At 33.9% G+C, this 233978-nt stretch overlaps 19 protein-coding genes, 2 non-coding genes and 2 pseudogenes across 27 annotated transcripts; 13 read left to right on the top strand and 10 right to left on the bottom strand.

Annotated features, from left to right (window-relative positions):
• Positions 1–17114: 17114 nt before the first annotated feature.
• On the bottom strand, positions 17115–18945 carry LOC145581581 (xyloglucan endotransglucosylase protein 7-like; annotated as a pseudogene).
• An 8569-nt stretch (positions 18946–27514) lies between these two features.
• On the top strand, positions 27515–29402 carry LOC145581580 (protein CURLY FLAG LEAF 1-like). The gene is made up of 2 exons (XM_081638597.1): positions 27515–28069; positions 28667–29402. Exons 1-2 carry the CDS (start codon positions 27731–27733, stop codon positions 29060–29062), a joined length of 735 nt encoding a protein of 244 aa, XP_081494723.1. The 5' UTR covers positions 27515–27730; the 3' UTR covers positions 29063–29402.
• Positions 29403–34904: 5502 nt separating this feature from the next.
• On the bottom strand, positions 34905–36453 carry LOC145581579 (GEM-like protein 5). The gene is made up of 3 exons (XM_081638595.1): positions 35983–36453; positions 35522–35796; positions 34905–35391 (listed from the first exon to the last, which is right to left on the bottom strand). The coding sequence occupies exons 1-3, from the start codon at positions 36299–36301 to the stop codon at positions 35179–35181; spliced, it is 807 nt and encodes a 268-aa protein (XP_081494721.1). The 5' UTR covers positions 36302–36453; the 3' UTR covers positions 34905–35178.
• Positions 36454–37545: 1092 nt separating this feature from the next.
• Positions 37546–40910, top strand: LOC145581578 (uncharacterized). Its single transcript, XM_081638594.1, has 3 exons — positions 37546–37706; positions 37824–38076; positions 40696–40910. The coding sequence occupies exons 1-3, from the start codon at positions 37652–37654 to the stop codon at positions 40748–40750; spliced, it is 363 nt and encodes a 120-aa protein (XP_081494720.1). The 5' UTR covers positions 37546–37651; the 3' UTR covers positions 40751–40910.
• A 3746-nt stretch (positions 40911–44656) lies between these two features.
• Positions 44657–48572, top strand: LOC145581577 (protein TIFY 9-like). Its single transcript, XM_081638593.1, has 6 exons — positions 44657–44974; positions 45059–45212; positions 45412–45502; positions 45640–45763; positions 45908–45974; positions 48316–48572. The coding sequence occupies exons 1-6, from the start codon at positions 44839–44841 to the stop codon at positions 48377–48379; spliced, it is 636 nt and encodes a 211-aa protein (XP_081494719.1). The 5' UTR covers positions 44657–44838; the 3' UTR covers positions 48380–48572.
• A 1866-nt stretch (positions 48573–50438) lies between these two features.
• On the bottom strand, positions 50439–50542 carry LOC145583664 (small nucleolar RNA snoR100). Its single transcript, XR_014100269.1, has one exon. It is a non-coding gene; the product is annotated as a small nucleolar RNA snoR100 (small nucleolar RNA).
• A 127-nt stretch (positions 50543–50669) lies between these two features.
• LOC145583687 (small nucleolar RNA SNORD36) lies at positions 50670–50753 on the bottom strand. The gene has a single exon (XR_014100286.1). It is a non-coding gene; the product is annotated as a small nucleolar RNA SNORD36 (small nucleolar RNA).
• A 2167-nt stretch (positions 50754–52920) lies between these two features.
• LOC145581575 (putative pentatricopeptide repeat-containing protein At5g13230, mitochondrial) lies at positions 52921–65296 on the top strand. 2 transcript variants are annotated; one of them, XM_081638592.1, is made up of 4 exons: positions 52921–55754; positions 57585–57831; positions 61324–61368; positions 64771–65296. In XM_081638592.1, the coding sequence occupies exon 1, from the start codon at positions 53054–53056 to the stop codon at positions 55562–55564; it is 2511 nt and encodes an 836-aa protein (XP_081494718.1). In that variant the 5' UTR covers positions 52921–53053; the 3' UTR covers positions 55565–55754; positions 57585–57831; positions 61324–61368; positions 64771–65296. The 2 variants fall into 2 exon arrangements, with proteins under 2 accessions (XP_081494718.1, XP_081494717.1); XM_081638591.1 differs by having other exon boundaries at positions 57609–57831; positions 64771–65293.
• Positions 65297–91561: 26265 nt separating this feature from the next.
• Positions 91562–103950, top strand: LOC145581574 (uncharacterized). 2 transcript variants are annotated; one of them, XM_081638589.1, is made up of 5 exons: positions 91562–91886; positions 91982–93182; positions 93324–93374; positions 93475–93547; positions 103486–103950. In XM_081638589.1, the coding sequence occupies exons 2-5, from the start codon at positions 91984–91986 to the stop codon at positions 103666–103668; spliced, it is 1506 nt and encodes a 501-aa protein (XP_081494715.1). In that variant the 5' UTR covers positions 91562–91886; positions 91982–91983; the 3' UTR covers positions 103669–103950. The 2 variants fall into 2 exon arrangements, with proteins under 2 accessions (XP_081494715.1, XP_081494716.1); XM_081638590.1 differs by lacking the exon at positions 91562–91886 and having other exon boundaries at positions 91945–93182.
• Positions 103951–108744: 4794 nt separating this feature from the next.
• Positions 108745–109701, bottom strand: LOC145583471 (uncharacterized). Its single transcript, XM_081640703.1, has one exon. The coding sequence runs from the start codon at positions 109699–109701 to the stop codon at positions 108745–108747; it is 957 nt and encodes a 318-aa protein (XP_081496829.1).
• An 8552-nt stretch (positions 109702–118253) lies between these two features.
• On the bottom strand, positions 118254–119854 carry LOC145583470 (uncharacterized). Its single transcript, XM_081640702.1, has 6 exons — positions 119537–119854; positions 119121–119345; positions 118941–119006; positions 118794–118862; positions 118537–118620; positions 118254–118404 (listed from the first exon to the last, which is right to left on the bottom strand). The coding sequence occupies exons 1-6, from the start codon at positions 119852–119854 to the stop codon at positions 118255–118257; spliced, it is 912 nt and encodes a 303-aa protein (XP_081496828.1). The 3' UTR covers position 118254.
• A 2205-nt stretch (positions 119855–122059) lies between these two features.
• Positions 122060–128305, top strand: LOC145581573 (uncharacterized). Of its 2 annotated transcripts, none has more exons than XM_081638588.1 (14): positions 122060–122341; positions 122451–122541; positions 122632–122760; positions 122909–123006; positions 123487–123570; positions 123737–123870; positions 124055–124127; positions 124197–124242; positions 124416–124525; positions 124601–124708; positions 124810–124869; positions 126077–126138; positions 127533–127848; positions 127948–128305. In XM_081638588.1, exons 1-14 carry the CDS (start codon positions 122252–122254, stop codon positions 128170–128172), a joined length of 1626 nt encoding a protein of 541 aa, XP_081494714.1. In that variant the 5' UTR covers positions 122060–122251; the 3' UTR covers positions 128173–128305. The 2 variants fall into 2 exon arrangements, with proteins under 2 accessions (XP_081494714.1, XP_081494713.1); XM_081638587.1 differs by having other exon boundaries at positions 122061–122341; positions 122626–122760.
• Positions 128306–136053: 7748 nt separating this feature from the next.
• LOC145582688 (RNA polymerase II C-terminal domain phosphatase-like 3) lies at positions 136054–143127 on the top strand. The gene is made up of 12 exons (XM_081639681.1): positions 136054–137077; positions 137176–137308; positions 137474–137529; positions 137669–137729; positions 137827–139224; positions 139614–140252; positions 140357–140503; positions 140606–140874; positions 140985–141096; positions 141420–141677; positions 141859–141905; positions 142042–143127. Exons 1-12 carry the CDS (start codon positions 136410–136412, stop codon positions 142103–142105), a joined length of 3852 nt encoding a protein of 1283 aa, XP_081495807.1. The 5' UTR covers positions 136054–136409; the 3' UTR covers positions 142106–143127.
• Positions 143128–146776: 3649 nt separating this feature from the next.
• On the top strand, positions 146777–157753 carry LOC145581572 (coiled-coil domain-containing protein SCD2-like). Its single transcript, XM_081638586.1, has 17 exons — positions 146777–147394; positions 147527–147768; positions 149193–149268; positions 149385–149426; positions 149515–149577; positions 151575–151624; positions 151715–151742; positions 151997–152071; positions 152175–152285; positions 152363–152423; positions 153639–153755; positions 153879–154000; positions 154147–154216; positions 154401–154442; positions 155313–155353; positions 157017–157143; positions 157482–157753. Exons 1-17 carry the CDS (start codon positions 146993–146995, stop codon positions 157562–157564), a joined length of 1752 nt encoding a protein of 583 aa, XP_081494712.1. The 5' UTR covers positions 146777–146992; the 3' UTR covers positions 157565–157753.
• A 1062-nt stretch (positions 157754–158815) lies between these two features.
• LOC145582685 (serine carboxypeptidase-like 45) lies at positions 158816–165278 on the top strand. Its single transcript, XM_081639678.1, has 9 exons — positions 158816–159373; positions 163046–163141; positions 163528–163620; positions 163763–163842; positions 163965–164246; positions 164329–164453; positions 164660–164752; positions 164850–164967; positions 165073–165278. Exons 1-9 carry the CDS (start codon positions 158998–159000, stop codon positions 165220–165222), a joined length of 1413 nt encoding a protein of 470 aa, XP_081495804.1. The 5' UTR covers positions 158816–158997; the 3' UTR covers positions 165223–165278.
• Positions 165279–165345: 67 nt separating this feature from the next.
• Positions 165346–168936, bottom strand: LOC145582687 (protein NEOXANTHIN-DEFICIENT 1-like). Of its 2 annotated transcripts, none has more exons than XM_081639679.1 (11): positions 168784–168936; positions 168300–168437; positions 168004–168087; positions 167833–167896; positions 167592–167638; positions 167201–167255; positions 167030–167068; positions 166596–166767; positions 166004–166067; positions 165869–165925; positions 165346–165672 (listed from the first exon to the last, which is right to left on the bottom strand). In XM_081639679.1, the coding sequence occupies exons 2-11, from the start codon at positions 168365–168367 to the stop codon at positions 165438–165440; spliced, it is 885 nt and encodes a 294-aa protein (XP_081495805.1). In that variant the 5' UTR covers positions 168368–168437; positions 168784–168936; the 3' UTR covers positions 165346–165437. The 2 variants fall into 2 exon arrangements, with proteins under 2 accessions (XP_081495805.1, XP_081495806.1); XM_081639680.1 differs by having other exon boundaries at positions 168300–168413; positions 168784–168932.
• A 2545-nt stretch (positions 168937–171481) lies between these two features.
• Positions 171482–176678, top strand: LOC145581571 (snRNA-activating protein complex subunit-like). Its single transcript, XM_081638585.1, has 11 exons — positions 171482–171663; positions 172236–172519; positions 172738–172804; positions 172944–172999; positions 173358–173559; positions 174344–174432; positions 174540–174624; positions 175034–175129; positions 175372–175497; positions 175578–175835; positions 176294–176678. The coding sequence occupies exons 2-11, from the start codon at positions 172317–172319 to the stop codon at positions 176582–176584; spliced, it is 1473 nt and encodes a 490-aa protein (XP_081494711.1). The 5' UTR covers positions 171482–171663; positions 172236–172316; the 3' UTR covers positions 176585–176678.
• Positions 176679–177749: 1071 nt separating this feature from the next.
• Positions 177750–183476, top strand: LOC145581570 (aspartokinase 1, chloroplastic-like). 2 transcript variants are annotated; one of them, XM_081638583.1, is made up of 13 exons: positions 177750–178277; positions 178396–178478; positions 178576–178616; positions 178721–178875; positions 179539–179688; positions 179781–179876; positions 180001–180117; positions 182027–182146; positions 182228–182320; positions 182426–182542; positions 182696–182812; positions 182891–182953; positions 183032–183476. In XM_081638583.1, exons 1-13 carry the CDS (start codon positions 177900–177902, stop codon positions 183179–183181), a joined length of 1680 nt encoding a protein of 559 aa, XP_081494709.1. In that variant the 5' UTR covers positions 177750–177899; the 3' UTR covers positions 183182–183476. The 2 variants fall into 2 exon arrangements, with proteins under 2 accessions (XP_081494709.1, XP_081494708.1); XM_081638582.1 differs by having other exon boundaries at positions 177751–178277; positions 182426–182548.
• A 399-nt stretch (positions 183477–183875) lies between these two features.
• On the bottom strand, positions 183876–186285 carry LOC145583469 (uncharacterized; annotated as a pseudogene).
• A 1784-nt stretch (positions 186286–188069) lies between these two features.
• LOC145581569 (inactive leucine-rich repeat receptor-like protein kinase CORYNE) lies at positions 188070–190789 on the top strand. Its single transcript, XM_081638581.1, has 2 exons — positions 188070–189201; positions 190003–190789. The coding sequence occupies exons 1-2, from the start codon at positions 188342–188344 to the stop codon at positions 190310–190312; spliced, it is 1170 nt and encodes a 389-aa protein (XP_081494707.1). The 5' UTR covers positions 188070–188341; the 3' UTR covers positions 190313–190789.
• Positions 190790–192858: 2069 nt separating this feature from the next.
• Positions 192859–194371, top strand: LOC145581567 (glutamate receptor 2.9-like). The gene is made up of 3 exons (XM_081638580.1): positions 192859–193144; positions 193341–193744; positions 193870–194371. The coding sequence occupies exons 1-3, from the start codon at positions 192928–192930 to the stop codon at positions 194188–194190; spliced, it is 942 nt and encodes a 313-aa protein (XP_081494706.1). The 5' UTR covers positions 192859–192927; the 3' UTR covers positions 194191–194371.
• Positions 194372–201615: 7244 nt separating this feature from the next.
• LOC145582684 (ADP-ribosylation factor GTPase-activating protein AGD3-like) lies at positions 201616–223354 on the bottom strand. Of its 2 annotated transcripts, none has more exons than XM_081639676.1 (19): positions 222790–223354; positions 219259–219335; positions 217602–217702; positions 217235–217305; positions 216274–216336; positions 208941–208985; positions 207785–207850; positions 207632–207679; positions 207412–207507; positions 206884–206925; positions 206206–206421; positions 205978–206109; positions 205661–205885; positions 205462–205548; positions 205042–205377; positions 203820–203965; positions 203645–203738; positions 202997–203487; positions 201616–201775 (listed from the first exon to the last, which is right to left on the bottom strand). In XM_081639676.1, exons 1-19 carry the CDS (start codon positions 222832–222834, stop codon positions 201661–201663), a joined length of 2496 nt encoding a protein of 831 aa, XP_081495802.1. In that variant the 5' UTR covers positions 222835–223354; the 3' UTR covers positions 201616–201660. The 2 variants fall into 2 exon arrangements, with proteins under 2 accessions (XP_081495802.1, XP_081495803.1); XM_081639677.1 differs by having other exon boundaries at positions 201616–201767.
• A 5974-nt stretch (positions 223355–229328) lies between these two features.
• LOC145581566 (trihelix transcription factor ASR3-like) lies at positions 229329–232626 on the bottom strand. The gene is made up of 3 exons (XM_081638579.1): positions 231528–232626; positions 230881–230926; positions 229329–229927 (listed from the first exon to the last, which is right to left on the bottom strand). Exons 1-3 carry the CDS (start codon positions 232366–232368, stop codon positions 229639–229641), a joined length of 1176 nt encoding a protein of 391 aa, XP_081494705.1. The 5' UTR covers positions 232369–232626; the 3' UTR covers positions 229329–229638.
• Between the last annotated feature and the right edge of the window lie 1352 nt (positions 232627–233978).

Here is a 233978-nt window from a genome sequence, read left to right as displayed (position 1 = left end):
CTTTTCAGAAGTTAATTGGGGCTATTTAGTGTTTTGTGGGTGTAGTTCTGCTGTTTGTGGGGGTTGATCAGTGTTTTGTTGGGGGTAATTCAGCTGTCTGTGGGGGTTGTTCAATGTTTTGTGGGGGCTGATTAGTGTTTTTTGGGGATTGATCAGTGGTTTGTGGTGGCAATTCAGTGGTTTGTGGAGGTTGTTTAGTGGTTATTGTGTGTTGTGCATAAGTTTCTGGTGGGTGTTTAATACTTGTTTGATCTGATAATTAAAAATCAAACAATAAAGTGAGAAAATAAACAATATCTAAACAAATATTACATCATGCGAACGTACTTAATTGAATATCTAAACAAATTATTACTTCATAAATCCCATAATATATGGACATAAAGCACAGCGTATATGAACATCAAATAGAAAATATATGAACATAAATATACCTGTTAATTGGACTTTCTGACATTTGTTTGTCTTATTCTTCCAATATTTTTTGATGAACAATTGGACTTCCTTTCCGTATATCATCTAACTTCTTCTTTTTGGTAATCTGATGTTGAACATTTGACTTATTGGACTATTAAAAAAATTTTAGGGTTTAATTTAGTATTCAATTCCAAAAATCAACAATTTAAGATAAAATTGGGATTTTGAAAAATAAATTACTTACACTTCTCCATCTTCATTAGCAGGAGAAGATAGTTTCGATTCTCTACAAAAATTAAATTGAAAGAAAAAAATTCAAAGGACAATTATGTTCATGAATCTTGAAATTTGTTGAATTATATTAGCAAATTCAAAAGAAATTTAAGTAATGTTCACCTTTTTGAAGGAGTATTCTTCTTTTTTTTTGTTTTTATCCATGGTGGTAAAGTTGTTTTTTAGAAAGAGAAAAATAGAGAGAGGAGAGAGAAAATTAAATGAGTAAATGAGGAAAGATTTTGAATTTATAAGATGAAACAGAATTTTTTAAACAAATTAAAAAAATTGATTTGGCGGTTGAGAGAGGAGGAAACATTTCTTTTTTTTTTTTCTAAAAAAAAATTCTGAATAGGTATTGGGCTCATATGTGTTGGGCATGTTTTTTGGGTGGATATAGCTACTGGGCTGTTATTTGGGCCTGGTGCACCTATTTTTAGGTGCACCATGGTGTATGTAATCACAATTGTTGAATTGAAAATATTTTTGTTGAACTGAATTATTTTTACTGAATTGAAATTAATGTTACTAAACTGAAATTATTTTTGCTAAATTTTTATTATATATCTTCTTAAAAATTATTGATTTTTACTGAACTGAAATTAATTTTATTGAACTGAAATTAATTTTACTGAACTGAACTTATTTTTACTGAACTGAAATTATTTTTAATGAATATTATTTTTTTAAGGTGAACAGGGCCTAACATGTAACGATTTTAGATTAAAGGATAGTAGGAGTACTTTTCATTGGGGAAGGAAGGAATGACCGAATGATATCATTCACAAAAATTTCATGGTTAGTATAGTTCATTAAATCATTGTTAATCGGATTAAATTGCAAATATTAGTCCATTATATGAGTAATAAGATTTAGCAGGGTTAAAATAAAGTAATCATTTCGAAAGCATGTTTAACTAGTAAAAGTATTCATATCATTACATGCATGCCTTGCACTTATAACTAGTAAAAGCATGTACATAGCATTTTTGTTTACACATATAACGTATTCCTTACTAGTAAGCAATCTTGATTTTAAGTGTGGAGTCGACATGCGCATTAGGAAGCCGGGATTTGGACCGCCTAGTTTGGGAGTTAAATATTCATAAGTTAGACACAATTTTGATTTAGAGTGTTCTTAAATATATTATGTTTCTTTTATTAATAATACAATTTAGCTAAATCCGCTATTATTTTGAGTAATTTACTAAGCTTTATGTTTTCACGTGGCTAAAAAACGTCCAAGTATATCTCCACAATATTTGTATATGTATTATTATAGTATTTACGTAGATGAAGATTTGGAGTATTACCAATTCACTTTTTGGAGAGGTTATTGCCTTTGCCTTTTTATCTTCCTTGCAATAGCACATATATTGCTTGGAACTTTTTCATAAATAGATAGATAATATACACGAAATATCAAGAGCTAAAACACATTTTTTTTTTCTTTTGGGCATAAGTTAATAAGTTTATATGGTCTCATCTCTCATACAAAAGTGTTTGAATGAGAGTGGTGTATTGGTGTGTAACCTTAGGGAACGTATCGATTATATATACAAAAATCAATTTCATAGGTAGTGGAGAAATGTCATGCCACACCATACCACACATCTTCCCTTTGATCAAGTAAATACATTATTCAATCTACGGAGTATTATTTGTAACAGGGTCGTCTCCGGGAATTTAGAGGCCCTGTGAGGGCCCTGTGACAATTACTATAATGAGGCCCCTAATGCAAAAACTAAAAATCACCTCATAAGACAAGAATAAACAGCTTTCATTTTTATTCCATTTTTATTTCACAACCAAAATCTTACGAATTGAATCATTTCTAGATTTTAAGAGGCATAATTGATAAACTCACTCAGATAATTGAAAAAACACTGCAACAATTATAATTAAAACATCTTAAAATTAACAGATAAAAACATGAAAATTAAGGAGAATGATAATTGTGAGCGTATTAACTACTCGTGTGATGTACTCCCTCAGTCCCTTATTATTAGTCTCTTATGGGCAATTTTCACGGAAATTAATAAACATAAATAAGAAGTAGTAAAATACATTGAAAAAATAAATTTACATTGGGTATGTAGAAAAGTAGAGAGATAAACTAATAAAAGTATATGGAAAAACAAAATTTACATGGAAAGTTAAATTTGTACAAATATTGTTGCAAATTGGAGGAAACTTTGGTAAAAAATTACTAATAATATTAATGATTGTTGGAAAAAACAAATGGAGTGAACATTTTGGGACTTAAATTTAGGCAAAGGGACTTTCAATAAGGGACAGAAGGAGTATTTAGTTTAATTGGAAACCAAAACATGGAAATTAAAGTAATCGGTCAAAGAGTATTAATGAGGCTAATAAATGTTAACTTGCTCACGGAATGGGTAGGGATTAGGGAATGTGAGGAAGAAGACTTTTTACTTGTATTTGGGTTTTAACATAATAAGTTAAAAAAAATAAAAAAAAAATTGAGCCCTATAATTTTGTGGCCTTGTTTTGTGGATCAGAATGGACCGCCTTAGAGTCGAGCCTAATTTGTAACCTTTGAAACACTTATTTTTTCAACATGTCATACTAAAATAAGGTACATTACGTATTTACATTAAGAAAGTTAAAAAAAAATTGTCCCTGTCAATAAACATAACTAAAAATATTTAATATTGTGAGGAAACCGAACTAATAGCATAAATCAACAAAATTAAAATTTTACTAGGAAAAGTATCAAACTTAAGGCCTGTTCTCTTCAGCTTACTTTCAATTCGGTTCAACTCCAATAAGTTCAGTTCCATTCTTATATTAATTTCCTTCTTTCAGTTCAATTCAGTTTAGTTTAGCTCAGTTCAGTCAATCAGAACAGACCCTTACCTATTATAGGATTTTAAATAAGGAGGTTAACAAATTAAATCAAAACCCTAACCTTTTTTATCTAATGAACTATGAATGATGATAAATATTGATTATATTGTCGCCGTTGGTTAAGCAACAATCAATGTAACAAGGATGCATGAAACCATTAGATTTAAGAAGCAAGGATCCAATAAACGAGTTGAAGAGTGAGGACTGAGGAGGTTAATTGTTACTTGCTTCTCCATCTTTGCAACGAGGAGAGAGAGATTGAATGCAAGAGGATTCGAAGTTAAGAATGTGCCTTTGAAAAATTAAAAAAAAAATACAAATACGTCATTTTAAGAAAAACTGCTACGCACAATTTAAACTCAATCAAATGCATCATATTAAAACTTTAAACAATGCTTCTAAGTTTTTAACTACAACGATGCCTTTTTGGTGTGCAATATTAAATCTTTTTAGACACCGTTTTCTACATGTCAACGAACTTTTAATGTATTCCTAATCTACATCGATCCATTTATCTTGCTTCTTAGAAAGAAAAAAAAAAGAAAAAAAAACTCAATCGCATTCCTACTAGTGACTTGTGCTAAAGCCAAATGAGATTCTTAGAACATCAAATGCTTTAGAATAATCACTTGTTGAAAATTAATGATGTTTTATAATTATATCATACATCGGCCTGCAATTATGATAAAAGCAGTACTAATAGCTTTTTTTTTTATTAATTCCTCAACATGCATGGATTTACTAACGAAAACATAGTTGCAACAAACTAAACACACATAGTTGCAACAAACTAAACGCATGGAGAAATGGAAATACTCAAACAACATACATAGTACGATACTTAGAAGTACATAAACGTAAACTAACTTAGGTAACGTAAGCCTCCCTACGAATCGTCGTACACCGATGGAGGAATAAGTAGTTGATGGATGATATCGTCGGAGGCAAATGAAGTTCATATAGTAACGAACGGCCTCGGTCCACAAATGAAATTGAATGAAGGCATCGGAAGACAGTGATATGGATCGCAACACCCATCGATGTATGGTATGCAAGCTGTCCACACATCATGGCAAGTAAGAGCATTTTCATTATTATTATTGTTATTATCAATAATATTTTGGAGTAGGATGGTTGAGACCGGGTTAGGGATTTGGCGGACACCCAAAATAGGCTGAGGTTTTGTGGCAACCAACAAAATGGTTACTAGCACTACCAAACTAATTATGTTAATCTTCATCTTCTTTATTTTTTTTATTTGTTTTTGTTTGATGATATAATTAATAAGAAGAGGATCTATCGGATACTTTTATAGATGGTTTTAAGTGTGAACATTTTCTCACCCTCTACTTTCCGTAGAGTACTAGAGTGTGTGACGGTGCGTGCTAGCGTGGCAGCTCCTCGTAGTTTTGTTTTTTTTTTTTTTTTTATACTGCCTCCGTTCCTATAAGAATGATATTTTTAGCCAAATTTTAGTCCTAAAATGTCCATCCTATTTGCATTTAAATGCCCTCCAATTAACAATAATATTTGTGCAAAATTAGCTTTTTCATGTAAATTTTGCTTTTTCTATGTAGTTTTATTATTTTCTCTCTTTATTTTTTTGCAAATCCCGTGTAAATTTTGCTTTTTCTATGTACTTTTATTAATTTCTCTCTCTACCTTTTGCAAATCTCACATAAATTCTCCTTTTCAATGTACTTTTATTAGGTTTTCCATACACTTTTGTACTTCCAACTTAAGTTTCTTAATATCCGTGAAAACTTCTCAAAAGGGTCGTTCTCTTAGGAACAGAGGGTGTATATATTATTACCCGTACTATCTCTCCTTCTTATTATTTGCCACACTAGCACAAACCCTTAATTGCATCCAAATATCTGATCATTATAGTTAAGGCACTGCATATTTCCTCTTAAATGCTCTTATGAGTCTTATCTTGTCGTTCCCTCAAATTAATTACATAATATTTTTAATTTGCTTTCATTATCGTAAACATGCACATTTTATCAGATCATAATCCGTGCCACAGCCCACAAGAAATGCATTAATTAATGTTCAATTTTGCTACTTCATGTTTGTTTATTACATGTTGTAATCTCCCATGATTCCTATATTACTATTACTCCCTCCATCCCCAAAACTTCGACTCTTTTGGGTTGATTTCGCGGTTATTAAGAAGCTTAAATAAAAAGAAATAAAAACATATTGGAAAGATAAATTTACATGGGGTTTGTAAAAAAGTAGAGAGATAAAGTATTAAAAATACATGAAAAAACAAAATTTTATATGGAAAGCTAATTTTGCACAAATATTGTTGTAAATTGGTGGGTATTTTAATGCAAATGGGTCAATTATTTTGGAACTAAAATTAGGCCAAAAGGGTCGAAGTTTTGGGGACGGAGAGAGTAACTTATTAAGGAAAATGTTATATATAACTCTTAGGGCTACATATAAGTATTAAATATACACTAAAAAATCGTATAAAGTTAGAAAATCATAAAATATAAACACTAATTGCACTGATTTGCACGTGTTTTTGTCATGAATTCCTAATTTTATACAATTTTCAAAAGTGTATTTAATGCTTATATTTAGTACTTAGGGCTACATAATGTTTGATCATTTCAACTACAAAAGTTGTTCCTAAATAAATTTAAAAAAAAAACAAAACAAAACAACTCTTTGTTTTTTAATTAACTACACTATATGTCATTCCCTAAAAAATAAAAAATTATATAAAAAAAAAAAAAAAAGACACTACGAACATGTCAACACTAGCTTAGATTCCATGCAACGCATAATTTTTTTTAAAAAAAATAAAACTTGAATTTAATACCTATACTTAACAAGAACACCAAGGTTGTTACCCATTCAATACTCTCTTAATTAATTACAATTAGTTACAAACTTACAACCCGTACAATATTTTTCTAAAAAATAACAACTAGATATAGAATTATAATTTTTATAATATACATAAAACTACTTAGGTTTTAATACCTAAAATATACTACAACATAGACATTCGGGTTGAAAAATACAAATTACAAAATATATAAGGAATAGAAGATATGAAATAATAAATATCGAAGATTTACGTTTACTAAACATAGAAAAAATATCTTAGGTGATAAAATTCTGCTTAAGAATATTTGAAAAAAAAAAATTAATAAACAATTTAAAGGGAAAACTTTTAACAGGAATGGAGATGACATGTGTCAATTCTAGTGTCTTTTTAATATTTTATATATATATATATATATATATATATATATATATATATATATATATATATATATATATATATATATATATATATATATATATATATATATATTATATTTTATAAATTTATCTCATTCATTATTAATTGACATGCTTCTTCAACCATGTTTGACAACACACAAATTAAACTATAAATTTATATAATTACCAAAAAGTAAAATTTATAAAAAGCTAATATTATAAAAGTATACTTTGAAACAATTCTTATAAGATCCACCATGACTAAATTTTATTTTAATTATAAATAAAAAAAGATAGTAAGCGTAGATTTTGTGAATAGTATCATAAGTCAAAACGTGTCAATTAAAAAAAATATATATACTCTCTCCATATATAATTAATATATATTCGCCACGTTTATTGATTTTTGACAATATTCTCAAACTCTTCTTTAATTAACTTTTATAATCTAGTAGGGCAGCAAACGCGCGCGATGCGCGCGCAGTAGCTAGTCATATCCGAAACTCTTTCGATTTAACATTACATCACAAATTAAGTTATTAGCCGTATTATTGAGAGAAAATATGTAAGCAAATATGTTTAGGGGTATAAATATCCAGTTATCCACACATTATTTAAAAAAACGTTTTAGAGAGTATAATTAATGAGGGTATAATTATCATTAATGAGGTCAAATAAGTAAATAAACATTTAGATGTTATAATTGTCCAAATACTATTGATTAAAACAAACTTATACATATCAATGAGCTAGTAGAAAAATACAATTGGGAAGCGATTATTGAGTTCCGCTTCCAAAAACCCACTTATTAAATAAAAAAAAAATAAAAAAAATAAAAAAAAAAAAAAAAAAAACTGAAACATACAAATGGGAAGCGGTTTTAGGTGAACCGCTTCCAATTATTGTAATTGGAAGCGGTTTGAACATCAAACCGCTTCCCATTTGCTAAAAAACCCAAAAAATTAAAACCCCATTTCATTTCTCACGCTCTCTCTCCTCTCTTCCCTCTTTCTCACGCCGCTATCTCTCCTCTCATTTCTCAGTTTTCCCCCTCCATTATTCTCACGCCTCACTTCTCTCTCCTCTCTCCCCTCTCCCCTCACGTCCTCTTTCCTTTCTGATCTCCTTTCCTCTCTCCTCTTATCACCGACAACATCCCCGACGCTGAGCACCATCGAGTAGCCCACACCCACACCGACCACAACAACCACTGACGCCGAGCACCACCGAGCAGCACACACCTAGCATCTCGAGCAGTCCACACCGAGTACCGCCGAGTAGCCCACACCGATCAACCAATATTCAGATCTAAGTTTATGGTAAGAATTTCGATCTAGTTTTTTTTTTCCCTTCAAATTTCATCTTCTATATGAATTCTGGGTTGTTAGATTATGTTTTGCTTTGAATCAGTTAGATTTATGGTTTATTTTGAAGGTTTTGAGTTCTAAATTGGTTAGGGTTCGTTTATAGTATAGTATGGTTTATTTGAATTTTTTTTTTTAATCTAAATTAGATCTTTCCTTATTAGATAATTCGTGTTTTTATTTAAGTTTTTAGATCTTTCGTTTTTTGATTGTTTTTTTTTTTGTTTGTCCATATTTGCTTCAAATTGCGGTGGTGATAGCAGGGTGGTGGTGGCAGAATAGCACGGCGATGGTAGGCTGGTGACTTTAGTAGAATTTTTTTTTTTAAATTAAAATGTAATTTTTTTTTGGAAACAATATTAAAATGTAATATTACATCAAATTATCAATGGAAATATATATTTTTATACATATGTTTAGTTGTTGTGTATTAATTTCTGAGAAAAAAGGAAAAAAAAATTACTTATTTTTTATTTTTTAAAGGCATAATGGGAAGCGGTTTGGCGCCAAAACCGCTTCCCTTTCACTACAAATGGGAAGCGGTTTGAACCGCTTCCCATTTAAAAGGCTAATGGGAAGCCCCCCAAGCGCATGCGGTTCAAAATCGCTTCCCTTAAGGGGGTTTGAACCGCTTTCCATTTGCCTTATTCTACTAGTATGAAAATACACATTTTAAAGGGTATGATTAGGGGTGTCATGTAGAAATTGACCCGACTCGAACTGACCCGACCCAAACGACCTGTTTTCCAGGTCTAAGCTTATTGTTGTTGTTTCCATACCTCTTATTATTAGCTTAAAGTGTTGTTGTTGTTTACAAGACTTCTAATTATTTAATCAAGGAAATGATAAACATAGCCCTTTTAGGACTATGTATAAGAAAATAAATAAGGAAATATTGAGGATAAATTAATATTAATTACACCGATTTGCGCATAATTTTATCATAAATTTCCAATTTAATTCCATTTTAGAAAGTATATTTAATACTTATATATAACCCTTATATCATTACCCTTTAATAAATGGATGAAGGAAATATTACGGAGCATTCAACAAAGACGAGGAGTTCTAGATAATGGGAGTATTAACTTAGGTCCAAAAATTTAGGAAGATTCCTTGGGTCCATGACCATGCATGGCCGATCCAACCATGTTACCTCTTAAATGCTCTAAATGCATGACTAAATTAGCTTATGGTTTCCTAGTGTAACTTCAATGATAAACTAATTATCAAAGTACCAGATTAGCTTGTTATGTCATATAAATTTTTAACCTAATTGTCATATTAGCTACCTTAACCTCCAGTGGCTTGATATTAGCTTATTATTAATCTCTCCATTTTATTTTTAAGGATAATGCTATATGCAGCTATCTTTTTTTCATTTTTTAAAAGTTACACTTGCTATTTTCGTTTGTTTGTTTAAAAGCTAAGCTTTCTCTTTTGGAAAACCTTTATAATTTAACTAGTTTTGTGCTCCGTGTGATGTCCGGGTTTATTGAATTTTAAGATAATTTTTTAATCTATATGTCAAATTTTAAAATATTTCATTGATATAAAATTAGTTAGGAATTGATGTGTTTTTGTGACGATTTGCAATCAAGTAGGCATGTAATGACTAATAATAATGTTGGTGGAAATGTTTGATTTAATACATTAAAAAAAATAAAAAAAATTAGCAAAAAATAAATTAAATAAAATAAATGTTCAAAGTTCGTTGGGTTGACCCGAACCCAAAACTTTGGGTAAGTGTTGAACATTTCTTGACTCGTAACCTAAAGTGACCCAATTCAAGATGACTCGTGACCCGACCCTAATTGACAAGTCTACATAATAATAAAATTCTATTAGATTGTGAAGTATATTATTTTAACCGATTAGTATATATTATAAATGGATAGTTTACGCTTTGAACCAATTCCTTCACTCCAAAAATATTATGATACTCCCTCCGTTCCCAAAAGTTTGACCCTTTTGGCCTAATTTTAGTCCTAAAATGATTGACCCATTTGCATTAAAATACCCATCAATTTACAATAATATTTGTGCAAAATTAGCTTCCCCATATAAAATTTTGTTTTTTCATGTACTTTTAATACTTTCTCTCTCTACTTTTATACAAACCCCGTGTAAATTTATCTTTCCAATATATTTTTACTTCTTTTTATTTAACTTTCTTAATACCCGCGAAATCAACCCAAAAGGGTCGTTCTTTCGGGGACAGAAGGAGTATAAAAAATAAATTTATATGATAATTTTTGAGAATTATAATCTAATAATTTTTTTGAATAAAAATTACAATCCAATTTGTACTTGGTATTTTATCGAAAATAAAACTCTAAACTAATAATTTTATCCTAAAATTCTATCCAAATAGAATTCTAAACTAACTTTTTTATCTTATGAACTCTATTTAAATCTATCCAACGTGGCGTGGCACTTGGGGAAAAGTTGAAACGCCAAGTGTCGATGCCTCGTAATCTGGCTAAAAGTTTAGGTTTATATATTAGTTATATGATAATAATATATTTTTACCCACTAATTAATGATCCTCACTCTCTCTTACTTATTTCTCACCCCTCTAATAAGCCCCACTCTCTCTCACCACTTTACTTTTCAATAAAATAATAACACTACTATCTTTTCTTACAATTTTTTATTACCTTATCTACCCACTAACATCTTATTTTTAAACTATCTAAAACTCCGCGACATCCTAATTGTAACTTAAAAAAATGGAGGGAGTAAAATTAACTTCACTTTCTAAATTAACTTTTTTATACATTTTTTTTTGGTAACTTTTTATCCAAGCTAATTGCATTTTTTTTTTTAGCTCCAATGATCAAGCAAGTAGATAAAGATTATTTAAAATTACAAGCATGTCTCGAGCTACAGCCATATTAAAATTGTTCTTAATTGGTTGTTTTTGCTTTCATTAGTTGTTGGACTACGCAAGACATTGTAATTCAAATTAATTTTAATACTAATCCCTTCTTTTCTAAAAGATTGTTACATGCGATTATTTTAAGCAGTTATTAAAAAAAAATAGATGATAGAAATAAATTACCAGATATCACACATATATAGTCACATATTAAGTATTAAAGCAATATTTTTCTAAAAAAAAGGCATTAAAACATTAATAAATCAACATTGGAAACAGAAATGTTTAAATTGCGTTGAGAGTAATTAAATATTTTTGTCAAAAGGAACAATTGTTGTAAGAAGATAAATATTTTGGTAAAAAGGGAATAGTTGAATTGGAAGTATTCATATATTAGTCAAAATATATTAAAATAATTAATCTAATATAGGATATAATTGAACGTAACCAACAAAGAGGAAGGTCCAAAATAGCAAACGTGACCATGGTAACAAGAATTCTAGATTGTTGGAAATTTGGGCAAAAATCATGGTAACAACACTTCTAGATTGTTGGAAATTTAATGTTGTAACGATGAAAATAATAAAGAAATTTGGTGAGAAATACAATATTTAATTGTAGATCTCATATAAGTTGTGATACGTTATACTATACGACTTGCTTTAGAAGCGTATTTCACCACCACCGGTACGAGGCTCTCATTACGATTGCTCTCCAAGAATAACACAGTTACCTTCCAACTTTGTACTTCAATTGAAAGGTTGAAATTACTTCAAGAACTCCTCATATCTATCTCTATGGAAAAGGCTTTGTGTTTATTGTGTTTTGGGTTTTAAAATACTCTCTGTTTTTTCATCTATCCAAAAAAATTATATACTCAAAGGTATTTATAGTTACGAGGGAAAAAGGAAACAAGTCATATAAACCGACTCACATCCCTCGCCAAAACCCGCACCCGCAGCCCAAACCTGCGGGTCTGACCTACGCTCGGCCACCAAGGGTCAACGCTACTGCCTACCCGCAGGGCACTTGAATCCTGCGCCCGCAGGAAACTTCGATCTCAGGCTTAGATGCGGTGATAAGGGCTTGCTCCGTCTTTTGCTCAAACTTAAGCAATTGAGCACCGTTTGCATTACACAATTCCAACACTTCATATGTTTTTTGATCATTTAATTTCAATTATTTGAAAACATAGATTACAATGCAAATTCATATTAGTGAAAGCATCTCCAATAATCAAATCATTAAACAATGCCACCTAACAAGATTATGTTAAGCTCGTATATAATTTATTGTATTTAGTTTAACGGGCTAAGTTTAGGCCCTTGGCTTAGGTTGTATATATATACCGAATTAACAATCAATACAAACTAAGAATACACATTCTTGACATGGTATCAGGCCTAACTAAATACAAACCCTAAAACACCGAATTTTGCTTTCCTCTCCACGATCGTTCACAGAACAAAGCATCCATGGAAGAAGGGAAACTCGATCCTTCATCTCCTTTCTATCTTGGTGCTGGAGATCAACCAGGAAATTTGATCACTCACGTGGTCTTGAAAGGCGACAATTACCTGGCTTGGTCGAGGGCAATTACATTGTCTCTTCGATATCGTCGAAAATTTGGATTCGTCGATGGAACAATCACGACGCCAACTGAAAAGAAGAAATTATTGGATTGGGAAACAGTCAATTCAATGCTCGTTTCATGGATATTACGCTCTATGGAACCTAAACTAGCAGCATCTCTGCCCTTCTTTGATGAGGCTCAACGTCTTTGGCCTTATTTAGAACAGAGGTATTGTGTCTCCAATGGACCGAGGTTGCAGCAACTTAGGTCGAAGATTACCGATTGTCGGCAAACTGAAAATATGTCGATTGAAGATTATTATACAACGCTCATGTGCTTGTTTGATGATTTGACCCGAATCAAACCTCTCTGAGGCTGCAAATGTGGGAAGTGCTCGTGTGATGTTGCGGGTAAACTTGCGGCTGACAGAGAGGAGGAGATACTCCATCAATTTTTGTGTGGAATTGATGATTCGAAATATGCTGTGGTGCGTACGAATTTGTTATGACAACAGCCTATGGTTGATCTAAACCGTGCATATCAAGCACTCCTTCAGGAGGAGGAATCGCGCGGCTTTGTTAAGGGGAGGGCTGACAGAGAACAGGTGAAAGATGCTCACGTGTTTGCCGTTTCTGCAGCTCGCTCGAAGGGCGGGATAAATCGAAACTATTTTGCTCACATTGCAAGAAAACAAGACATGACAACGAGGGGTGTTTTGTTCTTCATGGTTATCCTGAGTGGTGGTGTGAGTTGAAGCACAAGAAGGAGGGAACTACCGGGGGTAATTCTGCTCGTGCCAAGGCTGCTGCCTCTGATGGTGGTTCGGGGAGGCCTGCTGCTGTTCGCGGCAATGTAGTGACAGGGGCAGCTTCCGCAGGTGGGGACAATGTGTCCCCGAGTGACCTCAAACCCGAAGATATTCGGGTTTTGCTGAATATGGCTACTCTTCAACAGGAGCGAATGCAAGGTGAGCTTGTGACTAATTGGATAATTGATACGGGGGCATCTCATCATGTCACCGGGAATGATTCTTGCTTGGTAGATGCTCGTTTGATATCACCGTGCCCCGTGGGTCTACCAAATGGAGAACAAGCTGTTGCTTTGAAAGAGGGTCGAGTCATTTTGACCGACAACATAATTTTGGAACATGTTCTTTTTGTTCCTAATTTATAATGCAATTTAATATTGGTGTCAAAAATGATTGATTCCTCTAAATGTTTTGTACGATTCACTGACTCTTTATGTGCTATACAGGACCAACGTTCGGGGAGCCTGATTGGAGCCGGTGAACGAAAGGAGGGACTCTATTATTTTCGGCGAATTCCTACAGTATGTGCGGTTCAAGCTACTTCGGTGTCAGATTTTGAGCTGTGGCATAGAAGACTCGGGCATCCGTCGGAAAGAGTGGTTAAGTTGATTCCTCCTCTTCGTAGTAGTTCTACTAAGAAAAGTTTGAATAAAGCTTGTACTGTGTGTCCGCAAGATAAACAACATAGGGATAGTTTTCCTACTAGTGATAGTAAAGCAACTCGCATTTTTGAATTGATTCATTGTGATTTATGGGGGTTGTATAAAACTCCTTCCACTTGTGGTGCACATTATTTTTTGACTCTAGTTGATGATTATTCAAGAGGTGTTTGGGTTTATTTATTAAATTCAAAAATAGAAGTTTATTCCGCATTTTGTTCTTTTTTTGCTATGGTTGAACGTCAATTTGGTGTGTCGTTCAAATTGGTGAGAAGTGATAATGGTACTGAATTCAATTGCATGCTTCCATACTTTAAAGAACAGGGAATTATTTTTCAGAATTCGTGTGTTGGGACTCCCCAACAAAATGGTCGTGTTGAGCGTAAGCATCAACACATTTTGAATGTGGGGCGAGCTTTAATGTTTCAAGGGAATTTGCCTATTGGTTTTTGGGGAGAGTGTGTTCTTGGGGCGGTTTATTTGATTAATCAAACTCCTTCTCGTTTGCTACAAAACAAAACACCATATGAGATTTTATTTGGTAAAGAACCTATATTTGATGAGTTACGTGTTTTTGGCTCTCTTTGCTTTGCCCATAATCAAAAATCCAAGGGGGATAAATTTGCACCTAGAAGTCGAAAGTGTGTGTTTTTAGGCTACCCTCACGGAAAAAGGGGTTGGAAATTATATGATCTTGAGACGGGTGAGATTTTTGTGTCTCGTGATGTGAAGTTTTTTTAGAACGAATTCCCATTTGCTTGTGATAAGGAGTTGAATGTTGGCTCCGAAAAGAATGTTGTGATGGATAATACGAATGTTGGTAATGAGGGTGTCGACTTTGATTTTTTGGAGGCGGTTTTAGAGGTAAGTGAAGCTAGCCGAGACTCACAAAAGGGCACCACAGACCCTGCTGCTGCTGGCAGTACGGACCACGGCCCTCCTGCGGCAGGCGCCAGTGGCCGCAGCCAGCCTGCGGAGGGCTTTGCCTTACACAGCCACGATGTGGCAGGCAGCAGCTCTGGGCAGCAGAGTAAAGCTGCAGCAGGCAGCAGCTTCAGGCAGGGGACAGACCCTGCTGCTGGCAGCGAGGGCAGTGGCGAGGGTGGCTCTTCCCTCTCTCTTGACATTGATCGTGGGGGTCGTGTGCGACGTCCACCGGGTTGGCATAAAGATTATGTGGCACATACTGTACAAGTGACGAGTCCTCCTAGTTCACCTACTCCATGCTCCTCAGGTACTCCTTATCCTATAACACATTATGTGAATTGTGACAATTTTTCCCTACGACACCGTATATTTCTTGCAGCTGTAATTGCAGGCACTAAGCCCCGTAATTTCAAAGAGGATATGACAGATGCAGGGTGGCGAGATGCAATGCAAAAAGAGATTACAGCATTGGAATATAATCAGACTTGGGTAATGGAACTGTTATCACCAGGGAAGAAGGCTCTTGGTTGCAGATGGGTTTATAAAATCAAGTATAATTCTGATGGCACTATTGAACGATTGAAGGCTCGTCTTGTCATATTTGGTAACCATCAGATTAAAGGCATTGACTATAATGAGACGTTCGCTCTCGTGGCTAAAATGGTCACAATTCGGTCTTTCTTAGCTGTAGCTGCTGTAAAGAATTGGGAATTGCATCAAATAGATGTTCATAATGTTTTTCTCCATGGTGACCTTGATGAGGAGGTATACATGAAGCCACCTCCCGGGTTTCATTGTAGCAAACCAAGAATGGTATTTTGTCTTCAAAATTCACTCTATGGTCTACGTCAGGCACCTCGTTGTTGGTTTGCCAAATTAGCCGGCTCACTCAAAAGGTATGGCTTTACACAGTCGTACTCTGATTATTCTCTATTTACTCTGAATCAAGGGAATGTCCATCTTAGTGTTCTGGTGTATGTTGATGATTTATTGATTTCTGGCAATTCTACTTCTGCGATTTCTGCTTTTAAGGCGTATTTGAGTGATTGCTTTCATATGAAAGATTTGGGTGTGTTGAAATATTTTCTGGGTATTGAGGTTGCTCGTAGTCCGGAAGGCATATTCTTGTGCCAACGGAAATACACTCTTGATATTATTGCAGAGTCCGGATTATTAGGGGCACGCCCGGCAGGTACTCCTATTGAGCAAAACCATACTCTGGCAAAATCAGAGGCCCCTTTTATTGATGACCCCGAGATGTATCGGCGTCTTGTTGGTCGTTTGATCTATTTGTCTTTCACTAGACCTGATTTGGCATACACAGTCCATATTCTGTCCCAATTTATGCATCAACCCCGTCATGATCATTGGGAGGCCGCTCTACGAACGGTGCGCTACTTGAAGGGTTGTCCAGGTCAGGGAATTCTATTGCGCTCAGATTGTGACTTACAATTGACAGGTTGGTGTGACGCGGATTGGGCTAGTTGCCCTCTTACGAGACGATCGATTACAGGTTATTTGGTGTTTCTTGGCAATTCTCCTATTTCTTGGAAGACTAAGAAGCTAGATACCGTTGCTAAATCTTCTGCAGAATCTGAGTACCGTACAATGTCTAAGGCCACTGACGAGTTGAAATGGTTGAAGGCTCTTCTTGACAGTTTAGGATTCTCGCATCCGCAAGCGATGAGTTTATTTTGTGATAGTCAGTTTGCGTTGTATATTGCGCAGAATCCGGTCTTTCATGAGCGTACTAAGCATATAGAGGTTGATTGTCATTATGTTCGGGATGCAATTCAAGACGGTATTATTAGACCATCGTATGTGAAGACCACGGATCAATTAGCGGACATTTTCACTAAGGCATTGAGCAAGCAACAATTTTTGTATTTACTTGGCAAGTTGGGCATTTGTGATTTGCATGCTCCAACTTGAGGGGGGGTGTTAAGCCCGTATATAATTTATTGTATTTAGTTTAACGGGATAAGTTTAGGCCCTTGGCTTAGGTTGTATATATATACCGAATTAACAATCAATACAAACTAAGAATACACATTCTTGACAGATTATCATAATCAATGTTACATACTTGGTATTAATTACTGGCTAGTGATCGTGCATTCGAGATGAATACCTTGAGGGAAGCGATTGGTGTCCATACAATAATCGTAAACAATGTATTGTTGTCGAATAGATTTCATAGTCTCTTGAGTCGAAGAATCAAGCTCTTGAGAAAGCCAATGAAACTTAGGAGTAGAGGCCGATTCAGGCTTGCAAGAAGATTTACCCTTTGTAGAAGACCATACACAAGCATTAGCTTTGTAATTTTTAAAGGAAGAAGTAAATGGCGCGGCTGTCCAATTTGTCTTAACACGTCCACCTTGTGTTGCCCACTCCTCTGCATCCCAAATGCTTCCGTAAAGCCTCATTGTTTGGTTGTTCGCGTATGGTATTCCTTTCGATTCCAAGTTTCGAAAAACTCGTAGTGGAGTTTCATCTACATAGAATCTGAAACATATAATAACAGCTAGTATAAGCACTGTGTATAAAGATAAAAAAACAGTGTTGCAGTAACATTTACTTAATTAAGCTCTCCAATACTGTTATTACTCCATCCGTCCCTAAATTACATTCTTACTTCTCTCTATTATGTGAGGAATAAATACTAAAAGTAGGAATGTAATATAATTTACCGAGGGAGTAGTATGTTAAACATTTTTCCCTGTCTAAGCATTTTGTCAATTTCATTTGGGTATGATAACTCTGGGCCATGTATTGTACGACTTGGCCCAATTAGAAGCGTGCCTACCATTAGTCCATTACGACTGAAGAGAGATCAAATAAACCATCTTGGCGTCAAATTAGTACATTTTTGTAATGTGATAATTAATTTCGGACAAATGAAATACTAGTACTTTCTCCGTTCTTTTTTACTTGACCCTTTTTTTACTTCTACACTATTTACTACTCTTTTTTTGACCGTCTTTTATGAATAATATGTAACCAAAAATATATTCATGTAGGATCTTTTTGAAAATTCGTCTCAATAAGTACTATTATAATATATAACTTTTACAATTTTTATTTATAGAGAATTAAAGTTATTAATCGTGAAAGTTTTGTATTGACAAGTGTGATAAAAGAAACAGATCAAGTAAAAAAGAACAGAGGGAAGTATATAAATTGTTACTCTGTATGAGGTAGATAAGTATATAGGTACTAACGCAATGAGTTGGGGATTCCAAAGGATGGAGTAAGTGTGGAAATTAGCAGTGGGATCAAACCAAAGGTAAAACTGCTGCTCCCGGTTGCCTTGGCCTTGGGTGAAGATGTTTGTGTGTAATATATAAGGTTGGCCAGACATGTTGCCTAAGAACTCCAAGTCAATTTCATCGTGTGTCGCTCCTAGTGAAGATAGCTGCACAAATCAAGATCGATAATAAGTTTGTACACTATGTCATCCGTGCATAAAATCAATCTCTATGTATAATAACATTGCGTGCTCGTTCAAGATTCAATAATGAACAAACAATACGAAAAAAAAATACTACCTCCGATTTTTTTTAGTTGCAACTTTGGAATATTTTATATCTCTTAAATAATACCTCAAAGTTGCAACTAAAAAAAAAATCGGAGGTTGTAATAAAAATCACGGCGTACATAGTATGCAGTGACAACGCCAGCTGAGTTGCCAGGGACGAGTTTGACTTGCATATCGATCTTCCCAAACAAATACTCGTTCTTGGACTTGAATCCCGAGCCAGATGACTGATCCAACGAAAGAGTGAGAAGCTTCCCGTTGTTTAGCATCGTAACATGTTGATCACCCCATGTTATATCAAAATCCTTGATGAAATTTCCACTCAATGCTCCTCAGATTAAGTTGCTAAATAGGAGTATTATTGCTAATGGCACAAATACTCTAGACATACTTGTAGTGTATATATCTATAGTGATCGATCGTGAGAGCGAATGTTGCAAGGTGATGATGAAGATAGACGTATTTATTCTAGAAAAATTGATGGATAAAGCTAGAGTGAGGTTGGTGATGGTGGAATTTTCAAGTGAAAAACCAGGCTGGATTAATTAAGGAGTTGAGAACATTTTAATTTTTTAATACAGTTGAAATTTTAACATTGTAAGGAGTACAAAGTACAATGCTTAGTTCAGTAATGTTGGGGTGAAATGGCGGTGCGGCTGCAATATTCAAATGATCAAAGTGCGATACATGCTCAGCATTCCATTGCATTGATACCTTAATTAGTATAAATAATTTATGATCAAAGTGGTAATCAGGTTTTGTTAAGTTGTGCTAATATACTTTTGAATAAATTAGAGAAACATCTGCCACTGCTTTAATGCTTCTTAGCAACAAGGTATCAGTATTCAGTAGGAGTAATTATATGTAAGTAATCATCATACAACTGATTATTGGAGGAGCTCAAATTTTTAAGTATTGACATTAGAGCTGGCAAAAATTGACACGAACCGAACACGAAAAAAACGGGTTAGTGTCAAGGGTTTTCAACACGTTTAATTAAACGGGTCAACACGACACGACACGTTTAATTAAACAGGTTGGGTTAGTGTTGAGATTCTCAACACAAAATCAACACAACTCAACCCGCCCAATATAAAAACCCAGTAATTTATGGAACTATTGATAAATTTATTGAACGAGACCAATAATTTTCAATTCAACACGACAACACGACACGAACCAAACACGAAATAAGCGGGTTAGTGTTGAGGATTTTCGACACGATTAATTAATTGGGTCAACACGACACGTTTATTAAATGGGTCGGGTTAGTGTTGACCTTCCCCAACCCGTTTAATTTCCGACACGAACACGAACACGACACGACACGATTATCAGGTCTAATTGAAATCACCATCCCTTTTGCTAGTTGTTTGAGTGCCCAAATTAAAATGTCCACCAACTTTAGGTTATTGTTTGGGAGCCTATTAAGGGATTGAGGTCCCGCAATAGGAACTTGGCCCGGCCCAACAAAAAGGTTTTAAAGCCTATGTACAGTCCAAGCCCAACCGCCAAAAGTAATAAATGTCACTATTAATAAATAACAAAGGGGTGATCTAGTGATCACAAGGTACTTGTATATGTTCTTTTCAATTGTACACATTGATACTAAGGATCTGTTCTAATTCACTGAACTGAGCTGAAATGAATTAAACTAAACTGAATTGAACTGAACTGTTTATGAGATAAGAAAATTAGGAACTAAATTGAACTGAAATTAAGTTAAAGAGAACAGGTTCCTAGTAGGATAAACCTTAGTTGTTACTTATATAACTTAGGTACCAAATAAAGAGGGTTCCGGCAAATACCCCAAGATTAGCTTACATGTATTTGTGTGTAGACAATTGAACCAAGCAAGATAATACAATATTGAAACTTTTCTTGATTGCAACACACAAAACTCAACCTAAGGAGGCGATTGAGGTATGACTAAAAACACTTCACAAGACCATTCCTTTTTATCATGAATTCATGTAATCATGTTCATATACTTCGTATATTGAGCTTTGTGATTGCGTACTTGTGATGTTGTGTGAGCGAGGTTACATAGATGAATGACTTGTAAAGGCTAACCCTTTCGTCCACTCATTCAGTCTCATGCTCGAGGTTCCTCAACACCTCATTCTCATGAGCCATGGTCATAGGTATCCCACCTTATAGTCCCTAATTTACAAGAGACCCATGGTGCAGTGTAGTGTTTACCATATTTTGAAAATAATGGCCAATAAATATAATTAAGCTAGTATCGGTTTTTTAACGAAAAAAAAAAATATTACTTATTAGTAGACAAAGAAAAATTAGATCATTCTAAACTAGACTAGAATATATAGTTCAACCAGAGCTAAAAAAAATACTTCATAGTGTAAAACATTTTAAATAAGGGCTTGTTCTCTTCAGTTTAAGTTCAGTTTCTAATTTTCTTCTCTCATAAACTATTCAATTCAGCTCAGTTCAGTTCAGCTCTAATTAGTTCAGTTCAATCTAGCTTAGTTCAGTTCAACTCTAATCAGTTCAGCTCAACTCATTTCATTAAATCAAAACAGGCCCTAAGGAGAAAATAACAAAGCTTGATAATCATATACCAAAGTACTCTGTATAACAGTATACGGAGTAACATGGTTGAAGTACTAGAGAAGAGTGAAGCAGTAACAAAAGAAAATCTGTAAAAATATAGATACGCGCGCGGTTGTCGGAGGATTTCCTTGGGTGTTGGGGTTCACAAAAAAAAAAAAAAAAAAAAAAAAAAAAAAAAAAAAAAAGCACGCACAAGAGTATATGGAAAGAATGATTGTTTTAATTACCTCTAATTTATAAAAAAAAGCAAACTGTAAAAAACTTAATTAATCAATAAGCAAACTATATTAGGATCTGATTGAGTAAAAAACTAAACATACTAGTATAATACGGAGTATATCATCTGTATGTGTGTATGTGTGGATAAATATGGGGTAGCACGCCATGTTCTCCACCCACTCGGATTTGTTCCCTAATGTTGCTATTTTTCTTGTGCTTGTAAAATATCACATAATTATCCCTCGTTGACTGTGCTTAAGCTTTAAGGGAATGGAATTTTTACAATTATACTACCTAGTTATACTTCCAATACAATGCGTTTCAACCTAACTTCATACCTTGTCTTTAATTGAATAAACTTTCATGATTCAATTTAATTAATATTTTATTCACTTACATTTAAAACTATTACTCCCTTTGTCAATTATTCATGTTGACTTCTAACTTATAAAAAACTAATGCACTAAGGTTCAGCTCTTTTGAACTACTTTACACTGTTGAAATCTGCTCCACAATGTGTTATAAGTTCTGCTCTACAAAAGTCTGTTATGCTCTGTCCAGAAGCTTAAAAGAACATGGCCTTAAACCTTTTATCAAGCAGAAATCTAAAGATTTGAAGTTCAACTCTTGCTAAAGTATAGTAGCTAGTGTATAGTCTCGACCTGATCGAATATCTCTTAACTGTATAGACTTTATTGGTCCTATTGGAACCTATGAGTCGTCATAATATCTTACTATCTTATCTTAACTTATTACAACAACTCTTATGTAATCTTATCTAAGCTTATTATTAACTCTTATGCTATCTTATCTAAGGTTATTATGTCTAAAATACAAAGGAAATGAAAATAAGATGAGGAGGACAAATTATGCGGAAACAAAGAAAATGAAAAAGAGAAATGAATGAGGAGGGCCAAAGGGAATATTTGGTAGAGTTGGAATGAGGGGTAAAGAGGAGTGTATCTCAGCACATAACTCCTATGCATTTACAAAACATATAGGAGGACAAAAATGTAAATTTGGCATACTTCTGGAAAAAGCTGACTCTATCGTAGTACATCATTATGTACCATTATGCATGTATGACGTATCACTAAAGAATAAGTTGTCTGAATAGTACTTTTTGTGTACTATTATGCGTGTAGTGGTACTTTTTACTATCCTATAGGTTGCATATTTGCCCCCATAATACTTACCACCTGTCACCTATTACGCATGTAGTGGTACATTTTTCATCTTATATGTTTACTAAACTAATAGGAGCTATGCGCTACAGGTTAACCGGGTAAAGAATAGAAAGTGTCAGAAATAAAATGGCAGCAGAGATTCCTACAACAGGCAAAATAACAAGGACAACAATACCATTAGCATATATGGCCATGTCTTAGCTGAGCTTGGACCTTCTTCCTAATTAATTTAGTCCTTCCTTCAATTCCATCTATCAGTCTGTCTCTCTCATTATCATTTTATTAATAATACTGATCAATTGTATTATGTATTCCACTTTGCAACCATATATTATAGCTCCTGTTCGTACGTACTGTATCATGTGTCACCCTTCCTAGCTAGAAGTTGTTTTTATTTTGTTTGCAAATGTTCTTTTCATTCACTTATTTTTATTCTTTTCTTGACCCTGTCCCTTCTCTTACTATGTACACAATGACTTCTTTTTCTTGACTTATACTCGAAGGTAATTTTTTTAAATAAGCCGTCTTATCATCATAAAACTACCAAACATGAAAGGAAAAAAGAAATTAGGATAGAATTACATACTTACACAAAACAACAAATGTAGTCTAATTATATTATGGTAGTCTTAGTCTTTGTTTATTTCACCTTATTTTTACTTATTTCAGAAAAAATAAGTTCAGATCAGAAAAAATAAGTTCAGATTAGATCATCATTTTATGTGCAGTTTTTTATCGCTAATTATCTTTAATTCAGTAATAAAAAAAATTATGAAAATTACATATTAATAAAATACATATATTAATAAAAATTACATATTAATAAAGTACACATTATTACACATATTAACAAGACTCCACTTGATATATTTTTTCCTTATAGATTATCATACACTTAAGGTCAAAGTTTGGTCAAATAAAACAATCAAATCAGACCAGACTAGATCAGATCAGATTAGATAAGTTCATATAAGCAAAAATAAGGTGAACCAAACAAGCCCTTAGACAAATAGTCTCCATTTGGTTTCATCTATTTCCTTTCCTCCCTTAGCCGAAATAGTTAAATATTGCTACGAGTATATTAGTTCTTAATATAGTTGAATTGTACACTAATTAACTATATTTTCTAAATATATAAATGCTATGCTATGCCATAGTGCCATTTCATTAGTTATATATTACGAAGTACCAAGTAATTAACAAGCAGATAGACTAAACTTTGACTTTGTTTGTATTAATCATCGTCTTCATTTTAGCGAACATCTATTAACCTTTCGTCTTTTTTTACCCAACCAAAATATATGTTTAATACACGTGTAATATTTTGAAACCTACCTAAGGTTAAACTTCTCAATCAATTTTACAATTTATATTTAATATGAGTTACGTACTTACGTATAATCAACTAAGCTATAGTAGATGGAAATTGGTTGACTTGCTTGATAAATTGACAAAATTGTTAATGAAAAAGGGTAGTGGACGAAATGTAGATGAGCCAACTGGTTTAATTGTAACAAAAACTACGTAAATAAATAAGATGTCATATATTGTCATATACTACGTACTTATATTTGGTATCAAAAAAATAATAAAAAAATACTTACATAGGAGGCGGCAAAAGGAGCTTTCCACGAATGTTTTCTTAAGAAACTCTAACTTTGTTGAAATTTAGGTTGCAAATTAAATGTTACATCTCATATTAATTATGAAAGCTACTGCCGGCTAAAACAAAACACTCTTAGATTGAATTGTATTTTTCACAAACTATTTGACCAATCTTTCATCTCTCTTTCACGATATAATTGTAATATTGTCGATGTTTATCTTAATAAAGTTAATTACTCCGTATTATTTTGAAAGACTTAGTATATTTATCATGAAAACAACAAGGTGTAATACTGTCCTCTTTCCATCATAAAAAGAAGTTTGGTTTTTTCTTTACCTACTATATATTACCATATTCCCTATCATATAGCTTCAAAATGTATTTATTTTGATTGCGATTTAATTGAGTTAACTCTCTATTACATTTCGTAAGTTTGACATTTGACTAATTAAACTTATACTTGTATGAAGGTTTTAGAAAAAGAAGGGAAAAAAAAAAAAAAAAACCGTGTGTAAGTAGAATTAATAAAATTCTCTTTACAAATTGAAAGAAGAAATAATTCAAATGTGTTGGAAACTTAAAAAGGTTATACTTTCAATTGAAAAATTGGATTGATGTGATCAAATTATACACAGCACAGATTATTGTAATACTCTTTTACTCCTTCCTGTTTAAATAAGAGTTGTACCCGGTTAATTCCCCAGATTAACAAAATTTGTTTATCTGGGGTATAATCGTCTTTTTATCTGGGGGTATAATCGTCTTTTTAAGTACTAGTTGAGGGGTACATGCGTCTTTTCATGTACTACTTAATGGGTACATGTGTAATTTCCTCACCAAACAGTAAATGCAAGTTGCAAACAGTAATTGGACAGCTCACCAAAAGTACTAAATAAATGACCACGCTTTTTCAATATATTTACAGAAATGCCACTAGATTAACAAAAATTCGTTTATCTAGCAAATAAACTTGTATTTGCCCTTTAAATAAGCAATATGTTTTCATTGTGCACGTATGCCGCCAATGCAAAAATCTAACTAATGATATCTTTAATTGTCAATAAATAAAAAATTATACAATTGAATATTAATAACTATTAATTGAGATGATTTTAACAACTACTTACAAAACTATATTTATTCTAATATTCTTATGTATGAATCACACACACACTAGTCAAAGTCAATTAGATAAATAGTGCAAAGTCAAAATGTTTATATATATACCCTATAAAGGATTGTTTAATGTTTATTTGAACGTCTAATATAATATATCTTATAATATAAAAAAATAAATAAAAATGTACTAGCATATTGAAGGTTAGAATCAAACACTATAGAGGTTCGATTCACAATTTTAAATACAAATATGGGTAAGATCCTTTTAAGAGATTTTAAATCGAACTGGATCGAAGATCAGGATTTTTTAATTTTTTTGTCCCGTATGTTTGATCCGGGGTTAATTTAGTCCATTTTATTTCCTGTTTGAACTTATTTTTGACCACCCCTACTGAAAATAGCATGATGAGGGGTGTCATGTGGTAAGTAAACTTGTTACATTGCATGGTTAATTAACAAATTATTTTCTTTTCTTTTGGCTATTTATTTGTGCATATTTTATAAAATAAGACATACGATGATACGAGTAATTCTTAGTTTGTTATACAATAACTTATAATCATATCATTGAGCGTGTCCTATTGAACATATTTTACCCCGAAATTAACCTATCATAATTTATAAGACCTAAAATAAGTGAAAATAAATTAAATAAAATGGGACAAAATTTAATAATGATATGGACAAAATCCTAAGATTATAGATATTGATCTATAAAGAAATATTATTGATTTATAAAGAAATTCAAAACCAATAATCATGATAGTAAAGTTTTTGTTTTATGCATTTTTCTTTAACATATATTATTTTGATCAGAAGATGAGCTAAACTTACAATGTGTTTGGATAAAGAAAGGGGAAGGAAAAGAAGGGGAGGGAGGAGAAGAGGAGCCGAGGAGGGGAGGGAAAGGGAGATAAAGGAGGAAGGGTGAGTTTTCCTTCCAAATCTCTCCACTGATTGAGGGATTAATTTCCTACGACAATCTAATCAATTTCTCTCCCCACAAATTCTCTCTCTTCCTCATTTTTCATCCAAATGAAAGATACCCCATATCTCCATTTATCTTCTCTTCTATTCTCTCCATTTCCTTCAATCCAAACACATCGTTAGGAAACTTTAGATCATGTGTCATTTTGCTAGATTCGTGTCAATCAATATTTATAACATTTTACAACCCTTATTCATTGATGATTTAAATTATACTCCGTGCAATGCACGAATTTTACTTATTTTATAGTGCAGTACACTGTTAATTTAACAATTGTCTACTAAAACAAATTATAGTATCCTAATATACAATTTATTTATGCTCATTTTTATAACAAAATTACTTAATGTATAATACATAACTTTTTGCGAAGGATAGACAACAAAAGAAAAAAAAAAAAAAAAAAGAGGGGGGGGGGGGGGAGGTAAATCGGAGAGAAAATCTTCAATCAGTGGATAACATGTGTCTTCACTGGTTTCACTTTTGAAACTAAGTTATTGATTATGAATAATTTTATACACAAACAAGTGCGAAAGCTTAAAAGGTCATAATTAAAAAAGAAACAAATAAACGAATTATTTAGTGATTTTTGAAATCTATCATTTAATTATGAGGTCATGCATTTTAAACTATACAAGTTGATATATAATTCCTTTCACGTAAAGCTAGGAGGATAGTCTATTAGAAAGATAGATATAAGTATAACGTAATTGAGGATGTCACATGACAAGTGAATGTACGCAACGACTTAACAATCAAATCTTTTTCTTTGATGTAGCTTATTGTATTCAATTTTTTATTTTTTTTAAAAGGATAAGGCAGAGTAAAATTCAACAGTTTAATAATGGACAAATTCTTTTTTTTTTTTTTTTTTAAAGAATAATGGACGAATTCTAAGATTATTGAATTTGATTTCGATTATTAAGAAAAATGTTAAACATTTTTCCTAATTTACAAATGTTAATAATGTAAAAGAAACAAATTGCATTAAAAAAAATTAAATTTAAAAAATAGGCATGTAGTTAACCATAAAAATCAGGAAAATTAGTTAAGTCAATAATGAGATTCCACGACTTCCATAAATGAAATCAATCAATTTTAATGATGATTGACAGTAAAATAAAAATGAAATAATAGGCTGGCGCGTGTATACTTGTTGTTACTTGTTAGTTGTAATTTTTACAATTTGACCAAAATACCCTCATGGAAAGTCTTCCCCCACCACCACCATTGTGTATTTTGTGTTTGCTTCTTTCAACACCTTCTTTTACAATTGCACGCTCTTTCCTCTTTCATCTCTCTCTTAACAAACCCCATCTTTCTCTCTCCTCCCCTTTTTCTCTATTCTTTCTCTCATTTTTGGAATTTTTTTTTTAATTTTAATTTTTTTTTATATTTTGAAAGAAAACATTGGTTTCATATTTGGAGAAGAAAGATTTTGCTAAGCAAAGTTATTGTTTGCTTAAAAATCAAACAATCAAATGGCAACAATAACCGCATCATTAGAGCGATCACTTCAAAACTGCTCTTTAAACCAAACCACCAGAACCCGCCGAGGTGGCGGCGGAGGTGGCGGTGGTTTAGGGCGGTCATCGCCGTCTGATTCGCCGGAAATTATTCACAATCATAAAAATGACAACCGTGTTAGACGGCGTGGTAACGATCAATCTTTGGTAGGCGCGACGACGACAACCACGAGAACAACACAACAACAACACTGCTCAAACGCCGCTTCTTCTTCAGATGAAAATTCAACATTCGTTGAACTTAACTCCCATGTTTCTCTCCCTTACCATTGGGAACAATGCCTTGATTTGAAGGTTCGTTTTTTTTTTTTTTTTGTTTTTTGGGTTCATCTCTTTTTTTGTGGGGTTGATAGGGATACTTTTGTTTAGTTAATTTTTGTATGATTCTTCTATTTATGAATGTTTTCTTGTCAATAAATACCCTTTTATTAATTACTTCTATTGATTGATTTTACTACTTGCATTCAATGTTCATTCATTAGTAATTTTTCATTTTAGATTTTTTTGTTACGAAACCCTAATTCAATATTAAAATTGAAATTACAATAGATTTTTAGATAGGTTGCAGTTGTTATTATAATTTTGTTCTTTTTTTTTTTTAATTTGCATGCATTGCTCCAAAAAAAAAAAAAAAAAAAAAAGGCTTATGAATTTTTATCTTGAAATGGCGCAAGAAACAATTGCAAATTTGTATGGCTTTTCATTTAGCTTTCTTCTATTTGGAGATAAAGTTTTAATCTTTATAAGTTTATTCACCAAATTTTGAAAAAAGTTAAAAAAAATGGGTTTGTTGGGGTTGGTGGATAGAAGTCATATGTTTGTTATTTAATTTTCAGCAATGTCATACATAAATAAGCCTAATAGTATGAAAATTGTTATGTATAATGACAGACAGGGGAGTTATATTACATAAATTGGAGTAATGGAATGAAAGCAAAGGAAGATCCAAGAACAACAGCAACAGGTTACAATGGTGATTACTACTCGGAAGGCGAGGAGGAGGATGATGATGAAGATGAGGACGAGGATGAAGAAGAGGAGAGCAACTGCTACGATAGTGAGAGTTCATCAACTGAATCATCTCCGTGTTCGAGTAATCGAAAAGGGAGTTTTCGATCACTCGAGAAACAACAACAACAAGAGCCAGAATTGAACCAAGAATCAGTATTAGTAGTGGCAGGTTGCAAGAGTTGCTTAATGTACTACATGGTGCCTAAACATGAGGAAGACTGCCCCAAATGTTCTGGTCAGCTTCTTCACTTTGCTGCCAATAATTCTTCCCCTTAGAATTTTAATATCAAATTAAAACCGACATTATTATTATCATCATCATCATTGTTATTATTATTATTATAAACCAACTCCCTTTTTCTAAAGTCTATATAATCTTTTTTTTTTTTTTGTAGTTTATAATCCTAGAAATGGAGGAGGAAAGTGTATTTTATTTTTTAATTTTTAGTTTGTTAATTAAGGTGAATTGATGGTAGATAGAAGAAAGAGAAGAAAGAGTTGAGAGGGGTGGATGAATGGTTGATTCTTGATTGTGACATTCTGTAGCTTTGTTCTCTTTGTTCTTTCTCTTATCTCCCATGCTCACATAAATATTATATTTTCGGTTTTCTTTTAATTTGTCTACTACTCCCTCTTTTTCTTTAATTTGTCTCTTTTTATATATTTTTGCCTCCATAAATTATGCAAGATTATCTGATTAAGGAAATTATATCCATGATTTATGAGTTAGCTAGTCATTGACTATGGTGTAGTTATTTAATATGTTTATGCCTTTGACATTTAATATATTGAGTGATTGAATGTCAAAAAACTACAAAGTGTTAAAACAAATGATTGATTGTGTTCTGGTACATGCATATTGGCATATTGCATATGTATACAAACATGCTTCTTGATGACTGCAATTTTTTAAATTTTATGTCATTTATTGGTCTTTCATGTTATAGTGTTCTCAATGAGCTGTACTACTTAACAAAGATGCTTAATTCTTACTCCTTTGATTATTACTTAAATACTTCAATATAATACTCGTAGAATGTGTTGTCTATGAACCATATTGATCATAGTACATACGGAGTACTTATGTAGTGGTCGTTTAATTGTACATTAAAACTTGTTAATACATGGATGTCAATTTTTCAATGTCGTTGATTTTGTGCCTCTCAAACATTCACAATTCTCCACATAGTTTTGTAATGGTATGATAAAACCCTTCAAATGAAAATCACACAATTCTTCCCACATTCACAATCATGCCATTACAAGATACGAAGTATGATATTGACTCTACCATCCTGTCTTTTACTTATAGAAGTAACTCAAGTAAGTCATAAGCATTCATAAGACCATGATCAAAGCTTAATTAGTCATATAAGAGGCCATTTTAACCAGTATTGATCTTGTTTGTTGAACTGCAAGCAAATCAGCTGTCGCCACGTAGGTATAAGCAGTCCTAACCTTTACGTTTATCATGGTTGACTAGGAAAGTTTTATTTTTTTGCCCATCTTTTTCTTCCCCCTTTTTAAAAGAATAAAAGCTAAGTTGTAACCGAAAGTATGATCATGTAGTTTGACCCTTATTCTACGGGAGGTGATATCCATGCTCATCAATGTCACAACTTGAAGTTATATACGAAGAAGCATATATAATGGGGTTAGCACAATCATTTACCACCTGCTCCTAGTCAGTCCACCTTGACCAACAATTGTATATTAATTTTAAATCAATTAGATTGTTATCCTTTAGCAACTCTATTTTTTAATTAACCCACATTATTATTATTATTATTATTATTATTATTATTATTATTATTATTATTATTATCTTTTCCTACTATTATTAGTTGCCTATCTTGCCTTAATTATACTCAAGACTAATTTATTCTTAATTACTTTATAATCTACTTCATATTTTCAAACTTTGTTTTGTTGTATTTATTAATCATTCAAAAAAAATGCAAGCCGATTCCATTCTAAAACATATTGACATTGTATTATAAACCACTCGATATGTTATTACTCCTTCAGTTCCCTTAATTTTTTTTCCCTTTTACTTCGTACACCCAAATAGAAAGAACAAAAAAGAACGAACATAAAGAGCATTTGAATATTCCCTCCGTTTTTTTTTAAACGCATCACTTTGACTTTTTCACTATTTACATATTATGGTTGACTAAATTTTTTCACCATAATTAAATAAATAAATATTATCATATAATATATTATTAGATTAGTCATGATGCCTAGTTTTATACTCCGTAATATAATAGTGTTACAAATTTTATTAAGAAGCAATTAAATATATTAATGGTTAAAGTTACATCTCGGCAAATATATCAATTAAACTGATGCATTTTTTTAAAAAAAATGGTCCTTTAAATACTACTCATAGAATGGGAGCAGATGAGCTGTAAACAATGGTATTTGTCTGGTGGTAGAATGGATTGGTATAGAGGCAAAACACCTCTAAATTTAAGCTATAATGTTACAGTAATACAGTACTCGTATATAGGAAACACCAGCAAACAAAAAAACCGAAGGGACCTTTGTTCGTTTGGTTTCTCATTGTCATTCGTCAGGGGAATCTAAGCAGGTTTTTGCTGTTAAAATTGCCACCACCAACAGCAGCAGCAGGATGAAAGAGAACCTATACTGTGTTCATTTTCTCTCTTGCTTGATAGTAACATGACTTGTACTACTACTATCCATTTCGTTATGGTCCATGTTACAGTCTTTCAAATATTCCCTCTCTTATTGTTCTTTTAGCTTAGATCACGGGTATCCTGTGTGACTGTGTCTACTTATCTACTAGACTCTAACTAATATGGATTTGAAATAGGTCGATTTTTATAAAATGAAACGGCTCCCTTTCGATATTATTATACTCCACTTCCTAAGAGCAACTTCAATGATAAATTAATTGTTAAATTAGCTTGTCATGCCACATATGATTTCAAGCTAACTTTCTTTGTATTGCCTCCGTTGCATATTATTTGCAACGATTTGACATAAAGTAATGTCTAATCGTTGTAAATAATATGTAACGGAGGTAGTAGCTATTTTGTGCCACAATGGTTAGCACTAACTTGCTAATTAAATAAGCTTGACTTTCTCAATTAGCCCTAGAAATTTAATTATTTTAATATATTAATCTCCAATAATTTTGAAAACTTTTTTATCAAGCAAATTAGCTTAGACAAGTTAATTTGCTAGGTCAAACTAATTGTATTTTTTAGCTCCAATGGTCAAGCTAGTAGCTAGAGATTTTTGAAAATTACAAGCAAGTCCCTAGCTACAACCATTGGAGTTACTCTAACACTTCTATTTTCATATTTGCTGATTCATCATTTTAATAGCTAATCTCTTTAATTATCAATATGTAAAAGTTATAAACATTTTATATTAAAATAGTATAATTTGAGATGAAAATTACAAGATTCTACATGACAATATTTTTCGTAGCTACAATAGACCAATGTTAGTCAAAGGAAAGCAAAAGTGTAAAAGTCAAAATGTTGCAGGTGTAAAAAAAACGGAGGAAGTATTTTCAAGACTTAGGCTTGTTCCGATTTACTGAAAACAACTGAACTGAACTGAATAGAGTTGAAATGAATTGTTTATGAGAGAAGGAAATTAGGAACTAAAGTGAACTGAAATTAAGCTAAACAGAAGAGGCCCTTAAACCCGAAAGATGTGATGCGAATATTAAAACATAATACTGTAGTACAATTAAGAGATAAGTTTAGATCAAGAACAATTAGTACTGATTAGATTTGCCAAATTAAATTAAGATTAAGAAAGAATATTAAGCTAGATTTGAAGATTATAATGGATGTGAAGGTTAAAAAAAGCTAAGAAAGAGGTCCAGGTAACAGAAAATAGATGAAGGAGAGAAAGAGCAGGCTAAAAAGAGTATCTATATCAGTGGGTTTCTGATAGTCTGGAAACCCCAGAAAAGAGAATCTGCTTTTTGTGGGGGCTTTTTTGTCCTCCTTTCTGACTTCTTTTCTTTCTTCTTCTTGTTGTTGTTATACTCTTTTATCCACCCATTTTTTTTTATTTTTTATTTTTTTTTTAAATTTTGCCACATTCCTGTTTTATTTTTATTTTTTAACTTAGCCACATTCCTGTCTTCATATTTCTCTCAAAACTCTCCCCTTCTCGGTAAGTTAAAACTCGTTACCCACTTTGTTACAATCAAAAGACGAGTTCTTGTTCTGTTCTGTAAAGATTCTTTTCTTCATACTCTTGCTCCTTTTCACTCCCTTGGTTAAAAAATGCTTACTTACTACGGAGTTCTCTGTTCACGTAGACATTTTTATTTTATATATACCGGGATACATAATATCATATACAAGTCTTATTTATATACGCCTGAATGTAAGGTATACCTAAAGAAAAGTGCACTTGAGGATATATACTATAAGAATTTTCAAAAGAAAATCCCCAACCTTAAACACTTATAAACAATATTTGCCTCTTTCATGATGTACGTTTGTAAAACCATGTAAATTTGTCTCTTTCATGATGTATTCAATTCGTATTTAGCAAGGGCTTCTTTAGTTCACCTTATTTTTGCTTATTTGATCTGATATGAACTTATTTTTTTGAAATAAGTAAAAATAAATTGAATTAAACAAGACCTAAATTTAAGGCTTAACTATCAAAATATGTAAAAAACAAAATACTAATATTTGATTAATAATGACATTGTATTTCTCATTTGAATTTGCTTAACTTAGCTAAACTAGCTTATTAGATTGTTTATTGATCACTGATTTAAACTAAAAGTCTATTAGAACAATTTTTTATTGTTAAGGTGTAAATTGATTCCTTACTTATTTCGCTATAAAATCAATTTCAAACAGTAGTTCAAATACTAATTGGGTTTGGAATTTGTTATATACACCCGGGTATACTGTACACTCATGAGTATTTTGTTCTCATTTTGATTATTGTTTTTCATTTAATCGTTAAATGAAGAGCAAAAACCAACATTGGCTTAGTGAGTGTATGTACGGTACACCCGGGTGTACATAACGGTCTAAGATGTGTTATTGCGTAATCAAATCTAAAACGGAGTACTTCCTTTCTTTTTTTTTAATTGCAACACTTCCCTTTTTACGCTTGCATATACATTATTTCAATCGCTAATATCTTTAATTACAAATATGTAAAACTTATAAACATTTGATATTTCAATAGTATAAATCGTGACGAATTTAACAAGATCCCATATGACAATATATGCTATTAGTTATAAATCATCAATGCTAGTCAAACTCACTTTTCTGACCAAAAAAAGTTATCGTTAGGGACATTAAATTAATATGAAGGATCTTGCTAACGAACGCCCCCGAGGTGTTGGAAAAAATATTTAAAATATTACCTAAAGTGGTATTAATTTGGGAAAGTATGACAAAATCACGCGTCGATTGGTGTAATTAATGTTAATTTTTAATTTAATTTTTCTATTTTCAGCTAGCTTATTCAACGCTCTCGAGACATTCGTTAACTTTTGCCTAATTTGAATGATCATGTTGGTAAATCTTATTACATTTATATCATTTGTAATTCTTTAAAAGGTTTTTTCAATTATTTAAATCTTAAAATCAATTAAAATGCCAATATGCTATGTTGTGCCATCTAGAAATGATGGTAGTACTTGGATCCGAGTATGTTGTTGAAGATGTAATATGGATCAGCCACTTGTTTTTTCAAATGGGCCAGTCTTCGTAGTTCAGTTACTCGTCAGGAAAGAGTAACAGGCTTAATGGGTTTATACTTTCATCCGCAAGTTCCTACCACAAAAATCCCACTTTACTATGGTCCAAAGCTCCCTCTAACCACTAGATTATTTGCAGATCGCATACTCTTTGGGTTGAGTTGAAAGCTGAAACCATCTTTTTCCAACTATTCTTAGGACATTTGGTCCATTTGGAACCATAACATTCGATGGACTGATGTAAGTTTTGCGCATTCTATCATGCACTCGGATGTACTTAAAGGAAGATATACCCGAAGGCATGTAGGATGGAGGATGACACAAGTGTAAAGATTGAATCATCGAATACCATGTATTGATTATCTTGTAGATAGAATTTAAGGTAAAATGACATTGATAAAACTCATTCTTATATTACATACTTAATATACATTAATAAGCCAATAATAATCATACGAGTACTTAAAAACATAAACAATAATGTACATGACATCAATACAATAAAAACAAGAAACATACAATTACAAACTACAAAGTCTACACAAAACATGAGGCAGAAATTAGAATCCTAAATATGCTAAAATCATATCGAGTGAGCCCAAAATACCTGTACCATAAAGCACAACAGCATTTCACTATCAAGATGATGATATAGATCAGTGTCTTGCTAGTGCGATGCAGCGGCGTGGGGACCATAATCAGAGGCCCTAAACTGAGTAAGAGTCTCCAAGAGATGATGGGTTGCCTTGTCAAAATTGACAAATCCCATGAACCAGAACTCATGGTTGTCTATTGTTGTCATCTGAATGTATCTTTCGTTAGAATTTGCTCCAATAGTCGTCGGGTTAATCGTGCTTATTTGTGCCAGTGGTATCATAACCTGTCACATGAAGTTGCACACTTTAGTACTTATTAACCAATAAATAACAGTAACAGATACCAAATTTGATCCCATGTCTTTGGTATCACCTTATTAAAACTTAACCATTTATTCTATGTATTCATAGTACCTTGTAGTAGCTCCAAGCCTCTTGGCCGGAAGGAGCAATGAAAGAAAGCGGACGATCACTGCAGAAGCCAACCCTGACATTAGACAGGTACAGGGTTCCTGCAACAGGTCCTTTGGTGGTGGAGAGGTAACAAGCAAAGGTCTTTTTGAGCTTCTCGTCGGATTGTGTTTCAAAAATCTGCTTGAACATCGGCTCAAATCCACCCTCTGTGAGTGCCTTTGCCGTCAGATTGATCTTTCCCCAGGCTGCTTCTGATACTGATGGTCCTGTTTTCACTGCATCCATTTTTTTTTCTTACAACTATCAGTCAAAATTTCTCTATACAAATTGACCTTAACAACCACAAAAATCATGATCTTCTGAAATAAATAGTTTTGGAAGGGTTCGGACGCTTTGGAGTTAGCTATATATAATTATATACAACGGTTGCATTGGATATTTACGGGTTAAAGGAGACTTACAGTTAGACCAGATGTTACGAGCAATAGTCTCGGCCTTGTGACTCCAAGTGTTGAAGGCATGAATAACAGGCTCAAGAGGATTATTAGTAGGGGCTTTATCTAAAGGAGAGTACACCAAGTAAGGTTGATCATGAAAATATTGTTTTTGGTGCTCATTTGCCCTCCACAAGGCCGCTTGCTGGTTGTCTGGGTGGGCTGTCGGATTAGCCGGTGGCCCCATCATGTGAGTCCCCCACTTCTTGGTGTCTTCATGATCCGTGACCGCTTCCTGTGGTTGTGGTTGCGGTTGTGGCTGTTCTTCTTGGTGTGTTCCCGCCATTGGTGGTTTGTTTGATCAGTTGAACACAATGCAAACCAATTAGACAAGTAGATTAATGAGGTGATATGCTTTGTTAGGTACAAATAAAATTGGTCTAAGATGATTTATTTATATACTAATTAGATATTCTAAGCAAGCAAATACAAGTTGAGTTGTTCCAAATTCCAAAATGAAGATGTCACTTCCACGCGGTGTTGTAATTCCTTTCTTGCTAAGCAAAATCACAATTTTTGCTGACAATTAACCAATTAACAATTAACAAACATCAAACATAGCAAGTACTCTATCTATTTTGTAAAAAATGCATCGATTATTTACGAATTATGATCGAATTTATTCTATTAAATGTCATCGTCACACCTGGCACGTACGTTAATGTTACTTTTGACACCTAGATTCAAGAAGAATTTTCTCATGTATTTATACGTAGTATAATAAGTTTTTTTAAAAAAATGCTAAAGTTGTGTGAATTAGACAGGTAGATATATGAATTTAATGTAGAATGTGGTGGAAATATATGGGACTCTGCGGCTGGGTAGTTTGGATTAGTTTAGAAGATGACTGATGTCGACATATGTTGATGACTAGCAATATTGCTGATTGAAACACCAAACTTTAATTTCAAATTAAAAAAATAAAATGGCAGAGATGTTTCTGGAGTAGATGTCCAATTTTCATTAGCGTGGACCGTATTCATAAGCCCATAAATATGTGAGCATGTGGAGTTGTGGACCAGCCCCATCACTTAAAATCTTAAATATAGTTTTCCACGAGGCCCAAAAAGACTACCGTTTAAGTTTTTTTTTTTTTTTTTTTTTTTTTTTTTTGTTGTTGTCAATTTGGTACGAGTATTCAAGAATATAGTATTAAGTTTTTAACCCTTGTACTTTTATATTAAACCAACAAGGATGGCTATTTAGCTCAAATGATAAACAATTTGATGGTGCTTAAGGAGGGTCTGAGTTAGAACCTCATCGTGATAGGAGACTCACCTATTATAAGATAAGTGTGAGACACGAATATAGACCGATTAATGGATGTACATGTGTAATAAATGGTGTATATGTGACATGATGTGTTTGGCAAAGGGTTCATCATCGTGCATGCATTTGTTGTTAGCTAGCTAGCTGTTAGTTTGGCAATAAGGATAAGGACGAAATATAGAAATTTCGCCAATACTTACTTCTAAAAGTTAACGTAAGAAGGAAAGGTATGTAGTGTTAATCCTTAAAAGCAAAACTAGGATTTTACAAACTTTGCCTTCATTAATATTCTACCAACAAATCTATTGTTTTAAATACTACCCATATAATACAATATAATTATAACCTAAAGTGGAACATAAAAATTATGAGCTACTCTAATGTTACCCATGTTGGTCATGAATCATACCCTCCATCTCAAGGCAAATACCTTCTTTTTTTTTTTTTTTTTTTCTTCTGAAATTCATAATTTTATACTTGTAATTTTACTTGTATAGTATGGTGCAATACTTTAATTTTGGTGCTAATGAATTGAGCAGGTTGGTATCCTGGACCTGGACCTGGACCTGGACCGGAAACTGCACCGCCTCCACCGCCTCGGCCGGGTTTTGAGCAGGGGTATGGATCAAGGCCTCCTCCAGGGCCTGGGTATCAAGGTTACTTCAGTGACAATTACACACCACCAGTAGCCCACGTCCACCACAGCGGCCCAACTCATTATCCATATCAGCAGCCCTATGAAGGCTATGATTATTCCTATGATTCTGGCTGTCCACCCTTCCTTAGGGCTTGGTATTATTAACATCTCTCTTTTTTTATTCTTGTTTTATGTTCTTTGCCCTCCTATCTAGATTATACGAAGTTAAAATTTTACAACACTGTTTTTCATTTTTTCTAATTGCACCATTTGATATAAATATACTCTGTAATATTTAGGGTCTGTTCGAATTTACTGAATTGAACTAATTGGAGTTGAACTGAACTGAAATGAATTGTTTATGAGAGAAGGAAATTAAGAGCTAAATTAAACTGAAATTAAGCTGAATAGAACAGACCCTTAATCATTTAGAGCTTTAATGGTGTAAAAAGATAAGGGATATTGAATTGGTGTGTAAATACATGCACAAAAGTAATAATAAGTATATAAGAAACTGTGAAAGCATATCAAAAATTGAAATAATACAATTAATATGAAATTGAATATGACCTTCGCGAGCTCGTGTTATGCACACATTCAATCATCTACAAGAAGCATTACATAATTATTTGGATAGGTTAAATAAACCATACCACTAGAACAAGTGAGAAAAATAGAAATTTGTGCTTGATAAAAGTTCTTCACAAACTATTGGGTGCGGACGTCCGCAGCCAATACTTCGTGTGGCAGCCCAATGTCTTCACTTATCACAAACTCCTGCTTCCATGGCTGCAACTCCCACCGAAGCTCCACACCCCCCCCCCCCCCCCCAAACGAAATATCCACCTCCACGAAACCTAGGCAACCACCCCTATGAATTTCCCGGATCCGACCACCCTCACGAGAAACCCACATATTCAACCACGAAAACCCACCCTTATATATGTTGGCTGATATGATTTGGTGGCGATTTTTTGGCGATTGGTGGATGAATTGCGGGCTGAAGGTGGAACTGTGGTGGCTATTTGTTTCAGTGGTGGCAATTTGGTGCGATTTAGTTTGTGTGGGTTAACATGGGCTGTTTTGAAGGAGTTCACTAGGTGGTGGTAGCAAGTGCGGAGGAAGATGAGACTTTGTTGTGATGGTTGTAAGGGGCAGCGACGGGGTTGTGATGGTGGTGATAATCAAAATGGTCATTTACGAATGTATTAGCTCTAAATTTCAGAGAGTATGGTTGTATTGGTGATGGTGGGGGCTGCATAGGATTAGATGAGAGAGAAGAATGCATGGGGAAGTGATAAATTGACATTTTGTGAAGGAGACAACATTACATCAATCAACAATACTTGTTATATAAGATAATAATTATCAGCCAATGGAAATAATATATAAGCCAATAAAAATAACATAGAATCCAACTGATGTCTTATATCAGTCAACATTAGAGACGTATCAAACATTAATAAAACATCTCAGTCAACAGAAGAAACTTATGAGCCAACAATAGGAATATATCAGTCAACAAAATGTACAAATAAGCCAACAGACGAGTTATATCAGCTAGCAAATGAAGCATATCAGCCAACAAAAGGATGAAATCAGCAAACAAAAGTAACAGGTAAACCAACAAAATAAACATATCAGCCAATAAAATGAAACATATAAGCTAACAATTAAAATATACATATCAACTAACAAATTAAATATATCAGCCAACTAAATAAATATATAAGTCAAAAGATGTCTAATATCCGCCAAAAAGAAAATAAATATATATATATATAAGCCAACAAAAAGAAAGAATATATTAGCCAACATAAAAAACATATCAGCCAACATGTAAAACATATCAACCAACACAATATCAGTTAACAAGTAAAACATATCAGCTAAGCCAGTCACACGCAATAGCTTCTCAAAGTTCTTTAGTGAAAAATTATAGTGTTGTTTGCTCGAAAAAAACATAGTAACTTTTTCTACTTCCGGTAAAATGAAGAAAGTTTTTTTTTACTTAGTCCAGTAGATATTAACCAATCTTCACTCTAAACAAAAGGGCATGGAAAATCAATTTACTAAGGGCTTGTTTGGCATCGTTTTTGGTTTTCAGTTTTTTTGAAAATAAAAAACCAAAAACAGGAAACAAGAAAAAGGTGTTTCCACTTTTTTGTTGTTAGGTTTCAAAAATATCATTATCTTAATAAGTTTGGCTAATTTTTTATTCATTATAGGATATATATCATATAATTTTGAAAAACAAAAAATAGAAAACAACAATGATGCCAAACGAACCCTAATAATATAATGTACTTCTTCAAACGTTTAGTTAACCAAACTACCATTTAATATAGTTGGCTTTAAGAAAACTTGTAACATTTAATCTAATTGGCCCTTTTAGCAAGGAAGTATATTGAATAGAGAATTCTTTTATGTTGGAGATTCCAATCAACTAATCAAGTGTTAGACCATATTGTAAACCGAAATCATAAATAAATCAGCTTTGCATTGAATTATTTAATCGGCATTTTGATGATATAAAATGTGTTGGAACCCAATGTATTTCACTTGTGAGTGTCCTATATTGGAGAAAGAGGAGAGGTGGTTCCACTTTATAAGGTAGAGAGTAACTCTTACTATTACCAATTGATTTTAATATGGAACTCCTAAGCCTACTCTTTGTTTGGGTTGATCAGACCCATTTTATATTGTTTCGAAATTTAACAAAATGCATGTATATATAATGTTATAACTAGTTGTTGACCTTGTTGTGGATGCAGCTTCACTGCTCTTTGTTGCTGCTGCGTCCTAGAGCAGTGCTGCAGTTTCTGGTGATTTTGTGTAGTGATAATCATGCAATTTAAGTCATGTATTTTATTCATAAACTTTGTTTATTAATTACTTGACAACGATGTAATAATCTAAGATGTTAAATTGTTAATCACTTTATTTATTTTATTTTGAGGCACTAGCTAGCCAAGTAGCTACAGTGGCAGCAGGTTGTCGAGGCCGGTATAGTTGCTAGTAGTATTTGTTGGAAGTTGTCCAACAGCCTTCAACTTTGTTACAAGGAGATACCCCTATAAACTAGGTCATGAGGACCACTACAGAAATTGACATGAAGCCATTCTTAAAATCAGTCTAATTTGACAAATGGTTATCTGCCTATCTTAAATGGCCGCAGAGAATTACTTCGTACGTTGTATGTGTCAATGTTAAACTAACTAATCGCTTAAAAGTATTCATTTCATCCATGTGAAAGGAATTCAATTCTAGAAATAAGTCCGTTGTATGAATGCGTCTACCAAATATACAATTGTTCTGTTATTTTTTGTTTTGTTCAAAATAAAGTTAAATTAAAAATATATAGAGAGTAAAAGAATATTCTTTCAAAAGATTTTTTTTGAAAAAAAAAAAAAAAAAAGGTAATAATTAAAAGAAATACAAATGTAAAAGCATGTTAGAAAAATCTTGTTTTTGAATCTTAATATTTTGCATGGCTTACAATTGACGGAAATATAAACTAACGTCATTTTATTTTTTTGAATTTACATTTTCTGTTGTTTTATTTATATAGGGTAGTTGTAGTTCCTAATTTAATACTCCGTATAAACATAGAGTAAAAATGGTTGCTTGATTCATGGACATAGATGTCGGCAATAGAACCCTCCATAGTTCATATAGTAGACTTGTAAAATTAAGTGTAACTAATTCAAGCAGAACAGTAAGCAATGAATGAGAAAATGTATTAAAAACATGTTAATAAGCCGAACAATATAATCAATAATTCATATAGTACAAGAATTGCTTGGAGCTAAAGATAATTAAGTGGATAATCAAAAAGCACGTGGTTAGGCCAAAAACCTAGAAAAGTGTAAGTTTGGTGTAAGGGGGACATCCTTTTTTTGTGTTGAATTTAATTGTCTTTGTTTCTAATTAAATGTTATGTTCGGCTGATTCAAATTCAACCGTAGAATTCCCTATTTTCAAGGCCACGTTTTTTATATTGCTACAATTTAATTTGATTTAATGTGCCGCTCTCTTAACCCTTTTTTCAAGGGTAAAGGTAAATACAAGGTACAGCTTGCGTGAACTAAGGAATTGTTGAAATTCAAACTAATTCGCTTTCTAAAGTTGCGTGAGGCGTGATCCACCTCTTTCTATGATTCCATCCTAAATTCAAAAGATTGGATTGTGCAAGATACTAAAAGCACGCTCTACAAATATAGGGAGTGATATGGTGTATTGTAAGAGACTTATAAAGAAAATCTATTACTTCTTCCGTAAAAGTAAGATGGTGACCATGAAAGAGAAGGTATGTGAGATAATATAAATATTTTTATTATTTAAGTGAGGATCATGAAAGAAAGAGAAATGATAAAATAATTTAAGTGGAGTTTAAAGTAAGAGAGAAAAATGATAAAATATAGTATAAAGTTACCAAATATAGAAGTGATGCAATTATAAAAAAAAAACACCCATAAAAGGAAAGTGATGCAAATAAAAAAAAACGGAGGGAGTAATATATATATATATATATATAAAGTTATATAAGTAATTTAAAACTTTTTTCTCAAAAACGTGTTGCAATTTAAAAAAATAGAGGAAGTATTTAGAATTATGGTACTCGTACGCAATATGCATATTACTTCCTCCGTTTTTAAATACTTGCTCCATTTCTCTATGCGTGGAGTTTTAGGAGAAATTGGAGAAAGTAATAAAATATGAAAGTAGTGGGGTTGGTAGAAGAATTAAAAATTGTTAAAAACCAAAAGTAGTGGAGAGCATTAAAGGGGAGAGAATATGGAATTAATATTGTTGAATCCATTTGGTGAGAGAAATTAATTATTGTAAAAGCTTTTCAAATAAGAAAATGGAGCAAGTATTTAAAAACAGTCGGAAAAGAAAACTGTAGCAAGTATTTAATAACGGAGGGAGTATATATCAAGCAACTCTTGAATTTGATAGGAAAGTCACCTAGTAACTTTTAAATCATGATTTCGAGCCCCACCAACTACATTTGCTCGTGAGTATAAAAATTCCCTTACATTCTATCTCAAGTATCAATTTCTCAAACATTGACCTACGAAGCTAGGTTGGCTTAGTCTGTGAGAGGTGCTTGTTTAGTTTGGTCAATCATCTTACCTTAAAAAAAAGTGTTGGTAAGATTCTTACTCATATTTTAGAGGTATGGGTTTCAAAACCTACCAACTGAGGATAATTGGGAGTAAGGATTTCCTTACCCTTCCCTCTAATTCCAACTTTTCAAATGATTGATCCACAAATACTGGACCAAAAAAAAAAAACGTAAGGGTTTAGATCTATTTAGAGTCTTCCCCACCATTTAAAAAAAATGCATATTATATGCGACTTTAAGGTTATAGGGTTTGTTTAGTTCACATTATTTTTATTGATTTGATCTGGTCTTATTTGATTTGTTTGTCTTATTTGACCTTATGTGTACAATTTATAAAGAAAAAAAAGTATCGAGTGAGGTTTTGTTAGATTCTTAATAGTGTAACTAGTATATCTTATTAATATGTAGTTTTTCGCAATTTTTTTCATTACAAAATTAAAAATATTTAGCTCTAAAAAGCCGCACATAAAATGTTGATCAGAGCAAAAATTATTATTTTTTATCTTATCATAACTTTTTTTTTTCATAATATGATCTGATTTGTATTTTTTTTCTTCTAAAATAAGTATATTTAAGGTGAACCAAAAAAAAAAAAAAACTACATTTGCCTTGGTGAAAAGAGATTCCTTACCTCTCCTTTCTACTCTCAAATGTTAATCTGCAAATACTGGCTTAATCGGTAAGAGATGCTAGTTTAGTATGATTATTCGTCTTACCTTAAAAATATACTCCGTAACTAATACCAATTACCCAAAATTAAACCCCAAAACTTGATAAAAAAAATATAGAGACCAGTTGAGACCAAATCATACACCAATTAAAGACCAAGGGCCTATTTACATTTACTTAATTTCAGTTCAGTTCAGTTCAGCTCCAATCAGTTCAGTTCAGTTCGGCTCCTAATTTCCCTCTCTCATAAAATATTCAATTTAGCTCAGTTTAGTTCAGCTCCAATCAATTCAATTCAGTTCAATTCAGCTCCAATCAGTTCAGTTCAGTAAATGTGAACAGGCCCCAAGTTGAAAGACATAAAAATTTTTTTTTAAAAAAAAACGTTAAAAAAAAAAATATTTGTTTAAAAGTTGCGACTATATGACAACTGACAAGGTAATCGGATTTCATCCTCCATTTTAAGGAACCGCTGTAACAAATTTCGGGTTCAAGTTCAAGTTAGAGAATTTTGATATGACACGTATTATGCTCACCCCTAAAAATATGTGCCAATCAAATCGATACATTAAAAATAAAAATAAGAAGGGAGGAGTAGTGACTAAGGGCTTATTCTGATTTATTGAACAGAAATAAGTTGAAATGAATTGAACTAAATTGTTTATGAGAGAAGAAAATTAGAAATTAAATTGAATTGAAGTGAAACTAAGCCGAAGAAAACATGCCCTACACAGAGGCAATAGAGAGAATAAAAGGTGAATCACGGCCTTTGACACTTGTACCCCCACCTCTGCAGTCAATCAGTCATGCCCCATTCATCTCGTGAACGTCGTGACTCAATAAATTAAAGCCCCACTTCTCATCCGTTTCTCCCTCCTCCTTTTCCCATTCAAAACAAACAAAGTACAATTCCAACTACTGCTATTTCTTTTTAGCTTGTTTAAAATATGTGCGAGTGAAGTCAAGTTAGAATTCCATCCCCTCTCACATAAATGATAAATTAAAATCCATTTTAATTTCTTGCAATTACAAACATTCCACAAATTAAAAACACACTACACTTTAGTATTCTTGAATCAACAATTACATACCTGACAATATCTCACTAGACCAAGTCATGGCTAAGTCTCACGTTGAACTCGACTTCTTTGGTTTGCAATCCTTGCCCCATCCTCCTCAGCCTCAGTCTCAGTCTCAGCCTCAGCCTCAGCCTCAGCCTCGGCATCGCCTTGATCGCCGTGAAAGTTTCCGTGGTACGTAACAAACACCAATAGATATGATATGATATGAAATTATTCTTATTTGGCGAAAAATGTTAATTGTGATTTGTGAAACAGGAATAGCAAAGATAAATCCGGAAATAGTGAAGAATGTGATAGCAAGCAAGTATGGTGCACCTGCCGCTGCTGATTATAATCCTAAGCCCGTGTCTCTTCCTGGGACTCCTCGTCTTGGATTTTCTCAACTCCCCGTCTTTCAACCTCAACCTGGGTTTGTTTTCAATTTTTTTTTTTAATATTATTTATTTTTATAAAACGTGTTTTTAATATTGGTCAACTTAAATATCTAATTTTAATTATTATTCTTTAATCATTCAAATTTAATGAATAATAGAATACTAGTTAAAGTTGTTTAAAAGAAATTAAATATGAAGGGATTTATTAATTTAATAATTGAGAAAAGAAAACAGGGCAGGTAGCATGGAGAAGGCTGGAGAAACTGCCCCAATGACCATATTCTATAATGGGACCGTTTCTGTTTTTGATCTGCCCCACGACAAGGTTTCTACTTGTTTACCTTTTCTTCTATTTAACGAATATTGATCGTCTTTTGTGAATTATATACGAGAAAAACATATCACCATATGTAATTAGGCCGTGGTAGTAGTATGATAAACAATTGTGATTATGATTGACAGGCCGAGCACGTAATGAAGCTAGCAATGGAAAAGTATGGAAAAGTGTTGGATGATTCAAGTTTAAAGTCACCCAAAATAAGTACTACTACTGAGAATATACAAGGATCACTAAGTGAGGATGGAGGTTAGTGGAGTCTTAATCTACTTTTAATTATGATTTGGAGGTAATTAATTATTAATTTAATTAAACATGCGTGCGTTCGTGTGTTAGTGTTTAAATTAAGATTCCTTAAAATGTTTGCATTAAATTGGGAATATGTTTGTTTAGATGATGCTGATATGCCTATCAAACGTAAGAAATCACTTCAGAGGTTCTTTGAGAAGCGCAAAGAGAGGTATTTTCATTCTTCTATTATTTGTTTTTATTATTCTTTAGGTTATGCACCTTTGAGATGTTTAGTAGCTTCATAATAATAGTTTGTGATTAAATTTAAGAAAAAAGTACATTTAAATCATATGAGTAGTTTTATAGTTGGTGTTATTTTTTATGGGAATGGTTTTTTTAAAGGTTGGTTAAGTGGAGTTGATGAAAAGGTAAATTAGTGAAATTGTATTTTGTTGGTTGATGAGAGAATAATTAATGGGATCGCCTCCATATGCCCATTATTGAGGTTGGAAGGAATACTTTTTTCTGATTTTCATAAAAGAAGTAATGTGATTCACGTGAATATAAGATTATAATCAAATATTTGCTTATTTTATAATAAACAAATTATAAGGGTGAGGAATAACTCAAGTAATCAAAGCTTCTCTCCCAATTTCAAGAGATTATGGTTATGGAATCGATTTTCACCCTCGTTTTTTGTGGCTCTCTAAACACCAAAAAAGTAAAAAAAATCATATCATTTTATTTGTACTTGCTTATTGTGAAATATCTTTAAGATCATAATTATAAGGTTAAAAACAATATCCATATTTGAAAAAATACTTTAATAATAATAAGAATCTAAATCCATCTCATTTAATACAAATTAATTTTATTTACTTACAAATTATACCGTAGTGCAATTAAGGTTAAATTATAATCATGAAATCAGATTATAAATTTATAATTGACTAGATCGAGTGAATTGAACATAATTTTAACTATCTTCATTTCATTTTAGTTAGATTACCTTCAATTTTCAATGTTCTCACTGTGTATTAAAATACCCTTTATCAATTGGTAAATTATGCACTATCATAAGGTGTTGATATACTTAGCCAATTAGAGTGCCCTCCTTCATTAATATTAATCGGTCAAACTTCAAAGTTCAATTCAACATACACACTAGTTTTCTTTCCTTGTCGTCAACTAACCTAGCCTATACTCCATTGACTAGAATCCGCTAAGATTGTTGTCTTGGAACAATTGGTGATGACAAGCTAATCACAAAAGGTTAAAGTGCAAATTATTGAAATGAAGGATGGCAGATTTTTTTTTTGATTTTTTTTTTTAAAAAAAAAAGTAAGATACAAGAAAATTAGAAACATTTTCTCGCAAGACTGTAACCTAATTTATCGAAGAGTGAAAAATAAGAAAATTTGCTATTCATAAAGGGGTCGATATTTAAATGTGTCAGGGTATAATAGTCTAGAGAGACAACATAATATGCTACTCGATTTTCTTCACGATAGATATGACGAAGGATGGTAGATGGTTAGTTGCTTATGCATACTTTTAACTTTAGCATGGTGGTTCACTGGTTCAAGTTTTATGAAGAAGGTGGGAGGGACCCTTCAAGGCTACAAGTATTACTTTATTAGGAATTAGTCTATGATGGTACCTTGTTAGTGGTAAATATCCATACCTTATTTGTTATAATTTTTTTCGCAAAATATAGCTCATAGCCTCATACAAATAATTGATAAGATACATATAACTCGAGTCTATTTTAAAAAACAGTGATGTACATTTTGGACTTTTACATGATATATAAAGATATCATGTAGACAAATAGATTAATTTAATACTCTAAAAATCGAAAGTATCCACGTTTTAAATTATTTTTTGGTTTGGGAAACTACTTCATTCTTTCCTGGAAAGCTTTTGGAAATACGTCAAATAATGTGATTTGTCCACTATCTTTAAAGTATGAGTTGGTTGAGGTTGAGTGGGTCTTTGAGTCTTTCCCTTTGCTTACAAATTACAATCATAAAAAAGATTCAAAACTCTTCCTCACATCTTCCTTTTATAGGAAGCCCTTGTTTAGATTACCCGCAAAAGTAGCATTTCCCGTACGATATTCTTTGCTTCCTGGCTCCTTTAAATTATGCTCGTACAAATTCTTGCCTGATTTTCAACATACGGAGTATTACCCGTTTCATTCATACATTATGATGGTGGAGAATTTTTATTAATGTTAGACAATTTTCTTCATTAATCAATGGTGGGTAGGTAACACGTGTTGGGTTGTGGCTCAATGTTATAGACGTATTTATCAAAATAACAACATAACTAGATATTAACAAAACCAACTGACTTTTAATACTTAAAAAGTCAATAATGCAAGTTTCAAATTTTTTTTCTATAATAATTTTTTAGAGTAAGTTGAATTTTTATAAGCAGTTCTCAAGGATCAACAGTAATATGATATGCTCCCATAAGTTGTTAAAAGTCTTAGTCCGTGACATAATGTTTGAAACTAGTTCGTAAAAGGCCGGAACTAAGGAAGCAGTATTGGTTAATTGATGCAGGTTGGTGTCACCATATGCAAACATGGAACACATGGTTACCGGAGTCTACCAGCAAAAGACCTAAATTATTATGTAATTGTCACAGTTGAAGACAACAGCGTTGATTACCCACGTCAATTATTTTGCCGTATTGTTTTTGTTATCTTATTTTCTAGAATTAACCAAACACTATTTTTCAATTCCCTGTATAAAAGTCTTCTTGCAACTTCCACCCTCTTTCCTTTTCTTATGGGAATTCTGCACGTGTTTATTTTATTCGTCGTATATTTAGCATTATTACGCATTTCGTATAAAGTTTTATTTGTATGAAAAAAAAATCTAGGTTCTATTCTAGACCAACCATCTAGTATAGAATGACTATACAATTTGTACTGTATTTTAATTCGTTTAGCTTTAATTAGTCAAACAATGGAGTGGGTGCTTCCTTATTAGCAATAATGATGTCTTTATTTATTTGATTGTTCGGTTATACTCCGTATTAATGCTTAATGTTTTAGTCACGTTTCTCATTGACTTGGCCAACTAACTTTATGTTATAGACTTTGTTGAATAATTGATTTTTTATACTATTATTCCATTGTAATTTGTGGTCCTTTCAATTGTTTGATTGATGTATGTATGATGTATCTGTTTTTATGTGAAAAGACTGAAAACTTCAAATTACTCCTTCCGTTCCCAAATAATAGTCCCTTATGGCTAAATCTTAATCCCAAAATGTTCATCCCATTTGCTTTTTTCAACAACTATTAATATTGATTTTTTACCAAAATCTCCTCCAATTTGCAACAATATTTGTGCAAATTTAAATTTTCGATATAAATTTTGTTTTTCAGTTTATTACTTTCTCTCTTTACTTTTTTACATATCCTATTTCAATTTACTTTTTCAAAATACTTTTACTATTCTTATTTGTGTTTATTAATTCCCGTGAAAAATACTCATAAGGGACTAACAATAGGGGACGGATAGTGTAATACTTTGCATAATATTCACACTTAATAATTGGAGTAATATCTTAATTTTATTTGCATGGCATATGTAAATATTTGATTAGAGAATATGACTTTAATTCATTAAATATATACTCACGATGTGAGCAGATGGCTAACCATTTAAGGAGAATTATTATTGGTGGTCTTTATGCCTTATGCATATTTGCATGGTATTTTATTATATCATGATAATTTTTAAGTGCTCATTGATGAGATGATTTACATAAATTAAACAAGTCATCATATAATTATATACTTTGTAAAAAATGGAGAGTCTAAAAAATGCTTTAAATATTGAAATAAACACAAATATTTAATCAATTTTGGTGATTTAAGAGACAACTAGTTTGTAACCCGGGTGATGCCCCGAATTATGTTTAAATACAAAATAAAAAAAAAATTCTTGAGTTTGAATAATATTTTTGAACCAATACCTTAAGTTAAACAATAAAATTGAAAAGGTAAAATTAGTTGGGGATAAAAAGAGAGATGTAGAAGTATTTGTTTTACAATTAAATAGGGAATTGCATATTTGCATATAATGCTTAAAAACTTTTAGAATATTTAATGAAAAGTTACAATTCATATATGAATGTTAATTAAGTAATAAAGTGACATTGATCGTGGAATAGTGGCAATAAAAAGTTGGGAATTCCAAGGAATGTAATGGTTCAAATCAAATCCAAAATATTAGTGGATAGTCATGTCATCATTTATATGGCATTATGTCTAATATTGGTTGTGGTTATGTTTATTAATTCCTTTTCCAAAATGCAAAACAAATTGTAGAACGAAGAGTTTAAAACTCTAGATCCATTTGGACATAGCGAATCCGATCGACTAACTATAAGGTCTTAAAACTACAAATCTATAACCGATTAAATCCAACCCTGGGCCATATCCGCCAAAACCTCTCACAAGTCCTCTATTTCCGAATTAGCGGGTTGTGGGATGTTAACCTTGCCCCTCTATTAACCCTGTTATAATTCACTCTTATGGTTTAATACATTTGCTACCAACCATTTAACTCCTCAAAGCAGAATCCAAACTTAATGTTATTTTTGAAATTTGTACCAAAATATAATCAAATCAATTAAACTTATAATTTAATATTAGATTAAATAGAAAAAAAAATATAGGTCTTGACCAGGCCCCCAAATCAGAGAAATTCAGAGGGGGCAGACATGTCGACCTAAGCTTCACTCTCTGTGCACACTACCATGCTTCCTTCATCATTTTTTTTATCCAGAGCATCGGCTTATTGTGCACAGTATTTTGTTTTATTTAAATTATAAACTAAACAACTAATTAATTGCTTAACTTGCTAATTATCTGTGATAAGAACAGATGAGGTTGATCATAGGAGCATCAGTTTTAAAAAGCTCGATTTTTGTAACATCATGCATTACAACTCAGTTGTTATATCATGTGTATCATCATCTGCTCACCAATTCATCACCCCCAGATCATAAATTTTGATTATTTAAATTCAATACTATTATCAGGAAACATGAATTTAAACAATAAGAGTAAAGAAAGATGAGAAATTAAAAACCAGCCGAAAAAAATTATAAAAATAAACAGAAAAACATAGAGAAAATGAAGATCAAGATGGAGAAATAGAAGAACTAAAGATGAAAGATTGAAACTTTACAGATGAGCGATGAGGAAGTGAAGAAGAAGATGTTCCCCATTTAAAGGCGGCCAAGTGAAACCCTAGATGGGGTGGTGTATGCAATGGGCCGCGACACCAAGTTTTTGGGATGTGTTATCATTTTTGTACTTTTGGGTTGCTTGCTGGCACAGTGGGCCTGGCTTAATTTCAGCCTAAACTCAAAACCTTTTTATTTAGCATTTTAGTCTAAATAGTAAATATGTCCATTGGGGTGTGGACATGAACAAAATTGATCACCTTTCACCAGCAAGTTTTATGATCCTAAAGACACCTCGCACATTCATTTTATTTTAGGAATAATTTTTAAAAATTAATCCAAAAGTGTGGAATATAGCCTTTGGTTTGGACATATTTTGAATTTTTCTGTGTTCATAAAAGGTTAGAAGTCAGAGTTCTTCCACGAACCTCACAAAGACCATAGGAGGCCATATGCATGGAGAGCTAGAAATGCTTATTTTGTCTTTGAAATGACAAGTTAGTCGGTTATGCATACACCTTCTTTCGTTAGCTCAAAGACATCATCCACATGCCTTTATGTTATGGGTGAGCATGGGATGGGTACTCGTATCGTTAGTATTAACAGTTCGGGTACCCGATAACCAAAATCCCTAAAAGTGATATCCATAACCCGAACCGATAAGTTCGGATACCCGGATTTTCGGATCGGTTATCGGATACCCAATAAGATATCCAATAATGATAATTAAACTTAATTATGCAGTTATTATGATATAATTTACCACTAATTAACTACAATATCATATGATTTTGACCAAATTATTAATAATTTTACTAATCATTGATATTATAAAGTAATTATGAAGTAAAGTAAGAGTTTAGATTTTAAAATAATAGATTTGAGTAGGAAAAAAAACAAAATAATGCTTATCGGATCGGATCGGGTAACCGTTAGTTTTAAAATGATACCCAATAACCATGCCCGATAACAAATTATCGGGATGGGTATCCGAACCGTTATGGTTATCGGATCGCGTACCCTAATTTTCGGAATAGTTACGGATCGATTTTTCGGGTATTTTTGCTCAATCCTACTTTATGTGACCAAGTGGCCAGAGGGAGATCGTCCACATGCCTTTCGTTAATTTATATATTCGGCCCTCTCCAAAAGTACAATTTTTTTTTTATGGCACCTTTCAATATATATTTTTTGGTTCAGCGCCCTACAAATGATGGTCATATATGGTTCTAAATAACATCATATGGTATGACCCTAAGGGTGCCTCCCTTGTAATTACTTGAGTTTTTGACATAAGGTCCTAGCGTTGAATATTTGAGATTGATCAGATTTCATTTATGAATTATATTATTCACTTCAAAAATAACCTTGGGAGAATCATTTCGTGACACATTATAATAGAAGCGCCGTCCCTGAGATGACAAGTTGATCTATGATTTGACAATTTAAAGAAAGAAATAGCTTGTCTAATGTTTTTTGTCATGTAAAATTTTTATTAAAACCCTTTAAAAAAAGAAATTAAATTTATGAATGATGAAAATTGATACTCCCTCTGTTTTTTATTGTAAGGTAGAGTCAAATTTGCACATTTATTGAGACACAAAAAAATTAATTTATAAAAGTAGACATTATGACAAATCCAACAACATATTATATGATCATATATATATATACTATAATAGTATATTAGTTTAATTTGTCTACTTTGGGAAGAAAAAAAATATCATGATTTCGAACTAAAAAATAAAGTGTTCAAGTATCACTTCGTCAAAGGTCCAATTTGAAGTGTTTGAGTATCGATAGTCCAATATACTACCTTCGATTTTTTTAAGTTACAACTTTGAAATATTTTATATCTCACAAATAATACCTAAAGTTACAGCTAATAAAAATTGAATGTAATACTACTTTGAGGACCAGGTGAAATGAAATGAATAGTACTCCGTAGATCATAATTTTGTTACTCCGTAATACGGAGTAGCAATCTCTCCCTCTAGTTTTTTGAGACAATTATGCTAATTCCTTCTGTCCCAGTCTCACTCTCCAAAAATCCAAATCAAAAAAGTTTTCTTTAGTCGTTGAATTGCAAGGCGTATGATTAAATTGTTGCGCCAAACTGCTGTGCGACTGCCATGGATGAACAAGAACAACCCATCTTTATTCATTTCAAAAGGGCAAGGGTTTTCAGCCCAAGCTGCTCTACAAAATGGAGATTACTGCTTCATAGATTATGCAAACCCAACAACTTCTTCCCCATCTGAGGAGCTCAATTCCCATTTTTATGGAAGATCGATTCAGGAATGTTTATTAAATCACGACATTATCAAAGGTCAAGCTTTACACTGTCAAATTCTCAAGAAAGGTAATTGTCTTGACCTTTTTGCCCGCAATGTTTTGCTTAATTTTTATGTCAAATCTGACCTTCTTCCTGATGCATGTAAACTGTTTGATGAAATGCCTGAGAGAGATACCATTTCATTGGTTACTTTAATTCAAGGGCTAGGTAAAGCTGGTCGCTTTACCGACGCTCTGGGGTTTTTCTCTGTGCTTCACAGGGATGGCCATGAGATGAATCCCTTTGTATTTACTACAGTCTTGAAATTGTTTGTTAGTATGGAACGGCCGGAATTGGGTTGGAATATTCATGCTTGTATTTATAAGCTTGGACAGGATTGTAATGCGTTTGTGGGTACTGCTCTTATTGATTCCTATTCCATGTGTGGGTTTGTGGATATCGCGAAGGATGTCTTTGATGGGATTTTATGCAAAGACATGATTTCTTGGAGTGGAATGGTGGCTGGCTATGTTGAGAATGCTTGCTTTGAGGAGGCTTTGCGACTTTATTTGGAGATGCGGATGGTGGGATTCATGCCCAACAATTTTACTTTAGCTAGTGGGTTGAAGGCTTGCATTGGTTTGGGGGCAGTGTGTTCTGCTAAGAGTATTCATGGGTGTGCTTTAAAGACTGGTTTTGAGAAGGACAACTATGTTGGCGTTGCTTTACTTGGCTTGTACACTAAATTTAGCGACTTTAGTGAAGCTGAGTTAGTATTTAAAGATATGCCAAAAAAGGATGTGATCCCATGGAGCTTCATGATTACGCACTGTGCACAGACTGACCAGAGTGATTTGGCTGTTGATATATTTCATCAGATGAGGAAAGCTTTTGTCATGCCTAATGAGTTTACTCTTGCCAGTTTATTGCAAGCTTGTGCAAGCATGGCCTGTTTGAATATGGGGAAGCAAATGCATTGCGTTGTCATGAAGGTTGGCCTTGATTCTAATGTATTTGTCTCTAATGCCCTTATGGACGTTTATGCAAAGTGTGAAAGGATTGAGGACTCTTTGGTATTGTTTGAGGCCTTGGCAAACAAAAATGATGTCACTTGGAACACTATGATTGTCGGCTATGGCCAATTAGGGGATGGAGAGAGAGCATTGATAATGTTTAAGGGTATGCTTGAGCACAATGTGCTGCCAACTGAGGTTACATATTCTAGTACACTTCGTGCTTGTGCCAGCTTAGCGACAGTTGATCCTGGAATGCAGATACATGCTTTTACCATTAAAACAAAATTTGACAAAGATAGTGTAGTCGGTAATTCATTAATAGATATGTATGCCAAGTGTGGAAACATTAAGCCTGCTCGTTTAATATTTGATACAATGGGAAAGTGGGATGAAGTTTCATGGAATACTATTATTTCAGCATATGCAATGCATGGCCTTGGAAAGGAGGCACTAATAATGTTTGAGAGGATGCAGGGAACAGACTGTAAGCCAAACAAGTTAACTTTTGTTGGTGTTCTGTCAGCTTGCAGCAACATGGGACTATTAGATGAGGGGCAAACTTATTTCACCTCAATGATCAGTGATTATGGAATAGAGCCATGCATAGAGCATTACACATGTATGGTTTGGCTTTTGGGTAGATCAGGGAATCTTGATAAGGCTATGGAACTGATTAGGGAAATGCCATTTGAGCCTAGTATCATGATATGGCGTGCTGTTCTTGGAGCATGTGTCATACACAAGAATGTTGAGCTTGGAAAAGTTGCTGCTGAACATGTGCTTGAAATGGATCCACAAGACCAGACAGCTTATGTATTACTATCAAACATTTATGCCTCGCTAAAGAGATGGGGGCATGTAGCTCATGTCAGGAAAAGCATGAAAAATAAAGGAGTCAAGAAAGAACCAGGATTGAGCTGGGTCGAGATACAAGGTGAGACACATTACTTCACTGTAGGTGATACATCACATCCTGATATCCGGTTAATAAAGGGGATGCTTGAATGGTTGAAGATGAAAGTCAATAGAGAAGGATATATTGCTAATTGCAATGTGATTCTGCTCGATGTAGAAGATGAAGAAAAAGAGCGCCTCGTGTGGTCGCACAGTGAAAGACTAGCTTTGGCCTTCGCTTTAGTTCGGACACCATTGGGTAGTCCTGTGCGTATACTTAAAAATCTTCGAATATGTGCAGATTGCCATGCGGCAGTTAAGCTTATATCAAAGGTCGTTCAGCGAGAAATTGTCGTCCGAGATATAAATCGGTTCCACCACTTTGAGGATGGCATCTGCTCCTGTGGTGATTATTGGTGAACCCTTGTAGAGCTATGATTTTTAAACACTACATGTTTCATCTTTTACACCGGTCACACAATTGAAAAGAATATGTAGCCTGAAATTTTCTTTCATTGATGGAACATCATCTGGCCATGTACATAAGTTGATATGGAGTTAGATCAAGCTGATTTTAGATGCTCGTCAAAATTTTCAAGTCACCAGTATGGTAAGTTCCTGCTAGTGCTTCTTAGAGTATTAGCTGTTGCTGGTGCAAAATATGTCTGCAGGATATGATATTGTATTTCTTTGAGGTTTTTTGTTTTCCAGCCTTCCATCTAGTTTAATCTATAACTCCATATAGTTGTAAGGTTGCATACATTTTTGTTTTGGCAGTTGGTCGACATTGTTATTATTGTTGTTGATTGAGATTTGTCTTGGTTCAAGTACACATGGTCGATACTCTAACATGTCTTGGTTGCTCTCAATGAAACAATCTTGGCTTGCTTTGGTTGCACTTGAATTTGCTTGTACCATGAGTTGCACTTTTTCAGAAATAGATTTCTCATTAGTGCTTGCAAGTAAATGCTGCTCTTCGTAGATGAGAAAATTGTAACTTATTGACGGGATTCTAGATAGTTGATTACAATCCTTTTGAAGCAAGCTTTATATTTTGGATCTAAGAGGTACTTAAAATCTTGGATTAGTATATGGAAATCTCTATATAGTTTCTTGTCAACTTAAGAGAGACCATAATATATTAGAGGTTTCCATTTTGTAATTGCAAATGGTAAATATAATATTCTAGATTTTGACCAATTAGTTCTCCATCATTTGAACAAAACTCATTCTCAGGAATTTAGAGACCAACTAGTAGGTCGTATGTGGCTCTAACCCAACTTTTATGATGCTAAACCAACCAACACTACCAATTTTAATAAATCGGTCAAATTGGTTCGTGTAGCTGACCTCACTTATGGGATTAAGGCTTTGATTGATTGATAGATTTTGTGAGCATGAAATAAACATGAGACCAAATACGAACACGACACAATACGACTTTTTGCCAGCTCTATTTGCGACCCACTAGTGTCTGTTTTTTGCTCAAAACAACCATTTATGACCTCCGGAGGGCTCCATCACATCATATTTTGACCTAGAGTCCTGAAAATCTCCAAAAAGAATAATTCATGTGCTGAACCTTCAAAATTGCAACTAAATAACTTTTTTGGACATTGAGGTGATTCTCGTGGTTCCCATGGGACCTCGAGTGGCCTATTCGGTGGTGGTTTCCCAATTGGAACCACTAATTCATGCCTTGGCCCATGACTGTGCTTTATGCCCCTGCCTTGTCTTGACCGTACCAATTTATATATTTCATTGTTTATAGACTATTTCTTGAGCAACCTTAGACCTCCAAAGTTTAGACTTTGACATCTTCTAGTTATTTGGTAGAACTATATGGATCGTAGATTCTTTGTGCTGCCCCATCTTAATTTTATAGTCCACTTTGAACATGTGACTACAGATTTCCAAGTGGAGTAATTTTTAAGGCAATTGCTTATGTACTTATAAGCTCATATTCTGGCCTTTATATTGAGGGTCAGGCACCTCTAATATCCAGATTAAGTATGTCTGTATATACTCCTAGCATTATGAATGATATTCTCCATGAATGTAAAGCAAAAGTTATGGTTTGATCTGTGATGCAGAATATAGTATGACGGACAAAATAAGGAATAAGATGACTTGAATTAAAAGATGCAGAAAAAAGAAGAAAAAAAATTGAATTAAGCTACAAAGAAAGCTATAATCTTGTAGTACTCTCATTTGCTCATTATACAAATTCCTCATATATTTTATTTCTTTTCCCATTTTTCCTATTTATTTATCGAACTGCTCCTGTTCTTGGTATGCAGGCCATTGGAGACCTATGTCTTTTATTTAGGGGCAACTCTATGCACTTATCATTGTCCCCATTCTTTCCTTGACAGTTTAGTAATGACTGACTCTGTGCATAGTTGTTTTCCATTTTCATTCCAATGTTTGATATTGACAGTGGATGATTAAAATGCAAATTCAGATGATGCAGCAGTGCCATCTTTTTGAAGACGAGTCCATCTTTCATCCCATGGGACTAAAGATACGCTCTGAAGCTATTTAAAATGGGCATTAATATGTGAAGGCGATCAGTTCCTCTTTAGAAAACTTAAAGTTTCATGAATCCCGCAGTGTTTTATAGCTCCTTAGCAGAATGTCTCTTGATTTAGGTGTTACTTGAAGTTCCCATTATCAAGAGACTACAGGTACTACTCTTATCTCAGCTAATTTGAACTTTTTATGCCCAAGATATAGTTCATTGAGTCATCTAATGGATACTCTTTGTGTGCTGTCTAAAACTAAACATCCTATGCGCCTTCTTTTAAGTTTTAATTTTTGCATTCTATGGTTTCTGGTAAGTGGTATTTAATATCTATCAACTGATTTTTTGTAGATGCTTTCTCCTCTGTGTGAGTTTTAAAGTAATTATTTCCAGAATAAATATCTATCTTGATTATAAATTTATAATGCAGTAGGTAGTATACTGTGAAACTTTTAGCAAACTGGCATAAGAGTATGTGTGTAGCCTTGTCCTGCCTAGAGTTTCCTAGTATCTGATATTGTTCTTATTATCTTAGTTGGCAGGGCCGCAGGGTTAAAAGGTTAAATGCTACTTTTTGCCTTGATAATGACAAAGCTATAAGGAGTAGACCGATGACTTTAGTCTTAATTGTCAATGAAGGGTGCTGGTTGTATCTATATTATCTAGGTTTTAACTATATATATATATATATATATATATTGAAAGACTAAGAGAGAAATACTACGTGAGGACAAGATGTCCTCAAGGAGAAATACCAAAAATATATATAAGCTAGCATACATCTTTTCGATCTCTGATATTGTCTTAAGCCCCCAACTGCCTAAGCTCTTAGACACTAAGTGACTTTATGCCATAACCTATCAATATATTATAATAGTGGGTACTGGTCCAAAAAAAAAAATCATGGCATTTTACTAAATGCAACAAATTTCTTTCCCTTTGCCCTTCCAAAATGCTTGAAACGAATTTGCAATCCATTCGTGATATTCCAAGGGCAAACCCATTCCTCTCTATGTAACAACAAGATCAAAGCCTTATTCCCAAAAGTATGGAATCGGCTGTATGAACCTAGACTCCATCTCATGTTGTTCTTCCATTCACTTCTATTAGTGCTTCATGATCTTACAAACCCACTTTCTTTATATCATTTTAAATCCTTCTGTCCCAGTCATCTTTGGTCTTCCTTGCCTTTGATTGTCGTTACTCTCTATTTTAGCCACCCAAACATAATTCTATGAGTTATATCCTGGTTAATATCTTCATTTCTTTGGGAAATAAAACATGGAGGCACTAAAACCATTCACTAGAGGTTAGTTCATTATGATTTAATGGCACAATATTCTCACTCTGCCACTTCCAACACTAAACTGTCATTTCTTGTATCCCCCTAGGTTTTAACTTTTGTCTCCATCGCTTTAATATACTCCCTCCGTATTTCATTACTTGCTCCATTTTTCCATGCACAGAGTTTTAGGAGAAATAGTAAAAAGTAATAAAATATGAAGGAAGTGGGGTTGGTGGAAGAATAAAGTATGATAGTTGGGAGGAGAGAGAATCTGGAAATATTAAAATATGATAGTTGGGGGGTCCACTAGAAGAGAAGAAATTGGTGAAATATTGTGAAAGGTTTCCAAAAAAGGAAATGGAGCAAGTAATAAAATATAGAGGGAGTAGCAACTTTTATAGTTCTGTTCTCATCTACTAATACAATATCATCTTCTAACAACAAACACCGGACAGGCCTAGTTATTTTGCCCAAAACTACTGCAAAGTGAAACGGACTTAGGCCGGATACCAGGTGAAATCTAATGGTAATAAAAAAAAATCCTCCGTCACTCATCCACATTTGTTTTCACATGTCAATACATATCCTTAAATAGGTTGCATACTTACATGGTATTCCCTTTGTTGTCATTGCCACCAAAGCACCTCTCACAGGACCTTGTCATACACCCTCTTCAGATCAATAAAGACTTTAAATCCTTCTTACTTTACATATGTTATTTGTCTCATAAGATTAGAAGCTTCTCTAGTGGATTGTCGTGGCTTAAACTGGAAGTGATTGTCCAATACATCAGCAAATTTCCTCACTTTGTTTACCACTCTCTCCTGAAATTTCATATTATGACTTAGTGAAATTTAACGATGACAAAAAATTGAAGGGGTGGGCATGGTCCGGGTGGTCTCTCAATGGTTTTGCCCCCACTTCTATATTTCTGGTACTACTGGGTACACCAGTCCTTGCATCATCATTTCTGTGGGAAGGTAGTAAGCATTCTTTTCAATGACATCCAATGACCTTATTGCTATCCTTTGATCCAAAGAAAATTGATTTATAATCTTAATTCTTTTCAATGACATCCAATGACCTTATCGTTATCCTTTGATCCAAAGAAATTGATTTATAACCTTAATTCTATATATCTTCTTTTTTCTCTTGATTTGGTATTCCATGCTCTAAATATATCGTGTTAACTACAATACAGAATGTAAGACATTCTTCTTCCCTCAATTCTTACTTCTGTATTATACAATCCATCCAGGTCTTCCTTGGGTCTACCTTGACTTCTTTTCATGTATACATCATCAAATCATCTCCTAATGTTGGCACTGGATATGTCTATTTGACCTTGTAGTCTTTGCTAACTGTAATTGCAGCATACTTTATGTAATTTGTATTGATTAATTAGGATGCATACAACTTTCCATCATATCAGCAAGTGTGGCGACTTACAAGTATGGAGTACTGCTGATGTGTTTTTATGAAATATTGTTATTAACTTAATCCAATGTTAATCACTGCCCCTATAAAAACATTTATTGCATCATGGCTTTGTCAAAATTTCAACTCATTTGATTTTCATGATCTCATCATATCCCGCCAGTGTTGGAATACTGGAATGTGTATTGATAGTGTCAATGTAATTAACGGTGCAGAGTAAATGCTTAATGCAGGTTCAAATTAGCACTCTAATATTGAAGGGGCATTTTTAAGTATTAGCATAGAAATGGGTGGTGGTTCTATTGGCTAATACATATGATGATGTTAGCTTATTTCTTGCCTTAATTAAACATTTATTGTTGGGATGTAATGAGCAATAATAATGCAAGAAATGAACTATACCAATTTTACATGGCTGGGGCCACATGGAGAGTTTTTGAGGAATTATAGTCATGTACAACTCAAGAGTCAAACCATGATTCATTTACTGTTGTGGGATGCCAAAAAATTGCTTGTTATTCTGGGTTTTGTTGTTTCGGGTTTTAGTTCAGAGACTGTTGTTCAAAATTTTATTTTTCTTTCATTACTAGTCTAACTTTGATATGCCTGGTTTTCAATAGCTGCTTTTGGTTTCTATAAATGAATTTAATACCTTTGCAAACCTTATCCTTTATCAGAGCTAAGGAGCTCAATTCTGGTGGGCTTGTTGGTAATAAAAATGGGTTATCCTAATTCCTATCTAAAGAATGTTTAAACCAGAGTTAAGTTGCTGGTGAATTAGTTGATTTTTGGATTTAAATTTCCTTCGCTGAGTTGATGTTGCTGAGTGGTGGCAGAATTAAAAATGTATATGTTTATTTTTTGACCTGAAATGTGAGTTACTGAAATGACGGTGATAGCTAAGCTGCTTTACTTTAATTCTATTAACTGCAGGTGATTATGAATGGATTCTGGAAGACGGGAAACGTTCCTTACCAGGTAACATTTCAGGAATTCCCCCTTTGATTCCTCATCTGTTTCTGTGTTATAGATATCAGAAAAAGGGTGTCTTTTCACTTTCTTTCCTTCCTGTCTAATCCCTTAGACCTGTAGAGGCTTTAAGTCTTGTGGTATTGTGAACTTGAGAGCTTAAATTACCCGGATGCTCATTTGAAGTACATGTTGCATAACCAAATATCTAACTTTTCATAGATGGAGATAATGCATGCTGTAGAAATTAAAAGATGCTTTATCTTATTAGCTTTTTAGTATTTCAGTTAGGATGCCTGAGTTACTTTCCATACCATGTATCTGTTCTTTCGTGTAATTTTCTCTCTTAATATCACAACTTTCATGTTTCTTGTTGTCTTTTCTTGCTTAAAAACCCCGAGGCTAATGTAGATTGTGTTACTGGTGCTCTGAATCTGTTGAGTGCTACCTTGATTCTGCAATCAACATAAATTTTCACACTGAAGAATTCAATAGGGAGCCAAGTAACTATTCTTCTCTTTTTCTCTTCCTGTTATCTTGAAAATGGAGGTAGGAGCCTTTTTCAGAGTATTATGGTGCTGTATTGAACTGAATAGAAAAGCATAATCAGGAGTTTATTTGAGCCATGGAGGTAGGTTAAACCTTTTGTCTATGATAATCTGAAGCATGACGTAGATCCATGTCCCATTTGATTAAAGACGTATATATTAGTTGTGGTGCTGGAGGGTGAACAGACTTGGCTTTTTTGAGATACTTTCTAGTTTATATGTTTCGTTCAAAAGTGTCCCAAGTGTCATGCACCTCTGGTCATCTGGGTGTATTTACTGGGGGTCTAGTGGAAGATCTCCAAATATTATAGTCACTCAAACAATCAATCAATCAAAACCTTAATCCCATAAGTGAGGCCGGCTACATGAACCAAAAGTGATTATTCCGTATAGTCATCCATTTTCAATTATTATAGTCATCTCATATATTCTCAAGGGGTTAGATTCGCTTGCTATAACATCACAGATTTTGCAATTATATGCAAACTTAAAGCAGTGGAAATTTATTTGTCGGATTTAGCACTCAGTTACGTATTGTAGTAGACGCAGCCCAAGTTTGACAATGATACTCTAAGGAGAGTTAGGTGACCCATCACTTGAAGTGCTACATGATGTGATATTTGTGGTGTTATTTAGTGCATCTACGTTCATTGAACTTTTGACTTTAACTATTTTTATCTTGTTGATTACATTGTCCGCACTAACTGACTAACGGAGTTTAACATGTCTTACGACAATTTAATGCAGTATTCCATTGCTTAAATCATTCTCTGTGGGACTAAAAAGTTGGAGTCTAGTCTCTGTCTTTTTTGTTCTCTTGCTTGGATAAGTTGGATTTGGAAATTGAGTTTGGTGGTCATGCCCCTTTAGGTGAAAGAGTATAGGAAATTAGTAATATGCAAAGGCACGGATGTGACATGCAGTTTCCTTGATATATATAGTGGATCAGCAGTGGAAATTAAGGAGTACTAAACATCATTTTCACTGACAATGAATCAATTTTCAAAAGACTACTCTCAGTTTTTTCTCTCATTATACTATGAAGTGCACACAGCAATCATGGTTGGCCAAAATGATCCTGCCACTGGCGAGGTTGTGGGTTTTCCTGTTATGTAGATGACATTGCATTGGTAACGACCCGTTTGGTGGGTGGTAATAAATTGATGTATTGTTAAGGAAAGTCCCGTGTCAATGTCCATGGCAATGCTTGTCTTCCCCAAATGTCACTTCTTCTTCATAAATTATATTACCATCCATTATCATTTTGGTGGGAGGTAATGAAAATTTAGGAAGAAAACCATATGTTTGGGGATGGAGTTCCATTATTAAAGGCAGCATGAGGCTTTTCTTACAAAATTACATACAAAATCATGACCATTACCATTGCTGTCTACTTAACAGGCTTTAAGAGTATTGCAAATGATTAGAGTAGTTGAGTTTTGATATGATCTGCTAGATTGCAGTAAGTTTTGTTGGAGCTTATTAGTTACAAGTCAAAGAAGTGATTTTTAGAGGCTTTATAATAAGATTATCTGGCCGCAAAACATGTGTCTTAACTAGTTCATATTTTAGGAGGTTGTATGACATGCACAACATGCTCACTCCACATCTTTAAGCCTTTTAGGCTGTGTTAGAGTATTTTCTTATTGAACTTAAAGAATGAATAATCAGATTTGGACTGTTTGACGTAAACTTGTTCTTATGTCTAATCCCATCTACTTTCTAAGTGAAATATCTCTCAGAAAGCAACATTTCATCTTCTTCAAACATTGAATAGATTTGCTGCTAAAGTCATGCCCTAAAATGACAAAGCAACCACAATGTTCCTTATTTATGCATTTAGTTATGGTAATTTTATCTCTTTTTGTATATCTTAGTATTATGGTGTAACATACAGACCTTTTTTTTTTTTTTTTTTTTTTTTTTTGGAGTTATTTATTCCCTTCTCAACTCTAGATCTACTCTCCCTTGTCTATTAGATTTTTTTGCTGTATCATTCATTAGCAAACCAGAGTAGTGATGCAATTTCATTCAGTCAGTTGAAATATGAGATAATTGGTTCTGGTGCTAAAAAGAGTAATGGTATTTTCACATGCATTCAACTAAAGAATGCTTGATAACCTCGTTTTAAAATGGGTAACCACTGTCTAGTCCTAGCATGGTATATAACTCTACTTTTTGCATATGTACTCGCATTTTCTGCTGCCTTAGCCACAAGCTGCATATTTATGGTGCTGTGAGTGGACCTATGTTAACTTTGAATCATTTTTCTCGAGCGGTACGAATGGAGTTATATATCTTAACTCGCCATTCTGCATAATATGTACTTTGGGCTCTGGACAGTGTTGAAATGCAAGTACCTTTGGAGTGTACGGGAGGCCTGGAGCTATTGTTTTTCTTTCTTTGTTGCTTACTAAAAGGTTGTTACTTTTTAATATAAGACATTTCACTTGGAGTAAACATGGGAAACCTTGCTCTAAGATCCTAACCAGATTCTACTCGCCCCTGACTTTGTCACATTATTTGCTGATTAAAGTGTCTTCATTACATATTTTATATGCCTGCTCTGTGTATCACTATATCCTGTTTACTGGGGGCTTAATATCTACTTCTAATATTCTCATGTTTAGTAGCGTATTCATGTGGCGCAGCTCATATACAATTGATTGTAGTGAAATCTCTCAATGAGCTATAAAAGTTATAATTCCAGTTTTCTGATTATTTGTAGTCAAGCCGAAACTGTATGCAGACCTGCTCAATGTCATTTGATTATTCTCCATTTATGAACAATTTTCTGACATAAATATCTTTGAATAATTTGATAGTATACGGTTGATTTTTCCCTATGGTTTTTATGATGCAGGCAGAATATATGGAACAAAATTTCAACTCTTTGGGGAAGAAATTCCACATCAGAATTGGACTACCTTTTGTATGCAGCTTGTCCGTAAACAAGTTGCTGAAGCACTTGCATCAGCTGCAGCTCTAGCACGTAGCCGAGTTTTGGCACCTTGCTTCACAGAATAGGATATGCTGATTTGTGCTTGTGAATTATAATCCAATTATTTTGGGATTGTATACTTCCACATACAAGTAGTAGGTGTTAGAGGGGGACATCAACCTTCCATATCTTGGTAGTAAAGTAATAAGGTGGTGGCGGTAGGCAAGTAGGCAACTTTCCTAAGTTTTGCGTTGCCTGTAAATAAGATTGCATTCATTTTTGCATTGTCCACTGCGTAATGTTTGATCATTTGAGCTTTATTCATATTCAACTTGTTTGTGGAATGACACTTTATAGTTGAAAAGCTGAGATTGTCGAACGAAATCAATTGAGATTACAATGCAACTTGTTTGATGCGGCATTATATTATTGTTAAACTCGGTTCTATATAATATTTTTATTACCTTCATTTCATATTATTTGCAATGATGTGAGATAAGTTACTCGTAACAATCGAGAAATATACTGTTTTAAGATTATATACTTTGATTGTGCTTTTATAGGAAATTGATTTTGGCACACCCTTAATTGATTTTGGCATACTTTATATGAGAAGAGCATAAACATTGTGCTCTCACATAAAGGTGTGCTAAAATCAATTTTGGTATGCCAAAATCATTTCCCGCTTTTATAGTGTGGAAAATTATACAGTACTATTTATGTTGCTGATGCTTTTTTAAATGTATGTAAAGGGTTGATCCCTTGACCCACACGATATTGGGCCAAGATTAAGGGGTAATTTAAGTTAGGAGACAAATCAAAGCCCTAACAAGTAACAAAGTACTCCTTCCTAAGGCAAGAATCATGAACTCATTTCGTACATTATTACTAAAAAGGGTTGATACTATTGCACTTTTCCATCCTTGTATATTTATTACTCCGTATAAATTTCTACTAAAAAAAGGTTGATGCTATTGCCCTTTTCCATCCTTGTAAATTTGATTTTCTATTTAAATTTTAACCTTACAATCTAGAACAACTCTAAGTGCGTGGAGAACTTTCTCCCATTTTTGTAGTCAAATGTATGATTACAATAACCCCTCTGGTTAATTATATTTTATTCTACTCCATTCGTTTATTTTTGAATAATTGGCCTCAATTACACTGACTATGCCTATAAATGCGTAGATTCGCACGATTTTAAACAGGTGCATTTTAAACTGCTAACTATTATTATTGATACAACTGTCCAAGGTATAGCATTAGTGGTTAGAATTTTGACATTATATGTCAGTCTCGCATCTAATGTTGTAGTTTTTTTTTTTTTTTTTTTTTTTTTTTTTTTTTTTTTTTTTGCAAAATATGTTTATTTATGTGAAATGTATAAAAGTGAATATTTTTTAAACAATAGATGTATTATGAGGAGTATTTCGTTTGAAAATTATCTGCAAAACAGTTGCAATTACACTTCATATTGATAAGGGGTAAAGTTAATAATAGTAATCATTGAGTAACCACAACCTTTATTCTATTGATTATTGTTGTATATAATGTGGTTAATCGTAGTGAGAATAGATGACAAGCTACTGTCATTTAGAAACAACGTAACGTGAATAGCTGTTAGTATCACATTGTTTCAATCTCAAATGATAATATATTAATATATGATTTTACAAAAAAGAATACAAAATAACAAAATAATACTTTAATTTGTGGTAATTTTTCTTTTTGCAATCAATTTAGGTTCAAATAATAATATTAAAAATCTAATCAGATATCAACATTGTTTTAAAAAATATGAGAAATGTTTTGGGACATCTATATATCATACTATAAATAACCAATAATGTGATGATCAACTTCATACAAAGGGAGTAAATATATTGTCATCAAATAGGGTATCTATTATCTAGGGCTAGCTATACCAATATACTATGTCATATGAAAGTAGATAAATGATTTCATGCCATGTAATCATGCACACAAAGAATATAAGATAATATAAATATAAACTTGTAAAAGCTTAAAAATACTTTAATATACGTTATTTTAAAGGCTCGGTATATAATTACATGGAAATATGGAATAGAAGTGTGGTTGTTAGTTGAGAAAGAATAATATTGAGAGAATGTCGAGAATGAACTTATCTAATAGCAATGGAAAAGTATAATAATGTAGTATTATACCAAAATCATGCATTGATACATGGATCATCTAATTATGGTCCAATCAACCACTTTTGTGTCCCTTTTGTATGTATCTTTTGTGTGTATAATTATAGTATGTAGTAATTTATATTATTAGATACCTTTGTAAGCTGTGATGATTAAACAAACGATTAAACTTCATTATATACAAATAAGAGGGGAGTATATATTCTAAAAAGAATAGATTATAACGCATAAGAATCAAATTACATAATCGAGAACTTAATTTTATAATTTATATACACAAAGTATATAACGAACCATAATATCAAACATTCTTGCCTAATAACAGTTTAAGATTAATCGAGAACAATGAACAATACTTTGATTAATTAATAAGTTAATTATTGTTAATCAGAATGAACACTAATAGAGTACATATATTTTAGTACATTAGTAAGTTAAGTGTCGGAGATTAATAAAAACTAAAAGTGAAGGAACAATAAGAAGACAAAACAACGTGAAAATGCCATGCGCTTTTTTTTTTTTTTTTTTTGACGGGAAATGCCATGCGCTTTTGATAGAGAGAGAGTTTAGTACTCGTAAAACGCTCCTCAACAGAATTTGGAAAAGCCCAAAAAAAATATAAATTAAAAAAAAAAGGCCATAAAATTCCACGCTTAGCTTTTTGCATGGACGTGCATAAAATTCCTGACTGCGCGTGCATTCGCATTTGCTAGGTTTTTCATCTTGTGGGGGCCACTTTACCTCTAATATTAGTCCCTTAACTCTCTTAAAATTATACTTTTAACTATTTACTAATGAGACAATCAACATTATTATCATCATGGATTCGAAAAGTATCCCTAATTATGTTATCATTGTTACTAGAATTATTGTTAATGGCATTAGTAGCCCACTTCTAATTGTTGGAATTGAAGCTAGGGTTGTGCACCGGTTCTAAATTGGATGGGTGGATCATAATACTGATATCGTCCACTTTAATAGATTGATTAACAAATTAATTTTGAACCAATTTCATAGTTATAAACTTCTAAAAACATAAAAACCGATCACTAAATTTATATGTGTGAAAATTGTAAATATTTGATTTTCATTAATTAGATTGAAATGAATCTAACAACATACTATATTAGGGGTGTTCATAAAATGGTCCAGACTGGACCGGACCGAATTAATCGATCAGGTTTTCGGGTCTTAAAATTCATTATTCAGGTCTTCGGCCCGGTCCAAAATCCTATAAAAACCAATCTAGAATCGGACTGATTTTTTTATTAAAACTATGCGTGAAACCTTAAATAATGATTAAAACTATCCTTAATAAGCTTAGAAAACTTTCACTTTATAAATTTTTTTGTACTAAACATACAAAAAAAGACGTAAAAATGACGCTAAAATATAGTTTTTCCTTTACTTTTTTCGTGTTTTCCATAACTTTATTAAAAATTTAGTATTTTTTTAAAAAAATTCTTAAATCGGTCTAAAGTTATCCGGTCTGGGTTTTGGACCGATTCTTTCGGTCCGATCCAGGTTTGGTCCTAGCTTAATCGGTCCGATTTTCGGTTTTTAAAATTCTAATTTTCAGTCTTCGGTCCAATTCGGGTCGATCCGGTTCGGTCCGATCTTGGACCGATAAACAGTCCTAACTATACATTACATTCCAAAACCTGAGAATCGTCAATAAGGCTGTAATACTATATATAAATATTAACATTGATTGAATTGCGATTTATCATCATTCATATAGTTAATTTCATTATTAAAAAACTTATATGTGCTCTATCCTAATTAATGCAAGTGAACTTTCAAAGCTGAATATTAGGGTTAAGGGAAAAGCACCATTAAACAAAAATAAAAGGGGATTAATTAGAATTTTTATAAATATCTCCACTTTTGATTAAATCCCCTAGGTAGTCAAATCCATGATTTTTTTCAATTCCTTATATATATATATATATATATATATATATATATATATATATATATATATATATATATATATATATATATATATATACACACACACCATCTTTGTAAAAATATAGGATGAAAATATAAACAAAATTTGCCTTCAAAGTATGAATATTGAGTGGGACCGATTATATATGGTGTTAGAAAAAGGAAAAGAAAAAAAGATGGGGATGACCTTTTCTTTAGAATTATTGACGTTTAAAATAGTCATAAGTAGAAATAGATCGATCTGCGAGACTACAATTTAATCATAACACTCAAGAAAGTTACACTCACTGGCCCGCTCTTGCGTTGCGCACTGGCCGGCTTTCCGTGATCAAACCAAACTAAATGTCCCGGAGATTTCAGACTTTTCAATAGCCTTAGGCCTACTAAAGAAAGTGTTGTAAGTATTTAGAAACGATTGAGGAGAGTATGTATATTGTTAAATTGTTTGTTTAAGACAGTAGTCAAACCAAATCTAGCCAATTCAACTTTTTTATTTTTTATTTTAATTTTTATCTTGCCAATTCAACAATAAATAAATAAAAATTATAGGCTAATTTTTTGTTACAAATCAATTGTAATAGGAACCCGGATATCCCTCTACTCTTGCGCGTAATGCCCTAATGCTAGTGATACGGAGTACAAAATTAGAAGTGTACTTTCATTGTACAATATCACTATTTGCTATTTGAGAAATATTTATGTAAGATCGTCTTGTATATTATTAAATTATTATAAGCCTACTTTGTTTTTTTTTTTTTTGGTCTTTTGAGAGTCACAAGGACGAGCGTGAGAATTGATTTCAGGATCGGGAGGAAAGCTCTAACCACTTGAGTTATCCTTCACTCTCGGCCTACTTTGTAAGTCATTGTAAGTATGTGACCCTTGTCTTAGTTTCCCTATTTTCTTGGCTAATTTATCTATATATAAGTTGGTCTTATTTAAAATTTTATTTTACTCTTAGCGTTTTACTTCACATTTTTTATCTCTTAAAAAATCAGAAATTTTATTCAATACTTCTTCCGTCCCATAATACAATATCTTTTCTTCTTTTTGGGTAAACTATATACAATGTCTCTTTCTATTTAAAGGTTAAACTTTTTGATATTATTACCCTCTTTTTGATGAATTGTTATGTTTTTTCATTTTCTATTTCTTTTTTGTATTTTTAACATTAATTTTTAACACCTTTTCTCTCTATCTTTTCAATTACTTCCAACTACTTTTTTCTTTCTCTCTATCTTTCTCTAACCCTACAAACTACATGCATAAATGTACTTCTAATAATTAATTTTAAAGAATTATAACCTTTTTAATTCTTGCGTAAAAACTCAAAGAGACATTGTATTATGAGATAGGGGGAGTATGGTAAAATATTTCATTAGAATAATTATTTAGAGTAAAAGACTATGGTAAAAAGAGATAGGGGTTAAAAATGATGATGAGGCGGTGGTGATGATGTTGAGTGGGGAAACGTTAACGTTGAGGTATAAAAAGAAAGAGCTAAAAAGGGTTTGTATTAGTCGTACTACAGATAGATCAGAAATAAGCAAGAATGGAATATTTGGGGTTTTGTGACCATGCAAACTACGCAGTGCGTTTGTCCCTCATTTTCTGTCCCCCATTCATCCTTCTTTATTTGCCCCACACTTTAATTATTAACCCTTCTTTCAAATATCTTACCACGTTATAGTAGCTCATCAATGGTAAATATGGAGTCAATTTTTATATTACCCAGTTTACATTTGTGTTTGATAAGATTAGTCTTGCTTTCTTGAGCTTTTAAGCACAGCAGAGTAAAGTAGAATACATAGGGCTCAGTCGATAGAGTAAGACAGATTACAATAAGCAGAGCAAAACAATTACTCGTATTATTATTATAATTGTCATTATATTATCTTTAGTACTATAATTAATAATGACACTTGTAATAATAATAATAATAATAATAATAATAATAATAATAATAATAATAATAATCATCGGCATAATGTTGTGCCGAGATGGTGAGTATTAAATATCGGCATAATGTTGTTCGTGATATCCTTTTTGATATTTGTTTTCGGTCTGAAATTTCTGCAAGAAAGAGGTTAACGTTAGGATGACTGGAGAGAACAATGAGACTCTTCAACCTGCAGATATGTTACTTTATTCTTTGGACAAAGGCCTTGATGTGTGTGTTGACTTGACGGGGTCTTCTTTTTTAATACAATATGAGTTGTCTGACTTCGTTCTTAGTCTTGTTGTGTCAGTTGCAACTCAATGAAAGCGAGACATGTATGCGTTGCAGAGCTATTGGCTATGGTTTGCTTCCTTTCCCCTTTTCTTTATTGGGAGAAAATAAAGGATGTTGTTGCGTTGTTAAAGCGGGTTCAGACGTTCACTAAGACTCATGATATTGGTGCTCATGCAACTGCTCACATGTTTAGGGTTCGCTATAGCTAGAGGGTGGGGCCCAGATTGTATATCGGCTTTCCCCTAATTTCTTGTAATTCGGTTGACGTTGTAGGTTTTTGTTATTTTTATTAATAATAATAATAATAATAATAATTAGAGAAGATCGGAGTAGATTTCAATAGAGTAGAGCCGAAAGATATAACTAAAAAATGAAAAAGGGCTTTAGTTGTTAGTAGATACTAGATAGAGTTGTATTCTGTGTCATTTTTTATTAAAATTAATTTTACTAGCTAGGATAACTTTCTCTCATTTATCCGAGGTGCATCCGAAACTCCTGAAATGGCCTAAGAAGTGTAGCTATGTGGTGTTTGAAACCATCTAATTCATGCCTTCTCTTGCATTGACTTTCATAATCATGTCTTAAAAATTAAGATCTTTTGTCTTGTATGTCTTGCCTTGACAAATTAATTGATGTAATGTGTGTTTTCATCATAATTGTGATATAAGATTATAGAAAATTAGAAAGGAAATGACAGATACAGTCCTAATGGTTATTACAAATGGAAATATTAAGCGTAATGAACCATTGGAAATATCAACTGTTGTAACATGTGATTTTATCATGTGCGTACATAATTATTATACTCCATAATAATTAAATTTGATTAAGCAATACAAATCGAGTTGTAAATAATAGTACGTATGTATGTACGAGTTTCTATCTATCTATTAGCTGAAATAAGTGTATGTTTTCTCCCATGCATAAATATACCTCTAATTGGCTCTATATAATCGAGTATGCAATTTGAGAAAAAAAACAAAACAACAACAACAAAATATAGGAAGACGTGAGAAAGCATGCAAATGCTTAAAAACGTAAAAAGAGAGGAAAAAAAAAAAATAATAATAGAATGAAGTTAGAATGGTGGGAAGCATGCAGAAAGTAAGTGGCCTTTTGCACTTTGGAAAGAAAACTCTTCCCCACAATCCACTAACGAAATAAAAGAAGAGGTTAACAAATAATGAGTTACACGAAGTATATATCATCGCATTATTTTTTTTATCTATCTTTTAATTTATTAAATTATATTCTTTCTTTCATCCACCATCTATCTATCGATCTACCGTTAGTTATTTTAATTCATTTGAGGACCCTCTAAATTATAATTTTTCTTAATGTTATTATGATATTTGTCGATTTATTCAAAAAGATGAAACACCTGAATCAGGGTTTGAATGGACCTCCTTTTAATTATATGGAAAATTTTGACATTTTACTACATACTGGATCGTATAAAATAACTACGATAGATGAGCGTGAAATCTTCATGCAATATTCATTTATACTTATGGAGCTCATTTAGATCATTTTGTAAGGTATGATTTGATTAAATCTAATTTCGCTTAAAGAATTAATTGAGTCTAATTTTGTTGTACTAGTCCGAATAAACTTTAATTGTATTCTTACACTAATTTATACAAAAAATATACTTCGTAACTTTTTTTAAATGTGTTAAATTTGTCTCAATTTGTATGTTTCACATTTTTATTTCTTTATTTAATATGCTAGTAAACATTTAAACTCTTAGCTTCAAAGTGTTTTGAAGTTTGAACTACTGCCTAAAAAAATGTTTTGATCTAAATATTTGTAGTTAAGGGCTAGTTTGACATCATTTTTGGTTTTCAATTTCCTGTTTTTTTGAAAACCAAAAACTAAAAATAGGAAACAAGAAAAAGGTGTTTCCACTTTTCAGCTGTCAGTTTTCAAAATTATCATGATTTTAATAAGTTTAAATAATTTTTGATTCATTATTGGGACATATATCATATACTTTTAAAAACAAAAAACAGAAAAATACAACAATGCCAAACTAATCGGGTCTGATTTTAACAAGAAAAAGTAACAGCTTTCCGAAAATAAGTTGAATAAAACAAGTTCTATATATTTCTTCAAAAAAAAAAGAACAAGTTCTATATGTAGGTTTTTTTTTTAAAAAAAAAATTATTTTGGATTCTCACAAATTAAACACGATTATTTTGAGGAAATTTTGTGAAAACTACCTATTATAGTCCAGAATTTGCGAGAAACTACCTAATGTTGTAATTTACTACCTTACGCCGGATTATGAAGTTTGACCAAATTTTTACGGCGTTGACTTGGTCACGTGACACTTAGTGACAATCACGTGGGAAAATTGTTAGAAAATTTGGGAAAGAAAAGGGTCATTAAGTGTCACGTGACCAAGTCAACGCCGGAGAATTTTGTTTAAATTCCTTCATAATCCGGCATAAGGTAGTAAATTACAACATTTTTCATTAGGTAGTCAATTACAACATTTTTTTAATAGGTAGTTTCTCGCAAATTCTGGACTATAATAGGTAGTTTTTCACAAAATTTCCTTATTTTGATGACAAGTTTTTTTACCATTTGAACATTGATAAATTAAATTGACTCTTAGATAGAGATTCATTATTCTAGTGAACAATTTGTTAAGGCTAATTAGGTCTTACTTTCTTAATCTAAATGAAGAACAAAAAATTTGTTAAACCTACCAAAACTTTCCTAACATTACTTCGTAGTAACCCATTGGATAGTTTCAACATCTATAATAGAATCAAAACTAGCAAATATAAAATCAATTGGGTAAAATAAGATTCTAATTGGGAAAAATTATGATCAATGTGTGTGAGATCTGTAATTGATTAATATCTGTTTCATACCGCTGTTTGATACTCCGTACAACCTTTCACAAGGGGATATTTCAATCCATTCTAATTGTGATATTAAACTAAATTTGAATCAATTGTTGTAGAAGTGGAGTTGATCTAACCTTTGTCCCGACATTGTACAAATGCTAGTAAAAAAAATCAATTTTTTTCTATAGAATTAAAAAAAAATCGCCCTCTATATCAAAATGATGAAATGACCAGATATGTGTTTTAAGTTTGAATGTGACAATTATTCTAAAACAAAGGTATTATTAATTGATATTTAAAAATGTATGTCAACATTTAAAGTTGTGCATTGACAAGTATGTCAGTTAAAATGTTGTACTCCCTCTGTATTTTTTAAAGGCATCGCTTTGATTTTGCACTATTCACATACCATGATTGACTTGATTTTTTCAAGTTTATAAAATAAATAAATGTTATTATATAATATATCATTAGATACGTCATAATGTCTATTTCATAATATAATTTTGTTATAATTTTTACTAATTAACAATTAAATATATTAATGGTCAAAGTTGCGTCTCGGCAAATATGCCGGTCAAACTGATACAAATAAAAGAAAACAGAGAGAGTATTTAGCTCACAGATAAATTATGAAGATACTAAAATAAAGCTGAAGGATAAAATGCGCAGTAATTTAGTGTCATATGATGGATTACTACTTATTTATGGGGTTATTGGGGTAACAAGCTAAGAATTAATGTCATATGGTGGAATTATTTATAGGGTAACAAGTTTCCCAAACAATGTAAATTGATGTTAAAAGTATGATATTCTTGTGGATGACAAGTGGAATTAGGAACCTCGTTCGGTCTTTACTAAAAACAGTTGATTTTCTAGTTCAAACTTCTCTGACATCCAATTTGTTTGCCTAGTTTGGAAGCAAAGGTCGATTGAAATATTCAAAAAGAAGAACAAAATCCACCCCTCACTTTCTGCTCCCATGCATATGTCATACTCAATCACTGCCTTTCGCGTTGACAACATTACTTTGATGGAAAATTTTACTTGTGAAAGTGAAAATAAATGATTGTTTGTCTTTGCCTCTTTGGTTGTATGTACTACGTATACACTTCCATCATTATATTATTGTATTACTATGGTGACACCACCTAGACTGGCCTCATCGGCACAAGCCCTAACATAGATGGTGCGACTTATTCAATCAAACCTAACTCAGATATGTACCATATGTAGAGGCTAGGAGAGACGACAAGGAAATGAGAGTTTCATCCTAAAACCAATTGTGAATATAATGAGTAGCTCGTCCATTTAGGGTTTGTTCTGTTCAGCTTATTTTCAGTTCACTTAAGTTTTTAATTTCCTTCTCTCATAAAATATTTAGTTCAGTTCAGTCAATCAGAATAGGCCCTTAGATTATAAATAGAAAATTCATTACTTTACCTTTCAGTAATGAATATTTATGGGCATCAACCATCACCTTCAACTTTTTGTTAAGTTGGTCTACTAATATGATATCAGAGTTAGCGAAAATTCATTACTTTATCTCTCAGTGAAAAAAACACATAATTAAAGATGGGCACGGGTCGTGTCGGCACGTGGGCGGCACGGGCCCAGCACGAATCCGGCACGGCGGCCCACCTGTGGGCCGTGCCGTGAATACGAATTTGGGAATCGGCACCGGCACGGTGGCCAGCCCGTGGGTCGGCACGCGGCACGGCCCGGCACAGCACGTGTTTTATTCAACTTTTTTTGTGTTTTCGACTTATCGCACTCGTAATTTTTTTTTATTATATGCATTATTGTTTTTTTGCTAAATTAATAAAATTATTTACATAAACTTAAACATAATTAGATAAATAATTTATATAACCTTAATTAAAATAAAGTTGTTCAAAACAAAATATATTAACATTAACATAAACATAAATTAATAACATTATTTATATAAAATTTAGTTGTACTAAAATATATATATATATATATATATATATATATATATATATATATATATATATATATATATATATATATATATATATATATATAAATTAATAAAAAAAACGATATATATATATATATATATCGTTTTTTTTATTTACATTTATTAAAAAAAAAGGCACGGGTTGGCCCGCGGCCCGGCCCGCCAGACAAGTGGGTCGTGTTGTGCCATGGGCTGGGGTGTGCCAAATTTTTGTACGGCACGGCCCGTTGCCCATCTTTACACATAATACTCACGCACTTGCTTTTAACATATTCTCGGATTTGTTTACTAAATTTGACCAGCCTAAAACTTATGAAAAACTTTAGTAAAACTTTTAGATGAATCGAGCAATGCAAAAAAGAAAGTAGCTAAGTAGTATTGGAACACAAACCAAGCTGACAATTGCCGGCACACGCCCTGCATGCTAAGCTGACTATGCTCTCGTATATTGCGTTGAAATTCTCTCTCAGTTTATCTCCACTAACTCGCTCTCGTCCCAACACGTAAGTGACTTTATGTTAATTAATCATCATTAATTTTAAACTAAACCCGATTACTTCGTATATTTAATTTTAATAATATTACTAACTTTCATTAATCTCCCACACTCACATGCATACTCTGCCCATTTCCACTCATTATAATCACATGCATATGCTCATCTATTATTCTTTCTCCCAACCTCTTGCATTGCTTACGTACACTTCTTCAAATTTATTAATTCTCTTGCTCCATTTAAAACAAATTTCACCCTTAAATGTAACACGTACAACCTTTATCATAAAAATGATGATATAAAAATAATAATGATATAAAAATAATTGAATATAATTTGTTAAATTAAAAACTTATTTTTGAAAAATTACTTTTAAAAATTGAAATTATTTTAAAAAATATAATAAATAATGTTAGATATATATTATAAATAGAATTTCAAAAATAAGAAAACTAATTTATTTAGTTTGTTGGACAAAAAAAAAAAAAAAAAAAAAGGCAATCATAACACGCGTCATGTATCTAACCTGTTGTTAGTCATTTTTCAAAAACTACTGTACAATTTTTACCATTTTGCATTATTGGTGATAGCTTAACTAGGGAGTAGGGACCTATTCTATTCGGCTTAATTTCAGTTCAGTTTAGTTTAGCTCCAATCAGTTCAGTTTAGTTCAGTTCAATACTTTTCTTTTGCTATTTTTTTTTTATTTTTTTTTATGACTTAGCTAATGATATTGTTAATGACAAATAGTTTGGGTGGGGTGATCTATTTAAGTTCATTTTCATGTCTAATGATATTGCTAATGATAATTAAAGCCAAATTTCATACTTTTTAGTATAGAGCACAGGGATGTTAGAAATCAGGAAGAGGATTTCATAATTTGGGGTGGGGGGGGGGGGGGGGGGGGGGAGCGTTGAAGCACATTCAATGCAGCATTATTTTTCTAGCCTTATTTTTTTTATTGTATTCTAGGCTTACTTATTATTATTGTTATTATTATTATTATTTTTATAATTTATAGTTAATAATATATATATATATATATATATGTATGTATGTATATTCAAATACAATATTATTTTTTTTTAACACTAATATATATTTCAATCCACTTAATATATTATTATTATTATTATTTTTATTTTTCATAAATATTACATATACTAATATTTATATATAATTATATATATATATATAGAGGGATATTACACTTATATATAATAATAATAATAATAATAATAAATAAACAAAATATCATTAATCCATAGTCAAATATTTCAGTTTAGTTCAGTTCAGTTCCAGTCAGTTTAGTTCAGCCCTAATTAGTTGTGTTCAATTCAATTCAGTTCAATTCAGTAAATCAAAACATGCCCTAGGTATGTAGTACGCCAATGCCACTCTATTCCTATTCCTATATATATATATATATATATATATATATATATATATATATATATATATATATATATATATATATATATATATATATATATATATATATATATATATATATATAATAAACAAAATATCATTAATCCATAGTCAAATATTTCAGTTTAGTTCAGTTCAGCTCCAGTCAGTTTAGTTCAGTCCTAATTAGTTGTGTTCAATTCAGTAAATCAAAACATGCCTTAGGTATGTAGTACTCTATTCCAATCAATATATATATATATATATATATATATATATATATATATATATATATATATATATATATATATATATATATATATATATATATATATATATATATATATATATATATATATATATATATATATATATATATATATATAGTATGTCAATACCTAAATTTGACCATTAGCCTAGCTACGTGATTATACAAATTGTAGTCAAGGACTTAAGGTTAGTATTTTATTTTCAATTAAAGCATGTTAATACAATCGTAATATATACTATTATACTCCGTACCTCAGTTCCATAATCATTAATATAGCAAACTTAACACATTGGTTAGTGTACAAATTTGACCCAAGTGTCAATAATTAAACGTTAATAAAACTTATTAAAAAATTTAATACACTGTATTATGAAAACTATCCTACTTCTTAACAATAATTAATATGATAAAAAATTTCAAATAATACATTAGTAAAAAAAAAAACTTTAATCAAAGTTCATACAAATATCTAAATAGTGAAAAAAAAATCTAAATTTGTCACTTATTATGAAATAGAGGAAGCGTAATTATATACTCCATACTTTATACCTGTGCACCGCATAATATTAGTATTTTACTGCTTAAAAGTGATCGAAGAGATGATTTTTAACTATTCGTTTGGCCTAAAAAACTATTGTTCAATCCGAAACAAAATATTGAAGACATACGTAGAGACTAGCACTAGAGGGTATATAGACATATATTGTAGTCTGTTATTGGAAGGAGTGGAAAAGATGATGATTGATGAGAACACGATGACGCATGCATGGAGGGAAAAGCACGCATATATAGCATCTGAAATCGAAGTAACGTTAGTGGAGAGAAAATATAAAAGCAAATTATTTAAACCCCACTTAATTCTCTTCCTCCAAGAAACTATAACATGCAATGCAACGACGTTCTATTACCCTTTTGTTTTCACACATGCAACCACTTACTTACTACGGAGTAATTTTGGATTTTTTTTTTTTTTAAACACCCTAAACAACTTTTCCCACCTTCTCGATCTTTTTAGGGGGTTGTTTATCACAAATGACCAACTTCTTTTCCATAATCGTAATAAGCTAAGGGTCTATTCTCTTCAGTTTATTTTTAGTTGAGTTCAGTTCAGTTCAGTTCAGTTTAGCTTTAATAAATTCAGTTCAATTCTTAATTTCCTTGTCTCATAAAATATTCAGTTCAGTTTACTTCACCTCTAATAAGTTCAGTTTAGTTCAGCTCAGCTCAATTCAGTCAATCAAAACAGGTTCTAAGTATCTTTAATAATTACTTAACTAGTCTATAAATCAACTTGAACAAAGAAAAATTTAAGTAGTCTATAAATTAAGTCAAATACATGTTAAAACGAGATTTAAAAGAGTATAAAGGTACACATAGATCTTTAGGCCATATAAATCTTTAGGCGTAAGTTTTACTAGTTGTTTGTAAGGAGCCCAACCCCAAAAATGAGTAGTACACATTGCATCATATATAATTCCAAATGTTTGTGGTGTTTTGGGGTTAGTGGAGGTTTTCTATATTCAAAAATCTTTGCTTTGATAGTAATGTATGTAATGTCTTTGGTGGGAGGAATATTCAAGTACCATTATCATTCAACGATCATTGAGGGGCCGCCACTAGACATTACTCCCGGAATAGCCGATGTTTTTGGCTAATTTTCTTCTCTGCCCTATAATATGTCTCTTGCAATAATTATCCTTTCTCAATGGAGTTGCAAAATTCTACGACTATATATGCTTTACAAAAGCAAAGTTGATCACTAATCACATTATTTTCTCTCCTCACAAACACATTAATTAAGCTTGACTAAATAAATAAATGCCTTGTCTAGATAATTACTCTCTCCGTCCCTTTATTAGAAGTCTATTTCTAATATTTATTACTTACATAATAAAGAAAAATTAAATAGACTACTAATTTAGAGACGGAGAGAATATTTTAATATGAAAAGAACAATACTCATAGTAATTACTACGTAGTACCCCATACCTTTTTTATTTATAAAATTATATTACTAGTATTTTGTTACAAAAAGCTTAATTAGTTTGGTTATTGCCTACTATTCAACCTATGTAACCCAATCCAATTAATTGGGTTTTCTAACCAAATTAGCCGCAGCTTAGGTACCAAATCATGTCAAAATGCTACCTATGCAAGCCAAGCTAATTTGGTTAGTTCAACCATCAATGAATCCTAGTATTCCTAGCTTATTTTGTCTAAAAAATGTACTCCATGTCATAATGCATATTTCTAATATTCGATTGTTGTCTATCCTTAGCTTTAATCTAATTGGTAATCTGAGTCTATAAATATATGTATGCAATATGATAAACTGATACGAGATACGTTGTAATATTTTAAAAAAGGACTTGAAATATTTTTTACCCGTGTTTGGTAGAAATGATGAGTAATTCTTTTAAGTCAGTGGAAGATAAAATGAATTGTAGTTGAAATGGTGGTAATAAACTAATAACTTTGATGAGTATATATATATTTCGTCCGAACAGTATTTTAATTCTTTGACTTGTCTCAAATCTAAAAATAACCCTAAACAAATTGTACATGTCAACAACACAATTATCTGGGCAAATTAACTTAAACTACATGCTTGTCATCCATAATATAGTTTCTTTTAATTTTCTCCATAAATTTCTCCAATTTCGGATTGAATTTGAATTGACAAGCTTGGCAATTTTATATACTTGTGTGCTTCCATGCAGCCTGCTATGTAATCAACGTATCTAATACAAGATTTTTTTACATCATTATATGAGATTTGACATTATATAAGCCGGCCTTTAAAACAAAATTGGTTGACTTCAATTTTTTCTTCTTTTATTATGCATTTGGCAATAATCTAATTTATAAATTTATTAGTCTGCTTACTGCTTTCATCGGATTGGAAGAATATTTGCACGGAATCTTCTCAAGAATTACTCGTTGGAATCTTTTGATGACTTGGTATTTTTTCTTCTTTGGAAATTTTAATTATTTTTTGGGCTAATCTATTTCATTAACGTGTTGAAAAAATATAACTACTAAAAAGTACAAAGAGCAAATCAGATCACATATGTTTAGCAAATAAGTCAATTACCAAATTTATGAATCAGTTATGTGGGTCTTAATTTTGAGCAGATTGATGGCCAAAATAACTTATTTTCAAGGTACCAAACTGTCTAAGACGTACTTCTAATACGCTTATGATGTAGTGGGAAAGACTAAAAACGAGGCTTGTAATTTATAATGTCCTAATCGTGGCCCATTTTTACACATAGTAAATAAATTTTCAAGTAAAACATTTAATGATGAACCACTCTTTGTTAAATTATACTACCTTTTTTTTTTTTTTTTTTTTTTTGGTTAAAAAATTATACTACCTTAGCTAGCCTATTCTTGCACAAATTTCACGTTTACAACTCCATCCCACTTTCCTACCTATCTTTTCTCATACAATACCCAACATATGCAATACCCTTTTCTCCTTCTCTTACTTTTATTTTTACCTATAAAACTTATTCCCAGCTAGATAGTATATATTGAACCGATCTCGGTCTAGGGATAAAGAATTATACATATTAATTATAAAAACTATTATTATTATGAATAATATAGCTTATTTCATAGTACAGTACTTTGATCCGTATCTTATTTTAAATTAAATAATTATATTGTATTGTACGAGAGATTTGACATTAAGCATGCATTATATATATCCTTGAACTTTTCTTTGTTTGTCATAGTTTAGAAGCATTTCAACCCCTACATCAACATGTATGAAAATAATTTGGTTCAACCTAGGTCTTTTACTATTAGGAAAGATAATATTGTGAATATTGTGAAAAGATATCTTAGAGTATTTTGTGATTATCTTAGGAATATTTGGTTTTGCCTTTCAAGTATCCTAGTCTATATATTTGTATATGGCCGTATTTGTTGAATGAGAATTACATAACATATTATTCAGTATATTTTAACATGGTATCAAGAGCTTAAGTTTGATCCAAAATTTTTCCGACGAATCGATCACACGTAATTTATATAATTTCATGCGTGCAATCGTGAGGAGTGTGAAGGTTCACATAATTTTTTTTTAATCGACATAGTGTTTCGAATCAATTGTGAGGAGTATTTGTGTGGTCCTTCTGTTTGTAGGATCATCAATTTGAGAAACAATTTATAATTGTGAGAGTTCACATTTATAAAAGTTGGGAGTTGTGATTGAGATAGTGTGCACTGCGCATTTGTGAGTTTTTGAGGGCTCACAAAATTAATTCATTTTTATTCCTTTGTTTGTGAGGAATTGTGAGGAACTTTTCTTGACAGTGAGGTTCTTTAATTTGTGAGACAAATTGTGAGATTTTATCAATTAAATCTATTGAGAATTCCATTGCTACGTGATGGTCGGTGATAAGTATTTGGCTCAGACCACTCATGCTGATATGGGTGGACTTGCGGGGGTGACGTCAGTCCAAGTTCAGCAATTGTTGGACTATTTGAATTCCATTAAATCCAAGCTTCATGATAAGCACGATTTGGGTTGGATAATAGATACGGGAGCTTCAAATCATGTAACATGTGATATGTCACTTTTGACTAATGTGAGCCATTGTTCGGTGGGATTGCCGGATAGTAATAATGCTAATGCATCAAAAATTAGATCGGTGATATTGCAAGGGGGTTTAAAAATTGACAATGTTCTTTATGTACCACAATTAAATTGCAATTTAATTTCGGTAACTCAATTGAGTGATGAATCAAATTGTGTAATGCAATTTACTGATAAAATTTGTGTTATACAGGACCTAACAACGAGGAAGGTGATCGGAGCGGGTGAACGAGTGGAGGGACTATATTATTTTCGAGGTGTTCCGAGAGTGAAGGCTTTGAAGATAGATAGTGATCGTTCGACAGAGTTGTGGCATCAACGATTGGGGCACCCTTGGAGAAAAGTTCTGCAATTTCTTGCTCATGTGAGTACTTCTAGTAGGAGTCTTAAACATAAATCATGTGATATATGCCCTCGGAAAAAACAACATAGAAGTAGTTTTCCCAATAGCAAGAATAGAGCTGGTCGTATTTTTGAAGTTATTCATGTTGATTTGTGGGGGCCTTACAAGACTGCATCGACTTGTGGTTCTCATTATTTCTTAACTATAGTAGATGATTTTTCACGAGGAGTGTGAACGTATTTATTGCGTAATAAAACTGAGGTTGAATTGATGTTCCTTAACTTTGTTGATTTGGTGAAACGACAAATTGAGCACGAGATTAAAATTGTCCGTAGTAATAATGGCACGGAATTTAATTCCTTGCGTGACTATTTCTTTGCTAATGAGATTATATTTGAGACTTCTTGTGTGAGGACGCCTCAACAAAAATGGGCGTGTTGAGCGTAAACATCAACATATACTTAATGTGGCACGTGCTTTGAGATTTCAAGCAAATTTACCTCTTTGATTTTGGGGGGGGGGGGGAATGTGTGCAAGCGGCTTGTTATTTGATAAACCGTACTCCATCCAGATTACTTGAGTTTAAGACCCCATATGAGATTTTGTTTGGTAAACAACCTTCGTATGATTATATTAAGGTGTTTAGGTGCTTGTGTTATGCTTATAACCAACGAAGTAAGGGTGACAAGTTTGCTAGTAGGAGCCGGAAGTTCTTTTTTTGGGGTATCCTTTTGGGAAGAAAGGATGGAGAGTGTTTGACACAGAGACTAAGGAGCATTTTGTGTCATGTGATGTGCAATTTTGTTGAGAATGAATTTACTTCTTATACTCTAGATGTTGACAATCTACGGAGTACCACACATGTGCAAACTTCGGATGTTGTGGAGAGTGATGATGAATGGGGCTGTGAATTGGTGAATGTGAGTTAAGGAGAGCCCCAGGCAATTGAGACCGCAGGCAGCCCGCGGTGTGAAGAGCAGAACCTCAACCACCCTGCGGATGGGTCTGCCAACGACCATCCAGCGGGCGATGGTGTTGCTACTTGTGATACAGCCAACCCTTCTGGTCGGGGAGCTGGAAATCCAGCGACCGATGGGTCCCCACTCAACAGCGACGAGCAGGCAGCAGCATAGGGGGCTGTTCAGGCCACCTCAAATGAGGTTGAGGTGTTCGAAAAGGCAGAAAATAGCGAAGCTATGGGTAAAGGCAAGCGTAAAAAATTTCCTTCCGTCAAATTTCGTGATTATGTGACTCATATTATCCGAAATAATAGTCCATCTACATCGACTCAGGTGAAACACCTGTGACATCACATCCCTCAGGTACTATTTACCATAGCATATTTTATTGATTCTCACCGATTTTCTGTGAAACATAAGAAATATATTGCAACTATTACAGGAGGAAATGAACCCAAAAGTTTCAAAAAAGCCATGAAACATGAGGGTTGGAGAAAGGCTATGGCAGATGAGATATAGGCACTTGGAGAACAGGTTACTTGGGTACTAGAAAAATTACCACCCGGTAAAAGGGCACTTGGAAATAAGTGGGTGTACAAAGAAAAATATGATGAGCATGGAAACTTGCAGAGATTGAAGGCGAGATTAGTCATCTTTGGCAATTATCAGGTTGAAGGATTAGACTACAACGAGACATTTTCTCCGGTAGCAAAAATGGTGACGGTTCGAACTTTTCTTGAAGTTGCGGCAGTTAAAAACTAGAATGTTCATCAAATGGATGTTCATAATGCATTTCTCCATGGAGATTTGGAAGAAGAAGTATATATGAAAATTCCCCCTGGTTTTGAGAAAAATAATTCTGACAAAGTTTGCAGGATGAAAAAATCATTGTATGGTCTCAAATAAGCTCCTTGGTGTTGGTTTGCAAAGTTGGCAACAACTTTGAAATCTTATGGCTTTAAACAATCATACTATGATTATTCTCTATTTACTCTAACAAAGGGAAAGATGCAGCTCAATGTGTTAGTATATGTCGATGATTTAATTATTGCAGGGAATGATAAATCTGCTATGATTAATTTTAAATCATATATGGGAAATTGCTTTAAGATGAAAGATCTTGGAGTGTTGAAATATTTTTTGGGGCTAGAGATAGCCTGTAATGCAGAAGGGATTTTTATTTATCAGAGGAAATATGCGACAGACATTATTACTGAGGCTGGTTTATCAGATGCCAAACCTGCAGAGTTTCCTATGGAACAAAATCACAGGTTGGCTTTGGCGCAGGGAGAGTATTTTCATGATGTAGAGAAATATCGTCGCCTGATTTATTTGTCTGTTACGAGACCAGATTTAGCATATTCTGTGCACATTCTATCACAGTTTATACAAAATCATTGGGAAGCAGCTCTACGAGTTGTTAGATATTTGAAGAAGAGCCCGGGACAGGGGATTTTATTGAGATCCGACAGTGCTTTACAGTTGGAAGGCTGGTGTGATTCAGATTGGGCAGGTTGTCCTCTTTCTAGGAGATTTTTGAGTGGTTGGTTTGTGCTTCTTGGTTTGTCCCCAGTGTCATGAAAGACTAAAAAGCAACCTACTGTTTCTCTTTCCTCAGCAGAAGTAGAATATCGTTTGATGACTACAGTGACTTGTGAATTAAAGTGGTTGAAACGAATTCATGGTGGCTTAGGTGTTAAACATGAGAATGGGATGCACCTCTATTGTGATAGTCAGTCAGCGTTATATATTGCGCAAAATCCAGTGTTTCATGGACGAATAAAACATATTGAATCAGATTGTCATTTTGTTCGGGATGCTATTACAGATGGGACGATTATACCTTCGTATGTTCCTACGACGGTTCAATTGGCTGATATTTTTACAAAGGGTTTGGGAAAAGCCAAGTTCGAGTTTCTTCTTCGCAAGTTGGGTGTCCGAGATCCGTACTCTCCAACTTGAGGAGGGTATTAGGAAAGATAATATTGTGAATATTGTGAAAAGATATTTTAGAATATTTTGTGATTATCTTAGGAATATTTGGTCTTGCCCTCCAAGTATCCTAGTCTATACATTTGTATATGACCGTATTTGTTGAATGAGAATTACATAACATATTATTCAGTAGATTTTAACATTTACACCAGTTCATACATGCTACTTGCACATAAATTTTGAATTTATAAATAAATTTATAAACTGCTGGCTAACTTGAAATTAGTCGTATTCAATGAGACTAGGTCTATATATCTATCACATATATACAATAATATGTGCATACTCGTAGTATATATCAGGCTTAATTATTTTATTATATTGAAAAGAATAAAGTCAGAAATTAATGTTAGACCACTCTCATTCATGGACAAATAAAAAAAATGCCATTATCTTTCTACCCACTTTCTCACTCCTCTTTTCCACTTTTTCTTATGGGCATTTTTTTTCTACAACTTCTCACACATTCATGGGCTAAGAAAAAACCCACACCACTCTCTCTCCTATTTTTTTTCTCTCTCCTAAAGTATTACTATCATTTCATTATTTATTTTTTTTCTTTTATTTTTTTGCCGATTTGGTACCATGGCCCACACTACTGTAGCAATTAATTTTTGCCATTGCTATGGGCATTGGAGGATTTCCCCATGGGCATTTTTTCTAATGCTCATGGGTGGGAAGCCAAAATTTCATTGTTTTCATTAAAATCTCCTCATGGGCAAAAAAAATGCCCATGAGTGAGAGTGCTCTTAGTGGAGAGACAAGAATAAGAAGGACGTTATTGAATTCATTTGAAGTACATTATACGAAGTATTATAAATAATTAAGATTATAACGATAGTACAGAAACATTCGATCGATCTATCGGACTAGTAAACTGGTACTCGTACATGGGCATGCGTTGGACACATAAAAAATAAAAACAGTATATATTCATGTTGTCTGTTTATATTTAACATAATACGGAGTATAAGATAAGATATAAAGTACATTTTTTTCCTGACAACTGCTCTTCAAAGGCGAATAATTGTCCCTAATGATTTTGATAATAGTACATTTTTAACTTTCTTAATTATAAATACTCAACATTCACCATGTCCTGTTTATTTAGGTTTCAATTATTTTCATCTGCTCATTAGCTCATACTCCGTAGAATTTTCACAATTAAAGTGCATTACAGTGTGTTACAGTAGTTTTAACTTTTAAGCTTAACGAGTTACTCTCATAACCAATTTGTGTTCTAATCGTCAACTCTTTTTTGCTAGCCTAGAAGGATGTACCCATATTTATCTACTAATTAAGTCAATATTTTGTTTACATCAGGTGAAATATAACAGTGTTTCACTTCATAATATTTTTCTTATATATCTTCGTAATATTTACTTCGTATATAGATATGATCAAAATTCTATATCAATCGAAAAAGCATTATGGACCAAGCAAAAATAGATTAGAACACTTTATTTATTGTAAATTAAAGTTTGTTATAATATATCTTAAGTCGGTTAGCCCCTTTCAAACAAATATTACCGAGATCTCAATGCTATTGAGTTAGGGTCCAGGAGCTCGCACCCAAGTTTTGGAGACTTGAGGGCGCAATATGACTAGTTATGTTTTCACTCATAGTGGTGCTATACTGCTATTGGCCTATTGTTACCAAGATCATCTCAATGCACAGTCATTAAGGTTTTTTTTCCTTACACCAAATAGAAATACGACACTTGTAATTAAAAAAAGTAACCTGCTAATCAGGATACCGATCATCCGGGAGATCGGGACCACTGGAAGCAAACATATGGCAAAGTTAAAACTATTAGATTATAATCCAAATTAAAGTTAGGATTATTAAAGTGAATTTTTCCTTAAATTTATTGATTTATTTTTTTATTTTTTTATAGCATAGCATTGTTCAACATCCAGGCCACTAAGGACCTAATCTCTTCAGATTATTTTCAATTCAGTTCAGTTCAGTTCTTAATTTCCTTCTCTCATAAAATATTCAGTTCAGTTCAGTTCAGTCAATCAGAACAAATCCTAAAAAAACATTGATAAAATTGGTCTAGATGGATTAAATAAATATGAATATAGAGAAGAAGAAAAAAAAAAGCGTAAGTCTAAGAATATAGCTAAAATACTTGAAATGTTGAATATTATGCGGGGTTACAAAATCAGAGTGAGAAGATTGGTTGATTGACATCTCCACAAAAGCAATAAAAATCAGCCCTGCAACAATTGCAATAAGATGGTGTGTGTGTGTTTGTGTGTGTCTGATGAATGAAATATACTCATTTTATTCAAACAAAAAGAGAGAGAATGAAAGATAGATAGAGATGATGGGCTGGAAAGGATGTCATCAGCTTTTCCAGATAATTAATTAATTTCATTAAATTAAAATAAAGTAAAATAAAATAGTGGAACCAACCAAACCAATTGAACAGCAATGTTTTGGTCATCCTATCTTTAGATCAGTATTTTTATGTTTAGAAAATTATCACGTCTCTGCCATCCTAATTATTTAATTATTAACTCTTAATTATAATTATAACTATTTATTAGAGTTGGACAACATATATTGCATGGAGGGTGGGAAGCACATGATCTTTTCTTAAATACCAACAACAATGCAAGGATCAATTAACAGGAAACCACGTTTATTTATGGTTAATTGGTTCATTTCTTTCATTTATGTTTCTTCATTTCAGCATTATATTGGCTCAGTGTGAATCAAAGTATTATCATGGCAAACACCATCATGCCTATACCAACCTCTTCTCTCTCTTTTTTTTTTTTTTTTAATATATATATATATATATATATATATATATATATATATATATATATATATATATATATATATATATATATATATATATATATATATATATATATATATATATATATATATATATATATATATATATATATATATATATATATATATAAATATCTCACTACTTGTTCCTATTTTCTTTATCTGATCTTTCGCGTCTTTCTTACATGTGTGTTATCTTATCCACATGAAGTTATTACAGCTTATATATTAGAACTTATTGTAACTATAAATTAAACATAGATAATTAACCCATATCAAAACTTACTCGAGTTTAATAATTCTTATTTAAACTTATTTTGTTGTAACAAGTGATAATAATAAGGTGAGTAAAACAAAGCCATTAGAAAACATTATACAACTCTTTTGGGTTGGTAAAAAATCAAAAAATAAAATTTGCCGTTCAATAATTTATAATGTTTGAAGTTGTACAAAAATAGAAATCTCCATACTTAGAATTTTATCCATAGATAGTATCATAGTATTAAAACAAATTTTGTTTGAAAGGGTATATATTAAAACAAAATTGATTCAGCTTAATTAGTAATTTATGTGTATCATCATGCTAGCTTTATCACCAGTTTACTACTAGTACTGCTGTACTATCTAGTAGTCTAGTACTACAAGACATGCACAGCTAGCACCATCATTTCTTCATTGCATTGCTAATTTGCTAGGTCCACTACCTTATACTCCATCGACCATTGTATGAGTTTAGAGTATGGCCTAGCCAGGCACTCCTTTTCATTTCTATATACTTTGCATGTTTGGACGACACATATAATTATTTGTCACTTCCATTATGTTTTACAATGATTTTTCTAAGGCAATATTCAATCCGTAAGACCCTGTTCTTTTGGGCTAAAGTGGTCTGCTTTGCCGCTGACACATGCTCTGTACTACTCTATTATAAAGTTTAAAAGAACAGGATTCACTTACGTACATATGATGTAGTGAAGTAAATACAACATGTGTTAGTTGATTGAAAAAAATCTAGGGAGTAAAATCTAAGCTTTATAGTGTATGTAGTAGCTAGGAATAATAAGTATGATGAATGCATTATTCTCTCTAATCAAATTGGATATGAAAAGTCCATGCAGTAAAACAATCAAGACATTATTGTGATGATTTGAATTTGATTGGCCCAGATTACTCGCTAAGTCCACATCTTACTGGTTGCCGCGCGTCTAAGTTACGTGATCAACCTTCCTTTTTTCTCTTTTCTTTTCGGCTATCGCTTCCTTAGCCTTATGATTATAGCAGTTTCTTCCATAATGGAACTCTTCAGATTTCACTTGTTTTAGTTTGATAGGACTAATTAATGGCTTCCGTCTCTACATGAGATACGTATTGGCTTGCTAATGATGGATTATGTCGATACATTTTGTCTTTTATACTATTTATATTATTTGTTTTTTGATGGAGTGATTAGTTCATGCATTTTGTGTGGTGAAATATCCATGCAAATTTAATCCTACACAAACAAGAAAAATACAACCATTCACATAAATTTTCTGTTTTTTTATATATAATTTTATTATTTTATTTATTTATTATTTTATTTTTTTATGCACATAATAAATCTAACATGAAGTACATAATAACATTGATTTGAAAGTGATATAATACTTGAATTGCTTGATGAGATTCTATCATACAAGTATATACTCATCACAATATATACACTTGAAGTTTGCCAAATGTTTTAGGAAAGTGTTTTGGTGGGCCTTTATATAGAGTATGGTTGAAAATGAGATGTGATTGGAGGTAATGAGTGATTTTCTACTAATGAAAATGTAATATATGGGATTGGAAATAATGAATTCTAAATTACTACGTATAAATTTTAAAATAGAGAAGAATACAGGTGAGTATTGTGAGAATTTAAAAAAAATAAAAATTTAGATGTGATCAAAGACAATAATGGTCCTATACCTAACATAAAAAAGGATAATGTTAATAGGAAAATCAAAACGAAAGGAATGTATTATGAAATAAGTGGGGAGAGAAAACCTTTCTCCATATTATTTCTCAAAAATTTAAACAAAATTTATTCTGATTCTAATTATGTATTACAGTTATAATGCTTTGATTTTACACTCTTTGTAATATATTAAACAATAATTATTTGTTCATCTTGTATATTTTTTTTATATGTATTTTTAATGATTTTTAATAAAAATATGATAATAAAAATATGAATGAAAAGAAGAAAAGGGACTTTTAAGAGATATCCTAAAAAGAAATGAACTTTAGAGTATATATATTGACCTCTTGAACGACATCCCTAATAAAAATCCATCCTCTTTTCGAATAAATACTTGGTCTTTATAAAGTCAAATAATGAAATCAAAGTACTCCATACTATTCTTTTCCCCTACACTGATTACTATTCTTACCCCAAATATTCTTTAATTTATTTATAAATAATCCTTAACCCTCCAAAAAAAGAAAAAAAGGAAAAAGAAAAAAGTGACAATTATATTTATTCTAATATATTAAAAAATAAAAAAATAGAAGTGGTCGCCAATATGGATCTATCTCACGTCCTGATAAAAACCTCCAAATCACAACTCACAAACTTCCAAAGTAAGAGAATTAACCAGATTTTTCAGCACCTAGCTTGTTTTCCCTCTTTGCACTCTTCTCTCTCTTCAAATTAAAATTAGATATTCTCTCTCTAAAATTGAAAGAGAAGCAATCTAAAGAAAGCCTTTTTATTAATTACGACTCCAGAATATTAGAAATAAATGGGTACAAGTACATCGTGTACAATCTGTACATGTACATCTACTAATTCGATATTAGTTTCTTGTGTTGTATAATTCGAATTAGTCGGCGTGCTGATGGAAAAACAACAAGCTACCAACAAAACTTGCAGAATATCATCAACTAGTGATTTTTCAAGAAATTTAAACAGCTTTTGGTACTGTGGTTGGATTATTATTATTATTATTAATATTATTATTATTATTATTATTGCTATTAATATTAATATTCATATTATTTTCTTGTTATAAGATATGACTATGGTTCCTGCTCCTAAACTATCCAAACCACATCTTGTTTTTTATGGTGGCTGTGGTGCTGGTGCTGGTGCTGGTGCTGCCTCCGATGTCATGACTCGATTCGCCGATGGCTGCAGTACTCCTGCTGGCTATGTTGGTTATGATAGCGTCATCAACGGCAACACTTGTACTAATACTGTTACTAGTAATACCGACATTATTGCTAATAGCAAGCTAGATATTGATAACGATAACCATAACAATAACAATAACTATAACTGTGTTCTAGGATCTGGTTTAGGGATTGGTTATCCTAATAATAATTACGACTCCTACCATAATATTTTTCGTATGGCTGAGGAAGACCAGTCTAGAACTTCTAACAGTACTAGTGTTAACGATGATGGTGATCATCAGCAGGCAGCTGCTGCTGCTGCTGCCGCCGCCGCCGCCGCTTCTTCTACCTCCATGAAGGGGCGGGACGATACCCCCACCCCTCCCCCACCTCCACATCATCATCACCATCATCAAAGGGGTATCGTCGACAGCAGCAGCAGCTGGCTGCAGTTAGGTCTAGGTAGGACCCACGTGGATACTCCTCCGCTTCCACAACAACATCCAGCTCAAGCTCAGATGTCATCGTCGTTACAGATGGGAGGAAGCGCGAGTGGGTTGATGCTGGAGCTCAACCTAGGAGGTGGAGGTGGAGGTGGAATACCATTAATGATGCCGGGGTTAGAGCCAAGAATAAACCCTCAAAGATCATCTGATCATCATTTTATTACAACTAGTAATAATTTGTTTACTAGTGGAGGTGTTATTGGATCACCAACTACTTACATTTCTCATCAACAACAACAACAACAGCAGCAACAACATCATCCCATGATTCCTCTAATAGCCTCTATTCCACAACCTCAACAACTACTCCAATCTCATCAACAACAACATCAGATAGGTTGGGGTTTTGCTAATCAGAGAGCGGCTTTGTCAGCAGCCGCGGGGTGTTCATCATCTCTATCTCCATCTTCATCTTCCTCCATGCCACCAGCACAACTTGGTGCGGGTTCCGGTTCAGGTTCCTTTTTAACCCGCCCGTTTACACCTTCCGGGTCATCCGTAGATGCCGTAGATTCCGAATTCAGAGTTATACATCCTCCTCCTAGGAGACCTCATACTGGCATTTGGTTTGCTCTTCAAGCTTCTCTCCATCAGTAAGCTTTGTTACCTACCTCTATTTTTTTTTTTTTTTTTTTTTTTTTTTTTTTTTTTTTTTTTTTTTTTTTTTTGTAATAATACGCTTCTATGTAAACTAATGGTCATATTTGTTTTTTTCTAATTTGGTTCCAACCCAGATCAAAAGAACCGTTTTTACCTCAAGTATCCAAGAGTTTTCTCCGAATCAAGTAATTTTATTTTTTCTTTTTAACTTTTTCTCTTGGTTGTAAAAACAAATAATGATTAATTAAGGTTCGATTGAAGTTAATTAATTGTCTGTTTGATTAGGGATGAGAGGATGACTGTTCGATTAGTGATGAAGTATGTGGCTAACAAGCTTGGATTGGATAGCGAATCAGAGGTATTTCAATTCAATCATCTATGTTTAATTTCTTCTACGTACTATTACAATGATAATGATTTAATTAAACCTAGTTCACATACTTTCATTACTTAGTTCATCATTAGTCAATTAGTACTAAATCATCTTTGGGGCTTTTTGGGTGTTGTCTATGCAAATGGTGTTAAAAACATCAATCAAACACTACTACATAAGGAATGATAAGTGATATAGGGAAAATCAAGAACTAATTAATTAGTTCCACCGGATATATAAATCTTTGGAACTGATTACATATGAAGTGCATGTGTGTTGTTTTTATTTGGTGTAGAGAAAACCACAAAGAATAAAAACGTAGATAGAGAATTTGATCTTAAATGTTGGTTATTATTAGCTCCTCATACTTTAATCGATTAAGATAGTTGACATTGTTTGAGTTATGATACAGGATAGAGAATTAAGGAGTCCGATAGTGCCACAACTTTAGTTTAGGTGGTGAGTAGATTTCTAGGTTGCGATCTCCTTTTTGTTTTTATATGGGGGGGCTAAGTTAAGCTACGTATCTATTACTGTTTATCTAATCTAGGAAATGCGCTCCTCGAGTTCGTATTGCTTCTAAGCTTTCATGCATGCTTTGGGCAGTAATTAATTATTTAATTTGTTAGTGTGTTTAGTCATTTATGTTGATTAATTAAGCACTCATTGTAGTTAAGAGTAGAAAATGGAGAGATATAAGTTAGAGAACTACCTACCACCATCTTAATTTGCTTCCTACCTCAAAACAAATAAAATTATTACTTGATTCATATATATGTTTAAAGTAATTTTCTCATATATCTTCTTCAAGGGGATATTACAATATATATATTTATGTCTATGTCCTTCACCTTACACTCATTTATTCCACTAGAAAGCAACATCTCGATTAAGTGCTTATCAATTTATTTTACAAAATTTTCCAAAATAACAATTCACCAAAATTAAATTAAGAGGAGTTGGTGAGGATTTTTATTGTTTTCAATGCACATAATAAAGTGAAGAAGCTAAAAAATTGGAAAGTGGAAACACATAGTGAGAAGAAATTCAGTCATTATTGACAAGCTTAGGCAAAAGAACTGAAAATAAAAAATTGCAAACATAAATAGTGAAAGTGAGTAAATCCTAATTAAAAAAATAAACTCCATCAATGTGTGTTCATATGCCATGATTTTAGGAAATTAATTAAAAGACATTGCTAATTGAGCTATTTATTTCAAATATAATTGTACAATCTTATACTATATCACAAGTATTATACAAAGTATAAAAAAGACAATAACATAATCTATATTTTGATGCATTAAAATTCTAGCTCAAGTTAGTCTACTCACCACACGTCTCTCTCTTTTATACAACGAATCTCATCACATAACCTAAGATTTGAAAGCTATAGCTTAACAATTGAGATATGTGATATATAATTCTACATGTTTTCCTACCCCAATATTTGTATTTCCTACTTACTTAATAAAGCCTTGAAATCAACCTACATACGAAGTATCTATAAAAACCCATACTAATGATAAAACCATTAAAACACAAGAACAAAAACAAGGCTCATTCCCAAAAGTCAAACGTAAAAATAATCACTGCTTTCAGGAGACATAACACAAACTTTCTTTTCAAATTAACTTATGTATGGAAATACTAATTAAACTCATATTCCTAACCATTCTTCTTTGCTCATATCTTCTAGCTAGGAGAATTCATGCTATTTTTTTGTTTGGAATAAAACATACATTATTATGTATCAAATTTAAGATACAATAATAGTAATAAGCAATTATCATGCGAGACTTATAATAAGGTGCATCACATAATACATTGTCCAGGGAACATTATCTAATTCTACTACTACGTATGTTCATATTTATGCAATATTCTTAAAATTTCCTACCATCGTAGTAATGATTAATAGAGAATACTACCAAACTTTTAATTTTAATTAGCAATTAATTATTAGTAAGTGCTATACCTACTACTTTAATCATAATGAGATGATTAGAGATCATATCCTCGCACACCATATATTCGGCTATACCTTCCATGTCTGAAACTATATTTGCTGTGTTAATTAATTTACATGTAACTAACATAGGATTGACTTGTTCAAGCTAGCCGGCAAGTATTATTCATATATGTGCATGTAGTAACGAACTCTAGTAAGCTTGCTAGATTAGAATTATTTCTTTAATTCTCCAAAAAATAAACATTATATTTACATACCAAAGATATTACACAATGGTGCAAGTATCTATAGTAGGAAATACTTCATCTTAAAAAAAAGTACTACGTAATATATACTTATAGAATTTCATCTGAAAAAAATATATATATTCTTCGTATAAAGAAAGTATTATAATAAATATATATACTCTGTAGTAAATTGCTTTATCAATATACTATGTCAATTTAGCACGTCAAAAAAACAAAAAGATAGATTATCAAGCAATCAATTGATCAAATAGAGAAACAACTACAAACCCGTGTAAAAGTCAGAGAATTAAAATAACACAATTGGTTTTTATGTACTCATTTTTCCCTTGCAGATCAAACCTATTTCTAGGATTAAAAGAAGATTAGTGGTGAAACAATTACATTATAATTTATACAACAATTAAAATAAACAAGGCAACAAACTACTACAACGACAGCAGAAGTTCTCCAACATTTAATATATGAATAGATGCATAATCTTATAGATTCCTGCGTTTGATTATGTCATGTTTGATACTTTCATACAAACAAGATTATTATGAAAACCTTCGTTATAATTAAAATTATGCTTTATATATATAATACTCCGTATAATATTTATTCCTTACCAAACAATTATAATTATATATAAATAAATAAATAAAGAGTTTTGTTGTCTTGACTTAGCTTAAGAAGAGGAATGCATGAAAATACTCCAAACATTCCTTTTTGTTCTTCTCCCCTTGCTAGCAATCTAATATTTTTATAATCATCAAGTCAACCCTTAATTATATACGTCGTCTTAAGTGAGATTATAATGCAAAGGAAATATTGTAGCAATCATTCATTTAAATTTATGATCAGAAAAATATTCTTACGTACCAATCAAGAATCTGAAATCTATCTTGTTTAAGCTCACTTAATTATATTTAATTTGTGATCGTTTGTTTGTCTTGTTGTCTTCATCAAGGATGTGATCAACTCATCCCACGTAAAATTAATCATGTAACTTTAAATTTTCTAATAGAATGTGTGACAATATCAATATTCTTTCTTCTAATCATAATATCACCAAATTATAATATAGGTATTCCTATTGTATTGAACTAGCATAATTGCCAATATTATTTTTCTTATGTCAACCTTAGCATTGTAGTCTACCAAATTATAGTATAGGTTTTTACTTTTTATATAGAAAATCATTTATTAATCCTTAAGCTAGTATACCAACTGGACATGCAAGCCAATTAGCCAAACATTACTTGTCTCTTGTCATACTCTTGTACATACATACCCTTCATATAGCGATATGTTGGGACGTTGGGTGTCCTTGCCCTAACTATACAACTATATGATGTACCGTTGACAAGGCAAAAGCGGACCTTGATAGTTGAGACTCTTAGCCAATGAATAATATATAGTAAGTAGAACTATCTCTTTTATTCTTAGGTTTTGGAGATACGGAGTAGTAGTCAAAGAGTGTTGTATTGTAAATAAGGTGTAATACTAGTCGTCATTATATCACTTAAGGTCGAATTTCAAAATTTCAATCAAAATCCCAGAGTCTGCTTATAGTAATTTCACAATGAGTTCTTGCAACTCAAGTAAGAATTCAGTTTTTGCGTAAAAGAAAATATAAAGATTGTGTATCAACACAAGATATAATTTCACGTCCAAAGCTCTCTAGTCACCCAATTTCCAAAATCTGATATGGCATGCAACTTATAGTACCAATCATTATATTTTCTTTTATTTATTTATTTATTTTTTTTTTACAAATTGAAAAATACTCTTACGTGATTTTACCGCAATTCACGGTCTCTAATCATATACCCACTCATCCCAACCTAATTCATGCATATTGATACCTAGAAATTTATCTTTGAAATAAGTACCTTGCTTTTTTTCTTTTTCCAAAAGTAAAAAAAATAAAAATAAAATTGTAGCTCATTATATATCAAGTAATAAAGAAAAATGAAATTATGGTGCATAATTTCTAGAATGGAATGATGATTTTTGTTCATATTCCGCACGCAAACGTGTTGTACTTATATGCATATATCATATCAATCATCATGATGATTACCCCCTTATAAATTAATAAATGAATAAAAAAAAAAAAAAATTGATCGAGAAGCACTGAGATATATCATCATCAAAACATGAAAAAGAGTCTTATAAACAATAATGGTAGGATGCCACGGGAAAGCAAAAAAATATAAGGATAGTATTATAATTATAAGAAAAGTGAGCATGTTTGATATATCTAGCCTTAACCCTAATTATATCACTTTTCCTACTTAATTACATAGTAGTAGCTTACTATATAATATATTTCTTTTTATGGGTGCATTGACTTTTTTTTTATGAGATGCATTTATAGAAGAATCAATCATATATTTATGGCATTATCTAATGTTTTGGGATTAGTTCGTTGACACTCAAAATTAAACAAGAAATGAAGACATTAGAGCAACTTCAATGACAAGCTAATTGTTAAATTAACTTGTCAGGCCACATGTGATTTTAGGCTAACTTTCTTTATAGTTATACTGTGTCCCAATGGTTAGCTACTAGCTTGCTAAGTAAATAAGCTTGACTTTCTCAATTACCCCTACAATTTTAATTATTTAATATATTAATCTCCAATAATTTTGAAAACTTTTTTGTTAAGCAAATTAGCTTGTAGCTAGAGATTTTTGAAAATTACAAGCAAGTCCCTAGTTACAACAATTGGAGTTGTTTAGGAGGAAAAAAAAAAGAAAAAAGGGATTTAGTTGATGATATTTATAATATCTAGCAATAGTTGTGGAACTATTACATCCATCATAAAATAAATCATCATCATCATTAATATTATTTAATTATTTACGAGTAGTATAGGAAAAAAAAAAAAGGTACACGTGGAGGCTTTTACGTGAAGCAGCCCATTTGCATGCCTTTCTATTGTAAAGTTTATGTATGTAGCAACAAGATCTTCTTCGTCATGCTTTCGATTGTTTACCCTCATCAATCATAATTCATTCATCCAATAATCTCTTTAATTTCTCTGTAGCATACGCACTTAGTCCGTACGTTACTAGATGCCTTAGATTGTTTTATCTATGGTTGGCCCCTCCATAAATCATCTTTAGGATCTCTTAAAACCTGTTCTCTTTTAATTTATTTTCAGTCAGTTTAGTTTAACTCCAATAAATTCTGTTCAGTTTAATTTTTAATTTTCTTTTCTCAATAAATATTCAGTTCAGTGCAACTCCAATAAATTCAATTCAATTCAGTTCAGTCAATCAGAACAGGCCCTTATTCTGGCTCTTTCGTCCCACAAATCTTGCCTTAGATGGTTAGATAATGAGGAGTTATAAGGTTTCACTAAATAAATTTTGATTACGGGGTATTTGATCTTGTGGTTTACTTGATTTGTTCTCGTTTAATAATAATAATAATAATAAAAATAAAAAATAAAAAATAAAAAAACGTACTATAAATAATAGGGTGAAGCTAATTTTCAAATAATGTCAAAATATTTGTTTTTTTTTCTTTTTTCTTTTTTCTTTTTATAGAGTTCGATTGTTAGTGGAATTCTAAATGAGTTGTTTCTATCAATGTAACCAACACACAACCTTCTTGAACCAAAAGGAAGGAAAAAGAAAAAAAAAGAAAAAGAAAGAAAGAAAGAATGCATAATGCTAATGCTCTTTGATGTTTTATCTTTGAACTAGAGTTATCAAATTATTTTAGACTCGGCTCTCTATTAACCAATTGATGAGTGTATTAAAATATCTCATTTAATTTAGGTTGACAAGTTTATTAGCCGTTGAATATTCAATCTAAATAATATATAAAGTATTAGGGCTTCATTAGTTTAATTTGTTGGAAAGATGGATCGATACGTAGTACAAAGTATTTTCTTTGTTACTTTATTATAGTAGTTTTTTATTTTTACGCTCTTATTAATAACATCTAATTACTTTGACAATTAATATTTTTAATACTCTAATATCTAAATTTTGGAAATCTATAATGACATTAATTGATATATACAAGTATATATATTTATATTAATAAAATTATTTGTAGTTACATACATTGGTATATAAATAGTACGGAATACAAGCGTAAAAGCCAATACTAAACAATAATAAAAGAAATAGAGGAAGTACAATAAAAATGCAAGAGCTTCGTCCCTTATTATCTACTTAAGTAAGCATTACATAAAAATTAACAATCTTATTTATGGGGTAGTTAGTACTACGAAGTAGTACATTGTTAAGTTGTTGACGAGCATGGAAATAAGTTGGTTTGCGTAAGATGACCTATTAAATGTACATTGATGACGTTGCTTAATTGTATACAAAAGATAAAAATGTAAGGTAGATGGGAGAAATTAAGTGAGATAAAGGATGAAAAGACAAGTTGGTATAATATGTGGAATTAGATTGACCCTTGGCAAAGTTCTAGGGTTTCTCATGAATGATAACTACAACGTGAATACGACGTGCATGGAATTTTTGAATTAAAAAAATTGAATGACAATGAAAGATGTATAGTGTATACCATGAAAGCTAGGTTTTATGTATATATTTTTAGATGTTAAAAAAGGTTGAAGAAATTTACAAGAAAAAGGGTTACAAAATCTTTTGCCGATTCCTCGCCGTGCTTTGTGGATCCTATTATCTACTTTTATACATAGTATCCTATAGTATTTGGATAATTTTTAAGATTAGACTTTTTTTGGGAGAAAACTTCAATAATATAAGTATCCTATAGTATTTGGATAATTTTTTCTTTGTCTATTATTGTTAATTCATCATTTTAGTGTATATATAAGTGGAAAAAACTAGGAAATAATACAAAGTCCTCCGTATTTGATAAAAAAAATCTCATTGAGACCGTGAAAAAAAAAGCCCAATTAAATTGTTAGTATGATGTTTTAGATTAGGAAATTAATTTTAAATTAGTTTTGAGTGAACTTTAACCTATTTTTTATTATCTTTGTGTCAAGAAGTGATTTTTTAAGGAACAAAAAATAGAAAGAAAAAAAAAATTATCTTTAAAATGATACACTGAAAGAGTGAAAGAGGATAACTTTATCAGTAAAATAATTCGATACATAGTATCACTAAATTATTATAGAATAACTTCATATCCGCCTTACTACATACATTGTACGCCAGTCTTTTTTACGAGTTTGTGTAAAGGGATAGAGAAAGCAATAGTGTATATATGCAGATAATGTATGTGTGAGTTATAAAAATGAAAAATCATAAGAGATGATGATTTTGGCTTACGAGCAAAGTGTGGGTGGGACATGTAATGATTTAAACTCGGGCAAACTTTTGATCGTGGGATGGCGGGCAGATTAATACTCCACTAATTTTAGTCTATAGTTTTGTGATAATATTATTAGTGATTACCCTAATTATTCAATCGTATCTTTTAATTAAGCGGCTGACCGCTGACCGTAGTGCTTTGCCTCGTCTTGTCGGGAGAAAATTAGACTTTTTTTTTTTTTGAGGATCATCAACTATTATAACTTTAGGAGATCACTTCTTTTTTTTATGATGATTTTGACGTCGACAAAAAAAGTATTATTAGCTAAAATAATTTTAGCTTGAATGACGTAAGCTTGTCACAATGGTGACCTCATTACTATGCAGTAATTATGTGTATTTTTTTATATATAAAAAATTTGATCATGTTTATAGTATTGTTAACGTCAAATAAAGAGCACAAGTAGTGTGTTTGGCTTTATTTGTAGAAATGGTGGTGTTCACTATCAGTTGTAGTTGAGGTAGTACTTGCCTCCTAATTTTGGGTTTTTCTTGTTTCAGAGTAATTGTTCTCATTATAGGACAATACGGAGTATAGATATATATTGACATGGAACTTGCAACGAACTATAGGAATTAAACAACTTAATTACTATTTCGTGTCTGATAATTAAGGTTGTGGAGAATTGTTTGATCTAATTTTTGTTACTTTTACCATTAGACAGTAGATAACATGTCTAATTAGACACTTTTAACGTGAAGACGGTGTTATATGATCCACAAACTTGTGAAATATATGACCATGTTTGGTGAAAAGCTGAAATTGATTGTATTAGTTGATTTTAAATGGTCGATTTCTTACATTTATTTGAGACATTGACATATTTATTGTGGTAGGGTTTTGTGTTAAATTAATTAAGGTATAACTACTATTGCACCTTAAAATACTTGAATAAGCTAATGAAAAGCTCCTTCAAGCTTATTGAAAATGAGTTTGTTTGGTGGAATAAACTCTTTGTATCACCTCGCCACCAAGTGCTCCAATTATTTAGCTTTTTGTAGTAGTCAATCAGCTAATATATTGGTCAAATAAACTAATTCTGTAATTTTGTCCCAATAAACTTTTTACCACACACCAACCTCTCTATATATGCTCAATAAGACTCTTTCAATATGTAAAATAGAAACTTGAACTACTATGGCCCGTACAAATTAAGCTACTCCCTTTTTCTTAAATTAATTAGCAAAGTAATTCTAATAATGTTGGCTCATAAGGGGAAACTACTCCATAGTCAATCTTGAATATTAGCTCCTTCCAGAATTGTAGGCCAACACACTCAAAGTTGTAGTGTGTGAATATATGACTTTTGAATTCGTTGTGAGAGCTGAGAAATACTTTGGGTTGATTATTATTTTATAATAGTATCGAGGTAATAGAGCTTAATGGTCAAAGTCATAAGTTTATGACCATGATTAATAATAATAATCCATCATTAAGGACTTGTGTCCTTAGACTGATTATCAAAAAGGGTAATCAACTATAGTTTTACCCTATGTGACCAACTGCTAGAGGCGTCGAAGTGGCAACCATTTTATTTTTTGGTGTCTAGGGAGCAATAAGGACAAAATATAGTATCGATTTTAGAATCCCCTGAAACCGGAAAGGAAGTCTTAACCACTTAAACCATCTCTCACTCGATCTAGACAACGAATCTTACATGGTCATCACCTCGCGTTAGGATTTTCTCTAGTTCTATCTTTTCTTTCCTTTATCCAATAATCCCAAATTTTCTTATTTTTTCCGGCATACATAATTGTCAATCGACGGGAGAAATAGACTCTTCATTCTTATTCCTTAAATCTAGAAGAATAATGCAAGTATATTTTGATTGATATTTGTTTTGGTCCAAAGAATAATCCTCTTATTGAATAATGGACATTTGATTTAGTAAAAGATGCTCATATTCTCTATAAAATTGACATTTAATAAGGCAATAAATTATATACACACCATATAGATATAATAGTATGACTTTCCCTGAACTTGTTAATTAATTCAATCCATAGGCTCTTAAGAGTATGACTTAATTTGTTTAAAGTTGACAAATTAGTGCTAATTCACAACTAACACTACTACTCATCTTAATTCATAAAACTGTCACTTTAAAGCGGATTTCATGGAGATTATGAAATTGATAATGTGTAAACTATTATTCAATATTTTTAATAACCTCTTTTCTTAATCTTAAAACTTTCAATATCTATCATTCTATCTGTCATAAGCAAGGAATATGAATGAAAAGCACGTACCATCTGTTACATATATCTATATTAATTAATTTTAGGACAAAAGGAATAATAATAATTATTATTATTATTGTTAAGATTATTATAATATATGATATTTTATTAAATAATAAATAATAAATTATGCATGGGAATGTTTATATGCAGGTAGAGATAAGGTGTAGAGGGCAACAACTAGTACCATACTTGACGTTGCAGCATGTACGAGACAATATTTGGAGTTCAAGAGACGCGGCTGTGACGACTGTGACATTACTTCCTGACTCCTCAACAACTGATCATCTCATGGTTTTGAATTATGGTAGAAGCACTTCTCTTCAACGTACCTAGCTACCTCTACCTAATTAATTAATTATTAATTATGCTTAATTATAATGCTAGGTTACTAAATTACTACTACGAGATCGATCGATTAATACATAAATTATGGAGATTCTTATTTTTTTTAATCTCTCCTTATTCATTAACCAACCCCACAACATCATCTTGTATCAATATTGTTGTTGATCAATTAAATTAATACCTTTTAATTAGAAGGAAAAGAAAAAGAAAAAATTAAAAAAAAAAAAAAAAAAAAAGAAAAAAGAAGAAGAAAAAAAAAAAAAAAAAAAAGGGAAGTTTTCTCTAACAGTTCCAATTGTAATTTTCCTTCTTTGCTTAGGTTGTAGGATGAATTAATTAGCTACCAAATTAAATACCCCATTATGTATGGTATGTGTTTTTGGCATTTGGGGTCCCTTGTAATTGTATAAAACAAATTTTATTGTCCGATAATAGGACATTTTATTTATTCTCTTCTTATAGTAGCTACTTTCCCTTTTTCATAAGATTATCTTGTATGTACGTGCTTATCTATATGATTGTTTATGTAATTAGTGCTTGATTTGTGTAAAGATAGATGTATGGGATGCATACATTCTTGCAAAAATAGGGTTGGTAAACGAACCAAGTGGAGTTTGGTTTTAAGTTGAAATAATTTGTTTAAGCATGGCTAGCTTGAGCCACTCAAACTAACAATTAAAGCTAATTAAGCTTGGCTCATCAAACATTTAAACTCTCAATGTTAGGTTAAGGCTTAGCATGTTGGCTTGTTTGCAATAAACTCATATTTTTAAGGGTAAGGGCTACTCGTTTGATTGCCACATAATTTTGAGATGGAAACTTTTTGGACATGTAAAAAGAACTCTCTCTCTCTTGATAAATGTAAACCCGAATAAAATCCAAATATATATATATATATTTAAAAAAAACGATGTATATATGTAGTGGTTAACATGCATTGAAGCCATGCAAGAGAAAGGCCGGAGCACCGAGTTATACAAGCATTATTTAGCTTAAACTTTCAGCATCATTAAAGATACGAATTCTCTATATAATCAAATGCGTAGTATCATATTAATTGACTAAATAAGCAATTAAGGGGAGGTTTAGAAGTTAAGTGCATGAACTTGGCTTCATTCTCATAAAAATATTACTAATCTTCAACGCTGTGCTATGTCACTTTCCAGATAGATTTCATCGTATCTCCAATTACTGCATCAAACTAAAATTTAGTACATTCCATGGCATTTGACTTATCCTCTTTGTTTATTATATTTATCAAAAGTTAATAAATGGAGTATATAATTTGATGAGTCAATACCTCAAAACCAACTCAAGACGACTATCATAATTATGCTCTTTTAATACGTATATTTGTAAATTTTGCAGTTGTCAAAAATGACCTTTTACGTCACAAAACAAGTCAACTGATTTTACCAGAAACAAAAGTCAATTTCCAGGAGGGAGATCAAATTAATATTCATTTGAACTTATTTAGGAAGAATAATGATAATTAGATACAAAGCATATATCTCATCTTTCCCCTTCATGACTTCATTTGAAATGTTCTTTCATGGTAGTCAAGGCTGCGAACTCCAAAAGCTTGGGTCTGCTACCATCTTTGATTCTTTTCCCTTGCTTGATGATAATATTAGGTTGCAGACTTGTTGCTGGGGAAACATTGTCGCTCACTCGCTCATTTGGTAGCTAAATGGGATTGGACAACAAACACCGGGCTTGTAGTATAGCTGTATGGTTTGATACATTCCCCAAAGTCTGCCGAAGGAGTACTTATTACTTTGGCGAAGCTTGATTTAAATAAATAATAATCTACTGACCTTTTAAAAAAATAAAAAAAATAAAAAAAAAAACAAGTACGAGTATGCCTTTTCCCTCTCCTGAGCCATGGAATAAGACCCAATAATCAGATGTTAGGACTGTTGTTTATGTTCTACAAAGTATTTGCATTTTGAAGACCATGTTCATCATCTGAAACTGATCCATTGGTAAGCTATAATTGCTGGGCTTATAGATTTCTTGGCTAAGCCAGATAGACAAAAGTTTTATAGCACTTGGGCCTTGTCTTTCAAAAGGGCTTAATAATCAGAAGGGCCCATTACACTGCCAGTTCTTCCAAAAACTTGGAATGCATTAAATCATCAATAACAATGAGTTTTCAAGCTTCCAGGTATCTCCATCTACCTACTCAAAAGAACCTCTTAATTTTTACTGACACCTTAGGATTCAATAATTCGAAAATTGTCAGAACAGTTGCAGCAAATTGATCCAGAAAAGCTAGTCTAAAACTATATAGTACTCGTAAATACAATAAGTGAACTACCTGAAGCTATCTATAGACTAAATAAACAATTAGCACATTCCATTCCTTAAATCAACAAGGCTGCCATGACTAGAGTGAGGTAATGGGTTCAAATGACAGAACCTTACCCCAGATTAGTAAGACTGTTTGCCTATTTCCATGAGACCATCATCCTAAAGCCAACTGATTGTCCAACTGCTTAACATCACACCACAGGTAGACTTGCTTCAGCATGTGTAGTTAGTTAATGGCTAAAGAGTTGCACAATTCTGAAGTGCATGATGAAAGAGATGAGAAAAACATACGTGAAAACCATTCAGCAGGGATAAATTTTGTATTACTGATTCTAAGATAAGCTTAGTTTTAAAAGGCGCAAGGCGCACCAAGGCGCAAATGGTCCTTGCAGCCTAGGCGCGAGGCGCAAGGCGAAGGCGCGTGCCTTTTGTATGCAAGGCGCATGTATTTATATATTTATTTCAAATTAGATTTTACTTTGATTGTACTTGATACCAATTAAAAAGATTCATTATAAATTAAATAATGATACATGCAAACCTAAGGCAGTCTGAATTTGAAAAAAATGTCCACCATTCTTCAAATTATAACTTAAACCTTAGTTATTTTCCTTGAGGCGCAAAGGCGCACCTTACCCAAGGCGCATTGAGGCGCACGAGGCGCGCGCCTTCCGTAGGTGTCTGAGCCTCGACTAGCTAAAGCCCATTTCCCAGATCCTGGGCCTGAGGCGCGCCCGAGGCGCACTTTTTAAAACCAAGAAGATAAGGCAGAACATAATTGTGAATCGTACAAACTAGATACTATTCTATTTTACACAACTATACAGCCATAAGCCCATAATTAGGCATCAGTAGAATAAACTGTAAACTGATCAGAAGTATTGGCACAAGTTCATTATGAAGTGAATTGCCTGCACAAATGATTTACACAAAGGAATGCACCAATACTAACAAACATAGAACATTGCATGCACCTCCCATTATTGGCAGCTGAAAGAACCATGTGCCAAGATTTCAATACAATTATGGGACTAATTACCTGCAATGACAAGTATATTGGATAACTGATGTAAATGGTTCCCATAGAATTAGCTTGTGCTCAATTTTGAAACAATAACCTTTTAGAAGGATCACATCAGGCATTGATGCATTGATTCATCTTGGGCAACATGCAAAACAATATGAACAGAATAGACAGCGTTTAACTTTCAGGATGCTGTTATCTTTTATCATTTAAGCTAAGAAGACAATGAGCAACAATTATCAGGATTAATAACTATACTAGGTCTACCAAACGTAAGAGGTAGCCTCATTCTCGTAAATTAAGGCATCACAGAGAAGTTTGAAGATGATCTTCAGCATATATCTTTTATCAATTAGGGTAATAAGACAATGAGCAACAATTTTCAGGATTGATAACTATACTAGGTCAGTAGGTCTATCAGAGGGGTAATTGTCCACTAGCAGCCTCATTGTCCTAAATTAAGGCATCACAGAGAAGTTTGAAGATCTTCGACATATATATATTATCAATTACGCTAATAAGACAATGAGCAACAATTTTCAAGATTTATAACTATACTAGGTCTATCAGAGGTAAGAAGTAATTGTACACTAGCAGCTACATTATCCTAAATTAAGGCATCACATAGAAGTTTGAAGAAGATCTTCAGTATAAATCATTACAGATAGGAGAGAAGTTTTCTCCTTTCCTACTTAAAAATAAAATAAAATAAAATAAAGTAAACCTACTTTCCCGTTGCATCTTGAATGACCATACAACTTAGAAACGATTAGATAGCATAACATCAAATTGGAAGCCTTAGTTAACTGAATTCTTCTCTTTCCACATGTTATAGCCGAGAGAAAACAAAAGAAACCACAATTTAAAATAAAAATTAACTTGATCATACAAATTACATATGCATATGACACATTTGACAGTATATCATGTTTCAAATAACTATAGACAGTTTTTCAAAGTATACAGGCATTGCCCAAAGAACTGAAACTCAAATATCGTGTTTCAAAGACAGTTTTGTTGATGATAGGCAGTCTTGCACTAACTTATCATATAAGGCACAGCACCAAGCAGCAGCATTTGATCTTCTAGGAAGACAGGGTATAAGAGTTATACATATACCAAATCGGCACTTCATAACCTACTTCTGTGCTCAACTCAAAGGCAATATAAACAGGTAAAATCATTCATCACAATCATTCAGAATTTGACTGAAGTCACTAAACTGTACAGAAAACATAAGATTTTACAGTATATTAAGTACCAAATATCTCATTGCACCAAAAAAAAAAAATGCAGCATATAACATTGTCATGAGCTCACTAATCACAACTCACAAACATCAAGTGGGCATTACATAACCCGATTCAACAAAAGCGCATAATTCGTGAATAATGATGCTTAAACAAAAAGGTGAATCCCCAAAAGAGAGCAAAAAAGACAAGTCAAAAACTGGTAAGCGAATTTCCACAATAAGAATGAACTTCATTCCATCTCAACTTCTACCAATCAATCAATGCAAGACAAATACTAAAACAATGTGACATAACAACCACCCTGCAAACATCAATTGCACCAAAAAAGAGATTCTTGCATTGAAATCATTATTACTATCATCATTATTATTTATCAACGGATTACTATAAAGAAAAAAGAAGAAAAACTTGAAAATATTACAACAGCGAAAGTGAGCAACAACAAAGTTGATATAATTGAGTAAAATTGAAGAGTCAAGATAAACCTTTCCTGAGATTTTGAATGGCAGAATACAATTTCCTTCTAGAACCAACTGCATTTATCCCCATATCTTTAAGATCATCAAGGGTCAAGTATGGCAACACCTCCTCATCAACCTCATGAATTTCGAAAACCGGGGCGTATCGTCCCAACCCCAATTCCACCAGCCATTTCCTTACCCCTTCTTCCAATCCACTTCCTCTGTTTCTGGAATTGGATTCCATCCCCATTTCTTGCTGTGAATTTGAAACCCTAGTTGCTCTAATTGACCTTCGATTATGAGCATGCCAAATATCTAGATTAACCCCAACATCATCCCCTGAGTTAATTGGGCTTTCAGGCCCATCAATTTCTGGGTCGAAATCTCTAAACCCTTCTTCCCCATTGTTATTATTTTTGTTAATATCTTCATCAATATCCTCATCAAATTCATTAAAATCATGATTATTACCTCCTCCATTTTCTCTCTCCTCCTCATCATCATCATCTTCTTCAACCCTCAAATTGGTTCGAACCCTCTTCGAACTGTTAGTACTAGTAGCCCTCTTAGATTTGAACTCTTTCGGAAACTTCCGGTGAGAAACTACCCCGTTATTGTTGGTTGTTGCGGTGGTTTCCGCGGAGGAGTAATCGAAATTGCCATTAATGGGGGCAACAAGATTAGTTAACGGGCGAATCTTGGAGGATTTATTAGGGTTATGATGTTCTCGATGTGGGTGCGAGTTGGGGTTGAGCCGCCATGGTCTGGAGGTCCGAAGAGTGGCGGGTTGGTCTCCGATGTCGCCTAATCGAACACTGGGTCGCCGGTGCCGTTTAGGGGCTAGAGTTGAGCCGGGGTTGGGTTCGGTGGTCGATGAAGGTGGGACATTCTGAGGTGCTGCTGCTGATGCTCCGGGAAGAAGGGTTGTGAGTTGGGTTCCTAATCCAGGAGGCTGTAGTTCGGCCGCCATTAATGAAAGCTTGATTCGAAGGAGAGGAGAGAGAAAGAGAGAGAAAGAAGGAAGATGAAGAGGAGAGAGAAAGTGTGTGAGTGAAGTGTTGGGATGAGAAGGACTTGGATTGCGTTATTTTGACCCGAACCCGGTGGTTTTTATTATCTAGGCCCACTTTTATTCTTTTAACTATACCCAAATTATTTTTAGGATTCATAGAAAAACTTTCACTTAAGCCCCTTATTAAGAGCTGCTCTGTTCTGTTAACATTTGCTCTACTAGTCTGCTCTATCTAAAAGCTCAAAAAAAATAAGGTTTAATTCTGGTATTTGTGCTAGTAATATCAAATTATCCATTCTTATTATGGATTTGAATTAGGTTGGTAAATTGATGTAGAAATTATTACAATAAGAAGTTGATTCAAAGACGACAATAAATTATATGACATAATTCAACTTATTTTTATAATATTGAAACTATATAAATGAATATAACTTGCTTGTGTGATTTATGAATTGTGAATCCTCCTTTGCAGATACTAATGATATATGTACGTTTTTTTTTTTTCCTTTTATAGGTGCATTAGATGTTAGGTCACTCAATTGTAACTAAACTTGATTATGTTTGTTAAAACTCTTTATTTCTTTTAATAACAATGCATAAAATTGACTAGTAACTGGTTTATTTTATTCATGTTTTTATTTGTGGAATCAAAATGATTTTTAAATTTAAAAATATATGTTATTTGCTATTTATTTATGTCGGCTTGTAATGTGGCTTCCCTCCAACTATCAATGACTCGCATTCCACGTGCATACAACGTCATGTGAAATGCACACGTGTTCGTGTAAAGATAAATTACATGAGCGCCTACTAACACTCAAATCCTGCCAAACAACCTGGAATCTCCTCAAACTTTTAGGATTTACATTCCCATTGGAAGCACACGATAACAAATAAGTAAGAAGCAAGTTCGTTACCATAGGTGGTTGAAGATTCGTTACAGATTCAACCAAAATCCAGAAATTCAAGTCATACAAAAAGGTTGGTTAAGGCTTTTATCGGAATTGCTTATTCAAAGAAAAAAAATATTGCGCAATAAATGTTTTTTTTTTATTTACTGAGCCTTCCTTCTACAATAAGAGACCAAATGATTGAATCCCAACTCATTTTTGGCAAGACCTTTTGACCAAAACCTTGATTCACATTATTTGATCCTTCTCCAACCTTCAAATTTAGTCGAACCGACATAAATGAATTTGTATTAGTCGATCTAAAATTCTCTAACCTTAGAATTAATTTAATAAGTAAGAAAGCTTCGACATAGGAGAGATTAAGGTATAAAGTGATATAGATCTTCACTTTGTTTTTTAAATCTTTATCTATGCCTAGCCTAGGGGTGATAATGAGACTGAGCTATTCATGAACTATTCGAGCTCGGTTCGGTCAAAGCTCGGTTCGACGAGGCTCGACTCGAGTTCGAGCTCGGCTTGAAACCTTTACGAGCCAAGCCGAGCAAGTCAAAGTTCGTCTCGAAAAGCTCGTGAACAGGCTCGACTAAAATATATATACTAAAAAAAAATACAATTTTAAAAACATAAACTTTTTTTTAATATATATTTTTAATATGAAATTATGAATTAATTGCCACATTCATTCATTAAAGGTTTAATATTCATTTTAGTTTATATATTAAGGGTTTTGCTATACATAGCCCTAAGGGCTATGCATAAGAATCAACAATTTCATATCATTAATTGTATTTTTCTTTTTTCAATGGAATCTTATACGGAGTAGTATTATTAATCTAGAACTAATCCATCCAAAAATTTAATTAATACTTTTCTAGTTTTCTTACCTACACAATTAATTACCATGAAAATGCTTTTTTCCAAAATATTAAAATAAAAAATCAATATCATCATCTTCTAATAAGATACCTTTATTTGATCTATATGAATGAAATATTTTGAACCAATGAAGATTGGCTAGGCATGGAAATAGTACTCCATAGTTTTGTTTGGATGGGAGTACGTAGAAACAAATTAAAAGTTTGAAAAGGAAAAGTAACTAAGTTTAACTTCTAATAAACCAAATCAGGCGACAACAATGTATTAACAATTTTTTTGTATTTTTTTGTATTTTTTTTTTTTTTAAAAAAAAAAAAAAAAAAAAAAAAAAAAAAAAAAAAAAAAAAAAAAACTTAGCTGAACAATATTAAATTGCAGTATTGTCCACTTAATAAACCAAAAAAAATTTTTAAAAAAATTGTTAATACATTGTTGTCGCCTGATTTGGTTTATTAGAAGTTAAACTTAGTTACTTTTCCTTTTCAAACTTTTAATTTGTTTCTACGTACTCCCATCCAAACAAAACTATGGAGTACTATTTCCATGCCTAGCCAATCTTCATTGGTTCAAAATATTTCATTCATATAGATCAAATAAAGGTATCTTATTAGAAGATGATGATATTGATTTTTTATTTTAATATTTTGGAAAAAAGCATTTTCATGGTAATTAATTGTGTAGGTAAGAAAACTAGAAAAGTATTAATTAAATTTTTGGATGGATTAGTTCTAGATTAATAATACTACTCCGTATAAGATTCCATTGAAAAAAGAAAAATACAATTAATGATATGAAATTGTTGATTCTTATGCATAGCCCTTAGGGCTATGTATAGCAAAACCCTTAATATATTAGTATAAGTTCATATAAGTCTTTTTTAATTTGTGCTCGCAAATTTGCTAAAAACTAAGCAATAACCAAATTTTCAGTTAGCCAAATATCACTGATATTTACAAAAACTTGAAGATGGTGTTATATGAAAATTTGTAATAAAATTATCTTATATATCCTTTAATTTTAAAATATTTATTACTATTATATTGTCCTTTAAGAAAACTCTAATTAACAATACTTTTAGTTATTCTTTTTTTTAACAGTACTTTAATTACTTCCTCGTATTTTTACCATCTGACCTTTTTCACTATTCACACATTTTTCATTGACTTGCTTTATACTCGCTTCGTTTTTTATTCTATTCACTTGTATTTTGTGCGGTCTCCAATGCATATGTTTGACCAACTATATCATTAATCAATAAACCTATACTAAAGGCAAAACCAGGAATGACACTTGTCATTTCCTGGTTAAAAATTTTCCCGCCTTTTTTTTCCTTTCCTTTTTAGTTTTTTGACAACATATTTAATTTAATTCAATTATATTCAATTAAATTTTTAACATATATTCTATATACTAGAAAACTTTTAGTTACAAAAATACTAACATTGATTAAAAATAATGTATTGGAATATATTCTTTTCCAAATTGTTATAATATTATCAATATCAATTTTTTTTCTCCAACTTTTATCATTTGATAATAAAATTTATTTTAATTAAAAAAAGAAAAATCATTTTGGTAGCATACTTTGTATTAATCTTAAAATTATATGTAACATTTATAAGAACAAAATAACTTTGTACACAACATATATTGGAAAATTATTTAATTATTCTAAACATTTTTATGTGATTATTTAAAAAATAAAAACCCCTACTACTCACTAAAGATATATTTAAAAAGTTGATTATTGAATACTAATTACCTAAAGTAAAATGAACTCAACTAAATTTTCATATTATGTCGATCAAAGTGTGTCAACAATTTAAGGACAAATGTATATGAGTTCGTATATGGGTACTAACCTAAGCTAATATTTTAATTTTCTTATATAAAACCTTATAGCTTCTAAGTTTCTATTACTATATTTATTTATTTATACAATCCAATTCAATAACCTTTCGTATTTAGTATTGGTATAAACTAATTAAAATTCAAGTTATTTTGTTACAAATAATTTTTTTGGATAAATTATCGTTGAATCAACACCATTATTTATTGTTTATTTGTTGTAAAATTTAATTATGACCGTGCATGGCACGGGACTTAACCTAGTTGTGTACTAAAGTTAATTATGAAAATTTGATATTTGAAAATTAGACAGTGAAACAAGATCATAGATGATAATTTTAAATTTGTAATTAGTTGTAATGGATGGAAAAAGTTATCTTAGTTTAATCTAATGAGTAATGAATGACTATAAAACAAAAATAGAACGGAGGTATTGTAGTACATAAAAAAAAAAATATAATTGTGTGGGATGTTTTATTTATTTATTTATTTATTTATTTATTTATTTTTTGAAAGAATTGTGTGGGATGTTTTAGATTTGTCTTGATTATATTTATGGAATGCTTTTCAAATATCAATAATTTATTAAAGCAAGTCAAAGATAATAATAGTCAAAGTTTTGTATTGGCAAGCGTAAAAATTCTAAAGGGTGCAATTAATAAAAAGTGTAGAAAGTATTTTTTAATACTTTGTACTTTCTCTATTTTTTTTAGTTGACACACTTTGATCTTCACTATTCACAAATTATTAAACTACATTTTGACTAACTTTTGTAATTTGTAGTTACTTAAAACAAAGTCATGTAAGATCTTGTTTGAATTGTCTAAAAGTAAATTTTATTAATATCCACTTTTTAATTATTTTTTTTACAATAATGTTAACAATTAAAGATATTAATCGTTAAAATTGTGCGTTGACAAGCTTGATAAAAGAATCGTGTCAACTATTATAAATGAGCTTGTAGTACTGTAGTAGAAAGGTACACATAACATAACTGTCTCCATATCTTAATTAGAGGAAATTAAAATGTCCATCAAGTTAAGAAAAAAATAAATAGAGAGTGACGGATAGCTTAATTGGTTGTTAGAATTTATCTCCTGAGTCTAGAACATTTAGTGATTGATTTACATCACTCGCCGTTGTGACTCTCTAAAAACCAAAAAATATATAAAAAGAAAATAAATTTTACATCAAACTAAAAAGTGACTAAAGTAAGAAAATACGGTCCGAAGGCCATGAACCTCTGAAGAAGTTGAAAAATTGTACGGTACACCCGGGTGTATATAACAAATTGTAAGAAAGTTAGCCATGCAATACTTGGATGCTTAGCTGTCTACATTAAAGTTCTGAGAAATCTTTGTTGATTCTACTCAGCATCCTAGATACTATTAAGGTTGACCATTGTGTATCATATTGGATATCAAGCAATTTCAGGATTAAAGTTTTTTTTTTTTTTTTTTTTTTTTTTTTTTTTTTTTTTTTTAAGTAAAAAAATTATCATTTGCTTTGTCTTCACGAGAACTTGCATATATACCCTTAACTTAGTGATTGAGCTGGCAATTGTTGTTTAGTGTACATTAAGATATATTATGGTTGAGAAAATGTAACATTTTATGCAAGTAACTTGTGCTTATGTGCTCACGCAAGGTACAACAGGTTGCATGATGAAACACGAGTAGAGGTAAATCCAAAATATACGAACATCACACACAACTTACTAATTAATGTAATCAAATCCACCCTGATACAAGTAGAAAAAGGGATGTAATAATCAACAAAAAGACAAATATAAAACTGAAAATTGTAACCTTCAACCCAAAAATAATGTGTCTATAACTCCTGAATTTGTTACACTTGAATGATACTGTGTTTTTCTTTTTCTATTTCTTCCTTGTTAAATTTGTTAACAAGAGTTAATGATCCTGATTGACAAGCGTTCATCTGATAGGGGTGTATGTACATGCAGTAACACTGATACATATACTCTTTAACTTGCCCAAATAAATTTGTACACCTATATATATGCTTCCTTTTTCCTTTATTTTAAAAATTTTTAACTCGAGTTTGGAAAATCAGTTATAATTTTATATACGAGTATATATATAGTTGTTAGTATTATTTTGCAACTATTGTACTTCGTATTTTTAAGTTGTTGTAAAAGGCAGTTTTTGCCGGCTAAACTTTTTTTTTTTTTTTTTCCTCATCATGGTGTCTGGTTGCTCTAGAGGTAACACCGTGAATTTTAGGCCATATTTATCAGGCCAGGGTCACGGTGGTGCATTAGGTGGAACGCGCATGTCATGTAGCAAGGACTGGGTGTGGCCTCCGCTTCAAAGAATCAATAATAATAATTCAGAAAATGTTATCAGTAGTGAGGGAACGTGCTCTTGTGCATCACAGATTTCGCGCCAGCAGCAGCAGCAGCAGATTCTCAACATCAATTCTTTGATGATGCCTGTTGGTCAATCCGAATGGCATGCATCCTTACCTATTCCCTCTACCGTATACTATCATACTGTTGCTCCCCTGATTGTAAGCACCTTAACTCTTTGTTTACTGTCTCCTTTTATTCCTCCCTGCATGCACTACTTCTAACTGTATACGGCCTTAATTTAATAATTACTATCTCCATTAAATATTAGTTGCAACTTTGGGGTAATATCTGTGAGATATAAAATATTTGGTAATATTTGTGAGATATAAAATATTTCAAAGTTGTAACTAATATTTAACGGAGGTAGTAGTACACTTTCTTGATCACATAAAAATTTATCAGTAGTCTTTCCTAGATTGATTATTGATTACGGAGTACATTTGTGTTTAGCACAAAAATTTCGATGATCTCCTATATTTATCAATCTCGTGCTTGCACATGTTTACCATGCCTAAATAAAAACTTCTAGCCGGATTGAACAAGGTTATGCACCAATGATCCATGCAACTAATTTTTATCACTTGGATTGAACCAACTTATGTTATGTTGGATTATCTCTCATTTTTCGTGGCGAAGGCATTATGCTCCCTAGGCCATGCGTGCAAGCCATCATGTTACAAATTAGTACTAGTGCAGAATGTTTGTTACCTTGAATTATTGTAGTTAATCCTAACATCAAAAACTATTTACAAGTATAATTTTTGTAATCATTGAATATAGTATGTCCCAAATTTGTTAAATAAATCAAAAAGGCCGGGCATTTTTGTTGCTTAAGGCCGTTTCATTCAGTTTATTATTGTCAATGCTATGAACTTCAGGCCCTTTTTCGAACCTTACACTCATAACAAACTTGATGAATACACGTAAATACAGGTAAACAATACAAGGCCCTTGAGGTTCCTCTTTGGCAAGGAGCTTACACACAGTGACGCCTTGAAGAAAAACAAAATTATCATTCCTAGGGTCAGCTAAACCTTCTAAATATAACTATTGTTGGTCCAGAAATATGATTTATACCCTTAAAATCGATATCTTTTCCCTAATATAGTCTTATATGATTCCAAAACAGAGGGATGCTGAAACTCATTTGCCTTATTTAAGCTCAAGACATGGTATGCGACTATATATGGAAGATACAGAAACTAAAGGAATTTGGTGCTTCAGATTTAAGTATGCTTTATTTCCCTTTCACAGTATATAAAGATATGTTCATGTATGTAGGATTGTTTCTTCAAAAAAAAAAAATGTAGGATTGTACATGTACTATGATATAATGAATAATGAGTAATATGATTCACTTTGTTTCATCCCCTTTTATGGAGCAGATACCGTGTTACAAACAAGTCCAAAGTCCATTCCCTAGAAGGAACTCGTAAGGGCCTTCTTCAACATTTCGAAATTGAAGTATTCTGATCTTACTTAATTGTGACACTTTAATGCACAATTAAATTAAATTCGATTATTATTGTTTAAGTGTATGCATTGAGAAGATTTTGCATCTTGTAGGACATTTTGTTCAAGTCCATGATTTGAAAGCAGGGGACTATATTGGCATTTACATAGATGAAGAAAGAAGAAGATATGTATGTTCGTTGGTCTAGATTACTTATTGAACAAAATATATCATACTTCGTAATACATAGTATGAATGATTGATTGCAATTATATATATGTAACATTCCTTATGAGCAGGTGATCGGAGCATCAAAGGAAGCCGAACAACATAATATTGGAGAGTCATTGGTTAACACTAATACTAATGAAAATAATAATGGTTGCTTGGTTTCCAACTTGGGTGTCACAAACAGTTCCAACAGCTACATGTACATGGATAATCTTTCAGACTTTTCTGTAGTAGATGATATGGAAGTGGAAGCGAGACCAAGCACGCCGTATCCCTATGGCAATGCTACATTGACTGATGGCCAAGATTCATGTGAACTTGAAAGGCTTACCCCATTGCAGACTTTCGAGTTCTCTGATTTGCCAATGGATCAGGTTTCATGGACATGATACCGTCTAAAAACTAATTGTTCTATAAGCGTTATTGTAATAAAATCGTGGTAGACTATCAATCTAAACTCTATAGCATCAATGGTCATAGAGATCAAAACTTAAACATCCTCCTTACATACATGGAGATGTTAAATCCAAATACAGTTTGTTGGTGCAACTATTAGAAGTTTAAACCTTTTTTAAATTAATTATACTGTTCTATAATATGTAACACATAAGAGGTTGAATAATTAAGTCCATAATATACATGATCTAGTATAAAAGACATTAGGGGACTGGTTTAATTAAGCATTCCATTTATTTATATCCACAATCCGACGACATATATAACATACATGCACCACCTCTTCCCCCATTCCATAGAAAATAAGTGAATGAGGGGGGTTGATTACTCTTAAAATAAATTAGAAATAATACATAAAATTAAATTGTATATTCCCGGTCTTGTAGAAGAGCAAGCCAAGATGAGGGAAGTGCAGATACCGCCTGAGCACTGCTTCCATACAAAGGGATGGACTGATATTGAGTTGCTAACCTTGTGCATTCTGAACCATCAGTCGTAGCATACGAATTCTGTCACACATTCACACACACAAACACAGAGAAAAATATTAAGTCGAAAGCTTTACCTTTAGTAATCAACTAGTCAGTAAACTAGGATAAAAAACTGAGGTAATCTCACATAGTAATAAGAGTAGTACATACCTCTAGATGTGTCACAATCGATTCCAAGGCAAGATAATTGACATCAAATGTGGGATCAACCAAAGCAATCTCTGTCATTAGGGACTACATGGAAACACATACATGTGAGAATTAGAGTGAATAATTAATGACAATTTATCAGGTCAAATTCTGTTAATTCAACGAAAAAGGAAGAAAAGAATAAAACCAAAGGAGTACTAAAAGACATCAATGAATAATATGTTTTCCTCGTTTTGCATGACTTTGTCAGTATTTACCTTGACTTGATCCTGTAATGTGTGAATATACTCTATTATGTTGTCTAGTGTTGGGATTTTTCCTGCTATCTGTAAAAATGCTTAATGTTAAGTTTTGAAACAACGAAACGAACAAATAAAACATTAATCAGATCAATTTCGACGCACCTTGTCACAACCAGGAACAATAGATTGCAAGAGCTTCATCTTTTCACTAATTTTTTGTCTTCTTACCTGAAAGAAAGGAAGTGTATTTCATAAGAAATGTTTAATTATTTGTTCAAAGTAATGTTAATGTTGACTATAATAATATAGTTATAATAATAAAAACATAATCCGAAGACATACCCTTTCAGCAAGACTATGACTGTCTATGGCTTGACCCCTCTTGGCCCTCACATACACACAACCATCTTTACAACCTGATGCATCCTCCTTATTATCACAAATTGTTTTTTCCTCATCTTTCTTGCTAATGTTTTGTGTTGTATTCTTCTTCTTCTCTAAGACATTGTCTTTCTTTTTGTCAGTCCTTCGACTTCTCTGTCTCCCTTTCGTATTCTGTCTTGTTCCCTATATTATATACAAGCAATGACCATTCAGTACATATATATAGTAGGCTGCTACATTTATAAGATAATATCAAATACGAGTATTCAGTACGTATATAGTAGTCACATATGTATATTATTGCAATATTGCATTGAGAAAAGGTTTTCCTAGGTTATGTTACAACAAAAGTTTTAACAATGTTTTTGTGTTACCTCAGGATGGATAGTACTACACTTGGTATTTTCGGGTACAGCTGTTAGCTCATCAACATCAGTGCCCTGATAATATTGCTGATGATGACTATCATAGTACTGAGAAAAATCCTCAAAAGTACTGAAGTTATCACAAATCCATGAATAATTATGATTCATGTTATGTGGCATGGCAGTCAAGTTACTAGTACACGACGAGCCTCCATTATCGTAGTTGCTAGCAGGATGATGAGTAGACTGGATATGATGAGGATGTTGTTGTCCATCATCCACCACACATAAAAATGAAGAGGGTTGCTGGTACCATGTAGCTGACATTTTGAGTTTATATTAAACTTCAATATTATTTGAGTAGCTTGTTTGGTGCTACATGAACAAGGCACGTATATATATAGTACTTCATATAACAGCAGAAATGTAACAGAGCTGTAAAAATATAGTATAGTGTAACACAACAAATACTGAAATTAAAGCAAAGGGAATTTAGAAAACTACCAATAATGAATAATCCTAGTGGTACATTTAAGGCTGTCATTGTCAAAAAATATATTGCATCTTGAGTGGTCGCTTTTTTTGAGCAGAACTGTAACTGCATATGCCCAGGAGAATGAACACAATTAACCTCCATTCCCTGTATGATATTTCATGTGCGGCTGATTTTCCTATGCAACACTAGCTAGTAGTGTAGTCACCGTTTAAGTGGTGCATTCTTCTCATAACTTCTTACCATTTAGGGTTTTGGAAACTGATTTTGAAGATTATATATAGTAAAATAAATAGGATTGGATTAATTGAAATTTAATTCAATTGGCTATGTACGCTATGTATGTTATACATACAATGTGGTACATTATATATTAGAAGCGAAGCCAGACTTGATTGTTGAGGGGGCAGACTAATAAAAAAAATCAACTAGTTTTAACATATTATCCTTTTATTAATGGACAATTAGGCCTTTGGGAGGCTATGGCTTATAGAGCTCCTTTAAAGCCTTGCCTTGTATAGTCCGGTTTTAAAATATAACTCACATATAAATTGCAAGTCCAATGGACTGTCTATCTATCTGTTGTCAATTGATTTTATAAAGAAACTTTTCACCGTGTTAGACTTAATTATATGTGGTCACACTCTCTCCTTTAATGTGGCGTGATTACCTAGTGAAGATATAATGATATACATATATGTCGCATACATTCCATGGAGAGGAGAAAAAGGAAGAGGATAAAGTAGGAGGATGGGGGACACTTGAATGCTAGTTGCATCCTCTAGAACAAAGGAGGAGTTCAAAGATGAGTTAGATAGTTAGGGACCAGCTAGCATATATAACAGAACATGAAAACGATACACTAGTACTACTAAAGCCAGAAAACCATAGTCAAAAGAGCATCTACATTAACATATATCGGTTGTTTAAGTAGTCGGCGCCCATGTTTGTACCACGTGGTTTTGCTATCAAATGGCCTGCAACTTTGCATGTAACTCTCATTTTAAGTTTTGTTCTTTCTGAGTTCGATTACTACTGAAGCCGACATCAAACGGTTATTATTACTCCATATCATTTATCAATATCTATATCTATATGGACTATGTATGTAGTAAAATTATTTATATATATGCTAATACTTTGTATTGTATGTATGTATCATTTGAGTCAATATGGATTATATGGTTTTCAAGGACTTAATGTTGACCATTGTTTTGCATGCTTCTTAGGAATGGAGAGAAGATATGTGAAGGGGGTGAAAACTGAAAACTGGCCTTGGAATACTTCACTAAAGTCCGGCTCCATAGTAGTGGTCCTAACTTTATCATGGATGCATTTGCTTCTGATTTTGTTATGCCATGTTAATAAAACTTTACCTTCATATCTATATGTAGTAATAACGCAGAGTATATATTAAGGAAAAATTACTAATTACTAATTACTAATAATAAATTAATGATCCAAAACGAAATTCTATAAGTACTAATTGACTTTGTTATAGGGGGTTTTGCTCCTCTTTACACTAAGTGATATTGTGATATTAGAGTTGGTTGTCAGTTTGTCACATTCACTCAAGATCAATGAAGCTCGTAGATTCAAACTTTTTTTTTTAAGCTTGGTAAACACCAAATAACAAGAACAAGACATTATATACCGATTATATAACTTTTTTACTTTATTATGATTTACTAGTGTTAGTTGTTATAAGAAATCATTATTTTTTACCAAATACTTTGTAGAAGAAGGATTACGTGCAAGAATTTTTCTATCCCATATACTGATAGTCCTTTGCAAACAACTTTAAGCTAAGCCAATATAGTTGGTGATCTCTCTCTTCTTCCCACTCCAAGGGAGCTAGCCCGTTCACTTTAATTGAACTCATTCATGCAGGATTTTGCTTAAATAGGACGATTCTTTTTACCTATTCAAAAATACCTAGACGACATAGACCATGTAGTGGTTATTTGTCCAAACAGAACTAGTAGTATAGTGTTTTGTTTAGATGTCAAAGGCCTGAAAGGTAACCAATTGACCAAAACAAGCATAGGCCCAAATGCTAAAAATACCCCTCCCAAAACCAAGAATCTTACGGAAGGATGAGAAAACCTGCTACTCTGGAAGCCTTGATGCCGCCCAGAAAATGAAGTGAAAATTGCAAAATCAACAATTAAACCTGCAAAACTTTCAAATTCAGAAGAAAGGGGAAGAATTGTGATGTGAAAAATCTGAAAATGGCAATGGCAGCTGCAATAGGAATTGGTTTGGGTTACAGTAAACGACCCTTTGCAATTTGTCCTCCTTTCATCTGTTGTGTTGCCAAGGTAAACTAATCTTCCAATTTTGCTTTTTTTCTTTCAATTTTCTCTCTTTTACTTTCATTTCCACGCTCATTTGATTCAATTTTGATTTGGGTTTTCTGGGGCTTTGCAGTTTCCTCGCATTACTTTTGTTTCTGCTATTGAATCTCCCAAAGCAGATGATGTTCATCCAACCCTTCCTAAACCTACCCCTAATTCACCAGGTTTTTATTCTGCTTAAATTTGATTTCTTGTTGCTTGATTTGTTGTTGTTGTTGTTGTTTTTTATTGAGTTTTTGGTTTTGAAGGTATAGTTAATGAAGTTGGTGGTATTCAATGTAAAACTCGAGAGTGGAAGACGTTGAGTTCCAAACAACTTGGCATCACTAATTCCATGATTGATAAACATACTAAATATGTTCTTAAAGCCCTCAAGAACAAGGGTTTGTCTTTCTCTTTACTTTTTTAAAACTATCATACAATTCCTTTCAATAAATATGTTTTGTAGGATCAATTTTCTCTTTGTATACCTGTATGTCTGCAATTTATGACTTAGAGTGGCTTTTCTGTTTTCGTAAACTTATCTCACAGGATACCAGGTTTACCTTGTTGGAGGGTGCGTGCGCGACCTCATCTTGAAGAGAATTCCCAAGGATTTTGACATCATCACTTCAGCTGAGCTCAAGGAGGTTTGTCTATTGCCAACCCAACTTTCTCGTCACTCCTTTTCATCTATGTTTGTTCTATTAAGACATTCAAACGGCCCAAGTCTTTGGTGAAGTGGAATGAGGGATGTTATGTTAGGATAAGGCAGTATTTTGAATTGAACGTTCGTTACTTGGATTAAAGAATACTATTGTGTGATATCGTATGGATTGATAAGATGGTGCAATGGTGTGAGGGATGTTTATGTTAGGATAAGGATGTGTTATTGTGTTTTGAATTGAACTTCCTAACTTGGATATAAGAACACTATACTACTATAAAATGAGTGTTTTATGTTTGGATAAGGAAGCCCATTTGCTTTCCATGGGGAGAAAGCAGCTGAACTCTTGCCAAAGTGATCTTTTATTTGGTTCTATGGTCAGTTAATGGCCTGTACATATCCTTAATTAAGATGTACATGACTATGGTGGCCTCTGATATTACTGTTTCTGTATTACTTTCAGGTTGTTCGAAGCTTTCCTCGGTGTGAAATAGTTGGAAGGCGATTTCCTATTTGTCATGTGCATGTAGCGGATTCTATTATTGAGGTTTGCAATCCTGACTGCATGAAATTAGAGTGACATCCCTAAATTGAAAGGAAAAAAAAAAAGATCGGAGAGTGAGAGTTATTTTTATGTCAGTTTGCTTCAGTTGGCAACTTTTCTCTGTCAACATCTCAATGTTCCAACTTGAGGCATTTTGTTGTCAGAACAGGTGTCAAGCTTTAGCACTGTTGCAAAGAAGCCAAGGAAGAATTCCAATCATCATTTCAGAAGGCCTCGAGGATGTGATGAGCACGATTATATTCGCTGGAGAAATTGTATTCAGCGGGACTTTACGATTAACGGGTATTTACATGACTTTTGTAACTCAGATATTTCAGATTGCATGTTCTGGCTTAGCTAATCTGGTTGAATTCCAATGATCCTATTATAATCTTACTATTGTCATTTGCCTCTCTGATCAATCCATTCTCCGAAGTTAGTTATTTGTGAAACTTTCCCACCCTATTTTCCTTGGTGATATTTGCAGGCTGATGTTTGATCCTTACTCAAAGCTAGTATATGACTATATCGGTGGAATTGAAGATATTAAAAAATCTAGGGTTTGTTTCTCTCTCTTGTTGCTCTCACCCATTGTGGTTATCAAATGCTTATTTTTTGTGGTCATGTAGGTGCGGACAGTAATCCCGGCATTTTCTTCTTTCACGGAAGATTGTGGTAAGCATAATAATTTTCTCTCATTGTTCTGTCTTTGATATAACTCCCATGTTGAAAGTTTGAAAATCGACCATGTAATAGATTTGGAACTTTATATCCCTATAATCTGGGATACCAATACCATTACATCTTCGTCTGGTACATCATCTTACAGATAAATTCTGATTTTGCAGCTCGAATTTTACGCGCTTTTAGAATTGCAGCACGCCTAGAGTTTAAATTTACTAAAGAACTCGCACTTTCTTTGAAAGAATTATCTTACTCGTTGCTAAGGCTTGACAAGGTATCTATACCTTTACTTCTTTTTATGAATTGTCTCTCTTGCTTTTCACACATAGAGTCTCACAGAATGCTGCAGGGAAGGATCCTTATGGAGTTGAATTATATGCTGGCTTATGGGTCTGCTGAAGCTTCTTTAAGGTTACTATGGAAGTATGGCCTTCTAGAGATACTTTTACCTTTACAGGTATGATATCTTTATATTTGTTTCATGTTAGGACAATTGCCTGACTTCTTACTGTGTCCATATTTTATTTCTTATACATGATTGTTACTTTTTGCCTGCAGGCAGCATATTTTGTTTCACAGGGTTTTCGAAGGAGAGACAAAAGGTCTAACTTGCTTCTGGTAAGAGAAAATTTTTGCCTTCTTCTACAATTAAAAAACCTTTCATTCTTTCCCTAGTTTGTGTTTAGTGTTATAAGTGTAATAAAAATGCAGCTGAATATATGGCATTGTCTGCAAAAAAAGCCTTATATTATGCATGTGATTACAAAATATTTGTAGCCGCTTTGAAGGCCCCTTGTTAACTCTCTCAGTTTTCATTGTACTTCTGTGATTCACTGATTCCGTCTCTCTCACATTGTTTCTAAACCAAATAGTAACTTACCATCTTAGTGATCTTACACTCTCCTATCGCTATGGCTTAGATGCATAAAGTCCTGGTAGTTAATAAATGCTGGTTGGCAACTGAACATAAGGTTATGTTTTAGTGTTAAGCTGTCTGTGTAATTGAAGATGCTTGGCAGCTTTAAGATGTCAGTTTGTGGCAAGTTAGCTGTTTTTTTTTTTTTGAGGGGCAGCTGCTTAGTTTACTGTAATGTTTATGTACCTGATTAAAATTAGCTCTCAGGTTCCTCTTTCTTTGATTGGCTTCTGGATCACTATGATCATTTTGTAGTACGTTCAATGTCGTCTGCAATTTATCATTCATGGTCGTGGGCAACATATTGATTGACTGCCCTCCAAATAGTATCTGCTGTATGAAGAAGCCGAATCTATTGTGAGAAGCATGATTCACATCCAACTTTAATGATGTCAAAATTCAAAATAGTTTGAGAAATATGCCCACTGAAGTTGACCCATTTAATTCTTCCTTGCTTAACACAAGTAATTCATCCCTTAGCTTTTATGCCAAACCTTGACTGAATTTCTAGTCATATTCCAACGATATTAAATTTTAGTAGCTTGAAGGAGAAGTTAGTTTGTTTGTTAGGTAAATGCTCTCTATAATAGAGGTAGCTAGAGAGAGATAATCATGTTGAATATTTTGATCAGTGATTGTTTTAGTTTTGGGAGAGTGTCATTCCTCTCGAAAGATTGGCAAGGCTGTAATTGGTGATTTGCACCTTGGTTAGCACTAATTCAGTTATATCTTTAATTGTTCTTCCTTTATCTTACTTCTTCGTCCCTCAATCTCTCGTTTCAGTCCTTAATCTCTTCATTTTGTACTTTTGGTCACTAATAATTCATAGTATTCCACCACTAAGTTTCAGTCATTCTATTCTAGCCAACTGTGTGCTACATGCTTATATTGTGTTTGACTTGTCTGCAGTCTTTGTTTTCAAGTCTGGATAAACTCCTAGCACCAGATCGTCCATGCCATAGCAGCTTGTGGTAAGAAATTTCACCTGCCTAGATAATTGTAGCTTTGGTTGATTGCTATTGCATGGACCAATCAGTATTTGATGTTGCTGCTTATAGGTTGTTATTATAGCTGAAAATGTTGTATGTTAAAGTATCAGGTGACTTGGATTTGAGTACTTCTAGTTCCTACTCCCTAGGACCCTTTTTGTTTGCCCCGTATTACTTTTTGGGTATCCTTTTGAGATTGCTCCATTACTCTATTTGGTAAATATTCTCACTCGCAAGTCGCATCCCATTACTCTATTTGGTAAATATTCTCACACACATTAACCCCACTTGTAACCTCATGTTCACAATTATTGCTTTGTTTCTTGAGAAAAGTGAACTTTGCTATATGGGACAATAAAAAAGGGACAAAGGGAGTTTCAATCAATTTTTGGATTTACATTTGTGTAGTAGATTTTGTTTCTGTATCATATTCATGTAAACAAGTTTTTGAACGACAATTGGATCCCTTTTGCAGTTCATCAGTCATTGTTCAGCATATGAATGCTTTTTCTTCAAATATATTGCCTTGCCAAATTATAGATAAGTGCAAAAAAATAAAAAATAAAAAAACTTGTGTATATCTAGCTTTATAGTTATTTTGGCAATTGTGTCATCTGGATGATGTGGCTTAACAATATATAGTGTTTGACTGCTTCTCCACATTTATGGTTTTGGAAACTGTTGGGTCTCCCAAAAAGTCATTCAGCAAAATCCATACCTCAGTACTGGGTGTTGCTAGTAAGGGCTTTCTCGTACCACACCATCAGCACAAATCTATTTTGGATGTTGGTTGTAGTTGTTTTCTTCTGTTTGCGTATACTCCCTCCCATAAACTGTGTATTGACTATTGAGTAATTTTCTAAACTCCCTGTCCTTTACTAATCTATGCATATTCCTTTTTGAGATATTCCATATACATACTTTGTTTAGTAGGCTTTTCCTCTGCATCTTCTCTATGCTTGGTCCTCACACTCACTTGCCCACTTTTTCTCTCCATTTTTCACTTTTCTTGATCTCCGTGCCAATTTGGATATTATGGGATGAAGAGAGTCACTTTTGATTACAAAAAATAACCTTGAATTGAACTCAGTTATCTTCCTCCTCAAAATACTAGTCATATGGCACTACCTAGAAATCTAGAATGCCCCTCCCCATTAACCTGATGCATCACGAATTTTACAGAATTCATCAGACAAAGGGAGTAGCATTTTACTTGGGGATTATATTTAATTGTTTTTGTTTTGATGCAAGTCCTGACTGAATTTTTTACTTTTATGGAGCCCATGATCCTTATGTATATAGGTTTATTAATATTTAATACATCCATCCATCAGACTCAAGCCTTTCGATTTCTGATTGTTTGCATCACATTACAGGGTATGCTTATTAGCATTTCACAAAGCATTGGCTGACCAACCACGGGATCCTTTGGTTATTGCTGCTTTCTGTCTAGCTGTCCACAATGGTGGCTCTTTACCTGAAGCGATTAACATTGCTAAGAGCATCACTCGACCACATGCTTCAGGTTTCCGTGAATTACTTGAAGACCAAAATCAAAATATGGGTGAGAATTTGGAAAATGATGTCAAAGATCTTGCTGTTGCTGTTAAAGCAGCATTGTATCAGATGACTGATGAGAATATTGTTTCTCAAGCTATGGCGAAGTATCCACAGGCACCATTTTCAGATTTGGTAAGTTTATTGCTTGATGTACTAAAATCATCACTATAGTTGTTTGTTGGTAGGGTGGCTAAATTTTGCTAATCTGCTTTCTTTTCTTAATTTTTACAGGTTTTCGTTTCACTGTCACTGCAATTGCGGACAGAGAGGATTATAAGTTGTGTTACAAAGGGAAGGGAAAATGGATTCGCGCCAAAGCATGGGACTAAGATTAACTATGAGTCATTGGCTATTGGGAGTTTGCATGAAGTGCGATATATGTTGTCAAGAATTATTTTTGATACAATTTATCCTCCATACTCGAACAAAAATGATAAACATGTCAATGGAAATTAAATTTTACATGAAAATTAGATTTTAGGGAGTAGGATATTCTTTATTCAAAGGAAATATTACAAGAATTATTTATGTAGTCTTAGACTCTTACATCATAATTCGTACGAGTATATTATTAAGGTTGCTTAGTTGACCTTGAGCCCATTGTTAAAAATAGTGCTTGTTGCTTTCCTTTTTTTTTTTGGGTGGGGGTTGGGGGGATAATTTTTATTTATTGACATCGGCTCAAAAAAGAGGCTAGCTTCCAACTGACTCAATCTACAATTTGACCATTTGACTCTTGTAACCATATTAATACAAGTGCTAAAAAGGAGATAGGGGGTACAAACATAGTGGACTGCGTGATAATGCAAATAAGAGAGTTGAGGAGACACATCGCCATAAGTTGTTCCACACTTGACCCCTTGTGTTTCTTGAGCCTGCAAAAACAAATCCTCTATTATCTTTTACCTCTCTTGTTCTTCACCCTTGACCTGTTTGGCCTTCCAAGCTTTTCGATGAGGAAGAAAACGTGAAGAGTGGTGGAAAAGACTGCACCTGGGCTCAAAATTCATGGGGTCTTCATCATTAAAACCTACATATTCCAGTTTAGCGATGTCAGTGCTAGTTAAAAATCTCGCAGATTCCTCACTCCCCTCCTCGATACTTGAACCTTTATTACTGCTAGAGATTAGGCAAGTAGATATATGATCATCTAACTTTTTCACGACAACGGTGCTGGTCTTGGGAAGCACAACAATATGGTTGACCAGAAATCACTTGGCCTTTTTCTCTTGGCTCTTCCTGGCGCGATTCCTCTTTTCCGAACCCACCAACTTATTGGGCATGAGCAAGGTTACGAGAACTTTGAAGTCCTTAGCCTTGTGAGCTTTGGTCTTTTCTTTCACTCGTGAAGAAACTCAAGGTTTTCCCTTGACTGAGATCCGAATAAGACAAAGCGGAAATCTTAAGGGACTAATTAACTCTCAATTTGTTAAAGAAGATATGGGTTCTCCCTGATCCCTTGTCCTTATCCTGTACAGAATCCTGAATGTTAAGGGGACTGATGGCCTCATCATCCCCCCTTAAGGCTCTACCATCATCTCACTAACAGCATCCATGGTGGTTAATTTCGTAACACCACTCTAAGAATCTCTATTAGGCATCATGTTAGATTCTAGATTGATAGAAGGCTAGCTGATCTTTCCCCTTTTTGTTGAGAATGGCATGGCACAAATCGAAATCCTCGGTACCCTTGCCCTTGAGCTTGCTAGCTTTGCTTCTTAGCCCCTCCAACGTTTCCATCTCACGGAGGATATCCTGATTGTTAGGCTCAGCCTTGGCTACTTTGCCAAGGTCTTTATGAGCCTTTTCAAGTTGATTGAGCTTGATCTCGGCTAAAGCTCTTCTGTAAAAGGCTTTAGTGTTGCTTCCATCAAGCATAATGACAAGCTGCAAGGTTTAACTCAAGGGACATGACAAAGGTTCATAGAAGGACACAATCATCTTCATTTCTCGGTAGTACAAAACACAATAATTTCAACCCTCTGTCATACTTAGCCCCAGCACGAACAACTTCACCTTTCTTGAAAAGGATATTGCCCTCCTTTAAGGCCTTAACTTGATTCAGGATATTTCGGGGGGCAATTATTAGTAGCAAAGTTGATAATACTTTCATCAAAATTACCGTTCAAGTATGTGTGCATAAGAGCACTAATCAATTTTGGCAATCCATAACAAACTTCAAAAAAGAAAAAAGGGGGTTGACTAAAACTTCCACCAACGAACCTCTGCTCACAACAAAAACAAGATGAAAATGGTTCTTGGTATCAAAATCATATTAATCATCACAGAGATGGACAAAACATTAATTTTTCTTATTATTATTATTTTTTTGGGTCAAAAGAACTCAGAAAATAGAACAACTCAAGCAGTAATATGAAAGAGGGAAAACCATCACCAGCAAAGGGACTAGAAAGAAACTGCCACGACTATCGCTTAAGGCGGTAAGAAGCAAAGGTCGCAGCTACAGGGTGGGGAACAGCAAGGCAGTGGTCGATGCACCACCACCATGAGAAACGCCCGCGAGACAGAGAAGGAAAGACTGGGTGCAGCATCGCTAAACTATGATCATCGTAGGACCTTAGTGGGGCTTGACTGGGGGGTTGTCGGTAATTGAGGAGTAAGCGAAACCACTCTAATCACTGTGCAGCCTATCGGATTTCTACTGGCAAGGAAGGTTGGTAATCTTAAAATGGGGACTGGTTTTGGTGGTTTTTGGGATTTCCAAAAAAAGCATTTGGCGCGCGTTCCTTCCAGCTTTTGTCCCCGGGGGGATAAAACTTGCTATATTGTGCTTGCGCACTTTCTGAGAAAAATCTACCTTAGAAAAATATTGTGAACAAGTTCCTTTTTGAATAGTTTTGCTTAGGTGACTTTATCTAAAAGATAGAAAATTATCAAATGAGATGCTATTTTTTTTAATCAAATGAGATGTTATTAATTTGTAATATGTTTTTTTTCATATATAAAATTTACATAAGTTTTTAATTTTATAGAGATAAGTAGACGCAAACAAATATTTGAACATAGTCTAAATCTAAATTAAGATATGATTAATAAAATTGCTACTAGAGTACATGATTATTCACTGACTACAATGTTAATGCAAAGTTGTAACTATCACTCCAATGATAAATTTTATGATTGAATATTTCTCTTAAAAAAAATAAAAAAAATAAAACTTGTATTTGGAATAAATAAATAAAGGAAAAAGATATTTGCAGCCCTAAGGGTTGCATATAAAAAGCTAAAAGTGGAAAGAATAGGCAATAAATAAACATTTATTACACCGATTTACTCGTGAATTGTCGATAAATTCCCAACTTAATACTAAAAAAAAAGTATATTAAATAATCATGTTTTATACAAATCAATTAGAACTCCCAAATTTTGCTTGTGAGCCCTCCCTCCAAAGGTGTCGGTTTAGTAACTTCCTATCTTATATTCTTACCTATTTCTTAAAAAAAAAAAAAAAAAAGCTCAAGTTATATTTACAAATCCATACAAAACATAAATCCATACAAAACATAAAACCAAACAAATCCCAAGTCTTTATATTTATATTTTGAAATTTGATTGATGTTTATAAATTAATCTCAAATGACCTGAAACATAAATTCATATTAATCCTAAGTCTAGTTAAAATAAAGTTATAAATAAAGCTGGGCGTGGGCCGGGTCAGCACGCGGGCGGCCCGGGCACGGCACGAGGATGGCCCGGCACGGCACGGCCCGCCGGCAGGCCCGGCCCGGCACGATGGCACGCCCCTCGTGCCTCGTGCGGGCTGCGGTTAAAAAAAACCAAAAAACAGCCCGGCACGGCACGAGCCCGGCCAATAGCCCGCAGGCACGGCCCGCAGGCACGGCCCGCAGGCACGGCCCGCAGGCACGGCCCGCAGGCACGGCCCGCAGGCACGGCCCGCGGGCTAACGGCTATAAGGCTGGTTGTGTTTTCCCTCCAACGGCCATAAACGGCCATAAACGGCCATAAACGGCTATAAACGGCTATATTTTCACCTATAAATACCACCCTAAACTTCCAATTCTTTCCACAACTCAACTTCTCATCTCATTCTCTTACTCTCTTATTCTCATAATCTCATTATTCTCATATATTATAATTTATAAATTATAATCTCTTAATATTTCTTAATCTCTTATTCTCTTATAAATTTTACATTTTTAATATTATTAGTCTACTACCAAAAAAAAAAAAAAATACTTTGTTATATTTACATTCGGGAAATTATAATTTCGGGAAATTATAAATTCGAGAAATTATAAATTTGGGAAAGCGTTGAAGCGTCGTTGTAAGATCTAACTCAACTTTATTTTAATTTGTTATTGTTATTGTTATTATTATTGTTGTTATTATTATTATTATTATTATTATTATTATTATTATTATTATTATTATTATTATTATTATTATTATTATTATTATTATTATTGTATACTTGGAACTACTTAATTACATAAAAACTAATTTCTATTTTAATTGTGGGTTATTTGGATTGTTGAAATCTGTCTAAGGCGGGATTTGGGCTCTGGACAACGTCGATCCTAACCATAACCTACCTGGGATCTCATTGATTTAGATAATCTACTATTATTATAATTATTTTTGAAAATTTATTAACTTACTAATTAAGTAATAATTAAGAAAAAAAACTTACTTATACTTGTTAATTGTTATAATTTGTTACTTTGTTAGTGTTATAAACTTATAATTGTTAATTTGTTATAATTGTTAATATTGTTGTTAATTATTATTTATTAGTTAATAATCTTAATTAATCATGGCATCAAACCCGAACCAATCCTCCTCTAAAAAAGCCAAATCTAAACGACCATTGGAAGGCTCTTCTATGCCCCCCCCTACAATGCAAATCCCTACTATGCAAATCCCTACAATGGCCACCACCCACCCCGGGTTTTCTACCGGTTTTCCCACCGGATTAGATCAACAAGGGACATTCCAACCATGGCAAAGCACCCAATCTCCACCTTATTATGCCTCCGCACATGATATGCCTTTTGAATTTAACTATCAAACAACTCAAGCAAGCAACACACAACCTGCCGGCTCTAGTGACCCATCCGTCCAAAATACTATTCCCCCATCTGATAACCCATTCATTGAATGGTACACCGAAGAAGAAATGACCCTTTTGAAAAACCGAAAGAGTAAATGTTGGCAATATTTCTTGTTAAGTAGAGATGGTGAAAAAGCCAAGTGTAAAACTTGTGGTAATATTTATTCGGCTCCAGCCAAAGGCGGTACGGGGCACCTAAACCGACACAGTGAAAAATGTGGTGCCCCAAGTACTGACCCAACTCAACCAAAAATTTCTCAATTCCATCCTTATGGCTTCACTTACAATTATGAGAGAGATAGGGATGAACTTGGGAGAATGATAGTCCAAGCCGAACAACCTTTTCTTTTTGCTGAAAGTGATCCGTTTAACAATTACATTAAACGAGCACTACAACCCCAACACAAAAAAATCTCCCGAAAAACCGTTAAAACAGCTGCCATGAAAACTTACTTAGAATACAAAATGAAATTAATTGAAGAACTTAAAACTCTTACTTCAAGAGTTTCTATAACTTCTGATGCATGGGATGGTGGTTATGGTTTACATTATTTGTGTGTTACTTGTCATTGGGTTGATAGTGAATGGTTATTGCAAAAACGTATTATTTATTTCAAATTGCTTGAATACCCCCATACGGCCTTTAATATTTCTAATTGTATTATGAGTGCTCTTGATGAATATTGTCTTAGGGACAAAATCATGTCCATGACGTTTGATAATGCAACATCCATGACAGCTAGTGCTAATCTAATTAAACCAAACTTGCATAATGTCATAATGGATGGAGATGCATTACATATTAGATGCATTTGTCATGTTTTAAACTTGTGTGTTAAGGATGGACAAGAAGCAATTGGTCCATACTATTCCAAAATTCGAAATGCTGTTTTGTCTATTATGTCTTCTAGCAGTAGGTATCAGGAATGGAGGCGATATCTTAAGCAAAATAAGATAAAGCCTATTAGAATTAAAACGGATTGTCCAACTAGGTGGAACTCCACCTATGACATGTTGAGTCAGGCACTTTCGTATAGAGTTCCATTTTCATTGTTTTACAATAATAAGTATCCACAATTCATGATAGCAGACTCCGATTGGGATAATTGTGAAAAATATATGCAATTTTTACAATTATTATATAGTATGACTCACTGTTTTTCTTCTGTTTATGTTCCTTGCATTCATTCTTTCCTTCAAAATGCATGTTTATTTGCTCAACTTCTTTATGAACATCGATCACAACAAGATTACAATGATTATGTTCCACAAATGGAGGCTAAATGGCGTAAATATTACACTAAGCTTCCTATGGTTTATATGTTTGCTTCTATTTTAGATCCTAGATCAAAGTATGATGGCACATTTATGCTAATTGATATTTACTATGAATGCATGCAACTCGGTGATGGTGTCGAACAATATAAAAATCATGTGAAAGATAAATTTTTTGAGTTATATAGAGTTTATGAATCTAAATATGGAACCGTCACTCATTTTGCCCCTTCTCAAACATCCAAAAGCGTAAGTAAAACGGGCAAAAGTTTGGCGGCCCAAGCTGCTAACATGTTATCTAAGTTTTCAGGTAGTGGATCATCATCAAGGCGAACACAAAGCGATGTTTCGGAGTTGCAAATGTACTTAAACTACGACTTCATGAAAGGCTTGGACGAAGATTCGAGGTTGGGGATGGACATCCTAGATTGGTGGAAATCCCAAAGCACAAAGCATCCAATTTTGGCGGCAATGGCACGTGATATTTTCAGCATCCAAGCCTCCTCCGTTGCCTCGGAACGAGCTTTTAGTGCTTCGGGAAGGGTTCTAGACGATAGAAGAACAAGTTTGAAGCCCGAAACACTAGAAATGTGTGTTTGCTTGAAGGATTGGATGGATGCCCAAGAACGCATCCAAGATCGTACTTTTACGGCCAACGACAACATCGATGGTTCCGATCGTTCTGGTTCAACTAGCTCCTCCGCATTAGCTAGTGAACATGAAGCCGAAGATGAAGACGAAGAAGATAATGAAGACCTTGATTGAAGATTACCAACAACTCGAGAATTAATATTAATTAGCGAAAATTCTAGTATTTCCTATGTACTCTATTAATTAGTGAAAATGTTAGTATATCCTATGTTGGCTATGTACTCTATTAACATTAGCCGTATAATAAAATAACAAAATAAGTTATTCATCAATTATTGTTAGTTGTACACTTGTACTTCATATTATCTTTTACTTAATAAATTTTTATGAATGAATTTTTTCAACTTTTAATTTTATGGAATATGTTATATTGTTATTTAATTTTTGTCTAATACTTATATAGTTATATGAATAATATGATATATAGTAAATTATGAATGAACAATAAATATTAATATAATTTAAACAATATTTAATATAACTTAACTCCATAAAAAATTTAATAATTATTATATTCAAATATTAAATTGTATAATTATTCAATTCAATTTTTTCTTTCATAAAAAAAATTCAAGTTTTTTTAAAGTTTTTTTTAATTTTTTTTTTTAAAAAAAAAAAAGAAAAAAGGGTAAGCCGTGGCCCGTGGGCCGGCACGGCCCGCCTCCACCGTGGGCCGGCACGGTGGCCGGCACGACGGGCGGCCCGGCACGGCACGACCGGCACGGTGGGCCGTGCCGTGCCGTGGACAGGGATGCTTGAAGGCAGGCCCGGCACGGCACGGCCCGCCTCCACCGTGGGCCGTGCCAGGCCCGGCACGACACTGTACCAGGCCCGCCTAGGCACGGCCCACGGCAGGCCCGGCACGGCACGTGCCCAGCACTAGTTATAAATAATCATATATGCAGTAAAAAAATCAAATCAAATTATGAATGTAATAATCTGAAACATTGACCGACCTTAACCTTAACCTACGGCAAATTTAAAATTCAGTTATACAAGCCACATGGAGAAATAGATCAAGTTTTTTTTTTTTTTTTTTTTTTTTTGACGGAAATAGATCAAGTTATAGCTTAATCAAATCAAAAATAAAATTCCTAATATCATGCAAACATACCCTTAAGTGAACAATTGTTAGTGGCTTTAGTGCCGACTGTCAGTGCTTTATTCAATCAATCCAAAGGCCAGGAAACTACTTTTTGATTCGGATCGCTGACGTGTACGGTTGAGATCCGAAATCAAAGTGTGTTCTAAAAATATTTTGGTTTATTTAAACCTCTTAATTTGCTTTGCTTTGTTTTCCATCGTCAAATTGTGAATTAAACATCATCATCAACGTCATCTTCTCTTTTCTCTCTCCTCTTTCGGCTTCAATTCGTGTTCTTGTTTTTGTTCTGGATCTTCAATTCATCATCTCAATAAATCAACAATTGAATAGATCGTCAAATTCGGCGGTTAAAAGTCGCTTAATTTGAGATTTGATAGGCTTACTGACTTTAATTTTTCTGTAATTTTCGACCGAAAAATAAAGTTTCTCAAATCTGAAACCCTAATTTTGACGGAAATTTCCAGATCTAACTTAAAAACTACATAATCTTGTTGTATAATATCATAGATCGGGTGAGTGTTTTCGATATCAGAAACCCTAGATTTGTTAAATTAGGTAGTATAATTTCAAATGGGAAGCGATGTGAAGATGAAGATTAATGGCGGCGAAGATGGTGAAATCTCAGAAGCAGATACAAACGCCATTGTTGAGATTAGTAAGGATGAAATTAAGCCATGGAAACAACAATCAATGAGCAAGATAACAACGGCTTCATCGGATTCGACATCGAATAACAAAAACAATAACAACAACAACAACAACAACAACAGGTATTGGATGAATAATTTGTACAAGTATTATCCAAGAGGATATGGAGCTTCAGGTCTTCACAATTTAGCGTGGGCGCAAGCTGTACAGAATAAGCCTTTGAATGAAGCTTTGGTAGAATTGGATGATAAAAACAGTAGCAATAAAGTTAGTGATGATACTTCTGCTGCTGCTGCTGATGCAGGGAAGGAGCAGCAGCAGCAGCAGTTAGATAGCAGTGGTAATAATGGAGTTGCTGAAATGGTTGATAGTGAGAAGGAAGAAGGTGAATTGGAAGAAGGCGAGATAGATTTCGATTCCGAGGACGAAACTGATAGTAATCATAATAAACTTACTAATAATGCGAATAAAAAAGTTGAAGATGAATTTAGTAGGTTAGGAGGTTTGGAAATGGAGGATGAAGAGTTGGAGAATCAGGTTTCTTCTATTCGTAAAGTTCTTCAGAATGTCACTGTTGCTGAAGCCAATAAGTAAGTTTGATATTATCACTTTGCTTTGAAATAATTTATCAGGCTAAACAAATTGATTGATTGATTGATTGATTGTTGTTTGTGTGTTTGTTGTTTAGATCATTCGATATCGTGTGTGCTCGGTTGAAGGGTTCTTTAGAGAGCTTGAAAGAGTTGGTGTTGCATACCTGGTTTCCTTCCAAAGATGCGCTTATCCAACAAGCTTTTGCTGCTGTTCAGTGTGTTTACTCTGTAAGCCAATGTTCTCTTCTTTTTGAAACTTGAGTATTGAATTCAGTTTTAATACATATGCTCGATTTCGATTTCGTAACTTGAAGTAGTATAATTTATGATGTTTGTATAATAGGGAAGTTTCTTGTTCAAATGTATGATGTTTGTTATTTTATTTTCTTTCAGGTTTACAGTTCAATGACCCCTACTTTAAAAGATCAGAATAAGGATAGGATGTCAAGGTCTTGTTTTGTTCCCTTCATTGTTTCAGTTACAGATTTTAAGTACTTAGTAGTAAATGAGGCCATTGTTTTGTTTTGTTTTGTTTTCTCCCTCTTTTGACCAATCAAGTACTTTTTTGCCTACAAATCTTTAATGCAGACTGCTTACTTTTGTTAAGGGCCTCAGTTCTGCTCTTTTTACACCAGAACAGAGGAAAGAGGTTGGTTTACTGCAATGTTTTCTCTCCTTAATCATATGAATTTACTTCCGATTCGTTCTAGTATTGAAATTTGATCGTCTTATGTTTTAATTATTAGTTGGAGGGCATGATTGCCATTGTTACCCCTCCACCACCGGTGGTTTCAGTGAAGCCCAAGTCCAGGGACAGGCAGGAAGAACTGTCAGTTACAGACAAGGCTATCCTCACTGATTCAAATACATTGACCGTGAATACTGGTGACAGCAGTTCCCAGTATTTGACGAAAGCGGAATTTGAATCTTCTTGTTATCAGCCAGAAAGAAAGAACAGTGACATTCTGTCAGAAGCATTGAGGCAACTTCCTTCTAATGTAAAGGCAAGAAGCAATTATGGTCCTCTGCTAGATCTCCATATGGTTCATGATGAAGACAGTCTTCCATCACCCACCAGCAAAACAGCGCCTCCTTTGCCCTTCGTTGAAGCAGCTTTTCCCCGTGTTGTCCGCGGTTTGGAGGAATCTGTTGTGCATCCCTATCAAACTGAAGCAGTGAAAGCTGTCTCAAGCTACCAACAAAGGTATGTTCGGAGTACATTCCAAGCAACTGACACACTTCCTAGCCCAACTCCTTCCGAAGATGGTAATGATGGAGGACCTGATGATTCCAATGAGGAAGTTTCTAGCTCTGCTGCCTATAATAATATTGTTAGTAGGAATACAAATTCCTCTGTAACTCCACAACCAGTTGTTTCTTCTGCTCCTTATACAAGTACTTCAAGTGTCCAAGGGGTGATTAGTGGCACTAGTGCTGGACTTTCTTGTGCTGGATCTTCTTCTTCATCGCGGCCCACTGCAAAGAGTCGAGATCCTAGACTTCGGCATATTAATCCCAGTTTTGGCTCATTAGACCTTAGTTTCTGCCCTTCACCCATGGTGTCCAGCCCAGCAGCTAAATTAGAGTCGTTGGGCGAGATAATGAATCCTAAGAGGACTAAGGCACTTGAGGGGCCCCTTTCAGATGGTCCTGTTTCCAAGAGACCAAGAAATGTCCTAGTTACCAAAGAGATGTCCACAAATGTAAATCTAGTAAAAACCTTGCCTGGAAGTACTGGAGTGGAGACTAGTAGTAGTATTCTAGGACCACAATTTGCAAGCAGAGGGCTGTTGGGTCCGGCTGTTGATCCTAGGAAAATAGGAAGTGGTATTGCTTCTTCTGGGATTGCTACTGTTAATTCCAGTGCGACAGTGAATACAACTACTCAGTCTGCAAAGAATACCAGTGGCACCTCGTCCTTGGAGTCTCTGTTAAAAGGCATTACAGGGAATCCAGCAGCATGGATAAACATTATGAAGGAGCAGCAAAAATCCAGTGAATCTTTACAAACTGTATCACACTCTGCAAACTCAAATTCAATACTAGGAACATCTCCCTCGCCTAGCACTTCTCCAACAACTTCGCCTGGGGTGGGGCAGGCAAGTGCAGGATTGCTTCAGGTCCCTTCTCAGATAGCAGTCACGGTGAGACACTGTTCCCTTTGATTATGGGGTTTCCCATTTAAAATAAATAAATAATGTTTTAAGGTGTTTTGTTGCCTTCTTTGCAATTAGCCACTTGAGTTCTCTCTTTTGAGGCTTTTAGCTGCTAGTTGTGATCTTGTCTGCATGGAGTTGCTTTGTACATCATTATGATTTAGAATGATAATATTTACCCCATACATTGTTTTATTAGTGGTTTGCTCTATGTTGCTCTTGGCGGCCATCTTATTTTATCCAATGTACCAACAAGGCTACTATGTGTAATTTATGCTTGCTTTCTTTGAACTGTTGTTTTGAAGCTTTGGAAATCATGCCTAATTAAAGCAACTGAGGCTAATTGCTAATATTTTGTAAACATGATGTACTTGCAGAGTCCACAGGATGAATTGACAAAACTTCGCATGAAACCCCGTGACCCTCGTCGTGTCCTGCATGCCAATATGGTCCAAAGGACTGGCAGTTCTATACCAGAGCAGACAAAAGTAAATGGAGTTCAAAATGCAACTACTCAAGGACTCCAAGACCATTTCAATCTCCAAAAGCATGTGAATGGGAAAAGCCTTAGTGCTGCATCTTCTCAGACCCCAGTTTTGCCTGATATTACTAAGCAGTTTACTAAGAATTTGAAAAATATTGCTGACATTATTTCTACCCCACTAACTTCCAGTATTCAGTCTCCACCTGCATTAAGTTCTCCATCTGTGCAAGTTAATTTGGACAGCGAAAGTGTTAGTTCTGGTGGAGCAACAACTGGTAGTTCTGGTGGAGTATTAAATACTGGCGACCAGCGTAGTGGGTCTTCATTGAAGCCTGAAGAAGTTTCTACCAGTCCACAATTGCAGAACAATTGGGGAGATGTTGAGCATTATTTTGATGGATATGATGATCAGCAAAAGGCTGCTATACAGCAAGAGAGAACTAGAAGGCTTGATGAGCAGAAGAAAATGTTTGCTTCCCACAAATTGTGCCTTGTGTTGGATCTGGATCATACGCTGCTTAATTCAGCAAAGGTGAGTGTGGTGCTTAAGGCTACTACTTAAGTGCCTCTGTTATTCTAATATTATTGGCGCTCTTGACATTACATAGATAATCATCTGGATCTGGTTCCTCGCAGTTCTCGGAGGTAGATCCTGTGCATGATGAGATTTTGAGAAAGAAAGAGGAACAAGATCGTGAAAAGCCCCGGCGACATCTCTTTCGCTTTCCACATATGGCGATGTGGACAAAGCTACGGCCTGGTATTTGGAATTTCTTGGAGAAGGTATGTATGTCTGCAACAAAATTAGTTTTCACCCTTTTACTGCCTGGACCTTGGTGGCTTAGTGCAGCGTGATTAATTTGAGCACTTTTACTACTTTTCCAGGCTAGTAAGCTTTATGAACTTCACCTATATACCATGGGGAACAAGTTGTATGCTACTGAGATGGCCAAAGTGCTTGATCCAAAGGGAAGTTTGTTTTCTGGGCGAGTTATCTCACGGGGTGATGATGGGGATACTGTTGATGGAGATGAGAGGGTACCCAAGAGCAAGGATTTAGAGGGTGTTTTGGGCATGGAATCTTCTGTTGTTATAATTGATGATTCTGCTAGAGTTTGGCCACATAATAAGCTAAATCTGATAGTTGTTGAAAGGTGAGCGAATACAAGTAGTGTGTAATGTTCTGGATTTTATTTTGTATTTATGTTTGTCTCTTCTGTGTTTTCACTGCTTTGTATACACCTCACAATCATATGTCCCACAGGTATACTTATTTTCCATGTAGTAGGAGGCAATTTGGGCTCCCAGGACCTTCACTTCTTGAGATTGACCATGATGAGAGACCAGAAGAAGGAACGTTGGCATCGTCTTTGGCAGTAAGTCTATTGCAGAAGTTTCTTGGATTTAAGTGTGAAGTTGGTTAATATTTTTTATGTAAAAGAGCTGGGAGGTGAGGGCTCTGAGCGCTTGTGCTTCCTTCTTCATTCCAAATCTTCTAATTATTTGAAGGGTTTTGGATTAATTAAAAGGGGGGAGAATGGATCACTCCTATTCTCTGTCCTCTCCTCATCCCGTTTACAAATAATAAAAATTTTCACCCTCCCTCTCCTCCCGTTCCCTCCAAATTTGTCATTTAAGCACATAATCAGAAATAAAAAAATGGTTTACATAGGATCTTGTGTATTTATTTGTTAAACAGGTCATAGAGAGGATACATCAAAATTTCTTTGCTCACAACTCCCTGGATGATGTGGATGTGAGAAATATCTTGGCTGCTGAGCAGCGAAAGATTCTTGCTGGCTGCCGCATTGTGTTTAGCAGGGTTTTCCCTGTTGGGGAAGTTAAACCTCACTTACACCCACTTTGGCAGACAGCAGAGCAGTTTGGTGCTGTGTGCACCAACCAAATAGATGAACAAGTTACCCATGTAGTGGCCAATTCTCTTGGGACTGACAAGGTATTTTATTTTTTTCACCAATTTACTGTAAATCCTTGATTGTGAGACTGTTAGTTGTGAGACTGTTAGTGATTAATCGTTCTACATGGCTGTTTGATCAGAAGAATTACCTATTGCCCATAAGGGCATAAATCTATTTCATTTTTAACAGTATGCCTTGATTTTATTTGATTTGTAACAGGTTAACTGGGCTATATCAACTGGAAAATTTGTTGTGCATCCTGGCTGGTGAGAATTTCTGCCTGTCTAACCCTACTTTATTTTAAAGCATAATATGGAGTATTAATTATTATTGCTAGTAGATCTTTATTCTTTTTTTAATTTGTTCTGATGATTACTATTATTATATTCAACTGCATGACAGGGTGGAAGCTTCTGCATTACTTTACAGAAGGGTAAATGAGCAAGATTTTGCTGTGAAATCGTGAAAGGTTATAGTGTGTCCAGCTCTGGTCGAACAGAAACTGTTGAGTGCAGTTTGATATTTTTAGGTAGCCTTCCTCAAATTCATGAAAAGCTGATACCAAGGGGAAACTGACCTTATACCTTCCTTGCCAGTGATTTTGAAAATGTGGTTTTGATGGCAAGGACCAGCCCTATCTTTTCACCCCTGACTTTTCGCCTGACATTTAGGATGGTTTATCCCTAGTGATGCTTGATCGGGTAATTGATGGCTGGGTGCCCATCAAAAGTGGCTGGCTGTGTTTGTTTAAGGGATTGGATTTTACAGCCAAGGTAGATGTAGAATGTAGTAACTGCTGGGACATGGGATAAATTGGTGATGCTCGATGACTGGGGATAGAGGAAGTTGGTTGATGCTCTACAGTTTGACATAGAGAGTGGGGAGAAGCCATTTTCTTGGCTGTAGCTTTTTGGTGGGGAAATCAGTGTCGTGGGTTAATGAGAGGTTGATCGCGGAGGCTAAAATGTTGAATATTGAGGATATGTGGTGGTACCTTTCTTGCAAAGTGAGGGATAAGCAGGGATGATTTAACTTGATGCAATGTACAGAAAAGCACGATTTTTTACAACTTTGCCTGGGAAACCCAAAGGGCAAAGTTGAATGCTGGCCAGATCAATTGCTCTCTTAAAGTCCTAAGGCCAAATCATTAATTCGAGTAACTAACTAAAAATGAAAATTTATTTTTTGGGTGGTAACGGGGACATTATCAAAGATTATCTGAATCAAATTTGATGAAAGATATACCATTTAAGGTAAAACTGTAAAAGTAATCTGAACCAGTGGTCGGACGAATGGTGGGTTGTTTGTCAAACAAGTCTAATCTGCATGTTTGTTGAATTTTTCATTTTTCAAGTAATCTCATAGGAGAAATAGGTTAATTAACAGAAGGTGATATTTTGATTGTTTTGATCTTATATTTTAACTTGAACCCTTTATTTGATGGATGGTATATATATTTGTCCGATAAATGGAAATGTTAAAATGTGACTGCTGACTGCTGACTGCTGACTACTGACTACTGATTACTTAGAGTGGAACTAACTAAAATTTGGTCCACCGAATATCCAAGCCGTTGGCTCTGACATAACAATTTACAACATTAAGAAATTTATTATGGATTACTATAATTGAACATTCTAAGAAAACATTTCTAGTTGTATATGCGAACCTGGACTAGTATGTGTCGGCAATAAGCCATCAAGTCACTCATTTTTCCGGCTTATGCAAGCGACGGCAGTACTGTATTACATGATCTATTCATTTACGGCTTGGTTTTTACCTTTTGACATGGTAGCGAACAGGCAATTACAGCATATGCCGCCAGCAGGGGATGGCTGCTAGTGGCCATGCCGATGGGGCATATTTGATAGAACGGAAAGTGTAAGTGTAACAACACAAAATTCTATTACCATGCCCAGCTGAAGGGTAGTGATAAATGCACATTACATTTTATTAACTGAACGTGTTGAGTGCTTACTTTATTCGTAGTCTCATTGTTCCCTATCAAATCAAACATTTGGACCACACTTGGTGACTGAGTCTGTGAGGTCCTTTCTTCACTAAGATGGGAAAATTTGAGATATATTTGACACTAGACATAATTTCACTTCTTGGAATACTTAAATTGGGATATGATTGACACTAATGACCTAATTCACTTCTTGGATTACTTTTAAATGGACATTAAGGCTATATTCAATTTAAATGATATCATTTTATCCGATTTGAATTTTTTTATTATTTAAATTCAGATTATTTTTTGGCTTGAGCAATGCCCTGAGTCATTATATGTATATTATAGACGAGGTTTATAATAAAAAGTATGTGATAAAATACAAATATAAATTAAACTAGTTACATAAATTACATTTGTTGTAAATAAAGGAGTAGTCTAGTACAAATAGTATAAAAATATTTAAGTAAGATCAAAAAGATAGTCTCACAAACAATGGAACAATATCGGTGTCTCGTGATACAATTCATTGACTTGAAAACAAATTTCCGGCGCAACCAAGGTGCTCAATTGTATTCGTTGGCACCTTTCCTAAGTTTGACACACCACTTCCACACAAAGACCCTTTTGGGTGGAAGGTTTGAGTCAAGTAGGTTATGCCTAATAGAGAATGTGTATAGAGTATTTTGTGGATGTATTTTTGAAGTGTAAAAATCAGAAAAAAAAATAAAAAAATAAAATAAAATAAAATAATTCTATTTATAGAGAAATATGAAAGAACATAGAAGAAAAATCCCAAACATCAAAGGAGTTAGGGAGGTGAATAATCACCTTAAACATTCTCTTAAATGGGGGGTTATAAGAATTACTTATCAAGAGAATAATGGTGGTGATTAATCATCTTAAACATCCTCATAAATTGGGGGTCATAAGTTTGAACATTGATGCTAACAATTCATTATTTTTTTAATAAATTGTAGTAATTATATGACATGGCGCCACATCATCTGCCTAATCATGATGACACGTGACGGGCTCATGTCTTCTCAATGAGTTTTAATATATATATATATATATATATATATATATATATATATATATATATATATATATATATATATATATATATATATATATATATATATATATATATATATATATATATATATATATATATATATATATATATATATAGATTTGATCAAAATTTAAGCCGAATTGTACCTTATAAAGTTATGAGGTATAAAATTATCAAATGAAATGTAATAAGATTCGTATGACATATACTTTCAAATAATTAATACTAAAAATGTTCTATATATATATATATATATATATATATATATATATATATATATATATATATATATAAAATAAATACTAAATAAACGCAAATAAAAAGAAAAGATCTAATCGATCGGATTATTTGTGAAATAAGTTGATATCAACTTAAATTACTTTGAACTAAACATAGTCTAAATACTCCATTTGTTCAAAATTAGTTAACATGTTGTTTTTAATCATGTTTAGTTGTTTACGAATGTGCTATATATATTTAACGTATATATTTCTACATATTAAAAAATAAAAATTATAAAAAAAAATTATTTGATGTTTTTAATGCAGAGAAAACAAAATACCACATTATTATATTCCATCGGTTTTCTTTTGTTTGTTCTATTTGGAATCTTGAAGGATTTTAATGCAAAAGCATTAAAATCTTATGCTTTAATGTTTTTTCTATTTTTAAAACATAGCCATGTGTGATTTTGTTAGATTCATCTTGATTTTTAATTTTCAAAGACTATATTTTTATAATTATTTGTTATATGTAACTTTCATTTTGGGACTAAGGCTTTATTGTTGTTGTATTCGTAATACGTAACTTGAGATATAATCTAGTAACAATTATAATATTGCATTGAAAATTGTGAAGCTTATTTATTAATCACAAAATACATTCAAAGTACACTTTGTTAATAGTGCAAAGAAGAAAACATGTCAACTACGGAGTATAAAGTAATTTTGAAACGAAGGAAATATATATTGCCATAATATAGACATTAACATGAATCATAGCTAATATGTGAAGTAAACAATATATGGTTTGAATGGTTAATTAAAATACACTTATGTTAGGGATTAAAATGAGTAATTATTTACCATAAGAATAATTAAAGTAATAACAGTTGACAACATTACTATACATATATGGTGTGTTGGTTTCACATAATAAGAAATTTGCCCTGTATTACAAAGCGATAATTGATGAGATTTTAGTACCTTTTAGCAATTAGATAATTTGACGACAAAATCAAATATTTTTGGTGTTTGAAAAATAAATGATTGAAAGAGGTTATTAGAGTTCAGCAAGTTGATTTGAAAAAATTTGTTCAATCCACATTTTTAGAAGACCTATTTGAGCAATTATGGCAATAAGATAATTTGATAATATACAAGTAGATGATTTAAAGAGTTCGTCAAAGCAACTAATGTAACCAGTAAATCAAATTCATCTAAAAAGTTTGTCAAATCATCTAATGTAACTAGTAAATCAAATCCATTTACTCGTAGAGAGTTAGTCAATCATTAAGTCAAATCGATATATACAACCATTTATATCAAATATTCTCTATGTTCCTAATTATTTGCTCCATTTTGACCTTTCATGATTTTTAAGATATGTTCTTAATCATAAATAAATATGTCTAATTATACACACATTAAAATTATAGAAATGAAAATTTAAAAGTAGATATCGTAAAGAACATAACAAGATCGCATCCGATTATATTATTCCTTACTGTAGATTAGTGAGGATTTTTAGCCAAATGTTTTAAACAATGTCCCAAATAATACAATTGGGCAATCAAATGAGTATGGACAGAGTAATTCCTTTATTCACTTTTACCCTTTTTTAATATTCCAACTATTTCACTTATCTCTTACTTCGTATTATATTCAAGTTAATTAAATCGCCTAAAAATATCTTTCAGCCATTATCTCAATTTATGTGGATATTCATACAACGGAATAAATGTAAAAGTCAAAATGTTGCCATTAAAGATTAAAAGGGTAAATCTTACCCATCAGCCATCACTCCATAAGGTCTTTTAATGTTCAGCGACGGCAGTGACTGAGGAAAGAAAGCGATGAGAAAAAAAAAAAAAAAAAAAAAAAAAAAAAAAAAAAAAAAAAAACAACAACAACATCTGTTTCGCCGGCCTCGACGGAGGTGGAGCCAATTACACCACCAAAACAAACGACATCTTCTTCTTCTTCTTCATCTCCTCTTTCTCTCTCCTCATTAACATTTTGACGACAATGGTCTGTTAACTTCCACGACAATCTACCTCCACTCCACCTATTTCTCCAGAACCTTCCACTGAAATTCCAAATATGGAAACCAAACGAACTGAAAGTCCGATCTACCCTCGCCGGTGGACTTCCGAGCCCAACAATGTCGCCGCCGCATCTCTCCTTTCTTCCCGCCCTCACCACAATCGCACCACCTCCTCCGTCGAATCTCCCACCGCTTCGCCTACTCGCGCCCACCACGCTCGCACTTCCTCTGCTACCGGAATCTCCAGTGTTAAGCGCACTCAGAACTTCGCTGCTCGAGCTGCTGCTCAACGGCTAGCTCAAGTTATGGCTTCTCAGACTACTGATGAAGATGATGATGATGGTGGTGATCTACGTTTTCCTGCTCCTGCATTGTCTAGAAACATCGTTAATGGTGTTTCCAAGCCTGTTCTTCCTTCTGCTCCTAAAGTCACTTCAACTAGATCTTCTTCTCCTGCGGTTAGCGAACTCTCTTTTACTTTCTATTTATCTTGAATTGTTGATCTGCTGTTGTTTGTTACGGCATTGCTGAGTTTTGTTAGCTTTGTTGTTGATTGAATTGACGATTGATTGAATTTTTGGTGGAGAAAGTCAGCGAGGAATTCGCTGGATGAAATGCCGTCAGTTCGGGCGAAATCTAATGGTAGATCATCAGCATCTGTTCGAACTGCTGCTGCACCGAAATCGGTACCGGTTCCGGTACCGGCACCTGCACCAACACCAGCATCGGCACCAGTTCCGTTGTCGTCGAATGTTACTACGTTGAAGAGCCAATCCTCCCTCCCATCATTGGATTCACCTTCCTTTAGGTCTCAGAAAGATAATAGTAAACGGTATAGTATTGATTTCTCTTATTTGATTTGTTTATCAAGTTGTATTTGGTGATTTTTGTTGCTAATTGTGGTTAGGAATCTTAGGAGTATGCATCTGTTCTGCTGCGAATTTTAGTAGATTATCGAGATCAATGAATGTGCTGCATTTGCATTAGAGATTGAATCTGAAACATGCTCTATTTTCAATGATGCTATGAATTACTAAAGTTTGGCTTTGATTATACATTATTTTAGACGTACATAGTTATGATTTCAAGATATTGCCTTTCAATTCTGTCTCTGTAGAGCACTTGTTGTTTGCAATTGCTATATTTAAGATTCTTATATGAAGGCAAATTGGAAATATGGTATTTTAAAAATAAATGTTAATGTGATCATTTGAACTTGCGCTGACCCTGTCTTGATGAGATTCATGCTTGAATATTGTTGTTTTTGCTCAGTTGTTCTAACGCTAATGTTCAGTGATCATGGTTTCTATAATCATGTTCTAACGAAAATTACAGCCCATAGAGTTATGAAATGTTAATAGTTTTCTACTTAGCTAATGCCATTGCACAGCATCGTATGTCATATTCAGGTAGAAGAAATTATCGGACTCATATGTTGACCTTAGTTTTTGGATAACCATTCAATTCTTCGCTAACATAATACGAAGTAAAATATTCGCTAACATGATATGTTAATGTTTTTCTACTTAGTTAATGCCATTGCACCAATCTATTCTATTTCTATAGCATTGTATGTCATATTCAAGTAGAAAAAATTATTGGACTCATATGTTAGCCTTAGTTTTTGGATAACCATTCACTTCTTCGCTAACATAATAAGGGCATGTAGAAGGTTATGTACTCACAAAATAGGTGAGTATAAATTTGCTGCTAAATCATATGAATTCATCAATTTTATGCAGCATCAGTCATGATTGTTGATATAACACCCACGAGATTTTTTTCAAATATGTAATGTGGGAAGTGGGGCTAGTTTGAAAGGGTTAGTGCTTAGTGTAATAATTGATTAGCCTCTATTATTCTAATAATAAAACTAATCTTGGTTTTGAGATATCAAAATGGCAGGCCATTGAGAGCTTAACTTCAAGTAATGCTTCCCATATACTCTAAGCTTTGTCAAGAAGATGACTTTTGTTATCATTTTAACTATTCCCAAGAGTATTTTGCATCGCTTGTAATGCTTTCTATAAGAGTATTGATTCATGTACAACTACTCTCCTATTCTCCTATGCCCATAGCATCCTATATATTATCTCATACCTTCTACTTCGGTCTCGTCTGTCGGTCCGTGCTTCCTTGCAGAACCATGTATATCTATTTCCCTTGTGCAGAACCATGTATACGGTGAATCTTTGGTGAATAAATCATCTTAATGCATTGACTTTAAAAAGTTTAAATAGTTGTTTTTGTTTCCAGATTCTTTGCAGATAAAGTACAAAATAATACCAAAGATGCAGGACATTTGCAAGATTCTTCTGGTCTACGTGATGAAGTATGTTTCGAATTTATATGCAGAGATTTGTAAATTATGCATCTAGATATAAGAGGTGGAGGATATTAGTTCCCATGTTCTTCAAATTTGGTTTGATTGGCATATCCTTTTTGCAGCTTGATATGCTACAAGAGGAGAACAACAATGTGCTTTCAAAGGTTCATCCTTTTTACTTTTCTAATTGGATTTATCATATTTATTAATGTTTTGGTTTGGTATTTTATTTTTGTTTCATATCTTCTGTAGCTTAGAGCAGAAGAAGAGAGAAGTAAGCAAGTGGAGGCTAGAGTTAAAGAGCTTGAAAAACAGGTTTTGCTTTATTGTCCTTTTCCTGAGAAAATGACATCTTTATTTGTTTGTAAATTGTAACATAACATTTGTTTTTTCATTGTTGGATTGAATACCTTTGTTGTTATGGTCTCCCTTTTCATAATTTCACTGTTTGGAGTTCTACAATAAGAATGATGATTCCAAATTACTACTAGAACTTCTATTTTTCTATGTCAAGCTTGTAGTATTTGAAATTAAAAATTTGCTTTTATATTATGGGATTAAGAACTAGCTTTATGCACGTGTGAGCCAACAGATTTCTTTCCAATTATTACAAAGGTCATTGATTTTCCTAAAACCATAGGGAATTTTTTTCCACTTTATGAATTCAAAATAAAAGAGTAATTTTAGCTGTCCAAATGAAAATTGATACATAAGGTAGACCTGGCAAACAGGTCAATTGGGTCGGGTCAGCTAACATTTGGGTCAGGTGCGGGTTGGGTTGGGTCAATTCGGGTTTTGGGTATGACTCGGGTTAGGTATCGTGTCTGGTCAAATTTGGGTCGGGTCTATTTGGGTCATACTGTTTTTGGGTAAAGTATGTTCGGGTCATTTTTGGGTCGGGTCATGTTCGGGTTGTTCCATTTGTAGATCAAGCTCAAATCGATCATTTTATTATTATGAACTTGGCTACGATTGGAGATGAGCAATTTGAATCATTTTTGGCATCAGACATTTTTAGTTCATTTATAAGGTAATTTTAGTTCAGAACATTTCAGGTATCGGGTCTATTTGGTTCAAATACTTCAAGTCAACTTTTGGTCGGGTCAATTTCAATTCAGGTCACTTCGGGTATCGGGTTAACTTAGGGTCGGGTCAGTTCGGGTGTCGGGTCAAGATCGTGTCAACTCCATTTTTGGGTCGCGTATGGGTTGGATCGATTTCGGGTTTCGTGTCAATTTCGGGTCGATATTTTTGGGTCGATTTCGGGTTACTGGGTCTGGGTCAGGATTGCCAGTTCTACATAAGGGGGTAAAAGAAGGAGATAAGTGGCTTTTAAAGTATTTTTTTTTTTTCATTATCAATGGAGACTAATAGAGTTGGAATAGACATAAGTAGACGTATTCTATGTATGGATTCAGTAGTGTGTAGACTTAATTAATTGTAACTTCCTTTGAAGTAAAAGGTGACATTATTATTTCAGACTAAAATAACATTGGAATGAGAATAAAATTTATTAGCTCACTTTATAAAAGCCTTGAATTCAGAAACAGAATAAAAAAGGGTTCTTTGCTATATAGGGTTATAGGTTTGCAAATCCTTATTATGTCCTGTGCGAAATATTTCCATGTATTCTTTTACTCATTGCTAAGAGACTCTCCTTCACCATAAGTTTTACCTTTAGATCAGATTGTCTTTTGCAGTTGATTCGAAGTCAAAATTTAGGGAGATTTTTTTATTTTACATTCCTTATTTGAACCTTAAATGAATCAAAGAGTTAGGCAACAGGACAATGGAGCTCAGTTCTGGGAGCTGTTGCTTGTCCAGAGTATGGTGTGGGAATGAAACTTTTATTGATCAAAATAAAGGTATCTGACAACTATTGAACTTGATAGTCTGCCACACACAAATGTACGATTAATAGTTATACTCTCTTAAGTTTCTTGAAACATGGTTGGTGTTTTGGATGAAAGCTAGATTATAGAAAAAGCCTTTAAAATGAAATTGCTTCATTGGAAAGATAAAGCAAACTAATAAATGACTGTAAAATTCAAATATTATAAAAATGAGTAGGCGTCCATACACAATTACTGGGGGTGTATTGACATACAATTTGGCTATAACTGGGGCATATTAACTTGAAAATTTTGCTAATATTTGTGTGAATTTTAGAAGGGAATAATGACAAAACATTTTAATAAGAGGGAGTAATTTGAACGGAAACTTTCATGCCGCTGTTCAGCTATGCCAACTTATATTTCGTAATTGTTTATCCTGTCGCTGCTGATTATCTTGATAATCCTGTGTTTCTTTAGGTTGCTTCCCTTGGGGATGGAGTCTCTTTAGAAGCTAAGTTCTTGAACAGGTATCATGTTACTGTCAATATATATGTTTTGACCTGTTTCTGGGTTTCAGACTTTCGGTTCTGATTTCTGCATTCTGGTAATCTCTGCAGAAAAGAAGCCGCCTTACGTCAAAGAGAGGTTGTTAAAAACATGGCTTTTGTTTCTTTTTTCCTTTTTCTTCTATGAGCTTACTTGATTATTTACTGGTCCTTAATCTGGTATATTTCAGTTTTCATTAATTGATTCCTTGTGTTAAATGTGGGGGTATATAGTTGGCTATATCCAGGGTTATTAATGCATCAAGCAGACCAACCCCTTCATTTATATACTTTATTCTATACTTGTGGTTTCTTTGCTCATATGGATATTTATGAAAAGCTCTGCCTCTACAGGCTGCACTTAAAGATGACAAGCAATCAAAAGAAGTGATAAACAAAGAAGTCACAAATCTTCGTTTAGAAGCCAAGGTAACTTTTTTAAGACACAATTGCAACTTTTGGCACTTAATTGCTTGCTTATCCTTTTTTATCTATTACATGTGATCTTATGCTTTCCTTCCTTGGTTTGAAGAATGCTAAACATGAAGTTGAAGCTGCTGCAGCACGGCTTCAGGGTACTGAATCTGAAGTTAAAGCTCTTCGTTCAATGACAGAAAGAATGATTTTAACTCAGGAAGAGATGGTCTGTTCCAGCTATGTAGTGCAGATTTCATCTTTGGTTGTTTGGAAGTTATCTTACTGATCAAGTTATCATGGCAGGAAGAAGTAGTTCTCAAGAGATGTTGGCTTGCTCGTTACTGGGGCTTAGCTGCACAGATTGGTAATACACCTGTTATATTCATGGTCTTTTTAATGTTTTCGGTCTTTACTCGTTGGTTAGGGAATACTTTGTTCATTCTTTTTATTCAGAATAAATTTTTGACATGCTTTCGGGGAAACATTGAGGAATGTCATTCACCTCTTGGGGTTGGCTATTTTGAGAGCTTAGTGTCTTTCCATGGAAATACTGAAATTCTCTATAGCTTATGTGATTTTAATTTTGTCAGTTTCCATAGATACATGTTCAAATATTAACATCTGCCCTTGCTTACTGATTTCTTCATTCCTTTGTCTCATATGCATAATAACTCCATAAGATGGTCCGGCTTGGTTATAACTAGAAAAGGGCTTAGTTTACCTTGTTATGGAGTCAGATCCACACAAATCCCTGCTACTGAAAGGCTACCATGATGACCTCCAGGTCTAGTCACATATCACATAACCTCACTGTTATCCTAGCAGTAAAACCTTTTATGTTTTGAACATCATAATGTTATTAGTTACTAAATTAAATGAAGCTACAGAAGGCAGGGTATAAAAAAAAAAAAAAACATAATGAAATAATGCAGGCTCATTGGGCAGTTATATTGCATCTGGTTAAAAACTGCACTTTTGTCCCATTATTATTAAGTAGTTTTGCTATGGAATTTTTCAACAACAATCTGCATCCATCAAAAGTTGCTGAAAAGTTATATATACGCACATGTAGCACCTACATCTATTTCTGGCAGCCTTATGAGGTATTAAGTTGGGTAATTTCTTGAACCTAAAGGGATTATTTAAAAGGGCCCTATGTATGTCTTGCTGAATGCAGTCACTTTTTGCAGTTTCCTTATTACAGCTCCAGTAGCTGGGGTATGTGTGTTATTAATTATTATATTTACAAAAATTCTACTTGTACATTTTTCATAATTGCCATACGGCCATAAAATACTATGGTTGAAGACTGTAGTAAGTCTTGCACAAGTGGCAAAGATAAGTGCCTTTACTGTTTGCAACCTGGGAGCTCTTGCCCACATGGAACAACCAAGGTTCTCTCGTGATGCCATATTAGGCATCACAATGATTCAGAGAATTGATAACAGAAGACCTGCCAATTGCCTGTGCTCTACCCTCCACCCTCTAGCATTGGACATTACAATTTAGAAAGTTAAATACTTCATAAATAATATGTATACTTAGTTGATTCTGACTGTACTCTCGTGCTTTTTGGCAGGTATATGTGCAGATATTGCTACATCCAAATATGAACACTGGTCTTCATTAGCTCCTCTTCCTTTCGAGTTAGTTATTTCTGCCGGCCAGAAGGCTAAAGAGGAAAGCTGGGAAAAAGGTTGTACCTATGTCTCCTGGCTTTGTGAAACCATGGAAATATCTTTTAATTCTTCTGATTACGGGAGTTTGTTTATGAATTCTGTACTCAATACTTGTTTATGTCATTTATATGATTAAGCAGGTGGTGAAGATTCTGAGAATAAAAGCAGGCTTAACCAAGACTTCAATGATCTTACTGGAGATGGAAACATAGAGAATATGCTATCGGTTGAAATGGGCTTAAAAGAGCTTGCGTCATTAAAGGTTCTTTTCAGTTTCCCTGAAGATATGGCACTATATGCAATCTGTTGTGATATTCATTCCTCACTTTTATTCCCTTTCTTTTCATATGCTGTTAGCTTTTTCTTTTTTTTTTTTTTAAACTTTTGACATGATTTTAATCTTTTCAGGTGGAAGAATCCATTGCATACGCATTAGCCCAGCAACGCCGGCCAAATTCTTCTAGATTATCTATTTCAGGTTGCCATAAATTACTTTGGCACTTTCTCATAAAGGCTCTAACAAGCTTATCATGATTTTGTTTTAATGGTTATGATTTTGCTTGTACTGTATGTATGGTTTTTAGCATGGAGAATCTTTCTACATATGTTTGGCTGTTACACTTTTGCTATTATACTAATGTATCATTTTCATTTGCATGTAGATTTCAAATCACCAGGAGATGCTAAGTATATGGAAGCCTTTGGTATATATCTTTGCTTTTGCTATTTGATTGCTGGTAGATCATAAAGTACCAGATAGATTAATTGTTGGATGAAACCACTCTTCATTTGGATTGGGTGTAATTTTGTGAAGACCTCTATAAAGAGATAGTTACAATGATAACCTTATCTACCAAAACCTTTGGTAAAGAACTTTGAGAAATTTGAAGCTCAATCAAGATGGTGAATATATAAATATATGCTGCTCTATTAGGCTTTAGAATTAACCTGCCCTTTGGACTCATCTCCTAGAGATGGTTTGTTGAAAATCCTTATAAGTGATTTTTGATGGAAGGATAAAAGTGAAGAAAGAAAGGGAGACTGAGGGATCCATGTTCAATTATTTGAATTTGGAATGAGAAAGAAAGGGAATGGAACTGAGCAGTCCATTTTCCTTTATTGGAATGGAGAGATTTGGAGGGAATAAACCAATCCCCATACCATCCCTTCCCTTTCATCCCTGCCCTTTCATTTACAATTTTAATCAAAATCCACTGTAAGAGTAGTTGTAACTTCTTAGCTCTTGACTTTATTCTGGGCTACTAATTCTTAATATTGTAAGTTGACACTTCACTTTTTGCAAATTGTGATGCTAAGTTAATTGAATAAAGAAAGTATCAATAAATTCTATGGTGTTTTTCTAATTTGTCCTGTTGTCAGATTTTGGTTTTTTTTTTTTTTTTTTTTTTTTTTTTTAATGATTCAGCTATGCCAATATTCTGCTGAAATATATTCTCGTTCATCTAAAAATCATGGAGATTTTCTTAGATTAAGTGTGGATCTGACTTGTATATCTGATAGCTATGTTAAATTTTGATTGCCTACATGGTTTTGATATTCCTTTTTGCTGACAGAGCTAAGCCCAGAAGAATCAGAAGATGTTCTGTTTAAAGAGGTTTGGCTCTTTTCTGTTTCAGTTTTTCTTCACTCTAGGTTTTTTCTGTTTTCCTTCTTGACCAGCTTAGAGCGCATATAATTTCGTGTTTGGAATTTTCTGAGACTGCCAAATGTATTTATGTCCACAATGATCCTGCTAGCTATCATTTATATCCACTGCTTTTGACAAAAAATTGCTTTTCAGAAACTACTCCGAGTTCATTACTCCCTCCGTTTCATAGTAATCACAACACTATCCTTTTACGTCCGTTTCATAATAATTGTAACTCCTCTTTATTTGGCAAAGACCCACTACTATTTTATTATTTCACTCTCCCATTAACCCCACTTACACCACTTTTTTAGTGCGTAGTATTTTTTTCTCCTAATAACTATAATTTATATTTTAAAAATCCCCTATGGTCCCCACCCGGCCACCCTATATTTTTCTTTAAACTTTGTGCAATTTCTAGTGTTGCGATTATTAAAAAACGGAGTGTAATTTTTGTGAAGTGGCCAGTTTACATAACCGTTCTGACATCAAATTCAACTTAACCATTGTGGTCCTAAGTGTTTCTCGAAGTTGGAAATGTTATTGATGTTTTTGTTTTTTCATACTCTGCATCAGTGGCGGTTCCAGTATGGGTTCAGAGGAAAATTTGTAATTCAGAGGAAAAAAAAACTAAGTTAAATAAAAAATGCAGCTACTTTCTTACATTCTACCTATCCGTGGTTCAGCGGCCAAGCATATCACGTGCAAGACTTCCCTTGTATGGTGACGCGGGATCAAATCCCTGGCCAAACCATTTTGTCTATTTTTTTAAAAGTATTTTCAATTCACGTTTTGTTTAGTATTGTTTTACTTCTATTTTAAACCTCTTTTATTGTGCATTTTTTCCCCACAATCATACTTTTTTTTTTTTTTTTCTTTTCTTGACATTTAACACAAATAGCCTGTTGATTCCTTTCAACAAAAAAAAAAAAAAAAAAAAAAAAACCTGTTGATTTTTTTGTTGCTTCATTTGATTTTTATTACTGTGTATAATTTTTTCCTTTCCAATAAAATCAAACCATTTATATTATTTTACACCATCATACTTTTAGTTAATACAAGTATAACATTATTTTTATTATTGTATATTACTTTTTTCCTTTTCGTTAAAATCAAAGAATATATACATGTATTATTTTACAACATCATACTTTTATTTTGAACAAGTATTATACTAATTCCGTTTCATATTTTTTGAAACTTTGGAATATTTTCGCACAAATAATACCCCAAAGTTACAAAAAAATATGAAAGAGAGGTAGGGTATAATATAATTCGATATACATCAGTTAACAAAATTATCTTATGTTCGATAACTTTGAGAGTCCGAACCCATAAGGACAAATTCCTGGAACCGCCACTGCTCTGCATGCTTAATGGAGTCAAATGCCTCGCTGTGTCAGTTCTGCAGCTAAAATCCTTTTGTTTTTAAGTTCAATTTATATGAAAACACCAAGTTATCTAATGTGAAGAATAAAATAAGCAAGCAAAACAGAAATTAATGGATCTATTTCTAGTGACCATTAGGAACTTGGGGATGACCTATGTGGTAAGCTTCAGGTGTTAGGTTATCCAAATTTTCTGATGTGAGTGATATAAGTTTTTAACTAATTGAATGTTGGATGAATAGGCATGGCTGACTTACTTTTGGAGAAGAGCGCTGAACCTTGGTATAGAAAAGGACATTGCCAAAGAAAGGCTTCAATTTTGGATCGGTCGGAGCAGACATTCACCAACCTCACATGATGCAGTTGACGGTAAAATTTCTCTTCTGGTTTCTAATTCTTATAAGAACCTAGTGAAAAAAAAACGTACATATCCTCATGGAATTTATGGTCCTGTTGTATCCTATAAGAGTGCCCTACTCTTTGACAAATTGATCATGCTGATAAACCTCTGATCCATATTTGTGCGTGTTTCTAGATGTGTGTGGGTGTCCCATACAAACACAGATTGCTGTCCATTTATACACTTTTGTGCTCTCATTTTGGGAAAAAAAAAGTGTTCTTCTTGACATTTTGTTTCTGAATTGGATTGTTTTGGAGTGTCAGAGCACATGATTTTTAATATGCTTCATTTGATGCCTCTTTCTCAGTTGATCAAGGTTTGGTGGAGCTGAGAAAATTAGGGATTGAACGTCGACTCTGGGAGGCATCTCGCAGAGAAAATGATTTCTGATGCCAATGCTTAAATTACACGTAATTTCTACTTACTAGTTGAGCCCTCATCTTTCGTTCTCACTGCTGTATAGAATGTATTTCTTCTTTATATGTACATAGCTTAGTTTCTCCTACTTGCTGGGCCATCCCTGTTTTGTTTATTGGGATTCAGGCTCCTATATGTTTTATATGTCGAGTCACCATCCTAGACCAATGTTCAATCTTGTTTCTAATGCATACTGTAATTGATGTTCCTGAAATGCATATCAATGCTGCAACAACTAGAATTGGCTCAGCAGTTACTTAGATAACTGAGATACTTCGGGTAAACTCTCTGTGTTGTTTATTTTTGGCTTACACAACTATACATTGAGAGGATTCCAAATTAATTGAGGTCCGTAATCCACAATTATGAAAGGATTCATTGTTTGTGACCTTACGGATGATCCCCCATGTACTCCTAAACCAAAGCGATGTTTGTATATGTAACTTAATACTGTAACTAAAACTAAAACAACCCTAGTGATGTGTCCTGAAGAGACGAAGTACATATATGTATAGGTTCTTGTTTATTTATTTATTTATTTTTTAAATTTCGCCTAGCTACACTTTGGCTGGCCACGACCCACCACCAAAAAGTGGAAATATGGGGTCATCAAACCATGTGCGACATCACTATCACAAGTTAACAACCTTGTAGTCTTTTTCTACTGCCTTCTACTGGTAGGAAGGAGCCTTAATAGGCCTTGTTCATGCACCAAAAGTAAACGAAAAGGGCTCACTCCACTTGGATTTCCTGGTAACAGTATATTCATGTAGTAAAATATATATATATATATATATATATATATATAGTACAATGAACAGAAATTTATGGTAAGTTCTTTTGAAGGGTAACATTTTGTCCCTCCTTTCACTTTTTCATTGTTAGTTGTTAAGACTAAAGAGTCGATCATTGATTTGAAAAATTAAACATCAAGTCAAGTTTATGATATGATTCATAAACAAAGGTCATTTTCCATAATTATAACAAAAGAATAATAATATCTCGTATGTATCTCCAAAGAAAACTTGTTAATTATTCCCTAACAATTAAGAGAAGATGTACATGTTATAGATTTCCTAGGTTCACTATTTTTGAAAATTTAAGCTCATTGGCTAGAGGTTTTACCTTATTTTGTTCATAAAACAATAAGTTGAGATGAGTTTAGAGAAGTTCACAACAAATGTTCTTTTACGGTATAAATCTGTAATATAGACGTATAATACTCTGTAGTAGAATAGTTTTATTGTTTTGAAATTGAAAGTGAAAAGTCTTATCATTGGACACACTATAAATTAGTGGGTCTGAGGAAGTGCACCACAGTAGAACAGCATTTCTACCTGCTACCAGCCTACCCTCATCCTATTCAACCCAACGTCTCTCTTTCTCTTCCACTTTGACTAATTTGCATGAGTTGCCTACCAAAAAAAGCAATGGTGATGAGAATGCTCCTAGTTTTACAGTTACTAATTTTAGGAATTGGGAATGGTGTGATCATGATCGAGTCGACTGACAAAATAACAAGATTACCAGGACAACCTTCAGTAGAATTCCAGCATTACTCAGGTTATGTAACACTTACTGATGATCAAGACAAAACCAACCAAAAAGCTCTGTTTTACTACTTTGTTGAGGCTGAAATCAACCCTCTTACTAAGCCTCTTGTTCTTTGGCTTAACGGAGGACCTGGTTGTTCTTCACTTGGTGTTGGTGCTTTCTCTGAAAATGGACCTTTTCAGCCTGCTGGAAATCGCCTTGTTACTAATCAGTATAGCTGGAACAAAGGTTCTTTTTCTTTTCATCCTGTTGGGTTTGAGAGTGTGGAGAACGGTTCAAGAAGGCAAAGAGGGGTGCATAGCTTAGGAGTTTAAGCTATGGGCTATTGCTTGGTGTTAAGCAATGGTGGACGACAAAGGGTTGACTTCAATTGACCATATCTCAAGATCTAAAAGTGATATTGAGATGATTCAAGTTGGAGGTGATAGCTCGTCTCAAGAGCTTTCCAACGACTGGTCATAAGCTAAATTTGGCCAAGAAACGAGGAAGATATGGCTGTTTTACGAGAAGCTGTTTTGCAGGGGAAAGCGGAGCGGCCGCTCCTCTTGTGGGCGCGCCCGCTCCTCTCTATGGGAGCGCCCGCTCCATAGAGGCTCGTTTTGCCTTTTCTTCCAGTTTAATGGTGCGACCGCTCCTGTCCATTGGAGCGCCCGCTCTGTCTCTTGGAGCGCCCGCTCCATTGGGTTTCTCGGGGCTCTGTTTTCGCGTTTGAGCCTCGGTTTTTACGGTCTTGATTTCTCCTTTGCTAGTTACTTATAATCTTAGCCCTTGGATTATTAGCACTATATATACTCATGATTTGTCATTGTAAGTGAGTAATAAGATGAGGGGAAAGATGTAGAGATAGAGAGCCTCATGTAAACCCAAACACTTAGGGTTTGAGTGTTTGAGAGGGTGAGTTGGGGTGGGAGCTTTAATGGTAATTAAAGCTTGTAATCTACATTGTTCTTCATCAAATTGTTACTCCATAGTGGATTGGTGGGTTTTCCTCCCGGTTCTCGGGTTTCCCACGGTAAATTCTCCTTGTCTCGTTTATTGCTTGTTTTCCGTCTTCGTTGTTGTTAATTGTCGTTAATCGCAAACTTAGCTAGCACATTCGTTAATCCCTTTCAATTGGTATCAGAGCCAAGGTTGTTTTGGCGGTTTTTTAGGGTTTAGATTGTGTGGTATGCTTGTTGTTTGTGATTGGAAAGTCCAAAGATTGAATTTTTGGTGTTAAATTTTCAATTTTGGTGTTGTGGGTGTTCAAAGTTTGAGTCTTTGGTAGAGATTTCAATTGGTTGTTATTGAAATTGAAAAGTCTTGAATTTTGTGTTTGATTAACAATGGAAGATGGAGTAGGAGGATTGAAATCTATGGAGTGTTGATGTTGGAGTTGAAGGATTTCAAGAATTTCCCCATCTTGATGTCCGGTAGTAGACTTAACATTGTTGTTGGCTACATGGTGTGTGTGAGGGAGGGCCATGGAGAAATTGTCGAGGGAACTCGGTTGAAGTTCATGGGACAATGGAGTGGTGCCTTGTAACCTTGGGAAACACATGGGTAGTCATGAGGGGTCTGTTCTTTGCGGAGGCATGGCTTGGTCGGATTGCCATTGAGGAAGAGCCATGGTTTTGGTGTTTCAATGGTGGAAGATGGCCGGGGAAAGCATGTCAAGTGAAGGGGTCTCACATGAGTGTTGTGAGGTTATGTGAATCTTTGCGGTAGGCATTGTTGGTTAGATTGTCATTGGAGAGAAGCCGTGGTGTTCGGTGTTTCAATGATAGAAGAAGACCGGGAAAGACGTGCCAAGTGAAGGTGTATCATGAAGGCTCACATGGTGGTTGTGAGTGGTGAATGCACATGTGGTTTAGCATGTGTGAAAGGCAAGTATGGGTGCTTGTTGAGGTGGGAGCATGGTAGGAGTGTTCCATCAACAAAAGGAAAATGCCCAAAGGCTTGTGTTTGTCACGGAGGGTGAGTTTGTGTGGAGTGCGGTTGGAGTGCTCGGAGAACTTGGAAAATCCCTTGGATAACGTGATGTTTATCAAAGTTGGTGTAGACTTTGATGTTTGCTTCCTCGGTTGAGAGGAGGTGTCATTTCCTTGGTGTAGAGGAAATGGGTGTGTAGTTGAGGTTGGTTGAGATCTCAATGTTTACATTACCTTCTTGGTGCGTAGAAGGTGGTGTGTTGGAGTTGGTGTAGACTCCGGTTTGCTTCCTTGGTGTAGAGGAAGTGGTGCTTTCTTGGTGGAGAGAAAGTGGTTTATCAAGATTGGTGTTGATCTTGATGTTTGGTCTCCTTGGTGTAGAGGAGATGTTGTTTCCTTGTTGAATAGGAAATGGTTGTGTCGAAGTTGGTGTAGACTTCGGTGGTGTTCCTTGGTGAAGAGGACATGTGTTGCACACATGGGTATTGTGTGTGGAAAAGCAAGTGGAGCAAAGGATGTTTTGTTCGGGTGGGAGCATGGTGAGTTGTTCCGGGAGCATTGTTGAATTCCTTTGGCTTGTGTGTTGCTTTGGAGGGTGTGTTCGGCTTAGAGCACGGTGAAGTGCTTGGAGAACATGGCAAAGTCCCTTGGTTATGTGATGAGTTTGTCAAGGTTGGTGAAGACCTTGATGTCACTTCCTTGGTTAAGAGGAAGTGGGTTTGTTTTCTTGGTGTAGAGAAAACGGATCTTTGCTATGGTGATTAGCAAAGATGTTGATGACGATGGTTGGCTTATTGTGTTGTTGTGATCTCGTGATTATAAGCAAATTTCCGGGTTGGGAGATTGTGAGGCTTATGGAGAGATGTTGAAGCACAATGGAGAAGCCATGAGAGTATATGTGTAGTGTGTTTGTTCTCACACTTGAACCGATCTCCAGGTGGGAGATTGTTGGGTTTGAGAGTGTGGAGAACGGTTCAAGAAGGCAAAGAGGGGTGCATAGCTTAGGAGTTTAAGCTATGGGCTATTGCTTGGTGTTAAGCAATGGTGGACGACAAAGGGTTGACTTCAATTGACCATATCTCAAGATCTAAAAGTGATATTGAGATGATTCAAGTTGGAGGTGATAGCTCGTCTCAAGAGCTTTCCAACGACTGGTCATAAGCTAAATTTGGCCAAGAAACGAGGAAGATATGGCTGTTTTACGAGAAGCTGTTTTGCAGGGGAAAGCGGAGCGGCCGCTCCTCTTGTGGGCGCGCCCGCTCCTCTCTATGGGAGCGCCCGCTCCATAGAGGCTCGTTTTGCCTTTTCTTCCAGTTTAATGGTGCGACCGCTCCTGTCCATTGGAGCGCCCGCTCTGTCTCTTGGAGCGCCCGCTCCATTGGGTTTCTCGGGGCTCTGTTTTCGCGTTTGAGCCTCGGTTTTTACGGTCTTGATTTCTCCTTTGCTAGTTACTTATAATCTTAGCCCTTGGATTATTAGCACTATATATACTCATGATTTGTCATTGTAAGTGAGTAATAAGATGAGGGGAAAGATGTAGAGATAGAGAGCCTCATGTAAACCCAAACACTTAGGGTTTGAGTGTTTGAGAGGGTGAGTTGGGGTGGGAGCTTTAATGGTAATTAAAGCTTGTAATCTACATTGTTCTTCATCAAATTGTTACTCCATAGTGGATTGGTGGGTTTTCCTCCCGGTTCTCGGGTTTCCCACGGTAAATTCTCCTTGTCTCGTTTATTGCTTGTTTTCCGTCTTCGTTGTTGTTAATTGTCGTTAATCGCAAACTTAGCTAGCACATTCGTTAATCCCTTTCACATCCTTGTCAAATTTATGTCCTGGATTTCCTGCATTATTTTTTGACAGTTTAACTTGCTGATATTTTTGCAGAAGCAAATATGCTGTACTTCTTATTTAGAAACTCCTGCGTTGTTTATGTTCTGGATCTCCTGCGTTATTTGTTGACAGTTTAACTAACATGCTGATATTCTTGCAGAAGCAAATATGCTGTATTTAGAAACTCCTGCAGGAGTTGGTTTCTCATATTCAACTAATCTTTCCTTTTATCAAACTGCAAATGATCATATTACAGGTTTTTATCTTCCATTTATATGTCATTTTGCTTCGTCTTACTTAAAATAGTTGCAATGAAGTTTATGAAGAATGAATATTCAAGTATCTAAACGGATTCTTCTCCGGGTCTCGCTCTCGCCCCACCCACTACTATTAAACTTTTAAACACAGTGGTGAATGAGGAATCTTATCTGCAACACCCTTTGTTAATTTTTGCCTTTTTCAAGCTTTGTCCACTTCAATACTTTATGGCTTCGTTTTCTTCTTCTTTACCTTTTCTGCGTTTTCCCTTTTTCTTTTTCTTTGTGTATTTTTCTATTTGGAAAAATAAAGGACTTCATGATTGACACATTTTCCATCATTGCTTCTTTTGCTTTTTTGGTTTCTTTTACTCAAAAAATAAAGCCAGGGACAATCTCGTGTTTCTGCAAAAATGGTTTCTCAAGTTCCCACAATATCAGAACAGAAGCTTGTACATTACCGGGGAAAGCTATGCCGGTAACTCTCTTTTCCTTTAGCAGAACTGACCTTAATTCGTACTCACTCTATTTGAAATTAGTTGTTACATTGTGACAAAATCTCCCGATAATAATGTAAACTGCAATTTTATTTGATTTCCTGATGCACACTAAATAAACAGGTCATTATGTTCCCCAACTAGCCGAACTTATGCTTCAGTACAACAAGGAGGACAAACTATTTAACTTGAAAGGAATTGCAGTGAGTAACACCTCACATATTTCTTTTTAAATTTTGTTTGGTTTTTGTAGTAGTTAGTTGCCATATAGTTATTGATGAAAAACATCTTAGCATTATTTTTATATCTTTATTCTCAACTGCAGTTGGGTAATCCAGTTCTGGAGTTCGTAACTGATTTTAATTCACGAGCAGAGTTTTTCTGGTCTCATGGATTGATATCTGATTCCACCTACAATGTATTTACTTCGGCTTGCAACTATTCACGTTATGTGGGGGAATACTACCGAGGATTTGTGTCACCAATGTGTTCTAAGGTGATGAGCTTGGTGAGCCGAGAAACAAGCAGATTTGTTGATAAATATGATGTTACCCTCGATGTTTGCTTGCCATCTATATTCTCCCAATCCAAATTCTTTACTCCCCATGTGAGTCTGAATATCATTAGTTACTTATTTTATATTTTTTTCAGCTGAAAGTTTGGTCTCAATCTTTTCATGCATACCGCAGCAAGATGGTGAGACAATAGACGTTTGTGTGGAGGATGAAACACTGAAATACTTGAATCGACAAGATGTGCAAAAGGCCATGCATGCTCGTCTTGTAGGAGTCAATTCATGGACTGTTTGTAGCAAGTAATACTTTCTCATCATTTATCCTAAATTTAGTTTGAATTTGTATACAAATTGGATTGGAAATACCAAAGACTAATTTCTTGTTGAGGGGAAGAATACCTGTATTTAGCTTTAGCACTTTACTGATGTTAATTTATGTATCTTGAACTCTTAATGTATGATTATTGATTTTGATATGCATGCTTGCTGCCATTCTTAATAATCAGAATCCTGGATTATGAGCTACTTGACCTGGAGCAACCAACAATACATATTCTAGGTGATCTCATCAAGGCTGGAATTCCTGTACTGATTTACAGGTATACTAATTTTCTGTTTATGTCAGTGATAATGTCTTGTAATTTGGGTTTTAATTTCTCCATGACGATATCTTTCCTTTAACCTTTGTGGTCATAGCGGAGATCAAGATTCGGTAATTCCTCTGACTGGAAGTAGAACACTAGTTAAACAGCTAGCTGATGAGCTAAAACTGAACACAACTGTACCATACAGAGTCTGGTTTGTGGGGATGCAGGTCAGCTTTCAAACTGAAGAATTTATTTACGCTACAAGAGGCTAACGACTAATGAACTAAACTTTTGATTTACTTAAAAAAAAAAAAACTGTCTTCATTTTTTAGGTTGGTGGTTGGACAGAAGTGCATGGAGATGTCCTATCTTTTGCCACAATACGAGGAGCATCTCATGAAGCTCCGTTTTCTCAGCCAGAGAGGTCACTTGTGCTGTTTAAATCTTTTCTGGAGGGTAAGCCTCTTCCTGAAGTATTCTGATCTATTTTGAATGAGTAAGCACAAGAAACAGCAAACATAAGTGTAACCAGGGAATTTTAAGTATAAGCTTTTTGTGAATTCTGTATTCAGTAAGAAAGGCCAGTTTTTCTTTTCTGCATAATGTTGAATGAAATTCGTGTTAGTCAGCTTTTTATTAAGATAAGATGCACAATAGATCTGCAACCAAGATAATTCTTACACAGACAAGGTGCATTTCAATGAGAAATGACTAGAGGATCTTCAACATTCATATTCAAACAGTTAAATTCCAAAGCCAGTATCGGTTTTGATAACATCACAGAAAGACTTAAACGTCTTCTTATTTCTGAGGTATCTTCCACAGCTTGAAGTGCAGAATCTGAATTCTGGTCTACAGCAGCCTGATGTTCAGTCCTGTGATCAGTAATAGGAGATGGCCTGGATATTTGAAGTGGCTGTACTACACGCACCCTGTACTTACAAAGATTTTTTCTTAGAAAATCAGAAAACACAAACAAATAAAAGACTATCCATCCAAGTTGAAGGGAAGTCTTTGAAATTATTTTTTTTGTAGGTCAATCATTCATTAGTACTTCCTAAGATACTAACAGTTTTGATTTTGTATGAAAATTAATATGAAAGACAGGCATTGTAGGAAGATGCAAACCTGCAATCCATTTGGCAAGAATACTTGAGAAGGTTAGGATTATGTTCTGTACGTCCACTACAAAATCAGCAGATGAAACCTTTAGACACAAAAATTCGACATTTAAAGGTGGAGCTGATATTCTGGATGATTTACCTAAAGCTTGGAAGTGACAAGTTGATGAACGGACCCAACCATGCTTTGGAATTCTCCTCAGGCACTAAACAGACCAAAAAACACAAACAAAAGGTGAACAATCAAAAGAATTATCACACCACATTTAAATTAAAAACCAGTTTACCAGGGATAGAAGGAAATGAGAAAAAGTAAAAACTTTCTTTAACTGGATTTCTTAGAATTTATCAAAAAGTCCAAACTGAATACTTCACAAGACTAACAAGCCAGTAAACTATCTCCCAGAGATTGTTATTCAGGGTCTTTAAGCCTTTGAAACGTCATATACCCAAGACCAGCCACCCTGAACTCAGAGATACCTTAGAAAAAAAGGCATATGATTCACATAATAACCATGACATAGTAGCATACATGGACAATGCTAGGTTCATAACTAAATTAGCTGAAAATCCAGGTTAAGTATGACCATATAGCCTAGTTAACTCCAGAGAGCTCTAGGATCTAAAAAAAGTGATGTTGGTGCAAGGTAAAGCATCAGGAACTTTGATTCATTAGCATCATTTTCTACCATCTGCCAACAAAAACTCCACTGATCAAATGGCACCAAACTCACCAGAACTTAGGAGGTTGATACTGAACTTCTCAGCTGTAGCTGATGAGCCACTTATTTCAGTTACTTCAGTATCCAAATGAAACCTTGAACTAGGTTTGGCATGACCTAAACCAATCACGTTTAGGAAGCGATTGCCTCTCCTTTCTTCTGTCCTTGCATCTGCTGCGAATCTCTGCTCTGGACAGCAAGGAAGCTAGGTAAGATGGAATCTATTTTATAGTACAGTATCTAAAACCAGAAACCATATTTAAATTCTGCATATTTATAACATTGGTGTCTTGATTTCTAGTCTTCTCAACATCGGTAAATATACTGAATCCACAACTACTGATGGCTCTATGGACTGATTCATAGCATAAGCTAGAAGCTTACAAAGACATTCCAGAGAGACTATGCAATATTTGACAATTAACAAAATTTTATAGTGAACCCACCTTTGTAAACCTAGCAACATGGCTTGGAAGTCCCACTTCCTACAAGGTTGAACATTATAAGTAAATTAGTCACCAAACAGAAACTAACTTGAATATATGCAATCAAAGGCCGAAACACTGATGATAAAAATAGGCTCCCCATGTCCTGGAATCAAGATGGTGAACCCCTACCTTTCGTCCATGAAGGCATGCCTCGTTGCTGTTAACAAGAACCTTGGATGCCCATCTGTTTGATCAATATCCAAAAAAGAATTAGAGTCTCAGTATATATCATGTTGCAATGTTGCATTGAAATACTGATGACTACCAACTATTTTGACTCGATCTAAATTGTAAATTCTGAAAGTCCCAAAAAAATGAATAAGGCCTCAATCTTTTCTAACTCCCAAATATATTGCTCCTTATTACATAGTTTTCATAAATAGGGAATAGTGCTTTGTTTTATGTTAATTCTCCTTCCTAACTGTTCTTTTGATTTGCAACAGTTAGCACAGCATACTGACTGTCTAGATTAATTAAACAATAATTAAGCAAGAAAAAGTAGAATTAGAGAGTAACATACGCGCAAGATGTCGGTGGGTTCCAAACAATCCCCGCAATCACCACTAACTGTAACAAACCATAAAGTACCCAAAAAAGAGCAAAAGAATAAGAAAACAGTAACACTATTCATCCAAAAGAGTGCACTTTCCAGATATAAAAACTAAAAAGAGTTCAAAATGCAATAATTGTTATGTTATTAGAACAATGAATGAATTTTACAATAATCTAAGCTTTTATGTTTTGAGTGGAAATGTAGGCACCTCATCAAAGACTCCAGCAGGACTATGATCATAGTTAGCAAGAAAGAATCCACCAAGTGTATATCTGTACAGTCCAAAGCAAAGTTTGTTATGAATTTATAATACCCAAATGATTAGCAATAATGAAACAAAACAAATTTCCACTCAAAAAACAAAAGGAATGAATAATACCCAAAAGCTTCAACTAATCTGAACTCTTTGGGAATCAGAGCTCGGGCGACATCGGCCTTCACTAAATGGAATTGATACAGAGCCCTGCAAATTAAAACAGAAACCCAAAAAAACCATTCAATCTTAAAGTTCAAAAAACTCAAAAAAAAAAAAAAAATTATATATATATATATATACATATATATATATATATATATACATATATATATATATATATATATACATATATATATATATATATATATATATATATATATATATATATATATATATATATAAAGAATTGGGAAACTGGCCTGCCTGTGAATCTCCAAGGGGGTTTGCCATAAGAAGTACAAGATTTAGCTTCCACAGCAGCTTCCATTTAAAGTTTCTGCTTTCTTTGAAATTCAACTCAATTTATTTGTTTTCTGTAAAGTTGCCTTTTTCAGTAACTATTGTACAATAGTAGTAGTATTAGTCCATAGTTTAGCAAAATGAATGAATGAATGAATGAATGAATGGTACAACAAACTGAGGCGGCGATGAGGTCACTGAGGAGACATCCAGCAAATTAGATGGATTCTGTAATATCTATAAATAGCAAGTAGCAGCCTTTTTGTCTTTTTAATATAGCAAGTTGGTTATGATATGATGATACAATAACTCAGATTTTTTTAATGTACTATACACATATATACCATAGATCAAAATTCATCAAATCATGAAAACACTGATACAATTAACAAAATGTAATGCTCTAAAGTATTTAAATGGAAGAAATAAATAATACAGACTTACATTTGAATTAATTGATGAGCAACTTCAATGAAATGATGGAGTTGAAAGAAGAGAGTGTTGAAGATGATGAAGATGACAAGGAGTGACGTCAGCAGTTTGATGGAGATCGGAGTTTATCTATTTTATTTAATTTAATATATAAAAAGGAAGGGGAGTACTCTGCTGAAATTCATTGGTTGGTTTATTTTAATGTGGATAAACTTCCCTTTTACCATGTCTTTATCCTCAGTATGAAGCTGATAAGAGTGATACTGATAGAAGTCACTAAAGAGGAGAGATTAAACATTAAAATATATTAACAAACCCATTTAACCATACAAACATAAACACCCAGATCCAACTACTTTTTTATTCTAATTTGGCGCCAACTGCCTTCCCCACTTCTATTTTTTTACTAATTAATTTCTTATAATACTTCATACACTCATGCTTAGACACAAGATGTATCATTTGGAAAGAAAGCTAATCTTGATTTATATAGGGGTTGTTAACAAATTTCAAAGTGCTTAGAGTTTACGGATTCTTGTCTTTATGGGTGTGAATGTAATTGTGATACCTAGTGAACGAATATGTACATACCAAAATTAACTTCGACAGTTTGGTTTGCAACAACTCAACAGTAGCAGGATTCATCATAAGAAATAGCAACAGTACCCTCATCAAGGCATCTACTTTCAAATAATCTATTAGGCATCAACTTCGTGAAAGGCGTTTGGGCAACCCCTTGGCAAATCGAGCATATTATCAAAGATATTGGGTCTCTCCTCACCCAGTTTCATAATTAGAGTATTCAACACCTTTACCTAGTGACAAATTGAGCAGCAAATTGAATTGTTAATGTAGGTCATTTAGTATATGATAATATGGTTATTGATGTTATAATAGCTCTAGCCTATTTCATATTCTTTCTTCTAATACGTTAAGAATTCCCCTTGTAAGAAAGACTTCTTAGGCCCCGTTCTTTAGAGCTGTTTTGCTCTGCTCGGATCAAATCTGTTCTGCTCAAAAGAAATTTGCTCTGCTCTATTTTCAAATAATAATTAATAACAACAATAATAATAATTAATATTCAATAATAATAACTAATATTGTATTGATGATAAAATTTATTATTTTAAATAATTATAATAATTATTAATATTAAAAATAATTATAATAATTATTAATATTAATAATAATTAATATTTATTATACATAATAATAATGAATAATAATAATTATCAATAATAATAATTAATAATTCAAAATATTAGAATTAATATTTAATAATATTATTAATAATTTCTAATAATTATAAAAATTGTTTCAAAATAATAATAATAATAATAACAATTAATAACAATTAATAAAAATTTCTATTTTTTTTAAATAAAAATAATAAAAATTTCTATTATTTACCGAGAATAATAATAACAAACAGTTAAGATATATTTTTAGGGAATAGTAAAACTTAATATTTTTTTTTTAAAAAAAGCAATACTTAATATTTAATAATAATACTAAGGGCCTATTTTGATTGACTGATCTGAGCTGAAGTGAACTGAACTGAATATTTTACAAGAGAAGGAAATTAAGAACTGAACTGAAAATAATCTGAAGAGAACAGGCTCTAAATACATAATTTTATTTAATAATAATAACCAATGATATAAAAAGAATAAAAAAAAGCTGCAAAAAAAATTGTGTGCTTTAAAATATGTGATAACAACGAAGATCAAAGCGACAATGAAGATGATAACAACGAAGATCAAAGTGACAATGAAGATGATGATGAAAATGACGATCATATGGAAGTAGATGGTTAATTCACCACGATGTTAAACTCTTATTTAATTATGTTCCTATTTTGATATGCGGTTGTAATTATTTGAAGATGTTAAACTATTGTCTTTTATCTTTCTACTATTAACATACATTAAATATGGTATACATTTATTTATGTTTTCACTCACCTAAATCAATGGTATATACACTTAATAATAATAATAATAATAATAACAACAACAACAACAATAATAATAATAGCATTAATAATAGTATTAATATAATAATAATAATAATAATAGTATTAGTAATAATAATAATAATAACAACAACAACAACAACAACATTAATAATAGTATTAATAATAATGCCGAAATTTGCTCTGCTATCCTGAAATCTGCTCTATTCTGTTATCCTGAAATCTGCTCTGTTCTGCTCTGCTGAAATCTAATCTGCTCTACTTTACTCTGCTGACTCATGCTCTGTTCTGCCCTACCCTGCCCTGCCCTTCCCTTCCCAGAAGCTTAAAAGAACACGGCCTTAATATTATTTCACAAACTTTCATATATGGCTCGCTAGCCACATATTTTTATTTTGAAAAAATGGTCGGGGTTACTTTGTCGGTCAAAGGTTACTTACTCGGTTAGGGATTACTCAGTTAAAGGTTACTAGGTTAGAAGTTACTCGGTCAGTCAAGGATTACTCACTCGGTTAGGGATCAATCAGGTAGAGCTTACTCGGTCGATCAGAGATTACTTGATCAAAGGTTATTTAGTCGGGAGTTATTCGGTCGATCAAAGAAAGCCTCAAAGGTATTAGCCACACGGTTTCCTTACTTAAAAAAAAAAAAAAAAAAAAAAAAAAACTGTCAGGCCCAATACATAAGTATTTTTTTTTTTAAAAAAAACCTCATTCTTTGCACGGTCTCTCTCTCTCCTCACTTCCTCAGTTACTTTCCCCCCAAAAAATTTCCCCAGTTACGCTCCTCTGCTCGACTGCTCCGACTGCTCCGACTGCAGGCAGACCCGCACAGCGCACGGAAGCTGGCCGCTGGTGGCACCGTCCCGCACCGACCGAGGACTCGTCGAGTTGTTGTCTCGAAGTCTAGAACTCTCGGTAAGTCAGTTCTTTTTTTTTTTTTTTTTTTTTTTTTTTTTTTTTTTTTTTTTTTTCAGTTTTCATTTTAATTTTTTCAATGTTCCAGCTTTTAATTTATAATATTGTTTAGTTGTTACAATACTTGTTAATATGTTGGATACTTGGATTAATAGAATATATAGCTGGTTGATTCTTAATTGTTTGTATTAGTTTTAATTTTTTCAATTTGAATAGATCAATTAATTGTTAGATAGGTAATACTTGTATACAGTTTTAAACTTTTAGCAATTCATGCCAACATTTTATTGATATTGGCTATTAGATTTAGACTAATTGGTTGTTATTTATCTAATTGACTAATTTTATATGCAATTCATGCCAAATTTTATATGAACTGTTTTGTGTAATTGATTTTGACTATTGAAATTAGATTAATTATGAGTTTCGATTTTAGATGCTAGAACTGGAAGATGAAAAGCAGTAGTTTAGAATACTTTTGGAAGGGAGGTTGAGGGAAGTCACAAAAATCTTATACTATATATTGGCTTTGTAAATTTATGGTCACATTTTCTAATTCATGATTTTCACAGAAGCTAGAATTTAGCGTCGAAAATCAAAAACTGCCAGAATGCTAAATTGGTTGGGGTTCCCATGAAATTTGATGATTAGAGATGGATAAGGGAGAGTCATCGCAACGAATTTCAGATGAAGAATCCTCATATTCGATTCCACGAGGAGGTCCAATCTTTGTACATGACTTTGTAAGCCCCCTCACTAGGGTTTCTGCTTTTGAGTCCGATGTTTTCCATGAATTGGAGAGTTTGAAAGCTGAATTAGTCTCTGATTCTACTGATTTCGAAGATGAAGATATTTCGTAAGTCACTTCTTGTTTTTCATCCCTGCTGCTCCTTTGATCTTCCTAATACTTGTATACACCCGGGCAGAAAGTGCAAGGATATTTTCTGCTCATTTCAAAATCTTAAAATGAGAAGAAAAAAATATTTCAAATGAACAGGAAAAACTATTCTTGGGTGTATATAAAAGGTGTTCCTACTGTTGCCGATGAATTTAGCTGTAAATTTTCTGTCTTAGGGTGGATCAACTTAAGTTATACAGTGATGAAGAGTTGGTTGCTGAGGCTATGAGAATTGCTTTTCAGGTATGGCATAATTTTTTTTCTAAGAACATTAATTTTCTATTATTGTTCCTTTTCTTTTTTGATACATCTGTTATGGACTTAAGGTTCTTAAATCATCTTTGGTGCTTTTTTTTATTTTTCAATTATTTTATTTCTATAGGATGATGGGGACGCTAAAACTTCTTCAGACTTGGAAGAAGACCCATGCAGTTCAGGGTTAGTGAATTTAAAATTTTAAAGATATGATCAGTGAGAATTAAAAAATTAATACTGTATTTGGAAATTCCTTACCTTTTTCTGAATATATTATATAACACGTATATTGGGATTTTAATTTGGTGTGATACTATGATGAGAGTCTGATGAACCCATTTCCATAAGGACCTTATTTGGTGATTAAGAGAGGGGCAAGATAGACTTATTAGTTGTTTTAATACACTATTCCTATCTGATTAAGTGATCGATTGAATAAAAATTACTAGGCTATAAATTGGCGGATCATATTGGAGTTTTTTGCTTGGGCTTGCAAAACTTATGGTATATTAGACTTCTTATTGTCCGTCTTGTTTCCCAGGGCTGAAGAGTATCAAACGATGTTGGATGCTGATACATCAGCTTCCTGTGAGTCCTTTAATGGCTCTTCATCTGACACAAGTTACTGTGGAGAAAAAGATGGCACTAATGTGAAGAAGAGGAAGAGAAATGCTAAAAATAAAGCCGGTTTAAAGAATGGGAGGACGAAGAAAGTGATTGATCGTGATAAGGAAAAACACAGTGTATTGTTCTCCCTTCGTATTATTATTCCCTGTGTTGTAGTATCTACTTTGAAAGTTTCTTCTTTCTTTGCAACTAATACCTTATTCCCTCATCCAAACTTGGGATTTGGAAGACCCATCCTGCCTTTTGTGAAGAAAGGGTCTCATGAACTACATTTAACATTGTGTTTGGATATTAAAAAGGGAAGGAAAAGAAGGGGAGGGAGGGGAAGGGAAGGGGAGGGAAGAAAGATGAGCTTTCCTTCCAAATTTCTCAATTGATGGAGAGATGAATTTCTTAAAATTTAATCCCTCCATTTCTCTTTCTTTCTCATGTGTTATCCAAATGAAAGATAATCAATTCCTTCATTTCCCTTCCCTTCCTTTCCCTCCATGTCCTTCAATCCAAACACATCGTAAGAGTCTAATTTCAAAGACAAACAATTTTAAAGATTTGTTTCATTCCTTTGGTGTGGTATATATAGGGATTAATGAAGGGAGGCACTGCTGCCTAAACTATAACAAGAGCCTGTTTGAATTTTAAAAACATTTTTTTTGTGTATTTTGGCTTCATCATTGAATAATGTTTCAAAGATTAAGCTTTAAGGAACTTTTTTTTTTTTTCAATATCATTTTCTGCTAGAGTTTTTTCTTAAATAAAAATTGACCTATCAAGATCATTTTGTTTGAAGGGAAAGACCTGCAAAATGTAGCTTCCTTATTTTTCCTGGTTTATAGATTTTATTATGAAGTTTTCTATTGAATCCATCTTAACCCTTAGATTTATGTGGATTTGTTTTTGCAGGACTCGTATCTTGAGAAAGTGGAGCATCTTGCAAAAATCAGGCAGACGCAGGAAGAAGAAAAGGCATCAGTGAAACTCCATTCATTCAAGTTTGTACTGGATCTATTTGAAACTCTCTTCTGATTGAACTTTTTTTATTTGTTGATTTCTATCTTGTTTCTTATCTTTTGTTTTCTGTTTGTCGGTGAAATTGCAGTTGTGAGAAAGATAACACCACTGCTCTATCATCTGGAAACATTGAAACTCTGAAATATCTCGACTCATCTGGCTGTCCTGCCAAGGTGAGTGCTTTAAAACTTTCCTTGAATCTATTTGATTACTGATGTTACTTTCTCTCCAAGTTACTCTGCTGCCTAATCAGGGTTTGCTTCCAAAAAGTTCTAACATAACTGATGAATTTTGTTGGTTGCTCTGATCTCCTCCTATTTTCAACTTTTTATTACTTTATTGTTTGTGATGGGAATTGGGGGGACTCTAATATGCTCTTATATTAATAACACTGCAATGAAATATGTAAGAGCTGATGCATCTCACTTGCCCTCTTTGTTTTTATATCATTGAATGGACTGAGGAGTTTACAGTATAACTGTAATTTATTGATAATCCTTAAGAGTGCTCTGTGGAGTATTTATTTTGTCCTGAGTATATATAAATTCCCTTATTATCCATAGCACTTTATTTCTTGTTTAGGTGAAGTGCTCACTGACTGGGAAACACGGACCAATTCAATACCCAGAAACTATTCTGTGTGTCGAGGTTTATCACAACAAACATTCCTGGAAAAAGGTATGGGTGTCTACATTCATTCAGCTAGGATTAGATTTCAGTGTTTTAACTTGCTGATGTCTGTTACTTTATGATAGTATTTCATTACATCCAATCTTAACCTGTAGAAGGTCCTTGGATCTTACAAGAAAATTGTGGTCTTTTTTTATTTATGTAGTTGGTGGTGTGTAGGCTAATGATGTAGTGGTACAATCAGTCTTTGTGTCTTGTGTATATTCATTCTTTGTCTCTCCTCTTTGCAGACACAGGAATTTCTGGTCCTTGGCAATCAAACCTTGACTGAGCTGAGGGATAAGTTTCGTTGTTTGACGGATATGGTTATGCAGAAAGCAAATACATATGATCCTTCTGGATATTTTCTCATAGAGGCAAGTCATGGGTTCCTTTGTTCATTTTATCCATATGGTGCCTGGTTACTATGTTAAATCAAACTTTCCCGTTGCTACAGGAGGTTTTCTGCAACGACACAAGGGACCCTTCTGCTATCAACTATAGTGAGCCAATTTTTGATTGGCTTAAGAATAGCAAGAAAGAGGCACTTGCAAAATGGAACTCTATTCTGTCTGGTGTAGGAAAGGGTCGGAAGGTTCCTTTGGAAAGCAAGCCAATATCCAAATTGCCTAATTTTAGATCAGTTGACATGCAAAGGACTCGCTTTTGTGACTTGGGATTCCGGCTTGGCTCTGGGTATCTGTATTGTCACCAGGTAAGCCTTAATTTTGCTCTTGCTCATCAGTATTAACCTTTCTCATTGTCTTCTCTTATAATTTGTGTGAGATTTTCTGGAAGTTAATGGTAACTTTCACATAACCAGACATTTGTTATAAATTTAGGAAAATTCATATTGATAAAGGATCTTATATCTACTGTTCTTTACAGCTGAATGTGAATCCTCATTACCTAATATAATCTCATAATATCCTTTGTCAAGGGTATAACTCATTTCCAATGCATAAGGAAAATAAGTGTGGTTGGTTTGAATAACAAGTCAAAGAGCAAATTCTTAGAAGTTTGCTCTCATTAATATAGTTAATCAATTACTACGTATTCTAATCTTTTCGCGTCACTTTTCTTGGTTATATCAGCTCATGACTTCACCATTCTCTTTGTCCAATATCATGTGCTTCCTGATTCATGACTACTGAGATTGATTCATGTATGCAGGGAGATTGCAAGCATGTTATTGTGATAAGAGACATGAGACTGATTCACCCAGATGATGTACAAAAACGGGCAGCTTACCCTTTGCTTGTGTATCAATTGAAATCAGTTTTAAAGAAGTGCTCTGTCTGCCGTATATACAAAGCCACAAAGGTGACGTTGGATGACAAGTTGGCAGGGGAAAATCCTTGTTATTTCTGTGATAACTGTTATTACCTCCTCCATTACTCTGAAGAGGGTACTCTGTTGTATAATACATTTGAAGTGCACGATTATCTTCAGGATTACTCCTAATTGCGGTCTTTCATATGCAATGTGTAGTTGTATATTCCTCTTTTCATCACATGGATATAAATTTTTGCTAGCCATTTGAATCTAATCACTTGATTTATGATGATTAGTATTCTGTAAGATCTCGTAGTAAATCGCTACATCTCTGTTTATTGTAGTACTTTGTAGTTAAAATCAACACAGCGGTATTCTCCTGAATTCGTGTCCTACAAAAGCATGGAGTAACGGAGGAACTATTAGCCATTGATTGTGATGATGACAAATGATTATGTGTTAGGGAGTTTAGATCAGTCAATATAAGCAGTGAATAAAGAAATGCAGAAGTTTTTTTTTTTTTTTTTTTTTTTTTTTTTTTTTTTTTTTTTTTTGTTTGACGGGAAAAGAAATGCAGAAGTTATAAATACACTTTTAGGGGAATTGTTTGGTACACCCATTTTAAGAGCACATTTTTCTATACTATTCTCATGAGATGGTGTGTCATAATGAATACAGAGTAGTATAGACAAGGTATAAAAAAAAAAAAAAAAAAAAAAACTTGTTTTAGAGTTTCTTGTTTATTCTTGTGAGTTTCTACCTTTCAATGGCAACTGGAATTGTTCCATAATAGTGCACCTTTTCCGTTAGTTTCCATAATCTAAGTAGTACTCCATATTAAGATAGGTGCTATTAATAACCATCAAGTTAGATGAAAGGGGCTCTGTAGTAACTCAATTAGAATTAGCTTTAAGGATATCTTGTTATGGTGTTAAATTATAGGCTTGAACCACATTAAATCTATCTATTATATGTATTATCGTTTCTTTTTTTTGTTTTGTTTTTTGTTTGTGTAAAGAAAGTTACAAAAACAAATAATATAGACAAAATTTGATCTCATATCTTAAATACCACCCTCAACACTGTAATCAACTAAGCTACGATTGTTTGATTACTCAGTATCGACATCTCTATTCAACGTCACTCAGTTTAGATTTTTTTATTAAAAACAAAAAAAATTGATAATGATGCGGTGAAAGAGAGGCATTATTTATTTTTTGTTTGTTCAAAAAATGTGGTGAAAGACTGAAAGTGTTTATAGGGGTGGTCCGGGTATCCTGTGACCCGAAAGAGGCGGAGACTCGGAAGGGATCAAACACACAAAAACCCTACTACGCAATCATAATTTTTCCAACTCCCCCCATTTTAGTCTCCCCTCCTCGTCCTCCGCATTCCTTTGACTGCTCTCTCTCTCTCTCTCTCTCTCTCTCTCCTATGCTTTCCAACGCCCTCTGATTTTCAATACTGAGAGAGAGACAGACCCACACAAATTCTTCAATCTCTAATGGCGGCCTCCTTGCATTTCCATGGCGTCAAAGCTGCTTTAACTCCCAAATTCATCCCTTCGTTGAACAACTTAGGTTTCGATTGTTGTCCCCAACAACATCAATTCAAGGTCTGTAAATCAATGGCGATTGCGAAGAACACGAAGATGAATAATTCATTCACAGTTAATTGTTTGAAGGTGGAGGAAGAGAGACATACTCAGCAAAGTAATTTTGAAGAGCAAAAGACTTTCACGGTTGTAATGAAGTTTGGTGGATCATCTGTTTCTTCTGCTGACAGAATGAAGGAGGTTGCTCAGCTTATTCTCAGTTTTCCTGATGAAATTCCTGTTGTTGTTCTTTCTGCCATGGGAAAGACCACTAACAATCTCCTCAATGTATGTTTGCATTCTCTCTCTCCTTCAATCATCATTCGCTTTCCTTTAATTCCAATTTGATTAGTAACAATGTATTGTATTGGATTGGATTCATTTTATGTACGTGTTGGGTACATAGGCCGGAGAAAAGGCGGTAAGTTGCGGAGCTTCGAAGGCGTCCGACATCCCGGAGCTTAGCCTTATTAAGGATCTTCATTATAGGTAACCAGAAAACAATAATAATAATAATAATAATAATAATTATAGCTTGTTTGTTATTCCTGTTCAATTCTGAAACTAAATTATTTTGTGCTTAAAGGACGGTGGCCGAGCTCGGAATCGACGTCTCTGTTGTATCTTGTAAGCATTGTTCTATCTAATTGAACCAGTTAGTATGCATCGTGATCACTTCTTTGTCTACCAGTGTTTTTTTTTTAATTTTGATTTTTTTTTTCTTCCGAAAGCGCATTTAGAGGAATTAGAGCAGCTTCTCAAGGGTATTGCAATGATGAAGGAACTCACCCTACGTACTAAGGATTATCTTGTTTCCTTTGGCGAGTGTTTGTCCACCCGGATTTTCGCCGCTTATATGAACAAAATTGGTGCCAAAGCACGCCAAGTATGTTATCAGCTTCAGATTATATGATTATATATATGTACTGTTTCAACTTTGACAAAGTTATGATATTTTGACAAAGTTATAATTTTTAGAGACCATTAATTGTAAATGAAAACTCCAATGCATTTGTATCATATCTAGATGAAGCTAACATCAACTTATTTATACTAATGCCAAAGTCATAGGATTCAGTTATATTCTGCTCTTGTAGTAATTTGACAGCACAATCCTTTTTTTTGTTGGGTTAATGAAAATGTTCAACTTTTAAGACATGTTAGGTGTATCAAATAGGTACTTTCTGATATATCTCATATAATAAGGTTGTAAGAGAAGTGTGTATGCTGTTAAAACTGTTTTTATTTATAATCTGATCAACATCTGATTATGTCATTCCAAATTGATGCGGCTGATTCTTATAGGGATTGGACATGATATATGATTTGACTTGACACACAAACTTGCATTAAAAAAATTAATATTTGCAAATTGCAACTGTTGATACCTATTGTTTTTGACTGATAGCCCATGTATGAGTTTAGATTATTGTGTTATGATACTGTGCTATCGCTTGTGTACTGTGATCTCTTTCAGGTCTAGAGCTCTTTGCTTTCATTTGCTCGGTGTTAAATTTTGCTAACTGGGATACTGATTAGAATTTTGCAGTATGATGCATTTGATATTGGGTTTATTACAACGGATGACTTTACCAATGCGGACATTTTAGAAGCAACCTATCCAGCCTTAGCCAAAAGATTTTATGATGATTGGGCTGCTGATCCTGCAATTCCCATTGTCACTGGTTTCCTTGGAAAGGTTTTTTGCTGCTCTACTGATATTGTCTGGGAGTCTTTAGAAATTAGATCATCTGTTTTGATTTGTTATGGAAGTACTTTTTCAATTTCTAGGCTTGCAAGTCTTGTGCTATCACAACACTGGGCAGGGGTGGCAGTGATTTAACTGCTACAACCATCGGCAAAGCACTGGGCTTAAGGGAAATACAGGTTGATCTGTCTTATATTTTATTGTTTAATATTTGAACTGTATAAGATCATATCCTAAAATATAAATAAGTGCTCAAAAGGTTGTTCCATTATATATTAAACTTATTTGCTTGTATTTTCTCAGGTATGGAAAGATGTTGATGGTGTTTTAACTTGTGACCCAACGATTTATCCTCAAGCTCAACCTGTACCATACCTAACGTTTGATGAGGCAGCTGAGCTTGCTTATTTTGGGGCACAGGTAAGCACTAACTAATTTTTTTTCATGTGCTGAGGTTTATTCTTTGTTGCTTAGGGTTAGTTCATTACTAAAAAGAGAAGCTACAACCCTATGAAGCTGGGCAAGAAATCACCTGAATATAGTCCTAGTTTTAGAATCCACCTTTCTTTAATCTTTTTCCTTAGGTTTCATAATGTTTTTTGAGAACCTATAGGCATACTTATTTTGTGCCCCCAGCCTAATCGTCCTTTAATGTAATGTCTGAATTCCAGAAATTATGCAAGGGGTAATGGTAGATTCTACTCGACTGCTAGTTTAGGGAATAATCTTTCCTAAAGGTTTGGCAACAGGGTAAAGAAGAAAATCCCTTCAGTCTTCTTCAGCCTCTGTTGCAACTCTTGCAAGACCACTTCATGGCCATTGACGGAAGCCACCATGACAACTGGAATATTGATACCACATTGAGCGTCCCTTCACTGGAAAGATCAAAAGCCCTTAACTGTGGGGTTGAACTACTTCTTCAATTGATGGCTCCAATTCAAATCATTCTTTTTAATTGGCCTGGATTGGCGTGGCTTCTCAACTCCATCGGGCAGCTTTGGTGGTTGCCAGCTGCTTCCATTTGGCGGAGAGATACAAAAGCGAAGGAGAGAGAGAAATAGAGGATAGAGAAGGGAGAGTATGATAGATGAAGAGTCTTAATTGTACAGTAATAACTCGGGGGGAGTGAGGATTAGGTAGCTATTAATCCTATTTTTAGGGGAATGAGTTACCCCACTAACTAATTACCCCGATTCCAATCCAGAGATGCAGAAATAATACTTCCTTATTTAACCCTCCCATTACACCTGTTCGAGGCATGCACATGTTGCTTGTTGAAATGCATTGTTATGTTATTGATGCACACTGTTTAGCGGGAATACTTGTTTTTAAAATAAAGCTCTTAAGGGAGTTAGGATTAATGGATGAGATTCAAAGCTTTCTATCTTGGCATATGAGTTGTTGATATTGCCTTTTTGTTAACACCCCCCCCCCCCCCCCACGCACGTTCATTTTTCGCTTATATAAAAATACTCATTCCTGTTGTCGCCTCGTTTGTCTCACTTTACACATCTAAAGGCCTAGATTGACCCTTGTTGTCAATTGGGAAGAGGCAATGTTTGTGCGCGATAGTTGTGAACATGCACAACCTTGGCTTGTGCTATAGACTAGGATTCCTCGGTGCAAACTAATAGAGTAGATAATATAAAGGTAGGAGAAAGCTTGATGTTTGATTGATGTTTTGCTTGAAACTAAGGCTACAAAAGTGTAAGTTTAGGGCTACAATTTACTAGAGGGAATGAACTACTTCTACTCTACAATCTTCTCATAACTCACATAACTTCTACTTTTCTATTGTTTTTGATTTATATACCAAGCATTCCTCATTAGTTAATAATATTTGTCTTGTACTGCTCTAGTGGCCTTCAGAAAATCAGAACAGTCACCACACTCCTTGGTGGTGCATTAAACGAATTTGTCCTGTTCTTGCTCCTTGTTTGCTGTTGCTGGCTGCTCTGTTGTTGGCTGCTCTTGTCCCTTGTCTTTGTCTTGCTGCTGTTTCCTTCTCCTCTCATAGACCCGTATGGCTTGTGGTGGGTTAACCCAGTTCATTGCGGCTTGCACTCTTGCTGTTGTAGAGCAAGAGTGTGTTGCATGGTCTTATGTCAAAAGTCAAAACAGTCGGACTGTGATACTTAGCCTTTATCTAGTTAGATTGCACTCTCTTTTGTGCCAGAGTGTTACTATTTTGATTGTTTTGGGGGTTTCATAGGTTACAACCTGGCCTTGATGACCTTAAATTTTTATCCCTTTTCCCCCATGATTTTTCTATTTTAAGTGTAAGGTAATGATAGTTAATTAATTATGGATAATATTTGTTTCTATATAGGTTTTGCATCCACAATCAATGAGACCTGCTAGGGAGGGGGATGTTCCTGTCAGAGTGAAAAATTCATACAACCCAAAAGCTCCAGGGACACTAATCAACAGGACACGTGATATGAGTGAGGTGTGTATATAATTGGGTTATTCAATAGCTGCAATCCTTGCATGATTGACATTGGCCACTTCTTCCTCGATGGAATTACAGGTTCTACTTACTAGCATAGTGTTGAAGCGGAATGTTACCATGTTGGATATAGTTAGTACTCGCATGCTTGGTCAATTTGGATTCCTTGCAAAGGTCAGACTACTTTTATCGTTTGTACTGCTTCTTCCTTAACTTGTGTAACATGGCTCTTACAGATTTTTTTTTCAACGTGGTTTAATCTGGCTCATCGACATGCAGGTCTTTTCGATATTTGAGGATTTGGGGATCTCTGTGGATGTTGTTGCTACTAGTGAAGTGAGTATATCACTGACGTTGGATCCATCTAAGCTTTGGAGCAGAGAACTTATACAGCAGGCAAGAGTATGGAGTGATATACATTGTTTGATTTGTTTCCCATCAAAACCATAAAATTGCATTTTTCCATTCTTTATGATTGCCTTTTGAAAGTTTTTATAAGCTTATGGTAGAAGAAAGGGTGATGGAGCTAACTCTATTGTGCTATGGCAGGAACTCGATCGTGTAGTAGAGGAGTTGGAAAATATCGCAGTTGTTAACTTGCTGCAAAACAGATCAATCATATCTCTCATTGGGAATGTACAATATTCATCTTTAATTCTAGAAAAGGTGTGGTCTTTCACACTTACCATTTGTTATTTACTTATCGCCTTCAGCTCCTTCTCATAAGTGTTGTATTCTCTGCAGGCTTTTCATGTTCTTCGAACCAACAATGTTAATGTCCAGATGATCTCACAAGGGGCTTCTAAGGTTAGTGTCTTTACTTTAAATCCTTAAAAGTCCTTGAGACATTGCCTTAATGTTGGCACTTAACTTGGTACTTTTTAGGTCAACATATCTTTGATAGTAAATGATGATGAAGCTGAAAAATGTGTCAAGGCACTTCATTATGCATTTTTCGAGAGCAACGATGTTCCTGAATTGCATCAAAGTGCTGCAACAATCGGAAACGGCTCAGTAGTTAGCTTAGATAATTGAGATATTTTGGGCTCAGTTCTGCACACAGCATTCTGTGTTGATTCTTTTTTTGGCATACTCAACTTTTCCATGAGGGGAAACCAGCTTTATAGTCCTCGAGCTGCAGTTGTCAAAGGACTCATTGTTTATGATCCAAAGGAAATTTTCTATATGTACTTGTTATTTGAAGTTGTGCTTTTTGATGGTGTGCAAGCTGTTGTATTTGTATTAGTAGTTACTTAGAACTTCATTGTTGTAGCAGGCCAAAGGTAGTATTCTTTTGTGGCTCTTTATGCTATTATGGTAATTCTTGTCATATATGCGTTACGAAGTATTTTTTAAAAAATTGTTAGCTTGTACACATTGCCCGCCTTTAGAGCATGTTCTGGGCGATGGAAAGGCTGAAGCAAATTTTTGTAGATTACATACAACTTAATTGCCTAATTGGTAAAGGATAATTTGGTTATATAAATTCACAAATCATTTTATAAGAAATTTTATGCAGAATCAACATAACAATTGACATACGTTTGAAAATATTCATTACAAACATGTCTCAAATTCTCATCATGAATCAAACATTCCATAAAAAGCTTAATATTCTTTAAGACATTCAACCTTGTACATATATATTTATGTACATTATAATTATAATATGAGTACATAAATAAATTTTGTAACTTATATATTCCCATCACATGGAAATAATATGAAGTTACCTCTTGTAAACAACCCCACGTCCATTCATCCCACTAGCACAATTCATGCTAGCAAGCTCCATGGCTGGCAATGAAGTCTCATCTTGAGAACCAACAAACCTTGAAGCCAAACAATCAGAGGCGAAAATGCTACTACTAGCATACTCTCTTTCTCCTCCCATAACCGGCATCGATACTCGAGTATTAACTTGACCCACGTAATCATTCGCATAAGTTTTTCCTAATACACCATCAACCTTTCCGGTTAATGATAGAAATTTGGACCCGAGATCAAGATGAGCTAATCGATCCTCATCGGTTATGCCATAGTTGTGCACCCTAGAATCTTCGTCGGTTATAGGTGCAACTTTAGCTGTGACCTTGAGCTTTCCTTGGACTTCAACAATAAGGTCGTTATTGGTTTTACTTGTTCTTGTTATGGTGACTAGTGAGTGGAGGTGGATGACCATTTGGAGCCTACGGTTTCTTCTAGGTATATTGGCTCTCCGTTGAAGGCCAAGGAAAGGCGGTCAATGGCATCGTCCCACGCGGAGGTCTTCTTAGCGCCTAGGAATAGACGATGGTTGTCGAAGAGGACTCCGATGGATTGAACCCATGTAAAGTCACGTCCCACGTTTGCATTTCTTTTACCAATGAAGTGTGCGTTGATGTGGAGGTTGGGGTCAGTCACTAGGCAAAAGTCTTTGTCCTTCTTGCCGTGGAAGTAGAAGGTGATACCGTCTCCTCCTATGAAGCGAGGGTCTTGACATACGGCTCCTGGATAGTCACAGTCTACGGTGTACAAAAACAAACATAACAATTAGTGGCTATTTTCATACTATGAGTTATACCACAAACAAATGTACAACAACGCTATTAATTTATAGTCCTTAAAAATTAAATCTAAAAATTTGAGTTCATTATTGGCATATGTAATAATCTAGTGTAAATGCATTATGGTGTCAATTGATAAAACTTACTACAGATGGGCTTGCAAGTGACACAATCGACTTGACATGAAGTAGGGCAATTGACAGGGCATATATGCTCTTGGTTATAACATTGTCCGTACTTCTTGTTGTTAATTTAGCTCTCTTTCTGTAGCCAGCATTAGAGGAAGGAGGAGAAGATGTCGAAGGAGTAGGCTTTGAAGCCGATGTTGGAGTAGAAGGAGGTGTTGGTGCCTTAGGAGTGGGTGGGGTTGATGGTATAGGAGATGGTGTTGGGTAATATGATGCATGAGAGTTTTTTGGTGCTCCTCCCGCGGATGATGATGAAGAAGGGGAGGAAGAAGAGGAGGAAGAACCAGAAGACGCTGATGAAGGTGCAGCAGCTGCTGCGGCTGCTGATGATGCTAAATTAGAGAGAAAATAGAAGTGAATGACTTGATTCTCATTGATGGCTTCAACCCCAATATATAAAATGCAAGTTAACCCTAATATGATAGAATTAGGAAACTAGGAAAATAAGGAAAAGATATCAAAAAGATATTAACTAGCCTCAAAAGATACTAACAAAATATTTCCTAAAATATATCCTCAATACCCCTCTCAAGTTGGAGCATGAGGATCAAAAATGCCCAACTTGAAAATAAGATGATCAAACTGAGTCTTCCAAAGCGCCTGAGTAAAAATATTTGCCAATTTCTCCTTAGTGGAAACATAAGATGGAGCAATCAAGCCCTCTGTAATTGCATCACGAACAATATGACAATCAATCTCAATATGCTAAAAACTGGATTTCTGGTTATATGTAAAGCAGATTGACTATCACAGAACAACTTGATCGCTTTAGGGTGTTGGACACCCAAACTCAAAAGCAAGGCCTTCAACCACTTCAACTCAACTCATGTGTGGTTGAAGCCATGCAACGATACTCAGCCTCTGAAGAAGATGTGGAAACTGTGGGTTGTTTCTTGGTCTTCCAAGAAATAGGGGATTTACCAAGAAACACAAGCCAACCTGTCAACGAACGACGAGTAAGAGGACACGCCGCCCAATCTGAATTACACCAACCCTGCAAAGTCAGGTCACTATTTGCACTTAATATACCTTGTCCTGGGGTACCCTTCAAATAACGAACCACCCTCAGAGCCGCCTCATAGTGCTCAATGCGAGGCTCTTGCATAAATTGCGAGAGAATATAAACAGAATACGCCAAATCTGGTCTTGTAACCAAGAGATAAATTAATCGTCCTACCAGTCTGCGATAAGACTCGGGATTAGCAAGTAACTCACCACTAGCAAGGCTAAGCTTGTGATTTTGCTCAATCGGAAAGCCGCTTGGCTTTTCCCCTAACAACCCTGCTTCTGAAATAATATCCAAAGTATATTTGCGTTGACACAAAAACAATCCAGATTTACTACGAGCTACCTCAATGCCCAAAAAATACTTCAAAGGACCCAAACTGATTGTAAATATTGCCATGGTGCAGCCTTTTTGCATTTCACATTATATCGGAATCACTTTAACATGCATGGAGGAAGAAAAGGGGTATTTCTTTATTTTGACATTTAGCCGAAGCTTACTTAATTCATGAGAAATAATTATTATAAATTGAAATGATTCTTGACTGTTAATGAAGTTAGTTATCAAGTTGAGGGGAAAATAATACATTTAACTGTAACAGTGATTAGAAGATTTAGCAAATGATACTTTGTCTTGCTAAAGAAAATGCCAAGTACTCGTAAATCGTAATGCCTAGTTTTCGGGGTTTTGGGTGTGAAGGGGATTTAGGGATGAAGCTATTGCCTTAACGGATATTGTACACATTGGTTTCTATAATATAGTAATAAGGTTAGTTGATGGGTGTAGTAACTATGAAGGGGTGTTCAATATACTTGGATCGGATCGAAGAGGTACGATTTTCGGATTTGGTTTCATGACCGAGAAATAAAAATTTCTAGTTTTTGGTTTGGTCTTTTGATTACGGGATTGTGATGGTTCATGAACGGTTGGTTTTGATAATGAGGGACAATTTTTCTATGATTTTTTAAAAACATTATTCATATATACCTAGCATGTATAATTTATTAATAAAATGGGAAAAGTGGAGAAAAATTAAATAATAATGAGTAAACCTGATTATTGGAAAGCTAAGGAATAGATATTGCGGTTAAACCCTTAAAAGGTTTTTATTTAACAACGCAATAAGCAAAGCATTTATTGAAAAGTTCAATACATAAACCGTTCACTTACTATGGTTATAGATAGTTAAAAACTCACTTCCGGTCATTAACTCAATAACACCCATTGTGAACCTCTATATTACTGATTAGGGGGGAATATATATATTTCCAAACAACATTATATGGCCTTGTGATGCACCTCTCACTGTCATTTGAGTTAATAAAATGAAATGGTTGCGTGTATTATAGCCTCTACTATTGGAAAATTTTCTTACTTTATTGTATTTGGAAAGGAAGGAGACGAGATGTTTTCAAGTACCCCACACAAACCCCGGAAAGCCACATGAGTACTTAGAACTATCTACTTTGTCTTTTAACTACCAAATTTGTTGATTACACATTCGCCTCTCCCGTCATTGATTCAAGACAAATGTTGACCTTTATGTGACCATAGCGACAATATATGTTCATTGAATGTTTTATTACCTTCGGAATTGTCCCTCACCATCACTTAATTTTTCAATTCAACACTGGATCTTGAACCCTCTAAAATAAGTCCATATGAATAATATGGACTTGACAAAGATATACATCAAGGTGCCCAAAGGACCTTGGGAGGTCTATTCGATTAGTACCTGAAATCATTAGATTCATGTCTTGGTCCAATATTTTGCACCAGTAGTAAATTATATTTTTTACATGCTTTAGTTATGTCTTGTTGTGCATTGGCTTTCCAAAAAAATGCCTCTAAGACAAGCCAAGATACTATCCTCTATTGAGTATTTTTTTAAGGGTGAGGTTTTCTATATTGTCCTAGTGTTTAAGATGCCTTGGTTATACGGCTATGCCTTGTTGTGCGTTGGCTCTCCAAAAAATACCTCTTAGATAAGCCAAGATGCTACCCTCTATTAGCATCAATCTCCAACTTGTAACAAAATTTATACAATATTCAAGTTTAAAATTGCCAAAAAAAAAAAAAAAAAAATTATAAGATTATTTCTAACAAAAAAAAAAATTACTACTTCAAATTGAATGGAAAAAAGTTGAATAAATTCTAAATAGATACTTTAATCTTATATGCCTATGCCAAAAAAAGGTTTTAGCTTTGTGTCAAATGACAGTGGGACTGTTGGGAGTATTCTCTCTCCATTTCCTTTCTTGAAAGCTCAAAAGGTTGGACATGGAAATCTGAAACTTCGCAGTCTCTTCATTCTGTGGTTTCTCTCCAATTTATGAATTCTGGGTTTCACTTTTTCTTCTGGACAGGTTTGCCCTTCTTCAGCTCTTTCTTTATTCTGGGCATGGAAGTATACCAATTTTGAGATAATTGTGGCTTAGGGTTTTCAATTTTGTCAATGGAAAATTACAATTTTCTCCATTTTCTGCTCTTAATTTCATGGGTTTTCCTAATTTCTGTACCTTGCCATGGATTTATGATTAAGCATATGTTAATGGAGTCAGAATCCCCACCACCTGTTTCTTCTCCTGCTTTGAAAATTGAAGTTAAAAGGGTTGCATTTAGCATTTTCTCTGGAATTATTAGTGGTTCTATTGCTGCTATTCTTGTTGCTGTTATGATCAGATGCTTTGTTCAGTATATTAATAGAGCTCCTATCCTCAAAGGCCCTGTTGTATTTTCCCCGAAAATCGATCCAAAAACACTTCGTTTAGCTCTAGAAAATGAAAATCAGCTTATAGGATCTAGTCCAAATGGGACTTACTATAGAACTTCTCTTGATAATGGCCTGAATATCGCGGTCAAGAGCCTCGAGCCCTTTGAAATTGGGTCCCCGGAAACTCACAATAAGGGCTTAAAGAGGAAATTACAGCAGAAGCTTCAGGTTCTTGCTGGATTAAGACATAGGCATTTGATGAGTTTGAGGGCTTACGTTCGTGAATCTGATCGTTTCAGCTTAGTTTATGATTATATGCCCACAGGAAGCCTTGAAGATGCTATGAGTAAAGTTCGTCTCAATCATTTGCAAATGGGTTGGGATGTTAGGCTTCGAATTGCTGTGGGGACTATAAAGGCACTCAAGTTCCTGCATTTTGAATGCAATCCTAGTGTGTTGCATTATAATCTCAAGCCTAGTAATGTGATGTTGGATGCGGAGTTTGAACCCAAGCTCGCAGATTGTGGTCTAGCTAATCTTATGCCCAAATTGTATAGATCACCAAATGCATATAGAGCTCCTGAGTTATCTCAAAACTGCAGGTGAAACTGATTTCTCTTTCACTTTATATTACTTCTCTGTTTGATAATTTTTTTTTACTGTTATAGTGGGACTTGTTTTGAATTGCATGGTAGCATGGATTAAGTTCTTATCAAAATATGCTAAAGATAACCAGAATTGTGTCATTTGGTACTTTGCTATTTAGGCCTAGATTAATAATGTCTTGAAAGAGTCTCCCACCTCGTGATTCATCATATGAGACAAGAAAGTCCACTTTGTAATAAGTTAATTGCCAGCGGAAAATGCCAGAGTAGGGTTAAAAACAATTTTAATCCATTGACTCTGTACCTTTGGTGTCCTTGCCTTTTATTCAGATGTAGGAGATGCCCCTTTTGCTTTCATCAGAGATTCGGAGTACATAACAAATTAGAAAACTTGTTGTATAAATAATGTCCTTCCTTGATTAATGTCTGGATGTTGACAATCTACATTATATACACACATAGCCAAGTATAGACATTCCTACTTTTTCTGTATTAATTGGTTGAGGGGGTTAAGGTATATATTTTTTCTGTATTAATTATTGTTGTTAATACTTGTTTGTTATGTTTTTGTTCTTCATCAATCTCTGTTAGTTTATTATAGGTTTGGAGAGAAGGGTGTGTCTCAGTGGGCTAGAAAACACCCCTGAAACAAAAGTGCTGTCTCATTACTTCTCCATTGCTTGTATATGGAATTAAATTCTTTGGTTAGATTGTGAATATAAGTGCAGAAAAAGTTCCTTCCTGAAGGCTCATTTTAGAATTGTCCTAAATTCTGTATCTTGCTTTCTGTTGCTACAGATATACAGATAAGAGCGATGTCTTTAGCTTTGGAGTCATTCTTGGGGTACTTCTGACTGGTCGAGACCCCTTAGAACCCTTTTTTGGGGAAGCAGCTAGTGGGGAATGTTTGAGCAGGTGGCTGCGGCAATTGCAGCAAGCTGGAGAAGCTCAGCAAGCTTTGGATAAAAGCATACTTGGGCAAGAGGCTGAGGAAGAAGAGATGCTTATGGCAGTGAGAATTGCAGTTGTCTGCATGTCAGATCTCCCTGAAGACCGTCCTTCCAGTGATGAACTTGTCCCAATGCTTTCTCGTCTTCACAGTTTTTGATGGTGATGTGAATGGCCTATTGGGACCTGCTAGTCATGTGCAGGTTTGAGGGCTTCATTGATGGAGTATCTCACTTCATTGTCCTCGCTGTGGGAAAAAATTGGCAAATACTTGAGGCTCTCACACTGATTCATTGTATATGTGTTGGAAAGAAGCAAAGTGGATTGTTCATGAAAATCTTAGACGAGGTGTGCTAGGTTTCTAGGATGCAGCAGGCAACGAGATATATTTTAAAGAGAAAATTTGTAATTGTTGTGAGCACCAGATCACCCTCTTTAAATTGTGAGCTAAGTTTCCTTGTAATTTCGCTCACTTGGATGAAAGAATTATTTTGCAGGGGACGAGAGGTGCAATGTAAATTTCACTTGTATTAATGTTATGCTGGAGGTTCTTGGGGTGTATTTATACTGCTGAAAATGCCTATATTTAGGTAGCAGTAGTCTTGGAAGGTCAGTTACCTCGTCTCCATTTGTCTAAATCACCCCACTGTCCCACATATTTTAGAGTAGCCATGAGCTTCCACTCTTAGTGTTACATGCCTCTATAATACAAGAATTACTGTCCAGAAATAATGAGATTGTTGAATGAACAAGGAAGTAAACATGTTTTCTTCATTGTTTGTGGGAAAAATATTTAGGTTGCATATAAGGAACTAAAAATGGAAATATTAAGCATGATTAAATATTGTTGCATCAATAACATCAATTGGCATGATGACTCCTACGTATATACAAGTATTTTCTCCATATGCTTTTTTAAGCTCGTACATACCAACAATAAATGAATAAAGAAAGTTAAAATCTTTGCTTGCATAGGACCTTGGTCGTGGTAGGCTAGTGGCAATCTGGGCCAATGGGTCGAGTTTGGATCAAATTTCGGGTTGAGTTTGGGTTGTGCTTAAAAACTATCAAAAATAGTGTAAAATTTAATATTATGACAAAATATGATATTTGGGTCAAATTAGGTTGAGTTTAGGTTGTTCAGGTTGTTCAGGTTTCTCTCACTAATTTCAGGCCGGGTTGTCGGGTCAGGTCAGGGATTTCCATCCCTGCAGACCCTGCTTAAAAGAATCCTTCATTTCTATTTGAACTTACAAAAACAAATTTTCTTTGAATTCTAATCGTTATTGAGAGTAACGGAAAAGAGGATGGAACTAAAATTCAAAATTGTAATAAAGCCAGTTAACAATCTATCAAGGCAGTTAAATTAGTTATTATTTAACTCGTCAGCTGATTGAGTTTTGACCAGTGATAAACATCCTTCTAATAGCAAATTGTTTATTTATAGGGGGAAGGGAAGGGTAAGACTAATGAAAGGGTTGAATGATGACAACGTGATATCCAATTAAGAGATTTGAAGAAAGTAATTATATATGATGAAGTGATGTTACTTCATGTAATAATATATATAAGTAGATAATTGAAGTTAGAAAACTTAGTATTCTAATGATAAATGGTTGTATAAATGAGCTGTCTGAGAATTATATGAGTGCATTATTCTCCTCGGTACGAGGCTTAATATTGACTACTCCCTCCCTCCATTCATTTTTATTTGTTACGTTGTGACTTTTATAGTCTCCAATATACATGACTACGGATATCTACGATTATATTGATAAAGTTTTAAGGCTTATAATAGTATTTATAAATAGTCAAAATCTTTAAAGATTGTCCATAAAATAACAGTTAATACGCAACTAATAAAAAGGAATAGAAAGAGTAGTATAGTCGCATGATAAACTAAAAATGTATAATATATCAACATAGAGCGAAATATTAATCAAAGAAAAGTCTAGGAAGAAATAAAATAATAACCATCTGACCAGAATATGATTAACTTAACCCAATTTGTGCATCTATTATATGCAGAGTGTTCCGGCATTGACGGGGGACATAGAAGAGTTCAAGTATCCTTCATAACTTTAAGCTAAACCAACATAATCTCCTTTCATTCCATTACATTTCATTATTACAGTAATAATAATTACAAACATGAGAGTTTCTTCCATTAGTTTATCTCTTATACTAATCCTGATTATTAGGAATGCGTTCATGTCAACGGGTCAGAATACTGGTGGGTCACCGCCACCAGCAAATCAAACAACTACAGCTGCGGCACCACCACCAGCAAACCAAACAACAACAGCAACCGCGGGTAGGGAACTAAGGATTGTGGTTCCAGTGAGTACCTACAAAGAGTTTGTAAGCATCACCACTGATCCTCTTACTAAGAAACAGAAGATTGATGGCTTTTCGATTCAAGTCTTTGAGGCTGTCGTTAATACAGCTTTGAGCAGTCCCTTTGAATATAAGCTGGTCCCTTTTGCTAAGCCGGATGGAACATTTAACGGAAGCTTTGATGACATGCTTAAAGCAGTCAATAATCAGGTTCATCAACTACTAAATATATTAATATAAGTTTTATGACTTTGAACAACAGTCCAAAATTTAGTACTTCTACCTGGATTTCTACAGCTCTGACCTATATGTATCTAACAAATGCATTGTGTATGTAACGAGCAGGAATTTGATGGGGCAGTGGGAGATACAACAATCAGATATGATAGGTCGCAGTGGGTTGATTTTACTCTGCCTTATTCAGACACAGGAATAACAATGATGGTTTCTACAAAGCAGAAACACCATAAAAGCACCGGAATCAAGTTGATGCCTCTGATCAAGGGTTTGGTGTCTGCTGCGCTTGCCTTTTGTTTTGTTAGTGCTCTCATCTTTTGGTTCGTGGAATTTAGAAATGACAAAAGCAGACAGTCACAAGCACCATTAGGTACCAACCCACCAGGACAACGTTCAAATAACGATGACTACTGGCGGAGTAAGTACCCTCATCCATCTCTTTTCTTCATATTTGGTACTACTATCTTGCAATGCTTAATTACACTTCATGATTTAAATTTACAAAGGAAAGTAGTCTGTCCAACTGTTGTTGTGTAAGACAGTAGTTGTTCAATTATATGACCTTTTTTTTCAATCATAATTGTTTATGTTTGCTTCCTTGATGGTGAATGCAGGGGAAACATTGAGAGCAATAATACATACAAGGCTTGTGATTGTACTGTGTTTTCTAGTGTTGTTGTTCTTGACTTCCTGTTATGCAGCCAGCTTGACTTCATTGCTGACAGCACGGCAGCAAAGAAGTTCAGTAAAAACAATAGATGAGCTCATACGAAGAAGAGAAAATGTAGGGAATCAAAAAGGATCCTTTGTCCCTCGCTTGCTAATTCAAAGAGGGTTTTCAGAAAGTCAAATTCATACCTATGATACAGAACAGGAAATGGTTGATATGCTGAATAAGGGTACCGTTGCTGCTGTTATTGACGAAACCCCATATCTCAAAGTTTTCCTCTCTAAGAACTGCAATAAGGGCTATAATCTTGTCCCTTCATTCGATCTTCATGCAGAGGGATTTGGTTTTGTATGTATTTCTTATCTTTTTCACTTGTAATAAGTACATTACCTTGCATACTGATATGAACATGTCCAGTTATATGTATAAGATTGCAAAATATGCTAATGATATGAACATTCTCCAAATTATAGGCTTTCAAAAAAGGGTCTACCTTGGTACAAGATATGTCAAAGGGGATATTAAAGTTATTGGACAACGGTGTATTAGCAGATATTCAACAGAGAACAATCGGTAATCTTGAAGCATGTGAAAATGAACCAGATGTAGCTGATCTTGATTCCAATCTATTGGACTTCGATACTTTGTGGATCTTGTTTGCCGGGGCAATTGGTGTTATAATTTTGGTGATCATCTTGTATATGGTCTACTTAGGAACCACTTGTGATACTGTTAGAAGAAGAGTTGCCTTTCCATGCTACCTACTGCCACGTTACCAAGAAAGGAAGAGTTAGTCTGCCTAATTGAGCTGCCTGAATAGAAATTCCTACTGAAGATCTATACGGCATCAGAGTGTCCTTAAATTAGTTACTGAAGGTCTATGCTTCTGTGCGTTTTGTGTGATGGATGAGTGATTTATTTTGTAAGTCTGATGAGGTTATATGTTTACAATATGATGTGTAATGTCAACCAATAGCTAGACACCTATGTCAATTGTGCAAGTAAATTTCCATTCTTTTTTTGGTTTTGAGAAAGTAATTGTAACTGTGAATTAAGTATATATACAATTATCATCCAAAAATTCCTGCAGTAAAACTGAAATCAAGTATATATACAAGCATCATCCAAACATAACTACTGTAAAACTGAAGATCATGTATTACCACCTGTATTGTGCAACATAGTCACTTCATAAGCTTTTTCTATCATTTATGCACCATTTCTTTTATATAGTTAATTATAGATTAGCATGATTTCAGTTTTTTTACTTTTTTAAATAGCATTAAAAACTGACAACGAAGGAATTATACTTATAATTGGACAATCATTATTGGTATGCAGAGTATTTTTTAATCAACAACAACAATACTAGAAAAATATGTAGTTTTTCTGACATTCTGGTAAAATATAATGCTATTAAACAAAAATTATACCCTTATGTAGTCAAATCAGAGCATACATAATTCTCTATTAAGTAATAAGTTCGTAGCTGTATTGAGAATAACATTATCTAAACTATAATTGAAGTTTTGTTGAATGGAAAAGCAATAATCTTCAGTTGTTTTCCTTTGACTTAATCAAATGAAAGGGATTAGCACGTCTAATTATTATAACAATCCATAATTTGAAGTAATATCGGATTTATTAATGGACCAAACAAAGGAAAAAAAAAGTCTATCGTCTGAAAATGGCCAGCTACTTAATACACAAAATTGTCACAACTCATAAGTCAACCGTCTAATCCTGTTGAATGATTAACCTGCTAGAGTTTTTGTTTAACATAATTATAGGGGATCACGATAGTTTCCCATTGTTTTGAAATAATCTTGACTCAAAAGTATTAACTGGTTCAACAGCAACAGCTTTTAACTGGTGTTATTTCATTTTTGAAGTCTGTATATTTGAGCTTTGTGAAATTTTAGGAAAATAAAAATTGAAAGTAGTAAGATTAATACATGAGTGGTGATCGGTGATCTGTAATATGGAGTCTTACTGTTTGGGTGTCCGCGTCACCAGAATGGTCCTGCAGAAGATGCTGTTGATCCTGAGTCTGCTACTGATAGTATTAGATGAAGTATCCAGAGGAGGTGCTGCTTCCACTGGTACAGATGATCCCGCCTTTATAGGCTACAACTGTCCGGTGGATGGCTACTCTTACACTACAGGCAGTCCGTTTGAAGAAAATTTGAAAGATGCCCTTTCCACCCATCTGGTTGCCAATGCCTCGCGTTTAGCCTTCTCAAACTTTACAACAGGAGAAGGTGTTGACCAAGTGTATGCTATGTACTACTGCAGGGGAGATGTTGGTCTCCAAACGTGTCATGATTGTGTTGATAGTGCTGCAACAAAAATACTAGATGTATGCAAACTACTGAAACAAGGCATAGTTTGGTACGAAGAATGCACCTTGCGTTATGCCAACTACTCCATCTTCTCATTTGATACCCAGGATCTAAACCGTTATTTCCCAAGACATAACAACACTCCTGTTATGGGGGATTATCTCAATCAATATCAGCCAATATTTGACAGCACCATGAGAAGCCTCATTGATCAGGCAGCTAATAATGATAGCCTTACACCGCAAGGCTTTGCCACAGCAAGTGTTAGACTCTCATCATCTCAGAGATTAAGGGGGATGGTTCAATGTGTTCCCTACATTACTGGCACATCTTGTCAGAGATGCCTCACAGCGGCTCTCAGGCTAATGGATCTTTGGACCACTACTATGGAATTTCTTCCGATTTGTCTAGTTGGGTTTGAGTTGTATGGATTACAGCCTTCAGCCCCTCCACCCTCTTCATCAACTCTACCAGGTAAGTGGTAACAATCTCTGGATATCATCTCTTGCCACCACAGTGAATTACAATGCTCACACTAATTATAAATTGCAATGCGATTAATTTGTTGCCTCCCTTTATATTTTGACAGTACGCTTTAAGGTTCTTATACCCCTGCTATCTGTGGTTGTAATTTTATTACTTCTCTGTGGCTTTTGGTTTTGGAAGCGCCATCCTTCAAAAGGTAAGAACTAGTAAGGTTGTATAATTCAGTTCAGTTTTAGTTTTAGTTTTAGTTTTCTTGTATAATTCAGTTCAGTTTTACCTGATGATAAGAATTATCTTCATCTTTGCTATTGTACCTGTCTTTGAAGCATAATCTATATACAACTAACATACTAGTTTTTACTTTTTCTCTGTTCAGGAGATAAACATCCATCACCTGGAAAACAGCAAGATGATCCTTTCATCCATGATTCAAAAGAATACGGTTAATTGAGTTCCATTCATAAACTTTTATTTTTTGCAAACAATACAGTACTAATTTCTAACCCCATACTGAACTAAACTAAACTATAACACCGATGTAATTATTGTTCGAACTATAACATAAAACAATGATTACAGAACCGCCAATTGAAGACAATCTAGAAGCAAATGAAAGAGGGAGGCAGCATGGTTTGGCACAGTTTACCTATTCTGAAGTGGAAGACATGACAAGCGAATTCAGGGAAAAAATAGGGGAAGGTGGTTTTGCAGTCGTGTATCATGGCTGTTTAAAAGATGGCAGCAACAAAGAAGTTGCAGTCAAGGTGTTCTCAAAGACCGAGGCCCCTAAGCAATTTAGCACTGAGGTTCGTAATTAGGCAGCCAAATAGAGAATCATGCTCTCTTGATATCATTTATGCTGTATGATATGAGAGCTAAAGCCTTAAGAAATGTTTTTGACACAGATTGAAGTGCTTGGTCGAATTTCTCACAAGAACTTGGTTTCTCTCGTTGGATATTGTGAAGAAGGAACCAACTTGGCACTTATCTACGAGTTCATGGCCATGGGAGACTTGAAAGCTCTTCTCTCAGGCAGGACCTTTCATCCTAATACAGTCCTTTATTTTTTCCTAGCTGCACTTATTGATTGAACCATATATTTTTTATTTTTTTTTGTTTTTTCCCCTTTCAACACCAATCAATTTGATTTTTGGGTGGTTTGTGAACAGAATATTCTGACTCTATAAGCTGGAGAAAGAGAGTTGAGATAGCAATCGACACAGCTCAGGGTGAGATATATATATATATATATATATATATATATATATATATATATATATATATATATATATATATATATATATATATATATATATGATAACATTCGTTTCTGTTTATAAATCAGATTTTTTTATCAGATGATTCGATTACTCAGTGTATTAAAAGTTGTTGTGTAACTCTCTATTTGTAGGACTGGATTACTTGCATCATGGTTGCAGCCCGCCTATAGTCCATAGAGATGTAAAACCCGCTAACATTCTTCTAAACAAAGAATTTCGAGCAAAGGTAGCTGATTTTGGCTTTTCCAAAATATTCCCAGCTGAATATGTTTCAAATTTACAAACAAGAGTTGTTGGAACACTAGGCTATCTTGATCCTCAGTAAGTGAGCCATTTCAGTCATTCTTACATTACTATCTTACAGATTCTAACACTCTTTTATCAAAGTAATATTGCACACTACTAATTAAAGTGGGCTAAAAATTTTATGGCACAATGATTATTACAGGTATAATTTAACAGGACAGGTGCATGAAAAAGGCGATGTTTACAGCTTTGGGGTTGTTCTGTTGGAGCTAATCACAGGCAAAACAGCAATAGTAAACAGAGTCATGAACTTGGGTCAATGGGTTAGGAGTGTGCTTGAAAGAGGGGATATAGCCAGCATACTAGACCAAAACCTGAGACACAGTGTAGATGAAAACTATCTCACAGTGTGGAAAACAGTAGAACTAGCAGTGAGATGTATTCAGCTAGAAATTGCAGATAGGCCAACAATGACTCAAATAGTTACAGAACTCAAAGAATGTTTGAATATGATGAACACAGGAAGTTCTAGTTCAGCTAAAGACTCTCTAGAGATGATGAGCGCAGCTATTTCAAGTAGTACAATGTCTCCCACACCACGCTAGCTAGCTAGCTAACACGAGTCAGTTTTTAATTTTTTTGAAAGAAAGCTAGCTTATACTTCTGTTATGTACTCATCCCATTCCTTGATTTAAAGCACCAAGCCTGTATTCAACTTTGTGTATTCTTGCTATTTTTTGAATTGATTTTTGTTCCATATAGGGTGAATCTTTGTTATAGTGAGAAGATTCTAACAATTTTTTGTTATGATTCCAAGCACATAATGATTGTCAGATATGTTGCTTGGGTGATACAATAACCAAGAACAGAAACAACTCTGCATATTATTTTGTACAGCCCGCCCTATACAAAAATTATGGATCCATCTTCCGTCTTTAAATTTGTGCTTTGTTATAGTGCATTTTTTACCAAGTTCTTTGATAGAATGTACTTCGTATTTACTCAGACTTCTAAATTTGAAATTTCGAACACACAAATTAAAGTTCACTCTTACTTAAAATTATTGCCATCTCTAACTTGTACAATAGTTTGGCTTTTTTTAGCAAGGATTTTTGAACAAGTCATACAATTTATTAGAGATAGAAAATGAAATAAATTATTGTTGGCTAGCTTAAAGGGATATTTATATAATTAGTATTCAACGGATTCATCAAAATTTATATAATTAGCATTCAACGGAGTTATCAAATTTTGTGTAATCATATATGATTACGGAAATGCATTGACCAACATTTTTATTTTATTTTTTTGTTATTAAAGTCGGATCTGTGTTTAATATGATTAAGATTCCTCTATAATTGCTACTGTACTATATCAAGGAAGATGTAGTTTAAAAAAACAACTAACTAGTAGGCACCATTTCTTCCCTGTCAAGTTCCTTACAACTCACAACACTCAGTAGTTCCCGTCAACGAAAACAAAATACGAAGAAGAAAAAGTAAAATGGAAAGAATAATGTATATACTTGTACGTACTTACGTAGTACGGAATACTTGTATTACAAATTGACCAGAACACCAAAGTTGAAAAGGAAAAACATTAAAAATCAATAAATAAAAACAAACATATAGATTTTATTATATATTGATGTGAAAATGTTAAGGTGGAATATATCTTATTATATGATAGGAAAGAATATATTGTTAATATTATCTTGTGAGGAGAATTGTTCCCCAAGGCATACACATTGTATAAATATTTACTAACGTTGAATGAGGAGGCAGAGATTTTGTGCTTAATTTGACAGAAGAAAATAAAGATGGTTGAATTGTAATAAAGAAGTTTTTTTTTTTCAAAGGTTAAGATAATGTGACAACTAATTTCAAATAAAATATTAGTAAGATCCACACTCCCGCCTCTTAATCCAGACATTGCTACATTTACCCGTTAGAGCCTCCAGCCAAGTATTGATAGGCTTTTAAAATATACTTGGTATATGTTTGAGAATTATGGAATGAATTACTAATCTCTACTAGAGATAGGTAATTGAGCTAGTTGGTAAACCAGGTTTTTCTTTTCCCCTTGACTTCAATGCCATGCCTCCAGGTATGAAGACATATAATCTTCTGAAACAAGGCATTGCTTTTTATGGGGAATGCACCTAGCATTTTGCTAACCACCAGTCCATCACAAATTTTGAGCGATCGGTACCACCCACACTTGATAGTGTGATAAGAGGCCGGCTGCTAATTACGCAAGACTCAGACTACAGGGCTTTGCCCACCATACAAGCCAGCCTTTCAACGTCACAGACCATATGTGGGCTTGCTCGAAGCACTCCAGTCTACTGGTGCCTCTTGTCAGATCTTGGGGTTGCTCTCACTCAAACTGGACCTTTGGGCCAACGTGGTTTTTCTCCCAATTTCCCTTAATGCTCTTAACCATGTAACTTACTAACTTGTAGTCTTGTATTACTAGAATGCAGTAAAAAGGTAAAAAGGTTGCTATGGTTAACAGATTACAGCGAGAAGTTCAAGTCAATGTATTTCCAAAGAACGTGCAACTAAGCAATTTAGCATTAGTTTGTACTTTGTAATTTTATAAAACCAACTAACGAACTAGGGGAACTTAGGCAGCACACTACACCTGAGGTTCAGACAGATTATAGATGACATACATAGTTTGGAAAACAGATGAGTTAGCTCTTGATATGTGTTCAGTTAGAAGGAGCAGAAAGACCTACAGAATCATATTGTCACAGAGCTTAAAGAATGCTTGAACGTATAGAATCCGAGGAGTTTCATTCCATTACCAAGCTAGTAAAGCTATTTCCATTAGTACACTGTCTTTCATACCACCTATTTCGCTTCTACCATTTCCTATTTTCCTCTTACACTTACCAGACTTGTTTAACTTTGTCTCTTCTAGCTTCTAATTAATTATTCTGACCTGTATAGAATGTTTCAGTCTTCTATGCGGAAATTCTTTTAAGTGACATAATTGACAGTGTACATTAGCCCTGCTATCTCAGATAGACTGACAGTTAAAATAATCAGATATTCTCCCACATTTAGATAGTAGATATTTTTACCTGAAAACAATAGCCTCTAATTTGTCTTGAATCCAACATGAAACTGCATTTCCAGAAGTTATCATTAATCCTTGATTCTTCCCATCATTCTGCCTAACAAAACAGATAATAGGAGAACGCAGCATGAATGTTGAGATGTTGCTAGCATAAAGCTTCCCAAAGACATTGATGCTAGCATTTTTCTCTCTCTTTCATGTTTTGATAGATATCAAATGTCCCATAACATAAGCCCAAAACATAGCCTCATAACACAACAAAAACAATGCAAGCCAACAAAAGGCTGAAGATTACTCACCCTGTATATTTAACAGGGCTTTCACATCAGACCATTGGCCTATCAAAAGTTAAATGGCTTAAACACAAAATTCCGGGCAATGAATATGGATAGTGGTACTGCAAAATGCTCACTTTTCATTTACTGAGTTTTTCTTTTAAAAATAAAATTCTCAAACTAGATACATGGTAGAACAACAACCAGCTAAACTACAACTCTAGAAAAGAATTGATCCCCTCAATACAAGAAAAGAGGGATAAAAAATTTGTACACACAACCACCTAAATCCAAGTGCTTTCAAAAGATCCAGGACGAGCACAATATATTTTGAGATCCCCCAGCACTTGATATGCACTCAAACTGCTTCTAACATTCTCCAGTTAGGAACAACATGAAAATATACAAAAGAAAAGAAAATACAACTCTACACAACCTATTCTTAAATACAGCAACACCAGCTCCAAAAATATAGTACAACCCCCCCCCCCCCCCCCCCTCTCTCCTTTTCTGTCCTCCAAAAAACCAAAACTCTTTTCGTGTGACTTCTATCCTCTTGAGTCAGACAACAAGGAAAGTACCTCGGGATCATCGAAATTTGACTCCTTGGCAGTATCAAATGGGGTTCTATTTTCTCCATCCACAGCCTGCGGATCTGCACCCCTGATGTGATTTGACAAATTAGACATACATCAGTAAGAATACAATATATTATGAAATGTAAGTTCAAAAATTATCCCTTACAGACAGCATGATACTAACAAAAGCATACATTAAACAGATGTCCTCAAAGGAACAATAGAGACACACATGTACCAGATGTCCTCAAAGGAACAACAGAAACACACATTTAGGCAATGCAAATAAACCTCTCTGCTTCTGAGCTACAAGAAGCAGAAGTGCTTTAATAAGTACACAAAGCAAAGGAACTACAACCAAATTGTGAACTTAAATAAGGAAAGAGAATCTACAGAATCAAGACATTGTTTTCACAAAGGAACTTATATAGGCAAGCTCCAGACAAAAATAGAGGGGGGGGGGTGTTCACCATCATCTTCCCTCTATTGCAAGCTCCACCAACTCACTGAAAAAACAACATTATCAACCTCTCTCTCCCTCTTTGCAACTCCTCCTTCTGCCATTTAACCAAACCACACCCTGCAAATATACCCCACCTACCCCCCTTAGCCACCGACGCAACCTCCACCTTCCTCCCTCTTTGCAATTGCTCCTTTCTCTCTGCACCTCTCCTTCCTCCACCTTCCTCCTTTTCCCAATCTTCATACCCTCTTCCACCTTCCTCCAACATCCTCTAGGAGTTAACCCAACCTCTGCCCACCTACACCAAGGCGATCCAGCAAAGTCACCACACCCCCCTTAGCTGCTGGTGCAACCTCCTCCTTCCTCTCTCTCCACACCTCTTTGATACTTCCACTAGCTACTTAACCCAACCCCTATCGCCTCTCCTGCTTTCAATCTCTTTCCCCAATCTCAATCTTGCATCTTTTTCTCTCCTCCTCATCCCCATTGCACAACCAGCAGCATTGTGCTGCCATTGGAACTTTCCGGCACCACATCCAACAAAAAGGAGGGTTTTGATTTAATTTTTAGTTCAAATGCAACTCTCTACTGTCAGTCATTAATGCTTCAATAGAAAAGGTACAATTTACTCACTCAGCAGACCTAAGGGGCAATGTGTATAGCTTCCAAAAACACTAGGTACAACTTGGAAAACTGAATAATACAAGCCCACTATGTAGAAAAACCCAAAAATAAAAAATAAGTAAATAAATAGCTAAAGCTGAAAAACCACGATTGAAATGATTTTTCTAACTGAACACAGGACAGCATAACAGCTAATGCAGAAAGAAATTCAAAGATCACCTTGTGAGAAGCAATCTTGCGGCTACTGCCTTCCTTTTCAGAACACATCGATGAAGTGGTGTCTGACCTCTAGAGTCAGATGCATTCACATTTGCGCCATACTGCAGAAGGAGCTCTAACATGCCTATGTCAGCATATTCGCAAGCAAGGTGGAGCAAGGAGCATCCATCTAGATCCTCCATGCTCAGTACCTCATTTTCAGCAGATACATTAGATGAGCTCTCAGAGGATTTGCATGACAAGTCCCCAGCCCACTGACTAATGTTGGGTCCATGGCTTGTCGGCTCTGGCAACCGCATTACCTTTGCAAGGGTTAAAGAAGAGCTTGCGGATGTCAAATCATACACCGCATTAACGTCTGCTTCAAAGTTCACAATATATCTATATACCGCTTTTTTGTCATTATTACGCACACCTTCCCAGATTTGCTGTGCCAATAGTCGAAGATGTTGTGTGTCCTTTGGCTTCCGAACAAAAAGCTTATCAGCATACTGTTTGATTGGCAAGACAAAATAATTACTTTTTCAGTTGAATTCACAGTGACAAATCTACACTACATAGTGCATGCTCTTTTTGATCACATGATATGTCTCCAAATCCAAAATAGAGTAAAAAAATATTAATGAAGATAAGGGAAGGTTAAGTGACCTTTGCATGAATGAACTTTTCCTTTATTGCTATTGAATCAGCAGCACTAGGTTTGCTGATGAAAAGCTGCTGTGACTTATCAGCCTTCAATGAACTTCAGAACAAAGTGAATTTAATTAGCAGAGCTATACGAGTATATGAAACATAATTTAGCAGAAAACAGCGAGATCTTTACCTTGCAGATGAAAGATCAACATGGAAAGCACCCTTTGACCGCAAAAGTTCTTCCCATACCGAATTAGCAAAGGAATTTCCCAGAGACTGAAATAATGATATGACTGAGGGCTCCCACACTTTAACATCGAGTGTAAGTGATCTCACCTATAAAAATCATAGCCGTGGAAACAGATGAAGAAAACTAGGAAGCAAAAAATATGTACAAGTTGGTTGCATCATCATGTGCAGTCATTGTTCCAGAAAAACTACAATTCCTTTCATAAAAAATTTACTAACAAACAACTACCATCTACCTAACCCCTTCCTCTTATTAAATAAATAAAAAATTGGGAATAGAAATGAGGTTATTCATTTGGAACCAACCAAGATAACGGCAATAATATCAATGCCTTATCGAGTTTCAGATTAGTTCATGCATCTAAGCTGTATTGTGCATACACAAGAGCAATTACACTTATCAGTTCTCATTTCCATCATGACCATCAAAAACAAAACCCTGGAAAACATAGTCCAGTATGAAGTAATTATAGAGATCATACCAGATAACTTTAAGGTATGTAAGAAATATTTGACCAAATATAAGCTAAAGTAGCCAGCTAGATTACTTTGTATACCTAACAATCAAAATTGGGTTATGGACCTTATTCCGTATGTCAATACATGTTCATACAATTCTGTCATCGGACAAGCCAACAACAAAACAATAACTGAAGCTAATATTTCATAAAACATAGCTGACACTCAGAATTAAACCATCCTGCTAAAATTAAGATGGACTGAAAAAACATGCAAATTTAACTCCAAGGCCTTGCCAATGACAGGAACCATAAAGTTCTAGATTAAAATTATCAAATTCGCTCATCCCCTTGCAAACCGAAAAGAGGCAAACTAACACAGGAAAGTGATACATTTGGCCTATTACAATACTAGGTACCGAATTGAGTTCCTGTTACCCAATCTTGTACAAGCGAATTAACAATGTTCAAGACGCAAAGTCTTATCTCCAACCAATAAAAACTAGTTAAGAGGTGGTTTTCTAATAACTAACAAGGTAGAAAAAGAAAAAAAAGAAAACGGAAAAAGGGTGGGTCCCACTGTCCTAGTCCAGTTTATGCAGCTATTAACAACCATTGGAATCTGCATTTCTGAAAATGTGGGAGCAAAGTACATATGTTTAAAGTAAATCAACACAAATCAGTTAGTATAAAATAAAATTTCACCTTTGATATGTGGACACCAAGGTTCCGATGAACACCTGAACATTCAATGCATACAAGTAATCCCAGATTTAAGGAAGCCCAATCAGGTTCTGGGGCACCACAATCGGCACACTTGTCATTCCCACCAACCTTCCTCAGCAGTTCAATTGGCCTTTCAGACTTCATGAATGATCGTTGTTGCAGTGAACTTCTCAATGGGCGGTCATGATGCACAGATGTGAGGCACCTCTCAGATGTGTTCTCTTCATTTGCAGCATGATCAAAATCAGAACTTTCGATGGAGCTACTCTCACTAGCAGATCGATGAAGACTTCCCATATGATTAGCAGACATACACTGAAACATGAAAGACTCTGAACAATTAGTAAGCAGACACTGATGAAGAAACAAGCTGGCTCAAACATCCCAACACAGGCTTACCCTTTCAGGGGTTTGAGAACTTAGCAATGAAGCAATGACTCCTGTTATTTTCTCAATCCAATCCATTTGATCCGATGCACTTTCCGCCTGTATTTGGAAGCATTTGATGGGAATTAGCATTATATAACTGTTCTCACTAGCAATGATCTTAATTAGACCACAAAATCTTAACATATTTTGGACTGAAACATCTGTGAACCTGTAAGGTGTAGTTCTTTGTTGGTGAGATAATCCTAAAGCAAAACCGTAGATCTGACTGATCAGCATCAACTTTAATTGTTGCAGTTAGCAGATTGACAGTATGATGAGCAACAGATTTTTCATCGTGCACTCCACCATGATAATGTGAAGAAAGCCAACGACTCAGCAATCCAGACCCAAGTTCAGAGCTATTCCTCTGACCAGAACTACGAGGCCCAGAACTCTATTTACAAATTAATTAAACCAGTCAGTAAAAAGGTGCATTGAAAGAAAACTATGTTCTGCCTGCTGTAACAGTCCATCCAGCTTACTTACAGATGGTTTGCTGCACTCTTTCCTGTAGTAGTAAAGCATTCCTCGACTATCAAGGACAAAAAATCTTCTCTTCCAGTCACCTCTCAAGTTAGATGAACGTTTTGAGAGATAACCCTGTCTTATGGTCTGAACCTGAAAAGAGCAAATATTTCAATAAAGCAAAGAAAAACAATGTTCAGACAAATTGTTGAACAAAGTCCATTTAAAATTTAAAAGTATCCATTTTACCTTTCCCTTTGCGGCAGATTGCATAACTGCGTCTATTGTTTTATGTGAACTTCTACCAATAGCTTGTATACCATCACCATTTGGAGACCCGTTAGATCCGTTAGAGCACCACCTACTCTCTCGATCAATTTGTCTTTTGTACTCTTGCATCCTTTCATTAAGAGCTGCCTGCTCATAATTGGACCTTTCTCTTGATTGCTGAGCATATGTCAAGACCTATAACAATAAAGGCTTACAAATTAAATAAAGATATGGATAGCACACAATATCAACCATAAGATACCAACCAAGAGCGCTAATATAATTTCTGACACTACACAAGCCTTCACATCATTTAGATATCAGAATCACTATGTCACTGTTCAGGGATAAAGTGAATCAATGAAATGGAAGACATATATAGACTTAACAACAGCATGTTGATGAGTTGCTTTTGTCATTGAAGCTTTATTTATACCAATATAGGAAAAAATCCCTACGTAAGCTCACTCCATACTGATACAACATTAAATGATGACAAACTAATGGGGAAAGGGCAAGGTGACCACTACAGCAAACCATTTGGGTTTCACTGTTGTGAGGCTATTAGTGCAAAGTAGAAGATGACAAACAGAATGAAAGCAGGGGGGAGAATCAATATACTTACAAATAATTTCATAGAGGTATATAAAAACAAACCTGATTAATATACGGCTCCATCTGATGCAACAGTTCATAACCCTATAAGAGACAGAGTTCACAGTGAGAGAAATGAGCAATTCATAACCCTCCTATATATTCTCCCACCACCCTGCCTGTCTATCTTTCCATGTAGATTAACATAAATCTCATCTTCCAAATAAATCTGTCGACTTTTTTTTTTTTTTTTTGAAAGCAAATAAATCTGTCACCTACTAACTGCATTATCTCTTATTCATAATATCTAGAGCATTTTAATCTTTAAATCACACTCCACTTCTTAATTTGTAGCCAGTAAGAATAAGATTACCTATTATTAGTTAGTCCACTATAACCCATAACCCAGAGAGAAGTGAAACTTTTATTACATTGGAAATCAGCAGATTTCTAACCAAAAATACCAATTCTGAAATCCCTTCCACCAAATATTTCAAAAAGTGATCAAAGAAAATTTTCTAAAAGGTATATAGCAAGAAGAATTAAACACTCATTCATAAATCTAAAAAGAAAAGAGATTATATTAAGCACCTGCTTGAAGTAACGTAGATGTGCATCCATGGTCCCACTAACTGCTTCAAGGAACTCAAATCTCTTTTTTGCTTCAATGTTAGAAAGAGTAGTCACCTGGGTCCAACAAAATTTAGATTACACAAAATGAGTTAATAAACATAAAGTCATATGAAAAACATACACAGACGGTGATGATCATTAAATCATGGACACAAAAGAACTACAGAAGATCAGATACCAGATTAAAGCGAGCTTGCTCAAATGTAGATCTTGCCTGATGCAGCTCCTATTTTCAGGCAACATAAAAACTACAGTGTAAGATGACGACAACAAAACGACCATATTGCAAAGATATGGAGAATATTCAATCAAAAATAAATAAAATCCATACCTCCTCCAAGGTTGTAGCAACATCACCTTTTGTTCCTTTTCTAAGTGACAAGAACTTCTCACGAGCCTGTGTCAATCATATACTTGTCAAGACTACTATTGTAGAAGTTAACTGGAAGCAATATAGAAAAGCAGTTTCTTTCTGCTTCAACTAGAACCATTAATAAATGCAGATTAAAAGGGGTATTTATTCATAAGACAACGGTTTTTTTTATTTTATATATTACGGTGATTGACTACACGGAATAATCATATTTGGTTAATGTTAGCCGACCCCATTTATGGGATTAAGGCTTTGATTGATTGATTGATATTACGGTGATTAACTCATAATGTTATCCTCAAATGTTACATCTCATATTGCAAAATTGCAAACTCCATCAGGATAAATAAAAAATTCCAAAAGTCTATTGCATGACCTAATTATTAGCTAAGTCAAAATGGCTTGTCTGAAGCAAAGACCAGTCCACCACCTATATGACTTGTGCCCTAATAGAAACTACCAATTCAATGAACTCTCCATCATAATAATCACAACCCACTATATTTCCCTGTCCAACACATATTAAAAATCTAATGCTCATAGGCCTTGTCTAATTATGCGACCCTTGTTCCACAATTTAGATCACTCAAATCTAATCACTATCATCATTCCAATGTCATAAAAGGCTTTTTTTCATAAATAACTGCATGTTCCTCTTTTCAATTAGATTGAGAAGAGCCTCGTTGGTGAAAATTATCACTATTCTTATTATGTCTTTCAATATATAGTTTATAGAAGATAAATTGATTACCACACTTGTTCAGGGGAAAAAAAAATAAAACAAATCTCTGGGCCTAGAGCCTGGTTGATCTCGCAGAAAATATACTTGAATATATTAAAATAAGTACTTCCTCCGCTTCTTTTTAGTTGACACGTTTCTTTAGTCACGTTTGCCAATGCAAAAATTCAACCATTAATATCTGTAATTGTCGATAAGCAAAAATTATAAAAAGTTGATATTTTGAAAATATATATTGTGACGAATCTAACAAGATCTCACATGACTATATTTTTCATTACATATAAGGCACAAAACACGGTCAAAGGAGAGTGTGAATAGTGCAAAAGTCAAAATGTGTCAACTAATAAAAAACGGAGAGTTCAGAACACAAACCTGATCATAAACAAGACTTGCCTTGTCAAAACGTTTACGCGCTTCCTGCAATAACTAAAAGTTTTCAGAATAGTAGAAGAAGCTGAACCTAAGTACTCAACTGTGCCTTAAGAAATTGCCTAGATGTCTGAACTTACCAATGTATTCCACATTCCACTGAGCTGAGTAACAGAACCATGATCATGATTTATAATCTCAAATTGGTAACTAAATTGAGATTCTCCTACAGCATAAACCTGAATCTACTCCTCATCTCAAAAAACTGATTTTCCATATGTTACAGATGTATGATAGATAGGGGGGGGGGGGGTGTGGGGATGCATCGACACAATTCGACAGAATTATGAACAAGCGCCTATAAGTTTTGAAAATTAGGCCTCTGACTTCCCTTTGCTAGTGTCCCACATAAACAATGACCAGATGTTCCTAAGAACGATGAACAAGTGGGAAACAGAAGTCAGTGGCTGTTGACTGTGTTGAGGAAATTTTATCTATCAGTTTAGAAGAAAGCACCAAACATAGGTCTTATGGAAATGATATATAGACAAGTAGACTTGAAAAAAGCTTCTCCAGGAGAATTTGGCTCTGGAAACATCTATGGTCCCCATGATCATCAATGTGGAATCTGTGTACAGTAAGAAACCCAAAGAAGAGCAAGTTTTCCAATGATTTACCAATTTATTACTATGTCCAGAACGGATTTTTGCAGCTTACTATGGCTTTTACCACGACATCAATATTGGGTTTACTGTCATACATGGTGCTGCTAACCAGTAAAAACTTCAAGAAGAATCTACTCCAATTTCTGCCAAAAAAATTCCGTTGATTGAGCCTTAGAATGAATTCCTGATAACCTTTAATGTTGGATCATCCAGAGTAGCCCAATCTATCCTATACAAGGTTAAACTCTTGCAAGAAGCCTAGGAGACTTGCTCATATCTTTCCAGAATTGTGAACAAGGTCATTAATGTAAACATCACCTAAAGTAAGAAATTTTGATCTTCTTTGGAGAAATTATGGGATACCTGAGTAGACCAATCAACCAGATCAGCCAAGTTAATTTCTTGTTGGGTTCAAGTAGTGTTGGATCATGTAACATCTATGATACTTGAACAAGACTAATCCCAAAAAAAATTTACTCTTTGTTATCCAAATATCCAGTATCAGGAAGGGATCTTTTAACCATGACTTATGTGGAAACCAGGGCCTAGTATCTCCTTGAAATCTTCTATGGCTTAATTCATTGTGTTGTGAACAAAAGAAAATTCCACCCCATTTCAATCCAAATCCTACAAGGACCGCATAGGTGTGAATAATATAACCTTTTGGAAGGGCTTTAATAATCTATATAGCTATTCTTGAACCAAAATTTCTGTAGTTCAAAGGGAACTTCTATGGTGGCGTTTAAAGACTTGGAATCTTCATTCTGTCCAAGATTTTCCAACACGGTTTTTAAAAGTCTCCCAGCCAACACTTTGATCTTCACTAAAGACAGCACGACCTGATCACATGGTCGTTGGTTAAACCAATGAGATTCCCACTAACCTCCAATAAGATTTAAACTTCAACTAAGGGTTTTAAAATGTGACTTGTAACATCCATTCTGGGCTTCTAATCAGCCAAGCTCTCAACAATATTTCCAAAGTTTCCTATGAGTACAAAAGGCCAGTTCCAACACAAGTTGTACAATTTATGAAGGCATAACAGACTTTATTTGGTGTCACTGCAAGCCAATACCGTTATGCCCTATGTTACCTGGACACGGCATTTTGGCCGGCATACCCGGGTCGATACGACGCGACACCGATCCGGGTATGAAATCCGTTCCGGATACTCCATTTTGCTCTCGGGTACGGCGGCCATTGAAGGAGTTGAAGCTTTGAAGAAGATGAAGACGGTTCTCAAACAATTTCGAAGATGAACACGGTTACGAGTTTACGACGGCCATTGAAATACTTGAAGCTTTGAAAGTTTGAAGAATTAGATGAGGATAGGAAGAAAGTGATGTTGAAGGAGGTTTTGTGAGTATTGTGACTGTAAAATTTACAGTTGAAGAAGATGAACCGTTGAAGAAGATGAACTGACTCTCAAGCAAAATTTTTCTATTGTGATTGTATTATATTTACTTTTACAGCAGTTAATTTGTACGAATACTTTTACAGTTTTACTTTAGACGTTTAGTATATTTATTTATTGAATTTAATTTTAAAACTTTTAAAAAAAACTGTGTGGGCAGTTGTTGCTTCCCAAGAAAAGTGGTACAAATTACTAGTATTAGACTATTACTAGTTTGTTGGCACTACTTTGGCTTCCCAAGCAAGGTTTCGAGTGTTTTTCTTTTGAGTGTTTGTATATACAGTACTATTTTTGATATATTATGGACAAAAGTATTGGAAAAATCTTACAACTAAATTACTGAAGTATATTAAATACAAATAATATGATACACTTTATTAAATAAATGGAGTATATATATAACTTTTATTTAATTTTTACACAAATGAAGTCTAATACTCCGTAATATTTTTTCAAAGAAGAAAACCGATACGCTTTAGTAATTAGATGGAGTTTGTCTATATTTGAAAAGCAAATGAATTATAATAAATGATATTTGCTACATTTTTAAAAAGAAACATTTTTCAAAATAAATATTGTGTATAAAGAAATAAATTAATTTTTATTTGCGGCGTAGCCGCAAAATTTTTTATATATTTTTAATATAAAAGCTTAAAAGCTTGATTGATTAGTTCAATGGTTGGGAAATCACGCACATCCTAATTTTTATTTTTTACTAGAAAATGAGATTATAATTCATTGGTGAAATAAAAATAATTATAACTAGCTAATCGGTATCAACATCATAATATTTACCAATGATCGAATCAATTTATCGAATCAACATCATTATACTTACGTAGTAGTTTTAAATAAAACTAAACAACAAAGGAATCGTTTATAATAAGCTATTAGCTAACCTAATAAGAATCCAATAGAACGAGATTATCGAATCAATGTATTATCAATTTACCGATTGATCAATATCTAATTATGTATTGAAACAACATTAGTTAGCTATTGGCTAACCTAATAAGAATCCAATAGAACGATATTACCGAATCAATATATTATCGAATTATCAATTGATCAATATCTAATTATGTATACAACATTACAAGAACAACAATAAACAACAAAGGAATCGTTTATAATAAGCTATTGGCTAACCTAATAATAGAATCAGATTACCGAATCAATGTATTATCGATTTATCGATTGATCAATATCTTATTATGTATTGAAACAACATTAGAAAGCTATTGGTTAACCTAATAAGAATCCAATAGAACGAGATTATCAAATCAATGTATTATCAATTTATCGATTGATCAATATCTAATTATGTATTGAAACAACATTAGAAAGCTATTGGTTAACCTAATAATAAGAATCCAATAGAACGAGATTATCGAATCAATGTATTATCGATTTATCGATTGATCAATATCTAATAATTATGTATTGAAACAACATTAGAATGCTATTGGTTAACCTAATATAAGAACGAGATTATTGAATCAATGTATTAACGATTGATCAATATATAATTATGTATTGAATCAATTTAACGAACTAAATTATTGAATTAGTGTATGATTATTCGCTATCTCAATGAAGTATCCGTGTTACTTATATCGATACTACTATTGATATGGATATAAAGTAATATAAAAATATTCTTTCCAATCCTTCTTCCTCCGTGACTACTCTAGCTATTCTCCATGACCCTTCCTCTTCCCTCATTAACTACTGTCTACCACTCTACTGGTAAACTCTTCCGCTTCTCCATATAGAATGGTTTTCAAAAACCCATATAAAAAGAGGATGTTAGTAAAACACTCCACAAAATTTAGTATTTACAAGAAAATTTATCGGATCTCCAAATATCACAAGGTATGTTAGTAAATCAAATCAAATTCCCTCTTAACTATTTTCTTTTTCTTATGATAATCTTCAATTATATCGCATGCATTATTTTCTATGATAATCTTTTTCTTATGATAATCTACAAATTTTTATACTTTGTTATTTACTTGAATAATTTAATTGATTTGTTATTGTCTTATAATTTTGTACTTGTATCCAGCATCCATGCCTCGGCCAACCAAGAATGTAGGGTTTGACGAAACACCATTATGGACTCATGTCGAGGTTTTGCGTGTATCTGCTGGTGGAGGTGGTAACAAGACGTGGAGATGCAAGTATTGCAACAAAGAAGTCAGTGGTTCTTATTCTAAAGTGAAAGCTCATTTGCTTAAACTTGCCAAACAAGGTGTTGCACCTTGCACAATAGCAGACGACGTGTATCGCGAGATTAAGAGGGAAAATGATGAAGCTGAACAAAAGAAAAGGGCTCATAATTTAGGCGTCAAACAAAAGCAGGATTACATCTCTCTCCCTGAAGGTTCCGATTTAGCTCATACAAAAAAAAGAAAAGGTCAAATCGAGATAGCCTTCAATGTGTTAGAAAGGGAAGAAGCCGATAAAGAATGTGCGATGATGTTTTATACAGGCATGCTCTCTTTCAACTTTGCTAGAAATCCTTACTTCAGAAAATTTTGTCAAAGGCTAGCCAATGGAAGCTTGTATGGGTATACTCCTCCTACTTATGATAGACTTCGAACAACGTTGCTACTTCAATTGAAAGCTCATGTTGAGAAATTACTCCAACCTATTAGAGACAGTTGGGTGAAGAAAGGAGCTTCAATTTGCTCAGATGGTTGGCAAGATCTCAAATCGAAGCCTTTGATAAACATAATGGCTGCCTCAGCTTCTGGCCCTATGTTTCTGAAAGCTTTTGATGCAAGCGAAATCCTTACAAAAGATGCTGAGTATCTGGCAGGTTTGTTCTCTGAAATCATTGAAGATGTAGGCTCATCTAATATTGTTCAAATTGTAACTGATAATGCTGCTAATTATAAGGCTGCTGGTGGTTTGATTGAACAAAAATATCCTCAAATTTTTTGGACACCCTGTGTTGTTCATTGCTTAAATTTGGTTTTGCGATCTATATGTGAGCCTAGTGAGAAAGCTGACCATTACAAAGAGTGTCAATGGATTTTAGAGTTAGTGAAGCAAGTTGATGAAATTAATTATTTTGTTCTGAATCATGGTTTGTCAAGAACAATTTTTGAACGTTATTCTGATTTAAGACTCTTAAAGGTTGCTGAAACTAGGTTTAGGTCTAAGATTGTGATGGCAACTAGGTTAAGATTACTAAAGGATGCTCTTGAAAAAACTGTAATGGATCCTGATTGGAAGAAATTCAAGGTCAATGGGAGGAATCCTGTTGAACTTAAGGCGAGGGAGGTTAAAGATCTGTTGGTGAGTGATGGATGGTGGGATAAACTTGACTATTTTCTTGAGTTTACACTGCCCATGATGAACTTCTTAAGGGCTTCTGATACAGATTCTTGTGTCTTACACTTGGTGTATGACATGTGGGATACGATGATCGAACAAGTGAAAAAAGTTATTTTCAATCATGAAGGTGCTGATTTTCTCACAGGGCAGTCTCCATTTTATGATGCTATTCAAAATGTCATTGAGAGTAGGTGGAACAAAAGCAATACCCCTCTACATTGCTTGGCACATTCTTTAGTTCCTAGATACTAAACTCAAGAATGGATACGAGGAGATGGCAGCATTCCAAGAGTACCTCCTAATGAAGATGAAGAGGTTTCATTAAATAGAAACAAGTGTTTACAAAGGCTTTCCCCAAATGCCGATGATGCTCGAAAAGTATTTCTTGAATATGGAACTTTCTCAGGGGGTTTAGGGTTCTTTAATGAGCCCCATGTCATTGCAGCAATGGCATATGAAGATCCTATGTCATGGTGGTCCAACTATGGCTCGGGAGCTCCAATGTTGCAAAGCCTTGCGTTCAAGCTACTCTCGCAACCCGCTTCTTCTTCTTGTTGTGAGAGGAATTGGAGCACATATGGTGGCATCCAAACTATTAAAAGAAACAAGCTTAATACTCAACGACTGGAACTTCTTGTCTATATTCACATCAACTTACGCTTGCTCTCTAGAAAGCAAAAGGATTATACAGAGGGACCAACTAAATATTGGGATATTGGTAAGTAGCTCATAATTCTTATTTGTTGTTTTCAAGTAAACATGTAAGTTGTAAATAATTTCTCATTTTATCTATTTTAACTTCTGTTGTTTTCATTTTTAATAGGGGGAGATAATATTGATGGAGATAGCTTGTTAGAAGTTGCTGACCTTTCCCTCAATGAACCAGAATTTGAAGCTATAGCATTTGATGACATTTGAGAAGAATTGAAGTGTTTTTTAGAGTTATCATAGTGCTGCCAATGATTTAGACATTTAGTTGAACAGTTGAAGAACATCTTTTGATATCTATATTGTTTTTGTATGACTCTGCTTGTGGTCTTTTATTACGTAGTCGGCATTGTTTGGGATATTTAGCTTTAATCAGTTTTAATGAGTTTATGTAATCAGTTTTATCCAGTTGAAGAACTTTTGTTATGCGTTTATCAGTTTATGTAATCAATTTTTAAATTTGTTGCACGAATTATCTATTTATTTTTTTCTTTAGAAAAATTATTGCCGTATCCGTACCCGAGTCCAATGTTAAGACGGTGTCCCCGTGTCCTAAATTTTTGAGAATGGCGTATCCGACACTCGGATACGTACCAATATCGGATACCCGTACCCGTGTCAATGTAACATAGGTTATGCCACAGGATTAATAGCCAATCTTCATCAAGATATTCCACCAATCCCCTAAAACAGTCATAAGAAGAATGAGCTATATAACCCATATAAAAAGGCCTCTCAAAGGCAATGTCGAATCAGCCATGGGGCCCACTGCCAAAACTTTAGATGATAAATAGCCACCAGGGATACTCCCCTTGACATGCTTTGTTTATTTCTGAAAATTGGGCTCCCAAGAAAAAAATCACATCTTTTACAAATTACTAGTAAATCAATTTTTGAATCAGGTGGTCTACAGTCCTGATATCCATTGGGGACTCTAATTCCGGGCTTAAGGGTCTCGAGAACAGAAGTAGTAGCATTAATAACAGCCGTTCATTAAGGTGACTTAGAAAAAATTAAATATATGTGAAACCAATCGTAAAACTCTAATTGTATAGTAATTATATGGCAAGACATGTACATTTAACCACAATAAGTTTAAACATTAATCATTGATACCATACTTTCATTCGAATATCAAGTCCATATTAGCACTGGCATATACAGCTAATAATCTGCTTAATATTTAAAAAGGGCGGCATCATACCTTTACGTCATGCAAATCAATATTGACAAATTGTAACAGCCGGTCATTAAGCATGTGCTCAGCCTGGAAAAAAAGGATCAAACGGATTAACAAAACAGGACAACACTAAACAGCATGAATATAAGGGTGTCCCTTGCCCACTTTACAAAGGCTTTCTAACTGTGAAGTGAGTAAAGTTGAGAAAGCAAGATCTGTGTTCCACATCAACATAAGCATTAAGGTTTGAACTCTTGGATCATTGAAATTTAAAAATAGTAATAAAAGTAGAGCTCCTAACCTCCACTTTGAAGTACCAAGGCCTTATTCTCTACTCTATATTTGTGTGTGCATGTGTGTGTGTACAGGTGTGTGCGGGTGCACGCATGCTTGAGTGTGTGTAATTGAATATTGTATATAATTCAGTTTCAATCAGTCATAAATCTATATTAATCAGTAAAAATCAGTACCTTCCTATAACAAAAACAATAGTGAATCAATTTTAATCAGATTCGATATGAAGATAAACATTATTGTTTAGACAAATACATAGAAAATGAGAATGTATAAGATGAGGAGAATAGTACACAACTCATACTCCCTCCATTCCAATTTATTCAACCAAACTTTGCATAGAGTTTTACACTATGTTTGGATAACAATAGCGAGGGATAGGGAGGGAAGGAAAAAGTGGGAAGGGAAAGAGAGGTGAGAGGAGGGAGGAGGGAGAAGGTGAACTTCCATTTTCCTTCCAAATCTCTCCAACAATGGAGGGATTTGGTTTATTAAAAGGGGAAGTAAAATGGATCCTTCCGATTCCCTCCCTTTCCCTCCATCCATTAGATATCCAAAGAAAGGATGATGCATCCCTCCTTTTCTCTTCTCTTCCTTTCCCTTCATTTCTCTCTATCCAAACAAAGTGCTATGCAATAAAATTATCGGACAAATGACACCATGGAATTGCTTGGTGACTTGCAACATTTACCTGAGAACGAAGTACTTCCTTGTAAGTCCCAATCTCTCTTAATGCAATTGTAAATTTTGTCATAACAGGACCTGAATACAATTGTTGTTCCCAGTCAATAATCTATAAACTACAAATTTTTATTGCAACAAACACACGAGTAGGCATGATAAACATGGAAAGAAGGGCAAGAATCCAACAAAATCATGGGGTTTTTTCCTTTTTCAGATAGACAAACAGATGACTTTAATACAATTAAAGGACTGACATCAATGTATTCGTTAGACTTGCACACAGATTCTATAAAAAAGAATGCACCAATGGGGATGTGAAAGGACACAATAATTTGAATAACAATATAGCTGCAATAGAATAAATTTTGCCATACCACCAAAAGCTACACTTATTGGATCATTGTGCCCTCCTCCAAATGTTTCTAAAGCACTGGCAAAAGCAATGTCACCATCATACGCCTCACCAAGTCCTTCACTGCAAAAGTTGGATAATAAACATATTATATTTTGAGTAACCTAGTAATTACAAAGAAACAAGAGCAAATTCAAAGGTTCTACATCAGCATTGTGGTTCTATTGTTTCTTAAAATAATAATTCAAAATATAATTTTCAGCAACCAATCTTAGTTTTAAAAGGCGCGAGACGCACCAAGGTGCAAAAGTTCTTGGAGCCTAGGCACAACCGCACAAGGCAAAGGCGTGCGCCTTTAGCAGGTGAGGCACAGTTATTTATTATAAAAAAAATTATAAATTGCTATTAAATAAGTTCAAAAAAGGATTTATGAGAAAAGGTGAATGGGCCATGTGATCGATTGCTAGGGTTCTTCAATTGGATTTGGGGGGTATGGGGTTTCTCTCTCCACTAACATTATAGTAAATCTAATCGTTACAAAGTCACATGGAGTCTTAGAAAAAGATAATCATACACATCAGTTATTAGCACTATACAGCATAAGGTGCAACATGAGACGCAAAGGCGCAAAAAGCAGCCTAGAATAAAGCGCATGGGTGCGCGCTTTTAGTTTACGCGTGGCAAAGCTAAGGCGCCAGCTCTCATGCCTGACTGCGCTTTGTGCCTAGGCTCACCTAAGGCACTTTTTTAAAATTAATCAACCAATCATTAGTCAAAGAAGCAGTGAGACATCCTAAACATTTGTAATGTAGAAGATAGAATGTAACATCTTCATATTTGGATTCAGTACTATGAATACAAATAACAGAAACCCATATTACAGAGGTACATAGCATTGACAATAGACTAGTAAATTATAACATATCGATGGAATTAAAATTATGAAGTACATATTCAAAAGTTCTTATCTACATAATGCAAACTATAACAAGGCATAAACATCATAGGGGGACACAGTAAAATCAAATGAAAAACTACCAACACTAAAAGGCTAAAGCTAAGCATCGCTTAATAGGGAGAAGAGCGAATAAAGTTATTATCTCAATACCCTCTTCTCAAGGATGAGGCAAACTGGCAAAGTACTTTTTGTATTTTGATTCCTCAATGCACAATGAGATGTCAATTACCATGTAGGATTTGTTAACAAAGATATATAATAATTTAAAAAGTGACAACTTTATTTCAGAGATAATCACAAAGATAAGTCCATTTCTTAATAGTTGCATCATTTTGACTAGACACATTTGTAAATGCACTACCTTGACCATTAATATCCTTAATTATAATTTATAGAAAATATCACATTATGAAAATAAATAATTAAGATTTACTCAACAACAATTAAAATAATGGTATTTATTTTTAAATATTAAAATATGGGTCAAAGTTAGTATAAGAATAGTGTACAAAGTCAAAAGAAGCAACTATTGGGAAACGGAGGTAGTATAACTAATGTTATTACCAACAATACAATAAAGCATGACGAAAAAATACTACATACTACATAACACATGCAAGATGCTCAGCAAAGAGTTGATGAAGATAAGGTCAGGGAAAAAACTCCATGTTTCATCAAAATAGAGCAATTTCAATCGCTGTAATATTTAGACCAGACATACGTGTATTTTCGACATCCTTTGTAGAATTTTTGGCATCTTTCCCTTAATGATTCAGCACTCTCCTCCAAGCTCTGCAGCTGCATCACCAACAGAAGAACGCACAGGAGTCACAATGTTACTCGGACTTTATTACTCGTTGTGGACACAGGTAAATATCCAAGTGTCCCAACTCGGCTGTTAAATCAAAAGGTGACATGATTTAAGATCAAAATAAAGTGTTAAAATATCGATACCCAAGTCACAATACCAAGGATCCAACATGGGTACTTGAGGCAAAATGTAGAGTTTGAGTACTATATGCAATCATATGCAAAGGAACAGAAACTCTTGAACTTGCTATCATATGCTAGTACATAGGTAAATAGGAATGATATAGAGAGAACTAATTACATACCTCAAGTACAATACATCAAGGAAATGACAAGTATAAAGAGATAAAAGGTGTTTTACATGCTAAAAAATAACTTTCAAAATGCAGCTTGTTAGAAAGTGTGTTTAATTAAATAACAATAACCACTTGAAAAAAGTGAATACATAGTTTAGGGACTGAGATAAGCAACTATCTGAAAATAAGGCAACATCACAGGATGAATTGGCTACATCAAACCAGCAGTGTGTCTTGAAAGTCATGGATAGAGGTATTAAGTCTATGTAATCTTAGTGCAAGTAAATTAAATAATTAAGATAAGAAAATATATTACTGAGGATAAAGGGCAAGGCATACACCTAAGAGCTACTCCCTTTTTTAACTTTTTTGAACTTCCTAATTTGGTGCATTAGGATTAAAAGAAATAGCTCGACTCTCTCTCCAATGAGATTATTAGAGTCGAAATGAAATCCATAACTACTCCAATCTCCTACCTGGTGAAAAGCAAGTTGTAAAATATATAATCAAATAAATTAGAAGAAAAAAAGTATGGAAAATTGACAAGAAAATCCCAGCTTTGGTTTGTGTTCCCAAAACAATATAAAGTCAATTATTCCTAAAGCACTTAAGTTAAGGTGAGATGTTTTGAAATTGGTCTTAAGTCTAAGGTGACTGGATTAGCAGGTAAAAGGGCCACCATGTCACATTCTAATTGGCCATTAAAAAGAAAAAAAAAATTACCCCTTCCCCTCTCCTTTCTCCAGCCAACTGCAGTCTTCCTCCTCTCCCCCTTCTCCAGCACTAACCTATTGGCCCTCTCCCCAACCATTCTACCCACCTCCAGAAAACTGCAGCCTATCAACTATTGTTAGTTTTCAGCTGGCAAGAGTTTACAACACCTTATTTTTTGTTTTTCCTAGATACCACATAAAGACATCATTCTCCAACAGGCAAGCATCATGAAGCACTAGAATGCAAGAAGCGTGTTCGTTTGTCTTCCACTCCTCTGCTGGCAAAGTAAAAAGATAGCGACCCTCGTAGACTGTTAGTGATGATTATACTTCATTGAGGATGGGTTTTCCTATGATTATTAGAATCCTTGAACATGGTCTTTTCACAATGGACTCGAATGGTATTGATTGAAACTACTACCATATGATGTTCTGCATCACTTCAGCATAATGAGATAAATTAAAACCTCATCCTCAAACATCATGTCAGCATAGATATGGGAATTCACTTGATTATCAAATAGTCAGTTTAATAGCTCATTCCTATTAGAGAATAAAATATTTATGCTTCCGTTTAAAATAAGGAATAATAAACCTAAATACAGACACCAGAGGCTGAAATAGGTGACCCGACCAAGGATACATAATAATTATAAGATCTCAAAATAACCTTGTTAAGAAAAGACGATCATTACCCTCCAACCAAAGCACCTAAACAATAGTGATAAACCCACATCTTCTAACCTAAACAGTAGTGATAAATTCACATCCACTAAAACACCTTTCTGCTCCCAAAAACAAACTAGCAAAACTGCATATGGTCCAACAAAGAAACAGGGCAAGTCTGGAACTTCCCTTTCAAACCAAACAAAATAGTTGGCACCGTATAGTAACATTACCCTCACAGTGAAGGATAAACAAGCCATATTCTACATTAAGCCATTAGCAGAGAAAGCAACAGAATTTATATATATATTATATAGTGCCAATCCTAAATCATAAGTGGCGAAATAGGAGCATGATGTGACAGAGATAAGATAGAGAGATGGGATATGAATTATAGGTTGGTTGCTTCCTACTAATTGTCTTTCCAATACTTGATCAAGGGAAGTAACAAAGAGAAAATGTTTGAGACAAACTTCCACAAGCTTAGTTATGAAACCCAGGCGACACAGCCCAGCAATTTGAATTACTCCGTATAATCAAACTTACTCTTGATCACCCTATGTCAGAGAGTAGTCCACTACCACTTCCCCAAAAATAAATCACTAAAGAGAATTCTTGGACACCACATCACTTACTCCAATGCTCATTAAAAATCCAACTCCAAGCAACAAGAGTGATCCCTCTACTCCCAAACAACCCCCAACCATAAAATGTCCTTCATAAGCTAGTATAACTTCTTAGTAACCTGAGCCAACAACGTAAAACAGAAAAGATAATAACAAAAAAAAATTAGACAAACAAAAATTTAATAAGATTTATCCTATGCCAAAATGAGATTAAAGCCCTTTTCCAACAATTAACTTTTACCGACCTCAATCACTTAATACCAAAAAGAAAGCCTCTTAGGATCACCCCCTAACAGAACCCCCCAAGATATTAGATATTAGATAGGATAACCATAAATCAGCGGGAAGCAAGATTGCCAAAGACACGTGAACCACTAAACCCAAGTTGAGACCAAATAAGTAGACTACTATATCTTAAGCCATAAATAAACTAAAACACCAAAAGAGTGAACATCTTAAACATAACAATCCTCTGAGATGAAAAATTCAGTATCACTCGAAAATTGAAAATACCCCTTCCCTCCCTGATAGAATGAAAAATTATAACTATAATGGATTTAAGTGTCTTTTGCAAGGAGAGCATCATTCTAATGTCCATGGTATGCAATCAAATCCTCAAACTTATGCCTTTTTTTTTCTTTATCAATTTTCTTTACTACCCAATACTACCCCCTTAAGTAGCAATGGATGGCAATGAAAATTTATAAAGAAAATATAGTTAATTTGGGTGAATTAGCATACCATGATCATTACTTAAAAATTTATTCCCGTCACCTCTATTCATTACCTTTTACCTCGTACAAAACGAGCTGCTAATGTATTTATCACAACGGTATGCCACGATAACAAACATGATGGAGTGTGCTCCACCAAGAAAATGTGATAGCATAAATTATGTTGGGAATACCAGAATTACAACGAGGACAGCACCAAGTAATGAATAGAACCAGGAATCAAAGATATTCCCTTTCTGAAATAATTATTATGTCGAGAATTACAGATCATTCTCTCACATATATATTTCCTTAAACCCGTGAACATTACATTAAAAGCAACAAACAAACAAGAACAAACAATCGGGATTTCCGAAACAAGAACAAACTAACAAATTAATCCCAATACATAGGAGAGAGAAACAAACCTGCTGACGGAACATAGGAGAGTCATCAAGCTTTCCGAAATGCATGTTTAAAGGGCAGCAACAAAATGATCCAATTCACCCAAATTGAAACTCAATCAACCCCACTCCACATCAAAACCCAGAAAATCGAGCAAGATCCCAGAACAAAAAACCCCAAATCCCTAAGAATCAAAGTAAACCCTTAAAGACCATGTAATGAAAGAAGCTTAAAAATGTAAAATTTCCAGAAAATTATCATGGAACCCTAAACCCAGTAGGACCCAGAAAACCCTAGAAACAGCGGAGCGAATGTATGTCTGGATTAACAAACAACAGATGCAGCAACTGCAGTTTTGAGTGACAGTGAAAACATGTACCAGTCTACTACAGTACTACAAAATTAAAAAAAAATTAAAAAAAAAAATAGAAATGTTTGTTTGTTGAGCTTAAAAGCAATAAATGCAAGTGCTTGGAAATGATTATGCTTTTAATTAAATATAGAGAGAGAGGGTGAGTAAGTGAGTGAGTGAGTTGATGGCATTTAAAGTTTAAAACCTGTAAAATTGGGGGAAAGAACAAGAAATAAAGAAAGGGTATGTGAAAGAGAGGACTAACAAATAAAAAGAGAAAGCCAAAGCCAAGAGAGAAGTCTAAAAAGAAAAAGAAGGAGACAGATTGAAGGAGACAGATTGAAAGAGACATTTACAAATTTTGTTTTATTTTATTTTAACATCCCATCCCATACCCCTCTCCTACTTTTCCTCCTTTTTCCCCCTTTTTTCAATCTAAATTTCTTCTTTTTCCTTAAATTATATCATACTTACTGGCGCGATTGCATTAGTAAGTAAGAATTGAAATTCTCTATCATTTTACAAATACTTGCAAATATATACTTGTTATAAAATGCACGAGATATGGTGGTAATGATTTCTTTATAAGTAAGTTTGTGATGAACATTTCATGTCATTATTCTTATAATGTTAAACCTTTTCCGAATACTTTATTTTCTTCACAAGTCTTCATTACCATCTACTAGAGAATCAAAATTTCCTACATTAGCTATCAAGTTAGCTACTCGGTTGCTTTCTCTTTGATTTCAAAGTAGTCAAAAGACTTCAAGATGAACGGCTTCAGCGGATAAATAATGAAGTTTTGACTTCAATTAAGATAGTTTTACACCTTTTTCAAAAGTTGTTTTGATTTTATAGTGAATTGTCGTCTACAGTTACAGAGAAAAATTAGTGGCCAAAATGTGTATGTATATGTACAAAAGGGCAAATATAGAAATGTATATAATGTTATTAAAACTCTAAGGCAATGTTTGTCATCTCTCTCCATGCATCATAAATTCATAATAACATGGCAAAAAACAAAGTGACATAGCATTGGGCTTGGCAATGGCTATGGCCATCTATTGGGTTGTGTAAAAATCCCAACAATATAGGGCCTTACATTTGTTGGGCCCCAAATCCTAAAATTTAGTTAAAGTATAAAATTTATCATACGAGCTTATATAGAAAACTAGCTTAAGTCGAGGGAACCCAGGTTACACAATTTGATAAACGTTTTGTGTTTATCAAATGACAATTCAGTAGATATTTTGCTTCGTTTTCCGCAGAATGGCTTTAAAAAATATTTTTTCGCTCTACTGTCAGGTTGCAATGAGGGACCTTATTAACGCCAAATTAACGATGGCGTTAACATCTTGAAGATAATCGTCAAGTTAGAAAGTTAATTGGGTTACTTATTCAGAAGAGAGAGTATGTAAAAAAAAGTAAAAGAAAAAGAGAAGAACGAACAAAAATACGTTACTGATTGCGCCGCTCAAATATTGTCGACAGTTTCATTGTTAGATTACCTGATTCAGTTATTGCCCAACTCTAGTTAAATGGTAATTGCCCATTTTCAATGGTCTAGTGCTTCGATTTTAAATTCATGATATATGAGAGTAAAATGTTCAGCTTTACAATAGAAAGAGAGAAAATTGAAGTAGGAGAGAAAAAATGTTCGTTAACTCCTCCACGCGCCGTCAAATTAAATATGTTGTCCAAACAACGTATATACCACTTTGCTGTAAACGTTCATTGAAAATGTCAGCATTGCCCTTAACTTTTCAAATGAAAGTACATAACAACCCCTTATAAACATCGCTCGTTTCTCATTGTTATAAACTTGAATTTGCTCGCCTAAGTCCCATGCAGAATTTTTATTAATATTATAATGTACTATAATGTTAATTCAACAATAATTTACCATAAACCAAATTAATTTTTTAAGTGAAGCACTTAAACCAAAGACATTACGGGTAACTATGACATTAGGCCAACTTTATGAAAAAATATAATGAAAGAAATATAAGAACTATAGGGTTCTATTTAATAATAATAAAAAAAAATTAGGTTAACACCCGTGCATTATACACATATATACCTCCATCCTTATTTTGTTACGTATTTTGACGGACACAATAATTTATTAATTAGTCAAGAATACATTTTTTTTACAATAATTGAAAATAAACATGATGGTGGGAAATTTTTGCACCAAATTTTAACATATAATAGGGAAGCCTACGCGCGCGATACAGCTAGCCATCATAGGGAACACTAGTGGAAAAAAGTCTATTTGTAACGGCTTAATCGTAACGGGCATGTTGTTACCCGTTACAATAACATCATTCGTAACGGGCGAAATTAAGGTCTGTTACAAAAAATTATCAATCTGCGTAAAAAAGTAGTATTTGTAACGGGCGGTAAGGTGTCCGTTACAAATAAATACTTATTCGTAACGGGCACCTTTCTGTCCGTTACAAATACTAAGTTATTCGTAACTGACATTTTCTGTCCGTTACAAAAATTAAAGTCAAAACGGGATTGACCAACTTATTTGTAACGGACTTAAAGTGTCCGTTACGAGTAAATGTTCAAAATTAACCCTAAAATCTTTTCAATCCCCTTTTTTCATTTTCCCTCACTCACGCTGTTGCTCTTGATCTGCTCCCCATTGAAGCGCAATCTCATCTTCTCCGGTGGTCCTCTGTTTCTCCGTCGCCGGTCTTCGTCTCTTTTCCTTTTCTCCCTTGCAAGCTCCGATGGTCCTCTTTTTCTTCGTCCCTTCTCCCTTTCTCCCTTGAAAGCTCCGGTGCAGTACCCTATCTCCCTCGCAAGTTCCGTCGTTTTCCCCTCGCAAGTTCCGTCGTTTGCTCCGGTCTCCTTTGCAAGCTCCCTCGTTTCCCCCTCGCAACTCCGGTGGTGGTTTCTTGCGGTTTTTTCTGGCGACCATATGAAGAACTCAATCTATTAAGTTTGTTAGCCTTAATTTAAGTAATTTTAATTAATTTTTTTGGTAGCCAGGTGAAGAACAATACTGTTAATTTATTTTTTGAATTTTTTTAGTTGAGTTTTTTAATTAATTTTTTTCTTTGAATTTTAATTAATCTATTAAGTTTGTTATCATTTTTGTTTGAATTTAGGGCATTTGTATATGAGAAATTTCTGACTGATTAAGAATGTGATAATTTGATATCAATTATAAGTCTTAATCTGAATTATTTTAGACCATCAACTGTTGTTTTGATTATTTCTGTTCTTTTTGAACTTGAAGTTTTGGTTTTCGATTCATTGTTTTTGCTTTAATTTTTGCTTGATTTTAGATGATTGTTGATTGAGTGATTACTGATCACGTTTTCGCCGTTCTGATTAATTTTTGGTTTATGCTGGATATATTAGGGATTATTTTAATTTATGTTAGAATTCATGATTGTTTATGAAGGAAGAGTAATTGAGCAATGGTTTCAGCTTAATTTAGGTCTGTTAATGCAATTATTGATGAAATTTGGTTAGGGAGAGTGATGCTGAAACAACTGACAATTTCCAGGACGGTATATACACGAGAATATGAGGTTTGATAAAGAATTGGAGTTTCGAGTAGTCAGGAAATATGCGAGGGGACAGATTGGGGTTCCATAGTGCGCCAGGACGGTATATACATGAGATTTAGGAAATAATGTACTATATTCGTAACGGGCACTTGAAACGCCCGTTATGAATAACCGGTTATTTGTAACGGACAACGCCCGTTACGAATAATAATGGCCATCCGTAACGGCCGCATACGTAACGGACACTGCCCGTTACGGATGGGCCCTTTTTGCCCGTTACGGATGGCGTTTTTTCCACTAGTGGAAGTTATAAATTCGAACCTCAAAGTTTACGTACTTTGAGTTGCTGTTGAATTATACTTGTCTTAGGTCGATCAATAAGAGATTATATCTTAATTTATTTAATTGTAGAAACATGTTTTGTGTTATGATTATTTATTTTGAAAATGATCATATATATTATAACTCGCCAATGTTACGTATTACTATATAAAAAGGCAATCAAAGCTATTGCATCATTCTATGACTACAATAGGAGTGTTATGGAGAGGACAAAACCCTCATTGAACACCCTGGCACAAAAGCTATGTGAATTAGTATATTTACCTGCAATTATATAGTCTTTGGACCATATAATGGAGGAGATAGCATTATGAGTTACAAGTATTTAACTGATGATGTATGAGTACATCTTAACTCTTTCTTATAATCATAAACTATAAGCTTTTCCTAGGATAAAAATCGAGACAATGACACAGTAACTAAAGCAAAATACATCTTCAAACAACCTCTTAATCAAAAGCATAAGACTATAGTACCTCATATGTGAGACATAATTGCTACATTCTGTAGAAGACTCATCTAAAGAGTTGCTTTGTTTGACTCCCCTATAAACACAACTAAAAGAGATTACATCAAAAGTATTACTCTTATTTTTTTTCCCTTTTTTGTTTATCCTTTTAATGGTATCCAAGCAATTACACTCCACCACTACGAAGGTACCATTATTGCATTCATCCGTCAACTCCACCAATCTTGAGCTGTCCCCAAGTCTAACCGGATACGGGCGTCTTCAAATAGCATGCTTATTCACCTCTTCGTATAACATAAACAAATAGATTGCACAAACTTTACATTTCCTTTAGTATAAAAAAACAACCAACAGGGTCATCATCCTTATAGAATTATCGCGGCGGTGGGTGGTGACCGGGGGTACCGGAATGGAATTTGACATGTTAGCAGTATTTTCCAGCAACCAGGAAAGAAGTTTGTGAGAAAAGAGGAAATTGAGAAATGAGGAGTTTTGGCCTTTTCGGTGGTATGATAAGAAGGAAGATAAACAAAAGAAATAGAGGACAAAAATACGAAAGGTTAAATACTTAAATGCATCAAAATTAATTTTAATTGGGGGCAAATATGTAAATTAACTTTTTTAAAGGTATAATAGTCTTCACACTATTTATAAGAGTATTCTCCCACTTTTCATAAGGTAGGGATATACAACATACTTTTTTTTATGCGGACGCATGCTATTTTGAATTTTTTGATGCGCACGCATGCCATTTTGAAATAAGCCATTTTACTATTCTTAAAAGGCATATATAGATAATAGCATGTGTCCGCATAAAAAAAATATAGGATGATATAACTTTCTAAACTACACTAGTCCCTCCATTAGCCATCTAAGTATGATTTTTATCTATTTTGAAATATGCCATTTTAGTATGATAAAAGGTTCTAAATTACACTATACCCTCCATTTTTACAACATTTATACACTTGAATAACATGCGAACCCAAGTATATGTATTGTAATACGAAGTATAAAGCTTTTTTACATTGATTGGGTACCCCCATTATAAAGGTGAATCAAATCCTTTAGATCATCCATAATAATAGTGGGAATCAATTTGGGTTCTTGAAACAATAGTATTATTTAAAGACTATTTTAGTCAAATGGTGAGTCTCACCTTAACTTATTTTAATCATGATAGAATTGTGTTTGAACTAAATTCTTCAATGGTTAAACTCATTGTGGGACAAAAAATGTCATATTAAAAATTGAAGCAATTGTCTTTCACCATAAATTGGTGATACGTGACAATAACACAGTGATTTCACGCGATACATACTAAATACTACCTCCAATTTTTTTTTAGTTGCAAATTTGGAATATTTTATATCTCACAAATATCCCAAAGTTGCAACTAAAAAAAATCGGAGGTAGTAGATGAATTCAAAGTTAAAACTCTCTTCTGTTAGTCTAGGATCTCCTACAATGGTGAGTTCCGCCATAAGAGGTACTCAATGATAACAAGGTGACACACACAAGCAGCAAATCGAGAAAAAGACGTATGTAGTCGATTGGAAGAGCCGCCCAACTGCTCAAGCAGTCAAGCACCCATGCATGGCTTTGCAAGAAATGGATGAAAAACAATGCTGTTCATAGGAAGAGATGCATACGTAAACTCTATATATTGTAAAGTCTTTCAATTGAATTGTGCATAGGTTAAGAAATTAACGATAGCTGTATGGAGGTACACGAACACAATGTTCATGGTCATGCACAAACATCCAACATATATTAACATGTCATATATAATTAAATGTGGATGTCAACTAGTTTAGTTGATTAAAGTCTTACCTTTGCAATTCTCTTAAAAAATAAAGTATGTAATCACCGGCATATTATTTAATAGAGTACTTAAAAGCTGTTGTGCATGCACTATATGTAGAAAGAAGCTAAGGATATAATTAAGAACGGTGGGTATATGATATTAAATCAAACTAAAAGACGCAAATCATCAATCAAATTCTCTAGATATTTTGATAATCCTATCCATCATCGCCAACTAGAAGTGTATGTAGTAATGTAGAATGCATGGGAGCTGAGGGCAGTTCACTTATATATATACATGAGACTCGCCAAAGATTATGTCGCCATTTTTAAGGCAAGACAAGAAGAGAGATCGAGCCGAGCAACTGAGCTACTACAGCTTATCTGCAATCCTTCCCAAAGAATCAGCTAGCTTGTTGAGAACAGCAACTAAGCTATTAGCATGGTCTTTACGTTCTTCCCTGTCAAGTTTCAGATTAATGTTGTAAGCATCCAGTTGAGCACTTAGAATTCTTCCGTTCTTCTCCAACACTTGACATAATTCATCCTGCTCACCATTGTTATTATTAACATCTTCGTCCATAAACCGTCTTCGCTTTCTTCCCTCACGAGATGTTGATCCAATTTCAACATTTAACCTGTCTTGTTGCTTCTCATTATTTCTTCCTGCAGATCATGTACCAATATATATTTTATTCGATTTTTGATTCAGGAAGTATATTAGCGAGCTACGGTAGTCATACTACGACTAACGAAAACACGACTAATTTCACCATCATCAGATCAAAACAACTAAAACCATCTGGTGGGATCCTATACCAAAGAATTAACCACATACTACAGAACACAGTAAAATAGTATACGAGGTCGTATATAAATATTTCAGAATCAAAACAGCATTGAGTTGTACATGTATTATAATGTACGTAGATAGTTATGACTTACGAGAAATGACTTTGGATTTTTATACAAACCACCAAATGGCATGGAATATTGATTTGGTACGTATGTACGTGTTGTGACCTTTATTATCAAGCGTAAACTATTACATGATCGCTCTCATATATATATTTGAAAATTAAAAAGCTTGTAGGTACGTTATTGAAGAAAATAAATTGAAAGGCTAGTACATACGCTGGTATAGTATTAGAGTATAAGGCCAACATAGTTGGTACTCGTACGTAGTAGCAAGCTCCTACTAGGAGAAAGACCCTAACCAAACTTTAATCCTCGCATTTTTTTTGGTTCGATATTTGCAAGTGAGACACTTTGAGAGTGAGGGGGGAAGGGTAGGGGATCCCCCACCCTTTAAGTGCCTCTTGTGGGAATTGAACTCCCAACTTTAAGGTTGGAAGGTACAATCCTTACCACTAGACAAAGCTAAGCGTAGTAGCACGCTCCTACTAGGTAGTCTACATTTTAATGAGAACATATTGTGAGTAGAAAGAAACATAATATTCTGTATATTGGTGACTACAAGCAAGTTACTGGTTTTGGGTATGGGAAGTTGCACAGTATAGTAGAATCAGTTAATAATACTGAAAAATTGCTGATCAACACTCTAATTAAGAATTTATTGGTAATACTCTAATAATTAAGAGAAGAGAAATTAAACTTGCCTGGAGGTGTGACTTCTGCAGTCTTAGGCTGGTACTGCTTCTCTGAAAAACAATATTGAAATTAATGACAATATAATTAAATCAAACATCAATTTATTTGTTGACTAGAAGATCAAATAAAATACAAATCCCAAAGAATAGACCCATATAACAGTACATTGGTACTCTTATGAGTTATGACTTATGAGTAATAATAATAACTCTATGAACTTCAGAAGGGGCAACATAGGATTAGTATCCGGTCAATATTAAAAACCCATTAAGGTTGACTTTTATTCCGCATATTAATTAATCAATAAATTACACTAATTAAGGAATAAATAATCAATTAAGGGTTTAAAATGTGGAGAAATGGCATACAACTAACCATATATGCAAAGGCATATTTAGTTATTTATTTTTTTATTCTTCTAAAGAAAGGAGTAGATCGGAATAAACAGTTTTAGATATACCCGATTGTATTTAAAGATATGTACAAGCCTAATGACATCTAAAAAATTATTTTTGATTTTTTTTTTTCTTTATATATAGCACTATTAGTCTATTACTAGTGGTGGTGGGGGTGGAGTATAATATCATGTAATAAAAAAAGAAAAAAAAAATAATAAAAATAATGAAAAAAGAAGGTAGGAAAAAAAAGTACCAGAAATAGGAGTAGGAGCCGGAATAGTAGTAGTTGTAGTATTAGGAGAAGACAGCAAAAGAGGTTGAGGTTCAACCTTAATCTCAACCTCAACTTGATTATCATTATCACCCATTATTTCATCATCCTGTTGCTGCTGCTGCTGCTGCTGTTGCGGGTGTGTAGGTTCGAAATCGGAGAATAACCCGTCATCAGCAGCAGCACTCCTGCCACTGTCAAAGAGTGGTTCGACAATTGAGTCAGGTGGTAATGATTCAGAACCAGAACAAGTAGCAGTAGCAGTAGTAGTGGTGTTGTTGTTGTTGAGAATATCAAACACTTCTTTATCAAAGAATCCAGGTAATTTCTTCTCTCTTCTCAAATCATTACGCATCAACCAGAAAGAATCAGCCTCATCCTTAACCAAAGATTCCCATTCTTTAATCTTCTTAAAATCACCTGCTAAATTACTCCATCTTTTTCTACACTGAACAGGACCCCTGTTCACTCCATGTCTCTTACAGTAAGATGATACTGTTGCCCATTTTGGTTCCACTTGTTGTCCTTGACTACCTTCACACAACACCGCACTTCTTCCTCGTCGTACTCTATTTTCAGCCACCCGTTTTCCTTGAATCAATACTAGTATTTCCTGCCTCGTCCACCTCGGCAACCTCGCCGCCTTTATTCCTCCTCCTACGCTTCCTCCTCCGCCTTCGTCCCCGGTGTTGTTGTTAAAGTCAACGTCAACGACTGCCTTTGACGGTGTCACTGATAGCGTAACCACCTCCTCTTCCTCGTCATCATCATTGTTAATGTTGGTGTTATCGTTGTTTGGTTGTCGGAGTAAGTGCTGAGCCATTGAATTCAATGAAGAATCCTCGGCCGAGTTATCTTATACGTGACACTATTTTTTGGGACGGAATTATAAAACAAACACCGTTCAACGAATCTAGAGGGTAATCCCGTTACAGAAAACAACCCCTAAATTCCAGTGTCTCCACCCTCCTCCCCAATTTATTTACCCTAAATAATTCTTTATTTAATAATTAATAAAAATTAAATTAAAAATAAAAAGAAGATCGAAGGGGTGTTGAAATTTGAAGGGTTGTTGAGAGGAGACTCCTAAAATGAATTAGGACGGTGGGAGGTATTTAAGTATAATATATTGGTAATATATTGGTAATTAAGTTTGCTAATCTCTTCCCTAATATTGATTATAGAGATTAGAGAGGAGAGTATTGCGTATGACTATGTGGGGACTTGTCAATACCTAATTGATTGTTGATAATTATTGTAATTAATTTAATTAATTAAATACTAATATGGGGGATTTATTTCTTTATTTGAGAGATAGCCCCAATTGGGGTTTACTTTCTTCATAGTACATATATCTTAATTATCTTCTCTTTACTTATTTACCTTATATCCCTCCCTTTCTTATCCCCTTCACTTTCTTCTTTTTTTGACTCATTTTCCATGCTTTTAAGTTTAATTTAGCTTTCATTGATTTTTTTTTACCAATAAAACGGAAAAAAAAATGATAAATAAATAAAATAAATATTCAATACACAAATTCTTACATGTGGTTGGCCAATTATAGGGTTACTTCTTTAGTGTCAGAGGGGTTATTCAATCAATATTATAGAAGTTACTTGGTTAGTGTTATAGGGGTTATTTTGTTCATTTAAAAGCAGTCATATAATAGTCAACACACCAAAATGCATTGTCATTTGTAAGTTGGAAAAAATTGTTTTGTTTCAATCAAATAAAACAAAAACAATAACCTACTTGTTTGAGTATAATTCAATGTATTTTCAATTTACTAGAGGATATTATTGTACTTTTTTTTTTTTCTGATGGGAAGGATATTATCATACTTTGTATTACCAAAAAGTCATTAATGAAAACAAGATTTGAACCTTATCTTTTCCATAAATTAAAATCGTACAATACTACAATGTAATTAAATGTTTGCAAACCAAAAATAAATAAAAGTTTGCAAACCTTAAAAAAGAAAAAATAAATAAATAAATAAAAACACTAGATTTATGATAAAATAAAAATGTAGAGAATAGAATCGACTAATCTCATTAATTTGAAGATAATGATGTTGATTGCAAAACGATCCTTTTACTCCATAAGGCAAATCTACCCTACCACTAAAAGAAAGACTTCTCCTATTTGCAACTCCTTTATTTTCTTCTCCACCTCATCCTTCATTATATTATTAGGCATAATTATCTACCAAATACTCATTAGTGTCCCTTTATTAGTGGCTCCTTTAATTTGTTGTTTTGAATTAAGACTTTCTAGACTATTGAGGTACACCCATTTTGCCCTTTCTTTCTCACACCATTCACATATATATTTATGTGATATACGCCTATCCTTGTCATTCATTGTCCTCAAACAATTTGCCATCTTCTCTAATCAAAATACACCTCATTATAATTTTAATTATTATTATTA

Source organism: Chenopodium album, chromosome 15 (genome assembly GCF_948465745.1).
Source record: "Chenopodium album chromosome 15, dcCheAlbu1.1, whole genome shotgun sequence".
In the NCBI taxonomy this organism is placed as follows: domain Eukaryota; kingdom Viridiplantae; phylum Streptophyta; class Magnoliopsida; order Caryophyllales; family Amaranthaceae; genus Chenopodium; species Chenopodium album.
This window is presented reverse-complemented; position numbering and strand designations above follow the sequence as displayed.

Bases quoted from the DNA above. Each gene is read 5' to 3' on its own strand.
- LOC145581570 (XM_081638582.1), top strand. From the start codon at position 177,900: ATGGCGGCCTCCTTGCATTTCCATGGCGTCAAAGCTGCTTTAACTCCC. The intron at 179,877-180,000 runs GTTGATCTGTCT...GTATTTTCTCAG, and splicing joins TGGGCTTAAGGGAAATACAG to GTATGGAAAGATGTTGATGG. The intron at 182,549-182,695 runs GTATGGAGTGAT...GTGCTATGGCAG, and splicing joins AACTTATACAGCAGGCAAGA to GAACTCGATCGTGTAGTAGA.
- LOC145582684 (XM_081639676.1), bottom strand. From the start codon at position 222,834: ATGCATTTCGGAAAGCTTGATGACTCTCCTATGTTCCGTCAGCAG. The intron at 206,926-207,411 runs GTGCTTAATATA...TGTCTCTTATAG, and splicing joins ATCTACGTTACTTCAAGCAG to GGTTATGAACTGTTGCATCA. The intron at 205,549-205,660 runs GTTCACAGATGT...TTCCAAATACAG, and splicing joins CAAAGAACTACACCTTACAG to GCGGAAAGTGCATCGGATCA.
- LOC145581575 (XM_081638592.1), top strand. From the start codon at position 53,054: ATGATTAAATTGTTGCGCCAAACTGCTGTGCGACTGCCATGGATGAAC.
- LOC145582685 (XM_081639678.1), top strand. From the start codon at position 158,998: ATGAGTTGCCTACCAAAAAAAGCAATGGTGATGAGAATGCTCCTAGTT. The intron at 163,843-163,964 runs GTGAGTAACACC...TCTCAACTGCAG, and splicing joins TTAACTTGAAAGGAATTGCA to TTGGGTAATCCAGTTCTGGA. The intron at 164,968-165,072 runs GTCAGCTTTCAA...TTCATTTTTTAG, and splicing joins TCTGGTTTGTGGGGATGCAG to GTTGGTGGTTGGACAGAAGT.
- LOC145581571 (XM_081638585.1), top strand. From the start codon at position 172,317: ATGGATAAGGGAGAGTCATCGCAACGAATTTCAGATGAAGAATCCTCA. The intron at 174,625-175,033 runs GTGAGTGCTTTA...TTTCTTGTTTAG, and splicing joins CATCTGGCTGTCCTGCCAAG to GTGAAGTGCTCACTGACTGG. The intron at 175,498-175,577 runs GCAAGTCATGGG...CCGTTGCTACAG, and splicing joins CTGGATATTTTCTCATAGAG to GAGGTTTTCTGCAACGACAC.
- LOC145581569 (XM_081638581.1), top strand. From the start codon at position 188,342: ATGGAAAATTACAATTTTCTCCATTTTCTGCTCTTAATTTCATGGGTT. The intron at 189,202-190,002 runs GTGAAACTGATT...CTGTTGCTACAG, and splicing joins GAGTTATCTCAAAACTGCAG to ATATACAGATAAGAGCGATG.
- LOC145582687 (XM_081639679.1), bottom strand. From the start codon at position 168,367: ATGGAAGCTGCTGTGGAAGCTAAATCTTGTACTTCTTATGGCAAACCC. The intron at 167,069-167,200 runs GTAGGGGTTCAC...TCAACCTTGTAG, and splicing joins CATGCCTTCATGGACGAAAG to GAAGTGGGACTTCCAAGCCA. The intron at 165,673-165,868 runs GTTTGCATCTTC...TTGTAAGTACAG, and splicing joins TCTTGCCAAATGGATTGCAG to GGTGCGTGTAGTACAGCCAC.
- LOC145581577 (XM_081638593.1), top strand. From the start codon at position 44,839: ATGGCTAAGTCTCACGTTGAACTCGACTTCTTTGGTTTGCAATCCTTG. The intron at 44,975-45,058 runs GTACGTAACAAA...TTTGTGAAACAG, and splicing joins TCGCCGTGAAAGTTTCCGTG to GAATAGCAAAGATAAATCCG. The intron at 45,764-45,907 runs GTTAGTGGAGTC...ATGTTTGTTTAG, and splicing joins ATCACTAAGTGAGGATGGAG to ATGATGCTGATATGCCTATC.
- LOC145581573 (XM_081638587.1), top strand. From the start codon at position 122,252: ATGGCAATGGCAGCTGCAATAGGAATTGGTTTGGGTTACAGTAAACGA. The intron at 124,526-124,600 runs GTATCTATACCT...AGAATGCTGCAG, and splicing joins CGTTGCTAAGGCTTGACAAG to GGAAGGATCCTTATGGAGTT. The intron at 124,870-126,076 runs GTAAGAGAAAAT...ACTTGTCTGCAG, and splicing joins AAAGGTCTAACTTGCTTCTG to TCTTTGTTTTCAAGTCTGGA.
- LOC145581574 (XM_081638589.1), top strand. From the start codon at position 91,984: ATGACTATGGTTCCTGCTCCTAAACTATCCAAACCACATCTTGTTTTT. The intron at 93,375-93,474 runs GTAATTTTATTT...CTGTTTGATTAG, and splicing joins AAGAGTTTTCTCCGAATCAA to GGATGAGAGGATGACTGTTC. The intron at 93,548-103,485 runs GTATTTCAATTC...GTTTATATGCAG, and splicing joins GATTGGATAGCGAATCAGAG to GTAGAGATAAGGTGTAGAGG.
- LOC145583470 (XM_081640702.1), bottom strand. From the start codon at position 119,854: ATGTCAGCTACATGGTACCAGCAACCCTCTTCATTTTTATGTGTGGTG. The intron at 119,346-119,536 runs GTAACACAAAAA...TATATAATATAG, and splicing joins GTAGTACTATCCATCCTGAG to GGAACAAGACAGAATACGAA. The intron at 118,405-118,536 runs GTATGTACTACT...AATGTGTGACAG, and splicing joins CGATTGTGACACATCTAGAG to AATTCGTATGCTACGACTGA.
- LOC145581567 (XM_081638580.1), top strand. From the start codon at position 192,928: ATGATGGTTTCTACAAAGCAGAAACACCATAAAAGCACCGGAATCAAG. The intron at 193,145-193,340 runs GTAAGTACCCTC...TGGTGAATGCAG, and splicing joins TAACGATGACTACTGGCGGA to GGGAAACATTGAGAGCAATA. The intron at 193,745-193,869 runs GTATGTATTTCT...TCCAAATTATAG, and splicing joins ATGCAGAGGGATTTGGTTTT to GCTTTCAAAAAAGGGTCTAC.
- LOC145583471 (XM_081640703.1), bottom strand. From the start codon at position 109,701: ATGGCGGCCGAACTACAGCCTCCTGGATTAGGAACCCAACTCACAACC.
- LOC145581580 (XM_081638597.1), top strand. From the start codon at position 27,731: ATGGCAACAATAACCGCATCATTAGAGCGATCACTTCAAAACTGCTCT. The intron at 28,070-28,666 runs GTTCGTTTTTTT...GTATAATGACAG, and splicing joins AACAATGCCTTGATTTGAAG to ACAGGGGAGTTATATTACAT.
- LOC145582688 (XM_081639681.1), top strand. From the start codon at position 136,410: ATGGGAAGCGATGTGAAGATGAAGATTAATGGCGGCGAAGATGGTGAA. The intron at 137,309-137,473 runs GTAAGCCAATGT...ATTTTCTTTCAG, and splicing joins CTGTTCAGTGTGTTTACTCT to GTTTACAGTTCAATGACCCC. The intron at 141,906-142,041 runs GTGAGAATTTCT...ACTGCATGACAG, and splicing joins TTTGTTGTGCATCCTGGCTG to GGTGGAAGCTTCTGCATTAC.
- LOC145581578 (XM_081638594.1), top strand. From the start codon at position 37,652: ATGAGCTACTCTAATGTTACCCATGTTGGTCATGAATCATACCCTCCA. The intron at 37,707-37,823 runs GCAAATACCTTC...TGAATTGAGCAG, and splicing joins ATCATACCCTCCATCTCAAG to GTTGGTATCCTGGACCTGGA. The intron at 38,077-40,695 runs GTATTATTAACA...TTGTGGATGCAG, and splicing joins CCACCCTTCCTTAGGGCTTG to CTTCACTGCTCTTTGTTGCT.
- LOC145581566 (XM_081638579.1), bottom strand. From the start codon at position 232,368: ATGGCTCAGCACTTACTCCGACAACCAAACAACGATAACACCAACATT. The intron at 230,927-231,527 runs GTACTTTTTTTT...ATTGTTTTTCAG, and splicing joins GGCTCCTACTCCTATTTCTG to AGAAGCAGTACCAGCCTAAG. The intron at 229,928-230,880 runs GTTTAATTTCTC...ATCTGCAGGAAG, and splicing joins GAAGTCACACCTCCAGGCAA to AAATAATGAGAAGCAACAAG.
- LOC145581579 (XM_081638595.1), bottom strand. From the start codon at position 36,301: ATGGCGGGAACACACCAAGAAGAACAGCCACAACCGCAACCACAACCA. The intron at 35,797-35,982 runs GTAAGTCTCCTT...AAATGGATGCAG, and splicing joins TCGTAACATCTGGTCTAACT to TGAAAACAGGACCATCAGTA. The intron at 35,392-35,521 runs GTACTATGAATA...TTCATGTGACAG, and splicing joins AGGCTTGGAGCTACTACAAG to GTTATGATACCACTGGCACA.
- LOC145581572 (XM_081638586.1), top strand. From the start codon at position 146,993: ATGGAAACCAAACGAACTGAAAGTCCGATCTACCCTCGCCGGTGGACT. The intron at 147,769-149,192 runs GTATAGTATTGA...TTTTGTTTCCAG, and splicing joins CAGAAAGATAATAGTAAACG to ATTCTTTGCAGATAAAGTAC. The intron at 157,144-157,481 runs GTAAAATTTCTC...CCTCTTTCTCAG, and splicing joins CTCACATGATGCAGTTGACG to TTGATCAAGGTTTGGTGGAG.